Consider the following 285,708-nt stretch of genomic DNA (forward strand, 5'->3'; position numbering starts at 1 on the left):
CCAGGGTCCTGCTCGCTTGCATTTTAAGGAGGACTTTAGTTTGTTTGTACTCCAGTGATGTTGCACAGATCAGCTTGTAGTTACTGATTTATTTTCCTAGCTGAGCTAGGCAAATATTATAAAGACTTACATGGGTTACCTTTACGAGGAAAGTAAATCTTTATGAGCAAAAACACAAAGAGAAGTAGCAGCTCGGTTCTCTTGGACCCATCTGTGCACTGTGTATTTAATCCTATTTCTGTTGTTATTGGATTTACTGGATACATTTCATACCGTGCAGAAGGAGATCCACAGGGATGTGATCTACTCGGAGGATGTGTCCCAGCAGGATTTTAGTCCAATGACTGTAATAGGACCAGGATCAACCCAAGCCTGCCACGCTGTTGGCATTTACAAAAGCATTCTCTGAGATCAAGAGATAAATAGTAATCAAAATCTGGTTAAAAAGAAGTGCTATGCCATGAGAAATTTGTATCGAGTTTGGATTTAAACTGTAATTTGTAGAAGGAAAGTTATTGGGAAAACACTGTGTTTGCCCAAGCTGAATACAGACCTGGAATTATGCAGCTCCTGAAAGCCACTGGGAAATACAGATGGATCAGTTCTAGAGAAGGAGCTGACTACTGGGAATAACAGTATAGAAATCACAACACAAAACCTCCACGAAGATCACGTGCTCTATTGAAACTGCAGCAGCTTTTTGAGGAGCATTTGTTAAAAGTTCTGCACCAACTTTCACATCACTAAAACAGTTGAGACAAAAGTGGAGTCAAGGAGCAGTGGAAATAGAGCTGCCAGGGACCTGCCCCCAGTCGGATACAGGAGTGCTGGTCACTGGGTTAACAGCACACTGAAACCCTTTTGTAGTCCTGGAAAAGAAAATCCATTAGTAAAACCTACAGAGACATCTAGCTCTGTTTCCTGACATCTGCAGTTGTCTGTGTCCTGGGTTCGGCCACATAGCGGTCTGTGATGGAGATAAGTGAGCAGGATAAAACATTACAATAACCTTTAAAAATGGGAGCCTTGGAAACGCAACACTGCTCTTACGTGCAAAGTGTTTCTCATGCAAGTGTCCCTGGGAGATGTTTTATGATGAAGTCTGAATGAAATACGATAAAAATCAAATCAAAGCTCATTCACTGGACACCAAACAGAGCAGCTCTGGTTTCAGCTTTGGTTTCAAAGCCAGGAGCAGAATTTTCTTGCTGAATTTCTGCTGCTCAGAATTCCAAAAAAAAAAAAGGGAAAAAGATAATTTCTAAAAAGTTTGTAAAATGGAGAAGCTGATGGTGTCAAGTGATCAAAAGGGAAAGACTCGAAGAATTATTCAGCAAGCTGCAAATATCCACAAAATAAACAGAATTCAGTTCTATTCCGGGATCAAAAGCCTAATTTTACACGTACAGCATTTTCTTTTCGAGGATGCAAATCATAATTACTGCATGCAGAAATATTAATGTATTACATGCTTCATTTGCATGAAAAAGTTATGCCAGTGCAAGCAGAGCTCAGCCCCTGCTTTGTGTGCAGCACAGCAGCACCCATGCAGGTAGGGATGAAGAGGGCAGCTCTGGGTCAGGGTGTGCAGGAGGTTATCCAGATTCAATGCCCAAACACTGATTTGAGATGCAGAAGTCTAATGTTGTTAATGTTTTGGCTACTGCCGGAACATTCCAGCTGGGCTAAAGGGATCCAGCATCATTTAAGATTTGATGACTTGAAAACCAGACAGCCTCCTCTTACTGGTACTTTTCCATCCCCAAGTATACGTCCAATGTGGTTTTAGCATGAAGGGTATTTCTGCTAATGACTCATAAAACTCTAGATTAAGTTAATGCTCTGTGCCAAAAACTGTCTCCGAAGGTGTAAAGGCTCTCCTAGAAGGTTAATAGCAATGATTTCTAATCCTGGCCAACTTCCACATGGTGACTGTTAGGATCAAGCTGGCAGTGATTTTCATATAAATGAGTCCATTATCAGAACTCTATCTGTTCACCAGGCTGTAAGCACTTAGGGGAAACTGGCATCAATACTTCCAAGACAAGCACTTTTCTCCTTAATGTTCCAAATAGTGTTGTTTGGTTGGGGTTTTTCCTCTAAACAGTAGTTCAGGTCGATAGTTTGATGATCAAAAACCAGATTATATAAGTGAAAGCTAATTCTTAACCCCTAGAAATATGAATGTCTTTGGGTTAGTTAGCTCTGGTATAATTTTACAGAGAATCCAGTTATGTAAGTCACAGTGAAACAAGTAGGGCATGAAACCCAACCAATCTAAAACCATGTTTTTGACATTAAAAATGTGTTGAAGACTTCAAAAACCTTTTAAAAAGGCAGGAAGAGAACTTGTGGGAAGCTTTTAAATGTTAAACAGGGACTTCAACTTCATATTGGCTGTGGGCCTTTCAGTCTCTATGAAATGTTCACCCCTTGGTTCCTATTTGTAGGCTATCAGTTGAGAACCAGGAATTCTCAATCTAGGCTAGGGTTCTATGGCCAGCAGTAGCCAACACTGCATCCCTCAGGGAAGGATGTAAAACCTCTTAATTCCTCTTGCATGTATTCCAACTGCCCGTATTGCACATACTGACAGTGGCAAGGATCTGCCTGACCTTGTTCGCTGTTCTGCTTAATTTCACCATCATTTGTCACCATTTGTCCCCCTCGTGGCACGTTTTAGCAAACAGGAGGTAGCTTTATTAGAGAGCTTTATCTGAATCAATGCTGTCATTGCAAACCTACATGTCACATTTTGTTTCTGCCTGAAACACTGAGGCTTCACTTGGTGATAAGGGATGAAATGCTGGTCCTATTGAAGTTCTGTTGTTGTTCCTTGACAAGATCAGGGTTTAGCCACCGGCTCTTTGTGTTACACAAGTGCGTGGTGTATAGAAAGTCTGTCTTATCAGAGCCAGAAATCAGGATCCTGGTTATTGAGAAAGCACTGCTGTAACACTGCCAGCTAAGAGCACAGCTGATTAAACTTACACTATTTTAAAGTATTTTAGATGCCTTATTAATTATTGCCATAAATGCACAGAGAAAAGTGATGCTCTAGGAGAGCCTGGCTGAACAAATTGGAGAAATAGGGGTGTGAGTCATAACAGGAGTTCAGGATTGAAAATATTGCATGCAAAGCAGTTCAAAGATGTTCAGTTAACCTCTCATGTCCTGATAATGATGTTGGAAATTCTTTGCTGCACTGCAATATTGGACTTAGGCCTGGTGGGGAAGATGAGCTTACTCCTTTCGATATATCTGGGGCAATTCTGTTTCATCAGTGGTTTGGGTATCGAGATCTAAATTGGCAATCTTTTGCAAATAGCCACAGTTATGAAACGCCCTATGATCTTCAGGACAGGAGAAAAAATTGCACTTCTCACCCATCTGGACTACGGAGAGATGAATTTCATGCCTCTTAGAAACTGCAGGCTTCATCTCTTACAATGCACTTCTTCAACTGGAAATCAGCTCAGCTACCTAGAAAACCCTTCCAGTGATGAAACGTTCCCCCTGTCCTGCTCATTGATAAAGGTGTTAAACAGAACTGGCCCTGATACTGAGCCCTGGGGAACACCACTTGTGACTAGCACACTGCTTCAAGTCTCTTAGGCAAGCTGGGAGATCACCTTCTGAGTACTGACTACAAGGGAAACCCTAACTCTGTTGAAACCAATAGGGCTTGGCTGTTGGCCTTAAAGGAGCTGGTAGTTAAGTCCCTTTTGGGTTAGCAGCATAGTAAAGTATTTGTTATAGAAATGAGTCCACAATCACCGTTTGGACCACGAGCTTTCACTTGTAGCTTGAATTGCTTCACACAAGATGCTGCCTCTAGAGCCCATTTACCTGGGTAGATTAATCAGTGAAGACCTTTGACAAGCAGCTGTCAAACAGCCTGAGAGACAGCATGGGGGTGGCAGGCACAGGGGAGGTAATGCCATGGTTGTGGTTGCTCCTCGGTATGCTCTGTTACACTCTCTGATGGAGATGCAGCTTCTGCATCTGAGCACAACTGCATGGAGCTCCCCACACGCTGATCTCTTTGGGGAGCCTCACTGAAGGGACAGGATCTACTCACAGCACAGCTCTGCTATGCAGGGAAAGAGATGAGTGATCTCCTGAAGCACCATCTGGGGCACTGGGATTTCTCTGCAGGAAGCTCCTTGCAGGACTGTGAACTGTGTCTATATTACATTTAGCACAAGAACTCGTCCTGAATGGGACCCTTGGGCATTGATGCACTGGAACAATTAAATAATGGTAGTAATAAAACTTCCTACACACCCGTGTGCGTTTCATGCATGCTGAGATGGCATCATAAGTAAAGCAGCTCTTCCACCTTGTGGTTAGGCAGCGTTTATACACCAAAAATCACAGACTGCTCTGAATACCGCTGTTAAACAGATCCAGGACACAGAGCTATTGCTATCACAGGACCCCTCTTGCAGCCCAGTGCCACAAACATTAACTAGCCCTATTTTGTAAGATGAATGTGTACACACTTCTACATGTGTGTGCAAACTAATAGGTCTGTAATGCCCTCTAGTGATCCCAACCACGGATGCTATGAGACCTGGTATAAGAACATTTGGGGTGCTTCCTTTATTCTCCTTGGCAAAAAAAGGCCTTTATTCAATGCAACGGGCACGCTGATAGCATGTAGTGATGTGGGAACAGAGTATGAGCATGTCCCCGATGTGGAAACCATCAGAGATGGTAGCCAGTTTCTGCAAGCAATGCCACTAGAATCAAAAGGAACTACTTGATGGCAGGGAAAAATTCACCTATTCTTCCCTCCCAGTCTCTATTTCCTGTTTTTTTTTCCTCTGGCTATTGAAGCAATCATATGTTTTTTGTTGTTTGCATCAAGGCACAATTCAGCACAACTGAGTCCAGTGTCGGTAGTCAGCTGCCACAGAGTGAAGCCCGATTTCAAAGCAGTAATTAAAAGTCAACTTTGTGCTGATGCAACAGAGGTATAATGAGATACATCATTTTCCAGTGAATGCTGAAGATGTGCACTGTGTGAAACAGTGGCACACACACACTGCCTAACAAACTTCAGAGCATCAATGAATACTGATGCCTTTAATGATCCTAAATTGCACTATATCCAAAGCAGGATTAGTGTGGATATATGAGGCACTGATTTGGTGCAAAGACAAATAGCAAAACATGCAAAGAGCAAGCTGTTTATCATCTATGTCTGCTTCTCAGATGTTGCTGTTCTCTAAAGAGCAGTTTATTGATCACACGCAACCCTCCTCACCATCACCATTCCAGTTGTACCAGCTGGCATCAGTCTAATCCGAGTCCCCTCGCGGTGCTTCCTAAACACAGTGCAAAAATCATCTCTAGTGATCAAATGCCTTTTTTGTCACTCAGACAACAATTGGCTGCCAAAATGGCTCCCCAGAATAAACTGTCAAAGTCAGGGAGCCGCATCAGGACAGAAGCTGACCCAATGTTTCACACAGCTTTACTGCAATAACTCCCAATATCCGTCTTCAGTTTCTTTTGCACTGCTGTTGTGCAGCCACGGCTGATGGTACAAAGGAGTTGAATTTGGCTCCTCTCTATGTATCTTTTTACTTCAGTTGGCAAACCAGGCTTTTTTCACTGGAAGGTCCTAAGAAAGCTCGCTTTCATCAAGCGTTATTTCTACCTAGAATTGCATTCAGGTGGTAAATTTTAGCTGTAGGACTGCACCCGAGTGTGAAGTTGAGACCCTGACTGGACAAAATAGGGATGTAAGCAAAACCATGGGTTTTTAGCTTCGTGTCTAAGTAGTCAATCCTATGTAATTCAAGGTTTTCTTTTTACAGTAGGAAAACAAATTATCTTATTGTCTAAAGTTATTTTTAAAACCAGCAGGAACTCAAGCAGTGACCAGCAGGTCGAAGGAGGTGATCCTGCCCCTCTACTCTCATGAGACCTTGCTTGGAGTATTGCGTGCAGTTCTGGTGTCCTCAATGTAAAAGGGACGTGGAACTGTTGGAACAAGTCCAGAGGAGGCCACGAGGATGACCAGGGGACTGGAGCACCTCCTGTATGAAGATAGGCTGAGAAAGTTGGGGCTGTTCAGCCTGGAGAAGAGAAGGCTGCGTGGAGACCTCATAGCAGCCTTCCAGTATCTGAAGGGGGCCTATAGGGATGCTGGGGAGGGACTCATCATTAGGGACTGGAGTGATAGGACAAAGAGGTAACGGGTTAAAACTTAAACAAGGGAGGTTTAGATTGGATCTAAGGAAGAAGTTCTTTACTATAAGGGTGGTGAGGCACTGGAATGGATTGCCCAGGGAAGTTGTGAATGCTCCATCCCTGGCGGTGTTCAAGGCCAGGTTGGACAGAGCCTTGGGTGACATGGTTTAGTGTGAGGTGTCCCTGCCCATGGTAGGGGGGTGGAACTGAGTGATCTTAAGGTCCTTTCCAACCTTACCAATCCTATGATTCTAAGTGAGCCATGCAAAGAATGACAGTCCATTCAATACTTTTGCCTATTCTTATAGCACAGATAAAGGCTACTAGCACAAAACCCACCTGTGACTATCCCACAAAGCCAGTTTTTAAGGGCAGACTGATCACTGTGTAAGGGAGATAGACTGAGACCCTGGAAGACTGACATTATCTCTTTGTCAAAAGGGCAATTACAATAGGAAGAGTAGATTGACAAGCTTCCCCTCAGACTCTTTCAAAAATGCCTGAGCTTGATACAGAGATAACACCTTTGACAACTTCAGTCTTCATTCATCTCTTCTAGCATCAGATGTCTAAAATATAGTATCTAGTCTGAAGTGGTCCCCTTAGTTCCCACTATAATCGATAGAGATGGTTACCTTCAGAGGATGATTCATCTAATCTGAAATTAGATGTGTAAAATAGGTAGAGGATTTCTCCAGAGGTGTCCACTTGTATCAACACTGACCATAGAGATTGTAGACAGACACCTCACTTGCAAAGGGCTAAAAGCCCTTAGATGAGCCATTTAGATAAGGATAAAGCCATGTTACACTTTCTACCATAGCAGCGAGCAGGCAACAGTGTTGTTACCAACACCTCCCACAATAATTTACCTTATTTTAATGAATTCTGCAAATTTTGGTATTTCATTGCATGCTTCTACCACCCATTCCCTGGATCACTGCTGTTTCTTCCTTGCCCAGCCTTCCACAAAACCACTGCTTCCTTCTCCACCTTATCAGCTCTGATACACCAGGCACAGTGCCCACATTAGTAAGTCAAATCAGCTCTGCAGGACAGCATGTCAGTAGGAAAGCAGCTGCTTTCTCTCTAATGAGAAATGGGTGGGTTAGAACCAGTTTTGGTAAATCGAATGTTCTGACGTAAGCTGCTTTGGACAAGAGCTAATACATTCTCATACCCATTGGTATATGTTTTCAAGAACTTCTAGAGGAGATGGATGGTTTCAGAATGCATTCTGAAGGGGAATCAGGACTGGAATTGGGACTACCTTCCTAAGGACCAGACGATTCCTGAAGTCCCTTCCAACCTGGTATTCTACAATTCTATAATTCTAGTTGCTTGGAAAAGTAGGGATCAGATAATCAAACAAAGCATACCTAAGTCCCTGGAAAATAGCAGGGAGATTTGGGCTCTATAGATATAACGGAGCCTGTACACTGATTCTATTTGCTTTATATTAATGCTTGTCAATGTTTTTCTCTTTTCTCTAACTTCTGCTTACCTTTTATTGCAGATAAAATATATATATTTATATATATTTATACTGTACTATTATATATATTTATATATATATATATTATGTATATTTTTATATATACACACACACACAAAGGGCTGGAAAGCCCCAAGGGCATTAGTGACTCTCAGAAGGAAACCCCTTCAGCAGTGGTTCAGTGTAAGCATATCACTTGCTGGTGCTCCCAGGTGATAGAGGGATGCTCAGTGACACGCACTGCTGTACCATGACTTCTTGGCACGCAGCTCGGTGTTTCACGTTTAATGTTTCACACTCTATTAGTAGCCCAGCTTCACACTCTATTAGTAGCCCAGCTGGGCCTGGGTGCATTAAACCCCGGCTCAAGTGTGACTGTGTGGCACCCCCGGCTGCGTTCTGTGTGCACGGGGAGTTTCTTCCTGCTGAGAACAGCCCAAAACATTCCGTTATAAAAAACACAAAGGCAGAAAATCGATTTTAAAGCGTTTATTTGTAAATTTATCTACAACTCCCAGCAAGCTGCGCGCCACTGCTGTCACCTGATTGGTTGCCCTGTCCCGCGGGGAGCCAATAAGGATCAGGGGACCGCTTTGGGGGGTGTGGCTTGCTCTGGCAGCAGTGCATGATGGGAGTTGTAGGCGCTTTGCCGTCTCTGCGGCGGAGGGTGGCTGTCTCTGGGGCACAGCGCTTGCGCAGTGGCGGCGTGCGGCGGTCGCGGCGCGTGGCAGGAAGCGGAAGGGGGCGGCCGAGCCCGGTGTCTGACGTGTCCCTGTGAGGCCGCTGCCCGCGCTGCTGCTCCCGTCCGGCGGCCGCCATGGGCAGTGAGTACCGGGCTCCTCGGCCGGGGGCGGCTGCCGGGGGAAGGGAGGGGGTAGGAGGGGACTGGGGTCTCCGCGGGGCCGCGGCTCGGCCACCGGCTGCGCTTTCACAGGTACCGTGGGACGGGCCCCTCTCCCTGGGAGTCTGTTTGAGGGGCCGCCGCTCAGCGCGGAGGCCGCAGGCCCTCACTCAGGGCCCTCGGAGCTGGCCACGTTGTCGGTGCGCCCTGCGCGGGTCTCCCTTCCTCTGGGTTCGAGGCTTCCCCTGGGTTTTTAATTCATTCACTTTCATGGCAAGACCCGTTTCCTGGCTATGGCAGATCGTGCTGGGAAGGGAGCTTGCTCCCTGATGCCTGGTGACCGGCCTGCTCTGCCTGGCAGGCTCTTAGGGCCCGGCCGTCCGGGGCTCGCTGTGCTGATGCTGTACGAGGCAGGGAGAGGTGCGCTGTCCAGCTGGGGATTGGTCATAACGCGTTCAGTGGCCTTGCCAGAGCAAGCTAGGAACAGTGGGTGCAGGCTAGAGTAAGCTGAGTGAATGGAAGGCTTCAGAGGCTGCTCCTTGAGGAAGAGCTGCTTGAAAAGCATCTTAGTATAGTATTGTAGATGTAGGATTGTAGATTGTAGTTTGATTTAAATTTAAACCCACAATCCAGTGTAACTGTACAGGCCATTGATCAATTTAAATTAAGTAAATAATTTTTATGGACTGGTTTTAAAATGTTATGAAATTGCATCTGAAGCTGCTGCCGTCCATAGTGAATCCCAGACTGGTTTGTGTTGGAACCTTAAAGCTCCTCCAGCTCCAACTCCTGCCACAGGCAGGGACCCCTTCCACTAGAGCAGGGTGCTCCAAGCCCCTGTGTCCAACCTGGCCTTGAACACTGCCAGGGATGGGGCAGGCACAGCTTCTCTGGGCACCCTGTGCCAGCGCCTCAGCACCCTCACAGGGAAGAGCTTCTGCCTAAGAGCTCATCTCTGTCTCCCCTCTGGCAGCTTAAAGCCATTCCCCTTGTCCTGTCCCTACAGACCCTTGTCCAAAGCCCCTCTCCAGGTTTCCTGTAGCCCCTTTAGGCACTGGAGCTGCTCTCAGGTCTCCCCTTAAGGAGCCTTCTCTTCTCCAGCCTGACTCAGCCCAACTCTCTCAGCCTGGGTCCAGAGCAGAACTGCTCCAGCCCTCGCAGCATCTCCGTGGCCTCCTCTGGACTCGCTCCAACAGCTCCATGTCCCTCTTGTGTTGTTGCCCCAGAGATGGGTGCAGGACTGCAGGGGGGGGTGTCTCACGGCAGCAAGTAGAGGAGGGAAGTGAGAAGTCACCAGTAGTTTCTGTTCTGCATCATCATACTCTTTTAGTTCAAATGAGTCCAAAATATGTGTGCAGTCTTAGATTTACCTTGAGAAGTTTTGCATTAACTATTCAAAATCATATCTCTTGGCTCTCAGGAGAACTTGTGACTTTGCAGATGCCCTCTTCTGTCGTATGCTAATTCTAAGCTGGAGACTTCCCTGATCTGAGGGTGTGTCTTGTTCACTAGGAGATCATTGTTTGTTATATCTGTGTGTTCACTTTGTCTTTTAACTTATTTCCATACAGTCAAATTTCTTGAAGTAATCAAGCCCTTCTGTGTTATCTTGCCTGAAATCCAAAAGCCAGAACGGAAGGTAAGGGAATAAATTTTTCTTCATAGCTTTGTATTTGTACAATATAAAAGGTTTATACTTTAGTTTGTATTTGAGGGTTTTGTTTGGTTTTTTTTTCCTGGGAGAATGGCAGGTTTAGGCACAGTTGTTTTTAGTGCAGTGCTTGTCTTGTTTATCCTGTACTGGGGATATGGTTGTACAAGAGCGTATCTGCTGGTAAATGCAGTTGTGCAGGTATGGTTGTGCCTTAGCAGTGAGATGCTGAAAGCAGGGCATACTGGGGTGTAAATGAGATTAGTTTAAAATAGCATCTTGCTTCATAAGTTCTAATCTAAGATTCTGTTAGGAGAAGCTTCTCTGTATTACCTTTCTTCTCACCAGAAGCTCTTTCTTATGAAAATATAGGACTCATTTCTGTGGAAGTACCAGAATTACCTTCCATTGACATCAGCTTGTTTACCTGGATTAAAGTTTCAGGAAAGTTTTGTCATTTTCTTTGGCCTTGTATAGGAGGCCTTGGAATAAAAGGGATGAACAGTATTCATCACTTGTATAAAGGGGATGAACAGTGAGTTATTTCCTTTAGGATGTTCTGTACTTTGTCCCTTCACAAGAAAATCAAGTGTGCTTTAGCTGCAGTGAAAATTTGCCTGATTGACTAGATCTTGTTATCGTGACAGCTTTAGCATCTTTGCTTGTTGGTTTTCCCCCTTTAGATTCAGTTTAAGGAAAAGGTGCTCTGGACAGCTATCACGCTCTTCATCTTCTTAGTATGCTGCCAGGTACGTTTCTTTCTTGTGTTCTTAAGGAAGAGCTGAAATGTTTAAAGGATGTTATGAAGTCTCTAATTTAATCCTGTTTTCCTCTCTTGGTTGGAAATGCAGATTCCCTTGTTTGGTATTATGTCATCAGACTCAGCAGATCCATTCTACTGGATGAGAGTGATTTTGGCATCAAATAGAGGTATGGTCAGTCTTTCAGGTTTTTTTGTCTTTTTCAGCTTGAATCAGAACATTTCTGGACTCATTCCTATGCTGCACTTATTTTAATGAAGATAAAAACTGCAGCAGAGAGGAAAAAATCATCTATTATGTAAAATTATAAAGCAGTGTGGCATTGGGAAAGCCACAGCTTTGTGGACAGAATGATATGGTTGGCTGTGTACAGTCTGTTATATGTCCAGAAATCAAGGAGCATTTTGTAGGGAAGCGACAGTTCCTAATTACCTTGCTTTGCTGCTGTTGCAATCTTTCATATGTATTTCAAGCCTTCTGATTAGTGTTTCAAGCCATGTTATACGGGTGTTGTGGTTTTCTGGGTCACATCTTGGAGTCTATCTTGCAGAATAAAATTCATGATGGTTTGTATAAATTTCAGAGGCTTCCTAATGCAGGTGTGAGTTAAGAGTGTGACATTATTTTCTTTCCCTGTTCTTCCTGTGTCTGGCAGGTACGTTGATGGAGCTGGGCATTTCACCCATTGTCACTTCTGGGCTCATCATGCAGCTCTTGGCAGGTGCTAAGATAATTGAAGTTGGTGACACCCCAAAGGACAGAGCCCTCTTCAACGGAGCACAGAAACGTGAGTAATGGCTGATGTTAAAGGCTGATGGCTTAGAGTAACTGTGTTCATTTTATAAATGACTTCTAAAAACACTACTCACTGATCTGTTCACTGGAAAAAAGAATCATAAATTACCAAAACCATGGTGCTATTTTAACAGCTTCAGAGTTTTCTTTACCCAGAGCAATCTTTGGTAACCAAACCCACTTGCTTCTAAGTGTATTTGTTGCTGAAGTGTTTGTGTCTGTATTTTCAGTGCCAGATTTCAGACAACAAACTTAACAAGCCCTTGATTTTAAATATCCTGTGACTTCGGTATTCCTTCCCAGCTTTACTCCACAAAGAAGTGATTCATATTCTCTATAATTACCCACTGACGTAAATCTCCAGAACAAATACATACTTTCTGGTTTTTATTCTGCAGTGTTTGGAATGATCATTACCATTGGACAGTCTATTGTGTATGTAATGACTGGGATGTATGGAGACCCATCTGAGATGGGTGCTGGCATCTGCCTGCTTATCACAATTCAGGTAATTTCTAGTCCTTTCTACTTACTCTCCCTCTGAAAGGGTCAAAAATATCAGCCTTATGAGCTGTCTGTCCTGCATGCAGAGAAGAAAGATCAAAGTGTTCCCGTTTCCTCTTATATTTTAGTACAAGTTATTCTTTTAACAAAAACTAAAAAGGGATGGGACTAATGCTGTGTTTCTCTTCTTTTACTGTAGCTTTTTGTGGCTGGGTTGATAGTTCTGCTCTTGGATGAGCTCCTACAGAAAGGGTATGGTCTTGGTTCTGGCATCTCTCTCTTCATTGCTACCAATATCTGTGAGACTATAGTGTGGAAAGCCTTCAGCCCCACCACGGTGAACACAGGACGAGGTACATGGCACAGTCTGTTTTCTTTATAGAAAATCTTGTACAAAAGACAAAAGTCTTTTTTTTGGCCATGTGTAAACTTAAATGGCAAATGCTGTTACTGACAACTTTAAAAAAATCTTGGAAATAACATAGCTGCTATAAGGGATAATGGTAGTAAAAGTCTGAGAGCATACTCGAGATGCATAAGAGTTGGAGAAATCCTAACTCCGAATCCTGTAGGTCAGAAGTTTGCCTTATGGGACAAAGTGCTGACAAATGGAGATAGTCACAGCACACCTGACTTGGTTTTTCTTGTTCTTTCCAAGGCATGGAATTTGAGGGAGCAATCATTGCTCTGTTCCATCTTCTGGCTACTCGTACAGACAAAGTCAGAGCCCTTCGAGAGGCCTTTTACCGTCAGAATCTCCCCAACCTTATGAACCTGATTGCTACCATCTTCGTCTTTGCTATTGTAATTTACTTCCAGGTCAGTTGGAATAAAAAGGACTGTGAAACTCTTTGTGTGGAAGTAGAACTGCAGTCTGCTTCCTTGTACAAGAAATTATAGTTTCACTTTCTAGTGCCTTCAGAAGACTCATTTTTATACCTGCAACATGTGGATGTTCATTTAACATGGGCTTCTCTTAATGATTTCCACATTTACTATAGCCACACAAAAGACTTGAGACCTGCTGTGGTCTCTGAAAGAGAACAAACCCAAACCAACAAATAGATGAATGTACATGTAATATTGCCTAACCCAGACTTTGAGGTCTTTAAACCTGTGTGTCCCTTGCTGTTTGTTGCAGCAAGCTGCTGAAGAGCAAAGGAAGTTTTAGTGTTTCTTTTCCTGGATACTACATTCAGTCTTTGCTTCATTTATGACCTGTGGTATCGGTTCATGCCCAGACTTAACAGGAGACTTTGTTTTGAAATCTTTTCAGGGCTTCAGAGTTGATCTTCCCATCAAATCTGCTCGCTACCGTGGCCAGTACAACACCTACCCCATCAAGCTGTTCTATACTTCCAACATTCCCATTATTCTTCAGTCTGCCCTGGTGTCCAACTTGTACGTCATCTCCCAGATGCTTTCTGCTCGCTTCAGTGGCAACTTACTGGTTAGCCTGCTGGGCACTTGGTCTGTGAGTATTCCTTCTACTCTTGCATACAGCTTTATAAGAGCGCTATTAAAAGGCATGGTTAAAGATGTGGTCTCTCTCTAGATATTAAGGCACATTTCTACAGGTGATCATGTATGCTGAAACTCTGAAATCTGAGACCTGATGTGATCTGTGTAGCTGTCAGGTCTCCTTTTACCTTGGGCTGGTCTTTGCTGTCCTGGATATTTTTGCTGTTCATTGTTGTGTTCCATTTCTACTTTTTTTACTGCTTGTGACAGTAAAGTTGAATCTTTGTCTGCTGCTGTAGTAGTAATGACAGTGACATGAAGGTGATACAAACCCAGGCTTAGCTTTAAGGCTAAGAAATAGCAGGAAAGATGGTGACTGTTTGCTTCCTTCTTTTAGGACACATCATCTGGAGGTCCTGCTCGTGCTTATCCAGTTGGTGGTCTTTGTTATTACCTGTCACCTCCAGAGTCCTTTTCTTCAGTGTTAGAAGACCCTGTACACGCAGTTGTCTACATTGTATTTATGTTAGGCTCCTGTGCTTTCTTCTCCAAGACGTGGATTGAAGTCTCTGGCTCCTCTGCCAAAGATGTAAGTTTAAAATGATAAATTGTGTAAGCTTACATGATGAAAACAGGTAAAGGGGGTAGTTTTTTCCTTGTTTTCTTTACTGATTTTTCAAAATCAACAACAAAACTGAGAAGAATTGCTTTCATTGGCAGTCTTTGAACATTGCTATGTAGCATCTGCTCAGTGTGAGGACAGGCAAGGTAGCAGGAAAGGTAGAAACTCTTTCAGCATCAAATGACAGATGCACCATGTGCAAGGCAGTTACCAGTTAAGAACGTGCAGGTAAAGCTTTGAATTCCCATGCCTGGCATAGGGAGTTCTTAACTTCTTTAGGGGAAGGTTAACAAGAGACTTATTTTTAACTTGAGAGTGCTGGTAACAGGGAATCTAGTGCAGTGCACTGATGTACCTGGGCCTGGCTTCTCAAAATCCCAGTTTGCTGCACAATACTTGCTATTCAACAGCTGTATCATTCTGAAATTGGAACTGGAAACAAAGATGGAAAATAGTTGTCATCATGGTATGTTTGTATTGTGTGGTTTTGGGTAGGAAATCAAGTTTGGCAGCCATGTGGAATAGATTCATCCATTCTTTAACAAACATGTAATAGTTGCACAGTTACTCTAACAGTGTGAACACTTTTGTTTTGGACTTGAGCATAGCTGCTTGTTGTCAGGCATGCAGGAGGCACTACTCACAGCCATGTATAGCCAGATCTTCATTTCAGCATAAACCATCATGCAGCTTTTAACACTTTCATGTAATTTCCTGATACTGAGTAAAATCATTTTCACTTCATGTAAACAAGATCAAAACCAAAAATCAATAGATCATTACTTAAATGTTCACTATGTAGTGGAAAACTGGAAGCTTGATCATCTGAAAGGTGTTCTCTCAGTACAGTAGGTTCTGTGACAAGCACCTTCAGGAGTTCCCCTGCTAGAGTTTGTAACCCTCAGTTGTTAGTAAAACGTGTGCAGGGCTCTGCTGTAACCCTGTACAGCTGCAGAAATCCAATCTAAGAATGATGTTCCAAGAAAAGAGTCTTTCTAAGGCATGTAGCTTCTATTGGAAACTGAAATGGAGTGGGCACTTCATAGGATGGTTTTGCTAACATGGTAAACCCTGACCAGGAGAAGGGTAGGTGGCAAAACAGGAATTTTGGGTATATGAGAACTTACCAATTTCCAGATCTTTCTTTTCCTAACAGGACTGGATTTATCCAAAAAGCTTTGCATCATTGACAGTGTGGGAAAGTGCCTGTGACTACAAATCTGTCTGAAGTTAAAATATTGAATGTTTTAAACATAATATAAAAAAAAAAAACAAACCAAAACCCCCAAACCAAATACCAAAAATAAAAATCCCAAAGCCATCACCATTTACTGCTTCTGTTTTCCTGGAGCGCTGAATTCTGTGGTCTTGGGAAATGATGCCAAACTGACTTGCTCCATTCCTTGATTCAATACAGGTTGCCAAACAGCTGAAAGAACAGCAAATGGTAATGCGAGGCCACAGGGAAACTTCAATGGTACATGAACTAAACAGGTGAGCTATACACTTCACAGGATGCTTATGCAGAGTGTTGTTGGAGTGTACTACTTCAGGCTGATGCACAAGGATTTCCTAATCATAGAATGGCTAAGGTTGGAAAGGACCTTAAGATCATCTAGTTTGTAATTTTTAATGTGGTGGTGTCTTGAGTACTGTTTTTACACAGACTTTACCTAATATATTAGCACTGTTGTGTGATCCTTATCTTTGTTCTTGGGTAAGAGAAGGGCCACAAAGACAACCCAAGGACTGAGCAGCTGTATGAGTAAAGGCTTGAGAGCTGGGACTGTTCAGCTTGGAGAAAAGAAGACTCAGGGGAGACCTTATCACCATATTCCAGTATTTAAAGGGTGACTAAAAGGAAGATGGAGACTCCCTTTTTATAAGGAGTCACATGGAAAAGACAAGGGGCAATGGGTACAGCTTACTCCTGGGGAGATTGACTGGACACAAGGGGAAAATCTTTCATACTGAGAATGATCAGCCATTGGAATAATCTCCCCAGGGAAGTGATGGTTACCCTGACATTGGACACTCAAGATTCAGCTGGACAGGGTGCTGTCTAGGTCATGCTTTGCCTAAAGAGATGATCCTTTAGGTCCCTTGTGACCTGGGATTCTGTGATTCTATGAATTTAGATCATGGGAGAAGAGAGTGTTCTGCCACTGACTTTTCTCCACTTGTGTAGTTCTTGGGTTTTTTAATCACCTGGTTAGGTAATCTGTGTTCTTCTGTTCTCAGTGGGATTGTTTCTTAAACCCTGCCTCCGATGTAGATACTTCCTGTAGACCCCAAATACCACTAACCCTAGTATAGTTGTTAACATCCTGAGCAAATACTAATGGCACCTCTTCTGTCCCTGTTTTGTGTCTCACAGGTACATCCCTACAGCTGCTGCATTTGGTGGTCTGTGTATCGGTGCCCTGTCTGTGTTGGCAGACTTCCTGGGGGCAATTGGATCTGGAACTGGAATTCTGCTGGCTGTCACTATCATTTATCAGTACTTTGAGATCTTTGTAAAGGAACAGAGTGAAGTTGGCAGTATGGGAGCTCTGCTTTTCTAACCTCACGGACCCAGGCTCGGGGGGGAGGAACCTTCTCAAACATAGCCAGTCAGGTGAAAAGGAGTACCACAAACTTGGTAATGTCATTCTCTAGGAACATAGGTTTTAATAATGTTTCCAAAGCACATTCCCTTATGTTAAACTTTTCTAGCATCCTGTTGGCATTTTATAAATCCATGAGGAAAAAATGTGCAAAAAAAAAGAATTTTTTTAAAGAAACTTCTTTTTTAATGATATGTCAGGAGCATCAGCTGCTCAATTGGGTTTAGTTCAGTGACTCTTGGGATTTTTTGAGCCCCTTTCAGATTTAGGATACCTGAAGCCTTTCCAGGTTTTAATAATAAATGTTTGTTAAGTGGATGTTTGGAAGAAGGGATTTTGTTTCCATGTAACTTGGTTTTGCAGCTCCATTGCAGCAGTGGTGAGACAAAATCTCTCCCTCTTAACGCTCAAGTTCCTTAATTATGGTTGTAAGCACGAACAGTGTTTCAGATGTTCAGTTCTGTGTTTGCGTTGGGGTTTTATTTTCAGTATGGCAGATTTGGGAGGCAGTTGTTTCTTTTTACTAAATGATAGCTCTAACTCCTAATGTTTTGTCTTGTACTAACTATGCTAGACCCTTTCAGATGTGGGGTATTGGCTGGAGACTGTTGTCACGTGTCCTTTCCCATCACCCTCCTCTGCAAGCAGAAAACTCAGGTCAATCTAGATCCTGCCAGAGCCTGTGCCTCAGAGTTGCAGCTTTGAACCTTGCTCACGCTGGCAGCTTTGTAAAACCTTCTCATTCATTTCACTGCCATCATTGGTAGCACTCCTGTTGCCAGAAGGGGAAAGTGTGGCTGCTTAGGCACAGACCTGCTCGTGCTCTTTGCTGAAGCTGGGTTTCTCTCACTGATAATAAATCCTGGTCTTGTAGCAATCAGGATTATTACCTGACTACTCATACCTAGTGAAGTTTGAGTCTGGTTACCACAAAGGAGTGTGAAAAGGATGTATGTGTTACTTGTCTGTTTCTGTGGATATAGCTGCGAGACCCTTGTCAGGTAACTTGTAGGTCGCTTGTAGAGAAGGCTTTTCCACCCTGTAATCTCATTTAATGATGTACAGCAAATTACTTTCAGAAGGTATTGGGACTCCTTTTCTGAAGATCACACTTTTGACATTGAAGAAGTTACAGTAAAAGGCTTGCATGGACCAGAATAATACTTAATTTTCCATTTTGATTTCAATTGTCAGTACTAATCAGGTGCCTGGGACCAAATGCAAATATTGTCTATGAGTCTTGTAAGTAGTCAGTATTGGACAACATGGAAACCAGAATGAGGAGCTGTGATGCTGGAATGTTTCTCGGCGCTGCATCCTCATGCCTGCTATGCCCTTTGGCATGTGGGGCTGGCAGTATACGAGTTACCATTTGTGCTTGGAGTGATGGGACTCTGTTACGTACCCAAGGAGCAGAGACAACATCCAGAAGCCCTTGTTGATGCACTGAGCTCAAATACCAAATGCATGAGGATCACAATTGGATAGGAACAAAAGTATGGGGATACAGTAGCTGTGAAATGCTCACTACCACCCATTCATTGTTACTTCATGCTACATTCAGTAACGTTTCTGCCTTTCATTAGGTAGGAGTAACCCATAGCACAATTTTGACATGGAATAAGGATCAGTTAAAAACTGACTTTCAAAGGCACGGGCAGGAGCAAGGGGTGGGGGTTCTGCTTTTGAGCCACAGCTCTGGCTGGGCTGGAGCTGGGCTTGTGTGCTTGGTCACATCATCTGTCTGGCCCGGGTGCAGTTTAGACCATCAGCCCGTCAGGGTCTAAGCAGCACTTGTTCTATGCATCAGTGTTCCTGTCTTGTGGTGAAGTCTTTGTCTGTCCTCGAGCAGCTCTGTCCTCAAAGCAGGACCTGCTCCTCATGAAGTGGATGTTCACAGAAAGAAATGATGCCGAAACAATCTGCTTTATAATGAAATAAAGTACCTCTTTGGAGCTAACCTGTGGCTTGTGGTGCTTTCAATACCTTACACCTCGAACACTTGTACAGTAACCTTGCCCTGTGAAAGTGGTCCCTCTCAAAGCAGCGGGTCAGAGTCTCAATGTGAAATAAAGACTCCAAGGTCTCTCAGCGAGAGGTTGCCAAAGTAACAGAACCTGACCCATTCCTCTGTGCTTTCCTCTTCCATAGAGGTGCAGTTCAGAGGGCTCTGCACGAGCAAATAGAGGGAGAGTGAAGTAATGAAGGATCAGTTTAACATAAATTGTATTTCTGTATGGAATACGGTGCCAATCTTTTCGTAGCAGGATAGTAACAGGACCTTAACTGAAACAGCAAAACTCAAAGCTGATGATAATCCTAATAGTGTGTGAGCTTTTGAACTTGGAATAAGGAAAAACGTGTTCCTCCTGAATAGAAATACCGGATACAAGAAGTCCAGCCACAATTTTGGTCGTGTATGAGGTTTTAAACAACAGCTCAATTCCTTCCTTGCTTTTTTTATTCCTCCCCGAGAAGTTTAATAACTGTGATTGCTGTAGCAATATTTATGTCATCACACAAATGAGAAGCAGTTGAAGTCACTGGGGGTGGGACGAGTTACCCACAGGACAGCCAGGTGAAAACACTGCCCCGTCTGAGATCCTCCTGCTTGCGGTAGTATTTTAAGTGCGGAATTCTTTGTTACAGCCTTTTCTTCTGCACTGCAGATCCATGTGAAAGCTTCTCCCAGAGCACCGGAGTGCTGAGGCTGTGGTTTTTGTCCCTGTCGCTGTCAGGAAGCCTTAAAAAAACACAGAACCCCGAGCTGGTTTGTGTTGGACGGCACCTCGAAGCTCATCCAGTTCCCTGGCAGGGACACCTTCCACTAGACCAGGTTGCTCCAGGCCCTGTGCAACCCAGCCTGCGCTCTGAGCAGGCTGTGATTTGTGGCAGAGATTTCTCAGCCAGCTTGCGCTAAAGGAGCAGCCGAGTGGCCTCATAACTGCTTTTCCTGACTCTCTCTTGCAGCAAGGAATTACGAGCTTTAGCTGGCCTCCGAGTTTATCACAGCCTTGGGGAGCTCCGTGCAGGTGTTGGAAGCTCTTTGCTTACGGAGTTGCCGTGGCACAACTGACAGGTCCCCGCTCGGCCCTCCCTGCCCGGGAACGCTGAACCTGCTCCCCGAGGAGCGGCCGCATCCCTCGCACGGCCGCGGTGGCTGCAGGGGGTATCCCCGGTGAGGATGAGCGCCTTCACCGGGCAGGGACACGCTGCCGTTCCCGCTGCCTGCCGGGCCCCGCTCCCTGCTTTGTGACACGGAGCGCGGCCACCGCCAGCCCCCTGCCCGCGAAGGTCGCGGTTTGAAGCGCGGCCGGGAGCCCGCTCGGTGCAATGCCCGCTTGCGGAGGGGGGTCTGGGTCTGGGTCTGGAGCAGCCCCCGCGCAGGATGGGCACCGAGGGAGCCTTTGCCCGCCTGGTGGCAATGTTACGCTGCGATTCGAGGCGCAGGTCAAGGCGGTTTGGATCAGGGGCGTGCGCGTTAAATCTGTTCCAAATGTGGGCTCCCGCTTCCCCTTCGCTGCTGCGCTGGGAGGGGGGGCTTCGCACTGAGGAAAGGGTTGGGGACGTCCTAGGAGCGGGGCCAGGCTTGGGGATGGTTTAGGCGGTGGCTGCCCCATCCCTGGCACTGTTGGACGGGGCTTGGAGCAAGCTGCTTTAGTGGAAGGTGTCCCTGTTGGCGGCAGGGGGTGGAACCGGAGGAGCTTTAAGGTCCCTTCCGACCCAAACCAGCCTCCAAAATGCTGGAAATCACCTTCTCATTTCAGAGAATTTATCCTGTTTCTGTTCTCTGGTATTTTTCAGGGATGCAGGGTGCCAGGGGGCAGCTGCTGTTACAGCCGCTGAGTCTGCTGGGTACTGCTGCACAATCCAAGCCTAGGCTGAGGCACTCTATGGGATTGGAAAGAAGACACCCACAAAAAGAGGCATTTAAAATCAAAATCAATATTCTGAGCTGGGGCCCTAAGGAGTCACTGAGACTGCAGCTGCTGGTGGATCCTGGGGAGCTGCTAAAATGGAAACTGCTGCGGGCCAGGTCCTTGCAATGCTCTGGCCATTGCTGATGTGGTGCCAGCCGAGCTGGCAGCGCTAGGCAGGAAGGAAACACCCAACACTTGGCACCTCCTTTGGAGCTTGTATCCGAGGGGCCAGAGGCTGAGCTTTGTCATCCCGGAGCGCACTGTCAGGGTCAGGGATGGGATGGCTGCTCCGGGATATTTCTGGTTGGAGAACAAGGAGATTGGGCCAATTTTCCAGCCATGTGAATTCCTGAGAGCTTAAACCAGGGGGAACAAATCAAACAGCAGAACAGTTGGGATATGCGTTTTCCAAAAGCTGTTTCAGAGGGGTTTGTGTGGGGAAAATCAGGATGCACAGCACATATAAAACGCCAGATCCCCCTTATATGTTAAGGCTAAAGCAGATGGTTTCAAAATGGTGTGGGCACTGCTGGGGAATATCAGCTACCTGAAATCTGAGCTGGGTCTTACCCACTTTCATCCTCAGCGTGTCTTCAGCCATTTGATGTTCTTACAGCTCTGATGTGTCTCTTCTGTGTACCTGTGGTGTGGAGCCTTATAAAAGCAAGCAGCAGCTCCAGACACAGGAGACTGAGCTCAGCCCTTTGCAGGATTAACTTCACCATGGAGGGGTGAATTCTGTGTTTCTTTAAATAGCTTCATCTTTTGGCAGTGCAAGAACAAGGAGCTGGAACTGCTGCTGGATCCCAAGGGCTGCAGAGCTGCCCAATGCACCCAGAGCAAGGGCTTACTGTGAGCACAAATGGCATCACTTACACAATGATTGGGGATTGCAGAGCTCAGCTGCAGAGAGTGATGGATGGGAAGCTGTAAAGGGGCTGTGGGAAGCAGAAAGGTAGGAGGCAGAGCAGTTGGGTCCTTAATGGAGCCAGGCCATGGTTGTGTTCTCACTTGATGAACGCATCCACGACTGCTCTTTAGAAGACGTCCTTTAATGACTGCTGACAGCAAATGGTGAGTGCACTGTGCTGCTGGGGATGGGGGTCACAACTGCAAAGGGCAGGTGCCTGCTGGGTCCCACCAGAGAGAGAAAACCCAGCGTACCTGTGTGCTGCAGACACTGATGCCGTGTTTGACCTCGGCCCTGGCATTACCCGGTGTTCCCTTTCCACTGTCGTTCTCTTTGTGTTCTGCAGATGTGGGAGCTTGTCAGAGAGGGGACCGTGTTTGTTACGTTAATTCCTTTTCTAAGCTCTTTATCTTGGATGTTTGAGGACGGATCTTGAGCTGGTGGCCTTGAAGTTATAAGAAAAGGGTATTTTAAACCTGGTCCCTCTTGCTTTGAGTAACCCTTGAAAGGAGGAGAGGTTGGGGGGGTGTTAACTTCCTTAGGGCACTAGAAAAGAGCTGCCTTTTAACCTCAGTGCCTCCCCTTCCTTAAGCAGCAGTGGCCAGCAGAAGCAAGCCAGTGGCGGGGATAGGGTCCATCTGGTTCAATGGTGGAGCACAGTCACACAAGCCGGGGGTTCTAACACAATTCAGGTGCTCTGCTGTCATTTTTAGCTTTAAACACTTGTGTCCACCTTTCTGTAGTGGCTAAGTGGGAGTTTGCACGCTCCTTTAAGCTGGACTGGCGATGGGGGAATCTCATGTGTGAGAAAAGCTCTGGTTGAACATGGGTTTCCAGTTTATGAAGTGGCTTCTCAGCTGTGGCTTGGCTTGCAGGAGAGTGCCCGTTTTCATGGCTACGGGATGTAGTTGCAACATGAGAGAGGGGTTTGGCTCCCAAGGCCCTACAGTCTGACAGTGTGTGTCCCATCCCACCCCTGTACTGCGGGTTTCCTGTGCATCCTGTCCCACACGTGCATTGAGGAGACCCAACCAGCTCAGCCTCTCCTGTGCTAAGCACAGCCCTGAAGCATGCACAGAGGCAGAGCCTGCAGCCCAGAGCCCTGCCTTCAGGGTGCTGTGAGCCCGGAGGAGCCAAGTGCAAGCACATTAGAGGTTAAAGACCTCTCAAAGCCATCCCCTTTCCCTGCCTGCCAACCCGTGAGGCTGGACCCATGCGGGTGCTCCGAGCTGGCACTGCCCAGCCTGCATCCCTCCCGGTGGGTGCCGGTGCCACCTGGAGTGATGCTGCTTTGCTCAGCACCCAGCAGAGCTGCAGGGCAGGTTCTGACGGGACCGGCTCTGCCTTCCTCTTGTACATCCCCTGGCTGGAACCTGGTGTGGTTCTTGCCAAACACCTCTGTAAGTGGTAGGAAGACACAAAGGACTTCAGGAGCAGGATGAGTGCCGGGGGGTGGGCAGCAGTGGCCGCTCTTAGCTGTGTATCAGAGCTCTGTGCCCACACAGATGCCTGCTGGAAGGCATGAGAGGCTCCTGCCCTTGGCTCCCACATCAGATGGGGCACAGGAGATTGCCCAACGTGACCTTTAAAGGGTGTGAGATGGGCTTCATACAATGTGCTTTCAACTTACAACGGCAGCGAAAGCCTTGACTTGATGTAAAGCTGCTTTGCTTTATTTCTGCCTGAAAGGCTGAGCAATTCCATTGTAAGGGGGTAATTTTCTCCCATGTTTGTGTTCCATGGGTCTGTAATTCCCATTGGAAGACTGCTTACCCCCTGTCGCAGCGGGGTGGGATGGGGTACCCTGCTCTGGGTTCAGGTGAGGGAGGGTGGCTGCTGGTTCTGCAGGCAAGTGATGATGTGTGTGGGTACTCCCCACAAGATGCTGCCTTCTGTATTGGACAAAGCAAATTCATCCTCTGGAAAAATGTATCCAGAAGGACAGGGCCTTTTAGGAATATGGAGTTATCGGTGCCTCTGATCTTAGGTGCCTATCACCTGTATCCAAGCAGTACAATATAGATGTCCAGAGAGGTCAGAGCCATTCAATAAAGCTGCTGCTATAGTTCTTTACATTAATACTGAGCTTGAGCACATCGCTCCTGCGGTCAGTGGTCTGGAAAACCACGTGCAGCTCTCAGACCCGGAGAGCATTTGGGATAATAAGGGAAGGGAGAGGCTGAACAAGGCTTGGGGTCCTGCCCATCACCACTTGGGACCCAGAAAGACATTTCCTCTGGTGCTGGAGGATTGCCTTTGGCCCCTGTGGCAGCAGTTGCCTTGCTGGTCCCCACTATTAACCCAAATCGGTTTTGGATTGTTGCGGCTCCCATTGTTTGTGATAAAGGGTTGGACAAAAGGTCCATTGATCGGGCAGCTCTTGCCATCCATCTCTGTCTGCCTCTCAAGACAGCGGGTTTGTGGTCACAGTGAGGCTGGCACAACGGTGTTGTGCTCGCTGTAGAAGGGGGAAAGATGCTATAGCAGCAAGCACAGACTTGCAGCTCCTTTTTCCCTCCTCACTGCACGAACATGCAAATTGCTGTGTGAATACAGCACGACGTGGATGGACATCAGCCACGTTCAAAGTGGGTGCCCATGGGACATGGGCAGGGGTTGCTGGAGCTGCAGATGATGCCGAGGTAGAGCTCCCGACATGGGCATGGGGAAGAGCTGCAGCCCCAAGCTGAGACCTCCTGTGATCGCCGTGTCATTGGATGTGTCCACTCCAGCTCATCCCATCAGCTCATCCATTCAGTGTGGGAGTCACTGACTTCACCCAGATAGGAAACGTGTCCTGTGCTCCCTGAGCCTGCGATGGCTCCTCCGCAGGATGAGTGCAGGCTGTGCTGCCCTGCTGCTGCTGCTCACCACCATCTCCTCTGTCGCCTCTCGTTTGTGATCACTCACATTGCGCAGGGGCCCCGCTGTGGCTCTTGTGGGGCTCCTTCATCACTGATGTGCACATTGGGAGGATCAAGGGGAGCTGTGACAATGGGGACATTGTGCCCGGGGTTCTCCACTGTATCCCTGCTACCTGGCGGTCCGTCGGCTGAATGCCATGGGTATGATGACAAAGACATGTGGATGAGGGGTTGGAGAGAGGCTTTGGTGGGGGGGAACTGTGGCAGCTCTTGGCTCGTAAGATAATTGAGGGGAACAACGCTCTTAGAGCAAACAACGCGACAAAAGGAGGTGCAGGATTTGAGGTCCCCTGTGCACACTGACTTGGAGAGCTGAAAACATGATTTAATTCATAACTTGGAGTAAAAACCCAGCCTGGGGTTTGGTGGATTGCTCCAAATGCTCAGTGCTCTGCTTTAATTCTTTCCCTTTATTGGCACCAGCTTCCTGGGAAGAGCATTGCCACGAGCCCCCTGCATCCTCTCAGGGGTCCTTTCTTTCTTTTGCCTTCTCCACTTTGCCCTTGTAATCTTCCCCTGTCTCCTTCCCTTCTCTGCTCTCTTGTAATGCACAGCCTTCCCTCAAACAGCCTGTCTCTCCTCTGCTCCTCTTCTTGCTTTCTCTGGGATTCCATTCACTATACAGAGGGTTTGTTCCTGCTCTCTGGTTGTGATTTCTTCTGCCTTTTGTTGGCGCAGTTCCATCTTTTCTCTTCCCCAGTCTCTAAAGTTTCTCTTCTTTCTCTCTCTTCTGGAGAATTACCTGTTCTCTTCTTCCTTGTGCCTTGCTGTCGCCATCCTCCTTTGCAACGCCTGCCCCTTGCTCATCAGCCCCTTTCCTTCAGTCCCTTCTGCCGTCTCCTTATCCCCCCAGTGCTGTATCTCTGAAGGGAGATGCTCCAGCTCAGGGGACAGCAAGCTGCAGATTCGCTGTGTTGTTCCATTGTAGACCCCTTCTGCTTGGGCTCCTGCTCAGCAGCAGCAGAGAGGCAGGCTCTGCTCCATGGCTCAGCCACCTCCCTCACCATTGGAGTGTGCTGGTCCCTTCTGGAGTCCTTACCAGAGGTTGGGTGATAAAGTCTCTGCTTGCACAACCCCCAGCAGCCAGTGCAATAGTGAGGAATGGAGCTGGGACATGCTCCTTTATTGGTCTAAATAGCATCATCCTGCAGAGCTCAGCCAGCTGAGGTGGAAGATCGGGATTTGGTGGCTGTTATCCTGGGAGACTGCACTGCAGCTACAAGGCAAAGGATTCAGATGATGCTCAAACAGGTCCATGTGGGTGTTCTCTCAATAGGCAACTGAGGTTGATTGAAGTATCACGGCCAGGCCAGATGTGATGCCCACCACAGTGGGCAAATCTTGCTGAGGGTGGTCTTCATTCTTGTTGGACGTGGATGATGCTCCTGTAAGCAGTCAAGGTCTTACACCTTGGATCAGTTGGGATCCAGCATCATGGCTCCCACAGCCCCACACATCCTGGAGTCACTTGTCACAGGATTGAGCCTGATGAAACCCCATTCCTGAGAGTTCAAGCCCAGTCCCAGTGGTTCAGGAATACTCCCTACTTTCTGCGGCTGTTTTTCCAGGCTTTCCCAGTGTTACTCGGCTCCATCGGACAGTCACATCTCACCCAGAGATGGCGGCCTCTCGGACGGAGGGGCTGAATCACGCTGTGAAATGCTCTTTGTCAAAACCGAGCCTTGCAAAGGGTGCTGTGATTCTTTTGACACCGCCAACCCCCCTTTTCCCATAGGAATATTTCTGCTGTTCAGTGAGGGGCTTTTAATATCTCTCTTCCCAGATTTCCTACCCCAGCTCCGTCGCCTGCGGTCCCCATGGAGCGAGCAGAGGAGAGCTGAGTGACAGGCTAATAACCTGCTGGGGCTCTCGCTCCAGCCCAGTGGCAGGTGTCCCAGGGTCCCTATTGAATGCCACCATCCAAACCCCCCCCCCCCTTGTATTATCAACAATCTTCCTTCAACGATGATTTATTATTGCCATAATTTGCCTTGGTACAATGAGCGTAGTTCTGCACCCGCCTGACAGGTACTTGATGGCTCCAGGTTCCTGTTTTATTTAGACTGCAGCCTAATATGATTTGGTTACCCTCGCCCCCTCCTTCCCATCCCTCTCCCTCCCCACCCAACCTTTTCTCATCTGGTTTTGTCTCCTCGGAGCGTGTGTTTCACATAACCCTGGCCCGGCTGACAGCGCTTGTAAAAACCAGAAGTCGATCTCGCGGTGGCTTTTCACCATTAATCAAGCTGCCTGGAATTGGAAAGTAACACTGACAGGCTTTTATCTTGGCGAGAAGGAGGATGGCAGATGTGTTTTATGGTGGATGAGCCTTCACGGCTTCTATTAGACGGGGACTTCAGTGGTACAAGGTGGTGCTTTTCGGGGAGGGGGGGGGGAGGAAGGGGAGGAGAAGCTGAGGAGCAGCCTATAGATAAATAGATCCGTCAGTCAGGCGATGCGGAGGTCTCCGGGCGGGCAGGCACGGCGGGTGACAGGGAAGGCAATCAAAGACAAAGCAAATCAAAAGGGACATCTTATCAGCAGCAGCCCAGCCGGACCCGGGCCGCGCCGAATTAATCGTGCTGTCGAGGCCAGAGGAATTGTCGCCGTTGAAGGTCCAAGTTCAGCCGAGCGGTGGTGGCCAACGCTGCCGGAGCGAGCGCGGCCGGCACCCGGCACTGCTCCCCCCCTCCCCGCACCGCAGGCTCCTGACAAGTGCATTCATCGTGCGATGATAGCTCGGCACCTATGATTGGTACCTTTAATAATAGAGCCCTCGCTCAGCTGTCACCCTGAAAGAACAATTTTTCCTCCCCGCTTTCCCCGATGCAAAGATACATCCGTAATGAGGAGGGTGACGGGAAGTGGGAGCGCAGGGAGCCGGGGAAAGTTTGGAAGAACATTAATCAAAAAGTGAAGCTGGAGGTGATGCCGGCTCAGGAGGAGCTGGGGTTGGGATTGCAGCTCCTGGCGTGCTCCCTGGCCTGCAGGGATCCTTCGCCCACCCTGGGAAAGGAGCAGCTTTGAAAGGCATCGTCCTCCTGCACGGCGGAGCTGGTCCTGATGGGGGGGACTGAGCAGGGTCACCCCGTATGCAGGGAGTCCTCTGTGTAAACCAGCATGGCCCTGTGGTGTGCAATGGGTTTGCACTGGACAGAGATCTCCTTTAGATCCCCATAGCCTGGGGAAAGAAATAGGTGGTCACAAGTCCTGCGAGCTTCCCTGCAGCAGGGACGTACTTGTGTCCTGCTCTGGGTAACTGGGACTCCATCCAGAGAAACCAGGGATCCAGCCAGACTTGATCCTCAGCCTCATACTCAGCAATGCAGAAACTGCCCCATTGCATAGACTGAGAGAGCGGTCTGTATTGGAAGGGACCTTACAGCTCCTCCAGCTCCAACTCCTGCCGTGGGCAGGGACCCCTTCCACTAGAGCAGCTTGCTCCAAGCCCCTGTGTCCAACCTGGCCTTGAGCACTGCCAGGGATGGGGCAGCCACAGCTTCTCTGGGCACCCTGTGCCAGCGCCTCAGCACCCTCACAGGGAAGAGCTTCTGCCTAAGAGCTCATCTCAGTCTCCCCTCTGGCAGGTTAAAGCCATTCCCCTTGGCCTGTCCCTACAGGCCCTTTTCCAAAGCCCCTCTCCAGATTTCTTGTAGCTTCTTCAGGTATTGAAGACTGTTGTAAGGTCTCCCCTGACCCTTCTCAGCACTGCATCACTGAGCCCAGGGCCATGCCAGGAGGTGCCTGAGGGTTCCCCTTGCACCCATCAGCCCAAGCAGTCATGTGGGTGGGGGGTTAGATCGGAAGTTGGGGGATATATTCCACCCTTGGCAGGAAGGAGACACCGGCATGGGGGTGCTGATGGGCTGGGGAGGGTAGTGGGCACGTACCTCTGCAGGAGGCAGGGAGCGGGCTGTGTTTGTGGTGCTTCAGGAACACGTCCAGTTTAATTGAAGGGATGAGCAGCAGCATCCTCAGACATGGGTCTCTCCCGTGTGGTTTTCAGCAGCTCCCCAGCCTGCCTGGCTCTGCTCTGCGGTTCTCATTCCCTCCCTGGGATGAAGCCCTTGGGCTTGAATTTTCTGGCATTCGGGCTTGGCAGCCGGTTCTCTCATTCTGTGCTTTCGCTCTCTTGTACCTACAACTGATTTGCAAATCTGCAGCTGGTTTTGGTTTTATCCCAATAAGAGCAGGGATTATGGTCAGATCCGGATCAAGCAGGGCTGTCTGTGAGAGCTGGGGGTGCCGCTCTCTGCGGTCCATTGCCTCAAATCCCAGGGGATTGGAGGGAAAGTGGGGAGGATCAGGCAGCAGCTCCAATAGAAGCAGTTTGTTCTATGTGGTTTCCAGAACTTGAGCAGTGATTACTTTGTGCCTTCTCCATGAAAGAAGATAACTTCTGCAGGCAGCAGCTGGCAGCGGTATGAACCACATGGCTGGGATAAATGGTGGTAGTAAGAGGTGGTGAAAACAATCCTTGAGGAACGCTTCCCTCATCCATACAGAAAAGAACCCACAATGGATAAGCACCGCTCCTGCAGGGAAGTATTGCTCTGGGCTCCATGCAGGGCTCCTTAGCAAGGGGAAATGGGTCCTGGGCAGTCGGCTCAGTCTGTCCTTCCAGGAGCACTGGAGCATGCTGAAAGGATGAACTTTTCACACACCCTCTGCAAAGATGATGTTTTACTGGGGCTGTAATGAGGAAACAGTGCTTTTGCCTGGTAGTGTGTTCTATGGTCTGCAGCTGGTGTCTCCATGGCCTGGAGCTGTAAGAACAGGGACTTCTGACTGAGGTGGTTCTGAAAACTGACCAACCAAAGCCAGTCTTCGCTGGGACTTGGGCTCCTCCTGATACTGAGATGCTTTGGGAAAGCTTCATGCTTGGTTGATGTTGGGTTCATCCCAACATCCCTGGGTTTCCACTAGAGCTGTCAACCTTAGCACGAGAGCATCTGAAGCTTGGGTTTAGCAGAGGTACTGCACTAAGTCCATCCTCACTAAAGGAGTATCCCCAGTAACCTCACTGCAACGAGTGCAGGCTGGCAATGACTGTGGAGCGAGGGCTCTGTTCATAATGTAAATCCGGTGAATAACAAACCAAAGCAGGTTTCAAAGTGCTTTCTTGGCATGTAGCCGATGTCTAACTCCGAAATATTGCACCAGAGAACTAGACACTGCCTGAAGTCTAACCAGAGAGGTTGTCACCGTGGGCAAGATGCATTTAAACGTGAGATGAGGTCATGTTTGCATCCCACTTATGGTTATGGCAGAGCACAGATATGTTGCAGTGGTTTGATTGCTCTTGCAGATGGGATCAAATTGTCCCTTAACCCCATTAAAGAAATGAGGTTATGAGCTGGCTAATCAACCACTAAGATGATTAGGAACAATTTGGTCCTGTCTGCAAACACCTTAATGAAATGAGGAAGCCACTCAGTGTAGTTGAATTTGCGGTGTAGGAATGACTTGCATTCCATGATGAGTCTATGGGTTTGCACCAGAAAACCTTCACCTGCTCCTCTGGCTGTTGGAGGGGCAGTGGCAGAGCCTGGGGCTGGGAGCTCGGCATCACCAGTGACAACGGCAAGGGAGCAGCGCTCGGGCTTCTCCTCTTTGGCAATCTTCAATTGACACCCCCCAAAAACCTCACGTGGGGGTTGTTGAAAACACTGCTTGTAATAAAAATGAATTGGCTCTGAAATGTTATTGTTTAAAGGCAAAAAAAGCCTGCTCTTCCCTGGCCTGCTTGCTTTATCCAAGCCTTCCCACTGAGTAAATCTGTGCTGCGACCCTGCCCGCCCCCAGGACGGTGGTGTTGGATGTGCATGATTGCAATATGTACAGGGATGCAGAGGCTCCAAAGCTGTTCATCAGCAGAGGAAATAGAGGTGATGAGCTGAGAGTCCAAAGGTGCATTATACCCAGCACCTATGTGTCTGGTGTGCGCACAGGTGTCTGGCACAGGGGAAGGGTTTCCCAAACAATGAACAGCAAATGCAGGAAGGGGATGACAAAGTTTTTCCATTGAAGGCATCTGGAACAACTTTTAAGATGGGAAGTTTTAGGACATAGGTAGTGCTGAGTTTTCTCAGCAGCACTGGTCCCGAGCTGGGCCACTTTACCATCTATCTCCCATTTTTATCATAAAGGTTAATTGTTTTAGATACTTTTAGCCACATGAACACTAACGATGCAGCAGTTTCTAACCTCAGTATGTATAAAGGTGGGGAATCAACTTTCACACCATGGCATCCGCATAGCAGGCACGTACACTGGATTTATTGGTGTCCACTGCCTCAGAGCAGGATCTGAGCCTGGCACCGCTCCGCATCAAAAGGAAATCTCAGCTTATAATATTCAACTGGTTACCAACACCCCCCCAGCCAGCCCAGGTTTAATATTAGAACTATTTTTCACATTGAAACCGAAATAGCACAAAATATGGGCTTGCTGTAATTGTTGTTAGATTGTGTGTCACGCTGATAAGATGTAACAAATATTTTCCTACACAGGAGGGCCTGTTTCCCTGCGAGTAATGGATGGAGAAACTTCTCATAGTGGGTAGGCAATTGGTCGTAAAAACTTCCCTAGGAAGATTAATGCACAAAGTGCAACCTTTGTGGAAAACAGGCAGAAAAGAATTAAAACACTAGTTTGTTCTTTCGCATTGAATGTTAATCCTCAACCTTCTTCGGTAGGAATATTCCTTGTGGCTTCCCCCTTCAAGGGGTAGCTTTGTGTTGGGTAGTATTCCCAGCTTTTATAAAGCTCCTGCAGCAGGAGTTGGTGGATGTGGTGCAATGAGTCTTTTATCAGCAATATGAAAGACTATTTTCATGGGCAGAGCTCTGACACCCATAAGTCTGCTGGATGTCACTTAATAGCCCGGATAAACATTGGCTCGCCGTTTAGTGTGAAAGGATTTCCCTTTGTACCACAGCTTTATGTCTTCCATGGACACTTCCTGGCTGTTGGAGAGGTGGCACCCTCGGGACAGAGCTCTCCAGACTGGGTGCACGGTCACAGACGTGGCAGGGGCTTGTGTGCTGCTGTAGGAACGCTGCTGTGCAGAATGAAGTGAGGCCCCTCTCGTCGTGCTGATTTGCACTCGGTGAAGTCCTGAGTGCTGCTGCTTTTCCCCCCATGTGTATTTTGTGATCCTGTTTTCTATCTAAAGCACATTCTGTATGTGCAGTCCATTTCAGGTGATGGGAACCATCAGTCACAGAGTCACTCTGAAACCAGGGGTGGGTGGAACTGTTCACCTCTTCCCAGGTCTTTGGTGGTTGCTCAGCTTGAGTTGTGCAGAGCATCACTTGTGGTACTACTCGTGAGCACAGGTCTTTCTACCCAGGTTCACAGAGCTTGTATTATAAAGAACATTTTGCAAGCAAAGAACTGCTTGGTTTGCCAAAGGCAAAATAAATCTCTGACTTCTCCTGGCAGTGGCAGCGGGAGCAGTGGTTTCAGTATGCTGGCATTCTGGAGGCACAACCCTTCACAGCCCTGGCAGGGCTTTTGCTGCTGTGTGAAGAGCCAAATTTATCAGTAAAAAACCAAAGCCATCAAACATTGAGTGGGGCTTTGAACAGCTCTGGCCTTCAATGTTATTTAGGGCTTATTCAAACTTCTGAATTGGTATTTCAGAAAACTCAAAGAAAAATGGTACTGGAATTCTGAAATAACTACATTCATCATTGCCAAGAAGGTCATTCAAACCCCAACAGACGAAAAAAGGTTCAATTTTGACCATGCAGCAGCTCAATTCACTGGGTCTCTCCATCACGCCACAGCACTAAAACGGATCGTGCCATCCTGCCACTGTACAAACAGGTTTTAGAAGCGCTGTGAGTGAGTTTGATGGAGAATTGCTATCTTTTGCTTTTGGAGTCAATAAATCTGTGCTTTACAAAACACGGAAGCATACCGTGAGCAGGAGACTAAGGTTAAGTCACCCACACCCATGCAGAGCAGGATTCCATTAGTCTGCAAATTTTCCCTGATCCTGGGTGGTGAAGAAAGTGGGGACAGAACACAGGGAAAAAGGGAAAGCATTTCTTACTTAATCTGCTTTAAAAGCCAATGAAAAGTTAACTGAACTGGAACTTTAAAAGGTCCCATGCTTATTCCTTTTCTTGGCTGTAAATCTATTTTTGTGTGGCAGATCCATTGTATTCCTATTTAGCTCTGCTAATTCCAATGTATTTCTTGAGCAGTCAGTGCCAGGCAGACACACGCAGGCTCCCACTATTGTTGAAATCTTTTATTATAAATCACTTCAGACAAACTTTGACTCAAAAAAAAAGTTCTCATCTGCAAAAGGAAACTATTTTATAATAACATTCATAAAGAAAATAGACTGTTCTTAAGCATCAGCTTCGGTTAGAGCTCTTCTGCAATGAAATCTAAAGACAAAACCGATGGGTCCAGAGCTACTCATTTCATATATACTTGTAAAAGGGAGACTAAGGTCAGGGATCAGGGAGCATTGGATTGTTGATACTGAAATAGGAACACTCGATAGTTAGTTCTGGCCTGAGAGTCCAACACTTAAATACTTTCCAGCCCCCAAAGAAACAAACCATTAGCATTTCTTATGGGATAACCAAGCCAGCCCTGGGTAAGGGTTAAAACCACTTCAAAGCATCTAAGGGGATCAGCTCTTCATTTCATGTACTTCTCCTGTTGATCAGCCAAGATTTTTGCAGAGGATTTGGCATCATAGAACAGTTCATTAATTTCTTCAATATGCTCTTTCTCAATGCTGTCTTTCCCATTAATCTTGGCCAGCAGGTTAGCTGGGGTCAGGAGCTGCACAGCGTACCTGTGATCAGAGATGGAGGAATCGGCACAAAACAGCACTTCCCAGGGAACTGAGGGTATGTAGGGGTGGGAGATATGTCGGGAAACACACAGCTCTACCAGCAGCAAGAACAGGCTGCAAGACCCTCCAGCAGAGGAAAGAGTAGGAATACCACTCCTTTTCATGTCAGCACTGTTCTTAATACACCACATTTCTTTATCGGAGAGGTTTGTCTCCCTGCCAGGAGCGAGCTCTCCTGCAGTGTCTTTAGATCCAGCCATACTGTGCTCAACTCACCTTAAAGTTGTCTTGGTACCGATTTCCCCTAAGTGGTTGAGGGATTCTTCACTAATATTGATTCCTTCTGTCTGAGCACGAAGTTTTATGATCTATTGGGATGAAGGAGTAAGTGAGGTTAACAGTGGAAACAACCAGCATGGTAAACCACTTAGCTCAGGATCTGGAAACTCTGCTAGATTAGAGATAAGCATACCATAAATCAAGATGGTGCGGAGAGTTGTGCCAGGGTAACTTACCACTAAACTAGACTTTGTAGAATTCTAAAGCTTTGAACAGGCAAACATAATGTTGAAGCACTGACTATCACAAAAAGCAGGTGAAGTAACAGTTGTGGACTATTAACCATTCATAATCCTGCATGGATTGCAAAGTGTATTGACTAACAGGAGCAGAATATGAGAATTTACACAAGAAAGCAGAAGTGTGCAAGTGTAAGTGACAGCTTGAGTCTTATGGACACCAGCTCCTGCATTCTGCAGTGCATCACTGCTGCTGTACAGCAGAGCCCTCCAAAAGCCGTACAGAAAGCTACACCCCTTCCTTGGCAGCTCAGGACATGCTTCTTATTCAATTGACAAGAAGATACTAAAATAAATCAAAAAGTTACTTTATAAGATTCACCTATTTCTGCAAGAAGAAAAAAAAAAAAAAATCACTAAGAAGAATCTAATCTTTCCAGAACAGGCTCAGGCTTGTACCAGTTTGAAGATCTTTACAAAGTTGGAGAGCAAGATATCACCAATAAGCCCGAGCATATAAAGCTGTAACAAAAGTGGCACAAGTCTCTTGGCAGTTGGTATTACCAGCTGAGTGATAAGGGGCAGACTGGATAATGATGTTGTGTTGTAGTGCTGAGATAACTCTGGAGCTGCAAGCCTCATATAATACAGGTATTTTTCACTTTGGCAGCTTTGTAAACAAGATATCAAGAAGCTCTCGTTTAAATTAAAGCCATAAAAAGGCACTCGGGGAGTCAGGGCAGGGAACAGTGGGAAGCAGAGGAGCTTGAAATGGCAGGAAGTTGGGCTAAGATATTAATACTGAATATTGGCAATGCTGCTGCACTGTGCAATTTCAGACTGAGGGGGCTTTCTATCTTTTAGATCACCTGAACATAACCTTTCCTTCATTCAAGTACTACTTTACGTAGTATTTAGTATCTTTGCCTGTTAGAAATAAGGTATCTCAAATACCACATCTTACTCTGTCTCACATACAAGCATCAGCAGTGAAAACTTTCCTAACACGAAAGGGAAATGGGAGCAAAAATAGAGAAATAGAACTATGGATGTCTTATTTTTACACCCCTCCCAGCTGTATCTAGTTAGAAATGAATGTGAAGTGTAAGAGCTCCTCCTCTCAAGTGGAGAAATCATGCAAAGCCTTAATTTAGGGAAGATGAGATATCTGACTATGGGAACATGACTGATGGGATATAATGTCTGGACTCTTATTTTTAGCTTTAGGAAATGCTACTGGAAACAATTCCCTCACCCTGAGGAGGGTGGAAATCACGGCTCTTATGAGCTCTTCTGAAAATCCACAGTTCAGAAACTAGCTCTTTACCAGTACTCCTATCTGCATGATACTACGGCACACTAGGCAAAAAGTAACTCTGAATACATGCTCCTCCTACCCTAACTCCACAAAATGCACACCCAGACAACATCCCCACACTGAGTGAAAGTCAGGCTGTAAAATCTGTTTTGTATACAGACAAAACATGATCATATTATTAAATCCCTGGGCTGCTTCTCCTGTAATCTATACCATAATGCTTTCAAGTGGCCTTTTAGGTACAAAAAACCTCATCCTGAGAATGGCTCCTAAGAGCACTGTGTGAAAAGCTCCTCAAACCAAGTGAAATGAAGCTTTGCCTCTACATTTATGTTCGATAAATGCCTCGGCTTCACCTTGGCACTTATCCAGCAGCAGGAGACTATTATCTGGTGACAAGCTCTCCTCCATTGACGCTATCTCTTAAATAATACAAAGAATTGACATGATAAACCCTCATGTCTTCTGCATTGTGTCACTTCACAGCATTGAGACGCTAATGAGGGGGGATCTTTGACGCAATGAATCATAATGGCACTAAGCAGTAGAATCGATACACAAACACATGGGGATGGCCCCACAGGAAAAGTTTCAGTTCAGAAGCCTCTCTTCACCACTTACTGTGCTCAAGTTTCCAAACTGGACCAGGGGCATGAAAATCCTCCCAGTTTCAGGTGACAGCCCTAGTAGGTTAAAGCTACAGTGCAAGGCAATAAAGGCAGTGCAGGAAGTTGCATTCCTCAATACCTCCCATCTCTTCTATAGAATAGCCTGAGGCCTAGGACCAAAGGTCTCGAGATGTGACACTTCATCTCATGCCGACTGAAAAAGCACTACCTGCTGGAACCTGCAGACTCTACGGAAAGCACATGTGTGCAGGAGATGAGGGCAGCTAACAACCCATGCTGTTCCATGCAAGTGAGATGTCACTTTCAGCTCTAGAAAAACTCACAAGTGGGTGGAAATCAGACAGCTTACTGCAACTGGGTACTAAAGCAGCCTGCATTTAGGAAATGGTAAGCCTTTTGGCACAAACCTTGGGGAGCATGGAGAGTCAAACAACTCTAGTAATGAAAAATGCAAACCCACAGCACTCATCTCTTTAGACTAGAACGCTGGGGTCTCTTCATCAGTTCTCTTACAATGCTGTGCATACCTGCTTCATTTCTTGGGGTGTATACAGCATCGTTCGGATAATCATTACTCTGTCCAGCAGGTCCAGTGGTATTCCATGAGGAGACACTACATCCTCTGTGCCTCTAAAGGAAAAACCAAACAGAAAGAGATCAGATATTACTCTTGAGTTCAGTCCATGGATTTCACTAAAATCAGTACTAAGTGACTACATATCTACTAGCTCACAATTCTTGTGTTGTGTTCCTGCAGAGACACTCCCAGGCAGAGACAGGAAACATTCTAGTCTGAAGTTCATACCAGACAGCTTGAGGGAAACAAATACTTTTCCTAGAGCTCTTAAATGTGCCTCTCAAAAATAGTTAGAGATGGTGCTCTCCTGCATTGTATCTTACAAAAGAGTCTTATCTAATGTTCCAAGGTATCTTCCAGTCCCTCCAGTGAGTATTGCTGTGGTTTACATCCTCTGCCTGCAATCCAGCAAATGGAGGTCTGTGCAGGAAGAACAGAGGTGTACGCAGACCCCCAACCATTTTATCTGCTTGATGTACAACACCCAGTAGCAAAGGCTGCAGACACATCTAGTCTAGGTTTTCCAAGCCCACCAGGACTTGCTCTGAAGTCAAGAGTGAAAGCCAGATTTCATGAAATCTGTAGAGACTGCAGGTGAAAACAGTAAAGTGCTGGTAGAGAGCTATGTTTCAGTATTTAGGCACTGCAGCTTTGGCCACGGTCCTCCTCATGAAATGAATCAAAATGCCCTGCAACTATCTGCTGTACTCTTGAGTAGATGGCATTCTCTCTTCTGAAATGATTCCTTTCCTTTGAGGTTACAGAATCAACTATACAATTAATTTTTAACCTGATCCTTTTAAGAGCCATGAGCATCGCCAACTTCCTTTCTTATATCACTGTTTTTTTTCAGAACAAGATCTGCAGTGAATCCATACTGACAGATCTCTATTTACTCTACTTTTCCAAGACAGCCTATTTATGCTTTTGCCAAGGGAGATCTGCAATGTCCACCTTAAACATTTTTGAAGGGCTTATCACCTTCCCTTCTAAGCAATGCAAACAGAGAAAGATTAATACCAGATGAGTCACTAAGAGGGTAAGGAATAGCTGGTTACACAGCTGAATTAAATCAGTTTCAAGGGAAGCAATCATTGACAGCTTGCTTAGACATAATTATATCTAGACCACAAATTAGCAGAACTTCACAGAAGAATCTGAAAGAAGAGAGCACTTTTACTGAACATGCAAGGAATGCATTGTGTGGGTGCTAAATATTGAAGTGGAGGCACGAACTGGATTGGAGATGAAAAACAAGTTAGTTGGCAAGACCAAAGAATCACAGAAAGCCAGACCAACATAGCAGGAAAGAATGAGGAGCAGGGAGAGGCTAAACTGTGACTCACTTTAATAGTGAGAACAGGAAGCTAAGTCTGATGCGATGAGGACAGCAAACAGCAAAATAAACCAGGAGCAGCAGGAGATTATGATATTAGAGGTTTGTAGCTCTGGTGCTTTTGATGTCCCTGATGTGAAGCAACAGATGTGTTGAGGTATCCAGTGAGAAAGGTAATTGTTACAGATCACCCAGAAAGACAATTCAGAGGCTGTTAGAGAGATGTGTCAGTGGAAATAAAAGGAGGAATTCTATTCTGCTTTAACTCAGTCAGCCTGACATTAAATGCTTGTCCCATCAGGAAGCCCACAAGCAGTTCTTGAGCATTGATGCAGCTTGCAAACCATGCAGGGGATTAGCACAGGTGTCAGTGTCAAGAGATAAAAGCCTTCAAAGATTCTAACTCTATCAGTACTGGAAATTCCAGGGTTTATGGACAAATGCAAACCGGAAAATTCAAGACATCATACCTGATAACACAGTTTCCTCGATTGGAAGCAAAGATGACAATGGGGGAAATGGAAGATTCCAGTGCTCGGTGAAGGTATGTGAAACATTCAATATCCAGCATGTGCACCTCATCTACAAAGAGTACACCTGGGACTAGCTCTGCGATGCCTTGATCAATGTATTTATTTACCACCTTATTTATCTCTCCTCGAAGTTTGTCTGGAACAAAAAGAAACAGTTGTCCTGCTTGTTAACTATAGCTCTGTCAGAAAGGCTTAAAGCAAGTAAAATTCATGGTTTGGTATCTTACCACCATGGGGAAAACCTCTGTGACACTAGAATTCTGTGGCATTCAGTCCTGTTTTGGGACACAACTGTGCAACAAAATATTCCTACACTGAACTAGGGTGTTTCCCCTCACATGGCTTGTGAAAAACTACCATTTTTTGTGAGATTGGGGAGTTCAGTGGGGGGAAATCAGCCAAACCTCAGTTTAAAACATGAAACTTTTTTTTTGAAGTTTCCAAGCATGGCTGAAAAGAATGTCATTGAAAGAGTAAAATATTGCTACTGTTTAAGTTGTGTTTAACAAAAAAAGAGTGCTATATAAATGTCTGTGAGCATACAGATCTCAAACCTATGTGAGATGTTATGCTGATTAAATATGACATCAGAATAAGCAAAGTGACCTCTGGAACAGACAAAGTACTTCAAAAGATCACCGTTCATGTTTGGTACTGAAACAGACTTTGATCTAAATTTAAGACAGTCACTTAGTGAAACATCATTTCTTTCAAAGCAAGAAGGAGAATAGATCTTCCTGCTTTTCTGCAATGATCTGTAGGTAGGAAGAGCAGCAGTGCACTTAGAGCACCAAGTCACCCGACAGCTGCTTGTAGAGGTGCTCAAATCAAACCACGGCTTTAGAAGTCTTAGTCTTTACAAGCTGTTTTTCTGCTCCACAGAGTTTCAGTGTGGTGGCTTCACGTAACAACACATCCTCACGGGGTTTTTTAGGTTGTATTTGCTGTTGCTGTTTGGTTTGGTTCTTTGTCAAAAGCATAAACCTCACACTCTGGCAGGACTGTTCTGAGAAGGGGGATGGCATTGGTGTTCTGACCTCTTTCTCCCCAGGAAGCTGGGTGCATAGTACAGTCTATGGTTTATCACTGTATGTATGAACCAGTAACATGCTGGTCTGTTTCCAGCTATTGCAATTCTAGCAGCTGTAGTGCTGCTTTCAGAAACCTGAGATTTATGAATGAATATTACACAGCCATTCATTTGGAGATGCTGCATGAGTAACCCTATTCTTAATCCTTTTCTAACCAGCAAACATATGTTATGTTGGTCTAAAAATACCATGCAGGATTCATACCAGTAATTTCAGTTTTCTTAGGCTTCATCAGTTGTCCCATCATAGAAAGGATGTCTTGCCCACCCTAGGAAAAGAAAGTTACAGGTCAGCTATGAGAACACATACCTTGAGAATTTTATAATCGATTAAAGAAGTTGTTTCTTGCAGTTAACTTGATTCTTCATCTCAGCAGTGGCTGATAACCTGTCAATGGTTAGGACTCTTCACTGCAGCAGTATACTAAACATCATCATTTAGTGATCTCCCCACTCTTTCTTTAGCTCTCTTCATTTGGACAGCATAGAAAACCAAATGAGATACCCTCTTTTAAAAAGGTTTTCACAGAGAAGGTCAAAGGACTGAAATTGTCAGGCAGCAGAGACTTGGACTGCCTGCATGCACAGCTGGTGCTCAACCTGTCAACACAGGAACAATTATTCTCAGTTACAAGACTTCTGAATAGCATGACTTTAATCAGAGGATTTTTTTGTTAGAAAAAAGGATATCTACTTTGAAATTGAGTAGATTGAGGGGTTGTAGAATCATACTGTAGAGATGTCAGCCTTTAAACCTGTATTGCTAGTGGCTTTTTATGACACAGATGGAATTCCCTCACCACAGGGTGTATGTTAAGATACAGAAAGGCGTAATTCTCTTATTTCAGGTTTTTTTTTGCTGCAGTCTGTTAAATCTCCAGAGGCCTTCAAGGTGTAACACCTCCTGCTCTTCCTACAGTGGAATCTTTAAGGGTGATTTAGGACAGGTCAGCTTCCTACTCCTTGATTATTCTAGTATCTATCACAAATCTGTGTCAAGTACTTTTTCCGTGAAGACTTCATCTGTGGTGTCATACCTGAGGTCGAGCATTGGCCACATCCAAGTCATGCAGGGTGACATCCTGAATAATTTCCTTTTTCTTGTGTACGTCCCCCTTTGGCAAGGGAACATACTCTTCAGCTTCAAGGTCAAATTCCGTGGCATAGATATCACACCTGCCTTGCCTCTGAGGAAAGCAAAGAAGAGAAACGCAGGTATAGAATTAGTTCCAGTACCAAAACCTTGAGTGACACAAAATTGATAAAGGGCTTAGTTCACAATTCCAGTCCTGACCAGCTTCAGCTGGCAATTCACACATCCCACTCCCTGCTTAGCAATGGGCATACCCTATCTACTGATCAAAGCTCAAAAACTCTATTGAAAACCCCAACATTTTCAGCTGTAAGAATATTCTGCTCCTCTCTCCCCTTCTTTTAACCATATGCAATTCCTGCTAAAGGACAAATCCAGCAGATTAACTAGAGATTGGGAGAACTGTTCAAGACTCCTTTGTAGGTGGGTGATTTATTATATGATACAAAATATTACGCTCATCCATTAAACAGCAAGTATCACTGTACACTACTTTCTACATCAGATATGAAAAGAACGCTAACTAATGCAGTATTCCCTTCTACATGAATATATCTTAGGGAGAAAATACCAGAGCGATAAAAGAAAGATTAAATGCACTGCACATGTCAGCCTGAAAATAACTAAAGTTGCTTGGTTTGTCCCCCCTTCCCTTAAGGATGTCTTGATCTTACAGAAAAGAAAACTCATCCAGACAGCATCAGTGATAGCTTCCTCACCAGATGACCTTAATTGTGAACCAGATCACTGTGTTCTTTCGGCACAAAAGAGAATTCTCTCTCCAGATAAGGAAAACACCAGGCTCTTTTATAAACTTCCATGTAACCATTGCATGTCAGTTAAGGTTAATAAATTGAAGAGCCTTCTGACAAAGGCAGGGAAAGGCCTGCAAGAACATATACACCTGCATCAAAGTGCAGAACTTGTCTTTTACCTTGACAGCTCCGCTGTTTGCTTCAATATAAATAACGTCACCAGTTTCCACCCGCTCCTTCTGCAAGCTTTCAAATATGCTGGGGTCCAGCTGGAGACAGGCAAATAGCAGAGGTGGTCAGAACAGCTCCATGGTGTTACGGTAATCAAGGAAAAGAAACTGAGTCTAAACTCACTCTCACCAGACAAAACTAAACTCCCTGCGACAATCCCTCAGGATTTTATACAGCTGTAACACTTGGAGTAGTGGGAAAGAATGAATCTGAAAAAAGGTGCACGGAACCTTTCTTACCAAAGAAATCTGCTCTCTGAAGAAAATGATGGTAAGTGCCAGGAACATAATGATACCAGTTCCTGTCACAAAATGTGCCCGTGTGGTGTATATTTATCCCTAGGATGCGGCACTTCTCTTGCTTTTTAGCTAAACTTTACAAGCAAATCTGGCTATAGCACTGAATTATGCTACTTCTTTGGTCTTTATTCTCTGTAGAGCTGTGTGAGGGAGAGTGGATATGGAATACCTTAAATGCTTTTGTTTCTCTCAGTACATGTTTATTCAGTTTTGCTCTGCACTTGTTTTCAGAATGAGCAAAATGCAAGATGATACTTGACAACAAAGACACCTTTCAGCTCTCTCCTACTGTAACTGACAGGGAAATTGAACAACATTGACAGAGACTTGTACAAGAAAACAAAGGGAAAGTGGGGCTGAGCTGGCAACATACCAGCTCCGTTTCCTGTTCCATATCAAACATTCACTACAGCACATCTCCCCATGTGGAAAGAAGGAATGTGACAGAAAGACCAATTTATGCTGAAGCAGGTAAGATTTCCCAAAACCATTTTCAAAGATTCAGTTGAGAATAAGGAAAACAAAACCAGACAAGACCTTTCCTGTACATTTGCTATCATGATTTCTGAGACCCTGCCATACATACCTTCAACTGTTTGGTTCCCTTTGCAGTTTTCAGTCCTATGATTACATGGCTGATGGTTTTGCCATACCCCCCCATAGGATTTTCAGTCTCACACGGAGTCAATTCTGTGACTTCTCCTTCATAAACTTCCTTGGTCTCTTTAATCCTCAACCCTGCAAGAAGTGATTAGAATAGTTTCAGTACACAAATCAATGGCCGTACATCCTGATCTCTGAACTAAGAGAAAAGCCCTGCAAAGTATAAAGACAGGAGAAAAAAGTAACTTCATAAAAACTTTACATTTTGGCAACTGAGTTAAAAATAACAAACTGATGAACAGGTATTGTGTTAAAATCTGGTAAAATTAAGAAAAGGTTAATGCAGCATTTGAAATGTTTTTCAAGTCAAGAGCAAAAGGTGAGCTGGATTCATTTTAGCAGAAACTGCTATAATCTCAATTTGAAACTACTTTAAAATAGCTGACAATGACATCCTGTTTCAGAAAGGCAAGTAAACACCACAGTGTCTGGTATCTTCTAGTCACAACTACTGCAATTAACTAAGTTACTTTAAATTGATGAATAATATAGAACTGAGGACTTGTATATGGTTAGATTGTTCCAAAGGAAACCCACCATCATCACCACCACCACTACAATTATGCAAACATTCTAATTCCATAAAAGTTCAAAGTACCCACATCTGACGAGACTCTATAAAGCATTTTATGAGACACACGCATGCCATACCAAAAATAAACAATAGGCTGTAACAAGATACAAGGAATCCATCCTGCCCAGTCCAAGGCTACTGGGACTTGATAAAACTTCCCTTGTTCCGTAACTTTTCATTTTCCTTTGAAATAGACGAGACACTCCACCGGTCATCCTGAGCTGTTGAGAGGCGAATATAAAGAACTGAGGAACACGAGTCTGTCTCCCTCTACTGGACCCAAATTAAGGCTTGGATTTGAAATGAGATCACATGGTAATTTCTTGGTAAGAAAAGCCTGCTTTCTCTCATTTAGCACCACATACAAATTCCTCCAGAACCTTCATTTCAGTAACTTTTTAAAATGTTTTTCAGGTATGCCCAAACATCAGACAAAAAAATGAATGAACCCTTGAGTTGTAAACCTGACCCAGACCAGACTGCATCACACAGGCTGCATCTATGAGGAACATGAAGCAATTTGGGAACCTGTACAGGAGAACTGGCCATTCATGGGTTTGTTTTTCCTTTCTGTTGTGTTTGTAAACTTTCAGCACAAGCTTTATTCTGCTCTGAAAAACTGGAAGCCTATTTGTGTTTGGGCATACCTAAGCATATCTTCCAGCTTCATTTCATCTGAAAAGAATCCAATTCACACACTCACAGAGTCTGTTCCACAACACAAACCAAAGCCAAGTCAGTGAGGACAACCTAGAGACTTTCTTCCAAAGCATGCCTCTTAGCTAAACTCATGTTCTTATATAGATGTGTCTACAGAAAGTATTTACAGATGAACATGACCTGAACAAAGGTAATTGATGCTTTGAACTTGCTGCTGATTACCCTTTGTTTTCAAATGAAACTTCATGTACCGACTACAAACCTTACTCTCAAGGGAGTTCTTAAAGAGAGACATCTCCTACTTACAAATCAGACACGAGTTTTGAGAAGGCAGCTTTGGGGTATTTCATGTTTCGGTTTGATAGCACTATATGGAGTTAAATAGTGCTTGTTTGATTTACTGGCAGTTACAGTTTGGAGACACGGGGAACAGATATGCTCTTTAAGTGGCTACCCAGCAGTTATTTTTTACTGCAGATGAGCTCTAACATTAGCTACTGTCATCATCCCTGCCAGCTGCTAATAAGCTCTATACAGGATTCATCTCTCTCGCATGAAGTTTTTTAACTCATACAATTCCATTTTCTTATTTCCCGCTCCATCCTTTTACGTTTCTTATATATTATAAAATCTCTACCATAACCCCACACAGACCTTGGCCATGAGGCTACGTCAAGTCTGTTATTAAAAGACTCTTGGAAACAATGATTCTGTAAACTCAGTCACTCCTCTTTCCTTATACAATGAAAAGTCCAAACCAGTCAAACTGCTGTTTCCAAGTAAAAAATTGATGTTAACATCTGTGATAATTTTGATGAGGTGGCTAAATCCCCTGAGAGTAAAATGCACAACATGGCAACAGATTACATGTACAAAACCTGCTACAGGAATCGTACGAAACCCACCCACAAAGCCTGAAAGAATACTTTATGTACTGACTGGCATGTGAGCTGAAGCTTCTCTTGCACCCAGTCACATTGACACCACACTCTACACACAAAATCATGCTTTTACAAACACACCCTTGTATAAATTACTTATCAACCAAGCAGGGAAGCTAAAACTTAGCCGAGATTTAAACACAATTGGAAAGTGTTCCAGTACAACTACTGGTGGTTACTGGTCCTTTAAAATATTTCAGAGGAATTTCTGTTTTTACACTGATACAAATATTCAATAAAGGCTGTGTTATGAAAATGTGACATGGAATTCAACAGAAACGAATAAAAGAAGTTCCATCTTTCATTAGCACTAATATTTGTTTAGAAGCACCTCCCTACTGACATTTGGGGAATGCAGGGAACTAACAATGTAGCTGGCTGTTAAACCTCAGGGAGTTAAAATACCGCTGTCTCTAGAAATGACAACATGGATGGCATAAGTTTCATCTGCTGGATCAGGTTTCCAAATCTCTGACAGGGAACTTCATCACATCAAGGAAATTTTGCAGACTGAGTCTCTGGCTTCCCTCCCCCAGGCCCTGCCAGTTAGATGGTAACTGGAAGTACCAGACAAGACTGAGATCTGTTTTCTTATCAAAATCAACAGAATGCTTTTGTTTCATTGCAGAACTGAGAGACGTCTTCACCTTACTGCCATCAAATATTTAGGTGAAGTTCAAGGAGAAACATGGTACAGAAACCAGTTAACTTTTAATATGTTCAGTACTACAATCAGCTCAGCTATCTTTAGCCAATCCTCATATACACAAGGGCCACTTCTAACTGCATTTATCAGCTGTCAGCAGCAACCACAGAAGAGATTTTAGATACTCCTCGAGCTTGTGTTGCAAATGTAACCAATTTCCATCACGCTTGTAAAAGCACTCGAGAATTGAGGAAGACATTAAAGTATTTATTTTGTTGGCATGAAACTTTCTTTGTGCTCACTGGACACTAAGTCAGGCTAACACTGCCTTTGGGAGCCCCTGATTAAGCCTGTTTGCTTGGCAGGGTGAAATCACTAAAATAAGAAAGGAGAGAGCATTTTTCTGTCTACAAATGTTTCTGCTATTATATGAAATTAAAACCAGTTTTTCCTTCAGCTTTACTTAAGAGTCATAGGTAAAACCAGGAGATGAACCCGGAGGATGAGAGGGATAACTGGGGAGGATAAAGTAAACCATAATACAACGATTAAATAATGGTTTATAAATAGAAATTCTGACTCCACTAAATAGGGAAGAGATTCACTAAATTAAGATCAGCACTGAAAAAGAGAACACACAATAATCTGAAAATCACCGTGACCACTGAGAAGCTTTTCCCTTTTAGATGACTACAAAAACCAAGGAAGTATCATGTAAGTACTTCATTCTTCTGTTTTGCTGAAACTTACCAATGGCCCGGCGGAAGTTTTCCATCAGCACTTCTGTTTTCTTGATCTCGGTGGAATAGACCTCACTTCCAACCATAGGACAGAAGGGAACTTTGCTGCCTAGTTCCTGAGCAATAGCTAAAGCCAAAGCAGTCTTAAACCAAAAACAAACCCACAGATTAACTTTTAGGAGAATTAGCAAAGGATTCTTTCCGCACAAAGTTAACTCTCCTCAATTTACCACCTTCCATACACCAATTATCAGTTTAATATTAAGACTATTCTGCCTAACATATATTTCTCACATGTAACAATGTTCCTCCCGCCAAGTCAAGTTAGACACATAAAAAGTGATTTTTATCAATGACTTATAAAACACCTTAAGAAACAACAGTGGGCACTTGAATTTGACATCTGATACAAATGCAAAAAACTACTTAAATACCCAAACAAATGAAGAGCTATGTAGGCTTTTAATATAAAATTAACTCCTAAGACTCTTCTTCAGTGTTTGGTAACCTACAAAAGGTGGTTTGACACTACTGATGCCTGAACACACCACTGGATACTGTCACAGCTGATGATATGGCAATAAACAATATATAAAGCTGGAAACCATGTCACTGCAGTGATGAAAGAAATGCCCCCAGGTGAAAAGAGGATGCAACCGCTCCCGTGGAACAGTTTTGACAACAAATTAAAATAAAATAGGTTTAGGAATACTTCATATTAAAAAAAAACAAAAGGAAAGTAGTACCTTGCCAGTTCCAGGAGGTCCCGCCAGCAGCACGGCTCTGCCAGCCATCTTCTTGCTTTTGATTAGTTCCACTATAACCCCACAAGCCTACAAGTTCGATAAGTATTTATACTATTAACACAAGGATTGCTATAGTATCTTTCGCACCAATATTACTGAAAGTGTTTAAAAATACTTGGCTTTGTGAGCCCACTAAAGCCGATTTCAGTTCTATGCACACAAAAAGGGGAGACAAGATCAGGAAACTACTTCCTACAGTCATTTTATCTGACACGGATGCTAAACAACAATAAACCAGAGACTACAGAACTCAACCGCAGAGCACAGGCTCCCTCACCGCTCCTGGAGCTGCACCATACAGAAAGGTTTTTCGGCTCTGAAAGGCGCATGAGCTGCAGCACCGGCCCCGGGCTGGGACGGGAGCTCCGATCTCCACTCGCACCAAATCTCTTGACTTTTGGTAAGTTCAATTGCCTCCGATACCCGAATTTCTACGCCTAAAACTCGGGGGGGGGGGGGGGGGGAAGCACCCGCCCTTGCCGCCGGGTGATGCTAAGAAATAGCGGCGTAGGGACCAACCCCGATCACCCCCATCGCTCCCCACAGCACACGGAGCAGCTCAGGCGACGGCTTTCTCTCACTAACGGGACTTCTAAGCACACTCCGCACAGACCGAACCGGGCCCCCCCCCGGGGTTCCACCTCCACCCGGTGCCCCCCGCTCACCTCCCGCGCATTCTCCTGCCCCACGAGCCCGGCCCCCGCCGGCTTGGCGGTGCCGCTGTCGTCCAGCCCCAGCCCCTTGACGTGGCTGTGCGCGGCGATGCGCTGCGTCTTGGAGGTGCTCTTCACCTCCTCGATCTTCATGGCGAGTCACGCCCGTTCGCACCGACCCACGATCACCACACGCGGCCCGCGCGTTACCAAGGCTCCCGGCGCGCGGCCGCCTAAGCCCGCCCCACCGCGCTCATTGGCCCGTGCGGCGACGCTCTCGATGCTCATTGGACGCGGCTCATGCCCGTCACCCGCAGGGTGTGTATCTTAATAGAGTCCGACCACCCGTTTCCGTGTGCGGCGCTTCCCGAGGGTTCGGCTGGGCGCGGGCGCTGCTAAGGAGTCGGGCCGGGAGGAAGGAGGCGGCAAGGGCCGAGCCTGGCCGGGAGGGGGAAGAAGGACACGGACCCTCATGGAAGGGAAAAGGAGCTGGTTCTCGCTCGGCGGATTTCTTGGCCCTACAGCGACATAAACACCTTCTGCCTTCGTTGGAACTGGGTTGGTGCTCAGCCAGTGCTTCTCCTTGTGCTTCTGTCTCCGTCGGTACTCGGGCTTCCTGCAGTGGGCCAGGAACTGTGAGCAATGCTTTCTGGACTCCGCTGCTGGTTTTGGCTTACGAAAATAATTCAAGATGTTATGGATTTGTTTTTCTAAGTCTTTGTTGAAAAAAGAGTAAGGGCTGTCCTCCAGGTAACAGCAGTGTTGCTCACTGACTTACAGCTTTCAGTGCAGTGGCAAAATAATCCTATTCCACGTGCCCAAAGCCTTTATGTAAGCATCAGAGTTTGTAACATCTGCTGTACCCATGACATGTGTTCATCCTGACCTGCTGAAACTGATTGTGAGTTTTCATTGTGCTGAGACGCTGGCACAGGGTGCCCAGAGAAGCTGTGGCTGCCCCATCCCTGGCAGTGTTCAAGGCCAGGTTGGACACAGGAGCTTGGAGCAAGCTGCTCTAGTGGAAGGGGTCCCTGCCCGTGGCAGGGGCTGGAGCTGGAGGAGCTTTAAGGTCTGACCCAAACCAGTCTGTAAAATGGGCAGGAATGCTCCACCTTCTCATCATGTCGTTTCATGGCCTCACAGACCTTGCCCTGGTTTCATCAAGTCTGTGATGCTACAGCTGTAGCTGTTCTGACTCCTAATGGGGGCTGAGCTGTAATTCTGCTGCACCTTTATATAATGTTTGAATACTTGAGATGGAAATCACGCACTGTGGAATTGTAGGTGAGATCTGTGAACCTGTAGTTCCAGTGACTTCACAGTGTTTGTGGATATTGGAATCTCTCTCCCCTAAAAAGAGAAGTCCTTCTCCCCATAGATACAGTGTTTTCTGTGTTTGATTATAAAACTATGGTTGTGTCCGCACTGTTCAAGGCCAATGGATTAACATGGGGTGATGCAGGATTGCTGTCTGTGCAAAGGGATGGTGCTCTCTTGGCTTTCCCAGGCACTGCCAGCGAGATTTGCAATAGCAATCATATGAGGGTACCAGCTGGGAGAGTGGCCTTTGGGAAGGATGGGGGTTATGGTTCAAGCTGCAGAAGCCCAGTGAACACAATATTTGCTGTTTGTTCCCTTTTTGTCTAAGAGCTTGTATGAGTTTTGTTATAAATGGCATTCACAAAGACTTGGCTGTTTGCTGCTTTCTTTTTCTGTTAATTGCTCTGTCAGTTTGTATTTACATACACTCGTTTAAACTGGGACTTACACACGTGTAGTTCAACACCTTTGTAAGGGTCTGTCCTGTTATACAGCTCTTTAGCTGGAATTTCTGAAGCTAACAAATACGAGCTTTCCTTTAAATAATTAAAGAAGTATGCACACTGTTGGACTCCGTACATCCTCTCAGGGTCATATTAGTCACAGAATACAGATGCTAAATACATCCTGAGCTGCAGAGCTTTGCCTTTGTCAGAGAGCAAATATACAACTCTGATTTCTCCAGTGCATTAAACTGCCATGAGTGCTGTGGGTGAGTCTGGGCAGAGCTCAAGTTTCTGCCAGTTCTGCAAGGATAATTAGCAACTCTCCTAAGAGCTCTTAGACAGTGACGTTGTTAACAGGAGGTCCAGGCCCTCTCTTATAAGAAGGGCTAGCAATGAGTGAAATGCATGGTAACCTATTAATTTAGACTGAAATCTGTCCATATGCTCCTTGTTATCTTCTTTGATGTCACAGTTAGGCCTATCTTTGAGATTATGGTGTTTCAAAGAGTAATAATACTTGCTTATTTCTTTTTGGTGAAATTCAATATATAGGAATGCAGATGGCAGGGATAGAGAACTCCTGTTAATCCTCATTAACTCAGAGGAGAGAGACCAATATTCCATGTATGTAACAATCAGATGTGCTACATAAGGTTCTTTAACTTTTGGAAATACTAACTAAATTAGAGATTGTTTCCTGATAAAAGTGGGTAACAAACAGAAGTATTAAATGTTTGTCCAAAGCAGTATGATGTCTAAAAAATAGAATCTAAAACTTCAATTTGCTGGTGACTACTGCTATTCTGTAAATAAAATCTATGGCTGTGATGAAGCCACAATTTTAGTATTGACCTGCAGAAAATGCTTTGGAAATCATTTGGGTTTGTATTTGCAGTAGAAGAGGAGATTTCAGTATAAAAAAGAAGCAGGGAACACTTGTTTGCTCAATAGATGTGAGGCTGGCTTCTCCCTCTTAACCGCTCAAGCTAATACCGCTTAACGGGGTTTACAATCACCCGTATGCTGTGCGTGGTTTGCCATAGCTCATTGTATTGATTGTTTTACTCATTCCATATGTTCTTTGAGCACTGTACTGAAATTGCAGTTCAAGGGGGAGAAGAATACATTTGGGTGAGGGTAAATAAACAATAACCCTTTAGACCACACAGGATTAATTGCTTATTCTCCAGAAAGAGCAGAGTACAAGCAGAACTACTGGAAAGTTTAGAATAGAAATAGTTGAAAAGCTCCTTTATAATTGCTGTCTGATGTGCAATGATGCATCAGTATAAGGAAATATTAAACCTCGATTTTTAACAGGATTTTGGGGTTTAGGAATAGTTAACACATTAGAGGGAGAGGGTAAAATAACTTCATTGCAAAGCATGAGTCATCTTTCTCCTTTGTCCATGCCACCAGTGGAACATGAGTAGGTTGTTCGACCATTCTGCCCATCTCATGTTATAGGTGCTTTGAGTATAATTGAGTATTTCACTAGCCAGTTAACCAGAAAAAACAATACCTGTCACTAAGAGTCTGAGCTGTTATTCCCCAGCTTTAATCAACTCATTTTACCACCGTTTCTTTTGCCCCCCTGTTTGAGGTCTCCTATTTGGCACAGACGTCATGCGATACCCGATGTGGGAGCTGGAGACTTGAGAGCTGTTTTCCTAGACTAAATGTTTGAGGTTACAGGACGTGGCCCAGTTTCACATAAGCTTTCAAATTTCAATGGGACATGCTGAATCCTGGATCTGTCAAATAGTGTATTATTTTTGGAGTGAGAGAGAGTATGTGCGTGTAAGTGTGTGAATGACCTTTACATTTTTACCCTATCCCCAAAGTCTGACTTCCTGCCCTTTCTCCCATGAGTCCATAAACTTTAGCAATTAAAGTGAACACTCTTTAAGGAAGAAATTCAGGATAGGAGAGAACAACTGGGAAAAGGAATGGTGCATTAAGGGGAAAACGGAAAACAGCTAAATGCTGTAGACTGTTTGCTTTGTGATATAGAAAAATCGGGAGAAGCTGGAATTCTTTCATTTTGCCACATTCCCTTCTCCTCTGTAGTAGTATCAAGACTTGGGTGATATTGTGTGGTTCTGGGCTTTTTCCTGCAAAAGAAGCTGGAAGATTTTTCTCTGACTCTTCATCAAGACAATGGGAATGATGGATCTTAATGAATGCCAACTCTTCAACTTCCAAACCTGTAATTAATTCTAAAGCTTTCTAAGCTAACAGAATGGATCTCTAAACACTGCTTACATTTTGATTTCTCATTTCTCCTCCTTGACGTTGGTGGTGTAAGTGCATTCATTTCACAGGTGCCATGTGCACCCTGAGCTTGCAAAGAGCTGTGCTTCAAGTGATAGGTTGTAAAATCAGATCCATGGACTCCCAAATCCTTGAGACAGGTATGCTCCTTCCCCTCATTGCCAGCAGAGCTGTAGAACTTTGAGACCTCTTTCCTTTGTCAAAACTTGAAAATGGAGTTATTTTAGGAGTTCTGGGGGGACTTCTGGATAATGCCTCTTTTAGGGTAGGAATTAAGACCTTTTTCCACTTCCTCCTTCTGAAGTCATCTAATAATTAATGCTAAAAAAGGAATGCAATGGTAGGAAATGTGATACAGGGATACCAGTGTGGATTACAACTGCATAGGGTTGTTTCATATGGGAGCAGATGTATACTTGCCCTTTACTTTGCAAGCACTTATTGATGTAACAGATTGAGACATTCAGGACAAGGAAACATACATGAGTCCTATGATTTAACAGGAAACTATTCAAAGCCTGGGAACTTGGTCTGGAAAGTGACATTATGCTTTATTTGGCTCCTATGACAGAGTTCCCATCAAACTGAACTGTTCAGCTCAAGAAGTTGATTATAATGGGGCTAGTGCAGTGCTCCTTGTGAGTTCACGTGGCTGCTTTAGGGAGACAGTTGTCTCAAAATACCATGGAAAGCTATTTTTTCTCTTTCCTGTCACCAAGTTATTGACTCTGTCGTCTTGACTTAGGTGTGCTTGGGAAGGAGGTATGATTTGTACCCAGCTTTAAAGCTCTGCAAACTCACATTGAAAGCACTGTTACATGAAACAACTTTCTGTGAAAGAAAAACCCTGGAGTTTGGTGTCAAAGCCTAAAAAACGACATTTGTGATGTTGACAATAACCTTAAGCAAGTCGTCTTACATTTCTGGCTCATTCATTACTCAGCTATGAATGCTGAATACTATCAGCAATGTATACTACTTCCTGGGGAGAGCAAACAACACAATGGCACTGCTCCCAAAGAAAAAGATCTCTGGAATATAGTGCACGTCTGGTCTAGTGGGGCACCTGTGTCTGTAACAGTCTTGTTTTCTCGGCTTGCAAACAGCTTTTGTCATTTGAAGTGATGTTTAGGATTACTCAGTGGTCACTATTGAAAATACAGAAAACGTGTCATGTTTATTGTGGAATGCATTTGGCACTGTGTGACCTGGGTTATCAGTAAAGCCAGGTGACTTAAAGCAGTGAAACGAGCCCTGCTCTGGCCTCTCAGGTGCTCTCTGATGCTCATCTACCTGTTAGGGGTTTTTTTATTGTTGGTTTGCAGGTGAGCTCTCCATCACCACTGATAATCTTGATTATTCTTAATTCCTTCAAGGTATGACTTTTATACCGCACAAACTTCCAGGAGAATGACTTCTGCAAACCCCAAAATTGTTGATTGAGCAAACGCACAAAGTCTTAATCTGCCTTTTCATACCAATTGGCCTCGGAGACCAAACCTCAGCGCCGCACTTGCAGCGGGGCCAGGGTGGAGGTATCCCTGCAGGCAGCACGAAGTCGGATCGGGCGGAGCGGCGCAGCCCTGCAATCACTAATTAGTGTGGGCATGATGAGAGCGAAGCGCAGGTGCCGCGGGGCAGCGGCAATGACCCGTCCCGGGGTTCCCTCCTCCTGCGATGGGGCTATGAGGAGCCTCACCTGGGCAGAGGGCTCAGCTCCGGGGTGTGCGGCCATCAAGAAACCTCGTTAGAGGCCTCGCCTGGGTGAGGCCGCTTTGGACCGGGGGAGGTCTGCGAGCGGGTACCGGGGTGAGCGGAGCCGCCAGCCCGTTGCAGACCGGCGGTTCCCAGCCCTTAGCGGCCGCCGCGCAGTCCGCAGCCGTTCCGCGGCACCCGCCTGCTGCGGACGCGGCCCTTAACGCGTGTCTCAGCGCTGGGATGCCGGTGCCTGCGTTCCCCTCGCTGCAGCCGCGGCGGGGCCGGGCTCGGCTTTCCCGCTGCCCGGGGCTCATACGGAGGCCGCGGAACGACGGCGGCGGGGCCCGCGTTGCCGCAGGGGCGCTGTTGGGACGGACCGGTCGGGTGCAGCGCAGCCATGGCCGCCGGGCCCCGTGTGCTCAACGTGAACGTGGGGGTCCTGGGCCACATCGACAGCGGGAAGACGGCGCTGGCGCGGGCGCTGAGCACCACCAGCTCCACCGCCGCCTTCGACCGGGCGCCGCAGAGCCGGGCGCGGGGCATCACGCTGGACCTGGGCTTCTCCTGCCTGCGCACCGCTCTGCCGCCGCAGCTGGGCCCGGGCCCCGGCGAGCTGCAGTTCACGCTGGTCGATTGTCCCGGGCACGCCTCCCTCATCCGCACCATCATCGGCGGTAAGGGGGGAGCTCGGGCCGGGCCCCGGGGGCTCGGGTGCCGGGGGAGGGCTGGGGCGGAGGTCGGGTTCCCACGGGTCTGCTGCCTTTGCCGCACTTTGTGATTCCCCAAGTAAAAGAGCGATTCCCGTGCAAAAGCGGTTGGTAAATGTGAGCGTTTTGGGGTTTCTTATGCTTACTCGGGGAAAAAAAGTTCAATGTATACAGAGACCTCGTTTGTGCCATTAAGGGCAATGCGAATGTCTGGTTTCTCACTTGTTTAAAGCTGTCACGCTTTGATACTCCCCGTGGTTGAGCGCTGTGGTGCGCTCTCTGAGCGCGCTTGTGCTGCAGCTCTGCAGAGCTTGGGCAGCTCTAGCACGATGACCTTCTGTTTGGAAGGAATGTTGTGGCTTTTAGTGACTTTCCCGTCCAGTCTTCGTAGGTGATGTCAGAAGGTTAACGTGGTTTGCATTAGAGCTCATTTACAGTGAGCTCACCTCGTTCTATGCGATATAACACCTCCCCCTTCCACCTCTAAAAGGAATGGAGAGGGGGTTGGTGCTTGGCTGAAGGTGTAAGAGTGGCACTTTGCAGGCTGCTTTTAGCTCTCTCGGGTGGATAAACCGCAGGTACAGGCACCCTGGTAGTGCCTGTGCTGCAGTGCGTGTGGCTTCTCAGATGCAGTGAGGTGCAGGCCACGTTGCTGCTCGCGAATGAGCCCCCTTTGGGGTTATTTGTTAGTAGTCGATGTGGTGTTTGTGTTCCTTTTGCACAGGATAACAACCATTTACTTATCGTTTTCACCAGCAGCGAAGCGCCCGGTGCCGCCCGTCGGCGCGTACCCACAGGGAAGGGGAGGCGAGGCGAGGCTGGGTGCTCCCTTCCCCGAGCCCGGGGTCTTTAAGGTGCTTTTGTTCTTTAGCATCGGCGCTCAATCTGCAGTGGCCGAGCACTTGATTAGCCTCTAAAGAACAGAGTTTACTTTGGCAAAGGTTTCTTGGATGTGCTGACCTACTTGCAGTTAGACATTCCTTTCTGCCAGCAACAGCTCATGTGAGCGGGGTGAACTTCCTCATGAAGAGGACATGAGAAAACTTTGAAAACCAGCTCCTTTTTTATTTATCACTTTAACGCTTATCTGGGGTGATTGGTTAATATAAAGGCTTCGTGTTGTTTCCCATAGTTTTTGTGAAGGACTTCAAAGCGTTTAGTCCCAGATGGCCTCATTGGTTGAATCAGTTATTCAGATTTCCTTATTGATAGGCTGTGCTGGGAGCAGAAAAGATGTGGCCAGTGGACCAGACTTAGATGAGTTTCCTTCCCAGCAAAAGTGATTTTTTTACAGGTGGCAATTCGGACACATAAGCATGTTAAATTCACTTAGTTCCAGCTCTATCAGATTATGTATCTTGGTGGAAACATTTGATTAGCATGGTATACTGCAAGTCTATGTATTGAGTGGTAGAGAAATACTAGAGTTAGAAATTCCAGTTTTCTGCTTGATAGCAAATGTGTATCTTGATAGTGGATTCCTTTTTGGTTTTACTACCAGATTTAAAAGGGGAAACCTTGATGATAAAACCTCATCTATGCCTGTGGGACTCTAGATGCTTACACTTTTAGTGTGGTTTGGTGAAACTTGAACTGAAGTAAAGCATATCTTGTGTAGCGGGATACATCCTTTGGTAGGCAGGTGTCAGGATTTCCGTATTGCCAGCTTTTCCAGCTCTTCAGAAATGGAAAGCTGGGCCTCCCAGGTAATGAACTTGGAAAAACTCGATTGTTTTCACCTGCTTCCTGATCACGAGCATTCAGGGTTCACCATTCCAAGCATTTTCTTTGCAATCAGATTTGCTGCTACTTTTTTCTTTTCGATGGAATCTGTGATCTCTGTGTTACTGCAGATTTTCTCTATATAAGGCTTTTAAGTTTTAAGTGCAAAGTGCTTTATTCGCCTATATTTATTCTGCATCTCCGATCTCTCGCACCTCTCTAAAACGCTGCTTTTCTGACATCAAGTCCTGCAGTGGCTCCTCTGTTGTCTTTTCTGTGCTCCCACAGTGCTCTAAGGGTTAACTCCTTTGCTGTACAAAGCTGATAAATCTGCTTATGGATTAAATAGTATTATTTACCATTCTTTAACATATTTCTGTAGCTAATTCTTGACGTGGTTTTTTTTCACTGCTGCCTCTAGTATTACATTTTTGTCATGCTATGCCAGGTAGCACTTGACCTTGCAAATACTTCTGACAGTCACTCACAAGATGCTTATTTCGTGTCAGTACGTTAGGATAGAATGAATGCAGAATATTTGAGCAGTAACCAAATGGAATGGAAAATGGAAGTCGTATTTCATCCTGTGTGGCAACATTTTTCTTGCAAAGCTTGTCCTTGAAAACAAACCGTATCAAATGTACAATCACAAGATGGTTGTTTTTTGCTTTACCTGCATGCAGGGAATTGGAAATGCTGCACGGTTCCCCCCAGATGCTTTTCCAAAGTTTTAGCTGGAAGGTGACAGTCAAGGTTGGAAGGGAATAAATGACTTGCTCTGTCATGACTTTAAACCATGCTGGTTTATTCTTCAGCAGCAGTTGTCTATGTGTCTGCTGTGGCAGGAAGGTATTAAGTCATTGTGGATAGCTGTATGGCTTGGGCTGTGTCATGTATTTCTTTTTGCCTTATGCTTTTGAACATCAAGAGCAAAACTATTTCTCGGTAACTTCAAGCCTTTACCCATCTTCTAGCAGGGTCTTGTCTATCATGTACCAAACAGCACAGTAAATACTGTATTTATAGCTGTTCATAGATGACTTGGTAAGCAGAGAAAACAAACCTGAATAACTGAATTTTCCGAGTCAATGCTTTAGCTTGGCACAAGCCCTAAGAAATGCCCACAGTAGCTTTATGCTTGCCTTCTGTACTGAAGGAATGACCACAAAATTCAGTGCTGTTATTTTTATAGAGTGGTATTTTGTTAATGTTTCACACCAGGATGGGGTAGTTTCTGACACGGTTTTACAGGGTTTTATAAGCTCCTGTCTGTTACATTTCAGCATGCTTATCTACCACAAAGCTCATGTTAACGTCACTCACTGAAGTAAGACAAGAGTTGCTTTTACACTTGCTTTCTGCAGACCTGTGCCTGCGGTGGGGTCTGGAGCGGTTTCTCAAACCAGTCCAGCAGCAAGGGGTGCCCGCAGAGAGGTTCTGTGAGTTCATCTGGCAGGAGAAATTCAATCCCCAGATTTCATTTTCAGACTGCTTTGTGGAGCAAAGTAGTTTAAGCAGCAGAAGATTTTTTCTGTGCTGGTGGCTCATGTCATGCCCGAGGAAGGGTCAGCACCCAAACCCAGCAGAACTCGGTTACCCCCTCCCAACTTCCCCACGCAGCCAGGGGTGCTGCAGTGTTTGATTTAGGTGAGTTGTTGTCAGCTGCCCTTCATCTCTTTGATTTTGAGATGGGTCCTCAAAAGAACTTCTAGAACTTCTAGAAAAACTTCTTCCCCCCCCCCCCACCCCGTGAAGTTCAAAGGAGCGAGTAGCCTCATAGGGTTTTATTTGGAAAGCTACTGCTTGACCCTGGTTGTCTAAACTGGGAAGGGGGTGGAATTCTGCCCAAGTTGTAGTTTTGTAATCCTTCTGCCTGTCTGAACCTTCGACCTCTTCGCTCTATAACTGGAGCTTCATTGTCACCATTTGTCCCTGCAGGTCCTTCAAAGCAAGCTGCCTTGCAAGTGTCTGTTTCCACTTTGCTGCCGTGTTCTCCTAAGGAAGGGTATTAATTCATACCTGATACATCGCAGGGGCCGAGACTTTTGAACTCGCACGAGAGCTTGGGGAGGGGGAAATGAGCGTAGCGAAAGCAGGTCTTGCTGATGCAAATGAGTACAATGAAAACAGTCTTGGGAGATCAAGGGGGCTGTGGTCTCGCTACCAGTGTTCAGACTCGGTCAGATGCAGGTTATTTGTAAGATTAATAAAGCACAACCCTCTCCTCCCTAGTTTCTATCACAGATGAGTTGCTTTGCTGAGTTTGTTGTAAGCTTTTAAGGGGGTTTGTGAGCTTGGGGTTACCTTTGCGTTACTGTCGTGAGAATACACTTCTATTGGTGTGAACTTCTACTTCTTGATACCTTTGTGAGTCATAGAATCAGATGCGTTGGAAAAGAGCCTTAAGATCATGAATTCCAGTTGTTCTCCCCAGCACTGCCAAGGCCATCACTAACCCATGTCACTGAGGGCCTTGTCAATGCTGTGAACGCTTCCAAGGATGGTGATTCTACCACTGCCCTGCACAGTGTGTTCCAATGTGTGACTGCCATTTCAGTGAGGAAACGTGTCCTCATCTCGAATCTAAGCCTCCTCTCACTCAGCTTGAGGCTGTTTCCTCTTGTCCTGTTGCTTTTTACTTGGCAGAAGAGACCAGCTATGTCCTGGCTTCATCCTCCTGTCAGGTAGGTATAAGCAGGTAGAAGATAGGATTGTTCTTCTTGTTTCCATTCCAGGTGAGTGAACAGGTAGTTTCATAGTTTTAGGGTGTGTATATGGGTGACTTACATTTATGTGGAGGCCTCTTGCTGTTGAGTGGATGCGTGGAAGGAAAACCTGTGCTTCCCTGGAGGAAAGGGTGCATTGGGTGGTTCGGTGGATGCTGTTCTGGTCAGAGAGACGTGATGGAGAGTCTTGAGGACTTTGGCTGCCAGTTTGAAGTGAGAATAACATAATAATGAACCTTTTCTGGTGGGGAAAAAATGCTTACATACAACTCTCATGTAATTCCTATTCACAAGCCTCACTGTAGTGATTGGTGGTGTGGAATGAGAGTACTCATGGACTGAGAGAGTTCAACTAGCGCTGGTGGGGATGTTTTCTAAACCCTATTAAACTTGTTGGGGTTGTGGTGCTTGGAAATTGCTGACATGGCTTTGTATTAAAAATGCAAATAAAGCTGTAAATGAAAACCCTTTTCTCTTGAAATTGAAACAGTGTCATAACTCACTGTGAGCAATTGGGCTGGTGCCTGATAACTTCTCTGATGAATTGAAGGAGTATTTTTGTTGCTATTTTGAAGCAAAAGCCACGTTTTAAATTGAGCTATGCATAAAGAAAAGGCAGCTGGTACGAAAGTATTGCTGCTCGAAAATCCCCTTCCACAGCCCCCAAAGTGCAGCTCCGGCTCCTGGGCAGCGCAGTGCACAAGAGGGCAGTGTCTGCTCACGCTGTGGATGCTGGTGGTTAAGTCCTCAGGATAGCAGGTCAGCCTGGGTGAGTGACCTTCCTTTGAATCCAAACGGGATTAAGTAGAGGATTTGGAACACAACTGCGGCTTAATTTTCCCGTTCCTAAAGCAATATCCTCTGTGTTTTAAGGAAGGTTAGTCCTGTTTCATCTGCAGCGCGGATAGTGCCTTTTAGACCTTAAGCAATAACAACAACGTATGGTGTGTTGTTACACATTACATGAGATCAAGTACCACAGGTGAGATGAAACAGCTGGTTTTCAACCATATAGAAATGGCTGGGTTTTAATTTTATATCTATGGAAAGTTATCTATATATTAAATAAATATATATATTTAACTTGTAAAGCAGTCAGCAATGTGAGAACTGTGGAATTTGGTGTACGCGTTATTTCTTAACCCAACTCCCCTTACAGTTTAATAACTGAGCAAAAGCATGGTAGTTGTCCTCTATCTGTTTTGAAGCACTTCTGTGCTATATGGAGTTTGTTGTGTGAGATTGAGTAGAATGAAGCTTGGGTTTGTGTGTGTACCAGGGTGCTTTAAAATTGTAGTCCTCACGTGGAATTTGTATCGTAACCTTAATGGTTCTAACTTTCTATTTACTTATGCTTCTGATTTCTGTGTGTATTAATGCTTTTTTGAGTGATATGCTCCAAGATTCCTCTACTTGGCTATTACAGTTTCTATTCTATGCTCTTGTCTGCCTTTTTGACTTGAAGCTTATCTCCCCACTGATGTTCTACGGGTCCAAACCCCTCCCGAATGATACATCAAACTCTGAAGTAATAACAGCATAGTGGAAGAGTCTTTCTTTTCTGGCTTGAAAAGAAGGAAAAGAGCCATTATCTTCTGATTTCAGAAGTTATAATGAATAATCTTACTCCCTTCTTGTTAAAATCCTTCAGAAATGCTGTTTCCTGTGGTCAGTTAAAAAACAAACCCCTTTAATTGTGCGTATTTTGTTGTGGAGATGTGATTTATGGTTGAATTCTCAATCATAAACGTAGGTTGCAAACAGGAGTGGCTGAATGGAGCAGTGTTTGAATGTGAAATTGTCTCCTACTAATACAGGAGCATCTTTCTCCGCAGCTTTGGAGCGGTTGTGTGCATACTTGTATACAACAAAATTGTGCTAATTCACAGTTGTTATTTGACACAAACTTGACAGCTTCTCAGGAAAACAGAATAACCAAGCCCTGTAATGGTGCTGACTGAGCCTGTTTTGATCATTCTTTCTATTGATTTAAAAACAGGATTTCTTTGTTCCATCATACTGTGTGCAAGCATTCATCAAATAACCACATGCCCTTTCATTTCATTTTTGCTTCATATTTCTCCTTGCTTGAAATTATCTTGTAAGCTGTCTGGGAGAGTGGTCAAGCTTTATTAATCCATTTTTAGATGCTTTTAAATACTGGCTAATGCAATGAAGCCTTATAAATGCCTTCATAAAATGTAGAACAACTTGCTGTAAATGCGAAGCGCGTTTATAGTTAAAATTACCCTCGTCAAAATGAATTTAAAGGACGTTTTTCAAAGCAGCATTTTTCCTGATGATGGGTATGTTTGCTTGCTAAGTAGTCCAGTTTAGCAATCCAGTGGTCTGCTAATCACCAAACCGGCTTCTGAAGGTTCGACTGTATTTGTTCTACAGCTCTGCTTAGGAGTTGCCTTCAATTAGTAGGTGCTAGATATAAATTGAATGGTATGTTGCTTATGTCTAGAACCCACTTTTGACAGCTGGCTTGGCATGATGGAGCCATGGACTTGGCTTCCTTAATTTTTCCTCTGTTTTTATGGTGTTTGCACTAGAAGTAATAATGTGTTCTCTGGTGACTGTTGTGAGGTGCTGTTTATCACCCCCTCCACCCCGAGAAGCAAAATGCAGATGGAAATATCTGGGATGTAATTGGAAAGCAGATACGGGACAGGTCCTCTGGCAAAGCCAACAAACCAACCCCAGCACTGGTCGTGGTAAAGCCCATTCAGTGAAATAAGAAGTCGTTTCTCTGCTTGGCAGCTTGTTTTCTGTCTGGGCACCCTGGAGTTGGCCTGGCAAGCTGGAAAGCAGGGATGCATGTTCTGTGGTGGTAATTTCCAGCTGGATTCTTGAGCGTGTTGTGTTCTGTGGGACACAGCTCATAACAGAGCAAACTGAGTGAGAGCTCCAGCAAGGACAGGCTGGAGCAGCTCATGTGATAGCTGTGATTGCAAAGATACTGTGCGTTCTGCCAGAGAATATTCTGTGCTAGCTGTAAAATCCAGATGAAATAGCCATTCAGAAGTGCTTCCTTTAAACTGTTAGCTTCCAAAAAGAGTTGCAGGCTAAATAAATATCAATAACTCATATTTCCCATCTCCTTATTGGTTATTCTACTAAAATGTTCTTGCGCAGCCTATCTAATCTGTTCAAGTGAACATGAAATGGTTAGTGTTGGCTTCCAGTTTGAATTATGATCTCTGTTTCACACTTAAGCTGATTAATACTGCATTAGATTGTAATTATCAGCATTACCAGCACTACAAGTGGTGGTGACCAGACAAACAAATGTATATATGGATGGTGAATGTAACAGCAGAATGAGTTTGTGAATAGTGGAAGGAAAGGAAATGGAATAGAGAGGATAGCTTAAACAGAAATGAATTGTGTTCAGGAGCATTATGGGGGTAAAGGATGATGAGCAGGAGTAAGAAATCCAGATTTGAGGCCAGGCTAAGAATTCAAATCCTTCACCTCTGGTTCCAGAGAAGAGAGGATTCATTTGGGCTTATGATTTTGTTTAAAAACATCTGATTTTACTTCATGCCATCGAAGGACCCTGAAGGTTTTGTCCACTGCAGATCAGCTTTTTCTGCAGCCCCAGCAAAGTTCTTGCCATCTGTGCCAAAGTTTTCCTTTGTTTTGGGTCTTACATGCCAACTGTACACTGCATCTAAATAAGAATAGCTCCTACATGCACATCTCTTTAATGATGGATTAGTTCAGCAAAGTTTCACCTGCTTTTTCTTTCCGTCAGATGTGTTGTAGAGCAGGTGAGCATATTTTACAAACGATTCCTGTGTATATGTAAAACTTGAAATGGTTTTTGAGAAGCTGTTGGGTTAAGGAGAAGCTACGGAAGTGTCTGAAAATCGATAGAACTATCCAATTACATTAACCAGAATAGGCAAGGGGGAAGTGTCTTCTGTCATAGATGTTTATTCATGCTTAAATCTACTTTTCTGAAAGACTTCCCTTCCCACAGCGCTACTTTGGAGGGGAACGTTTCCAAAGCATGCAAAAACTGCAGTTCAGAGAAAGAAACAAAATTGTTGTAGTTTTTTAGGCTCAAGAAGAGGGGGAGGGAAAATGGTTTCCTTGTATTTGCCCGTGCTGTTGGATGGAAGACAAAGCTTGGTCTCTCTTGCTGACTAATGTCATCATCGAGGCATTTTTTTCTCCCACAGAGCAATTTTGTCTCCATTGAGACCCCCACAGCCATTGGCAAGACCATGGCCTGAGATTAAATCTCATGCTTGGGTGAAATTCTAATGACTGTAATTGTTTCCTCTTTTTAAGTCTGTGGTCCCCTCATCAAAGGGTGATGCGGAAATTATGCATTTATGTTGTAAAAAGGGAGGTCATGATTACCTGAACCTGTGGTTGACTTGGGGGGATTCTGTGTCGTGTTCTGGCAGTGGTTATCCATGCTGACATTCTAGGATGTGAAATGATTTAAAGTGTGGCTGAGATGATGCATGTAAGGGAATAGAGCATGTTAGTCCTGCCTGGGGTGCATGCTGCTTGCTCGGCTGTCACCCGCTCTTGGATGATCCCCATCCCTCAGGGAGCCGCAGCCACTCTTGTGTTTCCAGCATCTGTTGGAATAGGAGAGAAGGAAAAGTAAATGTGGGTCGAGGTAGGTTTCTGTGAATGATCTGTTCCGAGGGTAAGGTCCTAACCTGGTGCAGCCAAAAAGCAGTGCTGGACTCATCTCTCTCCCAAGCTGTAAAGGGCTTCTTTCACCAAGTGTTGTGTTCACCTTCCCGTTGCAGTGTTTGCTAAAGGTGATCAGTATCTTAGGGATTGCACCAGTGTGGTAGTGTTGGCTGTGGAGGAGCCGAATGCAAGTGTGAAATGTAGAATCCCAGACTGGTTTGGGTTGAAGGGACCTTAAAGCTCATCCAGTGCCACCCCCCTGCCATGGGCAGGGACACCTTCTACTGGACCAGGTTGCTCTGAGTCCCATCCAGCCTGGCCTTGAACACTGCCAGGGATGGGGCAGCCATGGTGTCTTTGGGATATGAAAAAGAATTGCACACAGTTTTATAGAGGTACTTGCCTGATCCTGCAAAATTGGGCTATACATGGTGTTGCTGATGGATGGAAAAAAAAATCACAAACATTTTGTGTTGTTTGACTTTACTGTGCTTTTCGATATGTATGCAACTGTAGAACCATATTCTCCTCTAAGATCTTTGAGCAATTACAACAAAATCACTTGCTGTGCATTAAGTACAAGCTTTTTTGAGTTTGTACCCTAACTTATTAGGTATCCTTGAAAGACATCCAGAAGAACTGACTAGGGAGCTTTTCATCAGAGAGTAAGCAGGATGGTTCAAAGAGTACTTAAAATTGAGCATCCAGGCCGCATTTAAAGACTAAAGAAACAACAAAACATTGTCATTCTTAGAAGCACTCTGCATCAGAATCTTCCCTCTGATCTCGGCACGATGATGAATGTTCAGTTTAGAGTACTACAAAGTACAACAGCAAATAACCCCTGGGTGTCAGCAGTGCTGTTCACCGAAGGGAAAAGCCTTGGGTGTGAAGCACTGAAACTTCAGCTGCTGTCTGGCAATATTAAAACTTGAAATAGTGTGATAATATACCTCATTTGAAAAACTCCTTAAAGCCAGAAAGACAGGTTTTTACACTGAAATTATATATATATAAAAAACTATATATATTATATGTATTATATTATTATATATATGCATGTGTCTATATGGGTATAAATAAAATTCTTACTGAAAGAAACTTGAAATAGTTGTTGATAATATTTACCCTTATGTATGGATGTTTCCCTGTCACTGAGCTCTGCCTCTGCTCTCTGGTGTGCATTATGGTACCCAGTAATGTGCTCGGTTTTCTGTCCAGTATGGCCATTGAACTGGAATCCCTTTTGGGATGAGATTTGCTGCTCTCTGGTGCTGTATAGTGCATCTCGGGGCAATGTAAGAGGTGCCTGGTTCTACTGACCTGACCAAGCTTTGCATGGTGAAAATAAATCCCTGTTTGGTCAAGCCATAGCTGAAAATGCAGCCTTTACAGCAAGGCCATCTCGAGATGCTAGTTCACTCCTGAGCTGGGTCCACCAACAGCTTGTGGCTGGGTGTTTTTGCATGATGTGTCCCTAAATGTGTTTCTCTGCTTGGAAGCTTTATTTACTGTAGGAGACAGTTGTTTGTTCTGGTAATAGCCAGTGCTGCATTCGTGGTGTTTGGTGTTTTCTTTGTTGGAACTAAAAGGCAAACAAATCAACTGTGGAAATAAATGTAACTTTTGGTTATTAAACACGAGCCCCGCTGGCCTTTCCCTCGCTGACCCTGCACGGAGAAACCAGCCAGTCCTGGACTGGCCTCAAAGAGCAGTTTGGAAACGTGGCCAGATTGATGCAGTCCTCACAAGTTATTTTGGTTGCTGTTCTTATTTCTCTGCCTTTTGAATTTTAAAGTTCTTTATTTTTGTCTCAGTAAGACAATGGTAAATCAGAGCTGGGAAAACTGTAGGTCTCATAAGGTGATACCAGATTTGTGGACTTTTTTCGTGTTCTCATGTATAATTGAGTCAATCCCAGGTAAAACCTGAATTAACCCATGTGATGTGTAAATCAGTTGACGCTTTCAGAGCTGATGCATACTGTTTCAAACTGTTCTTTCATGAGCAAACAGGTTTAAACAGAAGAGTTAAAGGAAATTCTGAGCTTAAGCTGCCTGCTATTTATTTTAGCAGCATGGGATATTTCAGCAGCATTCTCACTTTGTATTGGAGAGCCAACAACTTCATAGCATCTCCAGTGCAACTGTAGTTACTGTTTTTATTGGACGCTGAAAAACATCAGGATATGTTTTGGGCCTGTTGTTGTTCTGTTTGGAAGCTGTTCTACTTTCTGTGAAAGATGGGTACTTTTGGTCCAAGTTCCCTTTTACACAGTGTTTGTTCAGAAGTGGAATAAATGAGTTCTATGCATGAGGACTGTATTTCTGCAGACAGAGAGGATGCTACAGTGGGGGCTGCTGTTGCCTAACAAACTAAATCATTTAGGGGTCAGAAGCACGGTGCAGCGTAGATGTAGTAAAAGCAGCCAAGAGCAGCTCAGCTGAACAATACATTTACCATAACCAGAGGGTTGTGTGCTGGACGGTCATGATTCACATACAGGATGCTGGGGCACTCAGAGTTGGCTAATGTAACTTTGTAGTGGATCAGCAAAATAGCCCATCAAGGCAGTTTTCCCAAGTTAAATATATGTGGAAAATACCGTTTGCTGCTAAGTGGTACTGATTGCTGCGGAGTATGAAATGCACCACTTGTAATCTCTCTTCCTACTTTTTTTAGCTCTGAGTAACCAAAAAAAAATGGTGCTTTAATCACCACGGCTGTATTCTTTCTTGGTGATTTCAGCATTTCATTAAGCAGTGATTACTACTCTCCAATTATGCATTCATTTATCTTAGCGGTGCTTTTACAGTCAGAGATAGTGTTGGTTTATTGGATTTGGCTGATGCCTAGCAGTTTCAGCAGATGGTTTTTTCTTGGCATGTAACAACATGCAAGAAAGCGGCAGAGAGGGTTTGAGAGCCTTGGCATTGCTTGTGATGATAATCTTACCTGATCTTTCTTGAAGAAAAGGGGAAAACGCAAGGGGTTTCGTGCCTTGGGACCTCTAGAACTTCTGTTCCGAGGTCCATCTCCAGGCTTTGTGTTGTCTGGAATTTAGGGGCTCATGGTTCCCCTCTTCCAGGTGCAGGAGAATAAGCAGTGTCAGGGGCTGAGCTGGAATCTTGTAGTTAGAATGGGGTTTTCCCTGTCTTCATAAGCTGCAGTTTCACAAATGAATTAAAAGATCATTTTTCCTTAAGGGAAGTGGGGGAGAAGGAAAAGAGGAGGGATGGTGCCGGGGGAAATGGGGTTGAAGGGTGATTTCTTGGTACTTCTATGTTGCTCTTTCCTGTATGAGTAAGAGGGAGGTGAAAAGGATCTCAACACTGTTAAAAGCTGCCCTTGTTAGATAGAAAACATTCTATCCTGATGCCTATCCCAGCTTTAAATCTGGGTAGGCACTGGTGGCCTGGAGAGGTGGAGTGGTTTGTGGCAGGGGTGTAGGGTTATTGATAACCCACCTTTGCTTTGCTTCTGTTTGTTTCATGGGTTTTGTTTGTAGGTTTTAAGATGATGCATGGGGTTTGTTTCCATCCTGAACAGCATGCAAATGGAGTTTCCAGTTCCTTATAGGACTGAAATGAAACAGGCTGCTTTGCCCAGTGCTGCTGCAGAGGGGGCTGAGTGTTGCTGCTGTCTCTTAGTACTGCAGATGTCAAAGCTTTCATCTTGCTGGTAAAGCCCTGCATAAACTTGTGTACTCTGAGATGCTGCGATTTAATTTTCCTTGAACCAACAGCATCAGCTCTGTGAGAAACAAATCTCATTGTACTCTTGAGTCTTGTTTTTCTGAGCGTTGGAGAAAGCTGTGTATGTTTAAAACATGGGGACTACCCCCATCCCTTGTGTGTACTTTGCTTAAGAGGACTCAAGGCAAAAGGCATATAAATGCATGCTGTTATTACTTTATTAAGGGAGGAAAAAATACCCATTTATGTGATTTGCATCTGTTTTTTTTACTTCCATGTAGACCAATCTTTAAAGACTATTCTGTTCTCTGTACCTACATCACTTACTTTTTTTCTCTTCATACACTTTATAGTCTATTTTTACGAAATAGCAAGATAATTGTTATCCTCAAAAGCAAATTAACTGTGACATTTTAAACATAATTAATAAGATAATTTATTGGAAGTTATATAAGATAATCTTTCAACAATATTTAATGTATAGTAAATTGTCAGTAAGAATATACTTGAAGTTCCTTTGTGTTTCTCTTTATTATTATATGGTTCTTCAACAGCAGTCTTCTCCATCATTTGATGTGAAGACTGAAGTGGCTAGATAACATGTGGAGCATATTTATTTAAGTTCATTTGAAATGAAAGTCTCATTCTATGTTTTCCATCCCCTGTTCTGTCCAGTGGACTGCAATTCAAGTTCTCACTGTCGGAATGTTTAATTTCTAATCTATTGTTCTCTCTGAGCCTGGGAGATACAAAGGGAAGCAAGACCTAAAGAATGTGAGAAGGAATAGTTAAGAATATAAAAACCCCCTTACACAAGACAAAGGCATTGGTGAATGGGTTTTTGAAGAGAAAAGTGTTTAATCAGTCGATATCTTTGATATACGTTTGATACCGTTTGGTATTCTTGCTTAGGAATTTCTTCTCTTGGTCACCTGAGGAATTGTGTTGTGGAGGTTGGATTAGGAAATGCCGATGATTTTGCTGGGCTCATGGGTGATTTATTTCTAGAGCCCATCCTAATGAGGCAGTGAGATGGGAGCCGAGGCAGTGAGATGGGGAGCCTGCTGCTCTTTGAATGTGTGTTGTGACTGGAGGTGCTGGTTACATGGTTCACTTTTAAGCAGTGAAATGCAGGTTTATGGTACAACATGCTTTGGAGTAGAAGCATTACAGCCTTGCACTCCATATTACGTTCTTGTTTATGCAGCAGGGTTCTTGGGCTGTTTGTTGTGTATTTCCATTGAATAACTCGAGCAGTGCCAGCATTCCTAAGAGCTGGTCACAGGAGCTTGGCAGAGTGGTGTGTATTCTGAGCAGACTTTGTTTGCTGTCGGCTTTCTTCCCACTTCCCTGGGGATGCTGTCAGCCTCTGTTTTAGCTTGAACATCTAGATTTGGGAGAGAAGTGGCTCTTGATTATCAAATGAAACACAGGAGGGTGAATATGGGATGCAGAGCTGGGATGCACTGGTCGCTCCTGTTACGCTTTGTCTTCTGGAGACTGTCTTGATCACAGAAGCACAGCTCTGGCCTTAATGAAGGTGTAGATCTTCAGTGATGTTTCTCTTAACCAAGAGATGCTACTGCTCCCAAACTTACTTAGCACAAACTACCCCTACTACTTGTGAAATGCTAGTACCCTTGAGTCAACACTTAATTTATTCAGTTGCTCATTCATCCTAATGAAAATGCTGGAGGACTTGCTCTGAATTATTCTGAACTGTGATACTTTAAGCAAGTTCTCATGCTTATATCATGTTTGAGCTGTACCATGGAACTACTGTGCAGGGTTGTGCTGAGCAAATTTGCCTTCTGAGTTTCTTCAAAATACCTAATAGGCTTCTCTCTTTAATTGTGAGGGGGTTAGAGATAACAGGATGGGGTTTGTATGTTGGTGGTTTCTATGTGTTCTCTTTGCCAGATCTACGCTCTAAGTATAAAACTTGAAGCAGTAAAATAACCTGGCTCTATCCAAAGTGAAAATGTTTGCATTATGCTGGGGAGCAACTAAATGTAGCCTGTGAGCTTTCTGGAGCCAGGGCCCTTGCTCTGTGTTCATCTGAAGTGCTGTGCACACCTGTGGCTTCGTAGCAGTGACAACTCGGAGCCTGCTTGGGTGAGCTGTGTCTGTTTGGCCTTGTGGGAATGAGCTCGAAGGGAGCTTGTGGAGTGAAGGTCCAAGCCAGGGCAAGCTTGCACCACATCTGTGTGTGCTCCTTAGTTGGTTGCAAACTTAATTCATACAAGTATCTTTTTAAATAGTAAAGTAAATAATTCAAAGCATTTGAAATTTTTTTAAGCTAATATTCTGCCAGTGAAATGTGGAATATCTGTGTACAGCACTTACTCTGCTGCCAAACGTTGTTGTAAGATCATCTGTTTATAAATGATGATGCCTTCACTTTTTACCTTCTCGCCTATTGGTACCTTTGAAAACATTTACTCAAGCATTGCTACTGCCACTTCTCTCTGTGTGGTTATAGATCATTAAATCCCAGCCCCTCTTAATGCAGTATAAACTCTAATCTTGACAAGTATTGTGTCTAGTTTTATTTAGTAATTGAACTCTGCACTGCTTTCCTCCTTTAGAGTGCGCATCACCTTTTATAGTGGAGTTTTATTAGTTCTATGGAGAGTGTATTAATGTGAAACACAAATACCATACGACCTGTAGTATCTGGAGTGCTTTGTCATGACAGTGGATCCATCCTGGTACAGTCTGTTTTGTTCTGAAGTACTGGGATGTGGGATTTACATGACTGTTACCCCTTGGGGCTGCTCTGCAGTGAGGTGTGGATGTGGTGCAATCCCCGTCAGCAGAAAAGCAAATTAAAGGAAATACATTGTCAAAAGCCTGTCTGTTGGCCTGGCAGAAAGCATGAAATGGGACCGTACGCTCCGTAGTGGCTTCCTGGGAGAGGATTCTCTGACACAATGTTGATGTGATTCAGCGGAGCCACCACCTCTGCAGGATGCCGCTTGTTGTCATGGTGTGATACTCAATGGTTAGACAGGGCCTGATGTCTGCTGTGGACTGAAGGCGAGAGAACTGACTGCAAAATTACTCTCTATCAGAATTTGAGTGGTGACTCTGAAAGAGAAGTTACAGCCTTTGTGAATGCTGAAAACTCCCTTGAAGTGAACTGAGAACCAACTAATAGATCACTGCTTTCGTTATGGCTTCAAGTGGTAAGTTTGCAGTGGTTGTGCATGTTAAGAAGTTTCCTTGGTAGTGCACTGTTAACTCTTAAAACCTCAGCAAGAACGATTTAGCGGCAGCGTTATCTCTTCAGCTACTCTTCACCTGAAACGCATAGGTTAACAAGGCACCCAGTGCTCGGCACTGCAGCAGGGCAGGTTAACTGACTGCTGCCTACACCGTGTCCAGAAAAACTTGTTTTCCAAAATATTCCTGCTTATTTTGGCTCTGATTATTTGGGCACAGTGCAGGGAGTGAAAGTATCCCATTTCCCAGAGCCGGCATCCTTCGTTTAATTGCTTGGCATTGATTTGTTGTAGAGATTTCTTTCTTTCCATGTGCTGTACTGCTATTGCTGTGTGGTGATGCAGGTGCTTGAAAGAAAACTGGGCATGGAAACTGAGATAGTTTGCAGGGTGTCAGCAGAAATAATAGCGCATCAGTTTCCTGTGGTTCTGTTACAGAAATCAAGAGTCTTGCATCAAAACCAGGGCTCCCCATGCACCAAAGTACAGAAGGTTCTTAAACTAAGTGACCTGAGGCAGTCCGTCATTTTTAGCTTCCCACTAGATATTGGTAGCTCTTAATCATTCTAGATGGGTCTGCTTGACAGAGAAGTAGAGCTCTAGTTGAAAGTGTGAGATGTGTAGGGCTTTGAGCTGAAAGAGGCATGTTTGTCACTGTTGTAGTGGTTTCTTTCTTTGTTCCTTATTCTTCCTCCTCTGTTTGATTGTTAATGGCAGTGAGATTTGCCCTTCCTTGACTGACACTCTCACACTCTATCCATAGCATTCTGTCAGCGCAGGTGATAACCAAGCGTTTCTGAGCTCTACAGCCTTGATGCCATTCCACGTTTCCTTCTGGGCAAGCTGTCATGGCTCCTGGTCAAAGCTGGGGTTCCCTGTGAGAACAACTCCTTGACCCTTTGTACTTTGTACAGTATCCGCCTGGCAGGCGGACTCTGGAGCCGGTGTCTGGAATGCGTGTCTAATGCCTTCCACTCGGACCTCAGTCCCATTCCATAATGTTAGCTTTAATTGGCTGCTTTTAAACTTTCATGTACAATTTGGTTGTACACAGTGAATTACCACCCTCTGCGCCTTTTCCTGAGAGCAAGAAACTAGAACCCAGACTGTGCTTTCTCTTGCTGCCTTTCACTGTTGCTCTTGAGCTCTTTTAGAGACAGCACTGGTCCTACCAGTGTGCTTCTGTCAGAGGATAGAAACTAGCGTGTTTTTCTCCTGTGATGTCCCAGAGATGTACCTTTAAACATTGCTTTGTATTTTTGGGCTGACTTCTGCATTGGAAAGATTAACAAGAATTAGTATTTCTTGTCCAGTTTAGTAACTGTCACCTAACTCTGAGCGTGGCTTGATATATCCAGCGGGTCCTCCAAGAGCGTTTTGGGTTTTTCATGTATTTTAATTTACTTGTTTGTGCATATGAGACCGTCTGGACAGAAGCAGTTGTATAATGAGGTTTGTCTTTGCGATGTAAGAATGCCTTTGTTGGAGCTTCTGAATTGTCAGAAGGTATGGTACGGGCAGAATGATGGTCTCTGGTGTTCACAGGTTTCATCTAGGCTTGACTATTTAATCAGAGCATCGGCAGAAGCTGTTTTTGAGGAAGGGTTAGTTTAGTTCCATGAGGAAAAGTAAGTTGGCTGTGCCGTGTACAAAACAAATGGTGCAGCTCAGGCCAGTGATGAGTCTCTGTTCGTACTTGGTATGAGACAGTAAAACAAAGCCTGCCTTTATCCTCCGCACCGCTGCTCAGCTCATGTTTCGGCTTTTCCTTTCCCCTCCCTCTCTGACATGAGCTCTGTCTGTCTTTCCTTTGCTAAGCAGACAGCAGCTCTCCACACTAGTTTTAATCTCCACAAGGTGCCCGGTGGCTGATGATGCAAACGTGTTGCATCCACAAAGAGGGCTGCTGGCTGAGCATTCCAAGTGGGATGGTTTTGGTCCAGGAGCAGTGCGTTGTGGCCACTGGTGCCTTGCTCCGCAGTGGGGCTGCTTTGGGCTGGAGGCTGCATTTCACTGCCTCCTGTTCTGTGCCTCCCTCTTCCCCAAGATGTTGTGGCTGGGAGCCTCATGGCTTGAGATGAAAGAGCCTGTTGTCTTGTTGAATTATCTCCTCCCTGTCTATGGTTAAAGCAAAGCTGGCAGGTAAAAAAGCTACAGTAAAACAAAAGCTCCGTTATAGTAATGTCTTAGGCTAGATTAGAGTGAAACTGAAAGCACGAGCTAATGTTGTTTTACGTTTTTAGATTGCTTGTTTACCTGTTTACATTGGCGCTTGGCAATGGAACTGGACTCGTGTTCAACTTCAGATGGGTTCGTGGGCACCCACAGAAATCTGTTCACTGAACTAAATCATGATAAGTATTTCCCCTTTTAAGAAATGCTTAGGATTTATCCCCCCACCCTTTTAGATTAAAAATTGTGAATTAAAAATATGAAATCTTAAAATAATACCCATTTTAATCATGGATATTGAGTTGCCAGAAGCATCTGCTACTCTTAGGCTTTTTTGGGAGAGAAACTGTTTTGAAAACTAAACCCAACCATTTTCAGTCTTTCAGTACTCTAGTATTAAAGCTAATGACTTCAGTGACTGAAGTGCACGGAACTCGTCACCCTTTCGGTTTGCTGAAAGTATAGCTGATGCTTTTTAAAACGGATTTAAGAACTTCCTCATGGCAGCTAAACTTCTTGAATCCCCATAAAAATCTGTTTAGCTCCCATAGTTTAGCCTTGCAGCACTGGTTTTATTGTCCAAAAAAGCCCTAGCAGAAATTGATTTATAAGCAAGCTGTTCCATAGCTGTGCCTGTGGGTTGGGTCGGATGTTCCTGTTGTAGCCTGTCTTCCTTCACAGCATAAAGCTTTCGGGCATCTCCTTCATCGTGTCCATTAGGGTCTTACAATCGGGTACTTCTAGTCCCTGACTCTTCCCGAGTTTAATAACATAAAGGCAAGGTGGGGTCATTTGTTGATCTCTACCTGAATGCACCATTAACCATTACAAGAGGGGAAATTAGGGCTTGGGTTTGGTGTCCTTTTTTTTCCCTCCCCTCTTTCCTTTTTATCCATCTTATTTCTGATGCAAAGGCAGTTCTGTCGCCAGCCAGTCCCGCGTGCGGAGCCGCTCCCCCCCACCACAAAACAATGAGCACATTCAGGCACAACTCGTGTTTTCAGTTATTAAAAAACGGAGCCGTCTGTCTCTGCCTGTGACTTTAATCTTTAAGCCTTTATTCCCTGTACCCCCACCCCCTCTTTCTTTCCCCAACCTTTTGTTTGTGAAGTGCAGAGCTACAGGATATGTGGGCCTGGAGTTTCTGAGTGTATTGTACATTCCCCTGGCAATTACAGATGTTTATAACCCTGACTGATGTTATTTCAGTATTGTGGAGGGTGAAGAGAAAACTGAAGAATGCTTTTTTTCTTTGCCCCTAGCAGTCTAGTTTTTCTTTCTTTGCGGGGGGGACCCAAGAAAATAACCCCAACCCCCAAAACCTCTCAATTTTTTTTCCTTTAAAAAGCATCTTTTCAGCATCCTCCGATAGAACAAATCTGAGATCCGGGCACGAATCTTCCTATAGCCTACCATAACTCTTCTGTTGCATGTAAAAAATGTCATAGTACTGGATTTTAGTACAAGCCAGGCTCCTTGGTGTGGGATCTGTGACCTTTGGATGCTTTATTTCAAAGCCAGAGGCAAGGTAGCTCAAGGCTTGACATGCTTAAAGGGTAGAATCAGGTGAATCTATTTCCAGCTTTGAGTGGAAACAGGGTTTTCTTTATTGTAGGATGATTTAGAATCTGGTGGATTGGAGATTTACTTTTGGACTGGTGATGTGCAGAATTGCTCAAGAAATATTTTCTTCCTTAGGCTCATAGAAATATGCTCTTGATTTGTGCCGAGTTTAAAGTTAGATTCTTGATGGTGTTTCTTGAGCCATCTAAAGCTGCAGGTGCACTAGAGAATGGACGTCCTTGAACTGGCAGAGGTGGAGAGAAGAGAATCTAGGAGCGAATCTTCGATTGAGGTGTTAGTTGGTGTGGGTTTGGGGATCCCTGTGTGTTTTGTGATGTTCAGGGTAGTTGAATTTAGGTAGCGGAAAGCTTAACGGAGTTGCAGATTTCAAGGTAGCTTGGCACTACTCTAAGGTACAGCTTCCATAGCTACTCTTGTTCTCTGACTGCATGCAGACTGCTGTTTAGAGGTGGTGTGCATTTGGAGTTGTGTGTCTAAATGCATGTTCAGGTCTGGCTGTGGCTGGTGTGATGGTGGTTGTTATGACTGCTGCATGAACCTTTTTGTTAGATTGATCAGTCAAAGATATGGCAGAAGAATGAAGAAGAATTTACAGTAAGATACCTTTGGCCAGGCAGGACTTTAAGAAGCTAACACAAAAAATAGCAATAAAAAAAGAGGTCTTGCTGTCATCTAATGTTAAACTGATCAAATATTCTTAAATTCTAACATGTTCCAAGATGTTCATAATTGAGTAATTCTCCTGAGCATGCAGAAGGAGGCAGTAGATGCTCTGTAGTAACAATTCTTCTGCCTTTTGGGAGGGGGAAGATACCCAACTAGTTGGTCATTCAGCACAGCATGGTTTTTATGTCCTGAGCCAATCAAGTGCTCCAGTTGTGTGTTGCTTGCGTCAGGGTTTCCGAGATGTGCCGTTTCTCTCTGCATTAGAACATGGGCAGGGATGTGATCAGACCTTGGATGTGCGTATGTAACAATATCATCTTGGAAGAATTTCAGCAGAACTTGAAACGTTGATGAGCCGTGTGTGAAGCAGCACTGAAAGAGAACAGGATTTAAAGGAGCTTTGTAGTTCTTGTTTGGTGTCTTTCCTCCCTGCTGCTCCTTGGAGTCTAGTACTTGATGTTAATAGTGTCTTCACATGCATGCAGAAGTAGGAACACGTCCATTAGGAAACATTTTAGTTGTGCTGTTCCTGGAAAGCAGCCTGTGGAGTTGTCTGGAAAGCTAACACAGAAGCTGGTTTGAAGGAGAAGGGGTGTGTGTAGATGCTGTTTGCCTGTTTAGGTACTGCTCTCCCTGAAACAACCTTGGAGACTATCAAGTTATTCCAGTCATCTTTAATGCACTGCTTTTGTCTCTCTGGTACAGACCTGGCTTTGTAGGACTGTAAATATGTTTATAGGACTTTGTAGGGCTCGCTTTTTCATAGTGATAAGCCTTTAAATGTATAGCCTACTGTAGGCTGAAGCTTTGTGTTCCTGCTTCCTGTAAGGAAGTAACAGGAATTTCCATGCCTGTTAGTACCACAGAGGCTCTCGCTCACTATTTATGTCAGCACTCGGGTGCAACATTCCTGAGGCTGGGAATAGTGTCTCTCTGCCTGATGTGAAGTGCGGCTTCAGAGGTGGAGCAGAAGACTCCAGGTGTGTGGCAGAACTGGGGATGGGCTCATGTCCTCATTCATGCAGGTTCAGTGCTGCTTTAGTTCTTTGGATGCTTGACTCGTTTTGTGCTGCTTTAGCCACCGTTTGCTCTTTCTGGTCTTGGAAATGGCTTCAAAGATAATGTCTGTCTGCACTCTGAGGTGGAGAGGGAGGGTGGTCATAGTTTTTGTAACATAATTAGCATTATCACATGTAAATAGTGTTTTGTCTTTGAAACTTGGTGGCAGGCATTGTAGAGAGCTGATACGAGCCAAGACTATAAAAAGGTTTGTGCTGGGGTTTATCGTGTTTCTCCTGACCTGTTTGCTTTTCGGTGTTTGTTCTAAAGACTTTATGGACCTTCAGGGACCATTTATGGTCACTGTGTAAGGCCCAAGAGTAACGTTATGTTTAATACTTCAGAGCAGTGCAAAACCACACGTGACCTTGATACAAAAGCAAAACAGCTCTGAGAAGCCTGGCGCTTGAATTAGTCGCTCATTGGGCCATAGGAGAGCTTACTGGGACCTTGAGCACACGCTATCAGCTGAAGAGGTCAAAGCGGGGTATCCATCTTTTGTTTAGCACCTTTCTTTTCCCTGAAGCACAAACACAGAGTGTTGATTTACTGTACAGCTCACTGCCACGCCGTTGCAGAAACCTTGTTTTATGGACTCCACTCTCTACAGAAGGAACAGGGCACTTTATTGTGAACCTCTAAGTCTGGGTCTGATAGGAATCAGTAGAGTTACAGGTGCTATTTCCCCGTGTCATTTGTGACCCTAGAAACCTGACGTGGCTTTTTCCTGTTGGTGTTTTATAGCCTGGGTGCCAAATTATGGAACGGAACCTTTTCATGCGAGGTGCAGGACAGGCATATAGTACAAAAATAAGAAGGTTACAACCCAAACAGGATCAGCCCCGTGGGTTTCTTCTTTGCTTTTTGCTTTCATGTGTATGAAATAACCATTTTTTTCTTGCTATATGCCATTGTCCTCCAGAGATGATGAGCAGCGTAATGATGTTCAGTCTAAAACACTGGGTAACTTTTAGGCTAGTTTTGTACAGTATGCTCAGTATTTAACGTTCCAGCTTTACTGGTGTCTGCATTTGCATACAGCTATGTGTGAATGACACTTTAAAAAGTTAATGTTTGCTAACTAATGCACAATTTATGCACTTTGGACTTGAAGCCAAGGCAGAAATCAATGCAGCTGAAATACCATGGCGCTGTGCAGTTCAGCAAATGCGGACTTTTTTTGTAGCAGTCATCTGTGTCTACTCAAAGTGACGGTTGCTTTTCAAGATAGGTAGGCTTTTTAAACCCTACCACAGTCAGTGTTTCCATCCTTAAAATAAGTAGAGGTCTCTTTTGGACTCTGTCCAGTTCGTGCCTTGTCAGTGTGCAAATACAGATCAGGTAATAGGTAGTATTACAGGAAAGGGCTTGGATGCATGTGACAGAAGGATGTCTTCTCTCATGTGATGCTTTACCTCCTTTTTTCACCTGTGCTGTGTATTACAAGGCAGGGTTTTTTACCCTGTGCCTCCCTGTCTGCAGGAAAATATTATTTATGGTGGTTTTCTGCTTTTCTTCAGGAATATTTTGAGGAAGAGGAATTGAAATGCCAGACCCTAGTAGTTACTCATCTCATTTGTTATGTCATCTTTAAAAGCAGTCAATGTGAACATTTCAGAGGCTCAAAGCAAGAATGAAGTGTCTCTTGGTTTAAGTTTCATCCCGATGCCTCTTACACAGGATAGACCCAGAAATGTATTACAAAGGATAAAACTTCATCCAGTTGGTTGTAGCTTTGAAAATCTTAATTGTGGCAATGTCAAATCTGTGTTTTCGTTTGCCTGGAGCCAGATGGTGTCAGCAGCGCTGAGTTTGGGGTTGCTGTGTGATTTACAGTTTCATAATTGATTGTGCTCTTAGATGTTTTATTTCCCTTCTCGCTCAGCTTCGTGTGTGCTTGTCATTGCATGCTGATAACATGGATTTTTCTTTGTAAATGAAGTTGTATGTGAAGAATGCAGCTGCATTTGTCTTGTTTCCTGGTTTTGAGGCTGCTTTACCTTCCAGGTTCCTTTTTCAGAAAGTGATTAGATCTGAATGCAGGATTTCATTTCAGTATTGCATCACATACACAGTGTAATACTTTACCTGTTCGGACTGCTTCTAAACATAAACCAGCTTTGCACTGAACACCATATAATGACTATGTCTTTTCATAACTTTCTAAAGTAATAGTACTAGTATTTGTATAAATGCATTTGTACTTACTGAGTGTCTTCCAACACTTCCTGACAGTACGTGGACTGTTTATTCAGCTTTGAGTGAAGACTGAGGCAGTGTTTCTCACTTCATGCTTCTGGTTCTAGTCTCTGAAAAAGTATTGTTTAATTTGTAGCAAGAATAAAACACTTGGAGAGGGGGGCATAACGGACTTTACAGTAACTGGCCTACATGCAGAGTTGTCCTACCCAAAGCTTGCCTACCCATAATAATGGATTACTTAAGCCTAAGATCACCAGGTGTCCTGGAAAATGCACATGGGCAGGTCTTGTTCTATGATCTTGTGGGTTTTAAGTGTTTTCCCTCTTATAGCACTATCTCCTCATAAAATAGGTTAGGTTGGAAGCAACCTCTGGTTTTACCCTATGAAGGGTCATCTCTTCTTTCCTCAGTAAGCTGTCCATTGAATGTAAGATTGTTCCTGTGTGCAATATCACGATGCATCAGCATATAGTAATAAACTTGTGAAAGATATGCCTTAGTCTGTCTTAGTGTGACCTTCATGGAGGCTTTATAAGCTCTGTTCATGCTACTTCAGCATGGCCAATTGAGGTTATTGACATACTCTGATCATTATTGGCATTTCCTCTCTTCAAAGAGCGCAGACTTGTTTCTGACATGTAGTTAGAACATATTCCAAGTTCCTTGGAGGGCTTGTCAAAGGAGAGGATAGAAGCTTTCATTGCCTGTAGCCTCTTCAGGATGATACTGCACAGTGTTCCGTCTGGGTATAAAGTACTCCAGTTGGATTCTTGCATGAAGTCTTTTGCAAAAGAACTCTCTTATTCCTTATTAGCAATTATCTCTTTCTATCATTTAGAGTTTGTAGTTGAATACACGTAACTGTAAGGACGGGTTATTTCACATACAAGAAATGGACTCCTCTGAATTGCGTCCTTATGGTCATCCTGCTTTCTCTTTGTAGCAGTCAGTTTAGGAAAGACCTTAGTAGCTGGTTTTGATTTGAAGGGAATTTGTGCAACCAGCGGTTTCTTTATAGTTCCAACATCAAATGTAATATGGATAATTCTAAGCTTTACTGTGCATTCAGAAAGAAGTGTGTGGCCAGTCTGGCTCTTGCTATCAGAGGTGTTCCCAACTATCCAGAGCCTGAAGCTGCTCGGCTCCCTATGTGCTTACAGCCACTGCAGTCTTCAGGAGTGGTGCCTGGGAATGGTGGTGGGATGCTTGAAGTCTGCGAGTTCCTGTTCTTTTCAAAGTGTTTCCTAATGAAAGTTGTGGTATCAGTTTTGATCCCTGATTTGCATTGCTCTGTAAAGGGCTTCTTCATGTGTAATTCATGCGCTCCAGTTGAGCGCACGGCTCTTTCCCCTCACAGCTCTTATTTCTGCTTCAATTCGGGGGAATTTCCTATCCCATAAAACATCTTCCTTATTCATCACAATGCCTCCCCTAAGGTGCCTAGCAAAATCCTGCGTGCCTTGTAGCATCTCCCACAGTGTTACTGTGTATGAAAGCGGAGAATAATGTAGTTGTTACTGAATAAAGATCCTTAACAAAAAGGGGGTGTGTGGAAAGGGGAAGTTTCATACTCACGGCATGATATAGACAATATTTCCTGAGACAGGAGATAGAAACCTCAAAGAATTTGGGATAAAACATTGATTTTATTATTTTTGTGGAAGGGGGATCGGGGAGGCCGAAGTGCTGGAATAGTCAGGCTTTTTATGCTGCCTGCAGATGAAATTGATTAAACCCTAAAAACTCGCCTCAGTCCACCCGGTTTATTAATTGAAGAATTTCCTCTTCCCCAGAATGGGAAGTGCACATTAAAACCGAGCTTTGCCCCTGAGTAGCAATGATACTTGAGAACGGTGCATTTTCTACAATCCTATTTTCTCTTCTGCACTGGAGGAAATCCTAACATGGTAAAAAGCACATTGAAGAAAAAAGGCAAGGTATGTTTAAGGAAGTCCTCTTTCATTTCCTTGTAAAGCGTGAAATCAAATTATAGCCCATGGCCCACAATTACTTTATTTTTACATTTCAAATTCCATTTTCTGTTTCCTTTTGGTGCCTGTGAACAGGAATTGCACTGTTTGTGCAAAGTCAGCTGAAAAGATTACCTGAAGCAGGACAGGGCACAGTAGCTTAAAGAAGCCATGAGTCAAATCTGTGCCTGAGGTGGCACAAACCTCCCCTTGCCCACCCAGGGATGTGACCCGCACCTCTGTTCTTTCTTTCACTAGCCCAGTTTTACTGTTTGGAAGCCGGTTGGCTTTTTGTTGATGGATTCTGGTTACTCTAATACCCAGCTAAAATTGTGCTTGCCAAAATAGTAGTACTTGTAAACGCTGTAATGTCCTTGACCTACATTTACGTAGCAGCATGTTGGAGTAGATGATCTCCAAAGGTCCCTTCCAGCCCTAATGGTTCTGTGATTCTTTGACAAGAAGCCCGGAGAGGGGCTTTGGACAAGGACCTGTATGAACAGGGCAAGGGGAATGGCTTTACCCTGCCAGAGGGGAGATTGAGATGAGCTCTAGTGGAAGGTACCCCTGCCCTTGGCAGGGGTTGGAACTGAATGAGCTTTAAGGGCCTTTCCAACACAAACCAGTCTGATTCTATACATTTCTTGAAGAGAAGACAGTTGAGATGTTGTCTGTTCATTGCAAAGGCGTTGTGGTTCTCCTTTTCAGTAAGGGCGAGATTGTTAGTGCATGGACTTCATAACTGAATGGCTCTGCAGGTGGGTACAGTGCACATAAAACAGTAGTAATCTTTTAGAACTGTTGAAGTAATATGAGAGGCTGAAATGTTTTGGTTTTCTAGACCTAATAATACCCTCTTTAACTCGGTGTAAATGTTGGCTTTGCTGTGCAGCTCTAGCTGCACACAGCTCAGCCTGGGAGCTTGGGGGTGCGTATAGATGTGTAACTTACAAGCATGCAACAGGTTGCACAAACAGGAGGTGTTTTAAGCTCACGTACATATAGAACTGCAATGACTTCTGTGATGGAGGTGGGAGGAGAGTTCTTATTTAAGACCTAACATTCGGTTACACAATAAACATGGCAATTACGGTGCTTTACAGTTCTTAAACGTGCAGTCCACGGGTTGGTTTCTCACCTGGTGGTACCCTGTGAACGCTGGTGTAACAGATGGGTTTTATTAATTGTGTGCCTGTGTGTAAGGATGTGATGCAGTAGCACATAAACATTGCAAAGTTTGTCTACTTAAGCTTCATTGGGCAAAATCCAGTGTGCTTTGCTTGTATGAGCTGTGTGGAAATCAAAGCTGTGTGATGCTATGCAGCATGTTTCCAGGGAGTGAATCTGATGCAGGGGCTGAAGGTCTGCAGCCTTGGTGCCAGAAACTCTGGTTTGACTAAAGGTTTGAAGCTCTAATATGCTAAATAACACAAATGCAGAGCATGCAGTGAATTTCTCCTAAAGACCAAAAGTTCATCAAGGCCCACCTTTTCCAATGCATACTGTTCTTCTGTGTCATCTGTGGTTTCCAGTGTTTGGAGAGGAGCCGAGACGCTCCATCAGGAACACGAGAGCTGTGGATGATGTGGTCTATGTGGTATTGTTTTGCTCTTCTCTTTGAGAGATGGAGCTGATGGCCAGTTTAGGGAAACAGAGGTGTTGCCTTCTGTGCTTTTAGGACTTGTTGTAATCAAGGATGTCTCTGCTTCAACTGGTCCTATGGGAAAAGAGCAATCAATTACTTCCCTAAAGGCTGTTCGTAATCAGGTACTCCCCAAAATCCAGACCCAAGAGTGGGTTGGATGTGACTGTTCAAAGAGGGACTCGACTTTGTTTTTTCTCTTCCATGTGAGGGTACTTTTGTGCTGCTGCCCCACGTTTAGCTGGTGCTTCTTGCAGTCTCTTCTTTGCGCTGCTGTTGTGGACCTGGCTGGTATCCACATACTCTCTGCTCATGTGTTATCTGTCTGTTTGTTTTTCTTCACCAGGCTATCTACTTTACTTTGTGTTTTCACTGTGGTTTAGCTGCTTATCTTGCAATAGAATTCCCATCTTTCCCCACCCCTTTCTATTTTCTGATGACAACTGGTTTATTTAATTTGCCTTGGACAGGGCTGTATCTGAGCTGCGTGTCGTCACATGAAGGCTATTCTGATAGTTGATCTTTTCACTATTTTTTTCCAAGTGAAGTGAGAAATCACAGTTCAGGAGCATTTTTTATCTTTCTGAATGAATTTGAACATCTCTTTTGTAGATAAAACAGCAAGGAGAAGGTGACACCCATGTGTTTTTCTGTAGGTATTCAAATAATGTCCCCATAATTAAACTTTATCATTGGTTCTCGATGCCCTGCTTCAATGCAGGTAACATGGTTTTGATTGCTGTGCTTCTTTATGTGCAGACCTGTCCTTTGCATGTGTCTGCTTCATTCAGAGCTATTTCAAGTCATTTGCCTGCTTTTAGGGCTTGTGGAACACTCATCCCTTCCATATCATTCTTCTTAACTGTGCAGGCCCATATCCTGTCTCCTGTTTTATCATGGAATCCCAGACTGAGTTGGAAGGGACCTTAAAGCTCACCCAGCTCCAACCAACCCCTGCCATGGGCAGGGACCCCTTCCACTAGAGCAGCTTGCTCCAAGCCCCTGTGTCCAACCTGCCCTTGAACACTGCCAGGGATGGGGCAGCCACAGCTTCTCTGGGCACCCTGTGCCAGCGCCTCAGCACCCTCACAGGGAAGAGCTTCTGCCTAAGAGCTCATCTCAGTCTCCTCTCTGTTATCTAGGTGCATATTTTACAGATGTGTTTATTAATAATCAATTTGTCGTGATGGTTTGGTTTTAATTCTTCCCATTCATTTTAAGGGTGTCGCCTATGTAGCGAGAATTACTGTCTGGTGGATTTTAATGCAGGTTGTATGTGTTTAAAAACCCCACCTTTACGTAGTCACAGAAGTGTGTGCATCTGATGAAGTGTCCCACTTGAGTTGTTTTCATGCTGTTCCTTCCTCTTGCTTCCTGGCCTTCAGGTCTGTAGCATGTCTAAATCCTATAGGATCGTAGACTTTTGTAAGAGGAGCTTGAAGGTCCCTTCCAACCCGAACTATTCTATGACTCTGTAATCCCGATCCTTTTGTACAGCCCTGCTGGTGCTTGTGGTGCAACTTAAGCAAGCTGTAAATGAGCAAAATTCTTGAAACAATAAAAATTGGAATGTCTTTTAAAGATGTGAAGTTTATCTTGGAGAGAGATTTGCAATGATTGGTGAAAATCCTGAAAGAGCTTTGGAGATGTGATTATCCCACTAGTGCTCCAAAGGGTTTAACGTTCATTGTTGCAAGATGAAAGCTTTGGTAGGCTGAAAACAGTCATTTGTGGTCATAAATTCATAGTAGCTCCCACCCACTCTCCCAGCCGTGCACTCCAACCTCCGAACCGTTTCCTGTCTGGAGTTCATGGGAATTGCGAACAAGGGTAGCTGGTGTCGGAGCAATGGGGAAGGCTTAAACAAAAAGCAGGGGGAAGGTTGGAGAGGTCGGAGGAACAAGGAGCAGTTGTATTGATTTCTTGTTCTTCCGATCAAAAGCTGAAGGCAGATATTAAAAGTCCTTGAATTCAGAACGAGGCGTGATTTCTGGCTTCTGTATTCTTTCCAAATGTAGGTTTTGACGTGGGATTTCCTGGTAGTTCGGCTTAAACTTTGTTTTAGTCTGTTTAAGGTTTCTCAATGTTGAAATCTGTGCTGTACTTCCTGTACTCAGAGAATCCCAGTTACCTGGAGTGAGACAGGGAAATTCTGAATGTGTGGAAGGCCTGATGTTCATTAAAATCCATTGAAAGCTTCCTTGAAAACTAAGGTAAATCCATGAAACTCAGGTTGCTCCAGTCACAGGGTTAAGGGATTGTGACAACAGTGGTTTGAAAAACAAAATACGAATAATCCATGAGCTTGATGGGTTATTTCAGCCTGAAATTGTAGCGACTTGATCTTGAAGAGATTGAAGAATTGGATGTGTATGTGCCTATGTATGAGGTTATTTATTATGTAGTTATGTAGAGCTGACCTGGGAGTGAATGACAGTACAGTTGTTATAGTATAAATAGCAGGGTTTAAATTGTTTCTTCATCACAATTTATTTAGATGAACCTGCAGCTGGGGTTGGTCATCTTGTCTTCCCTTCCATCAAATCTTGGGCTCTGAAAGAAGCAAGGGTGTCATTGAGGATTGGATGTGATGTGCCATGTCCTTGGCTCTTACTGGGATTGCTTCAAGCATCCAGTTGTCTGCAGTGTTCTGTATGTTCCTTGGCTCTACCATATTGCTTAGCTTCTTAAATCATCTTCTTTGAAGCAAATGCTATGTGTGTGGTACTTTTTTTGCTTATTTTTTAGTTTTAAACACGGTGGTAACAACCTTAAAGTGTTGATATGGAGGAATAGGTAAACTCTCATATGCTTCCATATTTTTTTATGATCTGATAGTAACAGCTTAAGTTCCCAAGGTCTTATTTACAGATGCTCATACTTAGTCCAACTTGTATTTATATTGCTGGGTATTTCTTCACATCCTGACAGCTCTTATGGAAACTGTTTGAGAAAATGATCCTTAACCTTTTGATGCTGCCGCAATAGTGACTGTGACTTCTCTTCCAGGTGCGCAGATTATTGATCTGATGATGCTGGTGATCGATGTGACAAAAGGGATGCAGACGCAGTCAGCAGAGTGCTTGGTCATTGGGCAGATTGCGTGCCAGAAGATGGTGGTAGTTCTGAACAAAATAGATCTCCTTCCAGAGGGGAAGAGACAAAGTGCCATTGAGAAGATGACAAAGAAAATGCAGAAGACCTTGGAAAATACCAAGTAAGTTGCTGGTAATGTTAACAGTGAACTTGTGTATCAGGTATTTTTGTTATACATTCTGTTACATTTCCCTTCCAATGTGCTTCTAAACATGATTATCCAGCAAAGGTGATGAGTGGGAAGATTACCAGAAACTCGAATGCAGCCCTAGATTTGCATCCACAAATAACATTTAAAGAGAAGTAGTTTCCTGTAACAAAGCTCTTCAGTTTAAAGGGTTGTTTGGAGTTCAGATTGGCTAAAACGGGTGTAGAACATCCAGTTCTGGTTTGATTTTGGTTTGGTTTTGTTGGGTTTTAGTTTATGGGCTTGCAGCTTTGTTGTGAATTGCAAGTTGCTTTCTCTCCAGAGATAAGGAAGTGGTAGAGCTCTGCCTTAACTAGGGGTGAGAAATGCGATTGCCCCAAGTAGGGAGAGCAGAATGCTGGAAGGTTATAGCCTATAACATGGCTCTGGCTGGGATGGTGTTTGTCATTTCTGTTCAGGTAAGTTAATTGAAGTACATAATGAATGAAGGGCAGGGAGATTCGCAAGTGGAAGTGTTAGTGTTATGCAGTGAGAAGGTACAACATAGACATGGTATTTATTTGGTGGTTACACAAACTGGATCGCAGCTGCTGAGGTGTAGAAGCTGTTAGGTCATGTTTTGATTGAAGAATCAAAGGAATAGGTTTTGGTGTACAGAAAAAGAGTTTCAGTAGGACAAGAAAGCGAAGCTTAGTTGGATATGGCAGTTCCTGCTTTTTTATGATGGCATATTAAGGACTTGAGTAAAATTCATTGTAAGAGAAAAGCTAAACTGAGGCTTACTGAAGTACTGCTCTTCTCGGCACCTTTGAGACTTGTGTGTTTTGAGAACGTTGATTGCAGCAGTTTCTGACCTTTCTGCTGTCCTTGCAGTCTGCCTACAGCCTCAGGTACTCATCATGTGCTGCCTTGCATTTGGCTCCTGTTGTGAAGGCTATGACTCCAGCTCAGCTTACGATTGTTTTAATGACAGTTGAAAACAGCACTTGTCTTTCTCTCTTTCAGGTTCTGCGGATGCCCTATTGTTGCTGTTGCAGCAAAGCCCGGTGGACCAGAAGCTCCAGAGTCTGAGAATCCTCTAGGTGTTTCTGAATTAATCGAGGTACCTGCTCGAGAGCATCATAATAACACAAAATAGGCTTGAACTTTGCTTTCAGTCTTTTGAAGTGCACTGTATTAGTATGTAGAGCTGAGAAACTCATGCAGTAATGTCAGTTTTAAGGAACCTGATACTTTTAAGGAGTCGTTCCAGTGAATGGAGAGCCATAGAATAGTTTGGGTTGGGAGGCGCCTGCGAAACTCATCTAGTCCAAACCGCATGCAGTGAGCAGGGACATTTTCAACTAAATCCAGTTGAGAAGTTGAGGTTGATGCTCCAAAAGGCTTCAGTGCTTTTGAAGAGCTGTTTCTTAAGACATGGCTATTACACGTGTGGTGAAATTGGTTTTAAAGTTGTAAAGGATTGCAAAGCCTAATGAATAGAAAATAGCTTTAAAATTCTGCTAAATCCTTGGGAGGTGATTTATAATTGTACCACAGTTAAGAGAACAGTAAAGCTGTGAAGCTGGGAGTGAAAAAGTTACACATTGGGAACTGTCTCCTTCCTTTGGTGTGTATTATGACCCAGTGCTTAAGTGCATGGTGCTTTATCCCAAACAACCCTTACCTCATTCATTGCACAGGATGGCCAGAGCTCAGCTAGTGAGCAGGTAGCCCGTAGCTGGTTTGAATGCTCATTATTCTGTGTGGCCTCCTGTTTTCATTCAAATACTGCTCTGCATTCAAGAATGATTGATTTCCTCCTGGACTTTTCTTTGGCACACATCACTGTGGTCTTGAGCATTTGGCAAACAGTTGATTTACTTCCAAAAGACCTATAGGAAGTGTAGAGGTGACTTTAAGCCCTATTTAGATTGGGAAGCTGAGGCACGAAGGAGTTAATCCACTGAGTTTACTCATTTGATTTGTTAAATTTAAGGAAAGTAGGAACCCTTTTGGGACATGTTTGTGCCCAGATCATAGCACCTGCCAATTTTGATTGCAGTTGTGAGGGCCTGGCACTTCTCTTAAGCTTTAGGGTTTCTGTTTGGGCAGTCAGTATTACCTGTGGAAAGCTTAATTGTTTAAAGAATGCCAACATGTGGGAGTTCTGGCAGAAGCAGGTGTAGCTCCATCTTCCTGCCTTCATGCTGAAACTGTCTTTCTCTGTGATACTTTGCCTTGCTCACTGCATGCCTTGCACATCTGCAAAAGATGGAAAGCAAGACTAGAACTGGCAAGAACCAGGCTGCCCACGGCATAGAGAGGTGGAGATAGGGCAGGTCCTCAGTTCTGCCTTCATCTGATTCTGGGTACGTTTACAGGGATGTTAAAACCTTTGAAGGAAATGTCCATACTGCAGCTGTTTGTCAACTGAGACCTAGTATTAGAAGACCTGGCAAATGTGGTGTGAGCCATGGCATTGAGCTTCAAGCTGTCCTTTCTGTCCTTGATAAGAGACTCTCCATTGTTCTGCCATTACAAGCTGGGTTTAACCAGCAGTTTCTGACTTTAAAAGCAGACATTTCAAGGCAGTGCCAAGTTTATATGCTGATGTTAGAGCAGAGATCAAAAGCGATTTGAGATGGGGGTGAACCAGTTCCTCTGAAGCACTGCTGGGTACATGACTGTTTTCATAATTCAGCTCTGCTGTCTATGATGACAGGTTTTAAGAAACAGCATTTGTCAGCAAAGCAGAAATCCTAAACTTGGAGAATGTCTCTAGAAAATGGTGTGGCTGTGTTTCAGTGGTTTGGTCCTCCAAGAAGTGTTAACAGAAACTTGAAGGGGAAGCGGACTTTGAAAACTGAACCCAGTGTAATAGTTTGGCTGGGAGGGAGGCAGGGATGGGCTTTATGGAGCACTGATATCTGTACGCAAGTTAATTTTCACAAGAAGCTGAAGTAGCAAAAGGCACTGTAAAATTGTACTTTTGAGAGAGGAAAGAAAAGGGGGGGGCACACGATGCACTGGATATTTTCTTTTTGCTTTGCTGCAGTGTTTGTATTGAGTTTGGCAGTAACTTTATTGCCGCTGCAGTTTTGCTAACGAAGCGAAATGTGCAGCACCAAATCTTTGTAAGGCAGAAAATCGAAGTGTTCCTGCTGCTAAGTGTGAGTCTCCTCTGTGGCACACACTTAATTTGACATTGGTGCGTTCTAAGCTCATTGGGAGATGCCTGAAGTCAGTAAAACTGCAAGCTTGCTCCATCAATCATCCGCTTGCCTGCCTCTTGCTCCGTGGCTGTCATGGCTTTTCACCCAGGCATGGTGCTGCTTTTATCTGCTTTTTTTCAGGTCCTGAAGTCTCAGGCTTACCTGCCATCACGAGACCCCTCGGGACACTTCCTTATGGCAGTTGACCACTGCTTCTCTATCAAGGGTCAAGGCACAGTGATGACAGGGACTATTCTTTCTGGCTCTGTTAGCCTTGGTGACAATGTGGAGATTCCTGCCCTGAAGGTGAGTCTCTCATTTTCACTCCCCCCAGTTTTCTCGATAGAAAGAGACACTCAACAAAGAAGAGAGTGTTCTCTTCCAGTCTGAAATTGTTCAATCATTTAAAATTTCTTTGTACTCTCCTATAAGCTAGTTTATAATGGAAGAGACACAGAGATTCTTAAAGAAGGCAGCCAGGAAAGTTAGCTGCTCAGTTTTAGTTGAATGAATGCTGACCTAGATTAGCATGTTAGACTTTCAAATGCAAAAAGCAAGGTGGGCATGTTTCCAAGCTAGGTTGTGCCCCAGGACTGAACAAGGTTTGACTGAGGTTGCTTTCATTTGAGCCATGCTGCAGTGGGAAGGCTTACAGAAGGATCGGGGTAGGCTGCACACATCCTGGGATATGTGGAAGCGAAGGGAATGACACGAGGGCACAGAAATGCTTGATGCACATTCTCTTTGTTTGGGGCTTTAGTTGGTGTCAGCATGTTCTGCTGGGCTGCAGCAGCGATTTGCTGCCATTGGGCTTTGTGGAGAGCCTGTTGATGGCCTTTGGACTGCTTAACTGTTGTTACTGTTTTATTTCCTTAAAAATCTATCCATTCTTTAAAGGCAAACAAGGTGAATTTATGCTTGGAACAGCTGAGGCCTGTTTCACAGGTGCTGATTTGAGTTGCTCTGACTTTCCCCCCTTATTAATTGCCCCAAATGGGTCAAGAGCTGTAGAGCATTTTGCAGCTGCACTTCCAGGGGACACAGCCATTCTGAGAGGAGGCAGCTTTTTGGCTGACCAAGGCTGGATGGGACCCTTCTGGGGACTGTCAGAGTTGCCTTCAAGTCATGTTATCTAAGGAGCGTGTTCTTTCATTGGGTGAATGTGCTGCTTAGTGTGCAAACGAAGGACTTGGTGAGGCATTTTTATTCCACCTGAACTGTTTTGCTGATAACTGATTTTTTTGTCATCCTCTCCTGTGAGAGCTGTGGCCATCTAGTTTATATCATATTGTCCTTTGTGTGAAAGTGATTTGAGTGATGTGTATCCCATGTCTGCTTTCCCAGGGGAGTTCCTCACTGCCCATGCTCTCATTTGCATCCTGCAGCCCATTCTGGGAGCCATGCTTCTAATTCCTGCAGGGAAAATGCTTTGCTGGGACTGTAGCTCTGGTTTCAACCTCTCAAGCTTTGCCTTTGCCAGCATTCCTTCTCTTTTCTGTTGTGACCTGCTTGCTGCCCTGGGCCTGCCTGCGCAATGGGCTCAAGGAGGGAGGAGTAGGTAGGAGGACAAGGCTGGTGAGAGCTGGGTGATGATGGCTCCTGCCCAATGGGGCCTTGTGTGGCTCATTAACTGCTTGCCTTTTAGCGTAGCATTGGCCAGAGTTCTGTGGATTTGCCCTCTGGAGGAGGGGGTGGGACAGAGCAGAGTCATTATTGCTTGCTTAAAGAATGCGTAACTAGATGGTATCTGGAAAAGGCTGTTCAGCTCTTCATGTGTAGTCCAAGAATGTTTTGGAGAAATGTGTTTAGGAATTAGTCTGCTTCTTGAGAATGTGTGTGAAGGGGAAAATGACAAATGTGCAGTTAATAACTTGCATGTTTAGAAGGATGGTAGGGAAGATTTGAAGTGGGGCTTTAAAAGATGCTTCTTCCCAAGCGACGGGGGAACAGTGAAGTAAAAGGCAGGTTAGCAGGCACATGGGTCATTGACAACGAGAAGCCACTTGGCTTTTATGGCGTTAACAACTTCCCTCAAAGTTGTAGTTATTTCCAGTTGCTGTCAATGAATTCATCCTTGCACTGCCTTGTGTGAAACAGAAGATGTGCTTGGACCTCTGAGTGGTGATAGAGGCAGGCAGAGTTCTGCATTGTGCATTTTGCCATTAGCAGCTCGTGAATGTCCATGTCCATGGAAACCCAGGCACAGGGAAGGGAAGCAGCTTTTGGAAGTGTGTGTGTGTTGTACTTAGCCCCACTAGCATTGTTTGGAGCTGGGTTAGGATACCTATAAGAGGTCAAACCTTTCTCAGGCCTACAAGGTAACAGAGGAAGCACATTTCACAACACGTTGTGGTTTATGACTCTCTCTGACCTTCTTTTGCCCTGACCCTATGGTAACTGAGATTGACAGCTGGTGCCCACTGGGCATTTAGGGACATTACAAACCAGCTGCTTTTTTCATTTGAAGAACCCTCTCCCCAAATGAAGTGGCATCACCTCCCAGTTCTCCTAATGGACTTCGACATCTTTGACCGCTTGAACCTGCACAAAGGAGGGACACAGCAATTAAAAATAAACAGTGACATTCTCAAACGCCCGAGCTTGCTCTGATTGAGGCTGAGAGCACCAGCAGTGCACGGATTCCTTTATGCTCTTGCCTATGTAAATTGCCATCTGGGGTTGATTATCCATATAGCAAAAAGAAAAATTATATATATGTGTTTGGCAAAAAGCTTTGACAGAGCAAACAGTTCGCTATCCAATTGAGTTAGTGCTATTTGCTCCCTGGCACTTGAAATCCACCTTGAAGAGCATGAACCCAGGATTTCTGCAGCAAAAATGTCGTGTTGGCAGAATTCTGAATGTCCTTTAAGATTATTGCAGGGGTCTTTCAATCTCTACAGTCTTGCAGTTTATAAACTGTAACAACTCCTGACATTTCTGGTTTTGCTTTATAGAAGTTCCTGGAGTTTGAATAATCGATAGTTTTTTCAATATAGATCTGTTTTATTTTATGGATAGGTTTGGGGTAATCACTTCAAGATATTTAAATATATTTTGTTTAGGGAATTTAATGTATGTTTGTCCAATTCTAGTGCTGCTTTGTCTTTTTACGGCATACTTTAACTGAGACAGGAAAGTGTTGTTTTCAGTGGGGAAGAAGTGCCTTTCCTCTATCCAGGTGAAAAAGAAATTACAGCTTAAGAACATCAGCTACTTAAAAGGCAAAAAACCAGGCAAGAACCAGGAGTTTAGTTCTGAACACTGACTGTCTCAATCCTTGTGTGATGAATAGTGCAAAATGTTGTGTGGTCTATGGTCTCCCTTCTGCCCACTGTTAGTGATTCCAGTGTTGGATTGCAATTCGCAAGCACACTAGAACTGCTAGAGGATTGGGTAAACCAGGTAATATGTTAATATTCCTTTAGAGATGTTTTAGGGCACAGAAAATGTGCCAGGTTGGTTAATAGGAATCTTTCTCTGTCTAAAGAGTTGTGAAAGGTTGTAGAAGAGGTCAAGTCTGAATGGAATGAGGAGGCAGAGACAGATGTACACAGTAGTGGATATAAATCTGGTCACCCAGAAAGTGTTGACTCAGCATTGCCTTACCTGTGATCGAATGCTGTAGGTACGTGGCAGCCAAGTGCCCCGATCATTATTGGTTCTTCCTGGGCTTGTAAGAAGTAGAAACTTTCTTCTTGCTTTATATCCAAGCTCCTATCTATTCAACCCAAAGGAGGAGATGAGTATTTGTATTCTGTCCAAACTTCTGCATCCCTGAGGTTTGCAGTAGGCAACTGCCATCATTATTAACGTGGAATGTTTAAATCTCAGAAGTTGCAAGCGTGGTTAAGAAACGCTGCTCTTGTGCTTGGAGAGCAGTTATCCAGATATCCAGTAGCTGATATGCTTTCAAGAGGTCATCTGAGACATCAAATATGGAAAACGAGGGATACCTGCCCCTGTTTATCTAGTCAAGTCTCCTAGTAAATGAGTGTCAGTTTAAGCCAGTAGTGAATTCTGTCTTGGCAAGGGCCTATTTGCTGTCAGATTCTGTTGACTTTATGAACTTTTATAGAAGCCTCGTTTTGTAAGTGTGGTACTGAGAAAGCTTCCTGGCTTCATACACTTCCATGATATGAGAAGAGATTTCTGTTTTTAAAGCTTCTTTGTTGGCTAGGTAACCTCAGTCTGTTTTTTGGCAAGCATTCTGTACTTTTTATGGCTCATCCAACAAAAAGATCCTCTGGTGTCTGATAAATAACCTAAACAGTATTTACAAGACTATTTCCTTAAACCACCACAGCTATTAAAGTTGTAACAGAGAGATCATCTTTTGCCCATGTGAGTCCTTCAGCCTATCCCAAGACCCTTGATGAATGAGCTTTAGTATATATACATGTAGTAAGAACTAATGTCAGCATATTTAAGGACTCAGCAATCAGTTGCATGGTTAAGTCTTGTCAGAGAACATTTAAATCTCAGAAAACAAAATTGGTGAAATCTTAAATCAGTCCTTACCACTATGATTTGGAGTTCTTTGGCTCTCGTAGTACACCCCTTCCAAATGGCAGGGTATCTTGACTGGGTTTTGCACTTTTCTTTTTGGAAAAATAACATCTTAATAAGCCAATGCTGCTTGGATTTTTCTTGCCCAGTGCTGATAATAAAAGGTTTTCCAAATGCTGGGGCTCATCTGCTGCCTCACAATGTGTGAGAATTTTCTGTTCATTGAAATGAGGTGAAAAAGGGCACTTCAGGAAATCAGGTTGAAGGGAGAATCAATGAGATGTAACTGATAAAACCGTGAAAAGGCATTTTGTAATATGTGTTAAAATGTGATAACATACAAGAATCTTAGATCCTGAATCAGTAAATGAAGCATATACACATCATGTTGTATATGCAGTTTAATTCCGTGCAAGTATTAAACTGTTTCTTTAACTCTTTGCCACTTCTTAAGCAGGGCTTGTGTGTGTTGGAGATTTTCTCCTTTCCTAGAAAACATCAGTGAGAATCCTACGAGTTTTGCATCTGCTGTGGCACTTAAAAGCAGAACACGCAGGATTTGGCTGACACAGGCAAGTACTCTGCTTCCAACATCCAGGATGTTATCAGTTGTTTTGGAAGAACTAAACTCCTCAGCACAGTTCTTTGTGGTTAAGTAAAGGATTAAAGACCTGATCCAGTGCCCTTGGAATGAAATTTAGATCTGGCAGTAAGAACAGCTCAAATCTTTTTTGGCTTTGGTCTCTTGAGGGAATAAGAGCAGCAGATGCTGAGCTCTTTCTAAAGATCAGTTCCCTCATTTTCAGTGTATGGGGTTGTAGCTTTTTACTGCGTGGGCTGGGGTTTGTTTTGGTTTGTTTCTTTATTCCTGTTTTAGTTCACATCTTATAAAAAAAACCCAAACAAGCCAACACTGTGCCCTCTGAAATAAAACCCCAAAGAACAGGATCCAGTTTAATTTTGTTTTAAAAAGAAGAAAAATCCTGTTAACTTTAAAAAGGCTCCAGGAATAAAAACTCTCAGGAAGAGATTAGTATGCTGCTGTTCTTTCACTCCCTGTTACTGAAGTACAGTGGTTTAGGTCATATCACTTGCTATTTTTTTGTTAAGGATCATGTAAAAGGAGGGAGCAAGATAAAGGACTTGGTATGTTAAGGTTTGTTTTATTCAGGACCAGGGATAATACATACTAGAAAGGGAGCCGGAGATACATTATGGGGGTTTTAAATGTTTTCTGCTTGGTCAGAGCAGGAGGGAGGGAGGCCAGGGGAGCGCAGCCAACCTGAGCAGTGCTAATCCAAACCATACACTGTATTTTTGGAGCTTGTGTGTCTAATGTGATCTCTGTAGGCAGAAAAGTGGCCTAGGCAGTACTGGCCGCTTAACTCTTCAAATACTAAAATGCATCTACAGCTCTAGATGTACCCTCTGCTCCCTATGGGCTAGAGGCATTGGGGTGCAGGTTACCTTCTAATGGATGAGAGGTATTACTCAAAGTGTACTAGTTTCTTGATATAGTGGATCTGAAAAGGAGCAGAATTGTATGTAATTTCTGCATTGCTTCTGTGCACTTAACCCATCTTTACACGACTGTTTGGGACCCAGGCTCTGCATGGAAGTGCAGTGTTGTTGGATGTGCAGTGTTGCTAATGGCACGCTCTAGGTTCTGTGCAATGCTGCCTGGCCATGGTTGATGCACGAGGTATCATGTGTGCATCAGTGTGCATGTTATGCTATGGCCGTGCAGATGATTTTGTCTTCAATATTAGGGAGTGCAGAGATACCTTGGGATGGAATTTTTGACCTTGTTTGTATAGGCTGAAGCTGAAGCGGGTCTGATGAGGCAAAGGACAAGACCTGATTAAGCCGTTCTGTGATTCTTGAGTTTGTATATGCTGGGGTCCAAGGTTAGTTTGAAATGAAGTTAATGGATATTGCTGTAACCATCACAAACTTTCATCTAAATGTCTTTTTGGTTAATCTTTATGATAACTTTCCAAACCAAAGGGTGGCTGGTTTGTGTTTGCAGAACTTGTTTGCTTTAGCATCGCTGCTGCTGCCAGCTCGTTAACTTCATTTTTATTTCTTCTGATTTATCAGGTAGAATTGTTCTTAACCCAGTTCAGTTGGAACCAGCCCCGCATGCACGTACGCATACCATCTGAGCAGGAATCTTGGTGGAACGCTTGAATAGCAATGGGAAAGGTAGCCTCCTGGATGGTAAACACAGCTTTGACACTGCATTCCTGCTCTGAATGTAACTTTAGTATGAGCAGGCTGAGCTGGGGCAGTGAGTAACTACCACGTTTTAAATATTGACGTTCAAGTGCTGGAGGCTTTGGCAAAATGTCAGTAACCAGAACGAAGGAAGGGAATGTCACTTTTTAGTCTTCCTTGGTCATCCGTAGACAGTACAATTCCTCACTTGATCAGGCTTCTAAGCAGCAGAGCAATTCAAGGGCTGCATTAACACGGCTATGGTCCGTGTATGATAATGCTCTGCTCAGATCAGGGCACTGGCAAAAAAAGGATGTGAATATGGACAATATTATTTAACCAAGGCTGTTGAAACTTCTAAAATTGACCAAAAGACAGGTGAAAATGGATTAGTGCAGAAGCGCCTGGGAATCCAGAGTTGGTCTATATTAGAAAAGAAATATATAATAAGATTATTATATACTCTATCACCTGACTGTGTTGTCCCACGCCTGTGACAATCGCCTATTGTGGAGGCTAAACGTAAGCTACATCTCCTCATGAGAGGATTCCCATGACTTTGTATTGTAATAGCTGGTGTGGTTTGAAATGAAAGAGTAAGTAATACTACAGAGAACCAATATTTACAGGATCAGCTGGAATAATACCATTATGTGAGCAGCCCAGATAGTGATGTGATGAACACGATATAAATGCCGAGATACAGATTTTCATTCACAACTGTCTGAAGTGAAAACTACGAACTCCCAGGCTCTTCATGCTTGTAAAGATGAGCTTGAAAGCGTGTACCATAAAATGCAGTTGGCTCCTCTTTTTCCTCTAATGAATAAATAATCAAGAATAAACGTTTCACACTTTAGAAATCAGAAGGAAAGGTCAAATAGCCTTTTTAGAGGGCTCCTGTAGCGGATACATCTTTAAATGCTTAAATAGTAGACTTAAAATCTATCAGGCGTTTGTGGAAATTAATTTAGTAATTGAGCTGTCTTTGATCTAGACAACCTGCTTTTAAGTTCTATTCTGTAGAGAAAGTGCATAATAGATTAGCAAAAGAAGGGCAGAGATGCATTGCTCCTTGTTTGATCCAGGTGGCAGAAATCAGCCATGAGAGCAGTTGAATCCATTGGAAGCAATGATGTGGTCATACATAGGCATCATTTTATTTCTTCAGCAGAAGAGATGGAGGTGCTGAAAATGGTTCTGAAGTTTGTCACTTAAGTTTTGTGTGAGGTTTTGGAACCTCTTAAAGTATTTCTGCTCTTTCTTAGTATTCATCTAACCGCTTTTCCTTTGTTTCAGATATGTTGTAGTTGCTTTATCTTAATATAATATTTATATAATGAATTTTATACTAACCATCCCTGGAAGAGGATGTCTCACCTGCAGCACCTAGTACGTAGGACTGCAACAAGTTCAATGGTGGTTTAGAAAAGGAATTGCTATTCTAAATCAGTTCAGTTTGAATGATGGGTGTTACTGATGTGGTATTTTCTTGGCCTCACTGAAGACATTGATCCTGCTTGTGGAGATTAGTTGGCAATGATTTGAAGTGTTCAGGGAGTGAGGAATATGCAGGTATACCACAAACACTGGAAAAGCCAAAACCACAGAACAGGGGGGTTGTAAGGGGAAACCTGAAAATGCGTATTTTTAGTAAAGGATTGAAATAAATGCTCAGTAAGACCAAGAGAAGTGCCCAGTTTGGCTTTGGGTCAACACAAAACACCAGTTTATTCTAAATGCAAAGAAGTATTCAAATCGTTGTGAAAGTAAAACCCCAAATCCACTCCGGGCTATTTCATATCAACTTTTAGAGGAGAATTGGAGTCAGGTGGTGATTGGAAAAGAACGATTTTTCTATGACATGTTTCTATTTGTAGTGTTTCTTTCCTGTTGTTGCTATTGCTCAGGCATGCGGTTCCCTAAATAGTGGGAAAATGGTGGAAACCTCTGAGTTGGTAGAAATCCTGATGGCTCTGCTTTTCCTGCTTGCAGCGAGTGCTGATGGGGTTGTCAGAAGTCCCAAGGCACATTTGTAGTCAGTTTCTGTAGTGTGCAAAGTTCAGGGGTTTTAAGTCTTTCCTTGTGTCTTTGCTTTGGTTTCATCTTCCCTTTCACTGCCCACCCACTGCCCATCCTATCAGTTCAGGCTGTTGAACTGCCTTTTCTAAATCCCCTTCACTGGGGTGTGATGTGCGCATGTTGGTGATTGCCTGTTCTGTGATCACAGGCTTGATGCCTGCTTCTGGAGAGGCTGCTCTAAAAATCTATGGGGGAGAGTGTGGAAAAGTGTTTGCAGAGTTCAGGTTTACTGTGGAGATGAGGTATAGGGGAAATCAGAGGAACAAGAACATGCTGTGAGGTAATACGGTTGTGGCTTCAGTAGGTTCTGTCCCTTTACAGCAGTTCTATGCTGAACTGATTTGGTGGATTTCCAGAAACACTGAGATTATTTTCTTTGTTCTTTTTCTTTTTTTTTAAGGGATTTTTGGGCAGGAAGCTAAACATGTTTTAAAAATGATGCTAATTTTCTATTAAAAATAGCAATGACAATGTGAAGGTGAGGGTTCTATCACTTTTCTGTTTAATTTGGGAGCTTTGAGGATCTCTTTTACCCAAGCTTCCTGTTTTCATTTTTATTAGAAAAACAAAAGTGTGATAAATTTAGGTCTGGTTCTTCTGTTGGTTGGGTTGTTTGGGGTTTTTTTTCCTCCCAAATAAGGGTGATTCTAATTGTTGTCTATGGGGGTTGCACGGAGTTAATACTAACAAGATGTTTTGAGTATTCATATATGGGGAGAGATGGGCAAAGAAGCTTTCACATCAGACTTGCCTGGGGTGGGGGAGAAAGAGCAGCTAACGTTTAGGCATAGCTTTGTGGTTATGGTGTGAGTCACAAAGACTTAGGCCATCTGACATGTACATTACAAACAGTTGTAAAAACATACCGTCGGATAGCCACAATGTGTAGTGGGCTGAGTTAATGTTATTTTGAATCCCTAATGTTGAGGCTTTTTGGCACAGTGAGTGTAACACATGGGATGCTGTATCACTGCTCTGTTTCGTGTGACGCTGTTGTCCCAGGTGGACAAAGGTCTCTTCTGACCAGCCCGGGAGTGAAGTTTTAATCCTGCCTTTCATTTGTTCAGTGTTATCTACCTGCCCTGACACCAACCAGGGCTTTCTACGGAGTCGGGATTTAAATAGACTTTGACAGAATACATTGATGTGATTAAAGTTGTTGTAATTATGCACAGTGCTTTATAATACACATGCTGGGGGTTTGCAATAGCCAGTATATAGAACATGAAGTTTGCAGCAGGTTAGACTTAGGTTTAAATATGTTTGTGTCTTCAGGTTTTCCTTAATGTCTCTATTTAAATCTCTAATTGCGTGGGTTAAATTTTCCCCAGTGTGAACCGTTCATGAAGTTAGTTTTGAATCTGTGGGATCTGTACCTTTATCTGAGCATGACCATGTAGAAATGAGTCTTTTATCTTCCTGATGTTTCAGGTGCTGTTAAAAGTTCTTGGGAAGCTTGTTCAGAACTTGAATTCCTGTGTTTTATTTTCAGTCTTTGAAAGTAACGGCTTTTGTAGTGGATGCTTTAGCTTCAGTCTCAGCTCTGAAGGAGACATTACAAACATTTAATGACTTTTTGGAGTCTGTATATTGAAGAGGGGTTTTTGTGTTTTCATTTCAGAGGGGTTTTTGGTGGTTTGGTGTTTTTTGTGGTGGTGGTGGTCTACAAAGCCACAAAGATGAGCTTTTTTTCCCCCACCTCTGTAATAAATGGTGAGCTTTAGAGTCTGGTTCAGATTCTGTTTAATCTTAGCTTTTACATAGTTAAGATTTCTGTGTTTAAATTATCTTGCAAAAATAATATATTCCATCCATTGCTTTTTACCTGTTTGTAAGTCCAGTATTAAGACTCTTGGGGCAGTTGGTGAACAAGCTATGAATGGCATGTTAAAATAATGCTCTTCCCCATACATAGCTCTTGTAACCAGTGGGATTTGGTTTGAGAGGCTGTGTCTGCTGCACTGAACATAAGAGGAAAGTACTTTTCAGAGTGTGCAGAGAATGGCACAGGAAAGCTGAATGTGCTGGGGTTTTGGGGGGGGGGGGGGAATTGTTAGGGTTTCTTCGAATGCAGGTACTGAAAGTCACAAAGAAAACCAGATTGTCACATGTCTTGATTATCCCAGTTACCACTCAAATGATTTGCAGCCACAAGAGCTCAGTATTCATTGATGCTTTTATTTAATGATGGATTTAGTTGTTCAGTCCTTCACTGGCCATTTTATAACTTTTGGGGTTGAAGACTTACCCTGCTATATTTAAAGATCCTGTTAGCTGTGTTTCTCATGTGCAATTTTTTGTGTGGAAATTCCATCCAGTTTGTAGTGCTCTGATAATGATCAGAATTCTGCAATAATGAGAAACAAATCAGGGCTGGAACAGGCAAATATTTGGGCTTTTGAGCCCCCAGAGTAATATTCTTAATCATGCTTTTGTTCATAAATGCAATGAGCTTTAGAATGGGAGAAGCTGAAACCAGCCCAGGCAGGTGTTAAGCGCAGCTCTCACAAGGTTGGGTTATAGATCTTCAATTCTTTGTGTTGGTCTGCTCAGAATCTCTCTTCTCAGATTTGGGCTTTAATGGGTGGGTGATTCCACAACTCAGACATCCAGATGTAACCTGTTGCTTAAATCTGATTCTGGTAGGCCCCAGCAGTACTCTTTTTTTACCCCTTATGCATCCCAGGCTTGCTCACTTCTCCTTGAAGTTGGTGTGTTTGGTGCTTCAAGATAACTGACAAAATCACTGTACCACAAACTTGGGGTGTTTGGTTATACCTTTGGAATGAAGCCTGCAGAAATGTAGAGCACTTCAGTGGTCCAAAAGCAGGAACATTTTCAGCCTCATCAATTATTTTTAATATTAAAAGTCAGCAGATGGAGCCAAAGGCTTGTAGAAAAATGACTTGTGCTGAATGTATACGAAACCACAAAGCCCACTAAGTTTAACTAATAATGGTTCTTCTGAAATTTGACAGCAAAGCTATTTACTTGCATCCCTTATTTATTCCTGGTCTCTGTAGAGCAAGAGCTCACCCTTTCCTGTGCTGGGGAGCCTCACAAGGCAAAAAGAGTGAAGTTTGAGTGGGAACCTGATTTTCTCTGCAGACTTCCATCCGTGGCCGGTTTCCTGCAGCGTTGTTCAGCACTTTTATCAGAAGAAATGGTGTTATGTTTTGTCAATGTTTTCACTTCTCCCATGAGCGCAGTAATTGGAATCCACTGGTGAGGGTTAGGTTGGAATTCGTTACAACCTCCTCTTCGTTACTGTGGTGCTGGTGAGGCACTGGGGTTTCATGTTTTCCTTCTGCAGCAATGAAATAAGCCTTCGCCTTAAATAACATGTCTGACTCGATATTCTTATAGGCTAACCCTCTGCTTTTGTTAAGTATTAACGTGCTTTTGGGCTTTTAAATAATATCTTCAGAAAAGCCAAGGGGTGGGATGTTTTCCAAGCCGTGGGCAATTTATCCCACTTTAATAAAATAAAAAACCCCATGGGCAATAAGTGGTACCTTCCTTTTGCAGGAAAAGGGATAATAAAGTGTCATAGTTACAAAACACTGTATCCAAAGGGGATGCGAGACTTGGTGATGCTATCTGCATGGAGAATATTCAGTGGTGCAGTGTTGCCTTTTAGTAAAGACACAAAAGTGTCCATGTTAAGTGGCTAACTTAATTTTAAAAACTTTATCCTCTACATGTAATCTTCTGAAGGATCATTAAACATAAATATGGAGTGAGTGGTGGATAAATGTACGCTGAAGTACCGTATGTATTCATTTCCCCCCCCATTTTTGAGGTACTAATTCTTGAAGCCATGTCTCTCAGGTTCAGAACAAGCATCTCCTTACAGTGACTTTGGAAACTTGGCTTACTGGCCAAGTTAAAAGCTTTCCTTATTTTTCTGTTTATCTTCAGCCTTAGCTGTGTTTAAGTTATCTTTCCTCCACTCCTCCTATTGAAAGACAATAATAAAACTAAAGCCAGTTGTACCAGCTTGCTGCCTTGATTTCCTCTGATGGCCATTGGTGGTAGCAGCAAGAGTTGCCAATGTTCCAACATTGGCATTTTTCTTCTGAATGATCTGATCAGCTCTTTACTAATTCAGTACCTTCATTGTAAATAAAGGTAACCAGGCACTTCCAATAAACATAGGTTTAGTTTTTGAGCCATTTAACTGTGCCAAAACCCTCCTGAAAAACAGGGCTGGAGAGAGCATCCCCAATTCCATCTTGGGCCAGTCTCCTAAAACTGCAGATAACACGTAACAGTGAGACTGCAAGGTTTGGTTATCTTCTATATTTACTATTTACTGGACATTTCTGAATCACTTTAAATCGAGACAGTGCATGCAACATCTCTAATATATCAAGAGAGAAAGTCATGATGCCGCTCTGTGCTGTTGAGGAAGTACAGAGTCCCTCAGTATCTATGGGGAATGGGAGCGCTGAGAGTGAGTGGCTACAGTGAAAATCTGCAGATGAGACCTGGTCACTAAGAAATCCCTATAAAAACTGATGGAACTTTTAAAGCTGCATTGGTTAAAAAAGAAAAATCCTAAATAATATGGTGAATAAGGAAAACTGTTTGCATGCTGGATATGTTAGAGGAGCTTCTTTGGGCTGGATCCAGTCATCTCAAAGAACCTGTGGCCTGCACATTTTAGATGACAACTTGAATATAGAAAAAAAAGGTCCTAGCTTTTAAGACAGTGAGGAAGTGATAGTTGCTGTGTCCCAGCCCTGACTGCAGACAGAGGAGACACGTGGAATCTTCAGTCTTGGAATGTTAATTTTAAAGCCCGAATGTGGTGCTTTGAAATGTTATTGGCCGTCTCAGCAGATGTGACTGAGCACACAGCAGCGGTGAGACCTGAAGGGTAGGAAGGGGAAGAGTCTGCAAGGAAAGAAGTCATAGAATCCCAGACTGGTTGGGGTTGAAGGGACCTTAAAGTTCCTCCAGCTCCAACCCCTGCCATGGGCAGGGACCCCTTCCACTAGAGCAGCTTGCTCCAAGCCCCTGTGTCCAACTTGGCCTTGAACATTGCCAGGGATGGGGCAGCCACAGCTTCTCTGGGCACCCTGTGCCAGGGTCTCAAAAGAAGAGATCATAGATACACATAAATAGAAGAGAAAAAACCCTGAAACTAAAGGGAGGAAAGTCTGGTTTTGGATTGTTGCAGTAGTGTATAAAGCGTTTAAAGGTTGGTCTTTGCTATGTGAAATACTTTTATGTGACAGCATTAATGACCCACTCTTCTCCTATAAGCTGCAGATTCTTCACTTTGACCAAGTGTCCATCATTGGTGATCTGCTGTCAGGTATACCTGGCTCCTCTGTTACCTGTGCACGTTGCAGGCTGAGTGAGCCTGTTTTCAAGGTCCCTCCATGGACCACATTTAGCTTCCTTTTAAAAGACCCATAATGGATTAAAATGATTTCTAAATTGACAGCCGGTTTCCATCTTTCCCTCCTGACTGATGACTGTTTCCTTATCGCTGATACATAAACTCCCAGAGCTGATCTGCCTCAGTTTTCTTTTTAAAGGTATTCTGACAGAGTGAATCCTGAACCAAATCAATAAATAAAAGCGCCAGCAAAAGGGAAATAACGGTTTGTTCATAGTTTATTCTGATTATTTTGGTAACTATCCCATTAACCAGCAGAATCCTATTGAGCAGTCGCTGTGCTTCGGTGAGACTTGCACCATCTGCGTGATGGGCTTGTTGCCTCCTGGGATCCAGGCGGTTTTCCGTGTTTCTGTTACAGGTGTCTGTGGTATTTGATACTGAAAATTAAGCAGTGTCTTTTAAATAAGAAATGAATTTGCACAGGTACTCGATACTGAAATACGTTGGTGATAGCTGTAATTTGTTTGGATCTTGATAAAGGTTTAGAAAATCATGTCAGAACTGTCACCAAAGTGCGTGTGTGTGTGTATAAAAGGAAGAATTATTTATTCACCTGATGACAGCTGAGAGGTTTAGGCAAATAGAAAGTGTGTTTAGAAGATAATAGTATGGAGTTCTGTCATTTCAATACAGCTCCTGGCTGTCAATGTCAGAATACACTAGGTGTGCTTGCAGCATGTACCAGGAATTCTTTCTTTTAGAACCAAGCCAAGGTTGTGTTCGAATTGAACAGCTCTTCCACTGCTGGTTAACTAATCCTTGGGAGGCAGAGAAGTCACAACTCTACATCTATTGCAAGTGCTGGTTGTACCAGAGGTGAGGGACCCTTTTCAGGACTTAATCAAAAAGACCTATGCAAACATGGGAGCGGTCAGTCACTACAGAGCCTGACATTGTTGGGGGATCCGTCGGGATCTCGCTGCTATCGCGGGCTCTTGTGCGCTGGAGCCCTTTTAATCCAGACGTGGGGCACGGGGTACACAAATTCATAGCAGCTGTCACAGCTGGGCTCTGCTCAGGTTTGGTCAAGACCCTTTGAACTTTTTATTTCCCACTAATCCCATTTAGTATGATCAATATAGGGACCTCCAGCTCCCAGGCCTGTTAATTAGGTGTCAAGTGTTGGGTTGGCCGGTGTCAGGCTGTAAAACACAAACACAGAAGAGACTATCAGTAGGGAAGAGAAGTGTTTATCGTCTGAATATGTAAGAGCCAGGGGTTCAGAAGAGTTGAGTCTGATATGTCCTTAGGGATCTTGAGAGTCTTTTGTTTCTCTCAGTAAGGTAAACGTATAGTTAAATAAGCATTTAACCATTGGTGCCGTTGAGGGCTGCAGAATAACCTAAAAGATCCAATTCCACTAATAATTTGATGTTGGAAAAGTACTTTTCTTACACCCCACCATCCCCTTTTTCCCCCCGATAATAAAAAATGCCTTAATAATGGCTGTGGTAACTATTTGCATTGGGTTGTTTAAGATGGGAGTCCTGTCTTGTGTGTGCACATCTAAAGTGAAGCTTCTCCTAAGGCCTGACAAATGTTTATTTTCACTTGTGCTATGTGGCATTCAGGGAATAGGCAGGATAACTTAGATCTTCATTTCCCCATCTCAAAGAACCTCGGGAGTATTTTGAACTCCCCCATCTTTTGTTCTCTATCATTCAGGGAAGGGTAAATATGTAGAATGATATTTCAGCTTTCATACATTTTTTGGGTTCCTTTATTTCAGTCTTCCAGTGACAGAAAGGACTGGGGAGTTGAGTAGTTTGTTTCATCTCCTTTGAAGAAAACCTGAAATTTATAATCCTGGATCAGACCTTTCCTATAACTCACACAACTCATCCTGTTAACTGGTCTAATATATGGCACCGCTATTTCATTAAACAACATCCAGGAATAATTAGTTCAGCAACGATGCCTTGGAACAAAAGCCCTTGACTTCGTTTAACTTTATAAGTTGGTCTCTTTTGATCTGCAAGAACACATCTGGGGCCTTTAAGAAAGCAGAAAGAAAAATATTAGATGCTCAGTAAGGCCCTTGGTGAAGGGTTCAGAGCGCAGTAACCCTTTGGTACCAGGATGGAGCTCAGAGGCAAAAAAGTGTGAATGTCTTCCTTCACAAGGTATCACACGGCATCTCAATATGGTGAATGGTTTTGCTGGCTACTGGACACTGCACTTTTTGGCTTTATTTCCAGTTTTAGGAGTCTCTTCAGTCATTCCCCAGTTTTTCCCCTCTGTTTCTCTGCTCTTCCTCCCCCCAGCTGCCTATGAATGGATTAATTAGAATCATTATTGCAAACTGGATTTTTGTTTTACATCATGTATCTGTGCAGTAGAATTTGGGTTTGCTATATCAAACTTTGCACCCTGCTGCTCTGTTCCTTTAATAGCTCGGTATCGTTTGACAAGGTGATAGGGATAAATCCATTTTTTTTTTACTCTGGACATAACTGCTTAGATTTTGAAAACAACATACAATGCAGAGGATATAAATTTACTCATCTAATGACTTGGTTTAGGAATTGCTCCAGTTAAACTCTTTATTTGCCATGGAAAAAAAACCCTACCTCAAGGAAAAGCTGCAAAGGTTTTATACCCCAATTGTTTCTCATTTCATAAGCTAAAAAGTTGGCTGATAGTAACGAACTCTTTTTCTCTCCTCTCAGCAGAGGTAGCCTTTGTTTTGGTTGTAGTTAGTACGAGGAATTCACTAGGAGTGGTACCGTGTCATTTGATTTGTACTGGTGGGTGTACTCGCGTGTGCTGCCTTGCACTGGTGCTGCTGTATTTATATTCCAGGTATTTCCTAGAAAATGTACAAATCATCAGGGTGAACGTTAACGTTTGCCACTGCAAATGAAGCCTCCCAGATCTCGCGGTACTTAGTCACCACCTTTATTTCATTTTGTATAAATCATGGTTTCTGTTAATGAGCTTATTTTCGAGAGGGGACAGGAGAATTCTCTCCATGAGAAAGAAGAACTTTGTTCCTGTTTTTCCTCTTGACCTGTCAAAATAGAAGTGAAAAGAGCTGGAAAAATTATTTTTTCATTACAGGTTTTATTTTTAAATGCAGTTTTATGTTCACTTTCTGTTTGTTTTCCTTAGCGAGCCTTTAACTCCAAGGTTGTGACCCAGTAATGACCTCCTCTTTCCACTCTCGATTGCTTTTGACCTACTGCATTAAGTCAAAAGAAATAACCTAACAGAAGGGTAACCAGATCACTGCTGCCACACCAAGGAAGCAGGCAGGCTTTGGGATGCTCTTCTTTAATCTCTCTATCCGCAGAGCCTTCATTTTAATTTGCAAAATTGAACCCAGATCGAGAGCAGTAAAGCCTGAATACGGTAAATATTCATGCCTCAGTGATCTAGAGTGGCTCCATTACATTTCAGAGATTGGGAGAATTACCTTTTGGATTATGTATATTCATGGGCTGATTTTTATTTGAGATATACTGTTACTCGCAGTGGGCTACATGTCGCACATTCTACCCAAACCAGCCTTCTCACAAAGCTCCAAATGTTCCTTACATGTGAAAGTTTTACTTCCTTGCCCTATAGTTTCCTCCCTTTCATGCTTTTCAAAGGCTGGTGGTAAACAAATTTCTCTTAAAGAAGAAGGAAAAAAAAAAAAAACAGTAGAAGTTCTTCTATAAAACCTTCAACCCTGTGTTTACTGTGATACATTCTTCTGTATGTGACTTTGAAGTCTTCAGATAAAAGTATTATTATTGTTCTAAACCTAAATCTATTTGGGGGGAAAAAAAAGAATTCAGTTCTTTTGGAAGCAGAAAATTCCAGACAGCCTTTCTGTAACCTATCATCTGCCTTGGCTTTGACTTCTTTTGGGCTTTTTTTTTTATTTCCTTTGAAAAATGGTTTATTGAAACAGTTTTTGATAAGTTGCAGAAATTTTAATTGGAATGTAAATGTTAAGCTTGTTCTGTGTCATAGTTTTATTACGGGTCTGACATTCGCTGCCTAGATACTTGGTGGCTAAACTCACTGGCATTACATTCTGCTTTTAAAAGGTGTGCTTTTGTCACCTGTAGTGATAGGTGGCACAAGCAGCACTACTCAGTTTAAGGGTATTGTGTCTTAAGATTCCCTTTTTTTTTCTTATTACAAAAACCCCAGAGAGATTCTAGTCATTTGGAGATGGAAGGATGTGTAGTAGGTTTCTGGCTTCTACTTCCTTCCACACATCCTTGGAGTGTGGGGGTCTCTTCCTTACCTACCTCAGGCTCTTTTGGCCAGAGGACTAAAAGAGGATGTGGTCTTCCCTTATGTGAATAGTCACCCAAATGTGGAAGAGGCAATGCAGAGAGAAGACAAATGCACAGTGGGGCTTGGTGCCCTTGGTGTTCCCCTTGTGAGTCCCAGGTAGAGGAGGAGATGTAAGGAGTGGAGGCCAAAGAGGGTCTTAAGACCATGCAATACTGCAAGGGCAAGTCATGCGTGACCATCCCAATGGCCTTCTGTGTCAGAAAGTTTGGGTAGCATCTCACACAGCTTTCTCATGTGGAAACGGTGAGGTGCAGGGTTGGATTTGGAGGGTCTGATGTGAGTTAAAAGCAAAGAATTTGGCATTCTTCGTGATTAGAAGTGAATTTCTGGACAGATGCGCTTATGTGATCTGAATTGGAGCTTTGCTTGTTTCAGTGAGTGTGCTTAGGCAGGGGTTGGGTGAAGACTAAAAATTGTGGTACCTGTCAGACAAGTGGGCAGTGTTTTTTTGGCAGTGTAGCTTGGTATCCTCTGACCACCAAGAGGTGATACTGGAAGCAGGAAGATGAGATGCCTCATTCTTGATTTGGGTCTTTAGAAGAGCAATTGGGAGGAAGGGAGTCCGTGCAAAAGCAGTGGATATGGGATGTACTCTGTGCAGTTGAGCATTTGCTCTTCCTCTTCAGCTGTAAGGAGGCACTTCTGCTGGGGTAAATAAGGTGGGGTTTCTTGTATTTGGCACTTCGCTTCCTTGTATGGTCAGTTTATGCCTATCAAGGCTGTGTTTCAGGCTTTTTTTAGTTACTTTTAATTCCTGTTTGTGTGCTGGTTGAGGCAGGCTTGCTCTTGGTGTGTTTCTAAACCTCGGGGCTGAAATGATGCTTTCTTCATTCATCCGTTCCTCATCCTTCCTGGATGTAAGTTTAAAGGTGCTGCTCTCAGCATCTGGGCTCTGAGATATGATCGTGGTTTTAAACTGGTTGTAGTCCTCTCCATTTGCATTGGAGTCTCTTTTTGTAATAGATAAGTAATACTCCTTTGACAAATGCTGCCTTTATAATCAGTATTTTCTCTAATAGATTATTGATTATAGATTATTGAGACTAATTATTTTAACTTTGAGTTCCTTGTCAGTGGTACAGGGAAAAGTAGGGCTGATGCATCTTTCCTATCAGAAAGATGCACTCGCAGCATTGGGAGCCAGCAGGATGACTAGGTTCTTATCTAAAGAAGCTTTGAGCAATGGCATATGGTTGATAACTTAATGGAAGTTGGATAAATAAAGGAAAAGAAGCTCTGACATATCAGGGGAAAAAGTCATTAGTGGAGTTTTTCTGTATCCTGTTTTCTGTTAGTCCATGCTTAACTGCTTTGAAAATCTTAGTGGGCTTGTCCTTTGGTCTTCAGAAACCAGGTTCTTGCCTTATATTGAACACACTTGTTTATCTCAAGGGCTGAACTGGTTGGGTGCTTTTGATTTCTGGTTTGCATTTTTTTAATCGGCATTTGAAAAACATGAACTTCTTCTTTCTCACCCTTTTGAAAGACCTTTACCTAATGCTTGAGGAACATTAATGTGATTATACAAATAAAATTTAAACAGGGAAGCAAATCCCTCTGCAAGTGATGTAAGATTTCAACACATGGCTCTTGACTGATATGATCAGATATCATCAATTCCCTTGTGCTGTTTTGAGGAGACAAAACGTGAATGAATTTTAGTGAAGTTTGTAACGAGTTTTATACTGGTTTTCTGTGTTTACCTCCATTGTTTGCACGCAATAAAGTCTCTTATTAAAGTTACACTCAATATTGTTCACTCTTTTTAAGTGCATAATTCCCCCAAAGAAAAGTAAAACGTCTGTTGAATTGCCAAAATAGGCCTTGCACTGTTTTCATGGACAAGATGAGATGGAAGTTGTTTTGTAGAGTGGACTTTGAGGACAAGAATTGAGTGCTCGGGATAAATGCACAGATGTTGAAGATGTTGCTCCTAGCTGTTCTCAGTTATGAACTCCTATTGCTTAGGGCAGTGTGCTCCAAAGTGAGTAAGGTCATTCTGTTGGTAGTTCGGTGGACTCGGTGATGCAGCCCAAATTCCCTACTGGAAATTTGTATTGCTGTGAAGATAAAGAAAATACGTGGAAGTTTAGAGCTGTGGTGTAACTTGTGGGGACGCATGGGGAAAACGAGGTATGCAGAGGAGAAACAAATCTAAAGCTGAGGGCCAGTTGTACCTCAGTGCTTCCAGGTTTGTATTTGAAAGGCCAGACAAAACAAAGATGAATTTTGAGTCTCTTGAAGAAAACTCTACGTTTGGAGTATTTGAACCATGGACAAATGTCTCTGTCAGCTGGGGTCAGAATGAGAGTGAAATACTGTACTGGTGTTCATGGGCTGCTCAGCAAACAGGAAGCTCATGATTTAAAGCTACTCTGGATCTTGTTACTTGATCCAGTGGGTACAGATCAGCTCACTGATTCACTTCTCTGCTGGTTCCATGTCTGACCTTTTGAAGGAGATGCAATTCCAGTTTGGTTCTTGCGTGATCTAATCCACATCCCCTCCTCTTGCCCTCCCCATTCTGTACCCTATACTGCTTTTACAAATGATTCTGGTACTGAGAACGTGTAGGAAAAAGAAGAAACAGGCTTGAATGTGATGTTCTCATTTCCTCCTTCTCTCCTCTACTCTGTCTGTGGGAACTTCAGAAGAATAAATACCATGAATATAAGGGGAAGAACTGTTTGCATTTAGGATAAATATAGATGGGCTGATTAAATTGTCTGCAAGGTACTGGACAGGTATGAAGGGCTGATCCTTAGTAGGTTGAGTAAGGCAGTATCCTTCCCTTCATAATAATCCAAAGAGGTGGAACCCCATGTTAGTGACAGTGATGTTAGCCCTGAATTTATGAAAATTCAAGTCTTTACAAGAAAGCTTTGAGCTGTTGATCTTTAAATATATGGGAGGTCATAGACTGAGATGGTGATTAATGGCTTCTCTTTCTTGCTCTCTCAACAGGTGACAAAGAAAGTCAAGTCCATGCAGATGTTCCATACTCCTGTGACTTACGCCATGCAGGGTGACAGAGTGGGCATCTGCGTAACCCAGTTTGATCCCAGGCTGCTAGAACGAGGCTTGATCTGCACCCCAGAGTCACTTCACACCATCCACGCTGCAATCATTTCCCTGAAGAAAATCCAGTATTTTCGAGGCGCTCTGCAGACCAAGGCCAAGTTCCATATCACAGTTGGCCATGAAACCGTTATGGGACGAGTGATGTTTTTCAGTCCAGCCCCTGCTGACTTCAATAAAGAAGTTCAAGAAGATGCTTTTGATTTTGAAAAAGATTATCTTTATCAAGAGGTGTATTTGTCCAAGGACTCAAATTCTTCTGAGAACAAAGAGAATGACCAGGCAGGAGAAGTCCAGCTCCCAAGACAACAGTGGGCTTTGCTAGAGTTTGAAAAACCAGTCACTTGTCCTAAACTGTGCCTTGTGATCGGCTCCAAGCTGGATACAGATATCCATGCAAATACCTGCAGGCTGGCTTTCCATGGGGTCCTGCTCCAAGGCATGGAAGACAAGAACTATACGGAGACTTTCCTGCCAAAGCTGAAAGTGTACAAGCTGAAGCACAAAGAAGGACAAGTGGAAAGGGTAAGCTGCCTTTTCAGTGCTATACATGGGGAGGGGGAATTTTTGTTCTATGTAAATGCATATATTGGTGGACATTGAAATGTGAAGACTGCAAAAGGGGCCCTACAAGGATGCTGGGGAAGGACTTTTCGGCAGGGACTGTGGTGATAGCATAAGGGGAATGTGTTAAACAGGAGACTCAGATTAAATATAAGGATAAATTCTTTACAGTGAGGGTGCTGAGGCACTGGCACAGGCTGCCCAAGGAAGTTGTGAATGTTCCATCCCAGGCAGTATTCAAGGCCAGGTTGGACACGGGGGCTTGGAGCGCCTTGCTCTAGCAGGAGGTCTATTTTCTGGACTCACTCCAGCAGCTTCATGTCCCTCTTGTGTTGGAGGCCCTAGAGCTGGACCCACTGTTTGTATGCATAGAAATTGGCCTCGTGAATGACCAGTTGCCATCGACCAGGCTGTCTGCAGGTCAGGCTTGTTCTCGGGTTCTGCCTCCCGTGGCACTGCAGATACTCAGAGTTGGTGTTTTCCTTGATGCACGATGGTGGAGCAAGTGTCCTAAGAAACCCTCATGGTGTGAAGTCACAGGGGCACACAGGGACTTGGAATAGCTGGTGGGAAGAGGGCTGTGCCAGCTGGGGAAGTGCTTCCAGTCGGGAGCTGCTATTGAGCCTGTGCTCTTGCAGAGCAGCGAGCAGCAGGAACAGTTGGGTGGTACAGTGCCTTATTTTAGTACACAAAGTCATTGGCTCATAGAAAGTCTGAATCAGCTGGTCCCACCCTGTTGCTGATGGCTGGAGATTAGGATCACTCAATTTAGGGTGTCTGTTCTTGGCACTGCTGCAGGAAAGTTTCTTTTTCTGTTGAGCAAGGAAGCTACCCCCCCCGAGGGAGGCATAAAAATCATCATAATAATTAAAAAATTCAGGTTACCTCCATGAGAAGTGAACTTTTCCTCCAGAGAACGCTGCTGGGGAAAATGAGCCCCAGAGCATCCCGAAAGGGAGGCAGGGGCTGTACCAGCTGCATTCCTGGGCTTAGTACCATCTGGGAACACGCATCCAGGATCGGGGTGCAGCAGGGTTTAGGAGCGCCCCGTTGTAAAACACTGCTGCTGATGTGATGGGGGCTCTCCCCCTGCCTGCTGCTGGAATTAGAATCAGTTCCCTGTGGTTTAACTACCCGTTTACCCAGGAGAAATCAGGCATTTATGGTTTGGCTTTTTGTTCGCGCTCTGATTAATGTCAGAGCCCTGATGGAATAGTAAGAACTGTAAATTCATTAAGTTTCAGCACCACAGGGCTTTTCTTTTGGGCCCCTTGGGCACAGCACCCTCTTGGATTTTAAATTGGTGGGGTTTTTAAGGGTTTTGGGTGGGCTTTTTTTGGTGTTTGGGGTTTTTTAAATGAAAAACATTTATTCTCAAAGATTTGCTGGCTCTCGAAGAGCAAGTGTGATGGCTTTGCTGTTTCACACAGAAATCAGATCCATCAAGTGGGTAAACAGCATCTTTTATAAATCACATTTAAACTCGCAAACTGTGTTGAATTAGTGGATTTTAGTGAAAATTCACACTTCAGCTTCCAGCGTTTTCTCCTCTGCTCCAGTAATGATGAATGTCCTACAGAAATTCAGATACCCTTGTGCTCACCGTTTCCTTTTGGTACCCTGACTCTTTAATGTGGAGTGGAGCACTAGGAGGGAAAGAATCAAAGCCTGACTGTTGCTGTTCACCAGAGACTTTGAATTTACCTTGAGCCTCTTTTCACATCCTTGCTTATTTATCTGCTGATCTCTTCTTTAGGGATGTGTTCTTGTAGTACCTGAGAAATTTGGCTCTAAATTCTGTATCACTGCTTTTTGGGTGAAGCCGGTGTTGTCTGAGGTGCTGCATAGTGCAGGAAACCTGCTTCTTGCCATGCTGGGGTTGCAGCTTGGCTCTGGAAAAGCTGCATGATTCAAAGTGCAGTTACGATTTTTCTCTTGTTGGTTTGAACCGTTGTGTGTGACTGCTCCTGGTTTACTGCAGACCAGATTTGCTTTGTGGTTAGAATAAGTCTTTTAGGGGTTAGTTGTAAGGAAAATCAAAATCTGCCGTTCCCTCCGAGCTCGGAGGCGGAGGTTTGTGATTGCTTGACTTGATGGTTTTAAAATGATATGAAATAAGAGTCCAGCTTTCCCCTGCAGAGAGGGAGGGGAGAAGTTCAGTGGAAGGAAGTTTCTGTCGAGCATCTTTCTGGCGTGGTTACAGGGAGGCAGAGACTGTCGCCCTCTGGACACTTTATTTATGCAGAGCCTTGGCTACCTGACAAATGCGCTTTCGATAGGAAAAAGAACCAGGCTGGCAACAAGTGGCTTGTGCTGATAACAGGGTAAAGGCAAGGCTGAGAGTGCTATTGTGAGCACCAGTGTCGCTTCAAGGAGTGCGATGTGGGAGTCCCTGTGAAAAAAGGGGCAAATGACATGCTGTGAAGAAGGTTTGTCCCTGTGAAGTGGCAGAGAGCAGTGGGGGTGAATGTGGGCTTGTTAAACTAGAGCAGGTCAGCAGCCCCTGGACCTGGATACTGAGGATAAACAGCAACTGCTGTCCTTGGTCTTCTCCTTCTGGAGAGCCCCAGCTCACCAGTCAGCTCTTGGTGGTTCTGTGGGCAGAGAGACCTGTATTAATCCCCAAACTGCTTTTGAAATACCTTCCTCTCAGTTCTACCTCTGCACAGCATTGAAGGTTGATGCCAGCCTGACTCGTGAAGCAGTTACTCAGTTCCTGGGATAAATCCCTTCTATTTATCACGTTATTTGCTCTTCGGCTTCCATGGCCACACGGGTTGAGAGCGGAGAGTTTCAACTGCAAGGTGAACCATAGAAGTGCATCATGCTTTCCTGCGTGACTCAGATATTCTGCCTGTTTTGCAAGTGTTTGCACCAGCAGGGTTTATCTTAGGATGGTTGCCACTGGGTCCTATTGTTGAGGATGCTCGTAAATCAGTAGCTTTGTCAGAAACAAAAGGAGAAGGAAAACCCTCTGCCTTGCTTACGTAGCACAGGCTGCACCTTCTGCACTTACAAGTTTGTGTGGTGAAAAACATACGCAAGTCTCAGCTGTGATTGTTTCCCATTTTAAGCATAGCAGAATGTTTCCGAAGAGAATGGGTTTGTCCTTCCTAAAGATGCTTTCTGTGTGTTCCTCTGACATTAAGAACTCATTTTCTCTGTGTGCTTTAAAGTTTTTAATGTATTTTTCTCATTATTTGCCTTGTTCTTAGGCTTTATCACACTGCACTTCTTTCTCCAGCAGTTTCCTTCCATGTCTCACAGCCATGGGATGTCCTGGTGTTACTCACAGGCACTCTGTTCCCAAGTTTTGTGGGTTGGTGGATAAAGAGTTTTCTTAGTGCACTCGTTCCTGTGGGGACTGAGGCCATTGTATTCCTTTCATGCTTATGTTTGGGAGGATGGAAGTGTCAGTTAGTGCTTAGTAACAACGTGTGACTGGTTATTTGAATATTGGTACTGTGTAAGGGTCCCCAAAGGGAAAAGTATTGTCGCAGGAGCAAGATGGGAAAGCAGGGTAAGTTACCAAGGTTTTAATCAGTGCATCTCTTCTGAAGCCTGAATGGAAAAGCAAAAGCAAGTGCACACTGTCAGGTTATGGGGAGCTCCTCATCATCCAAAACCCCCAAGTCCTGCTCCTCAGGGCTGCTGATTCTTCCATCCGACTTATTTCTGGATAAAGGATGTTTCATTGCCTTTCTGGGGCTGCTGCTGTTCTTACAGTGGCACTGCAGTACCAGCAGGATAGCAGGTAAAACACAAAGCCAGGCAGTGATGCTTTCTGGGTGACTGGACAAACCTGGGCGCAACGTAAGAGGGCCAAGCTGCCCAGTGAAAACTGGGTGCTGTCTGCGGGAGCAACGGGGACCACACCAGGGCCGTGGTGGATGTCGCTCCATCCACTGTAAACATGCAGACGCCACAATTAATATTTTGCCTGCTTTGAAGTCTGCACATGAGTTTGTTTGGTTCTGCCTGGCTGCTGATGGTATGCTAAATACAGTCATAATACAGGGATGAAGGCACTCAGGTGAATAAAAGTGCACAGCACATTCACCAGTTAAAATGCACTGTAAAGCAGGAATATAAAAGATGCATTTATTTATTGGCTCTTGTTTAGGTTTTGAGTAAAAGGGTTTGAGAAGCTTAGCGGGGGAAAGAGGAAGGAGAAGGGAGGGCTGTGTGCTTATTAAACAAATACCAGTGCTGAGAAAGGAAGGGGTGATGTTTGCTGTCTGACACAGCATATGGATTAACACAGTAGAATATATGTGTCATAAAAGCATACTGGCCGAGCATAGAATCTGCTGCTCGCTCGTATGAGAAGATGGGTGTCTTGTTCACTCCCAGCAAAAGAAAGGCTCTCTGCATGCGACTGGCCAGTAGAATTCTGCAAGGTTTGAGTAACACCTATGGTTGTTACTTATATGATGACATTCAAAATGCAGACATGCTTTTTGGGCCTTGCAAGTGTATGGACAGCTGGTCTTGATTTTTCTGAGGTTGCGCAAGAGTCACCTGTGGGGGAATCGGTTTGTCAGCAAGGCAACCAGTGCTCCATTTTATTTATTGGAGCCAAAAATATATTAAGAATGTTACTTAGGTTGCAAAAATCAAGCACTTGGAAGTTCGGAAATGCCAGATTTACAGTTGCCTATGCAACATTAATTCTGTTCCCCTGTGCACTTAATAAGGCAGGGTTCCTGTGAAATTGTTTTGGATGTGGTCATGTAAAGGCTGTATCATGGGGCATATCAAAGAGGGGTAGGAGTAAGGTTCTGTGGACATCTGGCATTTCTTAACTTCTTAAGTGCCCAATTCTGCAACTTAAATAACTGAGCTTTTATATAAATGTAATTTCCTCGGCGTTTTGAAAGTAAAAAGGTGAAGGGAAACTAAACGTACGTAATACTGAACTGTGGCCATCCCTCTCCTGCGCACCTTCACTCGGATTTGAGTTGTGCAGCAGTGTGGCGCAGGCAAGCGTTGCTTGGTATTAACAGACGTTGTTGACCAAACAGCAGGAGTCTGTAACCCAAGGGAGATGATGGACAGTTGGCCTTAGGCAGAGGGATCCCCAAACTGGAGCTGGAGGTGACATGGGAACGGGACAGCCTTAGGATGTTTGCGCATCCTTGTGGTGCCTTCAGCGTGGGATGCGAGTTTGTTCCAAGAGACATCTTTGTCCTCTTCTGCTGCAGCTCTCTGCAAGCCTGTCCTTGTCTCCTGCTTGAGTTCCAGTGAGGCTTTCGTTAAGCCCCTGTTCTTTGTCCCTCTCTGTTCTTTTCTCCCTCACGTTTTTGCATCCTCACATCCCATCGCTTTCCCAGTGTGTAAAGCTGTGTTTTTAAAAAGGAGCAAGAATTTGCAGCCTCCGGAATATTCCCATTTCTGACACATGGAAAGTGCTCGGGACTGTTCTTTAGAAATAAATGAGCTGTTCAGGGATCATGATGAAGATGTCTCAAGTGTACTTGTCCTAAAGTACAAAAATGCAATAAAAATTCTTTGTGTTCTCAGTGTTAGTCAGAGGTTCTTTTTGTTCTCTTTTTCCCCTCCTGTTGTTTTCGGCTTTGACTTCATTTATCAGTTTGAGAATAATCCTCAGACGCGTTTTTATCCTTTTTAAAGGGGGGCTTTATTTCTATTTAAACCCATAAAATTGTAGATTAAATCAGAAAAGGTTTTTCTTTGTCTCTCTGTGCGTCTTTCTAGTATTTAATATTCAGTGCTTTTGCTTTCTCTGTCTCAAACCGTTCCTTATTTCCCTTCTCATTCTGGCACCACTTTGGTTCTTCTGTGTTTCTGATCTGATACCCACCCCCCCCCCACCCCCCATTTTGTTTTTTTTCCTACAGATATGTTAGGACACAGAGTTATTTGCTCTCAAGATGTGTGTGATGGGTTGTTGAGGGGTGTTCAGCTGATGGTAGTTTCCGAGTTATCTTATCAACTGGGGTGGTTTAACAGGCTGGGCAGTACAGCTTGTGGCCCTGCTCAAAGGGAAATCACAGTTATTTTCCTTGGAATTATACTATGGTTTGCACTGAGTTGTAATGTTAACTGTGGTTTTACAAACAATATGTGGTGGTGTAAGTGCTGCTTAGACGGGGTGTGTGAAGTGGTTAATGTTCCCTGTGAACTTGTTGGTATTAGCAGAGGTGGCGTAGGGTTGCTCGTGCTATGGTTAGAAAGGGCTGTTTACTTTTTCCCTGCAAGCACAAAAGCCGAGTGGGAAGGGATATTTCATAAACTCAGTGCTATTGTGTCCTCTGGTCTAAGCCATAAAACAAGAGTAACAGAGACGTTCCCTTTGAACTCGAAATCCCTTTCTAAGCTGCTGATCTAACCTAAGGGAGAGGGGGAGGTTGTACCAGCACTATTTTTCTCTTCTGGGTATTTCTCCCTCCCCACCCCTTTTCTTCTTCTTTTTTTCAAGTCCTTAAGTGAGTTTGATGCAGCACCTCTGCCCATAAATTTAAGAAAATATTATGGTAATGTAGGTCAGTGAACTGAACCGCCACTGTACACCGCAGGGATTAGAGCAGGGAGGCAGCGCTCTCCCAGCCCGCCTGCTCCTCCGACAGTATAAACAAGAAACGCAAGGAGCCTTCAGCTTTTGCTTGCCCTAATCCTTTGTTTATGCAGCACTTAAACTGACTTTTGGGGTCGTCTCTGTCTGGCATTAAAGCCCTAAAGCTTTTTGAAGTTTCCCTGAAGTTAATAAAATTAGTCTGCCCTGGTCGCTGGGCCCCTTGCTGCCGCTGCGGCGCGGGCTGCGGATCCTTTCCTGCCGCTGCAGCGCTCGGCTTCTTAAGTTAATAATAGTTTATAACAAAAAAGAGGGAGAGGAAAGCAGAAATCTCCCAAAAGGCTGTTCAGCTAATAGGCAAAGTGATTGCCATTGTAGATGCTCAGAGAACTCAAAGGGGATTAACTTAAACCCCAGCGATTGGAGGTAAATTGCTGGTAAAGTAATTGGAAGTGTTGAGTTTCAGTTGGAGAGCACAACACGCGCTTCTGTGCCCGCTTACAAAGCAGGACTAAAACAAAAAAACTTGGATTTTTCTTTTAGTTTTCCCACATAAAGTTGAGAAAATGAGGTTTCCTTTGTAGCGGTTATCTCCCCTTCACCCATTCCTTTTATTGCAGAGATGGATCAGTTCTTGGTACAGCAGGCATCCTCTTATTTAGTCTTCGGGAGTGATCTGGTAATAGGCTGGCTGGGGGGACAGGCACAGGATGGGATACGTAGTATGTAGTGTATGATGTGTAGTATTTAGTGTACAAGACTAGGACTTTGGGTCATAAAGGTTTTATTCTGAAGGCACATGATGCACGTAACGCTTGTTCACAGAACTCGTCCCAAGTTCTTGCCGGGGAGGGCTCTGAACTGACCCATCGAGGCTGGTATGAGTGCTCACCCTGTAATTCCCTTTTAATTAAATTAAAGATACTTTGAAGTGCTCTTGGAAAAATAAAAGCTGTTTGTCTCAAAATCTGGCTTCCTGTGCCATTTTGGGGGGATAACTACAAAAAGTACATGAAAGATCCTCATTGGAGGGTAGGAGACAGACTGTGCCTCAACCACAGGGGTGAGGAGCACGGAGCGAGGAGGCAAATGGTCGGTTTTGACATTCTTGTCTTAGGAATAAGATTTGTCAGAAGAAGCAATGGTTTCATTTCAGCAGCTACTGCAACTGGAAAAATAAAGGTTTTAAAGGATGCAAGTGCTTCTGCAGGTTGGAATTAACAGCTGCTTTTGCCACTAGTCTTCTATTTCAGACCAAAGAAAGGCACGCGTGCCTGGGAGCTTATCGTCCCCCTCTACCACCACCCGTTATCAGTGACTCTAGTAAAAGACATTATTCAGTTTTAAATACAAGCTAGAGGTTGCTGAGCAGTGATGCTTCCTTTACTGGTTCACAAGGTGTTTTGAAGCAGTGCTTGTTGAGTGGGGAGAGAGAGCAGATGCACCAAAACCCAGAAATATGAGGTTTTGGGAACAGACGAGTGGATGATTCAGCAGCGAATGTTGTTGGGATGTTGGAAAGCTGCTGCCTGCAGCCTGGACTCAGCACCCGGTGGGAGCATAGCTGCCTGGGCTCTGGTCATCTCCCCATGGGAGGAGGAAGAGGGGCTGTAGCTGTTCCTCGTCCTGCCTGGGGTCTGGGACAGGGTGAGGGTCCTGCCAGTGCTTCCCGATACTGCACAGACCTTTCCAGGGCAAGTAAAGCCCATTTAGAATTAAACAAAAGTGGATTTTCTGATGTTAGATTTACTGCCATACTGAGGTTGGCATTAAGAGGCACACGTAACAACATCATAAACGGTGTCAGGGATTTGAGTCTGTGTGTGCGCTGCTGGCTATGGAGGAGGCTTCAGTGAAGGAGAGTGGCTTAATAAACCAGGAATACTTTGACTAAAGGGGAGTGTTCAGAATTGATTATAATTCTTGACTTATCTAAGTCACTTTGGCCTTTGAAACCCTTAGGTTTACCTAAAATTTGCTCTGAAGATGTGAAGAACAACTGGAACACACACAAAATCATCTTGAGAATATTTGAGTAACATCCCCTTATTTCTTCTGATAAATAAATGTTCTGGCCACAACTGTGAGAGTAAGGCCAGGCGTGAGGTAGGTGATATTCATACCTACAGGATTAGGCTCACTTGAGTGCACCTTACCCTTCGCAGTGCCTGAGGGAGGTTTGGTTATCTCTCTTCACCCCCCAGCCTTGCTGCCGCTTGTTCCTGATAGCTTAATTAACAATTGGACTCAGAATGGCTCTTCCCACTGGGTTACAAACCTTGAAATTAAAATTGGATGCAATGGTCATAGGGCCTTTAGTTTCACAAATCCATGTGTAAAGGTGAATATTTAAAAGGCTTTATTTAGAAACTCAGTAATTCTGGCACTTTTTCAGAGGTGTTGCTGTTGGAGGGCAGGTCTGCAGCTAAGAGGCGGCACATTTGCATGGCTGATAACATACTTGGCTGTGGGAAAGGAGTGGAGTAAACTTTTTGTGGGCACAGGTACTTCAGTGACTTCCGTGGAAAGGTTTCAAAGCAGAAGAGACATTTTAATTAACTGATCTTTACAGCATGTTCTGATGCAGGGTTTTGTCCTTCCTAGATTGTAAGAAAGGAGGTGAAAGCACAAATATTTTAACTCATGAAATCTTCTGTGGTTTTAGACACAAATGTTCTTAAACTCAACATTTCTGATGACTCTTCCAGAATTCTGTTCGTTTGGAGGTAAATGGTTTTCCAAGGGCAGGATGCTGGAAGTCACTGAGCTGCGTGTACCTCAGAGGTGTAGCTCTTCTTGTCACTTTGCTCATGGAAGCCCTGTTTCTCTTGCAGGTGATGGATGATTACAGTGTGATTGGCCGCTCCTTGTTTAAAAAGGAAACAAACATCCAGATTTTCGTGGGTCTGAAAGTGAAGCTGTCCACTGGAGAGGATGGGATAATAGACGGTGGCTTTGGACAAAGCGGCAAGTTTAAGATCCGAATCCCAGGTAGGTGCTTGTCAGCTGGCAAATACTGATGGGTATCTAGTGCAGAGGATCTTCTCATGTCACAAGTCTGAGTGTTACCAGTAGCCTCCTGAGGTTTTGGAGTGAGCTCAAACCCAGTTGGACCATTGATTCGGTGGATTGTACCTCTTCTAATTGAGTGATGGTGGCTGTGAGACTGGGTGGCTTGAAGCCACATCTTCTGTGTTAACAAATACGGGTCTCCAAATGACTTCTTAAGTGTCAGTACCATGGAAATGGTTTGTGGAAATCTCTGCTCTCTTAATATCAGTATGATTTGCCCCATAGCCCTTCTGAACAAAGAAAGGAAAACCAACCTGCAGTCGCTGTAGCTACTTATTAAATACAGCATAGTGGATGCAAGTGCCTTAAATTGGCTCTGTTCTGCATGTTATTGTCTAACTTGCCTTCAAGCAAAAACTGCTTGATAAATGAGTCTTTGGAAATCTTGAGAGGGTTTTTTATTGCTCATGTCTCCTGGTTTTATGATATTATGTAGTACTGTATTTTTCATCCTTGTTGAATTACAGCAGGGATTTATGCCTCTTTGGGTTAGAGCATGGGGAGCGATGGGTGCTGGAGTTTAAAAGCATCACTACTGTGGTTGATTTTCTCCTTCTTGTAAGGTAGGAAAGTTCTGAGCCTTTTCAAAAGGTGCTTTTGAATAGGTGCTGTGTTTAACTCAAGATCGTGGGATAAGATTTTAAGGATACTTAAGAGTACTTTTGTGCTCCTGTAGTGTCTCCAGCCCACTTGTCACTAGTTAATCCTTCACCCTCTTTAGAGAGATTTATTTCTGTAGTACAAGTAAAGGAAAGAAATAGTGATGTTCTGTGACAGCAAGCAGTCACATAGTGACTGGTCTGTAGAGAAGCCTGAGGTTTCCTGGTTTCTTGCTGAAGATGGGCTGTTTTCCATTTAATTTAAGGCTTGATGCAACAGCACTAATTTTGACCCTCAGCAATTTCTTTCTTCCTATAGCAAGATAAGAATTTTGGACTGAACAAAACCCCTCCTGTGTTCTATCTTAGCTGTAATTCCAGTTCTGCTAGGCTTTGCAAATGGGTCTGGGAGCCTACTTAGCAAGCATAGTGCATGTGGAAAGCAAGAGGTTTCACCAGATACACGTATGTTTTGCATTTTCTAGCCCAGAAAAGCTTTTAAGCATTCACTGAGAATAGGCTGCATTTGGTGGGCGGTGAAATGATGTGTAGTGACCTTACAGCTGAAAAGGGTTCAAGCTGAAAGTCAAGATGCTATCTTGCTTAAAAATGTGGTATTCTTAGTAGCTTTTCTCTCCTGGAGGTAAAAATATGATGAAAGAGAAGGACAACGGGAGAGGTGGCATTTACTTTGCCATTTTGACGTTGGGAATGGAGGAAATGGTTCTTCATGGGATGGGGAGAAGCCTCCTAAGGAGACTGTGTCACCTGTAAGCAGGAGCTGTAATTGCAAACCAGCAGACACATTAACAAAATCATACACTGACTTAGAAATAGCTTCTTGCTTTGGATATTAAGTTAGTGGGAAGAAACGATACCTTTCACCGAGGTGTTTGTTATCTAATCTTGGTTATACTCTCCTGATGTTTAACAGCAGACCATGAGACAGAGGAGCCTTTCTAGTTTGTTCTTTCAATGAGAAGAATATGTAGCAGGAATGGTAGAATTTAATACCTCTCGAAGGCTGGCAGAATAATACAGTTAGTTTGCTTTGGAGTCTGGGTCAGACTTGGGCACCCTTGTTGTCTGGAAAGAAAAAGCAATAAGCTAAATCAGCTCAAGCTAAGAGCGTCAGCCAGCATGTGGCTAGCAGGGGAAAGAACCACAGACTTCGGAAGGGGCTAAACGCTGTGTCTTTAAGAGATGCAGAGATTTGTGTGGAGGGGGAGGGCTATTGCTGTGATGCTGTTTAAGTCAACTGTAGTTCACATTCCTTTGTTAGATCAGTGTTGCTTTTTTAATGTGTCTACATCCTGTTTGTGGGGTTTGGGGGGTTTTTTGTTTGTTTTCTTTAACTGATCAGCCTCTTCTCTCCCTTCGCCCCATTCTCAGCCTCCCCTCGCCCAGGGTTTTATGGAATTCTTTTGTGAAGAGTTCTCTTTAATTTTTCTGAAGTTATTTCCCCATGATTCCTTCACGAATGTGTCAGGGAAGGAACTGTGGGAGTTAAACTGCCTCAGCCTGGCAGGCGTCAGTCCTCTCATATTTAAACCCAGTCTTAACCTCTGGAATGAAATAAGTTGTTCAGGTAGTTAACCTGAGGATAAGTTGGTCTGATTCAGCCTGGAGAAGAGAAGGCCCCTTAAGGGGAGACCTTAGAGCATCTCCAGTGCCTAAAAGGGGCTCCAGGAAAGCTGGAGAGGGGCTTTGGACAAGAGTCTGTAGGGACAGGACAAGGGGAATGGCTTTAACCTGCCAGAGGGGAGACTGAGATGAGCTCTTAGGCAGAAGCTCTTCCCTGCGAGGGTGCTGAGGCGCTGGCACAGGGTGCCCAGAGAAGCTGTGGCTGCCCCATCCCTGGCAGGGTTCAAGGGCAGGTTGGACACAGGGGCTTGGAGCAAGCTGCTCTAGTGGAAGGGGTCCCTGCCCGTGGCAGGGGTTGGAGCTGGATGAGCTTTAAGGTCCCTTCAACCCAAACCAGTCTGGGATTCTCTGATAAATGAGGGCTGGTTTTAGGAACAAACCTCTAAATAGCAATAAAAATGAGGTAGATATGGCAGAGGCTTGTGTCCTGACTACTTAAGGTCATAGCAGACCATGGTGCATTTGTAGGGTGGTTTTGGTCCCACTGGCGCCAGCAGCCTCCAGCACTTTGTACGCTCACTGGGCAACTGTTGGGCTCCCCAAGTGTTGTTCTGTAGTCACGTGGAAATGGCTTGTGTTTCTCCGTGGATCACAGCCTGGGAACGTTGTCTCACATCGTCTGGGGGCTGAAAGTTGGCAGAGCACAACTGGGAATGGCAGAACATGGATCTGTTTCTTATTCTGGCACTGTTCGTGTGCAGCAATAAGTCAGATACTTCGCTCTGCTCTTCTGCTTGTGAAATAGGGATAATTACTATCCATTCTGGAGGGGGGAAGAAATAATCTCTGATTTAGATTTATTCCAGGCTTGGAGCATTAATATTTCTTGAAAAGACTTAATTATCTTTCTTTAGAGTACAAAAACACATCTCGAGTGCAGAATGCAATTGGAAGTTCCTCAGTCGCTGAAAGATGGTGGTAGTTTGGAAGAAATTCAGGGAAGAGCAGCAAGAATGCTGGAGAGGCTGAAGGAATTGATTTATGAGAGAAAGAAGATGAAAAGAAACGCATGAAACTTGGCTAAATGATGTCTAAGTGGGAGATATGATTATCTGCAAGCATTTGAAGAACATAATGCAGAAGGATCCCTGAGGGTGGTCCAAGGAGGTAGAAGTTAATAACATGAAATAAAGCAAAGTGTAACTTGGCTATTGAGAGATGCTGTTTAGCAGAGATTTCTTGCGCTGCCAGGTTATCTTTGCAGAGGAAAATGATGTAGATCCACTTTGAGAATACTCATGTAGCCTGCCTGGATGTTTCCTAGTGCCTGTGTCAGGGTGAAGTGGGGAGGGCAGGGTGGTGGGGAGGAGGAGGACAGTGTGTTTTTCATCTTGTTTTTGTGTTCAGGCCTGCTTTTATTGCTTGAATGACAAGGTATAACGTACTTTCTAGACCGTTTGCAGCAGCATCTAGTTTAAAGTAAATAAAAAGTATTTTCTGGCAGAGCTGCCCTTCTGCAGGCCTGGCTTGTGGAGCTCTTTGGGTTTTAACTGAGGACCAAGCTTTAAGATGTGTTAATCGGTAGGATGCTGCTTATGTTCCAGAGGGATTGTATGACCAAATGTATAAAAAGTGGGGACATAATCTCTAAACTCACAAGAGTTTTGCTTGGTTGAATAAGCTGCTTCAAAACCAGGCAGGGTTTGAACAGCAGTTTAAACTACACTGCACTGTGAGTTGTGCATGTGTGTAAGGGACGGATGAGGTTGGGTTGGAGTTGTAACTGGGAGCTCTGCATTGTACAGGTAAATGAGTGGAAAGAGCTGTTCACCTTTGAGTCAAGAACCGGTTTGGGAAAGCAGGAGCTGTATGTTGAAGTGTCGTAGTCTAAAGAAGACAAAAGCTAACAATGGCAGCCTTTGGAAGACGCTTATTTCAACACCAGGTGCACCTAGGAATGTCATGCCAGGTGATAAGAAATTCAGGGGGAAGTTCAGCGAATGGTTGGAATAACTTAGTGCTAATGGTGGATTTTGTTTAACTGTCTCTCAAACAAGAACTGACCCCGTAAAACTCTGCTCAGTTTGCTGAATCCCAACAGAGACTGGGTCTGGGTGCGCCCCTTTCATTGGTCTTGGTATGTTGCACTTGTGTTTGATGGCTGTGAAATGTAGTGACTTTTAACTCTAATTGGAGCATATGTGGTGCCTCAGGCGTAGTTCTCTTTCCTTTCTGTCCTTGCTTGTCTAGCTGCTGCTGAAGTGCTCATCCCGTCTGAGGCACCGCAGCGTGTTTGACTGTGATTCTCCTCTTTCTGACTCAATACAGTGAAAACTGCTCTGTGTGAGATGAGTTGGAAGCTGCCCTGTTTCTTAATGCGAATGAAGCGTATCTGACGCTCCCGACAGTTGAACAGGCTTCTGAAGTGAGCAAATCTAAATGTAATAAAAGGCACCCGTTTCACAAGAAGGGACATAAATGAGAGCATTAGAATATAAGGTGGGGGTTTTTTCTTTGCTGTTCTTTCCACCTGTGCAGGATAACAGGAGTTTTGAGGCTCTTACAAGAGGTGAATTCAATCTGTGTTTGTGACTTCTTGCCTTGCATTTATAATGCTCACTGTGTATAAGAGAGCAGGTCTGTCTTCACTGTTCCCACTGCTTGTTGTGGTAGAGGGGTTAAAAACACCATAAGGTCTGTTCTGAAATGATCCCAGGGATGTGCTCCCTAGATTGGGGAATGCGACGTGTCTCAGATCCTACAGTTTTGATATGAGATGACATGAAGTGGTAAGAATTAACCAGTGTGCTTTATTCTTGAGAATCCCTTGTATCCTTATATGTGAAATTAAGGGTAGAAGTGCTAAATGTGTTTTTCCCCCATAATCTACTATGGAGATGGTGTGTCTGTGGTGGTTTTATGTTGTCATGTACTTTTTGCATTGGCTGGGATCCCGCAAAGTGCTTCATGACATGGTGGGACTGCTTTAATGTAAGAGATGCACATGAGCGGCACTGCTCTGCATCGTTGCAATTCCAGTTAAAAATCAGGGGCTTAAAAATGAGATTTTAGCATTTAAGGAAGTCAGAGGTTAAACAGTATGAGGGAAATTACAGCTGTGCAAAGATGCAAAACTGCAGCAAAAAAATGAGTATCACATAGTTTTCTGAAACTTCCACCTTCAAAATACCTTAATTGTGTTATTGATATAAATTTTTTGGTGTTATTATTCAAGGGGTATATGTCTGTAGGCTCTCAACACAATGTAGCTGGCATTTATGGAATATTAGTTAGGTGGCTTTTCTTAAACGACCGTAGGAGGCAAGCTTTAAATAGCTGACAGCAGATAAATGTCCTATTCCCAACTCTGGAACTCGGAGGGCAAGTCCTTCCTGACATCAGCAGGAATGGGACAGTCTAAACCTTTTCATTGCACTCAGAACAATTAAACACCCTGTCACTGAGCAGCATACTTTTTTTGTGGGCGATCTTGACACTTGGAATTCTTTGCTTGTGTTGCATTAAAATAGGATAATCTTCTTCTCTTCAGCCAAATGGAATTCAGGCACATCTAATGTCCATGTTTGCCCAGCCTGGCTCCTCTGTTAATAAAAGAAATACAGAGTGGTTGGCTGCAGAACCTGGTGGGTTGCCATCCTGTCGGATCAGGTGAGGCTGAGCAGGCTTTCAGTCAAGAGGAAAAACAAAAGCCCAAGGGCAGTGGAATCCATGTAGCTGTGTTTTGTTTAAAAGCTGGAGATTAGCTCTGCATGTTCTTTCACAGCCTCTCTTCCCCTACCCTCTAAACCAAACAAAACCTAAAATCCTTAAGGGGTACTTGAAACATAAATCTCCTGCTCTCCTTTTTGTGAGCGTTGGCTGGTGTTGTACGGACAGAGGCTGGAGAGGACCGTTGCCAGGGAAGCAATGCTCCCTGGTATGATCCCCTCTCGAGCAGATTAAGCTGCAGTGATGTGAACATCCCAGTTACCACGCAGGAACCAGGAGTCCGTACTGCACTTAGAAAGGTTGGCCTGAAAGAATCCAGCCTCCCTCTTGCGTGGCGACATCCTGTAAGCCTGTATTGACCTTTGGAGCTGGATGCCCAGATTTATTGACCTTAGAGAGTTCTTTCTCTAGAATTGAAGTCAAAATTTGTGCACATTGCTTCTGAATGAAAACAGAAGTCAAGGAAGTGTTAACTTATTACCTGGCTGGCTGCCTTGTTCATGTTATCAGCAGATCCTGGTCTTGAGTGTAGTGAAAGAACTGTAGGACTAAGTCTAAACTTAGAGCTGTGAAGGGTGATGTGTTGATTGTAGGGTTGTTTTCAGAAGCAGCCGGTGGTTGCACAGGGGTAGATGCTGTACCCATAGGAGGTTCAGACTCTTGTTTGGATTTCAAGTTGCTGTTGGAGTGTTCTGTTCAACAAGCTGCTCTTCTGGGATCGAGCAGAGGTGGATTATGGAATTACCAGGTGATGTAGCAGTTTGAGTCCTTCTGTAGAAGGAGAAAGTCCAGACATGTGTTAAGATTGCAAAGTCAAGCATTTAAAACTTAGGTATGAAAAAATGGAGTATCTTGATTAGCTCTCCACTGGGAGATACGTTCTGATACCAGATCCGTTTGTGATTGCATTCCCCCACACTGACACACACAAGGAAAATGTTGCAGGTTTAGGGCGATGCTTCATAACTGACCAGTTGTCCCATACTACTTTTTCTGCTCAACGAATAATCAGTTCCTTGGTCTTTTGCACTTCACTGGGGTCCCACTGTAAATAGGAAATTAATTTTATGTGCGATTTAAGAAAAAAAAAAACAAATCCCATTAATAAAAATAATTCCAGCAGATGAGTATCTGTACTTCTACCTGTACCACTTGTGGGGGGGAACCCAAAACAAAACCTGGTGATGAAACATCCCTGCCAGCAGTCTCAGGGTGTGCAAGGTAGAGGGGATTTGTTCTGACCTGGGGATGCTCCAGTGCTGTTTCATTGTGAGCTCTTGAGAGGAGGGTAAAAGGGAGAGTCCATCCTGGCCCTGTGCACGAGGTTGTCCTCTGCAGATGGAGGTTGTTGAGAATGTAGCTGCCAAAATGGTCTTTTCCAAGTGTGTGCTAATGAACCGTTTCCTTCTCTGCCTCCAAGAACAGCAGTCGCTCCAGTAGTGTCTTAAAGTGAAGTTTCAAATCCCTTTTGTAAACTGGAAAGATGCTATAGTTGGAATTCGATTATCTTAATTTGAGGATGGAATGTGGATCTGGTCATGTGGGGAGCTCGGGAGACAACTGTGGGGTTTCACAAGTGCTTGGAAGTGGGGCGGTGGTTGTTTTGGTTGGCAGTGACGTGGGCAGTCAGCTCTCCACAGTACTCTGTGGTGAGCCCCCAAAGGAGGCTTTTCCTTTTATTTAAAATGGAAATAAAAACTTGTAAGGATTGTTTCTTTTCTTAGATAAACTCAAGTCATTCTGTATAAGATTCTCCTAAGCCACAAGAGCTGGATACATAAATTAGACTGCCACTTGCACTTGGTTGCATGTTTTTTGGATCTGGGGTTTCAGAAGTGCACTTACCTCGAGATTTGCGGTAGAGCTGGGAGCTGGTAGTGCTGCTGTGTGTTGTAACCTCCCGTCTGTGTAGGGTCTCTTGTGGCTTTAAGTCTTCCCAGTTAATCCAGGCTTTGTTATTTGGGGGTAATGCCATTACTGTGGGAAGTTGCATGGCCCTGCATCGTGAGTAGGATGCATCTGTAGCAGATGCAGCAGAGGATGCTGTGGTGTTCTGAGCTCGTCTGGACCATCACATCACCTGAGTTCACCCAGTGGCCTCTTCCAAATGATCTTTATACCTTTTGGTTCTGCAGTGCTGCTGTGAACCATCCCTGTGTGGCTGCCCTGAGCCTTGCCAATGCACGTAGGAAATCCTATGTTAAATGAGGTTCTCGTACCTGGGGGTCACCTTTTTGAAGGAAGAAGAGGGTGGGGGCAGAACCATGTTGGTGGGTGGCAAAATTAAATATTCTAAATGAGGAAATGAGCAAGTTTATTTCCTCCATAAAAGCAGCCCTACGCTGCTTTGCCTATGTGGTAATTGCACCATTCTGTGAGCGTACAACTACAGAACAGAGCTATCTTCAAGTTTTAATTTGCTGCGTTGTCATTTTGGGTGTTTTTCACTTGGAGCCCCCTTGCTCCAGGCGCCACAAACCAGCTCCCCTGCTCTGTCCAGACTAAACTCTGCATTTCATTTTGGCTTTACTGCGTTCATGCCACTGAAACTGCAAACCGTTTGGATTAGTGTCGTACACATCCCGCACCCAAGAGCGGGATGCATGTGCTGCCTTCAGGTTGGGTTTTGTTGTCCTTTTTAGGTGTTTCATTTTGCAAATTGAATACACTCTTGCTGTAATTTCAAGTGTGAAAACATTACTTCTTTTTTTCTTTAGAAAGAATAAAGCCAACAGTGGTTTTTATTATGTGTCTGTGCAGTTTGGCTGAGCAACCTTAGAGCTCCAAAACCCAATAATCCTGTAATGCCTTATATCTCCTAGAATGGGAATATCTTTTTTTCTAGTTTTATTTTCTCCTTTTTAATGTAATTCTCATCTAGCTCACCACGAGAACCCTTCCACTGGGCAGGTTTGGGGTGCTTCAGTGTGTGCCTTGCCAAAAGTACTGAAAGGACCAAGTACAGCTTCTGAGGGTAACATAATAGTGTGCCTGATGGAAGTTTATATCAGTTCCCTGCTGCTTGATTAAGCATTGTACTTCTTGCTAAGGACATGGTTGATGTCAGCCCAGCTAAATGTGAAGGACTTGGAGGATCCCTGTGGATTCAGGTACGGGACTGAGCTGGCAAAACGTAGTGCTACTTAATTGTTAAATAGAATCGTAGAATAGTTAGGGCTGGAAAGGACCTTAAGATCATCCAGTTCCAACCCCCCTGCCATGGGCAGGGACACCTCACACTAAACCATCTCACCCAAGGCCTCATCCAAACTGGCCTTGAACGCTGCCAGGGATAGAGCATTCACAACCTCCCTGGGCAACCCATTCCAGTGCCTCACCACCCTAACAGGAAAGAATTTCCTCCTTATATCCAATCTAAACTTCCCCTGTTTAAGTTTTAACCTGTTACCCCTTGTCCTGTCACTCCAGTCCCTAATGAAGAGTCCCTCCCCAGCATTCCTATAGGCCCCCTTCAGATACTGGAAGGCTGCTATGAGGTCTCCACGCAGCCTTCTCTTCTCCACGCTGAACAGCCCCAACTTCCTCAGCCTGTCTTCATACGGGAGGTGCTCCAGTCCCCTGATCATCCTTGTGGCCTCCTCTGGACTTGCTCCAACAGTTCCATGTCCTTTTTATGTTGAGGACACCAGAACTGCACACAATACTCCAGGTGAGGTCTCACAAGAGCAGAGTAAAGGGGCAGGATCACCTCCTTCGACCTGCTGGTCACGCTCCTTTTGATGCAGCCCAGGATACGGTTGGCTTTCTGGGCTGCAAGTGGACACTGAAGCTGGCTCATGTTCATTTTCTCATTGACCAGCACCCCCCAAGTCCTTCTCCGCAGGGCTGCTCTGAATCTCTTCTCTGCCCAACCTGTAGCTGAAAACGTGCTGGGGACTTGGACATTTTGTAGGTGCTTCTTTACTGTTCCAGGTGTTTAAGTGATGATTCTGTGGTGAAGGGATGCTTGTTCTGGTGGGAGATGGCAGCAGGGCTCTGTGTGCCGATGGAGCAGAGACTGTGGGATGAGGTGTTCAGGGGAACTTCCACTGACCTTCAGTGGGCAGCTTTCTCCAGGTGCCGTCTGGTTTGCCTACAGCAAGGATGTGGAAGCCACGAGCTCTGGATGGCGCTCCCAGGTCTGTGGCTGATTTATACAATGCAAAAGAAGGAATTATTTTGTAGAATCCCAGACTGGTTTGGGTTGGCAGGGACCTTCCTCTCGAGCAGGCTGCCCTGTGTCAGCCTGCCCTTGAACACTGCCAGGGATGGGGCAGCCACAGCTTCTCTGGGCACCCTGTGCCAGCGCCTCAGCACCCTCACAGGGAAGAGCTTCTGCCTAAGAGCTCAGCTCAGTCTCCCCTCTGGCAGGTTAAAGCCATTCCCCTTGGCCTGTCCTTACAGGCCCTTGTCCAAAGCCCCTCTCCAGCTTTCCTGCAGCCCCTTTAGGCACTGGAGCTGCTCTAAGGTCTCCCCTTCAGGAGCCTTCTCTTGTCCAGGCTGACCCAGCCCAGCTCTCTCAGCCTGGCTCCAGAGCAGAGCTGCTCCAGCCCTTGCAGCATCTCCATGGCCTCCTCTGGCCTTGCTCCAACAGCTTCACATCCCTCTTGTGCTGTTGCCCCAGAGCTGGATCAGGACTGCAGGGGAGGTCTCCCCAGAGCGCAACAGAGGGGGAAAGTCCCCTTCCTGAGCTCATGCTCTGGGGGTGCAGCCCATCACATGCCGCCATCTTTGGATGCTCCATCCTCACTAATGGCTTTGCACTGTCTGGGTGGAAAACACTGAAGTTCTAAGCCTTTATGTAATTTAACTTTGATCTTAATAAATATCTCCACAAGGGCAGCTCGTGCTTTCGGATTGCCCTCTTGCAATGAAATTTGTCTCTGTAAACTGTGCTTATTTACTCCATTTTGATCCTTCATCCCTTGGGCCTTTCACCTTCCCTTTCCCCCAGTGTTTGTTCTGATAGCTTTTTGAAGTCTGAGTAAAAACATGCACCATGGGGGCTTCCTGGAGGAACAGAGCTTTGTGCTTTGCAAATTGTAGGCTATTTGAAGTATGGACTCCCAACAGCGGCCGGTGCTTGGTGGATGAGAACTGTCGCGTGACAAGGACATGAACCTTGGGAGTTTGATCAGTGTTTTGAGTTTGGGGACAACAAAATAGTTGTTCTTAATGGTGTGCATTGATTTCAAGGAAGTCTGTGTGAAAAGCATCCTTTGGTTGGTGTTTTCACAAAGGGATTTCAGTGTTTAATAAAGAATAGGAAATAACTGGAGCTTCAATAGACCTGTTTTGATGGAGGGTGTCTGCTGTAACATGATTTATGTATAATATTATACATAAGCAATAAAAGCATTTCCTTCTTGTAACTACAGTACTACTGCATTAAAAAACCTGCAGAAAATACTCCAGAAGTACTTAATACCTGGCATAAAAAAGGAAAAAAAAAGTCCTCCTGCATCAAAAAGTCTTTTGTAAAGCATCTGAGGTTGTAACTTCAATCACCAGAATTCCATATTGTGTCTGGGCTGTGGGTCTTATCAGAACAGTTTTTGAAACCTTTGAGCCCTCAATTCCCCTCACCCCTTTACATTTCATCCCTCCCAACTATTCCAGATTAGGAAATGCAGACAAAGTGGTGATTCGGAGAGCCTGATGTCCCTGTAATAACTGGTGAGCCACCCTGTTCCATTCTGCTGATGTCTTACCATAATCTGTACTCTGCCATCCCTGTTCATTCCCTCTCCGTTGGTCATTTACCTCTTCTTACTCCTGCAGCTCCTTCCTCTGCCTACCCACCCCTGAGCAGCCTCAGCTGCTTTTTGGGTTTTATAGAACTCCAAACTGGTTTGGGTTGGAAGGGACCTTAAAGCCCATAGAGCTCCAACCCCTGCCATGGGCAGGGGTACCTTCCACTGGATCAGGTTGCTTCAAGCCCCGTCCAACCCGGCCTTGAGCACTGCCAGGGATGGAACATAAAATAAATACATTAAGTACAGAACCCTGAACCTGTGCCATCCCTTCGGTTTCTTGGTGGTTTCATCCTAAACTGTCCCTTTGTATCTAAATGAAGAATGCTGTTGGTGTGGTACCGCCTTTTGTTGGGCACCTGAGGATGTTTGCTGCCAGGTACCTATTTACTGCTAAATACATTTATTTCCCTTCTCAGTTTTCCATCTGTGAATGAACAACATTCCCTGTTTTTCCTTTTGGCCAGTTAGTGTATGGATGTGTGAGGAGAGGGACTGTTTGCCTGTGCGTTCTTAAAGCATCAGCTTGTCAGGATTGGCATTATGAATGCAACATGAAGAACATGGATCTGTTTTCTGGGATTGCAATGAATTGCATTTTCAAGCTAGCACAATGGTAGCACGGGCTGTGCCAGGTACTGCTGCTGGTGGGAGAGGAAGATGACGTCTTCAAGGATGAAATAAGCTAAAGAATGCATGTTCTGCTGACAGGAGCAGGCTCTAGATCGTGGACTGAGGATTTTCTTTTCATGGCTCATTGCAATTGACTGTTCTCACAAGTACCTCCTTAGGAGATGTGCAAAGATTATAGTCCGGCTGGAGTCCGTGTGGAAACTGATGCCTGTTTCCCCAATCCTAGTTTTCCTTTGCGTTTTCCTTGTTGCTTCCAGTAGCTTGAGGATATAATGCAATTTTAGTTGTGGTTTGTATTTTATTGTCTTGAAATGGTGCACATTCAGAGCAAGATTGAGCTACTCAGTAAATTGTCAGCATTGTTGTTTTTTACTTTAAGTGGAACTTAAGCTTGGCTTTAGTGACCCACGTTCTGTCTTGAGTTGCTCTTCCTTTTAAAAGTGGTTGAATATTTTAAGATCCCTTTTCCACTGACTGAACCGTTTGAAGGGTGAATAGAAACGAAGGTTTTTGGAGCAAATCCTACAATATGTACATACCTTTTAATATTTGCCAACTTATTCCAGTAAAAAACTGACTTAGTTTCTCACACCTGTGAAAACAGAGTAATGTGACTGTTTCTGTCCAGTTGATCATCATGCATTTCACTAGCGTTTACTCTTAAATCTATGACAAGGTTTCAGAGTAAATGTCTGCTGGAATGATTCTCATTTAGAATTTGCTTCTTAGGCATAGAGGGGTTTGGGTTGGAAAGGACCCTTAGGTCATCTCATTTCAACCCCTGTACCATGGGCAGGGATGCCTCGCACTAGACCATGTTGCCCAAGGCTCTGTCCAGCCTGGCCTTGAACACTGCCAGGGATGGAGATTTCTTATAAGTACAGGGGACAAAAAAAAACCCTTTTATTTGGCATTTGGAAAAAATTATAGGTAGATTAACACCACATTTTAAACATCTTTTTAACAAAGCTCAAAATCTCACAGGAGAAAATTATGGTACTCGTAAGGAGACTCGGCTGTGGAGTTTTGCAGTGAGTTTGGTTGAATGACTTAACTCTGATTTTCATAAAGGATGGATTTCTATTACACAAAGTGGTTGCTTTTAGGATGTTAAGGAGGGAGAGAAATCCTGGAAGCTTGGGGGCAGAGTCAGTGTTACTCAGAATCTGAAGTTTCCTGGTTTTGCTTGTGGATGGTTGGGAATCTCCTGTTGGAGACCTGTTGATTTGTTCTGTACTTAAAGCTTTTATTCATGTATCAAATGTGGCTTTGATTTGGGGATACGCATACATATGGATTGCACATATAATAAGTGGAAGCATATTACAGATTCTCTGCTGCTCTCAGTGAACCAGGTAGCTGGAATTGGTTTGGGATGGAAAAGAAGGAAAAGACGAGCTGCAAGCAAATTGATGGAGGGTATTTCAGTCCACCCGATTATTTCTAATTGAAGCTGTCTGAGCCCGTCTTAATACAATTTAGTTATCGCCAGGCAGAAGGATTTTATTTATGGAATGGGGCCTGTTGGAACTTCCTCCGACCCCGAAGAAGCTGTGAACAGGAGGGAGCTGATCAAGCAGGCATGCCTGGCCCTGCATACGCATTTCTTTAATAAGGCAGGGATTGATGTCTTCTGCAGTTCAGGGGTTAGGTAAACAGCAGTCCCTCGGTTCAAGGCTTTCCATGTTCGGCTGTTTGTTTATACGGATCTCAGAAGGTTAGGTTAGCCTTCCTGCCATCCCAGGGGAGCTTCCCTGACCACGGTATAACCTCCTCTGCTCCAGCGTTGCTCAGGAGGTGTCGCATCCCCTTTGGGAAAGGTATGGGTGAGAGGAGTGTCAGCAGCTCGTACCCAGGGAAGCTGGATGTCACCAGAGTGGTTGAGACTCTCTTCGCGTTTGGTGTACGTAACCATTGTGCTCCTGTTCTCAGACTGGGTGTTTGCACACACCGATGACTTGAACGGACAACCTGGGCTCTTGCTGAAGTGGGGGTTTGGCAAATCATGACTTAATGCACCAGAGCTTTGAGGCTACCAGTTTGTGCTTCTGTGACTTGGCAGTGATGGTCCCTTAAATTGAATAGGATAAACCCTGAACAAATAAGTAGCCACATTAATGACTTTTATTTTACAACAGTGATAGTTAGGTGTTAGACATCGTGCTGAGCTCATTTTCATGGCTATCAGATCAGAGTCCGCCTCCTCCAGAGAGGCTGGTGATGGGAAGCAAGAAGGGAATGGTGCAAATTCATCTGTCTTGCTGCAGTGTAGCTCCGATGAGTGGAGCTGTTCTGGAATTGGAGGATGACTTTGTCCAGGGTTAGAAGTGCTTTATCACGTGTGTGACATGGTATGAAGTTGGCTTAAATCCCAGAATTTGTTGAATTACTTTTTGCTGATTTGATGGCTGGTGATTTGTACTACATTTTTCTGCAGCACCTCAAGTCTGTAGCCATGCAGACCCACACAGACATTAATAGACTAGCCACCCAGCCGCATCACAGATATCCTTACAGGTGGGGAAACTGAGGCACAAATGTGAGCTGTGAATTGCCGATGGACGTTTCTTGAGGGAGCCAAGGTCTCATTGACCTTTGTGTCTTGTAACCCCCAGCATCGTGCTGCTCGGCCTGCAGGGTCGTGGTTTTCTTGGGATAGGTTTGTACCAGTCCTAGAGCTGCTCCGGAAACCTGAACTTTACGGGGTGGTCCCGACTAGGACGGTGCTATTGAAATATCCTGTCTTGTAAAAATCCATATGGGTGGCAGCCAGCTGAAAGGTGAGGTGTGGGGGGGAGGCCACTTCCCCGCCGGCTGAGGTTTCAAGAGTGCCAAAATATGAACATCTTGTCGCTTTTAAATAATGTGTGGGGTCTGACTTAAATGTTGGGTTTCGTATTTAATCAGTATTAATATGATAACAGGAATGTGACAACTGAAGCGAACACAAAGAGATTATCTTCTTAGCCAAATGCATCCATTAGCCAGGAAATATAGGTTTCTATTAAATGAAGCAGACAGATGGGCTATTGGAGGTGACTGAGAACAGGAGGGGGAGGGAGCCAAGAGGTGAAAGTTGAGGTTTAGACAATCTCTATAAAAATAAAAACAAACCATCCATCTCGATGGCTGGCGGTTTACCCTCCCGTTGCACTTTAGGGATGCTGCTCCGATTCCTATCGAGAGCATTATGCTGAAACTTAATCTAACAGAGCACTTACTCCTGCCAAGCTCTGGCTCAGCATCTGCAGCACTCCCCCAGAAAGAAGTGTCCAACACGGCTTCAAATACAGGACAGGGTTGTGCCATCTCGGGGAGAAGTGCTGCTTTGAGATCCTGGGAAAGGCGGGTTGGATCCTGTCCTTCCAAGTCTTTATTTTCCTTCTGGGTTTCCTTTTGTTTTGGGGAAACAAAATCACGTCACAGTATTTCAGAGCAGTTGTAAAGTAAATTATTCATCTATGTGTGTGTATGTATACGAATCCCTCTTTAATAACTGTTGTAACAATGTTTATAGCCGGCGTTTGAAACTGAGATTATAATAGTCTAAATAATTGTAGATAATGCAGATAACAAGAAAATGCATAATTAAAAGAATTTTACAAGATGGACAATTCGTGGGGATAGATGGAGTAACACAATACACTAAAAGAGAATCTGTAGCAGTGCAAACATACGACACTTGTGACAGGAAACATCTGCTTGACCAGCCACCCCTGGATCGGCCACGGCTTTCTGCTGCCAGCCTCTGTGTGTGCTCCTTTGCATCAGCACGTGTCAGACCCTCGTCCTTCAAAGTGGTGGCTCTGTCACAAGGTTAGGGCATTTTTGTTTCATGGAATCGCATGGTGGTTTGGGTTCGAAGGGGACTTAAAGCTCATCCAGTTCCAATCCCCTGGTGTGAGAGTCTGGTTGGCTGGAGGCAATTCTTTGTTGGTCACTGGCTCTTATCTTCCATCCCATTTTAATTCTGCTGCCTATGGTTATTTCTCCCTCCTGGATTTTAAGGAAGGTGCCAAGCTTTGTGTGGAGTTTTAGATTGTGTGATGGAAGAGAGATAGGGAAAAAATGTGCGGCAGGAGGGAGAAGCAGCATCCCTCTTCTGTCTGACGTCTTCAGGCTTCAGGGTTTCATAAATTACTTTTATGTCCTTTCACTTAAATTCACTGTCTTTGCATTACTTCGGCTTGATTTTCCTCTTGAGCTTTATGTATTCATAAAAGTGGGATGCACAGAAGTCTGCTTTGGTCTTTTCTTATCCCTTTATGCTTGGCCTGCTGTCCAGTTCTGTAAGCCAGTGTCAAACTAAGAGTGACTGGCTCACTTGAGGAGCATGAACCATACGTTTTTACAACCTCTGGATCTAAGATGCTTTTAGAAATAGAACTTTAAAACCAGATTGGGTTTGTATTTCCCTATGGTGCCCCTTATTTATATATACTGGCTTGTATTCCCCTTCCCCAGCAGGTGATAGCTAACAGGGAGGGGATAAGATCTTGAAGAAGATGGGTAGAGGCAGGTGATGGCTCAGCCATGCCCTGGCCCCAGTGGCGATGGGACAGACCAGGATGTGTGCTTAGGGGGATGCAGGAGGAATGGAGCCGTTTGTCAGGCTGCTTGGGAACCTGACCCACAGCCCTGCTTCCCTGCCTGTGTTGTTCTTCAGGAGGTTGGGAGGTGACTGAGCGGCTGGCCCCTTGACGGGGCACTTTTAAAACATTCATAAAACTTTTATGGGGCTGCCACCCTTGCAGAGAAGTATTTTCTGAGTTTATGGGCTTATTTTAAGGATTGAAGCTTAAAGCAGCTTTTGTAGCCCTGGCTGTCCCCAGAAGAGCCCTTTGGCAAACCTCTGGGGGCTGCCATGCTTTTCTACGTCTTTGGAGTTGTTTCATTGCTAAATTATTACCCTTTTGCCTCCTCCTGGCTTTGTATGACTGAATGGGACTGAGCGTTAAATGAAGCTTTACTTTTCCCCCAGCCTTGCTGAGGGCTAAGAGCTGATCTAGTGCATGTATTTGGTCATCCTGAAAGGACAAAGCTTGCAGCAGTTATAAACTTATTTCCTTTATCAAACTGGGGCTTAGGCCTGGTTTTTATTTGTGTCTTAATTGTTGGATTTAAAGGTTCTCGTGAAGGACTTAAACAGTAGAAATGACAAAGTAGGAGCTTCGGGATGACGGAAGAGACCAGAATAAACTCTGACTCCCTGTACAGGGTCACTTGGTCCTGGATTTAAAAACAACCACCTTACTTGCTTTATTTTGGGTGAGGTTGTTAAATCTTCCATAGTTGAGGAACTCCCTTTTCCAGACCAGGCACAGTTCAATGCATTTGCTGGTTTGGTTGGATTTTTTTTCCCTCCTAAAAATAGAGCTGTCTATTTGGGTACAAAACAGTACTTTGACTTTTGTTTCTCTACTTCCGTGACTTCTGTGTCAGCACACCTTGGGACTTGTCCTAAAAATGGAGCTGATGTAACAATCGTGGCTTTCTGGACATCCAGATCTTCACTGGTCATAACCATCTAGTTTATTGCTTTGAAGTGGAAACTGCTTCTGCAGGTCTGTTCTTCTGCAAATGCTACACTGATAATTAAAGAGAAAAACATAGGAATGACAGTATGTTCAATGTCAGTGGGTTCAAACACCTCAGATGTTAAATAACACCACAGCCTTCCTGTCTCAGTACAAGGCAGAGGTGAGGGCATGGTGTTGTGCAGGCATCTGTTGGCAATGTACACATCAAGAGTTAATGCTGCTTAAGGATGTCATTTGCCTTCAGCTTGAGTCTTCTTGCTGGTATATGGGTGGACAAGCACTGTGGTTCTGCTGGGAAAATAGGAGCTGCAGACAATGAATTCATGCTCCGGGAGCAGAAACAGTGACACAAGGAACAAATACAGCTTTAGGGGGAAAAAATACTCTTCAGTTTTGTTGTAAAATAATTAGCCTTCTGTGGGAGGCGCGGGGAGCATAGGAAAAGCCCAGGAGCTGCTCCATTGCCTGTGATTTGACTTGAAGTTTATGACCCTGAGTAATGTGCCTGCTCAGCCGCACTCAACAAAAGCCTATTTGATGAAATGTTAAAGCCATGAATTACATCCCTGCAAAAAGCCTGGTTTAAAATTTGTAAAATCAGAAATAAATCAAGATCTTCAGAGCTCGGTGGAGCTGTTTAAACATGAAATTAAGAGGAAGAGGCGGCTTCAGCAGCAAGGACACTCTGTAAACTTAAATACTACAGAGCTTTGCTTCAGATTAAGAAAGGGCTGTGTTATTTCAAGGTATTGTGGAAAGAACTGTAGCATTACAACATGAGGTTAGTGAGTGGGGAAGCTGAGACAGAGCTGAAATAATGTTGTGATCTGATGGAAGTCAATCAAAACTAGGCTGGGTTTGTTAACTTCCATCTCACGTGCTTATTCATTAGGGCTATAGGAACTCGAGAGCAAGTTGTACCACAGCTTTAGGGCTTCTGTAAGGCAGTTGTTCTTCCTCTGTTATCACTGGTGTATGAGCAAGAGGTATTGGTTCAATTGTTCTCACTTAAACCACTGAATCTCTTGAGTTATTCCCAATTTATACTTACAGACCAGGTAGGATCCAGTTTACGTATGACGGAGTAAGTGTGCTGGTATCCCTTGAGTAGAGCTGTCAGCCCAGGGCTTGCGTGGCCCTGGAGAGCCCGTTCTGTCTGTGATTGCTTGGTGAGTTCCTTTTTACTTGTCTGCTCTAGCAATACATGGGAATTATTATTTACTATTGTTTGCTCTTTTTTGAGTAGTTGGGTACTGCTGTGTTGAAACAGAAATGGGAAGTGTTCCCTTTGTTACCATTACTGCAGAGCAATGAAAGTACACTTTTTGTTTTCTTGGAGGGCTTTTACCCTTATTTCCCACCTTTTAGGGGATCAGACCTGATGCTTTAGCAATGTCTGAAACATTTCCATTGAATCCTGGGGGTTTCCCTGGAAAGCTGGATGGGTTTTCAGGTCCCAGGGAAGTCTGAAGTGCACAGTGCCTCTGAAGGTTAACTTTTCCCTTTGTCCCTGGAACTTTTGGAGAGAGACTTGTGGGTTTTGGCCTTGGTTAAGTGGAATGGTCTCCACAGCCTCACTGTCTGGAGTGTCTTTGTGGTGCTTGTTCCCCTCGGGCACCATCTCGTGTTGTAATTCTCAGTTTCAGTTGCTGATGTATGGGCTCCTCTGTTAAAGAACTTTCATTTTCTCAGCCGTTAGGACTATGTGCTTCACTTGATTTGTGTTGCATGCAAAGTGTTTGCCCCCCGTTGTGTTTGGAACTGGTTTGTAATGGCGTTACTGTTGTGTAATTCTGACTGAACGCTGCAACTTCAGCAACCTCCAAGTGCTTGGTCTGTTTGAAAAGTTGGGTTCTCCACTGCCCACAAACTGTTTATCCTCTGCATGATGGGTCTTACCGTTTAAATAAAACAAGGCCTATTTATACATGAAGAGCACTTAGTGCTGTGAACACAAGTTGAAGAGCTTCTGTAAACAGTTGATTCAAGATTTCAAAATAGCTCCAGTGCTGAGGACACTATTGCACTCGCCTCTACCATTGCGTTTCCCTGGATTAATTAGTTGCTCTTTCTTATCTCATGATAGTAACTGTCTGAGTGCTCAAATCCCATCACAAACGTGCTATAAATTCACAACCTTAGATCTCTCTTGAAATCCCAGTGAAGATGTTCTGCCGTGCATCCAATGTGCCAAGGAGCAGATCTGCAGTGAGCAAAGCTCAGCTAATAGGCACAGACTCCCTGTGTCTGAGCTGCACGATGAGAAATGGTTGAAAACTACATCCTTTGTGTCAGGAACAGGGATTTCTGCCTGCAGTTGTGGAGCATTTCAAGCAAATAAGCACATGTCAAGTGGAGAATACTTTAATTCATCTGAGCTGTGACTGTCCATCAGTCTGTGACTATGCTTTTGCATTGATGCTCATAAACTTACTGTGTTCTAGTCTTCCTGCTTCCCTTACTCAGCCCCTGCTTTAATTACATCTTCAACTTGCTGCATCTGTGATGGAAAGTGCTATACATGTGAAGAGAATTCTGTGGCTGCTGAACCTATTACTCAGGTTTACCTGTGATAGGCATGCACTAATCTGCTCAAGCTTGCAGATTTGGTGGTTGTACTTTCTAGGATGTGTGTTGAATCTATTCTATCTAAATAGGTACTACTGCAATTAAATTCTTTTGTTAATCTGCCCTTTTGTGAAATTATACCCCCAAATTCCAGACCCTGACAACTGTATTTTGCGATGCGGGCTGGCCAAGATGGATTGGGAAGGCTGACCCCTCGTGCGCGCCACTCCAGTGTGTACTGGGTAATGCTTTGGCGTTTAAAATACGCAGGATGCTCTTGGGTGCAAAGCCTTAGATGTCCCCTGGGTGCTCTGTGGCTGCACATCCCTGCGTGTGTGCTGGGATGCGCGCTCTCCTATGCGCACCCGCACGCTGAACCTCGGCAGGTCAAACGGGGAGGATAAACTTTTGAACCCAGCTGCTTCCAAATTAAGGACATGTGCAGGGACCACCAAAGCTGGGGTTACCGTGTGCCACCCCCATGCTGTGCTGCAGCAGGCTCCTTGTTCCTCCCTTGGAGCCTGGAGGAGGATGCCCTGAAGCCACACTGTTCTCCGTGCCCTTTCCTTGTCACCAGGAAGGACAGGCAGCCGTCTGGTGACTTCTCCCTTCGTTATGGAAATGGGACTGATACAGTAATCAGGATGCTACATATGGAGCTTTTTAAATTACTGCTCTTCAGTCTTTTGTTAGCCTTCATTATTCCCAGAGATTTTTTTTTTCCAAGTCATAAAAATGACATTTTTAATATGCAGAATTAAAAAAAGGCAATATGAAGAATACGTTTTTGTCAATAAGCTTTTACCTTTTAAACCAGTTATCTTAGTTTCTGCTCTAGGTATTTTAATTGAAGATTAACTGCTGTTAAAGAGTATACAAATTTAGGTAGTGTCTATTTGGAGTAGTAAAATAGGACTGAATAAAAGGTGGGAGCAGAGTGGCCTGTCCATTATAATTTTAGATTGCAGAGCACAAACTACCCTTCATTAGGAGCCAGCACAGCAACCGAGGCTCTTCTAATGTTAGTGCTATTTTTATACTACTTTATTTCCCCAGTGAAGTTCACTACAAGTATCTCAAGTTTCATGTGGAGCAGGTCTCATCCCAGTGTTTGCCTTATTTCTGCTGTCTTTTTTACATAGAAAGTTGCTCAATCAAAGCTGATGCATGTAAATAGGAAATGAAATCCGAACGTTAAGTGCTATGTGCTTATTGCTTCTGACTTACTGCAGAACTGATCTGGGTGACCTCTTTGCTTGCTATCTCTTAGCCCAGTACAGGAAAGAAGATGGGTTTGTTTCTGCCTGCACACTGATAGTTTTTCTTGCACCTAGAGCCAGACTTGGGCACCACACAGGTTATCTGAAGGATGTGCATTTAAGACACGGAGGCTGATCTTGTTTGAGAGGGAAGTTTAAGATGCTGCCTCATCCTGACCACCCCCATGTCCCTTGGGCAAACTCCCTGATTTCTTTCTGAAGAGTTAGGCTCTTGTCTTCCCAGGGTATCCCGTATTTCTTTCAGAGGATAAGAGGACAGCTTTCCTGAGGAAAACCTTGTTAAGACTTACTGTTTAAACTTAGGTGGAAGGGCAGGTTTTGTTAAGACTTGGGTTTGTCTTTCTCCTTGGAATTGTTACTAGAGCTTGAGTTTTAGCAGCATAAATACTAATATAAACCTGCTGTAGGTCCATCACCTCATGAACTGTGTGTGAAACATGGCTTTTGTGACTTCCCTCATCAGCATTCAGGATGAGGGAATGCTGCTGCTGCTTCCAATTGGATCTGTGAGGGCTGGAGTAGCTGACAAGGCGAGGGGTGGCATGTTAACCTGCGTGGGGATGTGCTTCCTCACTAGACAGCTTCCTTGTGTGTTACCCACAATAGCTGCAGGCTGCAGGGCTCCTAGGTCTTTAAGAGGAGAATATGACTTAATACTTTGTTGTGCTGCAGAATTCCCCCTTATCCAGTGTCTGCTGGTAAGGAAGGAACCTGGATAAGATAGGACTTCAGTCTTGGCTTGATGTGGTGTGATAGTCTCTATGTTACTAGCTTTCTGCTTGCAAAATGGTTATGGGCTAGGGCTGTGTTCTTCATCTGTGGTACTTTCCCACTCCTTGCTTTTCCTTGGGTTTGGGGTTTTTTTTTTTGTTTGTTCATGTATTTTCTGTCCTCCTCATAGGAGGGAGGGTTTGAACCACAGATTTGCCATGATTCTGCTGCAAAATGAGGAACAGCTGCTGGAATTGTAAATGCCTTCTTGGTTCCCATCACAGAACCTGCAGTTGATCAGCTCTGCCCTGAGCAATAACTGCAGACATCAAGACCACTGAGGCTAAGTCGGGAGTAAGGGTGGAGGGAATTAAAACCCTGAGGCAGGGGTCTAAATAGAGAACACAGGCGCAGATGGGTGTTGGAGGGGATGCTCTGTTTCCTTTTATTGGATGTCTTTTAGATGCTGTGGAGAGTTGACTGGAGCAGGGTCATAATGGGAGCTGAGAGGAAGATGGAGAAGAGGTTTTGGAGAAAAAGCAATCTGAATGTGAATTTGTCTTGTCTTTGTTTTCCCCCACCTTCAAAAATACAGTGCTGTTGCAAAACTCAGTGGGCAAAAGATAATCCAGGCTTTGGTAGGGTCACTCACAAGTCATTTATGTTGTTGATAGGCTAAACTATGTTCCTGTGTTGTCTTTGAGTAAGGATATCCTAAACATTGATGTGTTAGTACAAGGCAAATGTTTAACAGCTATTTGTCAAGAAAAATAAATGTTGAGCTGTGAGAACTCCTGCTCCTGCAGTGGACTGTACTAGAACCCAAACCTAATGAAATCAGCAGTCATCACACAAGATGCTGCCTTTGTGGTTTCGGTAATGGGGTTCATTTATTGTGGACTTGTTTGTGTGTTTTGGCTGGTCGTATTCCATCTGCTCTAATCTAATTTTCCTCTCCTTCAGTGCTGCCTTGTACTGTGCTCTCTAGAAACACCAAATTCAGTGGTGCGGGTTAGGTTTTGTGCAGCACAAGTCCAAGTGAGTTGGTGTGTTGGGAATGCGCAGTGGCTCTTCAGTGCAGGTCACCAGTGCTTGGAGCTGCATTGGGTGTTGTAACCCCCTGAAATACCAGTTGGGAATCTTTTCCCTCTCACTGCTGGGTTTGGACCCGGACACTCGAACAGGTTGACATTGGCAGTGGGAATGTGGGGAGGTTGCTGTAATCTGTTCTTTTCCAGCTGGCATCAGGATGCTTGTTGTTAATTTCTGCATCTCAGGTCTGTGACCTGCCTGCATCCTGTTCCTGAACAGTATCAGCACAGGATGAAGAGAATCTCTTGAGGATGGCTTGGGAAAGCTGATCTCCTTCAGCCCTCAAAGTGATCTGCTCGCTGTGGCAGGACAGAGGCTGTACTTGCCTTCTCTGCTATTTGACTTGCCCAGGCTTTAGAACAGCCTGTGCCCCAGGAAGAGTGGGATGAGGAAGGAAACCCAGCCCTTGGGTGCTTGCCTAGAAAAATGGAAGTATCACTGGGGCCTGGAGAGAGGTATTAGTTGTTAGAGTCTGCTGGGTCTGTGTTGCTGTATCTCTGCTCCTTGTCCTGTCTCATTTAAAGTCTGATTTAGCATACCTGCCTCTTTACAACCACATCACTGCTTCACTGGGATTGTTCTTGCTGTTGTGGTGGTGCATTTGGAGCCCAAGCACTATAAAGTAATTATTAGAAAACATTAACTTTGGATTCCAAGGTTTATTTCTGGTCTTGGTGATTACTGAGAAAAAGCATGAAAAGATTGAACTGAAAGTCTTGATATTGAGAAAGGGGAATATAACCAAGTTATGCCTTTAACAATAACGCTGACATTGATTTAAAGTGTTTTTATTTGGAGGGTGGGCTGATGACTTTGCATTTTCAAAATGAATGATCCTGAAGGAGCTTTACAGGAAGAGGCCTATTCTGCAAATCTATCCCAGTGTCCAAAATCACTGCCTAGTTTGTGAGGACATTTTAAAATAGTAATAGTTCAATAATACAATGGGAATCAGTTACGGCTCCACAGTGTTCAAGCAGCATGTGCTGAATGGGGAGAGCAGAGTGTCTTAATTAAAAGAAATGCAGGAAACATCGTTATTGGAAAGTATTTTTTACTGCTGGAGGATTTGTGGGTGACTAAGACATGTATAGGCTGGAGGTTTTTATTTTATAAATACAAACCAGATAGATGGCCTCATCCTTTGGCTTCTTGACTCCATTTCCTTGGATGGAATTTTTCAACATTTTAAACAAATTAAAATTCATGCATCATTTCTGCTTAAAGGCACGAGCTTTTACAGATACCGCAGTTAAGTCTTGTAACTGGTTGCATGCAACAGGACTGATGTGGATATGTAGGTTTTGTATTTGCTCCCATAAAGAAAGCTGATGAAAGTTTTAACAGGTGGGATAGAATGGGGGTTACCTGTAGTAAGATGATTGTTGTGCTTGGACGAGCTTCCAGGTTAGCATTGCTTTGTCTTTTTGTGCTGCAAGAACAGGGTTGGTTTGTAGGACACAAGCAAAGAAAATGTGATGCTGTGGCAGAGGGGAGGCTGAGATGAGCTCTTAGGCAGAAGCTCTTCCCTGTGAGGGTGCTGAGGCGCTGGCACAGGGTGCCCAGAGAAGCTGTGGCTGCCCCATCCCTGGCAGTGTTCAAGGCCAGGTTGGACACAGGGGCTTGGAGCAAGCGGCTCTAGTGGAAGGTGTCCCTGCCCATGGCAGGGGTTGGAGCTGGAGGAGCTTTAAGGTCTCTTCCAACTTAAACCAGTCTGGGATTCACTGAAATCCACTGTGGAACCATGAAGCTGGAGATCTGTTTTAGGGAACAAGTATATGTATAATGAGGGAGAATGAACTGGCAAGCGTTTGCATTTGTCTTGGTAAAACAAAATCATACAAATTCCCGGCATCCTTATTTTTTTGTAGAAAGCCATAGAGAAGGAGTTTATAGGTTGCTAAAAGACTGAAAACTTCTTAGTAACCCAGCGTTCTTGCACTGTTTATTCTCCTCCACCTCCCACAACATTTTATTTCCCTTGTAATAATTAGTTTGAACTTTCATCTGTTTCTGTGGATCAAGTAATTTTCATACAACTTCAGGATTTTTTTATATGCTTTAAATCTTTCTTCCAAATAATGTTGGAGGGGTTTTTTCATAACAAAAAAAAAAGCCATGAATACATTATAATTTCAATTTTCATGGTGTGTGAAAGATTTCTGCACTAGGTCTTTATTGTTTTTGAAGAATTCATCACCCTAGTTAAGAAGCTTAATATAAATTAAAGAAGGTATTAAGGAACATTAAGACATCAAAATGTGGAGCGTTCTTTTTCCTTTCGATTGCTCCAAATGCAAACAAGTTGAATAAAATGCAATCAAAGGGCCTGTTTGGAGAACATTGAGTGGCTTTACAGCTGTGCTGGAGAGAACCTCTGGTAAGAGCATAATTCAAATAAAAAGGCCTTTCTTTCCTCCTCCTAATTCTCTTTGTTGTGGTGACAACAGAGTACAAGCCCGATAAAAATTTAATCACCTTATCTTTTTAAAGCAAATTGCATATTTGTTTACACACAATATACATAACATAAAAAAGCAAAAGCTGCTCCCCAACCCCCTCCCCTCCTAATCGCATTAAAGAAGTTTAGGAAGAAAAATGGAAATGTTTTATACTTGATGCTGAAGTCCCATTGTTCGGGATTGCTTTATAAAGGCAGCCCAAGGGGAAGATGAATGTCGCCAAACTTCAGCTCTGGCCCAGCAGATGCCTGGGATACGGCAGTGGAGTTGGTCCAGCTTAACCGGCTGCTGCAGTGCCCGCTCTGTGTCAGGAGAGGCTGGGAGATGGGGAATTACAGACCAGCCCGTGGATCTAGTGCTTTGATTGGAGGCTGCTTTGTAATGAACTGCCTGTGATTTGGTGTCACATCCCCTCAACGGACCTTTCCCACACTGTGTGTTTCTGAAAGGCTGCGTGTCAGGGCTGGTTTGTTATTCATAGAATCATAGAATAGAATCATAGAACAGTTAGGGTTGGAGAGGACCTTAAGATCATCCAGTTCCAACCCCCCTGCCCTGGGCAGGGACACCTCACACTAAATCATGCCACCCAAGGCTCTGTCCAACCTGGCCTTTCAGGGATGGAGCATTCACAACTTCCCTGGGCAACCCATTCCAGTACCTCACCACCCTAACAGGAAAGAATTTCCTCCTTATATCTAATCTAAACTTCCCCTGTTTAACTTTTAACCCGTTACCCCTTGTCCTGTCACTACAGTCCCTAATGAAGAGTCCCTCCTCAGCATCCCTATAGGCCTCCTTCAGATCCTGGAAGGCTGCTATGAGGTCTCCACACAGTCTTCTTCACAAGGCTGATGGAGTTCTAGCCCCTTATGCTGCACTCAAAATGTTTTCAATTGTTTCTCCTGCACCTCAGTGCACAGAGCAGGGGTGGTGTTGGTTTATTTACCATTTATTTACCTGGGGTGCTGACAGAAATGGTTGAAAGTATCTTCTGGTCCAGCTGCTGAGCGGCTCTGGGCTGAGAACTTCCTTACTGGGTATGAATTTAGTCCCAACAAGATACTCTGTGGCTTTAAAATGATTAAAGCTCCTGTGCTTAGTGGTTCCTTGATCTATTTGCACACCCATACCTTGACTCTTGTGACATCTGTAGGATTTTGTTCCACTTGAGTTGAGGATTTAGCCAGCAAGGAGTTACCTCACCAGTAACGCTTGTGAAGATCTGTCTTGTGGGACAGTTGTCATAGGCTCTCCCAGGTTTTACTCATTGTGTTTATGTCTGCATGTTTCTGTCCTTCTCTCCCTTCTCGGGAGAGTACTTCTGAGAGGTCCAGTGACAACAGCTGTGATTTTGAGACACCGTTCTTTGTTTTGAATGGTCTTGGTTCACAATGACCTGCTTGTAGTTTTTCTATTGTTGAACTGTAACAAAAGCCTGTCTGCATTCCCAGGCCTCCAACTACTTTGCGTTTATATTTGTATTAGTAATTTGATGTCCTTATTAGTCCATTATCTTTCACAGTTGCCCCTGTTGTGCATTGGGCATGTTCCTTGCACTCAGTTTTTGCTTCAGGGAGTTTGAGGAACGCCCAGACTTAGAAGGGCAGCATCAGGACTCCTCTCCCTGGAGTGTGAGTGTAGAGCTTGGACATGATGTTAAGGACTGCATGAACTTCTGAGTGGCCATCAAGTGAAAACAGAGTTTCTGAATAGTCGCAGTGTGATATATCAGCATAGTTGCAACCTTGTTAATGCACTGGAAGCACGTATATAGCCTGTGCTGGAAATAAATGGAAAATCCTGTAGGCTAATGGGACAGTGTTGTATTTGAGGCCAAAAGGATTTCCTTGGTGGTTGTTTTGCCCCTCCTCAAGTTGATCCATTTATTGTCTGTACTCTTGGTTTGTGTAGCCTAGAGCTAGTAATCATGATGCACTAGAGTGTCTCATGTAACCGGTATTGGAGCCGGTCTCTGGCATATAGAAACAAAACATAGTGTAGAGCATTTGAGTCCTAGTTATGTTATGGGAATGCAAAGCATGAAGTGAGATGCCCTGGGAGGGATTAGCCAGCAAATGGTTGTGGCACACAACATAACAGCCACTGGAGTGTGTTGGCCTATAAGGCAGGGTCAGGTTTGGTGCTCTCAACCTCTTCCTGCTGAAGTGTGGCCAGCTAGCCAAGAAATTAAGGTCTTGAGTATGTCACTCTGCTTTAGAGCTGTTTGGGGCCTTACTTAGGGCTAAGGGGATGTTGGACTAAGGTGTGTTTTGGAAAACCCACTGTGGGAACTGCAGATACCAGTTTGAAATGTGCATGGGCTTGTGTAGACTCAACGTGTGGACTTCAGTAGTGAGATGGTTGGAGAGCAGTGGTGTGATTTGTCAAGTGCAGAGATTATCCCGCTGCATGGCTTCGGATAACCGGTTCAGTTGCATCTGGTGTTTGATTATTACACTTTAATTTTGCCCACAAAAAGTAAACATGTGGTTATGTAAATCTGGGAAATTGGATTATATATCCTGATCGTGTGCTGGAAACTGAGAAGTGTAAAACTGAATGAATGGCACACTTTCAGTACAGTGTGGTTTGCTGGGTGTCCTTGGTGTTAGGTGACAAGTTCAGGACTAAGAGAGGAGAGGGAAGGGGCAGGCAGGGCACATACAGGGAAGTACAGCATCAGTAACTGGTAGACATGGGGTGGTACTGCAATCTGTGCTCCATTTAGCAATATGAACAATATCAGACTGAAAATCAAGACGCTGACTTCATGCAGAGGGTATGGCAGACTAATTAAAGAAAAAAATGTGTACCAGTTGAGCCTATAAAACTCTTCCTGACCTTGAGAAAACTCCCAGAGAGCTGTGGGAAACTCCGCTCTGTCCCCTCTGAACCTTTTTGTGTTGTTATTTAAATATAGTAACTGGTTTTTTAATTAAAAAGAAAAATTAGATGGCATTTCAAATTGTGTCCATGGTGCCTTGGGGACCTATTACAGTACAAATTACCCCACACTATTTAGTGAGGGCTTGTTTACTATTGTGTGAGGCGAGGGTTTCCAATGTAAGGATGCAGGACAAGAAGGGCCCTTCTTTGAAAGTCTGGCTCTGCACATGAAAGTGACGCCAGCAATTGGAAGCAATTTGTGGAATTGTTTGATTATATTAATTATGGCACCAGCAAACAGTGCTTGGGAAACAGTTTTGTTTTCTTGCATTCTTTCTTGATTGCTTGCAGCAAAAGCCAAGATACAAAATGTGCCTTTAAGGCCTGCCGGAGAGCGCAGTCAAGCCATTGTGTGGAATTGGCACTGAGCTCCAAAGGGTCGTGTCCGGCTCGACGTGAGAGTTTTCCAAATACAGCTTTGGCCTGAACTTCACCTAGGTCAGCCTCTTGAATTAAAACAGCTTCTGTCTTCCTCATCAAGGAAGATTAGCTCTTTCCCTGCTAAGCAGGAGCCCATAATGAAATCCATGTTATTTCCCGTAGTACCACCTCTTAAAATAACGTCTCTCAGTCCAAAAGCCTGTATAAACTTAACAAATTGATATACAAGACGCAGTTCAGTTCACCACTAAACTGCAGCCTTCTCTGATGTGGTACAGGGCAGCTGTTCCCCAGTTTATGGGAAGATGTTTCAGTAGTTAAGGATATCTAAACAGTCTACCAAGCTGAGATTGCGGGAGTAGCTGTACTATGCAGGCTGGCTGTCACAGCGGTGTTCGGTCAGGACATGGGGCAGTGTGCTTCTGCTCACATGGGCTGCAGGATGGGGTTTTTCTTGTCTTTGTCATCAAACAGTTAATTATGGACGCTTTGCCCAGGTCCCAGGTACCATTCTGAGGCTTTAGTGTGAATGTCATTTGGAAGGAAGGAATCTGCTTTCTGGTCTCCTTGGTTGCTTGCCCTTGGCCCGCTTCCTGCTGTGGTCCTATTGATAGTCACGAGTCGAGCAAGGTGCTAACTGCAGATCTTGTACAGCCAGAAGAGAAAAATGAATCCACTCTGGAGTTTGAGACTAGCAAGAATATTTGCGAGAGATGTGGGGAAAGGTGTGAATCCAAAATAGAATTACTGCAGAATTGTGAAGGGATTTGCATAAGTAAAACTCATTGCCTGATCTGTGGAAGTAATTGAAGCTCAAATGCTGAGCTTCTGAGGGTGACAAGGGAAGGAGCATCCCTTGTTTCTTGAGTGACTTTCTGGCCAACTGCTACATTGAAATTGTCTAGGTAATCATATTATGCTTGTTACCACAGTGGTGAACACGAAGAAGCAGAGTGGATTGGCTCCTGCAGGAGCACTGCACTTAAATCTATTGGCTGGAAAGGTTCATGGGTGTTGGCATACTGACCCTGATATTAGGTGAAGAATTCCTGCCTGATCCTGGGCAGTAGTTAGCTCAGGATGCAGTTTTCATCCCTGCTCATTCTGAAGCATCATGTATTAATGACAGGTAGATGGGATACCAAGTTACATAGGACATGCAGGCTCTAGATGACTGGTCATCCAGTCTGTTAGCTGTGGTATGGCATAGCTGATGCTCCTATTACAATGTTTATGGGCAGAGTAACACAGCTCATATGTTTTTGGGAGGCTTCCAAAGGTGTCATTCTTCTCATTAGCTCAGGAGGGGTTTTGCTGGAATATTGAAGGGTAAAAATGCCTGCCTTGAATAAAATCTGAAGGTAGGATTTTGGATATCTATAGCAGAGGAGAAGAGAAACAGTCTCTGCCTAATAACTGAATGTAAAGAGTTCAAGGATGTTCTGTTTCCTATTCCTCTTGTCCTTTCTGTGTGGCTGTAGAGAACTGTAGCAGGAGGGCTGGGAAAACTGATCCTCTGATTTTTGGGATGCTTCTGCTTTTCGTTTGCATCAAAACCCCAGAGCATTATTTGAGGGATAATAGCATGAGCTTTTCATGGCTTTAGAGCACAGATTAATGACAACTTTATTGTAGAACTCCTGACACATGTTTTGGGAGTGAGTGGAGAAACAAGTGTGTGCCTGCTGGTGTACTGGGGGATCACTGGTGTTGATCTTCATCCTGCTGGAAACTAATGGCACTGACTTTTGTGCTCTCTGTTAGCAGGAGAATCAATGCAGCCTGTGCTCCTTAAATGTGTAATTGGGGTTCAGCCTCTGAGGGTTCAGTTTAAGGAAATCCTGAAATTGTGAAAAGCAGCTGTTAGGAATGATCCGTTGTGAGCGAGGATTATCCCAACCCTTTGCCTCTTTCAAGTTTTGCTTGCTCTTTTATTTGCTTCTCTCAGGAAGAAAGAACATGTTTGTCTATGGTATTAGAAGGTTACATTTCCCTTGGATAAAAATGATTTCCAACATCAAATGTGCGACATTAACTTGTTCTCTGATGTTCAATTTTTAACATTTGAATGTTGACAGGAGGCAAGATTGCAGGTAGGTGAGTGTTCTATCTGCACTGTTCAAAGGAAGTAGAGATTGAGATGAGCTCTTAGGCAGAAGCTCTTCCCTGTGAGGGTGCTGAGGCGCTGGCACAGGGTGCCCAGAGAAGCTGTGGCTGCTCCATCCCTGGCAGTGTTCAAGGTCAGGTTGGACACAGGGGCTTGGAGCAAGCTGCTGCAGTGGAAGGTGTCCCTGCCCATGGCAGGGGTTGGAGCTGGATGAGCTTTAAGGTCCCTTCCACCCAAACCTGAATCAAAACATGAATCAAGTCTCCTCAGTCCAGAGGCCTGACATCTTTTAACATGACTTTTTTTGTTCTCATTAACAATTATTGCTGTAAGAAATCTGTGCAATCATCCATGCCGATGCCTTCCTCCTCCTCGGTGCTGGCTGGGGTGGGTAGTGGTAGGGTTTCTTTACAAGTGTCCATAGGAAAAGGGAGTTGTTGTTCAGCAGAATGCATTACTCTCGGTGGCTGTGCTGGAGAGCCTGCCCTGCATCTCTGTTATTCCACCTGCTTTTAATGACGTGTTTATCGCTTGCTCAGAAATTACTCCTTTCTCTGGCTGGGCCGTGAGGGGATACTGGGTTATCTTCCTTCACATTTACATGTGCCTGCCTTGAAAATCTTCTGTGCAAACACAGCGTTTCATTAGCTTTGAAGGAGACAGAAATATTCCTGTCTATTCCCATATAAATATTGAAGAGATCTGTGGAAATAGGAAATAGAAATATGGAGATGGGAAGTCTCAAAAATGAAGTTGAAAAGGAGAGAGGGAAAGAAAATTCCTGAAAGGCAGGGTATCGAGTGGAATTGGGAGTTAGGGAAGAAGGAGCTGGCTTGTAGGAGAGAAAGACTGTAGGAGAGGCCAGCTTGTATTTATACACAGGGAGGGGTCCAGGATTCTACATTGTGATGTTTCCATAGGAAGTTATTGAAATCTGTGCTTTTCTATGCAGATTTCTTGCATGTAAAACTCAAGGCTGCAATGCATTGAGCCATTCAAGATAGTGCACATCCCCAAGAAGCTAGTTTCTTTTTGTGAATATGGTGTAAAAAATGACTGCTTTTGTCCTTTATTTTGTGTGTGTGAAACTGTTCCTGGACTTGGGAATTCTTTTTCCTGCTGAGGAATTTGAATTCATTTGAATTTGAAAATTCACTTTTTTTTTTTGCATTTATAAATGGTTCCGTTTGGACAAAATCCTTGAGGCCACGCTGAGACAAAGGATATTCTGTTAAGAGCCTGTATTCTTATTTGCTAATTATTAACAGTAGTTGAACAGAATGGATTAAGCTATTTTACAACTAGGTTTTCACATCTAGCGTGGGTTAGTTGATGCTACAAGTACGTTGGCATAAGTCTGGCTGGGCAACACTTGTTACAGACATGGGTGGGAATGAATTTGTTAAGCTTTGAGATATCTTATGCGCCTCTGAGGACTGCCCATTAATAATATTAACGTATAGGTATTTTCCACTGCTGTATGCAAGGCGTATCTTGGAACTTTGAAGCTGAAGTCTTTTTTTAACACACAGACCTTTTCAATTTAATCCATTAGCAACTTGGCAAAATAAAGTAATTGTCCAACAGAGGAAGAAGAAAAAAATTCTATTAACATTTGCTACAAATCCAAGTAGTACAGGCAGCACTTAATTAATGGAACAGATTTCTCACTATGTGTTCAAGCTAACACAGCCATTGTTCAGGAGAGATTAGACCCTTAATGTAAGTTAAACTAGACCTCCATCTAAAAATATCTGTCATTTCAGCTATTAAGGGTCTGATGTCTTCTTTGGTGACAGATCTGTTTCCCTTCGTTTCCTTGGGTTTGTACAATGTGAAGCCCGCGTTGTGTGTAACGCGAGACACCAATGGAGGGATGAAACCCGCGGGTCCCTGGTCCCTCTGCTGCTCCCGGTCACGGAGACTCTGCAGCCCTCAGACCGCCCGGCACCGGGGCTGGGAACAGAAAACACTGTTTGGTGGGGACGGTGCCAGTGCTGAATCTGTTTGCAGAATGAGGGCAGCAGATCTGATGCAGTAATTCCACTGGAGCAGCTTGCTCCAAGCCCCTGTGTCCAACCTGCCCTTGAACACTGCCAGGGATGGGGCAGCCACAGCTTCTCTGGGCACCCTGTGCCAGCGCCTCAGCACCCTCACAGGGAAGAGCTTCTGCCTAAGAGCTCATCTCAGTCTCCCCTCTGGCAGGTTAAAGCCGTTCCCCTTGGCCTGTCCCTGCAGGCCCTTGTCCAAAGCCCCTCTCCAGGTTTCCTGGAGCCCCTTTAGGCACTGGAGCTGCTCTAAGGTCTCCCCTTCAGGAGCCTTCTCTTGTCCAGGCTGAACCAGCCCAGCTCTCTCAGCCTGTCAGATCTTGCAGAACACTACAATACAAAGTTGGTTGTGCTTGATGCTGGATTTCTGCAGCATTACATAGACTGTGATTTATTTAGTTGTATACAAAAGCTTTTGCTTTTCTCCTCTCGTGCTCTTTATTTTCCACAAATCAAGACCCTGGGATCTCTCCACACCTCCTGTGGCTGCTCTGCAGCGTTAGGGCTGGTTTAAAACCTCTGGTTATGAAACAGCAAATCGGCATTTCCTGGGATTGCTTCAGCACTTCCCTGTTTCCTCCCTCCCCTCCACAGTGAGCATTGCCTGGAAGGATTTGCTGCCTGATGCAGGGGGATGGAAATCTGGGCTCTGGGGCTGTGGCTCCGAGATCACCTGCAGGTGCCCCTGGATGGGGCTGGGCTGGAGCGAAGTCCCTGTGCCTGCAGACCTCCTGTCTCCAGCAAATCATAAGCATCTCAATCTTTTTGTCAGGCTGTGATACGAGAATCCACGGCTGCATTTCAGTATGAGGGGAGAGAAGCTGATGAAGTGTTTGAGATAAGGTTATGTGACACCACAGGTTAGAAATACCTGAACTGAATTTGGCCAAATGCCTGAGAACCACCTCGTGGTGTGTTCCCGTGGTGCTGGATGAGCTTCCAAGGAGTTGCCTAACTTCTGCTTTGAGAAAACAGTTCCTCAGGAGTGGTCTTTCAGGAGCTACAGCTCTCCTGGTTTACAGCGTTTGTTTGGGCTTTCCTATCTTGCATTTCACAGCCCGAATGCCCCCAGTGTGTTGAGTTACAAGACATTATCGAAGTGTAAGAAACGCTGGTATTTGGGAAGGGAAGCCCAAGTATTCTTGATTGGCACTGATGTTTGGAGAAACACTTAAGTCAGATCCCTGGAATCTTACACAGGTTGATTCTGGTTTCCCTAAGCAGTGACAGGGAAACTTTTAACAGCAAATAGTGTATTTTAGAGAACAAAAAAACCCCCAAGCACACACAAATCTCTGTAATGTGTTAAAACCGACACAGTGGGCTTCTGATGGGGAATAGACTATGAAAATTCAAGAACCTTCTGACTCCTGGGACTCTATAATTTTAGTATTTGACCACTTGGTTTCATTCCTGACTTGTATTTTTATGAATATTCTTAGTGATGAGAAGGAACTTTTGAGAGATGCGTGTAAATAATAGGAAGGGTTTACTAGTAAAAGGGTTAGACCAGGCAAGTTGCTCTGGCTTGTTTAAATTTGGCCTGTATTTAACACTTTAAAAGCTGTAGAAGGATACAGCCAGGATACTGCTCTGGATTTGGGGCATCCCTTTTGTGAACTATAGTGGAATGGTTCAGGTACCTTATAGCTCCTCCAGCTCCAACCCCTGCCCCAGGCAGGGACACCTTCCACTGCAGCAGCTTGCTCCAAGCCCCTGTGTCCAACCTGGCCTTGAACACTGCCAGGGATGGGGCAGCCACAGCTTCTCTGGGCACCCTGTGCCAGCGCCTCAGCACCCTCACAGGGAAGAGCTTCTGCCTAAGAGCTCATCTCAATTTACCTAATAACTATGTTTGAAGGCTTCTGATTTTTCATGCGAGTTCCCATATTCCACAAGCGTGGTGCAGAAATGTGACTTTCCTGATGCACACTCAAGTTCTTGTTTCTCGTGTTTGACTTCAGAAGCCAACTTGCCTGTTCATTTTTCCAGTTACACTGAAATGTGACGTTGAGTGAGTTTGTCATGTGTGTCCTTGTGTTTTACAGATGGGCTGAAGCCAGAAACCAAGGCTCTTCTTACCACTGCCTCCAAGAAGAAATCTAAGGCAGGGAAGGGGGATGCAACCAAAGAGGACGAAAGCAGCAAGAATGACTCGGTCCAGCCCATTACCATCTCTCTTCTGTTTAAAAGATACGTCTTTGACACGCAGAAGAAGATGATTCAGTCCTGAGAACGTAAGAGCAGCCTCTGATCACATGTGAAAGATCAGACTCTGTAAGGAATCTCAAGTGGAATGGTTGTCTTGTTGCTTCTTCGCAGGCAGATCTGACTGTGTGCCCCCTCCGAAACCCCTGCGGTCTGCTTCTGTTCTGTTAGAACCTGCTCGTTCTGTCACTTCTGCCATGTGGATCTGTAACAGGCTTTCGGAGCGCTCCCTGCCAGCCGAGCTCATCCAGGGCTCTGTTCCGATAGCGGTGTTTGTCTGGAGAACTGATTGGAAGCTTCTCTTGATTTAAAAGGTTGCCACCGATATTAATCTAAACCTACTGGAGATGTGAATTTCATGGGACCTGCAAAGCAAAGCAGATGGTTTAGCTTTCCTTCCCCGAGCAAAGCGGGACACAGAAAGCACACGATAGAGTAGGTGAAATGCAAAGTGGATGTTTCACGTTCCTTCAGCTGCAGCTGTGTAAGATGCTATCTGAGAGATGGTATGGATGTGTTTAATAAATGATTTATATCTCAATGTTTTCCATATTAAACAACACGATGTATGTAACTGAGAGTCTTAATTGTTCTCGTTGCTGTTCCAAAGGTTGAGAACTGATCTCCGGTGACATTTTCTGTAGCTTTTCTGAATTTCTTGCCTGTTCTGCAGTGAATGCTATTCCAGAATTGCTTTCTTTTTTTTTTTTGGTATTTTTGTAACCAAAATCTTTTATGTGTGAAAGAAAAAGTTGCCTCTGGAAACAGTCAAGGGCTTTATTTCATTAAAATAATGATAGAAGATTGCAGCATAAGCCTTGTAAAATGAGTATCTCCTTTAGAAACTATTAGTTGTTTAATAGAGATTTCATGGATGCTTTAGTTCTTCCTCTCGATTTTGTGTCCTGGGCTCATAAAAAGGAGAGCACTGGTAATGTCCCTTTTTTGTTACTTACAAAGCATGGGACACCTTAACGTGAAAACCAACAATAATTCTACAGGTATGAAAGCTGCAGTCTGGAACAGAACTTGGGCTCGTCTCGGTGCGTGGGAGATGTTATTTCCTGCCCCTTGAACACAGTACTTCTGCTTGGTGCTGTTAAATAGCAGCCAGTGACCCATTTGCTGAGATCAGCCATGGGAGGAGGAGGACCCCACGTATAATGTAAGCATGCTAGTTGCACATGGAAGTAAGTAACTGTAATAGATTGCTACACTCATGAATCATACTATTACACTATTAGTAATACTCGGTGTTACCGTATATCTGTTGATGGGCCTAAGTCCATCATGTTATCATGGTTTTTTTAGTCTTTCTTCTCCTTTTAATTTCCAGGTAACCCAAGTGGATACAAATGGCAAAAATACCAGCTACTGAGAGGGTATTTGCAGCTGGATGACTGTGAGGCAGTGTAGGTCTGATATCTAAACTAGTTTGATGGTGCCCCTTTAAATCAGAACAGAATTAGTGCTTTGTGGAATAATCCCAAACAGTTTCTGCTGAGTGAGTCCCAGCAAAGCTTTAGCACATCCCTTAAGATTATGGGGTATGCTTTCCATGTGATCCCAGAGGAATTAGGCAGGCAACTTCAGTTATGGCTTAACGTGACTTGTGCTGCCAGCTTTGCTGGAAAATGCATCCTTCTGTAATGACAAAAAGCATCTTGCCCCCCCACCACCTCTCCTTCCCCATTTCTCTCCTCTCCCCAGAGACCCCCATAGGCAGTCTTTGTAAAGGATATTTATTATGTTATCTGTCTTCTACATCTATATCAAGTCCTGTGCCCTATACTGTTACCTCTGCTCAAGATGCTGCAGTGATGGAAGCTAGAGAAGCAGGTGACATAGGAGGAATGCTGTTATTGCCATCCCAGGTTAGTCTAAGAATTAATGGTGTAAAGAGACTTCTCATTGAAGGAAAGAAAAACCTCAAAAGCGAATAATTAAGGAATTTACATTTTTATCTGTGTAATTCTAATGTCCCATTTTAATGGGTCACTACGTTCTGCCCCCTCTGGTTGGAGTTCTGGAAAGGAAGGGGCAGTCGTCGGAAGAGGTGTCCTGGTGTCAGATAGGGCTGGCTTTGGAGTTGCTGGCTTTGCGTTTACAGGTTTTTGTCTTTCTTATTTCTAAGGCATTTTTGCCCAGTTGTGGAGAGGAGGCTGTCAGCATAACTGCTGGCATGTGTATTTACAAAGCACTGTCTGGTTTCTCCCCTCTACTCTCTGCATTGCCCATAGCAGGTTCAGTTCTGGAGCTTGATCTGTTTGAAGACTCATCAGTTCTGAAAACTTAGTTTCGCAGCCCTTGCTTGGCTTAAGGCTCTTGTAGAACTGAGGGTGCCAGGGTGGGTTTGTTTGCTTGGGGTAACTCAAGGGAGGGAGCCTCATGCGAGTCCCCTCACTGCTGCCATGCCCTGTCCTTGTGCGTTGTCATCCTCCACGTAGAGCCCCATCCTTTCATTTTGTTCCCCGTCAGAGGTTTGTGTAGGTCAGGCAGCTGCAGAAGTAGCTGTTGAAGACTGGGGTTTGGTTTTGTATTTTCCCCCATTTTTAATTCCAAAAGGAGAACTTAAACATGCCCAGGAACTTTGATTATAATGTGCTATTCCTGCAGATCTCTGGCTGCTGTCCTGAGGCTGTTGGATACACATTTGAAAAAGGGTGAAATGGTGGAACAAAATGATTATGGGAAAATCAAAGCTTTTAAAGACATTTGTAGGATGAACAGATGTTCAGACATTCTTTTAGTTGGTTTCCAGACAGACGTGGAGACTTTTCCTTTCATCCTCGTAATCAGTGCATTATGCTGTAATTTGTAAAAATGGCATTAAAAAAATATTAACAGGGTCATATTGTGATCTACTGACTCTGTGTCATTAAGCTAGGAGTTAGGAACAGCAACTGGGAACAGGGGTTAAGCGCTGCAGAATGCACTGTGCTAGTGTATATTGTCAGGCTGTGCTATAATGAATCCAGAATGGAATAAAGATGTAAAGAGGCTTTTTAATACTAAGGTTGTCAGCATTGCAAAGCTAGGAATAATTGTGGCTGTGCAGATGTTTGGTGAATAACACATCTTCGGGTTGTGGGGAGGGCTCGAGCGAGGAAAGCTTTGTTTTTACAAGCCTGTTTTCTGCTTCTCCTTGGAATTTATTTGGGGGCTGCGGGCGGGCTTGTGCTCCTGCCTGGGGGCTGGAGCAATGAGGATGGAAGCGTGCGGTGCCGTAGCAGGGTTCAGTAGGTGGCATCCTTCACTTGGAATCAAACCCGACATCTCCCTGCCTGAATCCCAGCTCTGCTCTGGCATCCTGAAGGAAGAGCTTACGTCCAGCCTGCAGCCCTTCTCTCAAAGGTTGTTTCTGTTAAACACTTTAAATGTATTTAATGGCCTCGGCAGCGCAGTTAACTCCGACTTGTTGACCAGACCCTGAAGTACCTGTGTTCTTTCTTGGTGTGTCTCAGTTGAAAACCGCTCTTGTCCTTAAATCCTACCAATTGTGTTAACTGGTTGCAAGTACCTGACTCTGGGAAAACGATCCATCCACGCTGGAGAGTTCTTGGTGTGTACAGGAAACCTCTTTCTGGGCAGGAGGCACTTCTGCTCGCTGGAGCTCTGCAGCTGAACAGCCACGGGGTGGCAGAGCAGAGGTGAGAGCCCAGCAGGATGAAGAGCTGGAGGGATGCGCTGTGTCCTGAGCGGCCACGTTCCACCCCAGGACTGGGAGAGCAGCTCTGTGTTTGCATCTGCAGGGTGCTCTGGGATCTTGTGAAATGCAGGATGAAAGGCAGCAGAGAGATGCTGCCTTATTAGAAGGTTTCAAAAGCTCTTTGTGTGTTTTCCTTTTAGCTTAACATCCACAGTGACCTGGAAAGCTCTTTATTTACAAACACACGAGTTCCAAACAAACTTACTGAGGATATAAATAGTCATTTTAAGGTAGAGACTAGCACAGGGAGCTAACCTGCCAGGCCTGGGAGGAGGGGAAGAACAGGATGATTGCAGTCTTGCTGGATGATTGGCATCCAGAAGGAATTCAAGGATTTGGGGAGGTTGTGTTTAAGGAAGATTGGAGGAAGGGAGTAGTCTTTGGGTTCCCCACAAATTCCCCTGCTGTTCTGTACAAAAACTAAGTTTAAAAAGTTATCTGATGCAGCTGTAGCTCCACTGTAGACAATTTATAACAGGAGAAGGGATAGCATCTGCTTATTTCCTGTTGCCCATACCAGAAGATGGAGACTTGTCCCGCTTTTGCTGGTGAGCGTGCAGCACTGGGTTTAGTTCCAGTCGTTCCTGGACTTACAATTTGGGATAGAATGGGGTTTCCATTCCTCAGGAAGTATTGCACTTCTTTATATGTGTGTCTGACAGGAGTGCTTTTCAGAGATGATACAACCAGTCTGTAAGGCTCCTGCCGTGTTCCCCCCTCCTCCAATGCCACTGTTCCTTGTCAAAGGTGAATGCTTCAAGGGACCTCTTTGTCTCAAAGCCTCTGGTGTGCATTTGTATGCTTTTCCTAACAAACAACAGGAGAGGGTAATCCCACCTAACTCTTTTCTTTTTGGATCAGCTGTGGAAGGAACTCATCAGACAGAATCAGAAGAACCCTGCAATATCCTTGGTAAATCTCAGCCCTACAAGGCTCATTCTTAAGCATCCAGCTGTCTCTCTGTTGAATCCTTGCCATTCATGCCTGCTGTAGTTCATGCTTCTTAACCAAACAGCAATATGAGGTATGGATCAAGGGCTGCTAAGCTAACAACCTGGCAGTGACCGAGGTGCTTGCTTAGTGTCATTGTGTTGGCATTTTGGTTAAACCGATTGCTTCTGATTCTTTAAGAAGTCTAGGCTGTTCATTAGCTCTAGAAGGCTCTGTTTAGATCAGTTTCTTCTCCTTTGATTGGAAGCCATGCAGCCTTTTTGTGTTTTGGTTGATCATTCTTAGATTTCTCAAGGGCCCCATTCATGTCAATCAGAGAGACTCCATCCTTCTTGGACTGCAGAATTGCATTTATTAGGCTGTATGTGGCTCTCATTCAGACGTGTAGGAACCATGTCTTTTATACTATTCTCTATGAAAACTGATAGTTTAGGGCCTGTAACGTCAGTCTGACAGGAGTAATCTGTGCCCTCATGGTGAATTCATTCCCAAAACAGCATTCCATAAGGACAAGCTGAAACTTGGACCCCACACAGTGGTTTTGCCTAAACTTCTTTTTTGCTAACGTAAGCAATCTACCATCTAGTTTTGCTTCTTAAGCTTTACTTCAACCAAAGCTGATTGGAGCTCTGTACCCTCTGTGAGAATATTCCTTTAATACTTGGAAAGATTGAGGTCGTTCAGAAGCTTTTCTAGACACTGTCAAGTTGCTGAAACACTTACCTGCATTGGTGCCCCCCTCCGTTAATGTATATGTGATTGCAACAGAATTTGGATCATACTGTCTATGGAGGCCATTAGAAATGGAAGTGGGGTATATAGAGATACTTATTGGAAGAAAGAAAAGTTGCTTGCTTACTCTCCAGGACTTGGAGATAACCAAAATTACTCCATCCCAAAAATTAGGCATCTGAGATGTTTTTGTTGCTTCTATGTATACTGTAACTTCCCATCCTTTCTTGTTACTGCAGAACATCTGAAGTACCCATTTTTATATTGTAAAAAGGAATGTTCTGCCTTGCCAACAATATCCTTTCCGGTGATTGATATCTTGGTTGTCACCACACACAGAGCCAAGGATTGTAGAGAATCAAGAGACTCTTCCAAATTCTCTTTCCTGAGTTGTAACTGCCAATTCTAAGAGATGGATTTAGGCTGAAATGTGTTTGTAGAGGCCCAGAAGTGCTGTAACAGTAGTGTCCGAGTCCACATTTATTTAGCAATTTAAATCTGATGTTATAACAGGTACACGAATGATTGAAGCATCACAGGTTTTTTAATACAACAGTTTCTTTTAAAGTTGAGTTGTGGCAGGTTGAGCATTGAGAAAAGCTCTCTGCAAAGCATCTTGATGGATCAGCTCCAAGTTCTGAAAGTAGTTGGCAATCTTTGCCCTTGCTGTATGTTGTCTTTCAGAAACATTATGTGTAATTCCCTCTGACCGGTATGTTTGCTGCAGTAAATCCATGGCCATTTGATGGGCATAGACCTGAAAAGAGGAGTTCAGTGAGCTGTCTGCTGTCACAGGTGGGATCTTGCAGGTGTAGAGCTGAGTCTTCAGATGTGGGATGCTGAACAGCAGGAGGTACCATCTCATCTGCCCACCATGTGAAGGCCACTTCTGGGTCTAGGCTGGAGGGCAGTTAGTCCAGACTCCTCAGAGCTCTTCCTTTCTTTCCTGGGGCAGAACTAAAGATGAAGCTATCTCAGACTTCTTCTTCACTGAGGCAATGCAGACAGACTTTGTCTATTTGTTCCTTAGTCCTTTCTGATTTGCACTCTCTTCCGAAGGTGGATGAGAAGATGGATTGTCTGTTGTGTGCCATGCACCCTAACAAAGGAGGCTCATCTGGGACATGTTATTTGTCTCCCACTACTAAAATAGGCACACGTGGACCCCTGGTAACTTTGTCCAGAATTATTTCCTTAAAAAACCCATTAATATGATCTAGGAAGGAGCAACAAAACCCACCTTCGGTTCGTACGTAAGATTTGCTAATTTTTCAGAGCCATTTTTGCTGGTTATTGTGGGGTTCTTTTCCCCCCTTAATTAGAAATTTTAATTAGAGCATGCTGTGTATTAAGATGCTAAAGCTTTGAGTGGCAGTTCGGAATTGCAGAAGGATCAGCTGTCTGTAGGGCTGTAGCACAGCAGGGATTAGCTCACACCCCTCTGCCTGCAGGTGCATACGGCTGCTCGAGTCGGATCATCACAAAATGTTGGAGGTAGCCTTCATCTTCCTGATCAGACCTTGTCTGTTCCTGTTCCAAGGGGCCTGAGTTCAGGTGAGATCTGCAAATGCACTCATCATGCATAAGGTGAAAAGTCTCGAACCTGAATGGCAGAGAGGTGAATTGTTAGACTATTTCACTGCGGGGTGGATCAGCAGTGCCCCTTCACCTGCTCACCCCAGTTGTGATGCTGCCAGTGCAGGGAGCATTCCCTGTCTTTGCAGATCAGTGACTATGCTGGCACTTGTGCAGCTCCAGGTTTCAGTCCTGCCTGTGGAAGTGGCCTGCCTGAAGAGTTTTCTCCACCTCTGGTCTGGTGCTGTTGGTTGACTGTAGCACAGCATGCGTAGCACGTCGCTGGGTGTGAGGGAGCCTTGCGGGCTGATGTGTTTTGAGTTCCTCAAGTTCCCTTACCTCATTTTTCTTCTCTCCTGCTTTAAAGCAGATTCGTGGGAAGATAGGGATGGATTCTAAAACACGAACGTTTAACGTTTCCAGCATCACGCTCTTGGAAAGTACAAAACCTTTTTCCATGGATAATTATGGAATAACCTACTTGTAAGGGAACTGTTTCCCTAGAGTCTTCACACTTGGTGGGTATCTTGTGTCCTTTGAGCCTGAAGATTTGTGTTTTTGTTCCGCCTCGTGTCAGTGTGGGTTTTTCTGTTATCCACATGAATACCCAATCACTTCAGAAACTGCTGAAATGCATTTTCCAGCCTATCCTGTGGCACTCTAACCCACAAGCTAATTATGAGACTGCAGTTTTAATTTGCTCTCTCCAGTTGATGTCATGTTCTGTTGGAACAGAAGTCATGATTTCCCTTCTTCTTGCTGTTAGTTTGTTTACCTTTATCAATGTCATCTGTCTTGGGAATTGCAAATCTTTGCAACCCCTGTTAGATAGAAAACTATCCGCGCTTCTGACGGGTTTATTGAATCAATGTGCTCTCCAAAATGCAGATTGATCAGTAGCAGTTTAATAATTTCAGTCATATATCTCTCTTCTTGGGCATCTATTCCCAGAGTCCTGCTGTGCAGGGTCCCTGTTCTATGGAGCTGTTCACAGCGATGCCCTCATCTTTTATCTTGGAAGCTCCTGTCGATGTATCAGTGTAGTTCAATGTGTCTGTTCTTTGTGGTTACCTTTCAGTTGTCAATACTCAATCCCAACTTTGGTGGTACTGAAGTTCCTCCTCATCTTCCTTCCAGCTAAATTTGGGCTGCTTGCAAATCTCTCCCAGTTACAGCTCTTCCCTTTCTGGGAGGTCATTTAAGTTAAGCAAAACTGAGGCTAGCATGGAGGTTTCTGGCATTCTTTCAGTCTTCCATTCAGGTAAGTCCAGACCCTTATTTTGCTTCTGTCCTTTCTTTTCTTTGCCTTTTTTCTTGCAGAAGACCTTTGGTAAGCTGATGCTTTATGAATGTTTGTTCTTTCCAGTGTCCAGCTAACTGGGTTTGAGGGATTTTGTCAGTAGCTGTCACAGAACTTCACTATCATTAGGGTTGTTTGCGAGGGAGAGGGAAGAGGTTTGTTCTTCCCACTATCTGGAATCTCTCATGTTGCAGTATAAGCCTATTGTATTTGTTATCCCTGTCCACTGTGGTGCAGAGAGCAGACTATTCCTTTTCTCCTTGCAGCACTCTTATGTGCTTGCAGACTGATCACAGCCACGCTGTCTTCTTTCCTCTGGACTAAGTGTCCTTGGTTTGTACTGTCTGTTCTCCTGAGGCTGTGTTTCTGGACCTGGAGTTGTTTCTGTCTTCCTGAGCTTCTCTAAATGGTCCATGTCTTTCCTTAAGCATGTTTCTCTCAACTAGGCCATTGTCCAGCCAAGGCCTCACAAGTACTGACTGAACAAAGCAGGATGTTAGCTCGGGGGGGGTGTCTCAGCCCATCCTGTTCATGCTTCCCCATCAGCAGGTTTTGCAGAATCAAGAGTTTATTGCCTCAAGTTTAATGTGTGAGCTCAGTATCACAGTGCCCCTCTCTAGGTCTGTTATGGGCTCTCATTTTCTATTCTATACTTACACAGTTCCACATCCCCTCTTAAACAGCTCCCTGTTTTTTCAGACTACTTCCCTGCTTGGCCAGGATCACTTAAATTCCAGTCCTTTCCCCCAGCCTTCCTCATCCCCACCACATCTCCCCACTCCTCCAGATCATTAATGAAAACATTGACTAGAATGAGCTCAAGGACAGCTCTGTGAGCCGTGTTTAATGCTCACCATTGATCACTGTTCTCGGAATGCTTTCCCAACAGTGCCAGGCACAGCCTATGATAGGTTTCTGGAGATGATTTTTCCCTAGCTTTTCATGTGAATGTCCTGTGGAAAACTTGAGGACTGTTTGTCTAAATCAAGCCATTTACATGTATATTTTGGGTGAATTTTCAGATGGTTTGGCTGTGCTTTCATTTGGGTTCAGCTGCAGAACTGGGCTGTGTGGAGCCCATTGTCCACAGAGCGTGTTTGTTCCTGGTTTTTACTAGAATCCTTTTCTCAAAGAGAAGTCAGATTATTTCAGCGTGTGAGAAGATGCTGGCATTGTGGGCTGCTCCGAGTTAAATGTGCTGCAGGCAGGTGACATGCAAGTTTCCTGGTTCTGTAGGTGCATCTTCATCTTGACCTGCAAGACTGTCTTCACAGCCTTGGCTTTCTCATTCAGGTGTGCTGCGGTCACAGCCCTGAATCAGAGCTGTGGTCAAACATGCAGTACCACACATCCGAACCCAGGCTGGGTCCAGTTTGAGTGCTGCCGCTTGTCTCTCTCATGGCTCATGTCTAAATCACAGTGTTGAACAACAGTTTGGAGACAAGAATGAGCAGATGTCCAGGCTCATTTTCACATCTGAAGTAAGCGAGGGTTTGCATTGCAGGTGCGTATTCTGGTCCGTTTCAGTAACACAATGCTCTCGGTTGTGATTAACATGTTTTTGTTAATATTTAAAAATCAGATAAGACATTTGCTAATAATTCATTCTCCTTTCTTGGCCTTGCAGTAAGCCTGTAATAAATTCAAGAGCTGATGTCGTGAGGAGCTCTTGGTTTTAAGCCCACCTGAACATGCAGATGTTAGGACGCCTTCTGCACCTTTGTGTGTAACGAATGGGTCTTAGTTATTATAAAACACTGCTCAGCTTCACCTCTGTGCAGGGTGTTAGGGGAGCAATCCTCAGCAGAAAGCGTTCACTCTTGCCTGAGCCATGGGAAATGCTCTCTTCCTCCTCTAGCCTTGCTGCACTTGTCATTTTCCCCCTGCCTACTAACTCGGGAGCGGGGGGAATCCTACCTTTGCAACCACGCAAGTGGGAATTAGCCCCACTGTGTATTTTACAGGTAAACTAACAAATAAGAGGAGAATCTGAGCGGCCCCTGGGGACCTGCAGTTGTTTGCTGCTGGGCCGCTCTATCTGCGCCTGGCATCGGCGGAAACCTGAGTGCTCCATTGGAAGTGGCCAACCTCTGTTTGCTGGGGCATGGGGCAAACAGAGCCAGCCTGTTCTGCAGACAGACAGACAGACTGACGGGCTGGAGCTGCCCCCACTCAGTTCACCAGGGGAAATGAGGAGGCTCTGAAACAAAAAGTAGGGCTCGGTGCTCATCCCCTGCAGCTGTTATAGCATGGAGGAGTAGGGGATGCAGGGTTGCCTTTCAAGGGCCATGTGGGAAATATGCTGAGTGTCACACATTGAGTGTTGGGGCTCATCTGGGGGTGCTGCTAGGAATTTGGAGTAATATGTGGTGCTGGTGTAGGCCCCAGATAGAGACTGAGGTGTGAGCATCTGAAAGTCTGCATTCCAAAGCCTGGGGGGCTGCATGGGTAAGTTACCACTGTGGAAGATGATGGGGACACAATAACCTATTATAGTGCTCCCCCTTTCAGCGATGCCCATCGATTAATGCCATAAAATACCCTCTGACACACCCCAAGGAGGCTCAAACCTCTGCAGTCACCTAGCAGTGGACGCTCAAAGGATGCTGTGATGCTCTGGCTGCTCACAGAGCAGGGCTATGTGTGCCTTGGTCCCCACGGTGCAGCAGTTTTACATTGCACCTCAAACATGGGTCATGTGAAAATACATAAATTGGATGGTTTTGTCTTTTTAAAACAGACAGTGCTTCAGCCAAGGGGCAGTGTGTCACAGTGTGCTGGGCTTTGATGATATCATAGTCTGAATTCATGATCCCACTCCGAAGGCAAACAAAGTGGCCTTTCCACTCTGAGTTTGCAGGTATTTGAATGGTAAGTTCATCAGTTCTTCTATCCAGAACAGACCTGTATCCCATCCTTGCTGCTCCTCCATCCCTGTGTTCTCATCAGCAGAGCCCTCTGGTACAACCACTAAGTCATACCAAAGTACGGATGTTTCTCATAGGCTGTTTTGTTACTAAATGCTGCTGGTTTGTTACTTGCCGTTTTCTTTTGGAGTCTGTGTGTGTGTGAGCTACTTGATACCAACACTGGAGCTGGGGGGGTGATGATGGGGGCGGTTGTGCATAATCCTGCTATCCTTTTACTTGTTATTGCAATCAGTGTTACCAAGTGTGTAAAAGGAGAGTCCCTTGAACCAGCTGCCTTTTGTTCGTTAATCTCTAGTCAGTGTGAGTGGCATTTTGGTATCAATCGAGATAGTTTGTGCTCTAAAAGCTTCAATGTAGAAATGAACACTGCAAATATCGTTTTGCTCTTAGCTTTCCACCCTGTGTTGGGTACACAGGTTGAACCATTGTTCTAATCACCTTTTGAAGGTAAAGGTGGCATTCAATGAGTGGGATGTAATAGCCTTAAACCTAACTCTTAGAGCTGCCAAAGTGAGTTTTAAGGCGAATTTGAGTGTGATGGTGTCCTGGGTTCAGCAGTAGCAGTCATGTTTCTCCTTCGTGGTAGCTGGTGCCCCCAGCTGAGGGCCCAATCCAGGTCACTATGCAGTGTGGCTGCATGAGGGACCTTTGTGATTGCCAGCAGAATTAGAGCATTTTCCCCTAAAATACAGAGATTTAACCTCTTATTTGTAGGACATACTCTGATGCCTATACAGTAGTCTCTAAACCTCTCCTCACATACACAGTAAGCTCTGGCATCCCTGAGGAGGAGGAAGGGAAAACATCTGGGGAAGACAGCACATGAGCATGGAGCACTGAATGCATTTGGCTGTTGGCTTTTGGTTGTAACGGTGTGTGACACCTCAGGAAAACCTACTGCCAAAACAGGGCAAGGATGGCTCTGCTTTTGGCTTAGAGCTTGTGCCCGTGTTTTATGTCAGTTTGACCGTGGTGTTGGGCTGTAGCAAAGAATAATCTGAGCAGTTGCCTGTTCCCTGAAGCAGTAAAAGATCTTGCTAAAGGCAACTGTGAATGTGCTTTACTGGTGTCTGTCCCTTGATGCAGAAGTCTTGCAGATGGCAGACCCCCCCCCCCCGGGCTATAGCTGGCCTGAGGTAGCAGTGGATGCTTAAGTTCTTCTTGCAGGTGGTTCTTGAATTGCTCTGAAGGTTTGTGGTGATAAGGGTGGTAGGAACGGGGACAGCAAAACTACACAGGAACTTTTGGTTAAATTATGATTAGCTTTTTAAGCCCTTCTCCATGCACCGCGTGTAGGTCCAAGGTTACTGCTTGGCTTTGTGGCTTCTGAGATGTTGGAGTGAGGAAAGCAGCCCAGTGATCTGGACACCAGCAAGGATTTGGCAGTGTTGCAGTCCCCTGTGCATGAGCAGTGTTTTCTGCCAGGTAAGTGGATCATGTGTCTTTTTGGTCTTCATTTTGGCTACCTCATGTCTGTCATCTTCAGACTTGAGAGGAATTGCCTTGGGTGTCTGACGGTCTCCGGAGCGCCCATCTCTAACACTAGTAAATGCCTTTAGTTTGCGCTGTTCTCTGCTCTCCATTTGTGACTGATTCTTTTTCCCCTCTTCCCTTGTTTTTTCTGACATTCTTCTGGTCAGGAGGTTTTGTTTCTTACAGCACCAAGAGCAGAGTTGGAGGCGGAAGCAGTGCAAAACTCTGATACGTCCCCATCTCTCCTCCATCTGTTTATCTTCCTCTGAGGCCTGATAGTGAATGACATTCATATAAACAGTGGGTAAAGGGCCTGATGTGCAAAGCTCAAACATCCTGTCATGATCTGGGCACATGGACTTGATTGAAAAATATACACCTAACAGGCATAAACATGTGATTTGTTTTGCTGGGTGAAATGTTGTGTCCCCGTGCTGGAGCCTTTTAGGACCCACGGTTCATTGTTGTGTTTTCCCACCATCCAGAAGATATAATGTGGTTTCAGTTCTGCTTCCCACTGCTGGCTGTGACTTGATTCCTGCTGTAGACAGGTTTACTTGCATGCAGGTTTATGTGATGTAACAAACAGTACTTCAGGGATATTACTTAAAGGCTTTTTTCTTTCCAGCAGTGACCCATTAAATGATTAAACACGGTTTAATTTAACCTGGTCTCTCCCCCTCAATACACTTGAGGGAAAGCACAGCTTCTCGGTCTAGAAGGCTGGGTAGGTAGGGCCAGGCTGTGATGTGAAATGCTGGAGTCTCTGTTCTTGCAAATATTTCAAGGCCCAACCGAATGAAAGCCTGAACAACCTGCTCTGCCTGCTCGATTGTCTCCCACCATCTCCAGTCTGAGTGATTCCAGGAATCCATGCCAGATTGTGCAGCCATATCTTAGTAGAGGGATGTGATAGAGCATCCCACAGCTGTGTTTCCAGAAGAGGACTCCATTTGACAAGAGGGTATGTGCTCTCCCATATTGCTCAAGAGATGGAACTTGTGGCAAAGGCCTTTGAGGTCCATGCTTTCTCCTACATAGAATCCCGGAATCCCAGATTGGTTTGGGTTGAAGGGACCTTAAAGCTCCTCCAGCTCCAACCCCTGCCACGGGCAGGGACACCTTCCACTAGAGCAGCTTGCTCCAAGCCCCTGTGTCCAACCTGCCCTTGAACACTGCCAGGGATGGGGCAGCCACAGCTTCTCTGGGCACCCTGTGCCAGCGCCTCAGCACCCTCACAGGGAAGAGCTTCTGCCTAAGAGCTCATCTCTGTCTCCCCTCTGGCAGGTTAAAGCCATTCCCCTTGGCCTGTCCCTACAGGCCCTTGTCCAAAGCCCCTCTCCAGGTTTCCTGGAGCCCCTTTAGGCACTGGAGCTGCTCTAAGGTCTCCCCTTCAGGAGCCTTCTCTTGTCCAGGCTGACCCAGCCCAGCTCTTTCAGCCTGGCTCCAGAGCAGAGGCTGCTCCAGCCCTCAGAAGCAAGAACCATTTTCACGTGGCAAAAGGCTCGATGAGATCTCTGCTGAAGAAGTACACGTGCAGTTGACTGTTTTGTCTGTTAGCAGAGGTTTGTTTTTCCTAGGAGCTGTATCGTGCATGCTGTTCATCCCTAGCTGTCTCTTTGCCCTCCTGCTCTCCTCAGCTCTTTTCAAAAACCTTAGATTTATCACTCTTGGATAGTCTGTCTTGTTCTGGCGTTTAAAAATAAAGCTTTCCAGAGGGCCTTTGGAAGGAGCTGTGTTATTGTTGGCTCAGGCTTTTAGTGACACTCATTGCAGAATTAAAACTTCTAATTAGAAAGCAAAAGAAAATGCTTTTAAACAAAAAAGAGAAGGCAAACACATTGCTGTAAGATTAAGGTGGATATTCTGATTGCCCCAGAGGCGTGGAGTTCAGGTCTCTCATGGAGTTTGTTCTGTCCCAGGAGGTGGCTGTAGAAAATAATCACCATTTTCCATGAGTAATCTAGAACATTTTCAAGCCTTATCGCAGCATCTCTGCTGCAGCCGATGCAACTGTCCCGGTAAGAACCATTCAAAAAGTACACACAAGAGCACAGGAGATGATTGACAGCAGCCCTTTACATTTCTGTTGTTAATGCACCAGTTATAAGATAAGCTTTATCTTTAAATGTTCATGGAATAGAGACTTTGATGGAAATAGGCTTTCGGGTTAATATATTTTTGATAGATAAAGCAGAATGAAATGGGAAGAGCAAGGGAACATGCAGTATATGAAGACAGACATACTTTTCCTTTAAATCTCTCTCCTCACCCCTGTGTGCAGGTGTTGGACATGCAGATATAAACAGTGTGTGTTTGGAAACACACACTCAGTGCCTGGGTTTGGGCAGGATTTGGGCACCCGGAGGAGCATTCCTTGTGTAAGAGGCAGTTGAGCGAGATGGAATCCGGTGCTGCCTGGCAGCAGAGATGACAAATCTCACCTTCTCTCCCTCTGCTTCTGCTCAAGTCCAGCTATTGTCCCGAGGGGAAAATTAGTAGAGAAGAGGTGATGTAGCACAGTGTTTGCCTGCCCCTCCCCTGTCATATCAAAAAGGGGTTGTGTGCCTCCCTTGGAGGAGTTTGGGCAGCAAAGTTGTGTTGACTGAGCTGAATAGGGGGAGTTTGGGATGTTGTAGGCACTGATGCATTTCAGCTCAAGCCTGCTGGATGAGGTGGTTTGTGTATGTGCACATTTAGATAGAACCATAGAACCATAGAATAGTTAGGGTTGGAAAAGACCTTAAGATCATCCAGTTCTGAGCCCCCTGCCATGGGCAGGGACACCTCACACTAAACCATCTCACCCAAGGCTCTGTCCAACCTGGCCTTGAACACCGCCAGGGATGGAGCATTCACAACCTCCCTGGGCAACCCATTCCAGTGCCTCACCACCCTAACAGGAAAGAATTTCCTCCTTATATCCAATCTAAACTTCCCCTGTTTAAGTTTGAACCCGTTACCCCTTGTCCTGTCACTCCAGTCCCTAATGAAGAGTCCCTCCCCAGCATCCCTATAGGCCCCCTTCAGATACTGGAAGGCTGCTATGAGGTCTCCACGCAGCCTTCTCTTCTCCAGGGTGAACAGCCCCAACTTTCTCAGCCTGTCTTCATACAGGAGGTGCTCCAGTCCCCTGATCATCCTTGTGGCCTCCTCTGGACTTGTTCCAACAGTTCCATGTCCTTTTTATGTTGAGGACACCAGAACTGCACACAATACTCCAGGTGAGGTCTCACGAGAGCAGAGCAGAGGGACAGGATCACCTCCTTCGCCCTGCTGGTCACGCTCCTTTTGATGCAGCCCAGGATATGGTTGGCTTTCTGGGCTGCAAGCGCACACTGAAGCCGGCTCATGTTCATTTTCTCATCGACCAACACCCCCAAGTCCTTCTCCACAGGGCTGCTCTGAATCTCTTCTCTGCCCAACCTGTAGCTGTGCCTGGGATTGCTCTGACCCAGGTGTAGGACCTTGCGCTTGTCATGGTTAAACTTCATGAGGTTGGCATCAGCCCACCTCACAAGCGTGTCAAGGTCCCTCTGGATGGCATTCCTTCCCTCCAGTGTATCAACCGAACCACACAGCTTGGTGTCATCGGCAAACTTGCTGAGGGCAAGTTTGCCGATGAGTTTGCTCAATCCCACTGTCCATGTCAACGACAAAGATGTTAAACAAGACCGGTCCCAACACCGATTCCTGAGGGACACCACTCGTTACTGGTCTCCAGCCGGACACTGAGCCACTGACCACAACTCTATGTATTTGTGTATCTATATACACAAGTCTATGGGGCCGGATGGTTTTACACCCAAGACTGCAAAAAGGAGCTACAGAGGGGCTTGTTAAGCCACTTTCCATCATCTGTCAGCAGTCCTGGTCTAGTGGGCAGGTCCCAGGGATTGGAGGTTGGCCAATGTGATGCTTCTACAGAAAGGGCAGGAAGGAGCATAGCAGCCTTCCAGTATCTGAAGGGGGGCTATAGGGATGCTGGGGAGGGACTCTTCACTCGGGACTGTAGTGACAGGACAGGGGGTAACGGGTTAAAACTTAAACAGGGGAAGTTTAGATTGGATATAAGGAGGAAATTCTTTACTGTAAGGGTGGTGAGGTACTGGAATGGGTTGCCCAGGGAGGTTGTGAATGCTCCATCCCTGGTGGTGTTCAAGGCCAGGTTGGACAGAGCCTTGGGTGAGATGGTTTAGTGTGAGGTGTCCCTGCCCATGGCAGGGGGTTGGAACTGGATGATCTTAAGGTCCTTTCCAACCCTATCTATTCTATAATTCTATGATTCTATAAGGAAGACCCCAGAAACTCCAGGCTTGTAAGCCCGAGCTCAGTGCTGGGTAAAGTCATAGAGCAGATCATCCTTAGTAAGATTGTAAAGCACATGCGGGAAGACAGAGGTGGCTGGAGATGTGCAACCAGCATTGCTTGCTGCTTTTGACAGGCCTGCCCTGCTCATTGTGAATTAAATGACAGGGAAGTTGAACACCAACATTCGCAGACAGAAGCTCTTGGATTTGCCAGCAGAGAGCTGTTTCCTATAGCCTGGCACAAACAGGAACCGTTCATGCAGCTGTTGGTATGTAACGAGGCAGAATCATGGCTTATGAGAGGAGTAGTTCAGAGTTTGAAAGGATGGATGTGTTTAAAAGGTGTCTTGCAGGAGCTTTCAGTCTGTCTGTCAAGGGCTGCTCTTCATTTTGGTTTTTAGCCAGTAGGTCATGAAGGAAGGTTGGAGAGCAGCAAGGATGCTGGGGGTTTCTACATGGAGAGAAGGCTGGTAGGATTCCATGGAACGATTTCATCCATTCTTTTATTTTCTCTTGTGCTTTCCTTATTTATAAGCCTGAGGTTTGGATTGCTTTTCTACCAGCAAAGCTGGCAGGGAGGGAGAAAAAAAAGAGTGAGCAACTGTGGCAGAAAAGTGATTAAAAAGAATAATTAGCATTTGCCCCTGATAAATGAGCAAAGCCATTAATTAGGCTGATTTACTCCTGGGTTTTTTTTCCCTTCTCCCTTTCCTCTCTTCCCCCCCTCCCCTTTATCAAATGACAGCACCGTGACTGCCCCTTTGGTACGTTTTCATCAGCTTTTCACCAGTTGTCAGAGCTAACACCCTCCTTTCCTGGGGCCCAAGCAGCCTCTTGTAGCTAATGGATATGGAATGCAGCCAGAGCTGATAGCTGCTAGATCTCCACTGGCTTACAGGTGTTTCCATCATTACTGGCATATTATCTGCCACTGGGTCCCCTTCCTCCTCCTCCTCTTTTCTCTCTGTTTTCCCCCTTCTTTGCAGTGTTCTAGAAATAATTACAGTTCAGAAAAAAAGAAAACTGCTGGCAGATTTTTAAGGATTTTATTTAATGCAACACGATGTCCCGGTGATCAAATCAATTTCTGGTTCTGGCACGCTGACAAACAGCGATGCTGCCGCTGTCTCCTGTTTGAATGTAATTACCAGGATGAAAGGGAGAATTTTAATTAAGACAATTTCCCCCACACACACACCTTCTTCCCTCCCCTTTATTCAAATCATGTGCTGGGGGCTGGGGGGTTTTTAGTGGGTTTTATATATGCTTTTTTTAGTAAGAAATATTAGTAATCATCAGGCTATTGCATACGGTAACATGGGTATGTCCTCCCACTGCTCCCCCCCCGGGAGCTGGCTGGAGGCACGGGAAGATGATACGTGCGTGGTCTCCAATGGGGGCTTGGCACTTTAAGAGCAAATGCGAGCATAAAAGTCCTTGTTTCAAACCTAAATGGTGCAAAAGCAATCACTGGCGTATATATATGGTGCTTTTGGAGCCTTTTGTGATTAATTATGATACGCATTCCTGTAATGCCCAGAGGCCAAATTCTTCATGCAATTTAGGGCATTGGAAGCAAAGACGGGCCCAAATGACTGCCTAGGAGCCAACCACCACAGAAATGTTGCAAAATCTGATTTAACCTTCGTTCTTCAGATCCATTGCTTATTTAAGGAAGCATTTTAGTTGTGTGCTGGGAAAGGGGTAGGAGAAGGTGCTTCTGAGGTGGTAGGAGCAAGAAAGTTGCTGGCGAAGGGGAAATGTGAAGTGAAATGGGAGAAGAACATGCTGGGGTTTGTTGGAAGGAGCTGGTGGGAACTGAGAAGATGTAAATGGCAGCTAATGCCATGAAGCTTGGGAAATAAGGGAATGAGGCTTCAGCTGGAACAAGCTTTACTTTTCAGGTTAAAGCAAATAGAAATGGATATTTCTTCTGAAGCTCTGGCCTGGGAGGTGCATTAGCAGTGGGTTTTGAAAGTAAAGACCATGAATTAGAGTTAGGGGTTTGTGGGGAATTGTTCTCGTTCTTTGTAGGGAGGGCAGGGGGCACCTTCCCATAGAATAGAATCACAGAGAGGTTTGTGTTGGAAGGGACCTTAAAGCTCCTCCAGCTCCAACCCCTGCCACGGGCAGGGACCCCTTCCACTGGAGCAGCTTGCTCCAAGCCCCTGTGTCCAACCTGGCCTTGAACACTGCCAGGGATGGGGCAGCCACAGCTTCTCTGGGCACCCTGTGCCAGCGCCTCAGCACCCTCACAGGGAAGAGCTTCTGCCTGATGTCTGATCTGAATCTTCCTGTCCTGCTGAGCCCGGCAGGATTTCTGTTTGTCCCTATCTGGTTTCACCCTGTACTTCCCATCACAAACCCCCTGTTAACAATCCAGTGTCTGGTGCAGGGTAATTCAAACTGCCTCTTCCCTGCGGGCAGGCAGCACACTGCCTCTGAAGTGCACTTTTTAACCTGCAGTCTTGGGACCAGGGCAGAGCCGTTACTCGGGACTGAAATCAAGTCTTCAAAGGGCTGGTGTTAGATGGGGCTACAGAAGAGGAAATTCATTTTCCAGCTGTGTTTTTGAAGCATGTCTCATATCAGCAGAAGGTTTAGACCAAATCTGGGTGCTTGATTTCCCAGCACTCCCAAGTTAATGCACAAGTGTCTTAGCTATGGAGCCTGTGGCAGGTTTCCAAACAGGACAGGTCCCCAGGCTCCCTGCACTGCACCCGGCCTTCCTGGGCATCACTTCAGGCATGACGTGAAGATTGCTGGACAAATAGGAAGACCTGCAGAGCAGGGTAGGTGCCTGCCAAAAACTGAAGGAAGCCAGCTCTGTTTGAGTCCCTTCACGTGTTCACTCTGTGCCTTTCACATAGAGCAGCGGAGCTCAGGCATTTGGGCAGAGCTGTTTGGAACAGCTCAAACAAGGGAATTGGTAGAACCATAGAGTAGTTAGGGTTGGAAAGGACCTTAAGATCATCCAGTTCCAACCCCCCTGCCATGGGCAGGGACACCTCACACTAAATCACATCACCCGAGGCTCTGTCCAACCTGGCCTTGAACACCACCAGGGATGGAGCATTCACAACCTCCCTGGGCAACCCATTCCAGTGCCTCACCACCCTGACAGTAAAGAACTTCCTCCTTATATCCAATCGAAACTTCCCTTGTTTAAGTTTGAACCCGTTACCCCTTGTCCTGTCACTACAGTCCTTAGTGAAGAGTCCATCCCCAGCATCCTTATAGGCCCCCTTCACTTGAACCATGTCCTCCACAATGTGCTTACACCTGTGCTTTCCAGAGAGGAGGGGTTTATATCCTTGTGCTTTCGAAGGTCTTGGGCTCTGCTGGATCTGTCCAAAACATGACAGAACCCTTCACGGGCTGGCGTCGACCACCACAATGACTGGTTGTGTTGGAAGAGGTGGTTTGTCATGGAGGCCAGCCCTGGAGTGTTTGGCAGTGCTGGGATGCGCCGGGTTAATGAGCAAGGATTAGTATGCAAGCCCCAACCACACACAGATAGATGCGGTAATGTAAATTATTTGTGTGCAACCCAGGTCCCTGCCTTGCTCAATCCCAGAATGAAATTACGCCCGAGGTTAATGCACTGCAAGGAATGTACTGGGAAATGTTTCCCATTTCAAACAAATAAAAATCAGTGCGTATTTTTTTAACGCTTGCTGACCAGCTCTTCACATCCTGTTAAGCTAAATATTTGCATGGGAGTAGTGCAAAGCTGAGCAAGGAGCCCTGGGCTTCGTTTGGGTGGCTGTATATTGCCATCAGCTGCTCTTTCCTCTTCTGTCTGTTTTTCTTAGCAGGGTCAGGAGGAGTTTCACAGTCCGAATGGTTCACTGCAATTCTCTACAGGATATCCTCATTTTACTTTAATGGGGAGGAAATTAATGAAACATACAGGCCCTGGGGCTTTAAATACTATACATTAATATTATCCCAACGTATTGTGGTATGTGCGCTCTCTCAGACTAAACTTTACATTGGACAGAGGAAGTTGTGATCAGATTCAGGTGCCTGTGAAATTTAAGTGGTCGGCAGGAGAGGGGGGAAAAAAAAATAAAGGAAAAGAGAAGCTTGAAGCAGTTTCCTTCCGTTTCAGCCCCTGCTCACTGTGAGAACAGGGATGTTCAAATGGGATCAGGTCAGTACAAACCAAACAAACTATCCCAGCTCTTAGGACGGGACTCTTTAGCTGTATTTGGGAGGTTCATTCTTTGGGTTTGTTAGTTACCCTCTTTGGAGAGTGAATTCTTCCCACTGGGGAGTAAACCAGTAGTGACCGAAGATGGTGGTGGTCTTTGCAGAAGATGGGCTGCAAAAGGATTTCACGTCTTCTCGGCTCCCTTTGCTCCAAAATGAAAACCACCACAAGTGCTTTCCAATGCCTGCAAGCAGACAAATGGGAGAATGTCAAAGCCATGAAAGAAAATGAAACTCTGTTTTCGTTTGATTGTGATAGGTAACAATGCGAAGAGAGACCTGAGCATGCAGCCGTTACCCCTTGTGCAAACCGCCTTACAGGGCAATGATGTTCATGCAGCATCGTGTGCTTCACAAAACCCAGGGCTGAAGGTGCCTTGCCCTGACAGAGGACCTGTAGGCTGTAAAGCCTCTCAGGGAGACCAAAAAATCTTTGACCATGTATTGAGAACTGCCTAGACCCAGGGCGGGCAGCTGCCATCCCCATGTTACGTTCAGCTGCTTAAACACAGCCGCTCTCATGGTAGCTGTTCTTGTGGTGGGAAGGGGTCATTCCATGGGGCTGCACCAGGCCTACTCCTCAGGAAGCTGCTGACAGTGAATTCTGCTTTTCCTTCTGGGATTTTTGTTTTGTTTTCTTTCCCCTTGCAGTGCAATTTCCTCATGTTACAGCAACTGGCACGGCCTTTGCATCAAAAGGAGCGGAGTCCTTCACAGTTCTGGTGGAAGAATGTGGAGGAGGGAACCTTGTTTGGAGGAATTGGCTGTATCAAGGAAAAATAAGACGTGAACAGGTCATCATGGCTGTGGGTCCCAGGGGATAAAAAAAGCTTTTTTTTCCTCTTAGAAATGAGCTAAAATACAGGAATTTTCTCTGGGCTGAAGAAGGAAGCAGCCCCCTCCCATTCCCAACTCCCCATCCCCAGCTCTGTCCATTTGATTTTAAATGTTGCTGAACCGCCTGCCTGGTGGAGAAAACCACAACTTGAATATTACCACATTTTGCAAACTGAAGGCTCTGCCTTGGGATACGGGGACAATTTATTAGTGGAAATATCTTTAATTAATTTGTGCACAAGTTCGTGTTTTCCTTTAATTCTTCTCCCCAGGCACTTGACCCGTAGTAATGAAATTCGAGAGCCCTTTTCAGAAAATGACTTTCTCAGCATTTTTGTTCCTTTTAAAGTTAAGTGTATCGCATAATGACCATGAAATGTTATCCTCTATTAGGAACACACTTTTCACTGAGAGTCTCCAAATAGACTTTATTACCAAGAACTCTGTGGTAAGCTGCCATCCGCTGCCTTGCAGTCAGACAGGCCTGGCTTTGAACTCCGCACGCAAGCATCTTTGAGGACAAGTGCTCTGCCCTGGCAGCTCCCTGGGAATATGCTCTCTGGAAGGAGGTGGGTCCTAGGTTTGGTTCCAGCCCCAAAGGGCAAGCTCAGGAGAAAACATGGCTTTGACTATGAGTGGCCAGAAGCCGGTTGATGGGCGCCTGTGACCAGCCATGCATGAGACTCCAGAAGGGACACCATGAACTGAGACTGTTTGGTGTTTGGGATCCTCCAGAAGGGACACCATGAACTGTGAGACTGTTTGGTGTTTGGGATCCTCATATGTGGCCCAATCCCTGAGCAGATCCAGGTGCCTCCAGATGCTGCAGTTGGAAACCTTTCTGCTGAGTCTGAGTGGGGATTATGGCCAGGATAGCTTCTGCTGGTCCAGTGTCATATTATGGTGGCAGTGTCTCAAAGGTTTCTTCTGTTCCAGGCTGCCCTTAGGGAAGGTTTTCAAGCTTAGAAAACCAGGCTGTGCCTCTAGAGTTGCTTTGGTACCTTAGATACACTTTGCCTCTTACTGCAAACAGTCCTGAAGGATGGAACGGTTTCCTTTTACACAAAGATGGATCAACAGTCCCCTGTGGTTTGGCATGTGGGAACTTCAGCACTGACACAACAGACACACTGGTGATTGAGGGCTTGTTTGGCGGTGGTGCTGCCAAAGAAGAGGTGGGCTGTTCAGGGTTTTTGCAATGGCGAAAGAAGCGGGGGGTGATGACTGTGCTTAGCAACAGGCGATGAATGGTTCAGATTTATAGCCCGTCTGAACTATGTTATCTCCCCACCTCACCTCCTGCCCCTTAACTGCCACTATCAAAGCCTGGCACCTTCTGATGCAACGTTTAGGGTGCTGACTCAGAATGGGCTCAGAGGAGGTGGTGTTGCTGTGGACGAGCTCATCCCGATGATTCTTAGAAAACCTCATCCAAGTCCTAATTGGGCTTTTACCCCCACCCTGAACAAATGCCAGGGAATTCACCATGCTGTACCATTACCCCATTGTCCTTGAATGGTCAGCCTTGGCTAGAGCTAGAGACCCCTGTACCCCTCCAACTCCAGGTCTGAATCCTTTTTTCAGGGCAGTAACACAGGGCACTCATCATTCCCTTCTGTCTCTGATGCTCAGCCCAAGCAGATTCAAACCCCAGGGCTCAGGGTCGGCTCCCTGGATCCAATTCACATCATGTCAAAGTGCTTTGTCTTATCGTAATGATATTATTAGTGTTCAGACCCCCCCAGCAGCAGCAGAAAGGGCTGTTTCACAAAGGGCCTGTCCCTATTGTTCTGAGGTCATCCATCTCCCTGTCCCGGTCCTGTTGTCACTCTAATTTGTTTAGACCGCACGATGGGCGCGTGAACAACTCGTTTTTGTTGTTGTTTTTGACGGGCAACCGCAGGAACGTTGGCTGCATGTGCTTTTTGTGTGGTTGCACTTTAACAGCTGTTCCCTTTGAAATAACCCCATTTCTGCTGCCGGCTTTGTTTCTTGCTTGCTCTTACCCAACTTTTCTGACCAGTAAAGCTTCTCCCTCCTCCCCACCCACCTGGCCCCATTCCCTGCCCTCTCCACCACCACCCTCGGAACCCTTTTGGTTATTTCAACCTCCCTGATTAAACTGGCCCCCAATTGTTATCAAGAAGATTCAGGAAGGAGGATGAAAAAAGGAAACATAATCTTATCTGAGAATAGAAAATATGATAAGGGCCCCCTATCTGGAGGCTGCAGTGTCCCTCGTGGTGGGGCTGCAGCAGTTCCTTTGAAAATAATCACCGACACCATCTCTGCTAAATCACCTTTCACACAGCTCAGGCCTTTGATACAAAGGCCCCTGGCAAAATTAGAGCAGGATTGTGGAGACCCTGGAGCAAACGCATTAAATGCTCAAGAGATCAGAATTAGGGGGCACCCAGCTATAATTGCATAGGAGGAACTTCTGCAGGGGGTGATGATGTGCCTCTGCGGATGTATGTGTGTGTGTGCATCTGTGTCTCTGGTTGCTACCAGAGGATGACTAAAAGTTATAAAGCGAGGCATGAGGTGCTAATTAAACAGCCTTTGTACCCTTTAATCATCTGCATAGGAGAGGAATTGGTGCTGGACGAAAGGCACTGTATGATGATTCTGAATGCTCAGCTCTTTCAGAAGGTCTTGGGTAAAGCATGAGCAGAGCAGTCCTCTGCTGAACGGATAAACAGCAAGAGCAAGCCAGGGTTTATTGCTTTTAGGTGTGGGGTTTGGTTAGTGGTGGTGGTTGTGTTTTTACTTGGCTGGTTGGTTTTTTTTTCCCCTGCCCGCTTTGCTGTGAGAAGCCTCAGGGTTAAACTTCTCTTGTTTTATTCCAGCTGAAGTGAATTTCACAGTCGTGTACACCAATAGACCCTATTTGGCACACTGCAAAGCCCCTCAGTGTGTTGCTCCCAGGAATTTGGCAGGCTTCTGCCTGAATAGACCTGACCTGATGCAGTGCTAGTCCAGCAAGGGGAGGCTGCTGGGGCTGGGAAAGTGAAATATCCCACAGAGACAGAAAGGAGGTGCATTGGGTGAATGCGTAGGATCACAGGAAAAGCAAATACATGGGCCATAAGTACTGTTATTTCCAAAGGCACACAAAAATCTCCCCTGTATTCATTCTGACACAAGGATTTTGGGTGCTCAGTCTCTGGGCCATCAGCACAGGATGTGTTTCAGAGGGTGGTATAAAATAGCCCTTCTTAAGCAGCAAGGTTATTTTGAAGTAACTTAAAAATGGACATTCGCTGAATCCCAGCTCTCTTCTGCCAATCAGGCATTCCTAATTGGCTCCATACACTTGTGATGACCGTGGCTTCTGTCTTTTAGGAACTGATTCAGACAAAACCTCCAGCAGCCAAGCGAAGTCCACTTGTTTGTGAATATCAGGTGAGGAGGTTTTGCTCAGGGCGTAGGAAGTGCTGAAATTGTCACATCTTGCAAAATAGTTCACCTAAAGAATCCAAAATGTGGCAAAGCTCAAACTGTAACATGGTTCCTTTGCAACAGAATCATCTGGAATTAAATGCCTGTTTCTCCTAGAGGAGAAATTAGGTTTTTCTCCTATCTTTGCAGTGGGACACTGCAGCCCAAGGGAAGGTATCTCAAGGCATGATGTCGACTCCAGCACTGCATGACTATGCGAAGGTAAAAAGTTAATAACCAGATTTGAAGTGTTGGCCTGGAAGCAAATTGCAGTGGTGGGAAATTGGCATGGGAAGTGATAGGTAAGCTTAGAAATCCTTGTCTTTCTGCTGATTTAGCTTTTAGAGGCTGGCATTTGTGAATGCAGCCCATTGAATAGGAGCACTGTAGTGTATTGGTCTGTAACAGAGATGTGGGATCAAGTTGTGGATGACTGGCAGAACCTTCTGTCCGATTTTTCCCAGATACACAAAATATGCCCTTTAGGTCTCCTCCTATTCTTCCCCCTTGACAGCGAGAATTATGGATGAAGTTGCCAGCCCCAGCTTTAAATGTCCTGTTGCATGTTGTTTTGTAGGATATTCGTGCAAATGGAAAACGCTTTGGTTTGTGAAGTATTCAGGAGGCTAAGCAATGAATTTGAACATAAATCCATTTTACCTTTCATAGGTGGGCAGAATCCTTTCAGTCACTTCTAAAGCTGGCAGTCAGAAGGGAGTCCCCAAAGCTGGTATTGCTACTGAATTTGTAAGGTCAAACTGCAACCCCAGGGGAGGAGGAGAGAACCATTTAAAACCGAGGCCCTCAGTGCCATGGGTTAGTGGTGGCCTTGGCAGTGCTGCGGAGCGGTTGGACTGGATGAGCTTAAAGGTCTCTTTTCCAACCTGGTTGATTCTGTGATTTGTGTGGAAGGTTTAACGAAAAGAGAAAAACCCCCTAGGGAGAGCTGCTTTGCTGGGGATAGTAGTTTAAAAACCAACCAAACAACCTCCAAGACCCCAAACTAAGCCCTTTTTGCAAGAAACAGCTTGGGAGCAGTGCTCTCTTCTCCCTGACCCCACAATGGAAAAGGGGCTGGTTCAATGCAGAAGGGAGAGAGGGGAAAGAAAACGACCAACATCAACACGTGCACAGTCAGTGGGGTTTAAAATCCTCCTTCATTGTGGTTTCAGCAGCAGAGGAGACATTGGTGACCATGGAGGGAGGAGAGCTTTCCCACAGTCCCTGACCCGGCATCCCTCCCGCGTGGGATCCATCCTGCTCCCCTTCACAGGCCCTTTGACAATTGCACCTTTCCACGAGGGGTTTCCAGGCGTTGCTCAGTCCGTAACCTTTGTGTGCTTCCTGCAGAACAAGCTCTTAAATTGTACTTTATCAAAAAGGCCCAGAAATTTGATAGGGGAGATGAGAAGATGGGCACGATCAGGGAGGATAATACTGAGGAACTGTCACTTCGCTGGCTCTAGCTTTGTTGGCCCTCCTGCTTTCTGAGATAAAGACACAGCAGCTGGCCTGATGCTGTATCAAAAGGCTGATTTGATTGCTTGATTATATATGAAATATAGATTTAAAGCTTAACTTATGTTCCCAAAAGCGAATCAGTCACAGGGGAAAACCTGACACATTTGTTATGATCTCTAAAGAGCTTTGCTGGGCTTGTTGATGCTCATAGTGGCTGGAGGGGCTTTAAAAAGCTGTTTGGATCCAGTTCACTGAAATCTTACCTGGTCAGAGTTTATTTATAAATTTATTAATAACAAGATAGGGTGGGAATAGTTTTCTCTCTGCTCTCCTTCTACCCCTGAGCTTCAGGAGCTGCCTCTAAGGGAGTCAAATCTTCTTTGATCTGTCAGAAAGGGAAAGAGGCAGAAAAAGTCCCAGAGGTCCCATCTGGAAAGGCTCTGATTTAGCCAAGTGCTTCAATTTGTCTGAAGACAACCTTCTTCAGCTCCTTGGGTAAATGTTTTGCTGGATCTGCTGCTTTAGGCTTTGTTCCTGGCAATCAGAGTATGTGAGACCTAAAGTAAAGCTGCTCTAATGTGACTGAATGTTATTGGTACCCACACGAGCTCTTGGAGAACAACTTGAGGCATCACTGTGGGTACTGTAGGAAGAGAAGCTGTGGCTGCCCCATCCCTGGCAGTGTTCAAGGCCAGGTTGGATGGGGCTTGGAGCAAGCTGCTCTAGTGGAAGGTGTCCCTGCCTGTGGCAGGGGTTGGAGCTGGAGGAGCTTTAAGGTCTCTTCCAACCCAAACCTGTCTGTGATGAAAGCACAGTTCAGGGGCTGCGGACCTTTGTCATATCCACTGCCCCTCACTGTGTGTTTGCCAGGCTCGCACCATCCTGCCTCTGGGGCTTGTCTTGTCACGGATGACACACACATGCTCACACAAAGAAAACCCTGGCAATCTCTTTCTGCAAAAGCCTCGCTGCTTCCAGGGGGAAGGAGTGCAAAGTAATTTGATGCCTTCATTATCTTCATAACATGAACCAATTTGTCAGCAAACTACTGTGCGGCTTGATTCCCGATTGCGGAGAAAACCAGGCTGGGAGAGAGGACGATTATTTGCACCTAGTTTGAGCATTGTTCTTTTTCAGAGGGGTATAAATACACTGTGTAGAGCTGGCTCATTAGAAACTTATCCGTTTGTATTTATGGTTTAATTAAATAACTGCAGGGGAAGACTTGGGTTTCTAATCACAAGAACAATAACGGGTTTGCCCTCCTTACGGCGGCTTGTCTGAGGAAGGCTTTGTAGGCACCAGTGCATTTAACCTGTCAGCTCCCAGCCCTTGATGGGGAGAAGAAAATAAAACCTTTAGGCTGCATTGTACAGATGGGGGGACCTGGTTACCGGTTATCCTGGTTACTGACTTCTTGTGAGAACACTTGGTTTTCTGCCTGAGAAGCAGGGCTGGGAGGGTGGTGTGAGTCATGGCAGCTCTTTGCCTCTAAAGAGAGAATCCCCTACAGAGCCTCGTAAGAGCCACTTTCACCTCCCTTCTTGGTTTATTACAAATTCCAGGCTTAGACCAGCTTTGCAGTTACCATGAGTCTTGTTTTGGGTTATATTTTTGTAGATATGGGAGAGGTTTGCTTGTCATGGCTTTGATTTTAACCTAGAGGGGAAGGATGCAATGGACTGGGTATGATTCCTCTGGATGAGCCCCTGCACAGTGTCCTGGGGGTGACCTTCTATGGGGCAGGGGCTGCCTGCTGTGCTAGGTGTAGGGCAGATGAGAGGTGGGTTGCAACCCACCAGCAAAGCTGCAGCCAAGGTGGCTAACCCTCTGCCCGTCTCTGAAGATGATCCCTAGTCTGGTGTTAATGTTCTGTTCTAGTGTTGTCTTCAGACATAGCAAACCCTGTAGGATTCTTACCACCCCATGTTTCCCATTATAACAATTCCACAAAAGGTTTGCTTTGAGTTTTTGATGGGGGAGAGTCTATGTCATGGCTCTGAGTGGAGGTGAGCATAAAGGTAGGCTTTCTGTGTCTGCCCACTCCTTCACCTCTTGCATTATCTCACCTCTGTGATCTTGAGCTGGACAGAGCACAGAAGGGTGGGTGAGATCTTCAGACATCCATCGCTAGGCAGTGCTTTCCCTTTAAGGCTGAATTTTCCCTCTAAAAAGTTGGGGGAAACCTAAAGAAGCTGCCTGTTGCTTGGAGAATAGAGAGGAGGAGCTCTTTGACATGGTATTTTGTTATTTCTAATTCCTATGGTAGCTGCTGTTTTTATTTCTTACTCTCTTCCATGTTTAATGTGGTCCCTTAAATTGTCTAAGCTCCTTTTTCTTCAACTCGGTTAAATCAGATTCCCCGTACCCTGAAATATAAAATACATGGAGGTTTTCTCTAAAGCATCGTTTATGCATATAATTCCCTCTCTGCATTCCTGTGCTGGAGTCAAGCGCTGCATATCTGATTGGGCTCTTAATGACTTTTGGGAATCATTTAAATATCTAGCTGACTAGCCCAGTTAATAATCAAAGCCGCAGCTCCTTGAAGCAGGAATGACTCATGGAGGAAGAAGAAAGCTTCTGGTGATTTTGCAGCCTCCTCCTGCCCATCACCGCAGTGCAGCTCCGAAGGGCACGGCGCTATCAGATGTTCCCAGGCAAGGTGCACCCGTTCTCTGCTGCTCTCCGCACACGTGCAGGTGGTGCAGGCTGCCAGCTCGGCTCCCGAACATCTGCTGCCTGCGCATCCCGCTGCCGGGAGCTCGCTGGAGCTTGGAGGCGAAGCGGATCAGGGGCAAATTTGGTGTTTGAATTGCAGATGTTTCAGGGGGGTGATGGGGTGGGGGGGTGACATAACCCTCACGTTTTGCACTGGGGATAGGACCGGTGCTGGTGGCGCTATCTGTGAATGGATCGGGAAACAGTGAACACTGGGATTTGCCTCTGGGATTGCTGATCTAATTCACTGTGTCCTTCCCCAAATGACTGCTACTCTACCTGTTGGAGCCAGTCCAGAGGAGGCTACAAACATGCTCCAAGGGCTGAAGCAGCTCTGCTCTGGAGCCAGGCTGAGAGAGCTGGGCTGGGTCAGGCTGGAGAAGGGAAGGCTCCTGAAGGGGAGACCTTAGAGCAGCTCCAGTGCCTAAAGGGGCTGCAGGAAACCTGGAGAGGGGCTTTGGACAAGGGCCTGTAGGGACAGGCCAAGGGGAATGGCTTTAACCTGCCAGAGGGGAGACTGAGATGAGCTCTTAGGCAGAAGCTCTTCCCTGTGAGGGTGCTGAGGCGCTGGCACAGGGTGCCCAGAGAAGCTGTGGCTGCCCCATCCCTGGGTTACTCTCACACGCTGCTCCTGCTGGCTGTACTGGAGGCAGACAAATCCCTTCTTTAGTGATGGGAAAACAGTAATTAGTATATGTTTCCTCTTCTCTTGCACCCCAGGGTCACTCTGCTGAGCACTAGCACAATGTTAGGACTACCTTTGGCATCTCTGTGTTCTCTTCTGTGTCCTGAACAGCTGTATTCACTGACACATGCTGCTTCTCTGATTTATGAATCAAGATATATTTCACCAGAGAGAATGAGTGCCCGGGGGAGGAGAGTAGGGCTTTGATCTGACTGTGCTTTTGAAATGTGACTGGAAAATCAGAATTAGATGGTAATCTCTTTGGGGCAGGGACATCTTTGTTTGCCCTGTACAGTGCCTACCGTGCTTTGGGTGCCATGTTATCGACAGCAGAGGTTGAGTAATGAGTGATGCTCCCAAACTATCTGTTGACCCAGCCATTGAGCAGCTGTTCTCATCCTATAATTAATAGCGTGCTTTGATTTCTTTTCCCTGCTTCTCATCTCTGTAGTAACTGGACTTTGCTGGGCTCTTGGATCATAGGTGGGATGGATCTGCTGCCCAGCCTTTGACTGGGGTTTTATGCTGTGGCCAGCTCTGCATGTGCTTTGTGAGCTCATCCATCCTGGTGGGACACTGGCACAGGCTGCCCAGAGAAGCTTGGTTGTTAATTCCCTGCCCTGTGTGGGGGTTTTCAGTGGGGACAGCGCAGCAGGTGATGCCCTGTCTGCATCCCTCCATAACTGCTCTTTCCTCAGCTCCCAAAGCAGCACTGTGCATAATGGTTTCACCAAGCCTTTGTTGTCACTGGTACTAAAAAATCCTGGTTTAATTTATAACCATTGCATTTGAGGGGGAAACTTGCCTTGTCATTACAGAGAAAGAGGAAGGAAAGGATGCTCGAGGTGTGATTGTTGTGATTCCTCAATAAGTAATGGGGTTTGATGTTAAGGGCTTCTATTTCCTATACTGTGTATGTGGCTTTTCTTTGTAAGGTGAAGATGTGCTTTCTGTGTTCTGTACCTGGTGGCTCAGACTTGAGACAGTGACTTCCATAGTCTCAACAGTTGCGTTGTATGGCTTTGGGATCCAGGGCTGCCCCTCTCCAGGACACCCTGTTGCAGCGGAGAGGCTCTTCACCTTGAAGAGAGAGAAGAGGATGGGCTTTCAGATTGTTTGAACTGAACTGGCTGTGAAATGCAGTCCTTGTGGAAACTCCTTAAAGAGGTTTGTTTCCCCATCTGTCGTGGTGAGATGCAGGAGCACTTTTGAGCAATTCTGCTTTCCTAAGAGTAAATTGGGGTTGAGAGAGAGGCAGAAAAGATACCTTTTTTGAGACCCATCAAGCTACGAGTTAAAGCTGAGGTACACTTGGGTGATGTCTCCAGTTCAGTTGCCTCTAGGTGCTTTGCTCTGAAATAGGACATGATGTGTCTCATTTCAGGTGGGCTACTGAGCTGCGTCCTGCAATACTCCCCTAATTGTCTTGATTCTCCAGCTGCAAAGATCCATTAGCACAGACAGAAGTTTCTTGCTTTCCCAGCCAGGGAGAAAAAGGCAAAGGAGGTATGGAAGGGAGGGGGGAGAGCTCAGAAGGAGACTTTGCTGGCAGATGACTGCAGTGAATCTCACAGCCCCATTTAGCACATCCATCTTTCCAGAGTAGCTGATGGCACATGTGAAATGCAGCAAGTCCTGGGGCTATTGTGTAACTTGGGGGATGCCTGCAGCCGCTGCTCATAATTAATCATTTAAGCACCAGTAAAATCAAGTGACTTTCCTGACGGTACCCAAACTGCTGACCTCAATGCATTTCAAAAGTTCGCTGGATGCTGAACCTCGGATGACCCATGGATGGATCTGGAATAATAATTTTCATAATCCTCAAGTCATTATCTTAAGAGGGAATGTATTGTTCTCCTAATTAAGTCCATCCACACACTGTGCAGCTTCCCATGCAAATGCACTGTGCATAAACTAATTAAAAGAAATATACAGCCACAAGGACTTAAACTGCCTTTCATGCAATGTCTTTAAATTAGAAGGAGTCTCCCTCCTCCCCCCCTCGCACACACACTCTAACAAGGGATTCGGCACCATATTCAGCAGGGAAAACCACCGAGCATTTTGGATCAGAATCTGGAATTCCCCAAAATTTATTAGAAAGCTTTTGTTTTATGACATTTTTGCGAGGGCCCTGGATGTGTAGAAGACCCAAATTAAGTGAGAGTTATGATCATTTAATAGGAGACAGTCCCTGCCCTAAAGAGCTCACAGCCTAAACAGACAAGACAGCCAAGAGCTGGAAGAGCCTTTTTAGCAGTTAAACAGCTCAGGCATTGAGGAGTTGAATGACTTTTTCAAGGTCATGCATACAGAGCTGGGAACTGGAGGCAGACCTGGACCAGCAGTGGATGTACCCGAGTCTCCTGCCTTTAGCAATACACCTAAAAGATGTGATCTGTAGAAACTTCTTTAATGCAACAACACTGAAGGGCAATTTCCCAGTGGAACTGAAGGGTGTTTGGTTAACTGGGGGCTGGCTGTTGGACTGCTTGGCTGTATTCAGTAGTTATTTCCTGTTCTCAGTGTGGTGGAGGCTGTGCCACTGGAAAGCAATGGGCTGGAAGCCTCTATTTGTGTTTGGTTGTGGCAAGGATGTGAATGAAGCAAGTTGAAGCTTCATTCATTTATTGTCAGGGTCAGCCTTCCTGCTGTAATTTCCCTCGAGAATACTGCTGACATTGCCTTGGGCTTCTGCTTTGCAGAAGAGGAGTGGAATGTGTCCTGGATGTGTCCTTCTTGCTGGTTTCACTCCTCATGTAGGATGACTGGTGTCTGCAGGTATGCCAGAGCACTGTGGTGTTACTGCTTGTTCTCCTCCTGTAGGAAATCAACAGCAACTTCAGTATTGTGTCTAAATATAGATAATATATGTTCAAACATATCACCCTAGTCTCCACGATGATAGCAGGGATAGGTGTCGGTACATCTTAATGTGCTAGATTGGGGGTAGCCTAAACCAGTGGGTGTGCCAGCAAAAGGTAACTTGGGTTTTTGCCTTGCTCAGACTTTCTCCCACAAATACCTTGCTTGGCTGCTGCGGTTATGAGATACTCCAGACAAAGCCCGGCGCGTGTGAGATGGGGCAACAACCTTGTAAACTGAATCTGAGTTTAATGATGGAGCATCTCGGTGTTTTCACCAGTCTGAGTGGTCTTCAGAACGTTGGTGGTACAGAGATTGGCATTTGCAAATCTCGCATGATGGTGAACCTGCTGTGCACAAAGACCATGAATGACAGGCCACAGGTCACAGGTCACATAGCAAAGGAGCAGTTTGTGAGCAGTCTGATCTGAGCAAAGTACCCACACAAAGAAGATGGTATTTCGCCGAGGTGAACTGAGTCAATGCAGCCATGCCCACCGACAAGGGAGGACACGGCAGCAACCATGCAGCTTTGATCCACAGGTTGGAATAGTGTCAGCTAGATGCTAGATGAAGATGGGCTGTGTAGCTCACAGCCCTGCAGAAGCCTTTAAGTTCTGCCAAACAGACAGTAGTTGGTGCCTGCATTGTCTGAAAGAGTGACATCTGCAATTATTGAGGCAATAGAGGAGCAAGTTGCAGAAACAGCACATTAGTGTGTGAATGCCATCCACAGGGGGACTAGTCCAGGGAGAAGTGGCAACCAAGCCATCAACAGCCTGGCCATGGCTGGATAGGAATTTGCACACGAGTTTTGGGAAAACAGGATTTCCTCGCTGTTGTTTGTAGTGGGTGTTGATAGGTGCAAAGTGGAAGAGGAAATTTCCTCAGCCTGGTCTTGATTACTGTCTCATTTTGCATGTGGCAGGTTTCCTGGCAGCATCCCTACCAATGCAGCAGTCATTGGAAAAGGAGGGTGGCAAAGAGCTGGGATCCACCCGGAGGCCCCTGCAGCATGGGTTCAGAACCGGAGCAAACAGGCAGTTCTCTTATCTGATGTAGCCTGGAGAGCAGACAGATAGGACTGCAGCAATCAGTATGATGGGAATGTGGTGGGTGGACTCTACCAAGAGAAAAGAAACCCTCCCCTCTATGGATGAGCCTTCATCTCTGTTTCCCCTCTCCAGTCCTCATTCCGGTAAGAGGGAGGATCTTTTCCCCATCTAGCAATGAGATGAAAGAGTGCCCCCCATTTGACACTTCATGAGTTGGCTGAACCTACAAAATGATCTTCATAAAATCCTGATTCCAAAGCATCAAAGCCTTTTCCTGACTGGTAAAAACCCTAAAAATTCCTGGAAGAACTGCCAAAGGGCAATGGGGCTGATTCTGTCAACTGCCTTTGGTTAGAGCTGGGTTTGGTTATTTATGGGGGCTGGGGGAGGCAAGAACTTTCCAGATGGGCGGCTGAACCAAATATAACAATGATAAAAATCAATGCAGTTATGTGAAGGGAAAAGAATGCCTGTGCTGAAGGGCTGCTTGAGGCACACGCTTCTCTGTGTGAGACATCCCTCAGCACCGTGCTACTTGTGGCATCCCACCCTGTGCTGCTCCATCCCTGTGTGCTGCACAGGCACCTCCTCCGTGCCTGCTGAAAGGCAGCCTTTGCTGGGAGGATGCTGGCTGGATTTAGTGGTGCAAAATCATCTGGGTTCTCAAGTCATCCTGAAGTATTAATTCTGATTGCTGAGAGCCCTGTTGGTGTGTGTGGCATTGCACAGAGCGAAAACTCTGTCCCTTCTCCAAAGGCATCGCAGTCTAGGCATACATGGCAGGAGAAAGCATAAGAAAGGCAAAGCATATGGGATTGGGACTGATTGTTAGACCTTTGTATGCATCCAAGAATAGAGGAGGATTCAGTAATTCCTTCAAGAAGGAAGCTTGCTTGCCATCTACTTAGTGAAGAAGCATGCTGAGTGGTGCAAGTGGGAAGATGGCTGGGAGTCAGGACTGTGTGGGAGACATGAAATATCTGCTGAGAAAGGAAATCTGCTGGAGAGGGTTGGAGTTGGTGACTGCAAACTGCCTTTTGGCTGAGAGTGCCATTGGGTTTCCTATGTTAGTGAAGTTTGGGATGCCTGCATGGGCTGTTAATTATCCAGTCCATTATCAGCACTTTCTTTGTGTGATCTTTGTTTTTGGAGGTGTCCCCTGGTGGAAACCCCTCAGTACTGTCATGGAAAGGATATGTAAGAAATTGTCCCTTGGGCAATGCTTTCTTTCTACTGGGTCCTTTTCTACTTCTTTCACTCCGGTATTTGTACTCTCAGCCTCACCTGCTGACCAATACGCATTTATACTGTTGAAAGGGTGGTGAGGCTTAGCCTGCTGAGGTTGCTGTCCATCACTGCAGTGAATTCCAGCTCTCTAGGTAAGTCTAATGAAATTGGGGGAATTAGTCTGTCTTATCCAACCAGCAGAGCCCTATTCAGTTGGGTTTCTTTGTTTAGGTGGTGTTCTGCATCAGTCTGTGGTCCCATCAGTTGCCCTTCACCAGCCGGCTGTCTTGTGGGAGCCCAGCCCTGGCCACAGCCATCAGTCAAGGAAGGTGCTGGCTCCTCTCCCTGCTCCTCAACCAGGGTTGGACCCTCCCTGCAGCAAGAGATGGCTGGGATGAGGTGAGTGGTTTGTTTGCTCATGAGATGGCAGGACCCTTGTTCCTTGTTAAAGGCACCTGAGATAAGAGATGTCATTGATGTTTCAAGGTGTTCTTATCACAGGCTTTAGTCTGAAATGACACCGTTCATCCACGCTTTCTCTCCAGCTTATTGATGAAGAGAATTTTTTCCTGTTGTCTCCAGCCTCTGGAAAGCCCTTAGACAAAAGAATTTTTCAGACACATCATTTCCTTCTGTGAATCAAACTCTACCCCCTTAATGTTCAGCAAATAATTTGTTCCAAAGGGACCACGTTGTAGGTGATCGTAATTACATTTGGTTTTTAATAATCATAAACACTCCTGTTTTCTGAGGACCAGCAAAACTGATTTCCAAATCATTTAGTTTGAATGGCATGTTTTGTGTTTGTGTCGCATCTTCTCCCCCGTCCGCACTTCTAAAGGAAAACAAACAATGTATTAAAAAAGAAAAGAAAAGCAAGTGTGGGGAGGAAAAAAAACCTTGGAGAACTTTAAAAGACTCTGAACCTGAAAAGGGAGGGTGGGATCAGCTAATTTGTCCCTCTTTTGTATGGTTTATTAAGCCTTTTGTTCTGGAACGCATGGGTTCAGTGGGAAAGCGGTTTTTGATATATAATGTATTTACTTTTGCTAATTAATTAAAGCAGTATTCATATGAAAATGCCGACTGATAATGGCTTTCACAGCAACAACTGTGTTTTTTAAAGTAGCAACTTTTAATTACAAATTGACTGGCAGAAATATATAAACCCAAATATTGTTCCACTGATTTCCTTTTAACTGTGTTACTCTTGCTTGATTTATCGGATTAGGGCTTTTCACACATAGTGCGTACAAGATATTGTTTTTAATGAGAAATTAAAAGATTACCAACAATACCCATAAACCATTAAAAACACGAACTCCAGATGAATGGTAATTAGACAGAATGATTTGAGGCTGATAAATTGAAAGCAATTAATGTGTTTGTTTGGGATTCTGAAGATAGCTCTGAGTGTTCCAGCAGGCACTGAAGGGTTCAGATTTGGTGCTGAAATGCATGTGGAGATACTTGCACTGCTTCAAATGTCCAGGGCACCAGTGGAGAAGATGCTGGCAGGGTTCCGCTGGGCTTTGGGAAGGGGGAGAGGTGAGGAGTGATGTGAAGGGGTTTTATGGGGAGGGCTAAAGGGGTACATCAGACCAGGCTTCCTTGGGTCAAATCTTTCCTATGTTTCACTGCTACCTGTGACATAACGTAAGGGAAGACTTGAGGAGGTAAGAGGGGAGAAAGTGCTGAGGAGAAGTAATGGTTTCTCATCTGTAGTTTATCAGGTTTGTATCTTCTGCTCAGTTTGAGCAGCACCGCGTCAGTGAGCCTGTGTGGGATGTTCTTTTCTGGGAGACGAGGAGGTTGCATTTGTTAGTGGTGCCCTGTAAGCCCATCAAGAGCGTCCTGTTTCTGTTCTTTCTCTTATCCTTGGCAAAGCGAATGTTTTGGGATTATATTTCAGCAAAAGGAAGTATTCTCGGGTGGTGATGCCTTTTGATATTGTTCCTTGTGCTTGGGTCTAGAACAGAGCTCGCCATGATTTCCTATCTCAGGAGAGTTTCCTAGGACAAGGAAAATAGCCAAAATCAAGTAATTCCCTAACTAAGGATAGTGATGTCTCGTCTGAAAAATCCTAAACCAAATTGCCCTCCCCACCCCAAACCCTAAAGCCTCAGGTGACTTGTGATGGAACAACTGAAACATCCCATTTCAATTGTTACTGGTTTTAATTTCAACTCCTGTCCAAGTATAAATTAAACAAAATATGGCAATGAGGAGTCGTGACAAAGGAAAACCTGAAACCTTTTCCCCGTTTCCCCCCACGTCAGGAATATCCATCAGAATCAGCCCTTTCTCACCCAGTTTTTCTTGTGATAATTTGGCATTTCTGATGGGGGGGGTTGGGGTATTTTTAATGAAGAAAAAAATCTTGACATGGAATTCTGCACGTGGAGCTCCCTTCTCCTCCATTGGTTTCTCTCTCTATTCCAATCCCTCCTTTAGATGTGTTCCTTCCATGAGTCTTTTCAATCCTTATCCACTGTAGAAAGAAATGCATTATTTAACAAGGCAAGAGAACAGTGTGTGCCCTTCACGTTTAACCATCAGCTGCTGGCATCTTTGAGGAACCAGGTTTTCAAAGGAGCTCAAGTTCTTAAAAGCACTTAACAGAGTGGATGCTGGTGGTGCCCAGTTCTACTGAAACCCTGGTCCTCATGGTCCTAGTAGGAACAGTTGGACTGAACCAGATATTTTTTTCAGGCTTTCCCTTGAAAACTGATGTTCTCTATGGAAACTCTGTGGCTTGTCAGACTTGGGTCCCAATTCTTTCACTCGACTGTCTTTCAAGCATGCTTATCTTGTCCTGTGGGTGCTCTGAAGCTTACATTTACAGGAGCCCTGTTTTCTGTCCCTGTGGCTCCATCCCTGCACAGCACACTGTGACCCTCACGGGGTGATCTGTTAGAGCTCTCCCTCATCCTACTCCTCCAGCCATGGTTGGTTGCAGGGAAAGTCTGTGTTAGCAAAGTGTATCTTGCTTCTAGAGATGACCTGGACAAGGTGCCACTTCACCAAGGGGAACACCTGCTGATTGTTGCCCCCACTGTGAAGTAACAACTTGGGCATCTCATAAAGTGTTTTTCACTCCTTGTGCACCCGTTCAGCCATCACATTAACAAAAAAAAGGTTCTTGGAGGAGCCACCAGGGACCTATTGCAAAAGTTGGATGCCAGTAAAATCCAGTTGGGTGTAGAAAAGGGAAAAGCCCAATAAGGAAACAGTAATAGAAGAGCTCTATTAAAAAGGCATATGGGTACAATGCTGCTGGCCCAGTTAATGAACCTGTTCTATTCAGTAGTGCAATAAAATCCAAAGTAATTGCAAATGAAACTTAATGCCTTGTAAAGAGTTCAGCTCCATCCTTCCATAGCCACAGGTCCTGGCAACAGAGGCTGGTCCAGCAGGAGGGGGGGTGCTGAGGAACCTCTCATTGATTCTGCTCAGTGGTTTAAGGCTGTTGGAAATGTCCTGGCCCCTTTAGCGAGCCCAGCCTCTTGCAGGAGGATGTGGACCAGGGCAGCACATGGGGAATTAGACCTCGACCCTGTGCCTGTGGGATCCTGCACATTCTGGTCTTCCCTGAAGGAGTTGCTTCAGACTGATCAGACCTGGAAGCTGATGAGGTGATGGTTGCTCTTTTCCTGTGTTCTCAAATCCCTGTGTTTCACCATCATTCTGACTAGTGGTGGGCTCAAAAACCCTGCAAGAGCAAGGCAGAGGAGTCCTCCTAACCTTGCTTGTGTGTGTATTCCTGCTGGGCTTTGGTCCTGACTTTTTACAGTATGTGATTCCTGCCTGCTCCAAGCAACCTCCATTTGTCTGGGGAAAATAGGCTGATGATTTTGCTCCCTATTGCAGATTTTGGATAACAGTTTCCTCAAGTCGCAGGGCTCTCTCTGATTGTCTTTACTCAGCTCTCAAGTCAAACATCCTTTATGCGAATAAGAAGTATGTAGGAGGGAGGATTTGCAGCACCAGCATTTTCGGGTGAGGATAGTGATATTTTTTGGTTGTTTAGTGCCAGTCTTTGGGAATGAAATAGCTGCTGAAGAATCTGAGCTTCATTTCAAAGGCATGTTTCTAGTCTTCATGTCTGTGTGGACTCCACCCCCCGTGTAATTTGAAAGTGTGACTTGGTTATGCCTGAAAGGCTCCGGATCCAGAAGGCAGAGGAAAAATAACCCAAAGCTGATTGTTATTAAAAACAAAGAGCACCACCCCCTCCCAAGCTGCTGGTATTTGAATTCCTGGGTTTGCATTGCTGGTTTAGGGCCAAGGGAACAGGAGGCAGGTAGGAGCCTGACTCACATTGAGTCGGAAGCAAGAACCTGGCAGTTTGCTTGCAAATGGCCCGAGCCTGGTGATCCTGGTGAACAAGCACCCACAAAAAAGGGGTGAGCAAGGACAGGGTGAGTGCCAGGGAAGGGAATGCCTGCCCATAGAGAGAGTCCTTCCTGCTACCACCCACCCACCAACCTCATTTTTCAGGAGGTAAGTATCAGTCCTGCAAAGGGTGATATCCCCTCATGCTCCTCCTTTACTAATCAGGTTTTCAGATAATTTGCAATGCTTCGTTTCCCCATGTGAATTGACTATAGGTGGTAGATAAAGCTGCAAATGGCCCTTTTTAAGTTCAAATAATGGTTCAAGCCGTACATTCCTCAGTTAAAAATGTGCAGCGTCCTCCTTTCCTGGCATGTGCTGGCAGAAGTCATGGGGTGTACTCTGAGAAATAGCCCCCGCTTGCTTTATTGTTGTTCTTTCCTTCCTCTGATGGCATGAGTCAGGGGCACTGTCAGCCTTTGAGCTCACAGCATCTCCCTTTCGGCAGCCAGCCTGCCTGCCCGGGACATTGTTTGAGCTGTGCCATGCTGTAGGGTTCATCTTGATGCTCTGAGGTGGACAATAAAGGGGCAAATTTCTGAAATCCTAGTGGGATTTCTAGGGGAACTTCCTTCCCCCTTTCTCCCCTCGAGAGGAAGCAGCCTCCTGCACACTCACCAGCCCACTGCTCTTCTGACAGGGTTAGGGCTGGCGCCCTTTATGAGCTTCCTGCATATCCATAGGTTGGACTTGGCTTCTCTCAAGGTTCTTGTTGAAATTGGTCCAACGCTTTATCCTCGCATCCGCTGCGCACATGAATTCCTTAGTGTCATAAGTTGGTTAAGATCCATGCGAGCCGTGGCACCTCTCTGTCTTTGCCCCTTTCCCCACCCCTGTGAAAAATGTGTGGTGGTGTAAATAGAGGCAAAGGCAAATATATACAAGGTGGGGAGCCTTAGTGATGTGGAACTGAGAGATGAGGGCAGCAGAAACATAGCCTGTGGAAGCCTAGTATGGTTTTTGATACTGAAATGCAAGACTGGCCCTTAAAGCTGGATGTGAAGTCTGCTGAAGTCAATGGAGAGATCTGTCTTCGTTTCAGTGAACTCTGGATCAGTCCCATGAAAAGCAGCAAGGAATATGGTCCTAATAGAAGGTTTTGGCAAAGGGATAGGGTTTAGCTTGGTTGTGGCCACCCCATCCCTGGCAGTGTTCAAGGCCAGCTTGGATGGGGCTTGGAGCAAGCTGCTCTGGTGGAAGGTGTCCCTGCCTGTGGCAGGGGTTGGAACTGGATGAGCTTTAAGGTCTCTTCCAACCCAAACCATTCTAAGATCTATGCAGGAGCCTGAGTAAGACCACAGGTCAGCACCTGGAAGTGCTCATTAGGAAAGGGACAGATCCTGTACTCGGGGGCTATTACACCAGAGGCCAGTGGATGCTGTGTGCTTTGGATACTGGGTTAAATGTCAGCACCATCTATTTTCAAATCGGGTTCCGGCTGTAGGTGTTGCATGCTGGAAAGTCTGTTTCTGAGCAGAGTTTCAAAGGCTGCTTCCACTTCTTTTTCCAAACTGTATTTTGTGTGGTGTTGCGTTCCTCCAGCTGTCAGGGCTGCAGGCACACATAGGCGAGGACCTTGGGAGGACCACTGCTGGGAGATTTAAGAAAGAAGAAAAGATCTGGCTCTTTAGATCAGGGCTATGAGCATTTGAGATCATTCTCGAAAGGGCAAGGCCAGCCATTTCCCAGCTAGGTCTTGATTTGAACTCTGGAAGCCCAGAAAAGCTGGGGGATGTGATCCCACGACTGGGGTTGTCTAAACATGGAAATCACTTGGAGCTCAAGTCAGCAAAAATGTCTGTAAAGGCAGTGAATAAATGCAGTGGTCACGGGGAGTTAATCTTCCCACCCAGGAGCTCTGGTGTTCTCAGCGCACAACCATTATCATCCACAATACTACCTGTCCCATTGCAGCCTGGATTTGGTCTCCTTGCCTGTGGATTAGACATAAGGAATATAAACCAAAATACAGACAAAAAACCCTTGTGTTTCCTTTGCAAAAGCAGGCTGTGCACATAGCTAATTCTTTTCATGTTAATCTACACTTACAACCCGATAACAAGCTAGAGCTTTCTTCTAACCAGGCTTGATTAAATTTGGAAGATTTCTTCCCAACAGGAGAACCCTTTCCGCTTTCACGCAGTAAACATGATTTTGTGCTTTCTCTTTTTCCCTTTTTTATTTTTATTCCAGGAATTTTTTATTTTTTTTTCCTTCCCCTTATTATTATTATTATGAATAAACTAGTTTTAAATCAATTTCAACAGCTGGAATTAATTTTCCTGTTACTGACTCTTCACTTGGGCCTGTCACAGAGCGGGAGGCTTTCTATTAGCATAAACATAACTGAAAGCTCTGGAATTTGCATTAATGTACTTTTAACAAGTTGACAGTCTTTTGGCACAAGCTCCTGAGATCTGAGAAGCGGGGGGGGAAAGCCTGCATTATACCTTACCCTGGCCGGATTGTAAGAAGCTGTCAGGTAAAACCTCAGGTTTCTTTTCCTACTAGAAAAATATGGGACAAAATATCCACTCCTAAGCAGGTGCATGGATCCGACAACTTGCCACGGTCCTTACTGCTGGCCTCTGAGTGAAAGAGCGTGCTCATGAGAAAGCAAGCTGTTTAATTGTTATTTAGTGATGTGGGAGGTGCTGAGGTGCAAAATCCTTCACAAAGTTGTTTAAGGGTCTTCAGGAAATGTGTATTTCAGTGTCGGGGCCATGGTCCCCTTGAAAAGTGATCCAAACTCACCTAAACAGGTCAGGGGTTGTGTCGAATAAAGAGCTGGTCCTGCGAGCTCCTTACCACAAGGTAGGAATTCCAGAGGGCTTAGCATGGCAGTTTTGCCAGCAGATGATAAAATCATGAGGGAAGAGCCAAAGACTCAGACGTTGGTTTTGTTACATCTCCAAATAACTAAAGTGAGGGGTTTTCCATCTGCTTCCAGCTCCTGTGTGGCTAGTGAATCGTGATGGAACCTGGCCTTCGTTAGCCACAGGACCAGAACCCTGTTTGTGGATAAATGGAAGCTGATGTTCCCACCAGATGACATGGCTGTAGCAGAGGGGCCTTAAAGGAGGATGGTTATTAGGAAAGCTGTGCCAGTGGTATTTGGCTGGATTCTGTTGGCTTTGCAGTCAGTGTAGAGGCAACAGGCTGCCACTGGGTCAGTGTGGGCAACCAGTGGGCTGGTCTATGTGCCACTGTCCATGGGCAGTGAATGGGCTCTCCCAAGCTTAAAAGCAAACAGTTCCCTTCCAAGGAAGGGAATCCACACAGCAGGCATGGCTGTATGGATAGCAAGCCTTGGGTAGCTCAGGATCCCTCTGCTATGTAGATGCTGTGTCTGTGTATCGGTGGGGTTGGTGTGTGTGTGTTTAACGAACGCAATGTGTTTCCACTAATTACTTGGGATAAAGGTGTTCCAGCTTTTGCAGAAAATGTGCAAGCCAACATCAGATCCGTGTATTTGTGTCTGTGTTTCCAGTTACACTGGAAAAGTCAGCAGGAGAAAATACTTGGGCTGCAGATCAGACTCGTATCAGTTGCCATGGGAATAAAAGGAATACTGAGAATTGAGGGAATCCTTTTAAACGACAGGATTTTTTAAATTGAGTTCTTATTTGACTGTTTATTTAGGCCCTACATTAAGACAAAAATGTGTGTTTAGCCAGCTCCTCCTGCTGGATCCAGAGCAACTGTTAAAGCTTATTTCCACAGAGATATTGCTGATCCTGGCTCCAGAACAGAGAAGAAAGAGGCCTGGGAGAGCCGCTGTGCTCAGTGGCACTCAGCTCGCACGGCCCCTCGCAGCTTGGCAAATAGAGCCTGGCTTTGTGCTGAGTGGTAAAGCTGCTGCCAGTGGTCTGGCAAGGCTGTGGTATTCCTCTGCTCCAGGCTTTGTTCCTGGGTTCCCCTCTTGAGTTTGGAGAGACCAAAATGGTACTCCTTTGCTCTGGAAACTATGACTCGAGCTGGCCGGCATGGGAGTGATGTGACGCTGCTTACAGTCAGTCTAATGGGAATAGTCTCACTGCTGGGAAGAGTCACTGGAAGATCTGCTGGGTAATTAGTGGGGGGACTGTAAATAGCTAAAACCTGACTGAATTCCTCTGTCAGCTCAGGATGGGATCCTCCTGCCACTCCTCTTCCTGCCTCTTCCCTCTTTGACCACAGTCGGTTATTCTGGAGATAATTTTTCCTGTTGCTACTGTGAAACTCACTGTGGCTGTTATTCATTGCCTATAAGAAAATGAGCCACACGTTGCTCTGGAAGAGCAGTATCCCCCATCCCTTCACGTCCCCAGTAGTTTTTCCCTTTCCCAGGGATGCTGGCTGAAAGCAGAGGCAGCTTGTCCAGTGCCACTTGGCTCAGATGCTGCTGCCTCCTCTTGTTGCAACCAGTGGAAGGCACTTGAAGTACATCTGCCTGCTGTGATTGATTCACATAACTTCTCCTGAGCTAACTGCTGTGTCTTCCTTTGACAAAAAGGAGATGTTTCTCCTCTTTCACAAAAAGTTCTTTTTCCCTACCTGCCAACCCAATCCCTTCCAATTGCATGAGCCCAGAAATTGTCCCAAATGCAGGAGTGGTGAAAGGATAACAGTAATTGAAGGAAGGGTCAACAGCTGTGCTTGTGGTGAGGGAATCTATCCGAAGCTGAGGGCCTGGTGCCTACACCAGTGTTGACTTCGTAAACATCCATGGAGGTGATGCGTGAGCCAACATTGATGGCATCAGGCCCTTGGTCAGGGTTCGTGTGTGCAAGCTCAGTGGTGGGAGCGCTTTGCAGTGATGGGAAGAAGAGTGTGGGAGGGGAAAGGGAAGAGTACTTTGGTTTAGAGATACCGGCTGCAGCGCTGATTCACTGGGCTAATCGGATCTTGGTCATGTTTTTGCTCTGGTATCTGCTCTGGGCGTCTGTCACTGTTTTTGAGAATTTATCTTTCTTATCAGAACTTGGGGGTTTTGTTGGGTTATTTTTCCTCTCTTCATTCAACGCCTGTAAGAGGAAAACGTGCGAAGACTGAATGTCCCTTTCCTCAGAGCTCTGTTTGGTAGACGTGAGCTGTGATGAAGGTTCTTCTCATGTTGACTTCCAAGGAACGTGGGTGCCGCATGGGCAGTGGCCAGCCAGGGCTACCTACAGCCTCTGCTAAATTGTCTCATTTCTGTAGGAGACCTCAGTTATTCCCAGTCTCAAAACAGTACTTGAGGGCTGTGCAACAAAGGCTGCTGTACTTTTAGTTGAAGGATGTCCTATTGCATTGATCCTGTGGGTGAGGGTAAGTCACCCTGATTTGGGCAAACATGAGAAATGGCAGACTGAGATTTAAACCAGCAGCCCTAATGGGCAAAAATGGACAGGAGCACTGTGGGCCCTTGTCCATATCCTCTGACAGGAAAAGCCAAATGAAGGATAGTTGAGAAGCTTTCATTATAGCTCAGGTTCCGGAGCTATTACTGGAGGGGTCTGGAAGCTCCGAGTTGTTCTGTGCAATCTGGCCTGCACAGATTGAGGTGAAGCCATGAGCATTAAGTGGAGCCCATGATGACCAGTGTGCCAAACCTCCAAACTCCGCAGCAAGTATTAGTTATTATCTGACAGCTGAAACCTGCCCTCCAGCCCCTGTTGTACCTGTTAAGCTGAGCACACGGTGAGGGGGGGGGCTCTTTGGGGAACGTCTGATAAAAGAACTTTGTCTGTGCAGAGCTCCATTGGTGGCACTTCTCCGTAAACATCATCTGTTGTTAATTCAGCCTTGCATGCTTACAGACAGAACTTTGTGTTGATTATGTGTGTTTTCTGGAGGAGAGGTTCTTAAATATGGAAATGAATGGAGATATCTGCACAACCAGTTAGCATCATTTCATATCAGTATTGAATATACATATTAGGGAAGTGCTTAGAGACCTTAGATTACAGCAGGGCTTCACTGAGCAAAGTACAGAATGTGCCTAGGGGAGATACCATTTACTACAAACAGCTTGAGACAGTCCCTGCCAGAGCAGGGACTGGGCAGAGGGAGGGCAAACAAGGGGTAAGGTGACCTGCTCAGGGCTCTGTGCAGGAACGCAGGAGCAAAGCTGGGCCAGGCTGCAGATCTGCTGGCTTTGCCCAGTCCTTAAACACTGCTGTCCCCCCAAGCTTATGGGGGCAAAGAACAAATAGAGATAGCCAGGCACAAAGTGATTCTGTTTCTGTGACTCTGTGGTCCTTTTACCATCATTCTCATGATACATCTGGCATTAGACCCTGAGCGTTTGAGAGGAGGGCTGCTGGTGTCCTTGAGAATAAAGTGTGATGTAATATTACACTTTTTATGCATTCAGAGTGCCAGAGACAAGAAAAAAGTTCTTGTTGTTTATGTGATATCAGAATTCAAAGAGTGATCTCAAAAGCATGTGTATTATTTTATAGATCCGTATAAATCAGTGTATTTGCTTGTCTAAATTCTAGAACTTGGGGTGAGGCAATAAAAGGAGATCAAATACAATTTATAAGTGCAGATACAGGCCAGTCTGATCTGTTCTGGGATTCTTTGATCGTGGATTTGGGTGTAAGTGAGAATTAGAATCCTCCTTTACTGGAGCTGATGTTTTGTGCAGTTGAGTCTCTACCATCTTGAACATGGAGAATCTCAGGAGATGAGCTGAAGGTTATAACCATCATAAGTGCATCCCAAAGGGGGCTGGTGTGAGACCAACCCCAACCTGTTTCTTGCAGACAGGTTCCAACCTAGAAGTTGTCATTTCCAGACACCGAAACTGTGGACATGCCAGCTGACAGCTGTGTCCCACTGTCATGGAGTAATGCTTGTGAATCCTCTGTTCTTGATGAGTAACATGATGACCCGAAAGGCTCATACTGGTTTCCAGAGGCTGTTCTTGGAGTACAGTGTCATGTGCTTTGCATGCCTTGTCCTGTCTAAGCTATTGCTCTCATCTTTCATACTGGTGCCTTTGGTCTGATCTCTTGTGTCCTAGAATCATATATCTCTCTGTTTATTCTCTTTGTCTTTCAGTGAAGGATTTTCAACAGCATTCAGGATTGGACAAACTCTGCTCCTGTTGAAACCAAAATGTGCTTTGCCACTGACTTCACTGGGAGCTGTTAGGACAGGGACTGGGTACCATTGGAATCCCATGTCTTGAAGCTGCACCAGCCATGCAAGGACTGGAACAATCAGTGTGAAGAGCAGGACATGTACCAGTCCTGTATGTTCTGGAATTAGTAGCTGGCCACCACCAAAAGCCCTCTTCCCTTCCCATTGACACAGCTGCACATGGGCAGCAGGACCCTAGCTTGAGCTTTGAGTGCATGGGAGGCTGCACACAGGGACCCCTGGTTAACATGGCTTCAAGGTAGTCTGCCCTCAGCCTCTGCTCCACTGTCGTCCCCCAAACCTTCAGAACCTTGCTGTGATACCAGGTTGGCCGTTTGTTACGATTATCTCAACGGTAGAAATTGTCATGGGTAAAAACATCCCATTGTCCAGAAATACAAGACAACAGCATCAGCAAAGAGGGCCCATCCTCCACACCCCCTTCTCCTGTGACTCCTCCACCCTCAGGAAGTGGCAAGGCTGTTCTGTGTGGCCAAAACCAAGGCAGAAAACCTCTGGTGAAAAAGGGAGGTCAAGCTGATTGGTAAGCCAGGCATGGGCACTGAACATCTCTTGAGAGATAAGTCTCTGACGCGTGATTCTTTTCAGTCCTTTTGGAGGCCGTGATAAGGAGGCGGCAGTTGCTTTGTCAGGGTTGCTCACTCTCGTTGTGCAGCATGTTCAGCCACTGAACTTGCTCAGATAAGACAAACATCTAAACTCCATTTCCGGAGACACACACCAATCTTTGCACTCAGGCAATGGTTGCACCAAGGGTGGGCTACTAGAGACAGGTCTGATGTTGAATGCCTGTGAGAAGGATGCTCATTGGAGCTGGTGGTTCCATGTCTCCTTTACTTCACCAGAGCTCCAAAACTGGAGACCAGACTTCCCAAGTGGTACAAAGATCCGAGGTATTTGGCAAAGGTGTTTGTCACCACCATGTCCCCAGGGGGATGTTCCTCCTTGTGACCCTGCACAGTGCTTGGCCTGACCTCATGGTAGTAGCAGTAGTTGCATCACTTTGGCATCTAATCCCATTTATAACCTGAGGTACCAGTTATAAGATGCCAATAAATTTTTAAACCCCTGCAATGGGGAGGCTGATTATTAGGCCATCTCAGATGCATATCTGTCAGTGCAGGGTTATTCCATTAACTGGGATCCAAATCATTAATAAGGTAGAGACTTTTTGGTTAATTGCTACTACCAGAGCAATTATTTAAAGCATTTCTGAATTACAGAGACATTTCTGTTCACTGCCAGTTGCCTAGGGTCAAATACTGGGTCTAAGGCATGTGATGTGAACAGCTACAGCCAATCCTGTCTGGATGCCCTTCCTGGGAGGGATGGATGCACACAGACCTCTCCTTCCTTGTGCTGTGTTGGGTTCTCTTTTACAGGTCACTCAGAAATGCTGTGTGGGTTTCCCAGCTTTTCCCAGGTACAGGCTCCAGGGGCTGTGAGCAGTTTTGGCAGGCAGCAGTCTACTCATGGTGCCAGGGACCAAGTGAATTCATGCCTTTGTGCTTCACAGCTTTTTCCCTGTATCCTGCTGATGAGCTGTGAAAACTGGAATAGCACGTTCTGTCTGTGAACAAAGCCACCGACTGTCCTATGGCAGCGTCTCCTGGATGGAAATGCTTCTCCTGCTTTGTCTGAATATACTCATCCGTGTCCAAGTGGGATGTACCTGCTGTGCATCTATTCCCAACCCATCCTGGTGCCCTCTGCCCCAGCCCCCAGGCTTTCATTTCATTTCATTTCATTCTCACTCTTCCCATCCCCAGACCTCTCGGGAAGTCTGCCTGTGCCCTTCCTGTGGAAGGCTGCTGCCTGCATGAGGGAGCTCCAGGAGCTGCCCATGTCCTGAGCAGTGAAACTCTGTTGTTTCAAAGTCACATTGACCCAGGTGCTGCAGCAAACGTGTGTCGTAGAAGCTGCTGCTGTTTCGCATGAGGGAGCTGCAGTCAAATATTAAAAAGGCAGCAAGAGCATTAAATTATTTGCCAATGGAACATTGTCATTCCTCCATAAAACTATTTTGACCTGCAGTTTTCTATGGAGTCTATTGCTCTTAAATGTGCAGTGAGAAAGGAAATTAAAAATTAATCTTTATTTCCATCTCAGAAGAAAACCTTAATTCTCTGCATTGAAATTATACTCGTAATCCAGGGTAATAAATTATAGTTTTTAATTGCAGCTAGTCACAGCCAGTCAAACGGGAACGTCTCGTTCTCTCGCTTGCTTTAACTTTGCTGTACAGGGGAACTCATGGAGTGCTGGAAAAAAATCACGTACATTGACCCAGGCTCTTAATATTGTGTAGAATGAGCCCAGGGTGTGATACAACAGCCAGGCTCTGCTCTTGTCTGGTACCCTTGAGCCAGTGACCTCAACGTACCTTATGGGCACAAATTGGAACAAGTCCAGAGAAGGGCCACGAGGATGATCAGGGGACTGGAGCACCTCCTGTATGCAGACAGGCTGAGAAAGTTGGGGCTGTTCAGCGTGGAGAAGAGAAGGCTGTGTGGAGACCTCATAGCAGCCTTCCAGTATCTGAAGGGGGCCTATGGGGATGCTGGGGAGGGACTCTTTTCATTAGGGACTGTAGTGACGGGACAAGGGGTAACGGGTTAAAACTTAAACAGGGAAAGTTTAGATTGGATATAAGGAGGAAGTTCTTTCCTGTTAAGGTGGTGAGGCACTGGAATGGGTTGCCCAGGGAGGTTGTGAATGCTCCATCCCTGGCAATGTTCAAGATCAGGTTGGACGAGGCCTTGGGTGATGTGATTTAGTGTGAGGTGTCTCTGCCCATGGCAGGGGGTTGGAACTGGATGATCTTAAGGTCCTTTCCAACCCTAACTAATCTATGACTCTATGAGATTGTGCCATACACACAAGGACAGGGAAATGGGTGAATTCTACTGTTGCCACGTGCATAAGGTGTTGATGTAGCATCCTGTTCAAGGTTATGCAGTGAGTCAGTGTAGAACAAGGAACAAACTCTTGATCCTCGTTCACCTGCTTGTGGATATCACACAATACCCTTGAGAGCTGGGAACAGGAGCCAGAATGCCCTGCTCTGGCCCACTGACCAACTTGGCTGACCTTCAAGTGCCTGAGCTCTGACGCTGTACCTCTTCTGACAAAAAGGTTGGCTGCTTAAAGCAGATCTGTGTTTATGCTCGGTGGCTGGTGCAAGTAACCTCTGCGTTCTTTCACATTACGGTATGCGCAGATGAAGGGAATGTTTCTTGGGTTTGACCATTGCTCTATTGCAAAAAGACACCTTGGTAAATGGGCTTCCTAAGGTATGGCATGCTTTAGCAGAGCCAAGGAGGTGGCTCTGTTCGCAAAAAAGTGATGCTCTGCATGTGCCAGCTCTTTGCATTGCTGTCCCACAGTGTTTATCTGAACACCTGCATGCTCATCATGCTGCTGGATCATCCTGGCTGCTGTCATCTCACCACTTGCACAGTGTCCCTGAGAGCAGCCCATAAGGTGTTTGAATACCTGCACAGTGCAGGTACCTGAAATGTTGATATAGCACTATCCTACAAGTAACCCAGCCTTGGAAGTTGTTTTTTACCCCACCAGATCTCAGGCAATGTGATAGGTCTGTGCTAACAAGGAGGATTTTTGAAGGTGTCTTAGGACTTCCAAGCTCAGCTAGGAAAATGGAGAGCCAGCAGGAATGCAATCCTTAGTTGAACGGAGACAGAGTGGTGGTTAGAGTCTGCAGCTCTGATAATAGCTCCTAGCTTTGTTCCTTTTTCCTGAATTATACTGGTGTGTGGAAGAGTGGACAGAAAAGGATGGAGAAGTGGTGAAAACATCAGGCCCAGCTGTGGAAATGGAGTTAAATCTACCTGGCATAAAAAGCCTTAAGGGGTTATTATCACTATAACCACAGTGAAGGTGTTTGTTATTAATCAGGATTAACCTGGCATGTCTGTAGTTGCTGGTTTGGAAAAGACTGTAACATCTCTGCAGCCAGGACCTTCAGTCTGTGACCATTCCTCCTCCTGAGCTCAGTACTGTTAACTGCCATGAGAGGAATGTGGTGAAATCCTTACTCCAGGATGCACTTTTTGATGAGTAGTGCCTAGATTCCAGACAGGAGGTTTATGGGGTCTTCATAGAATCTTGGAATGGTTTGGGATGGAAGGGACCTTAAAGCTCACCCGGTTCTAACCCCCTGCCACAGTTTCTTGTGGCTCATGAAAGTGATGCTTAAATTTTGAGTGAGAGAACTTTGAGATGCAGGAAGCAGAGACTGCCAGATACAGGCACAAAAGCTCTGCTTCCCAACAGGTAGCCACCAGGGAGAGCAGGAGAACACCCAGCAGACTCTAGCTTGTGTGTGTCATACAGACAAGGCTCCTTCTGGAAATTAAATGGTTTATCTGAAGTTAATCAGGCTGCTGACTGCTCTTTAAAAGAGGTACTTCAGGGCAGGGGCAGTAACTGTGGTTCTGTTTGTTAAATCTAAAGGAGGAATAATCCTAGAATTTATTACCCTGTATGTGTAATTCTTGTATTTAGCAAAATATTGGAATGAGAGTTTATGAACTAAACAAACACGCTTCCAGAGGACAATGGCAGCAGTACTGTCTGTAGCAGTAGTGGCAGCAGTACTGCCTTCAGCTCTAGCGGCAGCCTGGTGGATATGTCACAGCAGAAAGTCTTTTATAGGACAATAAAATTAGTGAATGGGAGCAGAAGAGAAGTGTCTAATGGATCTGGATTTAAACAAGCATCTATGAATCCATATCTCATGAGATCCTGCCTGAAAAAAAACTTAATTGTATCTGGCTGAGCAAGGAATGCAGAGAATAAGGGGAAGGAAATAGGAGGGGTGATCTTGTGACCATGGCTGGAGATTTGACTAAGGGGTGGCCTGGTTTTCAAGGCCTCAGCCAGTGGGTTTAATTCCATGCTCTGCCAAGGACTCCACAAGGACACATCTCTTCTGCGGATCTTAGTTTGCCATCACTAAATGAAGAACAGTGCCATTGCCCTTCTTGCTTGTGAGAACGATGGCATTTCAAACTGGGAGTTTTCACGAACCGTGGGAGTGGAGCCCATGCAACAACGTTGGATTTTTCCACCCTGCCATATGAGCAATTATAAGGAATTACCCATTTCTCATCATTTCATGCTTCACGCACAAGGGGGGCAGCCTCTGGTTCCTATTAGAGTAGCAGCATTTCATACACATTCTCCATCGGTGCAGTTATTGACGCAAGCTGCAGAAACAAGAAGACAAGGCAAAAGGGCTTTGTGCCTATGGGATAACCCCCCTTTCCCATGAGTAACTGCTACACATCTGTTACAGCATCTGATTTACTTTTTTCCTTGGGTTTGACTCGTATTCTGTGGGAAGAGGACAAAGATTTATCTGGTGGTTGGAGATTTCATGTTAGGTGAGAAAAAGGGTCTTTGGTTTTCCTCCATCCTGGAAATACTTATGATGAGATGTTCAGTGGGGCTACGCAGTGAGTGTTCAGGCTCATGGCCATGTCATTTAGTGTTTGCTTGGCTTCCAGTGACTGGGAATGAAGGGGACTGTCTCCTCCATCCTCCTGCAGCCTGGGGACTCCACTGTTCTGGGCCCAGGAGCATTTGCTTTTGTCCACTCCCTCAGACACAAGTGCTAGCCAGAGAGATTGTCTCCAATGTAGTCTGAGCAGCTCTTCCTCTCACGCTCTTCTGTATCAAACACTTCCCACCTTGAAAGCTTCCTTGGTTAACTGCTCATTTCAGAATCATTATTAATGTATTTGCACAGGGATTTTGGAATTTAATTAGCCTCTTTTGAACTGCTCTTAGTGTGTTTGTCTAGAGAAACAGAAAATCCCTCCATGACTTGTTTGCTTTCTTCATTCGTTGGTTTTCACTGGAAGGGGAAGATATGGATGGGCGTTGCAGGGTTGCATCCTACTGGTGCTGCATCTGAGGATAAGCCGTGGGGCTCTGCAAGGGAAGGGGCTGATGCTGCATCCAGGCCTCTCCTGTCCGTGGAGGGAGTGTGAGCATGGCACAGGCTGAGCTGCAGAGTGTGCAGTAGGACTCAGTCAGCTGCTGATAAGGATCTGTGATGTCCAAGCACACAGCTCCTGACCCAGATATGTTTGCACCATGGCAGCTGTGCTGGCTGAACTGGGCTCCTGTTACTCTCTGCAGTAGTTTCCCTTGGGAAATTCACATCCCTGACTGTGATTTGAATGAATTCTGCTTCCAGTGGACAGAGGCCAAATGGCTCGATGTTATTTTCATCCCACTTCTCGGAAGCACGTGCTCAGGGCAGCAGTTCTGTGTGTTGCAGGCTGTGTATGTACCTCCATGCAGCTCTGTGGGCACTCAGTTTCCATTGGTTTAAGTTGGTTTTATCGCCTTTTGCCTACTCCAGGCTGGACAGAGCAGCTCCGGGTTCCCTGGGTTCCCTCCACCATGGGAGCGCTCACGTGCGCTCTCTTTCACAAACCACCGTGGTTATGGCCACTGCCTCTGGTCCTGTTGTATCGGTCCCAAATGGAGGAAGGATGACTAACTTCATCACTTGATAGTTTTGGTTTCTAAAATTAAACAGCCTGCCACATGTGCAGCACTGTTACTGTATTTACGCCAGCAGTTAGACAGCACTGGCCGAGCTGGAGGGGCTTTGCAGCTCTGCGGCTTGCGCTGCTGTTGTGTGGACACAGATGTTCCTTTGCCCTTTTCTTACATTTCCCTTGTAAAAACAAAAGCTCTTGTGCTCATAGAGCTTTCTGGACAAACTCCCAGGCATCGCTTTGTAAACGTGTCCTGATGCTCCTTGGTGTGTGGCTCCAAAGGATGGGTGGAAGGGTTGAGGGACTGGATCAAAACCAGGAGACAGTGCAGCAACCAGAGCTGGAAGCTCCAGTCCCAGTGCTACAGCAGCTGCTCTCTGAAGGATCGGGGCAGTGAAGGAGGTGCAGAATGGGGCTTCCCTGTGTAAACAGTGGGTGTTCTCTCTATGGAGTCACCTCGGGAGCCATGTATAGCTCTGCAGGGCATTTGGTGACACATAGTGGCACACTGCACAGGCTGCTAAGTGAAGAAGGGATGCTTTGTAGGAGCTCCCTTAGCACCACTCAGATTTATTTGGATCCTAGGAGATTAGAAATCAGAGGAATAAGCAGTGGATAAAAGCCAAGGTGAAGTGTACAGAGGTGGAAGGAGCAGAGCCTCATTCTTTGGAGGAGGACAGGCTGAGAGATGAGATGTTCCTTATTAGTTTGGTTCAGGGAGCGTTACTCTGTGGTCTTAGCTGTGTTGCTTTGTTTTCTAGCAGGAAATCTGGCTTCCCTGACAGAAGGATTAAGAGGTGGGATGAATATTTAGCACTAACTATTTAAGAGTGTTTGGGTGAAACAGAAATATTTTGACATATTAAGTCTGATTTTTACCAACTGACTTGGTGACTGAGTCATGCTGTTGTTTGGGGTTGAGCAAGTGTTGCTGCAAAGCATTAGCAGGCCTGTGCTTTGGTAGGGTTGCATGTGCTTGTTGAGTAGGTGGCAGGAGAGGGTTTGGTTTTCATTCAATTTTGGCTTTTTATTGAAAACAATTTCAATTATTATTGGAAAGAATCCTTGGGGATTTCTTTCTCGTGGAATAGAGCTATATGGATCTGGAAGCTATATGTAATGGAAGCAGTGTCACTGTCCTGTTGGACAGTGTCCAACTGAGAAACCCAAATCAATTAGATCAGAAAAAAAAACAGATTCTAGACGAGGTTTGTGCCTGCTGCATCCTCTGAGGATGCATGGATGATCCTGGGGTACAGGGACACCTCAGACCACTTCATAACCCTGTGCGCTAACCTGTTCCTTGTCCCTGCAGCTTTTGGAGATCATGTTCCATACCTGAACATCGTTCCAGTGTCTATAAACTATTGCTAGTTTGTTTTACTCTTCTTAAAGCTGCGTGAGACTTGTGTCCCTGGACCAGTTTTTGTTCTGGAATTTCCTCACAACATGCAGATTCTTTCAGATTTTAGTTCAGAATCTTCCCTCTGGTGTTTTCGGGGCTGGTGGGCAATGGCTTTCTCAATCCCCTTCCTTCTGCTCCTTTATTGGGAGCCAAGGAGGAGGCCTGTTGGCTGTTGTTTATTAAGCTTGCTTCCTGCAGGAGATTTTCAAGCTCACTGCGGCCAAGGCAGGGATATGCCTTCCTATGTTCCACCTCTGCTCAGAAGGCAGGAGGCTGGCATACAAAAGCAAACAAGTAAACCCTGGCAATAATCCTCTTCTTAGAGAGACAGAGCAGGCTCACAGCATTTGAAGTTTCCTTCCTAAACCAGGGATCAGCATTTCCATGGATTCACAGAACTGCTTTTGTGTCTTTTGCAGGCAAAAGGAGCCTTTATGGTTACAGTTTTGCCTGTGGATAGGTCTGGGTAAATCACTTAAAATTCCCAGGTTTCAGGATAGGATGGAGCACTGGGAAAGGCAGAGGGGTGCTTCTGTGCCAAAGGCAGCAGGGGCAGCAGGAAGGGGAGCCTGGGTCCTCTCAGCTTGGGTAGCTCAGCTTCCCTGCTCAGTGTCTGCATCCAAACAGCACTGGGTACCAGTATTATTAGTTGTGATACATGATGCATTTTTAACACTTGGAAAGGCTTGAATTTATTTGCAGAGAGCTGCTCTGGGGATTCAAGGGTGGCATCATTCAGTTAACTAACTTTGAGTCCATATTGGACATTTGAAATGGTAAATCTGCAGTGTCAGGGGCCTTGCTTTTAATACCAACAGGGCATTTGCCCCTCTCCTCTTTGCTGTGCTCTCTCTGCTTCCCATCTGAGAGATGATGTGGGATTTATTGATCCCAGCTTTAGGGACTTGTTGTATTTATGAACCCAGACTGCAGTATAAAGGTACAAATGCCATTTGAAAGGGGAAGATCTATATTGGAATGACAAAGAGAATAGATTAAAACAGCCTCCCCTCTCTAATGGTCTGTGGGGCTGATGTTACCAAAGGGAATGCCCTGGTGCTGTCTACCTGAACCATGCTTGAAAGTCTCCAGCTTCAGGGGATTTTTCTTGAGCACTGTATTGATTTTTGTTACTACATTAAGCTTTTAGCTTTGCAAATGGTTTTCTTTGAAATGATTAATACTGCAATGCGCAGCTCGAGGGGTGAAATAGCTCTGCTGCTGTTGTGTAGGTAACAACTGCAGTCGCTTCCATCTCCCCTTCCTCTGCTGAAGCCCCTCAGCTAATGCGCCTGGAGGAGGGTGAGGAGAAGAGGAAGTAACGTGGGGAGCCAGGGTGGCCTCCGAGCTGGGTGAGGAATAACAAGCCTTTGATAAATGGAAGGCAATGGTTTAAGCTTTCTTGGTGGTTGTGAGTCTGGACTGGGGTGGGGGAGCTGGAGCCGGGGTCCTCGGGTGGGTCTGTGGTTGTGCTGAATGGATGTGGGGAGGCTGTGGCAGCTCATTAGGGGCTGAGAGCTGTCATCAGTGTGTTTCTTCCTGCTTGAACAAGGAATCTGAGATAAACTCTGTTATCAGGTAAACTCAGACGTTCTCACCTCGAGACTGAAGACAGTTAAGAGTAAGTGGTGACAGGGCCCGACTGGAGGGTTGCTGCTAGCGTTGGACCGAGGTTTAAACAAGGTCTCAGGTTTTTCTGCTGTTGGAGAGATTAGCACAGCTGAGTCAGTAAATCCAGATGGTTATGGTTGTTTCACATCTCTCCAGCTCCCTGTCTGATGGGAGCTGCTTGCAGTCAGGAGCATGTTACTGCAAATGCAGCTGTGCTGCTTGTAGCAGCTTATCCATCCATCCATCCCCTGTCTCCTCCCTCTGTCACTCTGTCTTCTCTATGCCTGGCTTCCTGCTTCCAGGGCTGTCCCTCACCCCAGGGATATGGGGGAGATACTGCAACATAGGTGGATGCTGCAAAACTGTCATCCTGTACCAAAGATTGCAGAGACACGCACAGGGATGCCCAGGCAGGGTGGGGATTATCCGCAGTGGGAATGGTCTCCTCTTGCACTTGTGAGGAGAGGAGGTTAGTGCCAGCCCTTTTGCTCTAGAGGGGGTGACTTGTCTCTTGGCTGTTTCTATTTGCTGTTGACTGTTTCTCAACCCCTTTAAGGGGGTCCCTCCCAACCCAAATCACAGTCTGTGATTTAGTTGTTAGTATTTATATCCCTATCAAATCTCCATGCAGACAGCTCGGTCAAGAGGCAATTGGTCTCGTCACTAGGAGGTTCCTGAGGTTTGCTGACATGTGCTTGAGGATGTGACAAGCCTCCTACCTCAGCAAGTAGCAGGGAAAAAAGTGTGTCCCCCCCCCGTCCACTGGTGTGTCAAAACCTCCAGTTCTGTGTAAAGTTGTTAAATAAGCTTCCAGGCAAAATAAAAGATCAAAAGGGGTCTAATTAGCTGCAGTCTGCTCAGGAATTGTGGATGTTCACCTAGTTTTATAAATTGACACTTTTAACATTAGAACTCAAAGCAAAAAACGATGTAATTATTCCCTTTTTTGAAGCTTAGGTTTAATGTCTTTATTGAAAATTGGGTACTTCTATGGCATCTCAAGATGCTTTATTCTATCAAATCTGGAGCAAGTCATTTTTCATTTTGGATTGTAATGCGGTATAAATGATAAGGGCCTGATTCAGAAAGCTCCCCCCCCCCCTCCACAGGCAGCCTGACGAGAAAGCTTCATAGTCACATCTTAATAACCCTGAAGATAATCTATGGTTTGAGTCTTTGTGAAGCTGCTCGCTTTAATACAAGGGAAGGAGTGAGATTTTTTGAGCTCTTAGTTAGGGTGCCCGAACCTGCCTTGTCATCACAGGATTTCTACTTCCTTTTATATCTTTTACCAGACACAGGATGCTAAAAGTGTATTTCTCCTACAGCCTTTCTGGGCTGTGATCATGTCTCTGGGAGTGCTTCAGGTCTAATTTGAATCTTGGAGAAGGTAGCAGGTAGTGGAATGGAGAACATCTGGTGGTTAAAGCAAAGGAGGACCGAGAGATAGATGAGTTTTGTTATAAATTCTTCAGTTTTGTTCTGGAATGACCTGATCACATGTCTTCTTTCCCAGTGTCTGATCATTTGGATGTACCATGTATGATTCACATGTTAAACCTCACTGCGGTGACCTCTGTAACCTAGAGCAGCCCAGATAGATGGAGAGGTCATCACGAAGTAGTGTGTTAGAGCTGGACTGGTTCTGAAGTTTTTGTGCTGTGGCAGGACACACAGGCTCCATTTAGAACCAGGGGCTGATGGTGCTGGCATTTCCCTAATGCACAGGAAGTCCTGGTGCCTGTCCTTAAAGACCTTACCACCCATAAAGACAAATGGCAAGTACAGGATTTGTGTGAGGGTGGCTGCAGGAAGGGGTCAGTCCCTTAGTGAACTGTAGTCTTTTGGGGGATGTTTATCTGAAAGTTGATGCAAACGGAGGTGGGTTTCTTTGATCTGAGATTCTCAGGAAAACTCTCTTCTGTCATTTCAACTGCTCCCTGGCTTGTGTCAAACGTACCATGAGTGGGGTGTCCCCAGGGACTAGGCATTGCCCAGGTTGTAGCTGGGCTGGAGGGGAAGTGGGGCAGGGTTTGTGCATCAGAAGAGGGCTTGCAGTAAAGACATTTGTATTGGCATCTTTTATATTGTTCCAATTAGAAAGTTTCAGTTCCTGATGATCCTGCTGGGCATAGGTTCAAAGTTTCATTTGCACTTGGCTCGGCTCAGATGCTGGAGGAAACTTCCATGATGGGAGACAGATCCTTTTCCTTCAAAACCATAATGTCTCAATAGACATTAGGATTGGATTAGAGCTTCCTTTAAGGATCCAGTAGGGATTTGCTTGTGTTTTTCCAATTCTGCTTCTGTGATGTGGTGTGGTGATTAGAAGAGAGATTTTGAGGCATCCCTCAGGTTCTGAGAGTGGTCTGGCTACTTGCTTTTGTGGGTTCTGCAGTAATCAGAGCTCACTGAATGAGAAGCTTGGTACGTACATGTATTACTGAATCATAAAGGTTTTCCTGAGAGAACAGCGTTCATTCTTCATACTCCTAAATTATTTTATTGTCTAACTAGTAAATAGATGTTGCTTTCTAGCCCTGAGACAACTGCTCTCTGGAAAAGGTTCAGTTATTGTTTCTTTGTGCATACTCTATATGGACTTTGCTGCCGTGCAGCGTATGTATGGTCCAAGGCCTTTCTCATTTGCTACTTAGCAAGATGCTCAGAGGCTTTGGTGGAAAGAGATAGAGCCCAAAAGCAGCTCTGAGAGCTACTGCAGTTTGATGCAAGGAGCGGGTGATGCAATTTGGTGGCTGGTGTAACATAAAGCTGCTTTTGTTAAGGAGTTAATGAAAGGGGAGTTTTAGTCTCTGTCCCACCCCGAGCAAGAGTAGGTGGGTGTTCTCTCTGGCTGTACGTTGGGTCGAGATCTCGACCTCCAGTGAACAGACTAATGTTGTGGAGCTGCTCCACAGCAGCTCTGTGCTGTGGGCTCGTTGCTGGAAGGGTTTATGTAAAGCAGAGCATCACTCCTGGGAAGCGGAGCTTGGACAGCACAAGCAGCTTGCATCTGGCTCTCATACTGCCAGGATGATCATTAAATAACACTTCAGTGTTGTAGAGCTCAGTGGTTTTGTTTTAAGTATTAAATAAAGATTTTCATTTAAGGGAATTTAGCTTAAGCATCTGGTTGCATGGCTGATGTAAGAGTACTGGAAGGCTGTAGAATTCCCAAAATGCATCAGGGAATGAAAGTCCTTACTATTTCATAAACTATACAAGATAAAAGTAGCTGGACTAATAGGTTTGTAATCTGTAACTGTGGGACAGAAATGTGTGCATATGTTAGAGGTGGGAACCCAGCACTTCCAGCAGAATACACAGCTGCTGTCTGAGGTGACAAAGTGATACGCTCTTGGCTTTTGCCTTGTATTTCCTGGGTTGGTTATACCAGTGTGCCTACTCTAGGTGTCTCCTTTAGAAGTATATGATTTTCCCCCTTTATCACTCCTCAGGAACATGCAGGGCTTGTAAATTCCAGGTGGTATTTAACCCCTTCTAAAGTCACCTACGTTGTCTGACACGCTGTACAGCTGCCTCTCAAATCCACTATATTGCCTCTAGATAATGCCTGATGCCTCGGTGCCAATCCAGAAATTCCCAGAGTATACATCACCAGTCAGGTTATAAAGAGAGAAATTCTCATCTCAACAGGGGGTGATAACTGCACGTTAAAGAGTTGGATTAGACGGGTTATTATATGTGTTATTACTAGGTTTTGATGACCTACAAACTAGGGCATTAACCATATAATTATGTAACTTATGATTACCTATAAGTGCTCCCTCTTCAAATGGCCGTTGCAAATTCGATCTTTCCTCTGCTGAAGTGACCTGTCAGCTGCTCCTTGTGATTCATTAAATATGTTGCAACTGAGCTATAATCATCACTAGTTTTACAGAGTGCATCCAAACCAAGGATAACCGCTTTTGCTTTCACTGAAGCAAGCAGTCCTGGGTGTTGGTGTCTGTCTTCCTCACCCAGAGAAGTCTTCATCCCAAGGCTCACTTACAGTGTTTTTGGTTCTTGGGAGTTCCCTTGGAGCTTTCCAGAATCAGAAAGCCTCATGAGCGACAGATTAGCATGCAGAAACCAGAAATGGGTAAAACAATATTAACTTCTATAATTTCTCTTTTATAAACTCAATTTCAGATTACTTTCCCATGACCATTTTCTTTTCAGAAGCATTCATCAGAGCTCTAGGGTTTCGTTTCCTTTAAACTGACAACTTTTGGAATCAGACAAGATGCGTCTCTGCTGCTTGACAAGGTTCATATGTAAAGATAATGTTTCCTCTTAGACAAACTAGTATGGCTGGAGAGCTTAGGCAAAATTTGAGGCTGATGGGCCCTTCAAGTCTGAAGCAGAAGCTTTCAGTGCTAAGTACGTGCTGAATAAGCAGCTGCTTGGGGTGTAGTTAGATACACATCAGTTAGACCATCTCGGCGGCAGAGGGAAGATACTGAGTACAGTTTTGGCTAGGTCATAGCACTGACTACAAAATATTGCTAGATTATTTGTAAGCATCATCTGGGACACAGATGAAAGGTGGCAGAAGTTTATGAGGAAGAGTCATTCTGTGTCTTAGGTGTGGGAGAGATGTATTTCTCCGGAATGATCTGCTAGCAACATATGAACATGAAGGTTCCTATTTCATGCTTAGGAGTGTGTGTCCTCCAGAAATGACTTCAATGTGCTTCACGTTTTCTTCCCTTTTAATCTCTGCAGGCTTTTGCAGGAAGCTCAGAAAATGGCTTTTACATTCACAGCTTTTTCTGCTCTAACGCAGGCAGAATAATCTTCAACGTGGAAGCTGAAACCCTGTCCTGGGGTAGCACGTCCACGGAGAAGGTCACATACAACTGACAATGCTGAGCTAGTGAGATCTGCTGTTCTGGTTTTGTCAATGATTACCAGGGCCTGACAAAGGTTCTACCATGAGCATTGTGGTAACTTCTTAAAGTTGATTGGGAGCTATTAAAGAGTGATAAAAATCAGATATTTCTGACCATGGTGATCAAAGGAGGAATTCAGTGGTACTACAATAGGTGCTTGGAGTTCTCCGGGCATTGCCATCGGTATTGTTTAATGACCCAAGTGCTATGGCTACGTTGGGTAAATAGCAGCTTTAGCAGGCATAGAGAAAAGAAGTTCTTTGGAGACAGGGGCTTCAGAGGGACAACATAACTCACTTGCAAGCTGTCCTTGAACACTGGTGGTTGTCACATTGTGACTGTCAGCCAGGAGGTTGATTCCACTTCCAGAATCCTGATTTATTCAGAATCCTGCATATTTCCTCTCTGGGGTTTCACACACGTTGGTTGGGGTCATCATGACGAGGGTCATTTAATGCTTCTGCCCTACCTATAGGAATATGATGGTTTGGGAGCACAAATCCTCCACTCTGCCACGCTGAAAGGCAGGACAGTCAGTGCTAGTCAGCTGGGAGGCTCAGCGCATGGCAAGCATTAAGCCAAGAGCTCAGAAAGGGGAGCACCAAGTCCCTGGCAGCACAGAACAGGTTTTCTTGTCCCATCTTGTCCTGCACCCAAAACTTGCGGCCATCCTCACACTGCTTGGTGTGTGTGGAGCAGTGCTGGGGGGACATTGCCTTGCTGCACCTTAGCCTGAAACCCCCAAACTGCCTCAACCCAACACACATTGGAGCTGCATGAATCTCCTTCTTGTTCCCATTGCCCAGCCACCAGCAATTTCCCAAGCATTGAGTACATGTGTATGTAGTATTGAGTCATTTCTTTGGGGCTATTGTTTAAGTCTTCAAACCATGGAAGGAAACCGGGAGCCTGTTTAGATGTCACTAAAGGTCACTGGCTATTTTTACAGATTGTGTTAAAGAAAACCCAATCTGCACAAAAAGAATATTCAGATTGTGCAGTCAGGACTTTGAAAAGTAATTTTGCTGCCAAACTATCACAGATCTCTATGGACCAGGTGCACACTGAGTTTGCAGGGGCTCGTGGCTTGGCCAAAGGTGTGTTACTCTCCCTTTAAAGGATTCTTCCCTGGTACCACTGTGACTTTCCTGCCACATTCGAAAGCAGTGCTCTGAGCTATAGCACTGTGCTCTGTCCAACACTTGCAAGAGGTATCGGTTGTTGGGGTTTCTTAACTTGAGTAAAAGGTTTTCCTGTAGTGAATGAACTGCATTAGATGAAATTTTCACCCTAGTTCCAGCCAGGGCAGCATGGAAAGCTTTAATTTGAAAGATTAAAGTCAGGCAAGTCTAAGCAACCAGAGTCTTATAATAGTGAGTTTTGTCCTATGAGGTCGGGTTATCGAAGGGAAGTGGTTTTTTCTGTCTGTTTTGGTTTTGATGTCATTCCATCAAACATTTAATTGGGAGACACAGCATTAGCTTCAAACCCATTTTGAAGCAATGAGCATTAGTCAGACATAAACAAATGACTGGGGGCAACTGCATGAGTGCCAAGTGGTGGGAGAGATGTTAACAAGGGGCTTTGCAAGCTGCTTCCTTGAATGAATGAAGTAGCTGCAGAGCAGAAAGCAGAGCTGGCTCAGCCAGGGCTCTGGTGAGGGGAGCAGGGCTCCTATAGCATGCGGAAGGCACCTACATCTCCCAGTCTCAAGCAAGGTATGCGAATGCTCAGGGAAAGCAGGTTGGGGATGCTTTTGGTGTGCGCTGGAGTGATCCAGGCAGGGACATGGTGGACTTTGACCATGTGGTGCAGCTGAGCAGTGGCTGGATCCAAAACCTGTCAGCCTGCTCTCCTGGGGGCAGCAGGGGGGACATTGTGGTGCTCCAGAGGCAACTTAGGATGTTAAACTGGAGCTTATGAGGTTAAATTGGCTGTGAGGGACTTACTCAAGGTCTTAAGTCAGAGCAGAGCTGGAGGTTCATTCCCACGTCCGTGGTCCCACCACTGGAACATGCTGCCCAGAATTGCTTGGGAATAGGTTTGGTTTTAATCTTTGTGCTGTTCTCCTTGCTGAGGTGCCTGGAATTTATCTCCAAAATATTCTGGAGGGGAAATGTGATCATAAAGCGAGAGCTCTGGGCTATGCGGGCTGCTTTTCAGGCTCCTAATGCCTTTGAAAGGGGGAAGTGTTACAAACCTGCCTCCTTTGGTTTCTGACAGGGAGAGTGATATAAAAAAAGGCAACAAAACCCAACAAACCATTTTAATCCTTTCCACTGAGTTCGTGTCAGCTTCAGCCTAACTCAGCCCACATTGCAGGAGCTTCGGGAGGCGTTTTATGTCTGTTAAAATGGATTTGGGTCTTTATTGCTTTCATGACTGTATCGCTAACTGGGGCCAGAGCCTTGCCCTGACTGACACGTGCAGTGGGTAGGCAATTCCTGCCCTCGGTGGCATAACAGAGACAGCTGCTGGGCCCTGGGTGAGGTTTGCTGAGCAAACCATGTGCCCAGCCTTGTGCAGCAGGGCTGAGCCTTCAGTTCCTCTCCAGCTCCTTACGCAAAACCCCGCGCTTCCTCTCGTGTATCTCTGGGGCCTCGTAAGACCCTTCCTCTTCCCAGCATTTCACATTGCAGCTGCCTGGCAGGGAATTGCCAGTCCTGAGCCTGCCCTTGTTGTTTTCCCAAGCAGAAGGAGAAAGCTTGAAGTTCCCTGACCCAGGGAGCTCATATCTGCCCTGTTGAGAGACATCCTCGGCAGGGGAGGGCATGGGTGCAGGCGAGGAGCGCCCGTGTCGGGCAGGCATCGTGCCTGCCTTCACCAGGCTGATGGGAACAGACAGGGACAAAGGTAAAGCTTGTGGCATGAAAAGGCTGCTTGTTGCAGTGTTTCATGGCCAGTGAGCGTGACCAGCCTTCAGGGCTAATTACCAAAGGAGAGAGAGGTATGTTCTTGTCAGCAGACCTACAGGGTTACTATTTAATGAAGCAGATATGCAGGTAGCTTGTTCAGTGGCATGAGCAAGTGACTGACTTGTGTCCACAAGGATGTAGGTGTGCGTGGCGGGGTGCTTCAGGTGGCTTTCAACCCCTGGTCTTCCCTCTAATTGTACTTGGGCAAAACTCTCTAGTTTTTCCTCTCTGCATTCTCAGCTCTCCTTTTCCCTTTTCCTACCCCAGCACATCTCATTTAATCCATCCCATCCTTTCATAGCTTTCCACCTTACTATTACTCCCCTTTTTTTCAGTCCCCGATGCTAATTGGCATTGAACAGCGGTGTCATCACTATTTCATCAGGCCAGCCCCAGCTCCCTGCTCATGGTTTGTGGAGCATGTGTGAGCTGGGAGCAGCCAGCATCCTCGTGCGCTTGCATCAGGGTCCCCCGTGGATCGCAGTTGCTCAGCACATCTGACAAGTGTTACTTGTCCTTTTCGTGGGACTGCCCGTGGAGGTGTGCAGGGGGTGCTGAGCTCAGCCAAGCCCTGGTGCTGTGCTGGCGGGGTTACAGCCAGCATAAGGATGCCTCCATGCTGCAGGAATCCCTTTGTATCACTGTGTCATCGTATGCCCAGGAATCAGTTGCGTGTTAAGCCAGTGCCTGCTCTGGGCTCTGTGGGAGACATGAGACAAAACATGGCAATTAATCAAGTGATGGGTTTTTTTTGCCCAAACTATTAGGTTTGGGCAGACTCAATGGCTCTTTCTGACTCTTAAACTTGCACTCATACTCCTAAGCTGAGTTAATACAATTTACTCCATCCAGTATCACCTCTCAGACTTATCCTGACTTTGAGACTGGCCTGCTATAGGGGATGTCCCTTGGGGTCTTTTTGTAGGAGGTTGGCCAGGGTAGGACAGCTTGAAAAAACATGTTTGACTTGTATGTTCCCTGGAATTTGTGCAGTTTTCTCTGCACAGACCACGTTCAATTTTTTTCCTGGGATATTAAGAAAACATATCTTTGGAAAGAGCCAACCTTCTTTTTGTTATCCTCTTTGTCTCTGAATGCTGCACAAACCACCTGATATGAGGCACTGAAGATGTTTTGGTGGCCAGTCATGTGCTTGGTCTCAGTTCAGTCTGTCACCCACAGGAGGACATGGGGCTGGGATGCTAGAGGCAAAGCTGTGCTACCACATGGGTGCTCTGGGTCCCAGCCCTGTACTCTGTGTCTCTACAGAAGCGACATACTGTGGAAAGCAGCCCTTGCTGGCTCCAGGTTTGTGTCACCAGTCCACTTGTAGTGATGCCGGGAATGCACTTGTGCTGCTTCACACTCTCCATTTTTACCAACAGGATCCAGGCCAGCGCTCTGACTCCACTGGTGACCTTGCGGGGGACATGGAACCACTGGCTGTCACAGCACCAGAGGGAGCAGAGGATGCAACAGCATCGTCAGTCAAGGTGGAAGGAGGGGACAAAGCAGCGGCAAGAGGGGAGGTGGAAAGCCCAAAGGGAGCAGGTCCAGGTGGAACAGGTCCTCAAGGAGCAGCGGCAATTGTGGCAGAAACATGGGAATACCCAGAGGCAGAAGTTGCTGCAGCATGTGCCCGGGCAGCAGAAAGGATTGCAGTGTCACAAGCAGCCAAGGTGTTGCAATCAGCAATAGCTGAGGTAGACACCCCACAGCCCCAGTTTCCCCCAGGTGCATCCTTCCCTTATCGAGGCTCGCATATACCCAATCACCTGGGAGGCTGCAGCTCCAGCACCTTCAGCCTATGGGGAGAGATCTTCAGTGTGGAAATATTGAAAGCAATAAAAAAAAAAAAAAAAAAAAAAACCATCCCTGAAATTCCTGCTGAGAGTTTGTGCTCTTTTCCCATCTGGTTTCCCTCTGTCTTTCAGATGAGCTCTTTTTCATGGTAGCGGGCACTTTATCACGCCTGGTGTAGTTAAGGTTACAAAGCACTCTCCATTACAGCCCGCTGGCCACATGCTCATCCTGCTCCAAAGCATTCATATTTGGGGATCAAAAAAGGTCCACGCGTGGTGTTTACTCAGCAGAGAGTTTTTATTTGACATTTGAGCAATTATGTCTTGTGCGGTTCGTGCGCTCGCCGAGGTGATAAACGCGCCTTTCCCATTTGGAAAACCTGTCTGTTAACATTGACGACGTGGTGATGGATTTTCAGCAGGGCTGGGATTCGGGTTGGCCAGGGCTCGGTGCCCACTCCGAGCACCACATTGTCAGATGTGTTTGGCACCCAGCAGCTCCCCATTGGGTGTGAGACCCTTGGCCACGTTTGTTCCCATGTGTGGAGCTCTTTTGAAGAGCTGCCTGCCTGCAGCACCACTGAGCATCCACCTTCTGCTCGCAGGGAAATCTGGATCTCATCTCCCCAGGCTCCGGTTTCATTTTGGTTTGCAGGGTCAGCTTGTTGCTAGCACTGTTTCCTGGGCCCCAGAGCTGTCCTGAGTGCATGGTGTTGCTGGAGGATAATCTTTTAGCTTACCCCCCCAGTTTCGGGGCAGGAAAGGCTCTTCAGTGTGTGTTTGAGTTCCGGTGTGGTTTTACGTCTTGTGGAGGTTGGCTGGATTTAGGCACACAATTTAGGCAAACAATTCTCTAAAGCAGCCTGTGAATAGGAACCTTTATTTTTATATATCATCAGCTTACTTTCTAGTGACCCTCCAGCACTCATGTATTTATTCTCTTGACTTTTCAGCTCAAAGAGAAGAGGAGCAGCACGTGGCTAAAGCCAAAGAACACCACTCAGCAGCAGGAGGAGGACTGGGTGGAAGAGGGAAAGGTGAAATGAAATGAAGGAGAGCTGGTGTTCTGGACCATACCTGATGGGGAGCAGGTACCCTGGCACCATGACAGCTCCTCAAGTGCAATAGGGCTGCTGGTTACATCTCTTTTGTGACTGCCCATGCTATTAAAAATAAAGATATGCCATATTCCACACCCAGTTCAAGGTCTTTCTAAGGCCCTTGTCTCCTGGTTTTATGAAATGGCAGCTCTGCACCTCTTCCCCAAAGATAACCTAGAGTAAAGTGTGCTGTTCATGCTGGAAAACAAGCTCTTGGCATGAAACGATAGAAAAAAGATGCTGTAAATGTGGGGTCAGGTTTGTGTGCCTGTAGGCCAAGAGATGGTTGTGGGAGCACAGCTAATGTCAATTGGTTTCGCATCCCAGTAGGGCAGGTGCAGGCTCCAGTCTGCTTGCTCCAGCTCTGATGGGTGTTTCTTGCCTACGTGGGAATGGTAGGTTATCATCTCTTTTTTTCTTATTTGTTTTCTAATTCTGCTTATTCATCTGGAGCAGGGAATGGGGAAGGTCGCTCCATCCACACTGATAATGGTAAAGTCATGCAGAAGAAAATAAGGAAATGGAAAACAGCATCTCCAGAACACAGCGGTGGACTTGCCAGCATGAATGGCATTCCCCAGGCAGTGCAGGATGATCTGTGAAAGATACCCCTGTTTTTTGAGAGGAAAACCATTATTTGTTGTTTTTTTCAGCCTCTGAGGTGTAGGTAAGTCTGTGTTGTAGTAAGAGGTGGTGATGGGCACCCAGAAGTGGTGGCATGTTGGTGGCAGTTGTGGCATCGTATGGAGCCATTCTGTGTGTGAAATGTGGGAACAGACCCCTGATATAACGGGAGGGGAGGGTGTTGGGGATCTACTGCCTGGTGATGAAGGTCTCCCTCCATCTCCCCCTCGGGAACCGTGTCCTTGTGTCACAGCAAAGTCGAGGGGTTCGGTGCCAGGCCCGGGTCCTGCAGCACCCCCACATCCAGTGCACCTCTGCTGGCTTCTTCCTGTGTCTAGTGACAGGCTGGGGAGGAGAGAACAGCAGCATCTGATTAAACCTCAGCCCCCCTGGCCCTAGATCTGAGGAGGCAGAGCCCGCCCTCCCTTCCCGTACCATAATTTCATTTTATTACAAAAAGAGCCCGTATTAAAAAAGCTCATGATTATGTTTTCTGTTCACCAAGACTTTTCCTGTATTCGACCTTTGGATAACCTCCAAGGCTTGCAAACATTTGAAAGGAGTAAAGGAGCTCGTTTTATTGCAGGGCCTCAGCATACATTCTTTCCAGCCTATCTTTAACATCAGTTGACAAGAATTATATAATTGCAGTCTGTGATCCCTTTAAGGCTAAAATGTATTCGTTTTCCCTCAAAGAACACTTCAGGTTTCAGAGTTAAATGTAGACTCCCCCCCCCCCCATCTGGGTTATTCTGTAAAAAGCTGTTTTCTCTTAAACTGGCAAATCTCATTCCACCAAGTTGCATGGATTTATTTTTTACTGTGGTTTTAAGCTCACATGTTAACAAGTAGAAGAAATAGCCTCCAAATCCCAACCTGTGTTTGCCATTCCATTGGAAAATTAGTGGGTTACAGAGAACACGCAGGGGGAATTATACTCCTTAGGTGGAATCAAGTAAAATTTCAACATACTGGTTTAATCAAATTAGTGCCTAATGCTAATTGATAGGCAGTCTGGAGATGGACAGGTAGCTGGATTGGATTTGATCTTGCATTTCAGGGGCATGACATAATCTGGGTCAGGAAGGAATTTCTGGTTTCCTATCGGAATGGCATCTGCCACCATGTTATAGGAAGCCATTGACATAGGATACTTGAAGAGGAGTCAGGGAATGATGCCAAGAAAGAAGTCTGAAGATAATACCTGGAATTTAAGAAATGACTTGGCTGTTCCCACAGTGACATTCCATTTGCATTCGTTCCTCACCGTGCAGGGTCTCGCTCGTGCTTGTGCTCCTGGAGAGTAAAATAAGCTCATAAAGGTGGGAGTATTCCTGGAAGCTTTCCATGGTGGTTGTGTCTGTGTGTTGGGGCCGGTGGTGCTCAGATGCTCTGCTCAGGTCCTCCACAGTGATGCCACCATGGTGCTCTGAGCATATCCATGGTGCTCCTCGAGAGTGAGTGTGAAGTTCAAAGAAGCTGCAGTAACCCCTCACCCCTCCAGTGCTTCTGGACAGTGGGAGATGAAGGGAGCAGCAGCCTGGTCATGGGTGTTCACATGCAGGAAGGGAAGTTAAATTCATCTGGTAAATTGGCTATTAGGGGTGATTTAGCTGGTTGAAGCTGGAGGGGAGACTGGACTCAATGGGCCGATTGTCTGCCCTGGTACAGCAAAGGAGCTGGGTGGAGTTGAGACCAAGAGGTTTTGAGGGGTTTTGGGGTTGTCCTTAGTCTTGCCATGGACTCACCCCAGACCTGGGATTCCTTACTGGAAAGGAGGACAGCGGCAGCCAGCGTGCTGCCTCCGTGCTCCTTCATCTAAGCACTTGAGGAAGTGCAAACTTTTATTCCAAATAACGTTTGCCAGTAAAAATGGGTCCCTTCTTCAAATATTTGGTTAATCTAACACTGATTGCCCCCATTCCCTAAGGGGAGGAGGCGGCAGGGGCAGCATTCCTGGTTTTATAGAGGGGCAGGTTTGAAAGGGCTGTAAATGCATGTGGTGGGGGTTGGATACAATAACCTCAGAGAGAGGAGCCAGGAACAGAATCCTTTTAATGAACTACAAGCCCACAGTTTATAAACTTGGACACAGATTACGCTCCTGCCTGGTGTATAAAAATAACCGCGTTTGGGTGCCTTTGTGGCCAAGGGATCTTATAACCTGTTAAGTTTTCGCTGCCTGTTTTTTCTAGCAGAGGCAGGACCTGTGTAATACCCTGCGTTGCACTGAAAGGAAAAATCTCCGGCCTGTTAAGCTGTTCCCTGCCTTTGGTAGCCTCTCTGTATCAGGATTCACATTCTTGTTTCCGTTTCAAACGGGAGACTAGTTTACAAGGCAAGTTCCTCCTTGGAGATCACAAGAGGCTTTCTTTCCCCTTTCTTTTTCTGAGAGGAAGGATTAGGTCACCAGTAATACCGTTTGCTTTTTATTTTTTTCTCCTTTGGCTAATCTGCTCTCCAAGATGTCCATGTTACAAGAGAAATAAAAGGCTTAAGTGAGCGCGGGATTTCTTCCCCTCACCTGAGCACTCCAGCCAAGAAGGGTGATTTGCAGAAATCGCTGCATGGAAAAGCCCTAAACCCAAACTTCAGATGCTTATAAGACAAAGCTGAAAGATAGCAGAGCAGCAGGTGCCATCTCCTTACATTGCAGGGCATGTTCTACCTGCTCTTAAAGAGGTTGGTGGATGGTGATTATGGATACGGCTGCAGTGCATCCGGGTGTATTGTACCTGCACGCACAGCTTTGTGCAGTCCCTCACCTGCAATCAGGAGGCTTATCATCATTCAAAGACCCTTATTTTCTATTATCTTCATGTATTGTGTGTAGTGCAAGCATTCATTTGAAGATGTGCTGTTTGAACCTGGCACCCTTCCTGATCACTGTGCGCTGTACGGTGCTTGGCTTCACCCGAGGGGAGGATTCGTACAGACGCCGGCTCCTCTATGCAGAAAGTTTTGGGACTTTAAACAAAATTACTTTGGTCAGAGCACAGTGAGCCTGAACAGATTATTGTTTTAGTGAAATCCGTATTGTTACTGTTCAAATACCAAGTACTGGTACCTGGTTTTGGTAAGGCACAAGGATTTTGCAGCAGTAAGTATGAATCTGCGTCGGGGAGTTTGTACCTAGCACAGGAACAGCTTGTTCATGCTGGTCACATTACATTTGGCAACCGATATTTAAAGAGCCAGGTCTGTCTGGATTTAAATCAGCCCAGCTCTGCTGAACTCTGCGCCAGGCTTTGCCAACCAAGGTTCTGCCACTCAGATGTTTTCAGCTACTTTTTTCAGTCCTTTCTTCCCCAAGAGTTTAAAAAATGCAATTAAATGGACAGTAATACCCAGCAGCTAGGCATAAAAAGCTATTTATCAAAGGATATCAAAGTACTTGACAAAGGTGGGTAATTCTCACAGTGCCCTTTTTCTGCAGGGTGGGATGCTGGCACGTAGAGACAGCGAGCAGTTTATCTGAGGAGCAGAGTCGGTAGCAGAGGTAGTAATTAAAACTTGGGTCTCATGACACCCAACTCTGTACTGTAACCACCAGACAAACTGCCTCCCCGAACCGTATCTCATCTCTATCTCCCTACATATGCACAATAAAGCCTTTGTAGTATATGCTGTACACTTGCTATTGATAGTTGTATCAGCTGAAAGATAATGCTTGCTCTCCTCACCGGCTGCGAGTGTGCTCCGTGCAACCTCAATTATCTGAACAGAATGGGGGAGAGGGGGAGAATTTGGGATAATTGAGGTTTCAAATAATTGAAAAGAGCTTTTGGTGTCATTAACAGGCGCAGTTGGGACACAGCGTGTTTTGGAGAGCAGGTTTGGATAACTGATGTCGAACTGTGCCATCGGTTAATAACCACCATGCTATGGTTTTGGTTTTCTTTTATACTGCAAGGAGGGGTGTCTCTTCCTTGCTTTGTTTTGGAGGTAAAAAAGGATAAATGTGTTTCAGATGTGTGTTGCTGGTGTCCCTTTAAGGTTGGTGGAGACCAACAGCCATCCTGCTGTTAATGGAAAGGCACTTACAGACATGGGGAGGTTAAAACCACCCCTCAACAGGCATTGCGAAGCCCAGACGGTGACGGGGGGTGGGCTCTGTGGGTGGCTCAATGTCCACAGAGAGGCAGGACCAGAGAGCATCTGAAATATAATTTCCCCTGCATATGCTGTAAACTGTGGGATTTCAGCTGTTAACGTGCTCCATGCAGACAAACAAATGCACGGTTACTGCAGAGACACATTCGTTTATGAAGATAAAGCATGACCCACAGGACCTGCTTGCAGCGTCTTTACAGTGAGAGCTGACCTCCCTGTGATGGAAACCTTTACTAGAGCAACTGTGCTAACTTTCACTGTGCCACCCATCCCTGCCTGCCTTCTATGCAGGCTCCTTTGTTCCTAAACAACAAACGACAGCATAAAAAGATGGGATGAAGTCTGCAAAGTGCAGCACGGAGCATCCCTGACCCTGTCCAGCTTCTGCTGTGCCGCACGCTCCCACCACAGCTTGTGTTTTCAAAGCAGGTCTGTCCTCTGCCTCCCACCAGATGCAGAAATTAAGAGCAGCCTCTGCTCTTGAAGCTGCAATGAGCTGACAGATGGGTGCAGGTAAGGCTGGCAGACCTTCAGGAAGGGATTAGCTTGGTTTGGTTTTAATGAAGTGCAGTATTAGGTAAAGGATGGCTCTTCACACCAGCCTCATGGTTCATCCTGAAGCATTAATCTACTCTGAGATTACCGAGGCAGTTACTTGCCCCCACCAGAGAACCCCACACATGTGTTCAGATTAGCACCAAAACCACAGTCTGGTTTGTATCTCTCAGCTATTACCTGTGAGACAGGATATGTTGGTACCTGGGAGCTGATGTCTGACTTCTGAATAGTCCAGTCCAATCTTATTTGCTTTAAATCATGATCTTAACTTTTCCCCTGCAAGTCCCCAGTGCCTGGGCTCATCAGCTACTTTAAAAGCCTGAAGAAAAATCTCTCTTTTCTTGTGTGTTTCAGTGCTTAGCCCAATATGCCTGTTTGTGCAGAAAATGTGCGTGTTTAGTATCTTCAATGCAGCCTGGATGTACACACATAATTCTCTTTAGGCACCGCTCTGGATATGTGTATTTATGAGGGCTTCAGTGGAAACAGGACTGACCCCAGCATTTTATGCATTATTAGGAGGAGCAACAGTTCACCCTTTAAAATGACTATATTTGGAAATCTGAGTCCAAACTCGCCCTGGTTTAACTTAATTTGGTGGCTTTTCTCCAGATTTTCATAACCAGTGGAAGTGAGGGCAGGAGTGAGGGGGACGTTTGTGCTCCTTCAAGGTGAACGCTTGTGCAGACACTGCGCTGCACAGGACCGGGGCCGACTGCACCAACACACAGGGCTCTCACAGTCCCAGTTTTGTGCCTCTCCTCTTGCTAAACCCTTTTTTCCCCACCACTTTGGTCATCACAGGTCCCATCTGTTATCTTCTTTAAGCATCTGATCAGCTGCTTTTGTGGTAATCCTGTGCTCCCTCTTCCCTCATTGCCTCTGTCCCGTTCTGAGATCATTTTGTAGCATGTAAAGTAGTAAGGAAAAGCACCAAGGGCCCATGATGATGCTGGGATGTTTGTTCAGCAGTTCCATAGCAAGTTTCCAAGGGCTGTAGGGGGAAGTGATGCTGGGAACAAGAGCTGTTCTTGCCGTTACCACATTATTTGGAGCGGTAGGCTGTGGCATCAGCAGTTTAAGTTGGTTTAACAGCTTCACTGAGTGGTATGGTTGTGATGCGCTTTGGGTCGTGTGCCTGGTGGGGCTGCAAGGGACCAAAGAAGAAAATGAGGGGGAGGAAAAAGAGAAAGAGGAAGAAGAGGAGGAGGAAGGGGGGAGAAGAAGAAGAGGAAGAAGAAAAGGAAGAATAAGAGGAAAAAGTATCGGCGGGTCCCTGGGGATGCGACAGTCCGAGAACTCGGTCGTTCCCAGATAGTAAATGTGCCTTAAGAGCGGATTTGGCTTCCCCGAGCAGGCAGCAGCTGCCGGGGCGCTGGGGCCGATAGAGGGCAGCAGCCTCCTGCCGCTGGCGCTGCCTGCGCGGGCAGGACGGGCAGCGGCGCCGCGGACCCGCTCCCGGGTGTCACCGCTCAGCCCCTTTCCCCCGCACAGGGAACCGCAGCCCCGCTCCTGTGTGCTCCTGATGGCAGCAGCCATGAGGAGGGGTTTGGTTTGGGGTTTGTGTGTACAACTACAGGTGTGTAGTGGGGGGGCTTTTGGCGCGGTTCACTTAAGATAACTCTCCCCGTAATGTACAAAAAATCCCCAAACCCATCACCACAACCTTGTGATGTGCAAAAATACCCCCTGAAGAGCAGCCGAGTAAATGCGACCATAGAATGTGTAAGTTCCCATAAAGGTAGCTTTTTATTTGCGTGTGGGTACGTGTGAAACCCAAGATGATATATCGTGTTATGCTTAGATCTTTGATTCAAGATATAGCTATGGTTAAATTACACAATGGATTGTCTTTTAGTTGTTATTTCAGTACTTTGTACTCTCCTACTTTCAGTATGCATTCAGTATTTAAGCCCATGATTATTACTTTTTCCAACTCTCTCTTTGCCTGCTAACAAAATCCTTTCAAAACCAAAGCAAACCCAATATAAACCTTTCGGACCCCATGTGGATTTGTTACTCCACAGCCGGTAACACCGGTGCCCAGCTCTGAACTTTACAGGCAAGTGCAAGGGCAAGCTGCTTGCCCTGGCGGGTCTGCAGCCAAACACACACAGAGCAACGGTTCCCTATGGGTGCTGCTCCTCGGAGCCACAATTTCTGTTCATCTTAAACACGCTTTATTACACCTTCACTGCAGTTTGTTCTGAGGACAGCAGACAGAATCCTCACCCACCCCTGAGGAATCCCTCTCCTGGCTCCCAGTGTGAAGCCACGGCTGCCGTTCTGCTGCTCTGATTTGTTGACTTCGATAGTTTTTAATTATTATTCCCCATTAGCTCTTGCTCGAGTTGCAGGAGCAGCTTCCCCCCACCCAGCAGCCGTTGTTATAGCCCACCTTTGGCGGTTTCCATCGCTGTTCTCAGGGTCTGTGATTGCAGCAGGGTGAATACATGGCTCGTCATTCGGTGGGGCTCCCGACAGACGTGAATTCAGCGTGAAGGAGCCAAGAGAGAGGCTGGGGTGTTAGATACGGGCAGATTCTTTAATGCACTGAAAACATTCTTGTGGGTAGCTGGTGCTCTGGGAGCTTCTTGTGCTGCTTTTTGATGACGGTTTAAACTATTCCCGAAACTGAAAGTAGTTGCTTTTCCTATATTTTGACAGCAGCCTCTAGTAAATGGAAGCTCTTCCCGGGGTTTAGAAAATCACTGTATTGGATGCACACTGAGCAACAAGCACGATTCTTGTTGAGGTTGTTGTGTATTGTGAAGTTTCAGTGTTTTATAGGTTATAAAAGGACGTGCAAGTCCTTGACTATTGCGTTTGCTTTAAACAATGAAGTCTTTCCTGGGGACCTGTGTTTGTTAGAGAGTAAGTGCAGCACCGATCAATAAATGAAGTCTGCTTGTGGCAGGGCTGACGAAGCCATTGTGTAAAAGGGAACTCTGTGCAAGTATCTGATTTTTCTGGGCTTTTTATTTGCTTGGTTTGAGGCAAAAGAGTGCCACTCAGAGCAAGTAATGTGTTTTCTTTCTTTTTCCTAAAGAAATAATAATAATCTAACTGCATAAGCGACACTGAAAACTTAGCACTGAACCTTAATCTTGCAGGATTAGTTGCCATCTACTTTACTGACTCCAGTCACCAGGAGTAAAGGCCACAGCAGAAATCTCACACAGGAAAACATATTGTTTGCCCTGGAATCTTCGTTATCTTACGTGATCCAGGTATAAAGAGTTGGTTCATTCCTGATGCACAAGTTCCTGCCTCTCTTACTCTGGCAGGGTTTTGCCAGGGCAAATGTACTCTGGCTTACACCGTCTGTAACCTCAGTTGGAGCAAATTTCAGCCCTTCAGCTCTGATGGGAGCCTGTTTGATCTAGTCCTTTATTGCCAAGTGGTATCAGGCAGGGAGCTGAGCACAGAAACGTGACCACCACTGCACTGCTATTTGCTGCATTAGCTGTAGTACCCTCCTTATTCCAGAAACTTTTCCCGCCTGGAACATTTTGCTGCAGCAAATGAAGAAGAGAAGGGAAAAAAAGAATTGAAGAGACCTTCATTTGGTGGCATAGAGAATTTGCATAAAATATCGCTCTAAGCATTGAAGGATCTTATTACATAGGGTTTTGATGATAATCTTTGTTGAAATAATATTTAACACATGCTGCACTTTTAATTAAGTATCTGAATAATCTCAAATTAATACCAGAGGTTTAAAAATAAGTTTTCATTTTAGTGAACTGTAACATAATAGCAAGCTGCACGGCAGCCCCTTCCTTTACCCTTTGATTTAATTAAATGCCCTTCTGTGTGCTTCTTCTCACTTCAGAAATGCACATAAAGAAATCAGAGCCAGACGTTTTATTTAGGATTTTGCCACTTTCCTTTTCCCTGCGTTTTGACTTATTTATTTGCCTTGCTTCCTATGGGGCTTTGATGAAGGTGTTTCTTTGGGGATCGGCTTGTCTGGGGCTTCACAAACCGGCCTGTGTGTTGGAAAGGGGGAAATTACATCCCGTCATCACGTTAGGGCTGGTGTTTCAGTGCTGTTTGGTGTCGTGGTCGCTGTTTGGAGGCAGCAGGCTGTGGCAGGGAGCGTTGTTTCGTGCACGGTGTGTGCATGTGTGTGTGCACGGTGAGGAGGATGCAGCCTGTTAAATCCCGTGGCGACACGCCGGAGAGTGTTCTGCTCCTGGAGTTTGATTATAAGGTAAAAAGGGGCTTAGCAGTGTAATGGTTTCAGAGAGCAATCAAAGCATTGCAAATAAATTCACGTTTATTCTATTTATTTTTTCAAGTTAAAAAGGCCTGATCCAGCCAATTTGTTTGCCTTCCAGTTCGGCGTGTTTGACAACCGCCGCTTCATTATTCCATCTTAAGGAATTCTGCTCACCAAGGGAGAGGGGGGAAATAAAAGCCCTCGCTCAGAGCCACGTCGGGAAAGCGGCTTTGCCAAAGGCACCGCGCTCGGCCAGCGGGTGCGGGCTGGGGGAGGCTGCTCACTGCCTCGATGGAAGCACATTCCCAGTTTGGATGTGAGGCAGGCTGGCTTTGAAGGCTTTCTGTTAGATTTCCCCCTTTATCCCTTGCCATCTATCATTGTAAAGGAGACATATATAACCGCTGCACTTTGTATATTAAGGGGAGCTGCCTGCTTTTTCCCTTTGCTGAGATAATGACGCTGAGGGTTGTTGACTGCTGTTATCGCTGATGACAGCCTTATCTGCATGGCTCTGATTCCCTCTCCCCGAGTTGGATATATCTAGTTCTTCGGAAAGTGACCACTGCTCCCATTATGGCTGGGCAGGCTGGAAAGCAAATAGTCAGGCACAGTCGAGTTCTTAATCAGTTGTGCTGTTTGCTGTGTTCCCCCCTGCCAAAATACAAAGTATTGAAGGGAGGTGAGGAGAAATGAGAGCCTTAAAATAAGGTTGGATAAAAGGCAAATGCCTCCAGCTTCCCCCAAACAGCCTCTGGTAGGGACAAAAACCCCTGATAACCAATTGTTGAATGGCATTGGTGTGTGTCTCAGCTTTTCCCCACCATAGGGACCCCTCGCTAATGGAGCTGGGAATGATATTTACACAGTGGAGGGGCTGTTACACCCTCCTGGCTGCACCAGGTCAGAATCCTGGAGTTTAATCCCCCTAAACACAATAACCTGCAGTTACCAGGCTAGCGCTTGCCGCACTCCAAGGTGCGCTGCCTTGGCACGCTGTGTGCCCATCCCACAGAGATCTCAGAGCAAATTTCACATGTTTATGGATTTAGCTCCTTAACACTCTTAAGAAACAACCTTGTTGAACTGTGACAGAAAGGGGGATGAAGAGATCCTGTGTGCATTGACTGGCATCCAGCAAGCTGAGCTGGGAGTGTGGCCAGCTGTGATGTCCAGGTCTCTGAACCCCTGCCCATCAATCCCATCCCGTCACCTGGGTTTCACCATAACAACCCTTAAAAACAGACAACCCAACCCGTTTTCCACCACGTGGGTGTCTGCAAACCCCGCTGTATTCAAAGCACCTCTCGGTGGAAAAACTCCTGCGTGATTCCACCTTAAAACAGTGCTGAGCTGGTGGAGCGAACTGCGGGAGAGCCACGGAGCTCCATGCTCTGCCTCATCTTCCCTGCGGGATAGTCTGCCCTTTCTCAAATACACAGGGGGCTATGAGGAGCTTTTTCCTCACTGCCATAATTTGTAATATAGGTTTCAATCTAAACATTTGGACCAGTCTTACTGATGCACGATCCAGCCTGTCTTGACGGGGTTGCACCACTTCTGCCAGTTCCCTGCAAGCCGGGCTTGCCTAAGCTGCACCTAGAGCCTACCAAGGTGAGCTCCAAAGCCAGCATTACTGGGAAGATGCAGCACTGAACTATGCTGATGCTTCTTTTTGCTCCCTATTTTAAAACATGTTGTACTGGGAACTGCAGCGGGGGAGGAGAGGGAAGATACTGGGTTTGCCCTAAAAGTTTAAAGGGATGTTTATTTTTCCAATGCTTCAGAAGGCAAAGCCAGACATTTTTTAGTACTGAAGAACAGTTATTGATTAAAAAAACACCACATTGGTACTGAAAAATTGCTCTAAATTCTATTTTTTGGGGGTTGAGGATGCAGTGATGTAGAACTGAAAATCTTCTGTTTGAAAAACATTTTTATTTGACAAACCATCTTTGTCATGTAACAAGTTTGTTGGTTGTTCTCTCTGCACTCCCAGTAGGGTTTTGTGCAGTGCAATGTGGGACCACCAAGGGCTCCTTCTGTGCTTTTCTTGTGGCTAATGCACAGACCGAGACATAAACCATACTGATCTGTGAATGTTCAGTTTAGGTTGTAGGAAATCTCTTTAAGATATCATTAAATCAGCAGAAAATTCAGTCGCAGACCACAGTGTGGAATATTCTTACACACACTGTCTGAAGAGGAGTTTGGGTATTAATAATGTGTCTGGTTTTTCCCCTCTAGTGCTTCCAGCTGGTCTAATAAAAGGGAATACCTCACTCTGTGGATCTTGCCTTGCTGTTGTACGTGAGGATGGAATAGGTCAGATGCATAACTCTTATTTTCCAAAGTTATGAAGGACCGAAAGGGGTGAGGATGGGATCTCACTGTGGCAAGATCGGGATCACAGACTTGGATATAACATTTCCTTTTACCTGGGTCTGTCTAGGGCTGCAGCTTGAACCCACTCGCTTGGAGGCTTCAGAGGCTGACCCCAGGAGGGGCCGTGGACACCCACATTCTGGCTCCATGCTCAGTCACCAAAACTCCATCCTTCCCCATTGGAGTCTCATGGGATGTGCTGGTATCATGGAGAGCAGCACGGCGATGCCTGCCTGCGCTGAGCAGCCCTGTAAGTAGCAGAACCCCCTGTGCTCAAACTGGCCACCATCTCTGCTGGGATTTTAACCCAAGCTTGCAGACAGAACAGCAGTCTGATCATTTGAGCACACCATTACGCAGCCCTGGGTTGATAAGGGTGGTTCAGTTCCAGCATCTGCAGCATGGAAACTTCCTTCCCCCCAGTTTCTCTGTTGCGATTCCCTCACCCAGCACATCCTTGAGCTCGAACAAGGTCATTTCTCTGTACCACTTCCAGCCAGGCAGCACAGCACCACTGCAGGTCCTTCCCCACACCACAGCCCCATGGTGGGAGGACGTTTCCCACATGTTCAGGGTGACAGTGGGAGGAGGTTTTGTGCATTGGCAAGAGTTATCTGCGGCTGTGGGACCATGTTCTGCCAGGAGCCCACGTCTCCTGAGCAGTGATTGCACAGCCCTTTGAGGTCCTCTGTTCCCAGCTGCAAGATGGAGATACCCTTCTTAACCCACACCATCACTTTGGTTCACTGCAGCTTGCGAAGTGCTTCTGGATCCACAGATGGGAGGCACCAAAGAAGTGACAAAGATGATTAATAGCAAGGTTATTAACCAACGTCATGGGTCAAACCTGCGTCGGTTCCCAAGTTTGTGCTTGATACAGAGGTCAGTGTCATGGGTGACTCCCCGTGGGGCTGGGAGCTGGACTTGACACTTGGCTGTAGGGCCAGGATAGGCAAAAATCAGGTTAAGCAGATTTGGCCTGCACCTGATAAGAATGTTTCTGAGGGAATAAGGTGTTTCCCGTGACGTTGCTGGAGTATGAGCCCCTCTCCCAGGTGAGCTGTCAGTGGTCCCACACTGGTGCAGTTGCTTTGCAAGCCGCTTGGTTGAAACTTCTGTGATTTGAAGGGCTGTGGACGCACTTAAGAGATCTCTGGTCTTGGGCAGGCAGCAAAGTGTGCACTTGCGTGGGGGAAAGTGCTGCTCTGCTGAAGCATGGTTTCCATTTAAGCACTCGGAGGGCTCCTAGCCCTGGCCTGCTTGTGTTTATCTGTGCCAAGTGTGAATGGGAATTGGAAAACGGGGAGGAGAGAATGGCTGCTTTTTAAAAAGCTAATTTAAAAGCAGGCGCAGCCTTCTGTAAAGATGATTCTGATTGTCCAGAGCTCTTTTAAAGGGACAAGGTTAAATGCGTTTGTATTGAGAATGTGGGATTAGACACGCGCCCAAAATGAACAACAGCATCTTTATTTATTTCATACTTAAATGGCCAGGAGTGTAAGTCAGTTGGTTCCTGATGATCCAGGAATGCAAGGGGATTTTCTGTATTGTTTTTTTTTATTTCATAAAGCTCTTTATCTCTGGCTTTGTACCTCAGCTATTCCTACATGCCACCAACCTTCTTCTGACCACTATCCTTGCGTAACCAGAGAGGAAAATATGCATTGACTGAAATGGTACCATCAGTTGGAAGCTACAGGTAAAATACTTGTGAGCTTATTCCCATTGTGCCCTGCTTTAACAGCATAAACTGCTTCACATGGGAAAGGCTGACATTGACACCGCTATTCCATACAAGATCTGAAATGACTGAGGGTTTAGAACAACCCTGTGAAGCAGGGAATTGCTGTATTATTTACCAAGTGCTGATGCTTTGATAAAACATATGAACACCCCCAGTTCAGGCTGATTGCAGTCTATGAGCAGAGCGGTGTCTGGAGCAGGTCTGCCTTTTCCTGTATATTTTTACTGTGTGATTTTAATCTTGGCTGTGTCTGCTCACTGCTGTTGTAAAAGGAAGAAATCACCGTCATTTGAAGAAAAAAAACTGGGAGATTATTTTTTATCAGCTTTCTAAGGGGAAACTGAGGCACGGGCAGGTTCTGGGGGTTTGTGAGTGAAGGAAAGTGGTAAAACAGTGGAGGAGCTAGGGAGAGAGCCTGGGGCTCTCATGCCATGGCAGGAGATGTTCCTGGTGCACAGGAGACCAGCCCAAAGGATCCTCACTTGATGGAGCTTGCTCACGCACATCAGCAGCACTTTGCACCCTTGGCCCAGGAAGCTGAGGGCTGGAAGAAGCCTGAGCCTCTTGAGTTGGGATTTGGTCGCTTGGGCTCTGTTTGTTTCCCAGAAAACAAAAAAATGGCTGGAAGCAACTCAACTTAAAATTCCCTTTGGATGAGCACAGCCCAAACTTCAAGGGCTTTCCATGGGGGTTCTGCAAAAGGAGACTCAGATCTTCAACACTTAAACTGGTGTCCAGAAAGATACTTCCCATCAGTGGAGTCTCTTCCTTTAAATACACACATATATATATTAATTCCAGAAAAAAATATATATTTATAGTAATTCCAGCTTGTCACAGGCTGCCTGCCTTGTCTCAGCTCTCTGGCTTTCCTCTCCCACCCTCATTTTGGTAGTGTCATCTCCAGATCCTGTCTTACCCTTCTGGAGCAAACACAGTCTCCTGCTTATGCAGCTGTGGCCAGGCCCTCGCTGGAGCCAAGCAGTGTGTCACTGTGTGAGCTGGCCTGAGCTGTGTTGAGTCACGCAGCCGAGCATCCTGCTGCTGGATTTATTGCTGGGAGAAGAGCAAAAGTGAATACCCAGCGCAAGGGAGGTTCTGCCTTATGTGCCCCATAGGCTTAATTAGCAGGCAGACTTTTGTTCACTGCTCTTCCTTAAAACCAAAACCACTAACAAGCAAATGATGTAAAGAAGGGCAGAAACGCTGTGTTCATGGTTTATTACTGTTTATATAGCACAAAAGTTGGGTAAGGTACTCCAAATGTATTTAACGGGCGTGATGGCACAAAATACTGAACCTAATTAGTTTAGATGGAGTTTTAGTGTTGATTTTAGTACAGTCAGGATTGCCTTTTCCCAAGGTGTTCCTGGCTTAAGGATAATTCTTGCCTTGAATACAGAGTCAACAGGCAATGGGATGGGTTTGGATCTGCAGGGCAAGGTCTTGGCCTGGAGGAGCCCCATAAAGTGAGAATGAGCCCTAAACCCTGCAGAGCTCGTCTACCTGGGTTGCCCCTCTCTAGTGAGGGCAAGCCCCACTGGACCAGACTGGTTAGTGCTGGTTAAACACTTGTAATTCATACTGTGGGAAACATCTTCCTACAACCTGGACTTCAATTTTCTCTTCATTCCTACATCTTTCTTTGTACCAGGTTCAATCTTGGCAGTGAATATTCCAGGATTCCAGCTCAGAAGAGACTGGAATGACTACGCTTTCCGCAAATCCTCAGGTTGAGTCACTAAAAATGTGTTATTTCCTTGCTGCGGTGGTGTCCAGGATTGAGAGGTTGTAATCCAACACATCAGCCAAAACGATGACCTTGGCTGGCAAGCAAAAAAGGTTTTGAAAGGCTGATTGAATTGTTGGAGGGTTTTTCCTGCTTTTTGTGTTTGAAACCATAAGGGCACTCAAAAACTGCATTTCCAGCTATGAAGGCTGGATATTCTTTCTTCCAGCTGAGGAATGTGAAGTTATTTGTGCTGCTCACCTTAAAACACCTGTCTCAAGTACTTGAGTGGTGAAGCTCCTCTTCCGAACTCGTCTGTGCTCCTCTGGAGGGAGCACCTAGAGACCAACCTGCCAACATTAGGCACTCGGGTCACAGTTTGTGCTGGAACCTCTCAGTTTCATCTCATTGGTTGCCCCTGCGAGCTAAAACTGAAGCTGCAGGGAAAACCTTGTTTATTATAAGCTTCATGTTGACAACACGAGAGCTGGCAGGGCTGTGGGCTTGTGCTCTCAAGCCAGCTATGGAAGCCCAGGTGTGGGAAAGGGGGCCCAGCAGAGCTGTTTCCTGGAACAGGGGAAATACTGCAGCAACTGTTCTAGGACTGGAAATGTGATTTTTACACCAGTCCCTTTGGCTTCATTCTTGCCCTTGTCTGGCTGCTGTGTCTGTGCCAACACATTTCACTGGCATTTACTGTTGATTTGACATGGGTGAGCATTGACCCCTTCCCCAGAACTGAGAGGGAGCTCTGTTTATCCAGCTAGGATCCATCTCATGTGCCCATGTGGCCCCTGATCACAGCTGAGCAGTACAGCGACAGCCTCAGTACAGGTGAGAATAGGAAATAGCCTTGAATAAATGTGAAGGAACCGCAGCTCCCCCATAGATGCTCTATAGCCATAAAAGATGGTGAGAGTTGTTGCACCAATTACTCCTCCCAAGCTGTTCGATCTGTTCTTCTATTTCATTACTACTGTGAACATACCCACTCGTTCCTGATCTGTTACTGCAGGCTGCTGCCTTCTGTGCTCATGTGGCTGAGTGCTACAGATGGAACTGACTCTTGAAGTGGGATCTGGATCCAAATCCAGAGGGGCCCTAGGACACCAGAGCACAATAACAGCATTGCCAAAAGGCATGGTGGCTTGGCAGAGGGATTTCCCTCTTTGCAAAGCTGGTTTTCTAAAGGCTCTGGTTCATAGGAAAGAAGGCTGCAGTGAGGTGGAGGTCAGTCTCTTCTCCCTAGTAACAAGTGATCAGAGGAAACAGCCTCGAGCTGCGCCAGGGGAGGTTTAGAGTGGATACTAGAAACAATTTCTTCACTGAAAGGGTTATCAAGCACTGGAACAAGCTGCCCAGGGCAGTGGTGGAGTCCCCATCCCTGGAGGTGGTTTAAAAGACATGTAGATGTGGCACTTAAGGGCCCTGTTTAGTGGTGAACTCTGATGCTCGGTTAACAGCTGAGCTCCATGATCTTTAAGGTCTTTTCCAAACTAAATGGTTCCATGATTCTATACCTCTCACTTTGCTCAAGCTGTTCTCTTGTATCTACAGGTTTCCCTGCTAGAATCCATCTTAAGCTCAGCAAGAGCTGTTGACTGGGAATGGAAAGGACTTAACAGCCAAGTCTTACAGTGCTCAAATCTCTCCTTCATTGTTTTGACATTTCTCTCTGCTTTTCCCTTCCAAAATTGAATGGCTGCTCATGGAGCACAGTGACCTGCTCTGGAGGGCTCTCCCGGGCCTGTGGTTTCATGCTCTGCAACCTCATCCAAGACAACAGCCTTTGGGGTTTCCCTTCCAGCCTGTCTGCCACAGAGTGCTTTGGAGCAGGTGCATTTCTATAGTGCAGGACTGAGCATGGGGAGCTGAGCAGAGCATGTGATGGAGGGTGTCCTGTGCAGAGGCTGTCCCTACGCACTGCTCCCCAGCCCCACGCCAGCACTTAATGGTGTGTTGCATTTGCATAATGTACATAAATTGGTATAGATCTTGAGCAATTACATTGGCATCAGCATGTCTTTTTCCCTTGCCAAGCAGCAAAGGCACCATGTCTCCTGTTGTGGAGCATGCCAACACCTTAACTATGCTCCTGCCAACATCCGACATAAATCATCCCTTATCCAGCCCTCCCCTGTCCTTCTGAAGGTTGCAGTCCTGGAATCCCATCCCATTCTTTGGTTATCCAGGGAGGTATTTACTCGCTCTCGGGTACAGTTGACATAGTAAGATGGGATGTGTTTCAGAGCCTTTCTGTTCTGGGACTCCTCCTGCTTCATTGCAAGTGATACACGGTTGGTCTCTGCTTCCTTAGAGCATCACATAGCAGATAGAGCAATGCATTTGATCTCTCTGTGTAGTTTTATGGTAAGCCACTACCTGAGCTTGTAGGATCTGCTCTCCTTTCCACTGTGAGCATTCCTGAGCATGTGCTGTGATGAGATCCCCCTCCACAACTTTAGGACCAGGCTGCCCAGGTCAGCACACGGCGTTTGGGAAGTGACAGTCCAACTTGCTAAACACCACCGAACATTTTAGACCATTGATCATTTGGGCTTGAAGAACAGATGTTCCTTCAAGGAACAGCCAAGTTGGGAGCTAAAGCTGCAAGGCGGCTGGGGCTTTGGTGAACCTCTTGTCTGGCTCCAGCACTTTAGTGAGAGAATTTAACTAAATCTCCCTGCTTTTTTAGGCAAGAGGGTTTGCACTTACCCAACCAAGTTGAGGATGTTCCATGCACCATCCAACCCTTGCTTCTTCTGGTTTTCTTGAATCAGCCATAAAGGAGGGGGAAACATGAGTTTGAAGTGTGTGCATGAGGCTTAGAACATATTTTGGAAGCAACCCTCTGAAATACTGGAACAGTTCTGACAGAATGTGAACCTTAGGAAAAGCATCAGGGAATTGTTTGGGTGTGAGATGCAGCTGGGATTTGTCGCTCTTTAAAGGAGCGGACAGCAGTGCCGTGGTTTGGTGGCACTGCCTTGGTTTGCTGGTACTGCTGTGGTTTGCTGGTGCAGGTCAGGGCTCCCATCCCAGCTGTTCCAAGCCAAGCAGACCAGGCAAGTACTCATCAGGGAAAAGAGAGCTTTGAGCCTGTGTGCAAGGGCACGCAGCCAGCCCTTGCCAAGGGGTTCAGGGCTGGGGCTCTGCTCCTGCTGCTGTCCTTGAGGCATGGGCATGTCCCTGCTGGCTCCTGCAGCAAAGGGGTTTGGCATCGGAGTGAATCACAGCCTGCGGAAAAGCTTGTGACTTGTGCTTGGTGGCTTTAGGACTGACTGGAGGGCTCTGGGAGAAGGCTTTTTCCCTCTCCATGGGCTTTCACTTCCCAGCAGGGAGAGAAGAGAGCAGCAGGGCATGAACTGAGGGGGGTTAGAGGATTGGGAAGGACCTGAAAGGGGAGGATTCGGTGACAGTTTCTCTGGGCGAGGAGCATGGCGTTCAGTGCTCCCATGCTTCCCATTGTACCAGGAGGATAAAGCAGGGTGGTCGGAGGGACCTGGGGCTGGGGGTCTGCTCAGCTCCAGCACAGAGGGAGCTCAGCCCCAGCGGGAGCCCCAGCAGCAGCCCCCACCTCCCTGCACCCTTTGAAGCCCCCAGTGCTGCAAGAGGGGTGCACTTGGCTCTTGTGCGCTGGTGATCCCTAAATGAAGAAATGCAAATCTATTCAGGGCAGATTCTTTTTCCAAAGGCAACTTGCCTCAGTTGCTAATTCCCTGCATGGTTTCTATACAGACCCCGCACCAACACCTGCAGCTTAATGGTTTTTTCCTTCTCTCCCCTTTTTCCCTGGATGGGGGGGGGGGAGTGATGGGGAGTTGATTGAAAATCTTTGTTTTCTCTGGTGCGATGAAACTTGCTTTGCTCTTTTGCCTCCTTTTCTTTCCCCTTTTCACAGAATAAATACAGCTGATCCATCCCCAGCCCCTCTGCACGTGCCACAAGAATGAGCCGTCCGCCTCGCCCCCAGCCCCTTGCTTTCATTCTTTTCCCCTGCTGCTGTGTTTGCTTATTCTCGCTGCAGCTGTAGCGCCGGTCGCAAGCGTGAGTTGACCCATTGCTGGTTTGCTTGGCACTGGCTCTGCAGAGCTCCCCCCCCCCCCAGAAAAAGACTTTGAAATCAACTGTTAGAGCCCTCATTCTGCTTCTCTTTTTTTTTTGCTCTTCTTATTATCCCAGCGCTTGCCTTTTGTTGCCAGCGCAAACACCAGCCCGCACACACGCGGCCGTGCGGAGGGGAGCGCAGCCCCCGAAATATTGCACTGTCCAAAGTCCACGGGTTAAAACAAACATCAACACCGCGTCAAACAGTTTGCCCGTAAGAGTCTTTTGTTATGAAGATAAGCTTGTTATCTCTTTCATTCAGATTTTAATCTGACAGGTCATTTGCATACTGCCAGCCGACTTCAGGGTGTGCATTAGATCCACTTTGCATTTAAATCCTCTGTCACTCAGGCAAATAAAAACGGGGGGGGGGGGAAGGTGGGGGTGCAGCTAAGAACCTCTTTCAGATCCTCCCGGTTCTTGCTGTCACTTTCTGTGCCGACTGTTGGTGCAGAGAAGTTGTCCTGGCTCATGGGGCTCTGCTTGTTCCGGGGCAGCCAGGGTGCTGCCAGACCGTGAGCTGCATGGCCAAGGGCTTGCCAAAGATCCCACTGGGATGCCTGGGCCCCTTCCTTACCCAAATCCCTCTCCTAGACGCTGCTTTGCTGGCTAAAACCTGCTCAGCGGTTGGTCTTGCCCTCTGTTAGGTTAAGCCTGTCCTGGGTTTGCATGAGAATCGAGCCCTTGGTAATAACAGGACAAGAAACAATGAGTGTCCTGGCCACCATGCAGCTAACAAGTCACCTATTTAGCAACTTCCATGTAAACATGCCTCTTCCCTTAGTTATTCTGCTTGTCTTATGTGTGTATATATATATTTTGTTCTTCTCCATCCAAAGCCTGATCCTGCACCCTTACTTCTTGGGCTTCATCATGTGTGCTGAAGGGATCCCAGGGGCAAGGCTGCTCATACAGGTGATGGAGATAGGTTGGGTGACCATGAAGGGCAGGAGCTGTGGGACACAAGTCACCTCTGATGCAAATGCACATTGATGGGGCTGTGTTGTGCTTTGGGCACAGGGAGCTACAGCAGTTTCTGGTGTCTGTGAGGCACTGTAGGGACAGAAACCAACCCACTTGGTGAAGGTGTTATCAAAACATGGGGCTACTGTGGATCTGTGGTTCTTGTCCCCACCCTGCAGCTTCGTGCCTGCCCTTTCCAACCCTGTTATAGGACAGAAGAAGGAGAGGGCTTGGCTGTTCTGGGGTCCTAGTTCACTGCAGGGACATTGCATTTGTCTGCGAAGGCACAAAATTGGGAAATTCAACTTCCTGATGTGATTTCTCCCATGTTTTCTATGTTTGGACGTTTTGCCTGTGATCACTTTTCTCTTCCTGAACCAGCACAAGCAGCATCAAGACGCTCGTGTTCCTCAGCATGCGGATCCCCGGCTCCAGCCTGCCCTGGCTTTGGGAGGGCTGATCCCTGGCTGTGCCCGCTGGGTCCTGCCTGCTGCTGCCAGCACCTCCCTCCACTCGCCGTGTTTCCTGCACCTCCTCTGAGATGCTGGAACAATGAACTGGGGACAAGATTAAACCTGGTGCAATTCTTCTGTGCACAGAGGTGTAACCATGGCTCCACCGAAGACCACAGGAATTACCCAGGGGTAAGGGAAGGGTGAAACTTGGAGTCTCCTTCCTGAAATACAATGGAGAGCCCATGAGATAAGGCCATGGTCCCCCTACAGAGAGAGGGATGGTGTCCCTCCCTGGGGATTGTGTCCCAAGCCACAGCAAGCAGAGCCATGGGAGAGCATTTCCTTTAGTCCCAATGGGGTTAAAGATTGGATCTGGTGCAATTAATGTATCCAAAAACAGGGCAGTGAATAGTCACAGGGCATTTATTCAGCTCTAATGTGACAAGTTCAATTCTTCTGTTCAGAGCCAGTAATTTTCTTACATATATTAATTATTTGAAATAATTCTCTGAATAACATCTAGGAATAATTCAGGCAATATATCTTGATAATGAACCTGTTGCTACTGAATGGCTGAAATCTCAGCTGTGCTGGTGACTTTGGCTTGGGTGAATGTTCACACGGCATTGTTTCTTCCCTTAAATACTAGTACGTGACTTTCAGAACCAGATTCTGGTCTGAATTGCTGTGTTTATGAGGTCTCTATTATTTGCCATTTTCGTAAATGTTCCTGACAGTAAATGCCTTTGTTAGAATATTATTGGTAAAGCCAGGCATAAAAGCGTGTGAATGAAGGCAGGCCAAATCTGAGCCATATATTGGAACCGATACTTGCAGGGGGGGAAGCTTCTGAGAGATGGAGCCAGCTCCAAGCCTTAAATGAAGCTGATGGGCAGAGGGTCTCTCTTCCCAGCTGACATCGGGTTCACTCTTCCAATTTCTTGTCAGAATTTCTCAGGGCATTAGGAAATAAAAGGTTTGTTTGGGGATTTTTTTTCCTTGCAACCCACAGGAGTGAACCCACCAAGCACAATCCCATGGGATGCCCCAGTGCTGTGGAAACAACAGTGCTCCTGGTCCCCTCGTGCGGTGCTGGCGGCAAGGTTCTGAGCAGGGTGCGTGCTGCAGGCAGGAGAGGGGTGAGCTCCTCTGCTGGAGCTGTCATCTCTGGAGATGGCTGGGACAAGGTGATGGAGATGTCCAGTCTGGTCTGGGGCTCTCACACCAGTGAGCTGTGATCTCGGTTATCCAACAGCAGTCTGAGAGGAAGGTGGCACAGAGCAGTGTCCAGCACTGTCTGCAGCAGTGAAAGCTGGCCGGGTGCTGCAGGAATGACCGTGCTCCATCTGGCCCTGTGTGCCCACAAGCGTGGTGGGAGCATTGGAGTTTTGGAGCGATTTCCTGCCCCAAATCCAGACTGTTTGGCCAAGGAATGGAGTGGAAGGGAAAGGCAGAGATGCCTATGTGCAAATAGGGAAAAGCTCCTCTTGAAATCTGGTTTCTCACTCATGCACTAAAACTGACAACACCTAAGACCCTTGGACTAAGAGCCAAGCCTGGACAGTGTCCCCTTGCCTGCCTCCCTTTCCGAAGATGTTGGATCAGCAATGAGAGCTCTGTATTTTATGGGCATTGTTGCATCCTGTGTGCTGATGGGCACTGTGGACTCTTGGGGGACCATGGGGACAATTCAGTAAATGGACACAGTGCCTGCATAGGAATTTTTTCCACACAGACACACAGACTTCGTCCCCAGACAATGCAGAGATGCTGCAGAGCGAGGCAAAGCTGCTGCCTCCTGAGCATTGCCCTTTTCTCTGCTCTCCCATCTGGTGTATGTCTCCAGATTTGCCTCCAGTCTTTAAGGGAGCCCAGGTTCCTCTGGCTGTGAGCCTCCCACCCTGGCCACCAAAGGGCTTCCTCTGCCCTGAGAACAAGTCCCTTTTAAAAGCAGCCTGACATCTTTCCTTTGTTCCTGGCTTTCCACTAGGATTTTCCATGATGCAATCCCGTATGGGGTTACTGGCAAAGAGCTGTTAAAAGTCAGTAGCTGTGCCTGGAGCAAACCCATTGTTCTGCCAGCACAGAGCCCTTCAATGCTGCTGACTCCTGCGTGGCCTTGCTCCTGCTCCCCTGCACCACCGGGACCTCCTCATCCACAGGGATGCTGAGGGACCTCTTCATCCACACAGAGGGACACGGGCATCAACACAAGGCACATAGAGAGCAAAGCATGATTAGGCAGACACAGCCCCTGGACCGGGCTGCAACTCACCAGATGCATCTCGCTTTTCCTGGGGAAGTTCACAGGCTGCTGCTCCAGCCAAGAAGGGTTATTTTGGAGTGGAAAGCGAGGAGCTGTAGCTTTTATCCTTTTGGAGGAGCAATTTGCAAGGAAAACAATGCAGGATTCTCTGGAATAAGGAGTATTGGCTGCATCATCTTTTAAAAATAATTTAGACAAGTGAACGTTGGCCGGGGATTAGCACCCTTACAGGCACTTGGGCTGCAGCGAGGGGCTGTTTGCACAGATTTACTGATGCTGGGGATTTTTACAAGTGCATAGGTGACGTCTCAAGCCAAAGCAGCTCTCTGGCTCGCTAATGAGATAAGTCAAAGGCTCTGCTAAGTTTTCAGCAGCGCCACAGCCATTAACCCCGAGATTACAATATCCTTTGTGTTTTTCCAGCGTGTCCTGCCAAGATTTCGCCTTAAGCAGAGGGAAGATGAAAACTTCAGGGCCAAGGAGCCTCTTACAGCTGAAAACCACTGTCTGCTCTGCTGTTGCCTGGGACAGAGAAAAGAGCCTGTGTGTGAGCAGCACTGAACAGGGACTGTCCAGCACAGTCATTTGCTTCCATGTTGGGCAAGTGAAAAAAGGGGGAAAAAATCAGAGGCTGGGGAGATGCAGATTTGTGTTCCCCACCTTCCTGTGCTGCTGGTGCTTCAGAAGGACTGTCCTGGTACTTACATGGGATATTTCTATTTCATCCAACACAGGTATTTTTATGGGGATTAGTTTTTGTGGTAGCAATGAGGTTTTCATCTCTACTCTTAACTAAATGGAGCAGGCTGCAGGTGAGTTCCAGCAGTAACTGCCCAGGATTGGCAACTGCAAAACACCCTCAGCCAAAATACTGCTGACTTCATCTTGACCTGCCTGAGCTATTGCATTGGAAGGACCTCAACTTACGTTCTCCCAGAAAGCACAAACCATTTTTCTCTAGGATTTTCCTTCAGTTTTATTGAAATCATTAAAAAAAGTAACCAACACTTCCCTCAAAAATAGTCCTGAGTTACACAAATCCCTTTTTTCTTTATTTTCTCCAAATTTTTGAAAAACTACATCAAAATGCAAACCAACACATTTGGGATGTTTGCAGCAAAAATCCCTGTTTCCTTTTATTCTCTGTAGCTCCTCAGTGAAGAATTCTTCCCATCTGGGACACCTAGACCATGATTTGCAGATTCAACCCCGGGTTATAGATGTTTCAGTATTGGGGAAGGTGCTGTGGGACTGCTCTCTGTGGGACTTCATCTGGAGAATTGGAAGAACCAATGCATTAACTCAAGCATGAGCTAAGGAATTACTTCCAACCTTCAAGGAACAAAACCAAATAGCTGTGATAGCCAGATAACATCCACTCTGTTATTGCTAGTAGCATATTTCAATCTCATCTATATGCTGAGTAAACAGCTTTGGCCTCCTTGCAGTGACACAAATATTTTGGATCACCCATTCTCCCTTCAGAAACAGACTCTCCTGAAGTTTTCACTCGGGGAGGTGATTCCAGTGTGGATCTCAGCACTGTCTCAGACAGGTGACGGCTGAGTCCCCTGCAAGAGCCATTCTTCGCATCCTTTCTTTAGTGTCCAAGACAGGAGCAGCTCACCTGCCCTTCCAGCCCTCTGGTAGAGGCAAAGCCCTCAGCAAGACCATGATTGTCTCCCTGCTCCCCATGTTGTGCCACTTCAGATGGCAGCCAGCTATGCTCGTGCCCAGTGCCAGCTTTGGGTTTTACAGGATCACTGTTCCCAAAATACACATGGCCAAGGATGAGTCAAAGGGATGCTGTTAGTAGCGCGCTGGGTGGTACGAGTTAGTCCTTGTTCGTGGGAGCCCTTGAGCAATTAAAGGAAGTAAATTGTAATTAATGCCAATCTGCATGAGTTCATGGAAAATAGGCTGTGATGTCTCTCTTTAGCGTGTTGATAAAAGTGATGGTGGTGTACAAGACTTCTGCACAACGTTTGAGTGGGTACCCCATGACACTTTGATTAAGGATCTAGAGCAATATAAAATCAAGAGGGTGTGCATTAAATAGATTAAAACCTGGCTCCCTGACAGGTCTCCAAATGCAACTGTAAATCATCTGCCAGCTGTGCTTGTAACAAAGTCCCTCCAGTAGTCTTGCGTTTAATATCTTTATCAGTGACATGGAAGAAGATGTAAAATCGCCACTGATGTGGTCTGCTGATGGTGTGAGGAGCCAGAAAGTGGTAAATAATGAAGAGGAGAGGTCACTGCTAGGGCGGAATACAGAGCGCTTGGGGAGCCAGGCTCAAGTAAAGCACAAATATGGTGATGCAGGTGAGTGCAAGAACAAAGAATAAAAGCTTGCTTACAGGACAGTGGAGTCCAGGAAGCAGGATGCTGAAGAAGCTTTTGGGAAAGCTGTTCCCAAGCCAGCTGAGTGGATGTCCCAGTGCTGGGCTGTAACTGAGCGGGAGGACACTTGGAGGTAGGAAGAGAAAGGGGTCTCCAGTGCATTTTCTCCTGAGGGCAGTGCTGCTGTGGTGAGTAAAACATCAGTATGTTGGAAAGGGCTCAGGGAAGAGCCAGGGGAGTTTTGGAAGGGTGGCAAAGCTCTCAGGGACCCCGTGTGTTGAGCTGCCAGAGCAAAGTTTGAGGATAGAGTTGGTCCCAGTTTGTGGGACTGGGGAGTGAAGTAAATTCTAGGGTGTTTTCTTGTCCAGCAGATCACTGTGCGGCAACTGGAAGCTGAGTGTGGTGGCATTCAGATGGAGGGAAAGGCTTCTCTTTGGGCTTCAAGGAGTCTGCTTCATCAGTCATGTGCTCTGTTAGTTTCAGCCAGGCTCAGTAACTGAGGGCTCACAGAGTGTCAGTGTCTCAGCAGGATTAAACCAGCATTGCTACAGTGGCATGGCCGGATCGGTGACTGACATCTGCATGTAAGTACAAGCTGAAATCCTGCTCATGTTGAAGTCAGTATCAAAAGTGACAATGGTTTAGGGGAGATAGAACTACCCCTAGAATTTTGAGACACTTCTTATCCTGATCTATATTAGACACAAAGGTAGAAAAAAGCAAGTGTTTTTTAAACCAAAGTAATACAGCTTCCTGGCTGAACATCTCAACATGAATTTAAAACTGTTGTAGGTGGTGGTTGTTACAATTCCAAGGCTTTAGATAAATGCTCACTGTGCAAGCAGTGTGCTAGCTGAGAAGTTATCTTACCCATAGCCTTCCTGGCCAAGTGGCTCTTGTCCAGTTCAGCTTAAAAAGACTATATCCCTCAGTGGGTTGTGGGGTGGCAGCATCTCCAGGGAGGTAGCAATGAGCATCTTGCTGTGCTGGCTGACAGTATGACCACAAGACCTGGAGGATGTGGATGTCATCCACCATAACCTGTATTCACAGCATAAATCAGTGTTTAGGACTGATCTAAATGTGATTTCACTGATGTTCCTATGCATTTAAGCTGTTTGTTAAACAAGATCTAACTGAAAGAGTTCAAGTTTTGTTGAGAAGAACAGGGTATTGCCAGGGATGGCTTTTCGCCAGCTCGAGGGTAGCTTAGGCTAATGTGTTTTATTTTGCAGGATCAGACTAGGAGAATGCACTGACAAGTGGCAGATCAGTCACTGCCAACGGTTTGTATCTTGTGAGTAGAGGAACACCGCAGGCAGATTCATTTGGATATTTTTATGCCAATGCAATGAGGTCCAAGGGAGTCTACAACTGACATAATTTACACACCATAGAGTCAGTCAGAACATTGAACTCTCTATCCAAGAGGGACCTATTTTAACTTGGATTTGCTTACAAGGCTTTTGGGAACAAATTCATGGTTTGGCTGATCCATCTGACTGGGTATTGCATCCAAAAGAGGCAGCATTGCTCTTCCCCTTCCCAGCCCATCTTGTCTCTCATGTTAGATGCAGTGACCATGAAGCCAGCTGAGGACCTGGCTTTCCTTGGCACTTGGCCAGACTCTGCTTTGGTGAGCTGGTTTCTGCTTGTGTATATGCAGGTAACTTTCAGAGTGGCTGCCCAGTAACTACAGTCCAAGAGGGTGGGCAGGATTTTCACAGCAGCCATCAGGTTAGAAGAACCGGAGGCTTTCACAACATTGGGCTCTCAGTTGCTTTGCTTACTTTGACTCTTTGAGATGGAAACTGCATTATCTTAAATCCCTTTACATATCTGCAAAGCAAGGTAGTATCGTGTTCTAACTGAGCTGAACTACGCAAGAAAGCAGTATGCAAGCATGATGGCCAGGTTACATAGGAGCAGGTTCAGCCGAGAAGGGAAGTCTAAGTTGACATAATATGCAGTGCTGTGCCAGGCAGAAAGTCAGTGTAAGAGGTGACAATTCACTGTGTGGTCTGTGGTGACACTGGAAGTGTCATCATCTGCCCCTTCCGTAACCTGCCACCCACCACTGCTACCTGGAGCATGGCAAGTTTAATTTCCTGTGAATCATGGTGTCGTTTGAGAAGTTTAATCCTACTTTTTCTGAGCCTCTATTGACAGAATAGCCAAATAAGCTCATCACGGTACTCCTGCCTGCTTAGCTGTTGTTAGAAGTTGTCCTCTGCCCGGTGTTATCTCCATCAGCTTCAGAGTCACCTGCGGGCTGGGCTGCTGTGGCATCCCAGGTTGTTGGGTTGGAGATGCTGGTGGAAGAATTGCTTGAGTTAAAGATGAGCATCTGATGTCAGGGGACTCCTGCCAGTCATTGTTCTGCTGGCTGTGTGGAAACAGGCTGAACTCTGCGGTTTTGCTATGTAACATTCTTATGTAGCTGCCCCAGTCGCCAACATGATAAATGCAATTATTTTTTCCAATTGTTATTTTTGCCCAGAGCATGCAATTGACACTGAAGTCTGCTGGGCAGAACGGGAATGTCGCGGCTGCTCACATCCCAGCAGTGGCACAGTGATGAGGGGGCATGGATTGCCTCCATCAGTCCCACCCTCGGGTGGCAGTGGTCAGGGTAACCTGTTTTCTTGGTGTCATCGAAGAGGGGATGACGGAGGTTTCTAAGGCATGGTTTTCCCTGGGAAGGCAGGAGGGAGCCGGGTTTGGTTGTGCAATGGAGTCAAGGGAGCTGTATTGCACCGCCTGGAAGGGGAGCAGTGGCGCCGGAGCTGCATCCCTCTTCCCTATACCCAGGGGCCAGCAGCAACCAACAGGAGCATCACAAAGAGGAAGAAAGGGCTTGGGGCTCTTCTTGAGACAAGGCTTAACTGGATCCTGAGCTTTGGAGGGAGGCACAGCTCTCCTGTAACAATGGGGATGAGGTTGCTTTCATGGATGGGGGGACGATGTGTTGAGCTAATGTGGGACATCTGCACCCAATGGCAAATGGGTGCTGGGGGGTGCCGAGTGCCATGGGCTCCCTGTGCCGTGACTTGTTCAGCCAAGCAAAGGCCGGGCCGGCTGCGCTCCCACCACAGTGGTTAAAGTTTGCTTTAGCCACCTTATCTAATCTCAGCCCTAACTTTTGCTGGGGGAAAGCGTTTATTGCTTATATCGTGTTACTCCATGAGCACTTGCTGGCTGTGGCTGTTTGCGTGTGTATATGTAGATGTGAAGCCAGATAACTCCGGGCCTTGCAGTTTTATGGGTCAGTCAATCCAAACTGCTTCCACTGGCAGATGTGGGGATGTGCCGCGTTCGTTACCTGTGGGCCATGTGCTATCAGGGTGTAAATCAGCAAAACAGGGCTCTGTTTATACACATAAATTGCCCCAATCTGACAGCTTAATACCCTTTTGACTTTTTACCCTCTGCAGGGGAGAGCCTCATATGCCTCGCGGTGCTGCTCGCCCCGGGGATGACGGCAGCACAGGGGAACCAGCCCCGCTATAAAAGCAGGAGCACGCTGTGCTCCTGCGCCTCTTCAGGCTTGGCTGCGTAGCCACCGGCTCCCCGTAGGGGAAAGACCCTTCCAACAGACCAGTCCAACAGGAAATTATCTGCTCACCCTTTGCTAAATTACCAGCCGGACAGCCAGTCACAGGTCCCAGAAATGCCAGCTCCATCTGTTCCCCTACAGACACGATTCCCAGGCACGCAAGATCCCGGCTTGGTCACCGGGAGGGCAAACTCCCTGCTCCGTCCATCCCTCCCCTGCAGCGCCTTGCGCAACTCTCCCCATTTCATCTCTTCCGTGGAACACGGAGGTCGCATGGGTGAGGTTTCCCTGAGCAATCACAGTGAAACCTGCCAGGCTTCCTTTAGCTCCGGCTCCAGCGCTTTGTGGCTCTGGGAGAGGCTCCGTTTTTTTCAGCAGATGAGAGGGTGTTTCCAATGGGATAGCAGGGGGTTGATGAAAGGGAAGGGGAAGCACCAGGGCATCACAGTGAAATGGTTGTTGTGCTGTTTTGAGGAGTTTCCTAAACTTAAATGATGTGGCAGCAAAGGTAATGAGATACCCCCATTTGAAATGTCCTTTTTTTCTTTCCTCTCTGCTGCCTCCTTCACCAGCTTGGAGAACAAGAGCCTGTGGCTGCATCCAAACCTCTGGTAGCTCCCCTGGCTTTTTTCCTAACTTAGTGCATCCTACATCTGGCCGCACAAAACTAAACCCAACCTGGAGAGACTCTGAATCAGAACATTTGCTTGTGCTGGCACTGAGCAGCCCTGGTGAGGCTGCTAATCCACCCTGTGGTGCTTTCCAAGCCCCACTCATCACCAGCACCTGAGCTATGTATGAGCTCAGCAACTCCATGTTCCCACCCCAAACAGGAGCATCCACATGCCCCTGCATGAGAAAGAGGCATCTGCACCAGGCCTTTCCCAACTTGCTTTTAAAGTGCAAGTCAAGGGTGAAAACCGATGCTGTAGGAGACTGACCTTGCGGGAGCGTCCTTCCCTCCGGCTGATCCCGACTCAAACGCTCTCAGTTTACAAGTCACCAGCTCCCACGGTAGCCGGGCTGCTCCTGCTCCTCCTGCACGGAATGCCCCTGCAGCTGGGGTGTTGCACAGAGCAGAAGTTGACCCCATCCCTGCTCCTGGCCTTGCATCCCCTTAGTGCCCAAGAGGTGGCTTAGGTGCAGGGAGGGATGAGGAGCAGCTTGGGTGGTTGGAGAGCCGGTGCCGGGGCTACCCTGTGACTGCAGACACCTCGTTTTACCTGGCTTGACTCTGATGGCATTCCCAGAAAGAGGGGCTGCCAGGCACCAGGACTGCAGCTTCCCATCGCAGAGCAGCTCGGCGCTGCTGTTTCCACAGTGCACTCAGGGTGATCCAGTGAAGTGTGGTTTCCCATGGAGAGACATTTGAGGCAGCTCAAGGTTGGATGCTCTGGTGTTTAGCATCAAGTGGATGCACACTGCAGTGTTTCTCTCAGCATGGGCTCAGCTTTCTCTTGTCTACCCAGCCCCAGGAAGACTTGTAAGCCATTCATTTCTTTGAGGACTTTGCCCTTCTGGCAAACTGGGTTGAAATTGGGCAGTCAGTTCAGAAGTTTTATTGGGGAGAGAGACAGGCACACCCACAGCAGGACCACAAAGGAGCTGTTTCTCTAGGAAACTAGGCTGGAAAAAAAAGGATGGTTAAGTAAGCAAATACATTTCTTGGAGAAACTAGAGCAAGGGAGGTTGTAGGGGAAATGTGTGTTTATGTAGCCGCTGACCCAACCTCCTCTTATGCATCAGTTTCTTGCTTTAAATCTCTCTATTCCTGTTTATGCCTGTTATTTTTATCATGTTGCAACTACTTATAGAATCATAGAATAGTTTGGGTTGGAAAGGACTTTAAGATCTTTCAGTTCCAACCCCCTGCCATGGGCAGGGACACCTCACACTAAACCATGTCACCCAAGGCTCTGTCCAACCTGGCCTTGAACACTGCCAGGGATGGAGCATTCACAACCTCCCTGGGCAACCCATTCCAGTGCCTCACCACCCTTACAGTAAAGAACTTCCTCCTTATACCCAATCTAAACTTCCCCTGTTTAAGTTTTATTATTTCTAATGACTTGGTCTGCCCTGTGCTGCCACCTCCATCCCAGCAACCTCCTGTTTTGCTGCAGATGCCGCTTTGCCAGGGCCAGCCCATCCAAATAACTTTATAGGTGTAAACAGTGACCCCAGTGAGGGAGAGGGGCTGGCCGGGCCCTGGGAGAGCAAGGCATGGGTGTGAGCAAAACTAATCGGTGGCTCAAGCTCTCCTGCCCAGCTCCCATTTCAGGGTTTGCAAACTGGCTTCCTCTGTTGGCTCCAAAGAACCGGAGCTGCTGATCCCAGGGCAGTAAAAGCCCTTTTGGTGGGAGCTGTCAGCCAAACATTCGAGTGCCTGCGAGTTGTTGTAGCCTTGCTGAAAACCGGTGCAGCAGTCAGGGGTCCTTTGATGCGCTCCTGTTTATTTACAGAGCCTGAAAGGTCCTGTGTCCCCCAAAGGTGGCAGGAAACAGGGACAGAATCTGGTACCTTGTTCTTCCTGTTAGGGCTCATCTCACGTGTGAATGAGCAGCGGGTGCGTGGGGAGCTGCACCGAAGGCTTTGCTGCCTCAATAGCCACCAGTCCTGTTTTCCACCTAGGATGCCTGCGCAGGTCTCCCTTTCGCTTCCCTCCCGGCTGGCTCAGTGCAGGAAATCAGGCTGATTAACAACTAAAAGGGAAAAAAAAAAATCACAAAATATGAAAAATGTGTTTCTGTAAAAGCAGAAGGGGGGAAAAAAAAAGGAGAATTAAGGATCATTTTAATTAGGTTTGAAAAACCTGCAGCGCAGCTGACAGGCGGGCTGACAGGGCTCCCTTTCACCAGCCCAGCGCTTTCCATCCTGCATGCTGTATATTTTGACATTCCTGCTTTCTTGGCTCCGTCTGCAGAGCCCAGTGGAACCTGCAGCCTAATTAAAAGTAACAATTCCTGAAAATGAGGGTTGTTATTTTTTGTCCAAAGGATAATAATAGGGGTTTTATTTTAAAAAAGAGCTAATCTATTTACTCTAGGCTGCCTGCTTCCTGACCCGGCCTCAGCACCTGAGGGGACAGGAACAGAATGAATTAGACAGGGGCTTAGTCACTGGAAAAGATGAGGGTGTTAATGTGTATGTGCGTGTACATGTGTCCCGTGTGCTCCACTTGAAGAGGTGAGAGGCAGAGGTTAGGAGACTCGGGTTTTCCCTGACACATGACTTTTTTCCCTTACAGCTGTGGTTCAGCACTGGTTTTTAGCCAGCATCAGACCCAGCGGGCTCTAAAGGGGCTGAAGGCAGTGCTGTGGGGCTGCACTGTCCCTCCTTGGACTCCTTCATTCTCAGTGGACAGACTGGAGTCAAGCGACCCCAGGGCCTTTGCAAGCTGGTGGTTAATGACAGAGCCTTTGTACTGAGCACTGCAAAGAGGCAATGGAAAAGAAAAGTGTGAGCCAGTGTCGTGGAGGACTGGATGTGCCCAACTGTTCACAGGCGACCTGGTGCTCAGAGCTTTTACCTGCACTGTTTCATTCTGACCATGCTGTAGCTCCTGCTCCCTCGAGCACATCCCTACATCCTCATGACTGCATTCATCCAAGCAAGGCCAGCTCCAGGACAAAGTCATGTTGGAGTCATCTGCTTGTGCTTTTCGCTGTCAGTTCCCGGTGCTGTCGTGCTGGGGGTCTGGCGGCTGCCATTGCTGTACAGTTAGGGTGTCGTTGCTCTTGGCTTAGTTGATTGGCACTGAGGATGGCTCCAGTGCAAGGGCACCGAGTTCCTGTTTCATCTCAGGGTGCGATGTGGTCTCCCAGGCTGATGCAGAGGTGATGGTGTTAGAGGCCGAGGAACACTTCCCACCATCCCATGCACGGTGGGTGACTTCCCTGTGCCATGCGGTTTAGCATCACTCATCAAGTCACCCCAAAACTTCCCATCAGCTGATGTGCCTGTTATTCATCCAAAAGCAGCATGGTAGGACATGAGTGATGCAAACCACTCTCGCACTTCCCCTCTGCTCGTTTCCTCCTGCAGCTCCAGGGAGGGCCCCTCCAGCACCAGCAACCAAAGCTCAAGGTCCACTTGCCCCACTGGCAGTGGCAGGACCGGCTGATGGTGCCCGGTGACTTTCCCAGCCGGCAGCCTGATGGCAGCAATGAATCAGCAGGCGGTGGACTTGTCAAAGGCATTCCTCCACTTTAATCCTATTGACAGGGACTACTGCCTGGAACAGGAACTGCGGGGTGAGCCATGTCAACAGCAGATTCTTATTACAGATAATATTGATGGGGCCTTTACTTGAATAATGAAGGGAAGAGCCCTCTGCTTTGACGTTTGTCTCCAAAACCTAGAATTACTAAGAGTTTAACCATCGGAGGGGAGCTTAAGATAGTTGCATCTTAAAGGATCTGCTTTCTTGTCGCATTCAAGGCTGGGAAAGGAGTTTAGCCCGTACGCTGGTAGCTCTGTGCTGACCTTTTCACTGCTCTTAATAAATGTTACAGTTAAATAAAGTTGGATGGATTTTTCTATCTACTGTAGTGTGTTATCCACTTGCTGGGGGAAAAAAACGGTAAGAAACCCTCAAATCCCTGTTTAATATCACTGTTACTCATTATCTTTGCTAGCTGCAGGGCAAAAGGCAAGGAGGAAGGGCAGGGGGAGGACAATTCAGCCACATAATCATGTGCAATGGTAGGAATTACCTTGATAATGTGTGTCTCTGTATATGGGTGAATCGGGGCTGTTTAAATTGCTTGGGATCTTATGGCCAAAGCTCAAACCAGAATCAAGCAGCTCTAGAAATGTTTGGGCGAAGTTTTGCTTGCTTGTTTTTAATTTACTCTCTCATTTTCTGTGCTTTAAAATGAGAGGAGAAAAATTCCTTTGTCAGGTCTTGGTTCCCTATAGGAGTTGGAGACACTGGGGCACAGAGGAGAGGCTCCCTGGGAAGTCAAAAAGGGCAGAAAGCATCAGCCATTCCAGGAAATAACCTGTCCTTGCACATTTCCTCATGTTTTGGCTTCTATAGTGTGATTGCAGGCACTGTGATGAGTGAGAGAAGGTAAGGAAGGAAGATGGGGCTAAATGGTGGCATCCCAGTTCTTGGATTTTCAAAGTAACCAGGAGCTCAGAGGTGTCCCTCTGAAGCCTTATCTAGAGACATCTCTAACTAGGGTTTGAACCTCCAGCTCCTACTGGGACAGATGAGGAAGAGAGCAGCAAAGATGGCCTTTGGCCACATTTATACCTCCCAGATCCTCGCGCTGGCCCAGGACTGAACCAGCAGGTGGTTTAGGTTAGAACAGCCCCTTGGCTGCTCTAACTTAATCCAGCTGGAATCTCTCGTGGGGCTGGTTCTACCAGCCAAGGTTTGCTGGATTACAGAGGGCCCTGAAAGCCACCAGCCCACCCCTGACTGGCCTACACCAGAGGACCAAGGAGCAGATGACATGGAAGTGTCAGGGCAGGTCCTGGCCGGTGCTTTAGGATGGCTTTGATTCCTTCACACTGCTGCAGAATATCAGTGTCTGGTCCAAGGGAGCCTGTTCTCATGGTGGTTTTAGCCTGATTTTGAAGACCCTGGAGGTTCTGGATTGCCCGTGAGTCCCTGAATTCTGGGCGTTCTGACTTGACCTGCTGAACGTCTTCCATACATCAACAGCAGCTGCAGACTTTCAGGTTGGATGAGTCAGGTTCTAGATTTAAAATAAGAAAGTCAAGGGCTCCAGAATCAGTGGGGTCCTTCAGGTAATGAGAGGCTTTTTAATTGTCTCCTTCAAGAAAAACTACTGATAAATCTTGACTCCCCCATGCTTCCTTGTTTGGTTTGGAGGGCGCTTTAGGGTACATGGGGCTTGTGTCTCTCAGCTTTTGTCTACAACCTGGAGGCCTATGAACAGCTGGCTCCTTTTTCTTCTCTTTTTAAAAGGAAATCTGAGATTTTTGCATAATACATTGGAGCAAGAAACTGGGGAGGGGGTGAAGAAAATCATCAGATACTGTGGGACTAAAACTGCAAGAGTTGGCAACACTGATTTCTTTTTTTCCTTGTTTTGCTTTGTTTTCCAGAGAAAAAGCAAACACCCCCCATTTTGCTGAGCCCCAGCAGGGTGAGCAGAGGGAAAAGGTGCTTCAGGGCAGGAAGAAACTATGAAGAAATAGGTTTGCAAACTCCATTTATATTGGATTGTTTGGAACTTGTCCTGAGAGCTGCCTTCTGGGGACAGCTGTCCTGCTCTGAAGAGATGAGTGTGGGGAGAAACTGTGTGGGGCACTCAGGCTGGGAGAGCATTCAGGTTGCCATTGCCTCTGGTTGTGCTCAGGCCTCAGCTGTGTCAGCTCCTCAAGGAGGGCAAGGAGAGGCTGGGTGTGAAGAGGAAAGGCTGCACGAAACCTATTTATTTCCATAGGACCAACATCTTCTGCAACAGAAGTCGTGGTCGGCCAGAATCAGCCCTGGCAAGAGGAAAGGTGGAAAAGGACTGGCAATCAGTGCCATTAGAGCCAGGCTCCCTCCGTGCTGGTCATCTGGATGTGATGGCAGTGCTGCAATGCCCCCATGCTCAAGGAAGACAGGCAGAAGAGCCTGAGTCTGTGCTGGAGATGTGCATGGGATGATGCTCCATCCCTGGCAGTGTTCAAGGCCAGATTGGTTGGGACTTGGAGCAACCTGCTTTAGTGGAAGGTGTCCCTGCCCATGACAGGGGGTTGGAACTGGATGAGCTTTAAGGTCACTTCCAACACAAACCAGTCCATGATTCTATGGTTGTATCTGACACCAGCTCTGATGCTTGCTAGACTCCCAAGCCTAACCTGCAGTAATCGGTAAATGGAGGCTCAGCAGAGTAGGACATTGCCCTTAATGTATTGCATCCCAACGGATGTTGCCACTAACGCAATCACAGCCAGTATCTACTCTGGGCTGTTTAACAGCAGAAATTAATGTCTATCTCGCCTTGGCTTCACGTGGCATGCACAGGGGGACTGTTCCTTATTAGCACTTGCAGTCATTGGCAAGAGCTGCTGGAACAGAGGTTGAGCTCCAACTGCTATTCCTGCCTGTCCTCCTCCACTTGTGCTTGTATCTTTCTCAAGCTCATTTCTGTTGGGCTGAAATTTTCCATGCTTCATCTTAGCCCAGTGACACGTTTTTGCTGAAGGTATTGGCCATGCTGGTTGGAGTCCTCTTTGTGGAGCTCCTTGCTAATCTCTGCCCCACAGTGAACATCCATCTTTCATGTCTGAGGAGGTGTCAGGCTGCAGAAAATCTTTAGAGGATGGATTCTGATTTATTTACTTGTTTATTTATTTGGAAAAGTGACTTAAAAGTTTACATTTCAGTCAACTGGAACTTAAAAGGAAATCTTTTATTTAGCTCTCTCCCAGTGGAAAACTGGGCAGCTCTGGCAAAATTCAAGTTTTTCCATGGAACATTCAGATTTTGTGAAAACTACATTTTCTACTGAAATAAAAAAGAAAAAATTATTTTGATCAGAAGTTTTTGATCTGCTCTGCTTTTGAAGGATGATTCAAAAACATAAAGGCAAAAATCTCCCCTTCCAATGTCTAATATAGCAACTATTTTTTTTCAGCATTACTTCAATTCCATCTCCTTAGCAAGGAGGATAGAAAAATTATTCAGCTTAAGGAAAAGCATTTTATCAGTTAGAAAGTTGTGGAAATTTAAAACGGGTATCTTAGTGCAGTGTTGGATTTGCCGCTTGCCTTTCTTCCTATCTGGGTCGAGGATGCCAGGCTTTAAAACCCAGTGTTAACTCAGTTAAAGGTATCTCTGGTCAGATGTTTTTGGTTGTTGGTGTTGGATCCTTTTTTAAGAACAGCTGGAATACAGAAAGATCTGTTTAGGTCTGAGGGACTAAAACTTACTTCTGGGAACTGGGCAACTTCATTCAAGGTGATTCTGTAACAGCAGTTCCAGGGCTGGATTTGTTATTTGTGGGAGTCTTGTGTTTTAATACGTGTTTTTCCCCTGTATTTTCAAACTTAAAGATTGTTTTCCTTAGACAGCCACCTTTTCCTTAGAAAATAGGATAACTAAATACTAAGCTTAACTAATTACATCTTCAAAAGTTAGCAAGCTCCAGTTCAAGAGTTAATGGCATCACAAAGTTAATACATGGTCACCACAAGCAGGTATCAATCTGGTATTTTCAGGCCAGCACATACATGTACAGAACTGGGGAGGTCTCTGCAGTGAACATGAAATAGTTCCCTGAAAGCACAATGCATTCAATGTGGCTGATTTGCCAAGTGCCCAGAATACATCACAGTGGATGACTTGATTTGAAACATTAGAATAGGTGATAAGAAAGTCATGCTATAGAATCTTTTATATATGTTTCAAACAACTCCTACTTAAAGGAGGGGGGGGAATCTTTATAATTAACATGACAGATAAGAGCAACAGTGGCACTTTAAATAAATGCAGTGTATTTGATTTTTGAAGTAGAGTTTAAGATTCTGGGGATGTGTTCAAGAGAGGAAAAACTATGTGCTCAGTATTGAAAATGAAGAGATGCTATAGATCACCTTTCAAACTGAGCTCCCTCACAGAACTTCTCTGTTCTCAACCTTCAGCAGAGGGCCTCCTAGGAAACAAGTGGGGCTAATTAAAAGAGAGCTGACAAAAGGGGGGCCCTACAAGGGAAGGTTTAACGGAGGCTTCTTTTCCATGCCATTGCCATGCAAGGAGAAGGCATCCAAGATCCAGCTATGGTGGAAGTGACTCTTGAGGAATGCCACGTCCTTGCAGATTTTAAAATGAAATGCAGGGCTGATGATGGCTTAGGTGTTAGTCGTAATGGACGTTATGTTAGTCATTGGATGGAGACTTAATAGCCAGTTCAGTGAAGAGTTTCACTTAGTTTTTGGATGGGTGGTCCTAGGTCCCATGCTGAGCTAAATTCTATGGCTCCTCTAAAGGTATGTAGGCTAGAGGTGGATGGCTGTACAGCAGAAAGGGTGAATGAGTATTTGCAACCTGCTCTAGTGGAATGTGTCCCTGCCCATTTGGAACTGGATGAGCTTTAAGGTCCCTTCCAACCCAAACCAGTCTGGGATTCTCCAATTTCCCACCAGCACTTTTCCCTGCAGAGCCCATCACCAGGGTGAATTAAAAATTCCAGATTTCTGGAGCGCACTCTTGTCATTTCATAGCTGCTGCTCAGGCAAAGCTGGTATTAATTCAGGAAGAGTCTCCCCGAGCAAGAACTCTCCAGAGTCCAAAATATTTTGCAGACAGTAAATACAGGAATTATTCACCTACCACAGAACAGCATCAGCCTCTGGGTGGAATGCAGGAGCTGGTTAACAGTGCGCAGAAACACTTCCCCCCAGGTTTGGACAGGAGTTGGAGGTTTGTGTGTGCCCAATTGAAACTGCAACTGAAAGCAATGGGTCCCTCCCTTGGTCCTGGAGGGGTGAGCACCAGCTACCTGGGTACCTCACCACTTCCTCTGGGATGCCAGGAGGCTTTTCTGGAGCTCGTCCATCTGACCCAGTCCTCCACATGAGATCTGGCAAGATAATCGCTCCAAGTGTCTGGGTAAGTACTGTAAAATGCTTCAAATAAGTGAATAGAAATCATCTGCTTCATAAATGCCAAGGGCTTTCAACATGTCGTTTCTTGGTAAACAAAGAATTTCAGCACGACAATATCTTAGTATGTTATTGGCCATATTTGTTCCCTCGTGTGTACTGAAGAGAGTGTGAGCAGAGCTGCTCAGCTATTCCCTACGCTGAGCTTCAGTTGGGAGCTTTGCTCCCTGCTGCAATGGAGATGAGGGGGCTGACCTGGGACAGACTGCTCTGCCCCAGTGCCCTAACCTCCTGTTTCTTTGGTGGTGAAGGGCAGGTGGGAGTTCTGCTCGTGCTCGGTTTTGCACAGAATGCTGTGATTAGGGAACAAAAACCCAAACAAAACACGTACTCCTTTTTGCGGACATCAGAATGCAATGAAAATGTGTGTGCTCGCCCCCCAGCTAAATTGATTACATCTGGTGGCATGAAAAAAAATAGCCAAAATGTCAGACTGAGTCACACAGCCCCCTTGGGTGGTTATATTTATTTCAGGGTTGGAGCACTCATCAAAACAATTTATCCTTGGCTCTCCCTCTCAGCCTTCCCATCTCTGGGCTTACAAACTCTTCTCTCTTCCCTAACACTTGTAGTTAGCCCCAAGCCTCCTCTTTCCCCCAGTCCTTCCTTTTTCTTGTTTCCTATCTCCGTGTCCTATGGCCTGGCTCCATCCCCTCCTTCCCCTTTGCTACATCAGCCCCAGCAAACCCTGGAGCTGCAGGTCTCCCCTGGGGATAGCATGGGAAGCTGGAGCACAGACAAGGCTTTGATGTTCTAATGCTGGATCACCTCTTGAGTGTCTTGTTTCACCTCACTTGGGGTGAAAGGAGATGGTAAATGTGTCAGTGAGCTCCCTGTGCGGTTTCCATCATTGCTGTGATGGTGGGACCCTGCCTGCTGGGGCGGCCGCAGCTCCAACTCCAGCCTCATCTGCTCATCCTTGGCTGCCCTGACCTCCTGCGGTGGTAGAGGTGGAGCTGTTGGCTCTCTTTGGGAGGGTTATTTTCTGGTCCTGTGTTTTCCCTCTGGCAGGGAGCAGCACCAGAAGCATCTGCAGGGTAAGAAGAGTGTGCTCCAAGAACATAAAACCCCCTTTCCATCTTTCTCCCGAACCTCAGCCTCATACCCAGCTCCAAGGAGAATGGCCACCTTCTGCCTGCAGCCCTGGGGACACCCTGTACACCTCAGTCTGTCAGTCCTGTTGGGATCTGCTGCCAGGTTCTGCCTGCTCTCATGTGTTACACTAACCACAGCTGCAGAAGACCAAGCACTCTGGGATCCTCATGGGTGGAAATGGCAGCAGAAATGCATTTCTCTGTTTTGTCTCTATGATGATGAAAGGTCCTGGTCTGGCAGGAGCCAGGACCAAAGCCCTTTGTTGCTCTTTCTCTGGAGCTGGAGGATTACCCTGCCCAGAAATACCCCCTTGCATTCTTCACTCTTGTGCAGGGATCAATGGCAGATGAGGAAGACACGTTTACCCTCCACTGTCTTGGCTGGGAGAGGACATGAGAAGCTCGTGGCACCACTGCCTCTGAGCTTGATGTGCTCTGTCCCATCCGTGGTGCCTCCTGCTCCCAGCCTGGGCAGCAGGCTCCTGTTGCACCGCACGCCACACTTGTCTCCTGTGGTAAATTGAGAGCCCCAGGGGATCTGGTATTGTGCTTTTATTTTTCCCCAGGTATTTTTGTCTATGAACCACAGAAAACTGAATAGCAGGAAATGAAGTGCAGATTGGGAACATGGTTGAGTACACTTTCTAAAATAAAACATTGGGGGGAGGGAGAGATTCTTTTACAACAGAAAATGAAGTGTGTTTACTCTTTATTGATGGAGTATTTAATTGTGGTGAGGCTTTGAGAGATGTTCCTGGTGGCACCTCAGGCTGTGCATTGTCTCGAAATGCCACTTGGTCTTTGGTACAAGCACCTTGCTGGGTCAAACTCACCTCTTTGTGTTGCAAGGGGATGTCAGGAATGTCTAGTGATCTCTGACATGCCGCAGTGCCAGGAGGACAAAGAACCCCACTGGTATCTTCTTAAAGTGGACTAGATACTAAAAGGACCTGAAGGTTTATGGAGTAGATGCATTTGACAGCAGAAAAGAAAGTCTCTGCCCAGTGACCCTGCCCAGTGTGCTTTGAAATTGGCTGGGCAGGCTTTACCCAAGCACTGGTTTTGGTCTCTGTGGTCTGTTCAGCCTTTAGACTCCATACAGAGCGCGCCAGCAAAGCAAGCCACACCAGAGAACATCTGCTGAGCTGGTGCAAGGTACGCACGCACCTGAGCTGGTGCTGAAGTGCCCTGCTGAGGAAGGCAGGGCAGCTCGGATGCTGTCCCCACGCTGCCGTGGCTGTGCTCTTTCTGGGCTGCTTCCTGGAGCTGACGTGCTGACCTCTGCACGGCATCACGTTGTGTCATGGAGCTGTGCCACCGAGCCTCGGAGCCTGCTCGGAGCTCTCTCTTGTGCCTCTTTCTTAAGCAGGGCAAATAGCACAAGGGAGTGCAGGGTGTGGAGATAAGGCTGTGACCTTTTAGATCATTCTGTTGCTTTACTACAAATGCTGATGGGTCCAGCCAGGCAGCTGGGTTCTTTTGTGAGATTAAATTAATCTCATTAATTCAAATGTCTAAAAGTAGCAGCCTTTAGTCAGCAGTGACCTGCACTGCTTCTTGTGCCGGGGGGTAGATCTTTAGAGTCCATCTCCCATTGCTGGAGCTGTCCTGCTGTCCCTGTGTTTCTGAATCACTGTCTGAAACATTGTGCTTTTGCGTTTGGTTTTTTGTCCAGTGAAGGATTATGAGGCTTCACAAGCAGAGAAGACCAAGATGCATGGAGTCTCCACGACAGGTCTGTGCACCTTTACATGGAGCATGGGTGCAACCAAGAGGTGTGTCCGTAATGAATTAAATGGGGCTGCGTTTGGGCATTTGTTTGGTCTCGGCTGTGTGAAGAGTCCAGAGAAGCTTTTAAGTACTTGCCAAAGTCAGTGAGAGGCAACCACCTTTCTTAAAGCTTGCTTGAATCAGATCCTAACTGTACAGAAATTGGACACAGCGGTTACTTTTTAGAGGGACTCATATTGATCATACAAATGTCTATGGAGCAAAACTGTTGTAAAGGAACACCAGGCAAGTGTCCCCATCCCAACCAGCCTTCGCCCTTTTCCAGCAGTGCCCATACAGGGAAAGCCATCATTCCCTTTAGCCATAAGAGCTGGTGATGCCGCACACCACTGTTGGAAATCATAGAATAGTTTGGGTTGGAAAGGACCTTAAGACCATGCAGTTCCAACCTCCTGCCATGAGCAGGGATGTTCAAGCCCTTCCCTCTGTCCCTAAAGCCATGGAGCATGTAGGGATGATCCAGGCCTCCTTGTCTCGTCTGTCTTACCTATCTATACCAAGACACTATTTCCAAAACTCCTGTCTTGACAATGCTTTAGCAGGGTCGAATGCCCCTTTATGCAGCCTCCAGATGGACCAGCCACCAGCCCAACAGAGGAGAGCTCATCTGCAAGGGAACTGCAAGTTCATTTGCCTTGCCTGGGGATAAAAGCCCTCTAGCAGCTTGTTGTGAGCTCCCATGAGGCAGGCCGAATCCTGCTGCATGGGAGTGGTATCCCTGTGCTGGCCAGCGCGCCAGCGGGAAGTGGAAGGGGGATTCAGACAGAGGAGAAATTCTAGAGGGGAGAATAGATGCAAGAAATTCCTAGGAATGTTACAAAAATCAACATCCCCCCCTCTGCTCCTTCCAAACCAACCCACCTAAAAAATGCCGTTTTGTGGGCTATTTTGGAAAGGAGTCCATGCCTGGGGAATTTTTGGCTGATGCTTATGGCTTTTAGAAGTTTCTGGGAGATCAGACGAATAGAAACAGGAACCAGATGGGACTTCTAGCTGCTGGAAAGAAAGGAAGAAAAAGGGGAGGAAAAAAACCCCATCCCTTGTTTAAAATGTGAAAAGCACTTGTTCACTTTTGGGGGAGTTTCCCCTTCACCCTGGATTTCTTATTTTAAAGTAATTTACCCCAGTTCCATCATATTCTCTTAGGACATTTATCTCTTTTGTTGTTGTTGCTAGGAATTCTTCTTTCTTTTGCAATAAATAACAGTTTATTCTTAGGAGAATTTAAGCCTTTGCCTTAGTAGATAAAAAGAAAGTCAGTGGTTGGTTTTGTTCTTGCAGCAGCTTCAACATCCCTTGGCCATTTTCTCTCTGTGTTTATCTCTGTGAGGCTGCAAAACATGAAAAAAGGCAGTGGTAGCCGAGAGTAGAGCTGGAGACAGCTCTGAGCTAGCAAAAGGGAGCACACACAGGTCCTGTTTAAGGTCATCAAAGGGAGAGTTGCACCATACTGGAACATACTATAGACCCAAACATGGGCCTCAGGTACATGGTGCCTGCAGTGACCCAACTTGTCAAGCATAGGGCTGTATTTGTGGTGTCTTGGCCGTTGGGTTTTGGGGTTGTGGATCCAGAAAACAGGCCTGGTCCAGACCCAGGCTCCATTTTATCAGACCTTGGCTCTGGAGCTGGTTCATCTCTGGAAAACATCCCAGAGGCTGAACAGGGCCAAGGAGCATTTTCCAGCTCCTGGGTCCAAGCTGGACTCTGTGCTGGGACTGGGCTCATTTGTGCTCCATCCTCCCAGTCAGTTCTTTCCAGGCTGGTGGGCAGCAGGGGACCGGTGCAGTGGGTACATCACACATTGCCATGCTCTGCTTGGAGAGCCATGGAATCTTATTCAATAGGTGGTAGGAAGAGGAAGCAAAGTAGATACCACCTTGTAGATAAAGATAGTAACTGGATATTACCATACTTGTAAGCTTTGCCACTAATCTTCTGTTCCAGCTTCTGCTCCTAACGAATTCTTTTAATGGTTAATTAGGGTTGTGTTGTGTTTGGTTTTAGCATCCAGTTTTCCAGTCATTTACTGCTTCCTGGTAAAAATGCACTCTTCCCGGGTTCCTATCTTGTTTTATAGCCTTCCTTTTCTTGATAATCGTTTCATATTATTTCTTGTGCCCTCTAATCTGAAGCCATTCCCAGGACAGGGTCATCAGCACAAGGCAGTGACCCTTGATAAACCTTCACCCACGGTTTGTAAGTTAGCATGAGAGGAAATCCATCCCTGGGACTTACTAAAGTATGAACTGTATTTCTAGGGAATTGATTGGAAGCTCCATGAACAGCATTAGGACTGTTCTGTGTACTATGAGGCTTATGAGTGGTGATGCAAAAAGTCAACTGCAGATATTTTAAGACACAATAGTTGGTCTTTTGTTCGCATTTTCAACTGTGTGTGTGTTTGAACACATGGCTTTGGTTCCAAGGTTTGTCACAGATGGACCTAACTAAGCCAGCTTGAGCCCTCTCCTATGGTGACCAATTGATTAGATTAGTTTAAATGAAAAAAATGCCCCAAAATGTAAGGCTTTGGGTTTGAGTGGCCAATTGGAGTTCTGACTTTTGTGGCTTGCTTTTTTCCTTTGGCTCAGGCTGGTCCGGCAGGATGTCCCGTATTAGAACAGTGCTCGGTTGTTGTTGTTCTTTGTGGTTCCAGTGAGCTGCTTTTTCAGCAATGTCTGGAAGGAAAGAGGCATAGGGGACTTGGTTCACAGCATTTGGACAAAAGCTTTTATTTTCCCTTTTTTTCCCCCCCACCCCTTCTTTTTGCTTGTCATGGATCTGATGTGCAAGCATTTGCTGGAGTGACACGCTGAGATTTCTAAAGCAAAGTGCTCGTCACATGACTCAGGTGGCTGCTGTCACAGTCAAAGCAGTATCACCCTAGGAATTTTGTTTGAACTTAGCTTCCAGCTCAAACAAAAGTCATCTGAGTAGACGAGCTTTTACTGGTTTCACTTTGGCTTCCCATGTCGGTTTAATTTGGCCCATGTTTGCTCAAAATGTCTCCAGCTGTCTAGAAACTTGTTCCTAGCTTGCTGGAACATTCACAGCCCTTTTGGCCAGTGTGACCTTAGTTAGAAAGGCTGGCTGTTGTTTACTCCAGATCATTTTTACTAGCTTAGTTATATATAAGGCAGGTCACATAATTAAAGAGACAAACGCGTTGGTTGCTGTCCTTGTGTTCCCAGGTGAGAAGTTCCTGTTGTGCACAATGCCCAGGCAGGAGATCTGCCGGAGAACACCACCTTATTTAGTTCCATGGGAGATTTTTGCTAATATTTTCTTCTGTGTTATCACTCTGTTTCTCTGTTGGAAAGCCTCCCTCTTTCACACTGAGGACCAAAATGTCAGAAGATTAAAGGACTGTATTTTCGCCCAACTATTATGAATTGGATGCTGAACTGTGTGCTGCTCAGAAGATGAAATGCCTTCTAAAGAAGTGAGTGGCTAGAAGGAGGCAGTGAAAATCCATCAGATTTGCATGACTAATTAGCTTATCCATTAGCTATTATCCTTGTGTTTACTTGTAATGAGAATCTTCAAAGATTATTCTATGTAGGATATGCAGCTGATTTTTTGCTTATAGAGATTTTTTGCTTACTGCAACGTGTGCTGTACCTTGCATCGCTCTCTCCTAGCCCAGGTGTCCATTCTCTGGAGGGAGTTGATCCTGCGTCCATTAGCAGGGGATGAACCAAGTGCTGACACAGCCCAGACTGTGCATGAGACATTTTCCCTTTCCCCTGAAACTGGGTCTGATTCTCTGAACCTCTTGGCACCCAGATCCCAGCCTTGTTTCATGAGCTGCAAGTGTTTCTGGATGTCAAGTCCTGGGGTTTTTTTGTACTTATTCAGTTATTCAGCTCCTCAGTTGTTAAACAACTGCTCCTTTTGTGAAAGGCATTCATGCTCTGTAGGGAGAAATTTTCTCTGTGTGCCTTCTCATAGTTTTCTCAGTGTATGATAGGATTTTGTAAGAGGAATGTGACTTCTGTGGTTGTTATTTTCAGGCCTTCCTTATTCATGCAGGTTGAGAGAGTCAGCAGAACTGAAAAAGAGGCTTGATGTAAGAAACCTGCCTTTTGACAGATATCTCCAAAGAGCTAGATCTGGTACAGTTCTCTTCCTGCACGACTCAACCAGGCAGGTCAGTATCATTTCCTGTTTTCTGGCAGCTTTAAGAAAACTTATATCTGAGCCTGATGTTATTGTGGAAGCAGACTTTGCCAGCTCGGTGATATTTTTCCTTTGCCAAGAACCTGCAGGGATGTGCTGGATGCCCTTTGCCTGGAATCAAAGTTCCTGATGTGTTTGGGACTTTTATCATCACCTACTTCAGACTGGATGAAAGGTGTGAACTGCTGTTCTCTCCAAGCACTTCTCCATCATTCCTGTATGTTTGCTATAGAGCTTATAGAAAATGCTATCCCCAAGTTGCCTGGACCACGTTTGGAGAGTTTGCCGCCTGGACAGTGAAATCAGTGGTATTATTTACTTTGAATCCTGTATAAATCTCTGCGGTGCTCTCTGTGCCTTGCTTCCCACAGGTTCCCTGAGCTGGAGTTTCGCAATGAGGATGTTCCTGGAGCATCTCAGGACAGCCTGCTCCAGGGGGTGCATCCCTCCAAGGGAGATGGAGAGGGAAGTGCCAAAGATGCCAACGGGTCCAGCTCTGCACCAGGAAAGCCTGAAGAGCCCCGATTCAGCCAAAGCCCAGTCATCGCTCACCTCCGAGCACCCCAACAGGCCTGGGAGGAGACGGCGCATCCCTGGAGCGAGCAGTTAAGTGCTTTGCTGAACCAGGGCCAAGGTCCAGCACGGAGCCACCCAGCTCCCGCCGGCTCCCTCGTTGGCGCCGCACCGTGGAGTCAGGCCTGGGCTCGCACTGGAGGACGTTATGAAATCCTGGCCCTGACAGAGAGCAGATGCATCATTGGGAAGCCCTCGGGTCATGAGAGGGCTAATAGTCACATTCCTGGCTGGGATGGCGAAAGATTTACGCCGGGCGCTTGCTCGCCTCGCCCTGCACCAGGCCGGCTCCCTGCTTCACCGGCCCCCTCGGCTTTAATTGTTGTGTTAATGGCCCTTTTATTTGAAGCAGATCCCCTGGCTTACAGAGGAGAATGTCATTATGTCGTATTTTAGATGTATTTACATTCTCCTTGCCACAGGGATAACGTTCTAATTATTTTCTATAGCTGACAGCACCAGTGTCTCTGGTATTAGGGACCCCTTAGACCTGATTACATGGTCTGTTTTTCTTCAAGTCACCCACAAATGACAGTGTGGAGCAGGTTTATTATCAATTGACGTACCTTTGCTTAACTCAACTCGCTCCCGAAACAAATGTCCTGGAAAGATAATGCATGTTTAGTGCATGTGTCTTCGTTTGCGTGAAGGCAGATGGGCTTAGGAGGTCAAGCCAACAGTTGACCTCTCCTGACTCCTCAGGCTTCAAATGGTGGAGAATGACAGCATGGGAAGGGGATGGAGGCTCAGGGGGAAAGGGGGGAGAAGTGGAGAATGCTAGCTTAGTTTTGCATGGAGGTGTAGAGAGGTATTGGAGTCTGGTTGAGATGGTGGGATTGTACCTGTGCCAGAAGTTGTTTTCAAGGGAGAAGAGAAGGCAGAGCTCCTCGCTGGAGATGGCTGTGCAACATGCAGTGGACTTGATGGACAGGGTGGTGAGAGGAGACGCCTGGCAGCAGGGTGTGTGGGGCTGGTGGATGGAGCTTGGGAACTGCATGGAGAAAAGAACTGCCTGAGAAGCCAAGAAAGGAGAAGCCTGACAAGCTTGACAAGAGAAGGTGGAATGGGACCCATCGCAGAGCTAGAGACAAGAGCAGAGAAGGTGGCTTTAGAGCAAGGGGTGATGCCAGGGAGGTGCGGGAGCACAACACAGAAGTTATAACAGCAAGTGAGATAAGGAGAGTGAGAGACACAATTATTAGAACAGAATGATTTGATTTATCCCAAGTCATTTATTCACCAAATTTCTCCCCTGAGATCTTCAATGGACTGAAGTGGTTTCAAATGTTGTCATTATTTAGAACAATTCAACAAAATGTTTGTTGCTTTGAAAAGCAAAAGGGAGGGGCGAGGGATGGAGAAAAGAAAGAAAGAAAGGAAAAATAAAAGCCTGGATGGTCTGGTTTGCCACATTTGAATTTTATTGCCGACTTGGAATGGGTCAAGAAAAATCACTCTTTCTGTTCTCTGAGCGGGAGTTTCACTTACAAAGCCACTTCTGATGTGAGCGCTTCCCCAAGCTCAGATCCAGGCTCCGTGTGTATTCAAACATGAAACGACAAAAAGGCAGTATTCGTGCTGGTGAAACCCTGTCGAGGAAATGTTTGTGCACCAGGACAATTTCATTACAAAACTCAGGCGCGTCTTCGTGGAGTCTCTTTGCCTGGCAGCTCTACAGATTATTTCATACTCAGCCCTGCTGGGCACCAAGGCACTTTACAAACAAATAGAAAGGCAAAGACGCTGCCCCGAGGGAGTTACATTCTAAGTCAGACCAAAGCAGAGTGAGAATGCTGGCTGCAGGGTTTACACAGCAGAAGGTGGGCACTTTTGTTTGGAAAGGCAAGGATCTCACTAAGTTTTTCTTGTGTGTGTGCGTGACTTCTGGAGCACTTTTAGCCACGGCTTAAAAGGAATAGGTCTCCACAAGGTTCAGTGAAAGGTGGCAGGAGAGTAGAGGTCTCAAAGGTACTGTATTCCTGTTTTGTTTCCTTAGAATAAAAGCTGGGTGGAGGAGAGGCAACCAAACCATTATTTCAATTGAAAGAAAAGCTCCTACGTGTTCAGAAGTAGCACTGCTGTCTTCCAAAAATCCAAGAGGAAAAGAAGGGAGAAATGTTTTCTAGCAGCCATTGTGGCTATAGCCATTGGTGAAGTTGCCATCACAGCGTGTACAGAAGAGTTGTACCTGTTAAGAGACAGGACAATTTAACCATGGGAACACAACATCCAGGAAAACAGGATCCTTATTTTCACCTCTCTTGAAGTTACCTTGTTTGTTTTTAATTTACTCATATGCATTTGGTGGGTGGCAGCTTGGGGATGCTGCTTTCAGCTCCAAGAGGCACGAATGAGCACAGCATCTCCTGCCTCTGCTGGAGAGCATTTTTGGGGTGGAGGTGCTGATGGGTCACATCCAGTTGGTCACTGTGCAAATGGAAGCTAAAGAGAGGATGAGTTACAGTTTTCTTACTGCTGTTTTTAGGTTGGACTGAATAATAGAACTGAGTATCTGCTGCCTTGTTTGGTCAATTTGTTGGCCTCAGTTCAGGATGAGGAATGACAAAATGTGGGACTGCTTCTGTACCAATGTCATTTTGTGGAGTTTCACTTGAGAATATTCAAGTATGTGTGTCCTGTGCAGATCTGCTGCCCTGTGAACGTCTGAGCTGTAATGACGTGAATGCTACTGGAAAGCAAACATTTAATTAGCTCTGCTGTTTCAATACTTTCCTAAAATGCATTCCAAATCATACACATAGTTGTGAAATCAGTCATTGATGCTGCGTTTGATGGTTCCAGCACTTGTGTGGGTTTCTTTACCTTTTTTCTGAGGAGCCCCTGATCAGATGACTTCATTTTCAGAACACAGCACAAAAGAATAAATTGCAAGTACTCTGTGAATTATTAAAGGAGAATATTATCAGTAACATAGAAGAGGAAATCTGTCTAGAATTTTGTGTCATGTTGGCTAATTGTCCAGCAGCAGAAAGGAAAAGAAAGGCTAAACCAATTAGTTCAGCTTGTTTATTGAAATCGGTTGGTTTTTTTTTCTGATACCTTTTGGGTACTTGTGCTTGGCAAAGCAAGTGGTTGTGTGGAGGAGCATAGCAGGGATTTGGGAGTTGTGTTTGTTTTCTAAACTCAAAGCGATTGGGTTGCAGCACTGATTGATAGAAAGGCCATGTAATATGCTTCTGCAAGTATGCAAAATACTTTTCTCTGAGTCCCAAATGTACCAACACAGTGCTCTTCTGAAGGTGTCAATATGCAGCACAGCAGGGAGAGAAGAGGGGCTATAGTTTTGCCAGAAGCTCTTCAATACTCTGGACGTGCACACTAAGACATGCAGGAGCAAGGCTCTAGAAAATGTTAGGGTCCATAAATCACTTCTGGTGGAGCCCAGGAGTGAGAGCACCAGCAGGAGCTGTGGTGTGGACAGACTTGGGGCACGATGCCTCCACCATATAGGGAATCCCTTTCCATGCGGTAGGCACCACCATCCTTATCTCTGCTTCAGTGGGGTCTTGGCTGGTGGAGATTCCCAAGTCACACCTCTGCACAGAGCTCACTTAATCTTCATCAGGAGGTCGAAGGCTGAGTCAGCCCTGCTGGGATTTGCACTGGTGGTTCCAGGAAGTCTGGGTATTTCAAACCTTAGGCTTAGACCTCTAATCATCCCCTTATCTCAACTGCCTAACATCTGAGTCTGCAAAATTGGGGTGGAAATCTCACACAAACATGCTTTCCCCAGCGGCATTTCTGCATTTGTTTGCCAGGGGAGCCCAGGACCAGCGAATGGCACAGAGGATTCAGCTTTGAAACCAAAGGTTTACTCTAAGTGTTGCATGGAAGGCCTGGCCCTTTCTTGATTGATGGCTTGCTTACTGTTTGCTGACAGCTGGAGACACTCACCCTTTGGGGCAGAAACCCAGAGTTAACACTCAGAGAAGCAAGTGTTGACCCTCTTGGGCCATAAGTTTAGAGGAATCCAGTTCTTATAACTTAATTTCTACATCCGCTGGGGATGAAAGGAAGGGGTTGGTGCTTTCTTGTAGCTTACAAACACTCTCATCCTAAAAGCCTTACTGCTTGGTACATGCAGAAATGGTTCAAATTATCCAAGGTGGGATTTTTACAACCCAAGAATTCAAAAACAAATGTTGTGAGGTCCTACATCAGGCCAGCATCTCTGAATCCCTCCCCAGCCTCACTTGGCCACAAAGCCTGAAAGAGCTCAGAGAGATGAAATTCTTCCAGGTTCCGTGAGAATAGTTGTTTGAATGGGAATGACAGACTAAATTGACACCCCTGTTAGGAAAAGGCTGCAATGTTAATTCATTCCTTATCATAGAGCAGAGGATCCTAAGCAGAGGATGGGTTAAGGGGAGGCAAAGGGCTTTCTGATGTCCTCCAGCCCCAGTCTAAACTCTCACTTTATCCAACAGCTCATTGTGGAGTGGCACCTCAAAAAACAAACAAACCAGCTTGCTTTGTTCCCCATCCCTCAGAGCTCTTGCTTATATGGCACTTTCATTGGTAACTTGTGTCTGTGTGGAAGCTATTCTTTATCTTTCGCTTCAGTGCTGTCACTGAAGGAAAGGAGCATCCCGTAGCCCCATGTTACATTGAACGGGGTGATACAGCAGAAAGGAAACTTTCCAGTTTTGTGCTCTAGTCAAGAAAGAGAACTGATGTAAATAATTCCTCACAAATCAGTGCTTTGGTATGTTTGGCTTCTTTCAGAGTATCTGTGAGCAGATGCATGATAAATTTCTCATTTTAACCAATGTTAGCAAATCTCTAGAGAAACTGACTGCTGTTTGCTGCCCATCTGTAGTAGTTAAGCCAGATTCCTCTGTTCTGATTTATCAGATAGGGTGACTGATGATGTTTGTAAATGTAAATTTTAAGTTTCCTCAAATTCTAGTGTGTAAAGCTTCAAAATAGTCACTTTCTATAAACATCATTGCTTGAAAAAGTCCTGCCACTTGAATATCTGGTGAAGATGAATGCACATTGCGTGTAGAGTTGGCAAGGAGGCACCCATCTATAAACATACAGTTACTATTCATAGGGATTTCTTTTATCGTCCTTCCAGTTGTACAAACACAACATCACCACCCCCCTGGCAATATTGCATTGTAAATTACCTTCCTTTTAAAAGCCCTCTCCCCTTAGTGCTTTTCATTCAGGAGCTGGGAGACAGCCCTGGGCTTGTTGTCTTCAGATCAAATACAAGCTGCAGACTCTGGGTATTCACCTGAATTATATGAACCTCTGTGCTGTAGCTATTTACTTGTGATACATTTCCTTTTCTTGATTAACTAAGCTCTGAAAAGGCACATCTGTTTCAGCATTGCCCCCTCAAGGCAGTCCATCAGCCCTCTGCTTTGTAGCATCTTTTTCTCTCACCTTTTCCTCTCCTTACCCTCTGTGGTCTGCTGTATTTTCTGTCTTGTGGTCATGATGTGTATCGGGCTCCTGCGGCAGGGATTGTGTCGTGGTGGCTGCCTGTGAAAAGCTGTCTATCGTGCCATGAATATGAGAATTATTTAGGAACATGCAAGTGCTGCAGCCCATTTTGTGCCTGAAGCCCCAAAGATCGAGCTGGTGGGTGTTTCTGATTAGTTACTCAGTGCCTATCTATAGCCTCCTACAATGCTCCAAGCTCTGGGTACCCTCAGTTTCTTATTAACTTGACTGGTGTTCAGCATCCTCAGCACCAGGCAGGTCTGGTCCCCAGTAATGTACTAATGTACCGGTACTCTTTAACATTTTAAATATATGCACTGAATGCTACTTTTAATAGACACTGAACAGGACCATGATTTGCAGTTAAAATAAACACAAGATAACTTAATAGAACACACTATTGGAGTTACAGCCTCCACAGGATATTGCTCTCTGTTACACTATCCAAGTACTGGAGGAGTTTATTGCACAGTTTACTATGTGGCATCCAAAACTCCTCTATAAATAGCTGTTGATTTGCACCTAGGAATCATTTTAGGGAGAAAGGAGGGCAGGAGCCCTAGGCTGATTCTTTGATTAAGGTGGCCCTTAGGAACATTTGTGCTCCATAGAGATGGCATCCCTGTGCCCCAGCCCTCATCACAGCCTGTGCCCTGTGGTCATCCCCACAGCAAAGAGGAGGTTCCCCCATCGGTGGTGGTGTCTGTCCCTGTATTCTGCTCTCAGGCCTCTCTTGCCCTTTGAAGATTCCCCATTGTTTGGGCTATTAACATACTTTTGGGGTGGGTGTTTATCTCTTTTTTGCAACTTTTACAGCCATGCACTGTTAAAGGAAACCCCACACAGCTCTGGGCCAGCAAGCACCACCGGAGCCCTTTGGTGAGTGCAGTGCAACTCTGGGCAGCTCTTCCCTTTATTTGATCAGCTTCTAATACCTAACAGTTCTAGGAGTAAACATTTATAGATCAAATCAAACGCTCGCAAAAGGAAGCACTCTCGATAGATTAGAAGCTAAACTGATCTAAATTAGAACAGATGCGGAGATAACCTTGCCTGGCTAAAAAGCATATACTATCGGTTGCACACAGATAATTAAATGAATGAGCCTTTTTCTATTGAACAACTGATGTGCAATTGATAAACTTAATTAATAATTAACTTTTTAATTAAATATCAATTTAAAACAAGTGTGGTAATATGCCACTCGCATTTAATTTTGCTGCCTTTCCTTCATTAAAGAACTGTCATTAGGGTTGCAGGTATCTGTTTAAGATGCCTCTGAGCATTGCACAGGGAATAAATGTGTCCGCTGGGCACTTGCCAGTGAAGAGATGGTGATAAACAGCACAGCCAGAGACAGAGTAACTTCAGAGAGTCAGAAGTAACCACAGATAAATGGTGCATCCCTGGCTGTGGCTTTCTTAGCATCAGAAGATGACCTACCTAGGCTTATGTCTTTGTTTGCTATAAAGGGGCACCAATGAGTATGGAAGAGCTCAGCCCTCTTCATAACAACTCTTCGGGAAAAGGGTCCTTCCCAGCTTTATGAGTGAAGTGGAAGCCAAGACTGAGCATCTCAACCCTGGCCTACGTTGAGAGGAGGGAGATCCATCAGTTATTGCCTTGTTTCAGCAAAGCAATCCTGAATAAGCGAGGGAAAGCTGCAATCTTTTTGCATGTGTCTTCTCACATGGTGCCTTAGTGCAATTCCTATTAGTGCTAATGGGGTAATTGGCTCCCCTCAATGTGAACTCCCTATAATGCATCTATGTAACTTGATTTGAGAGTGTAAATCCCATTAGCCTGAATGGCGATCTTTTCTAATTCACCCATTTGATCCGGGGAGCACTAACAGCCGATCTCGTCTCCCTTTGAAAGCAATAAAGAGGCATCTGACTTCCATTAAATGGGGTTTGCAAACATGCAGGAGGGTCTCACACCTCTGGGTTAGTGCCCCCCACCATGAGTCTGCCCTTGCAGACATGTGGGCAAAAGGGATATTGCTGCAGGGCCACCAATAGGTGCTTTTCACTGGGCTCCCCATGCCTCATCCCAACTGTGCTCCTTTATGTATAAAAAGTAGATAACAGTCCCTCTGTATAAAAACTTGTCTAGAGAGCTCAGCTGGCATTTATGTACCCAAATACAATGCAAGAGACTTGAAGCAAGCAGCTCCTATGCAGCCTTGGCATCCCAGTTTGGGATGGTTCCTTCTGCATGCTTAGTAAGCACTTACAAGGGGCAATGAAATATGCTGGAAACTGGGGGGAAAAAAGGTGAAAGGCTGCAAGAATCATTTCCACCACCCCTGTGTCTGCCAGCAACAAGGAAGAATATTTGAGCACCTCACTGAGGATGTAAGAAAATCTTTCCGCTGTGGTAGAGGATCTGAGTGAAGATTAAGGGTTGCTTTTATTTGTTGTTAATGTCTTGATTTGTTTCCAACTGCAATAAGTAGGGTAGAGAATAAGCCAATGGGCTCTTGAGCATCTTTCTGCAATGTGGGGCTTGAAGCCAATTGGAAATGACTCCTCAGAAGGCACCATCATGGACACAGCACCAGACACCTATCCGGTCGGAATACACTGCCGATGAAAGGATGATTTCTTTTCCTGCTCTCCTCATAAGAGGATATTCTCCCTTCTCCACATGTGAAGGGAAGATGGGTCCCTCCCATGGGGAATGTTACTGCTGGCCACCACTTCCTTTCTGAAAGCCCCATTTGAAAAGGAGGAAATAGTTGGTGGAGGAAGTTCCTGAAAAGGAGTCTTTCAAATCCTTATTTTCATCAGGTTTTTTTTTTCCAGGGGACACCCAATATGATAGAAATAATTGGTGTGGCTGCCTCAAGTGATGGAAAAACTGCAGAAAACAGCAAAGAGTGTGACAGCAAGAAAACAGGCTTATTCTCCATTTATTGTACAATATTTATCATCAACCCGTTTTGTATATTTTGCTTTCTTTTGTGTAATCTTATCATCACTGGGGCTGAAAACGATGTAATTTTTGCTCCTTTGAGTAGTTGCCAAAAAAGCACTTACGTCCGAGTATTAGTGTATCATTTGGCTAGCACATCACATAATGGTTTTTTTACAGCAAGTATTTAACCGTGTTTTCATCCTGTGGGAAAGAATGATGGGTCTGTTTTGTAAAAATAAGACCTTGTGGCAATGTGGACATGCAAGAGATAGAAACATAATGCAACAAATTAGTTTCAACACACAGAAATGAAGTAGTCCAGGCTCCATATACATTGAGCAGTGCTGGTTCCTCTCTCTTTTGTCTCTCCTTTTTTTCTCTTATTCTGAACCATATTGTTGGATTTTATGGGAAAACTGTGCAAGCAGAAGCTATTAGAATTCAATGAGCCACATACTTGGTTTGGGAGCACAAGATGTTACACTTGTATTACATACATACATGTTTGTGTGTATGTATGCATGCATATAGGTAAAAACAGCATTTGTGAATGCATGTGAGAGAGAGAAGCGTACTTGTGGGTACCAAGAAGATACGATCAAATTCATCCATTTGTGTGACTCGATGTAAGTTCATGGTGTCACAGCAAGAACCAAATTAGTTTTATTATAGGCTGGCAAGATGCTTTGGGCTTTAGCAGCAGAAGCAGTATTGTGAAGCAGCAGAAATCTGATCATTCTAATTTCCCTGCAGAAAATCAAGACCCGGAGCAAAACATCATTTGTCTTTCGGCGCTTCAGAAAGAATCAAGCAGGTAATGGTTACGATTTGAGGTGATCCTATCAAATCCCCCCCAAAGAGTGGTTAAGTGAATCTCTAGTATTAAAACCCACCGTTAACTTGAAAGCCATTCATACTGCAACCCACACCTTTCCCTCCTACGTGTTTCACAACCCCCAGTAACGATCCCTCTCACCTCTGCCAGCACTAAAATCAGAGTCACAGTTTTAAAGTTCTCCCATTTCTAAACTTTATTATTTTAGTAAAATCCCCAGTGAGTTGTGACCAGGATTTATTTTTCTTTGTACATAAAAATTCACCAGGATACTCCCAGCCTTCGCCAAGGAACCGTATGATCCGTTTGATGTCCACCTTCCTCCTTCCCAGCAGCTGCTCGCCCGTTTGTGCCATTACGTGCACATTAGTGTTTTGTCATGTCTGAATTCAGACCCACAGTCTGGAGATGCCAAGTACGTGCCTGACTTTCCTTCTGTGAGAAGGAGTGGAGTGGAGCATATGGCTGCATGGTTCCTACATACAGTAAAAAATGCCATTCAGCAAATTTATTGGGGCTTTATAGTGAGTTATCATCAGGAGTTGCACTAAAATGCAGCTGAGAAAAAAAAAGGGCTCCATAGCAGAGACTCCATGATGGAGCAGGCTTTTTGTGTGTCTTGTCTTTGCTAATTTACAGCATTCCATAACTTCCAAAAACATCAGTGAATTGTTTTCTGAAAGCCTTTCCTCCCGAAAGGAACTGAGAAATCACTGCTGCCGGTGTGGGCTGAGTCAGGGTGCTCCCAAACTGCCCTTTGGGTGCCCAGGGTTCCTTTGAATGAAGGGGGTTTATCATAACAAAAACATGCTCAGGGAGGGTTTCTCCAGACTTCGGAACTATTCTGCTTTGAAAAACCTGGAAAGCCCCTGTTGCACCACCACAAAGGAGCCATTAAAAAGATGAGATGGGAGAGGGGGGGATGAGGACCATCCCAGTGTCTGCAGTCCCACAGAGGAGGATGCCTGCAGGAGGATGATGTGCCCATTGTTTTCCTAACCAGTGTGCTTTCCCAACCAGTCTTGCTTTAGGTGTGAGGGGAGCTTCACCTTTCCTGTGCTGTGAGAAGAGTGATTAAAAGCAAAGGAGAGAAGGTGAGTCAACAGTGACTACGGGCCATGCATAAATTCCTAACAAATGGCTGGCAGGGGAGATAAATAGCAGAAACCTGAAGCAGCCTGATTTTACTTTGAGCAATGCTTTATCTCCACGGAGACGTCACCACTGTGTTATATCATTTCCTCTCCAGATATGGCCATGCAAGAGCAAGGCCTTCCCCTGATGTGACAGCACAAGCAGTTGGGTGTTCATGGCTGCTTTGGGAGTGCCATCAGCCATAACAGAGCAAAGACTCAAGTCAGGAGGTGTAACGCAGAGAAGAGCTAATAAGTGACCTTTGCAGTAGTGTGATCAAGTCAAGCCCACCAGAAAATGATAGGTGAGGTAAGAGTTTGCTCAGGAGCAGTGTCCTGCCCGAAGGGTATAACCAAGGCAGGCAGGGAGATAGGAGCAAACTTGCAACACTGGATTTTTTTGGAGGGCTTGTGTTATCCTTGATCAAAATCTTGTTGGTATTTGGGGCAGAATGGCTGTGCTGGACACTCTGCCTGCCTCTTCCATGCTCCTCCATGACTGCTCTGCCAAAACCCCAGCATTCAGTTATTCTTGCTCCAAATAAAATGCTTTATCCTGGATACATTTTCTAATGTTGTTGCAGTGCCTATTGCAAAGTGACTCTGCTCCTAGCAGGACTGAGCTCCTTCAGGGTCCCCATCCTGTGCTGTGCCAGCCCTGGGTACACTGCTCCTAAGCCCTGTTGCCTGCCAAGCCCTTCTCTGCTGCCCTGAGCGTGTGCAGCCCAAAAGCAGCAGTGATGGTCACCACCGGGCTGTGCATCTCCAGCCTCCCTTGTGAGTGTCTCTGCAATAGATGTCTTGTGCAGAAAGAGGATTAAACGCAATTCAAGCTTCTAGAAGAAGCCCTGTTTATGTGGGGGTTTTGTTGGAGAAACAGCCCTTTCCCCAGTGAATTCATAGGGTTTTTTTAGGGAACAGGCTCTTTTTTCAGGATCTTGTAAGCTGGCAGGAGCCAAAGGACTGTGCGGAGCCTTGTGTTGCCATCAGGGTTCAACAAGGTGAGCTCCCCCGAGAGGCAAGATTGGTTTTCTTGTTTAATGCCTCCTCTTGTTTAAACTTGAGGATTTCAATGGCCCATTTCTCTCTTCTTTCCTTTTCTTTTTTCCCCCGAATGTTTATCTTCACGTCTGAAATAGTTGTGAACTTTGCTTTTCTATCCCTGTAAAAGGGTATCTTTTAGATAAGTTCTTGTTTCTTTCATTTTCCATCTGTAATTGCAGGGACATAAGAGAAAAAACATGCATCAAGCAGTCATCTGACATGAAGTTATGGTGAATGTATTTGCTCAGCCTGTTCCCTCTTTACATTGACTTTCCATTTTAATATCCTGGCGTACACGTACCTATATATGTATATGAATATGACTGGCAACAGATAATATAGGCTAATGGTAGAGAATGTTGAGGGGTGGGAGCCAGTTTTAAACTGTATTTAATGGGGTTTTCTAAGCATTTTGACCCCCGAAGTGGGTATAACCAAGCATGTGACAGGTACATTCACTGAGAGCCAGATGAATTTAGACGTCAGTTTTGAGATGACAAATGCTGCAATGAGTGATGCAAGTGACAAAAAATGAGTTGCAGAAAATTGATGTCTCCAGACCATTGCAGCCTCTTTACTTGCTGCAAGTAAGGGAGAAAGCAGGATTCATTTAATAAGTAATTCAAGCCAAATGATTTGCCTAGTTGCTGAAGGAGCTAACAGGGTGTCTGGATTTGTGTGCTGGTTTGGTTATAGATAATAGTGCCAAGGAGCACATTGCAGAAAAGCTGGGGGTTTTGGAAGGAAGCACAAGCAATTCTCAGGGTGATGTATTCTGGGATTGGAACTGGATGAGCTTTAAGGTCCTTTCCAACCCAAACTCAGCCTGGGATTCTATGAGATTTCTGTACCAGCGTTGCTGAACATCAGAGCTGGTGCATTCAGGGAGCAGACAAGGATGGTCAGTACATTGTGTGCAGCATGGCATGTGAACGCATCAGGAGAGCTTCTCGTGGTCCCCTGTGCTGCAATAAGCAAACTGCTCTGGTCCTTTTCCACCCTCAGAGGGGAAAGGGATGCAGAGCGTGCTTAGAGGGCTGCTGGTGCTGCCCCTGTGGGGATGGCCATGGGGCTGCTGGTGTTCGGCGTGCTCCAGCCTCGCCACCTGCGCCGGTCGGGAAAGGCTTTCCTGGTCTAAGACCCAGCAGCTGGTGTCTGGAGGCTGCCGGGGAACGAGTGTCTGATGTGTAATTTGAACTTGATTGCGAGGGCCTCCTAACCCCGCTGGAGCCGCTGCTGCCGCCCTGGAGCCAGCACCCTCACCCCTAGGTGACTGGGGTGCTTGTACAGCTCCAGCCTGGTCCAGGCACTCTCCAGCCTCGCACCCGCAGGAGCTGTGGGGCAGAGCTCACTCTTGGCACATTACCCTGATTTAACTCCTCTCCCAGTGCTTTGCATCAAGCTACTGAAACCCATTTTTTCGGCAGCCGCAGAAACTTGACACTGATGAGGATGAGCAAGGGAAGGGAGAGACCTGTTGTTTCCAAGGGTGAAACTTGACAGCAAAAGCCTGATGTCTGATGCAGAGCCCTTTGGGAAAGCTGCTGGTATCTTGGGATGCTGCTATTATGAATGCAACCAACACGGGAATTCATTTCTGGATCTTCTCCTCCTTGCTTGGAAACATTTGGATCTGCGGTGGTTGACCAGAAAATCACAAGGAGAAACTTCCTTGCGTACTGCTCATGGGCTGGATGGGACCCTTCTTGGTCCAGGCATTCAACACAGTCATTTAGTTAGAATAAAAGTGGTGCTAATAGGGAAGACAGGCCAATGAGTTTTGGTGTTGATCCCAGCACCAAAATGCTGATGCACAAGCCAGACTCTAACCCCACTCGGTTTCCATGGAGCTTGGATAAACCGTGTCCATCTTGGTCCCATTTTATAGCATGGAAATCGGAGCGGTTTTGGAATATGTAGTTGGAAAACCAGGTGCAGCATTGATCCAAGTTCCACTTTATTCAAACGACCAGATCTTAGAGAGTGGGGGTCTATGGAAACGGGTTTGGCAGCAACAAGAAGAGGCCCAGTCAAACTTCCCCAGTACCAGCAAACTCCCCCAGCCTTCCATACAGTTCAGAACCATCTCTCCAGCCCAGGGACCCCCTTGGCTATGGGGTTTCTGTGTCACAAAGGCTGGCTCTGACAAACATTTTTAGAATCACCATCTGTCAGCTTTTCCTTCAGGGATCCCCATTTACAATAGCTTGTATCCCGGCCATGTGCAAATCCCACTGGGCTGAAACTTGGCCCTGCGCAAGGTTGGCCTGGATGCAATTAACAAACGCAAAATTTATTCAATTTAGTTTGGCCAAAAATACAAGATTCTTTTGTTTGCAGATGCTGAAGCGGAGCTGCCTTTCCAAACTTATCAAGGACAAGGGAACCACTGCAGAGAAAATAACAGCCAACCCCAAAGTCATCCTAGAATTCAAATCGAGCTGGAAACTTACGCACCACGTAGTTTGTGAAGCTTAGAAATGGAGTCCGTTCCTCCCGATTGCTTTTCATTTTTGCTGCTGGGCTCGAGAGAGAAACACTGAAACATCAGAAGAGGAAAACCAGCAGTTGTGGCATCTTGGGGGGCCCAGCAGAAAGTACTGGAAATCTCATGGGAATTCTTCAGTTGGAAAAATGACCCAAATCCCAGAGATGGAGGTTAGGACTGTTGTGGCAGCATGGCTGAGTTGCTTTGGTCTGGAGATCTGCCTGGAAACCTTGTAAGATGGGGATGTCTCTTGATTGTCCATCCGGGCTCACCAATTTTTAGGTGTTACCTGCCAGACTCAAGCATGATAAACCTCATGGTGCCTGATTTCTCTGCCTCAGAAAGCTGAAGGGCCGAGTCAGTCCTGCATCCACATCTTTGTTCCCCAGTTCCCACAGAAGCACCAGACCACATAACTTATTCCCATTCTCCCTGCAGGTACCCTGTGATTGTGAAACAGAATTCATATCTTCAAGCACTTTGTACCCCTCTCTACTCCACTGACCCCTGGTCCAAGGAGGTTGCAATACTTCTGCCTGAGCTGTGGGATGAGGAGCTGAAGGAGAGGTCCTCTGCACATACACAGGAGCAAGCAGACCTGGGACCAGCAGCTAATGCAGCACAAGAGGATCAGCGTGGCATTAAGTACTTGTATGTAAGTATCTCCAACCAGAGGTCATGCTGCAGCATTTCATAAAGATATCTTTTATTAGTTAAAGGGAAGCTGCCCCGGCCACCTCCAATGAAGCAAACACCCAGGGGTGCTGGGGATGTTTGGGTGACCAGCCCTTCTCCATACCTCCCAAACCTCCCTGCTGCTGGGAGGAGATCAGGTGGGATAAACCCATTGGTACCCTTGGCAGCAGCGGGGCCATTGCTGTTGCAGTAGTTAGTATGCTAGGGCTGTGCAGCTCCTCTGCCATCTTCATTCACCTTAGAAATGTGGGGTTTGAATGGTTTATCTCTATTAATCACCAGCTCAAAAAGCTTTGTGCACCAAGGGCCGCAGATAATTAACTTCACTATACTGCTTGTCTTATCAGTATCAACCTCTTGTCCTCCTGTGAAATAGTTAAAACCATCAGCCCCTTTTTACTTTTCCATTTAACTCTAATGCTTTAACACTGATGTTCTAAATGGCCCTGCGATTCAGACTTATTAGACAAACCTTTCTTTCTGCATCTCTTATATTTTTTGATAATTGGCCATGTATGTTTCTAAGGGGCTCAACAGCTTTTCATGCCACTATACTAATAATTAAAGGTTTCTCAGAGCCTTTCAGATTTCTCTTTACCTTCTTTTCTTTGATAAGTATAATTTGCTCTTTAATTGGGGTGGGGAAAGAAGTATGGTAATAGCAATAAGCTGACTGCACAGGAAAAGGTTTTGTTTAACAAAATTCTCTAGTTTTAAACAAATCTTCACTGTTTCCCTATTTATGCCCTTTCTGCTGGAGCTCCCCTCCTTCCCACTGTGTAAAATGCTGTAACAGTCCAGTGAGAGGACGGGGGAGGCAGGAGCGGGAAGTGAGAGGTGATACAGGCAGGGTGGTGATGGAGGCTTTGTTTTTCATGATGCTGCTTGGTTTAGCTCTTTGCTTTGCTAATGTCCCCATCCTCTTGGCTCTCCCAGTGGGTGCTGTGGCCGTTGCCGCATGGTGCTGCCAATGGGGCATCCCTCACTTGGTGCTGCTGCAGTTTCAACCTTTCACATACATGTGCCAGGTTGTTTTTCAAGGTTCTTTTCCTCTGGAGGCTTTCTTAGTCCCATCCTTCTGCCATCTAACCCCATGTCCTACGTTCTATGCTAGCAGGATGTGAATGTGGGTCTTCATGCATCTCGTGCTTACACTATCCAGAAGCATTTCTCCAGTCTGTGTGGTTTCATCCTCTGCCTCTTTCACAAGCCCTCACTGCCCATTCCAGAGAGCTTTCCCTCCATCTCATGCTTTCATTACTTGATTTTCCCCCTTTTTCTTCTGCCCTCAGGTTCTCCAGTTCCCACATCAATGCTGTCTCTCCCATCTGTAGGTCAGTTCACTCTCAGCTCATTTCTTCCATCTTCTCTTACAGGGACCCTGTTGTGGGGGTGACACAGCTGGGGCCTGTCTTTAGCCTGAAAGCTATCCCACATGGAGAGCAGCCCCAGTAGCTCCCTGCAGGCACCATCCTGCATCTGCAGAGGATAATGAGGCTTTTGGACAACTTGCTGGACTTTCCCTCAGCTCCGGCCATGGGTGAGTTCCACTGTGCCACCAGAGGAAAGATGCTGGGAGTGGAAGAGCCCCGTTACTGCTATGGCCATGTCTGCTTCCCTGGATGCTGCCTGCCTCAGGTAAGGTGTTTTGGGGGTCCTGGAGGTGGTGGGGGGAGGATGGGCTCTGGAGTACAGGAACTCTGGTGCTGTGACAGCCTGTCTGTCCCCATTCACACCGGTGAGGCTGTTTGAGCTCAGAGGACCCAATACCTCTGGTCTTCACCAAAGCTGCTCTGACAAATGTTACTCAGTAACTCCCATACTCATTTTTAAATTAATTAACTCCAACTGCCCATCTCTTTCCATGTTTATACGTTCAACTGGTATTAACGCTCTTGTAGGACATACACTAGTGTACATTGCTAAATCCCAACTCCTGGAGCCATTGATGGGAGGGTCTTAGCTTTCTTTCAACACAAAACACTTCTGCAGCTGAGCAGAGAAGGATGGAAGTGTGACCCCAGTACTCTGAAAGGATTGTACAGAGAAGAATATCCAACACTGTTCTAAGGCCTGTGATTTTTACAGCATCTCTTGACGTGGGGAGGAAGTGGGAGCAAAGGGAAGAGCTTCTACAGAGTTTTTGACTGTTGGATATGGGCAACATGGAGTTGTGCTCCTCTGGTCAGTTTGCAGCAACTCTTATCAGTGCTAGTATTGAGCTCCTAACAGCAGGTTTTGGTAGAGGCAGCTGCCACAGCTGCCCCAGGAGCTCACTGCTGCCGCACACAGCAATGGGA

The 285,708-nt window shown here is 45.6% G+C and overlaps 3 protein-coding genes and 3 long non-coding RNA genes across 7 annotated transcripts; 5 read left to right on the forward strand and 1 right to left on the reverse strand.

Moving 5' to 3' along the window:
- The first annotated feature begins 8,425 nt into the window (after positions 1-8,425).
- On the forward strand, positions 8,426-17,487 carry SEC61A1 (SEC61 translocon subunit alpha 1). Its single transcript, XM_057417703.1, has 12 exons — positions 8,426-8,523; positions 10,112-10,179; positions 10,875-10,940; positions 11,043-11,121; positions 11,608-11,739; positions 12,146-12,255; positions 12,451-12,604; positions 12,910-13,070; positions 13,528-13,725; positions 14,110-14,301; positions 15,752-15,828; positions 16,712-17,487. The coding sequence occupies exons 1-12, from the start codon at positions 8,517-8,519 to the stop codon at positions 16,896-16,898; spliced, it is 1,431 nt and encodes a 476-aa protein (XP_057273686.1). The 5' UTR covers positions 8,426-8,516; the 3' UTR covers positions 16,899-17,487.
- A 15,455-nt stretch (positions 17,488-32,942) lies between these two features.
- On the reverse strand, positions 32,943-47,759 carry RUVBL1 (RuvB like AAA ATPase 1). The gene is made up of 11 exons (XM_057417699.1): positions 47,593-47,759; positions 46,868-46,954; positions 46,132-46,264; positions 42,484-42,635; positions 41,547-41,636; positions 40,557-40,706; positions 39,725-39,788; positions 38,367-38,565; positions 36,511-36,613; positions 33,795-33,886; positions 32,943-33,518 (listed from the first exon to the last, which is right to left on the reverse strand). Exons 1-11 carry the CDS (start codon positions 47,731-47,733, stop codon positions 33,359-33,361), a joined length of 1,371 nt encoding a protein of 456 aa, XP_057273682.1. The 5' UTR covers positions 47,734-47,759; the 3' UTR covers positions 32,943-33,358.
- On the forward strand, positions 42,276-43,632 carry LOC130603719 (uncharacterized). The gene is made up of 3 exons (XR_008973253.1): positions 42,276-42,368; positions 43,329-43,460; positions 43,549-43,632. It is a non-coding gene; the product is annotated as an uncharacterized LOC130603719 (long non-coding RNA).
- Positions 47,760-53,639: 5,880 nt separating the features above from the next.
- EEFSEC (eukaryotic elongation factor, selenocysteine-tRNA specific) lies at positions 53,640-155,314 on the forward strand. The gene is made up of 7 exons (XM_057417555.1): positions 53,640-53,992; positions 84,362-84,569; positions 85,602-85,698; positions 87,932-88,096; positions 109,269-109,907; positions 119,316-119,472; positions 155,038-155,314. The coding sequence occupies exons 1-7, from the start codon at positions 53,716-53,718 to the stop codon at positions 155,220-155,222; spliced, it is 1,728 nt and encodes a 575-aa protein (XP_057273538.1). The 5' UTR covers positions 53,640-53,715; the 3' UTR covers positions 155,223-155,314.
- Positions 155,315-189,375: 34,061 nt separating this feature from the next.
- On the forward strand, positions 189,376-222,573 carry LOC130603735 (uncharacterized). Of its 2 annotated transcripts, none has more exons than XR_008973262.1 (5): positions 189,376-191,086; positions 215,951-216,045; positions 216,497-216,647; positions 220,964-221,281; positions 222,334-222,573. It is a non-coding gene; the product is annotated as an uncharacterized LOC130603735 (long non-coding RNA). The 2 variants fall into 2 exon arrangements; XR_008973263.1 differs by having other exon boundaries at positions 216,558-216,647.
- Positions 222,574-260,613: 38,040 nt separating this feature from the next.
- On the forward strand, positions 260,614-264,405 carry LOC130603734 (uncharacterized). Its single transcript, XR_008973260.1, has 3 exons — positions 260,614-261,125; positions 262,190-262,348; positions 263,357-264,405. It is a non-coding gene; the product is annotated as an uncharacterized LOC130603734 (long non-coding RNA).
- The last annotated feature ends 21,303 nt before the right edge of the window (positions 264,406-285,708 follow it).

The sequence above is a fragment of the Pezoporus wallicus genome, unplaced genomic scaffold, assembly GCF_028554395.1.
Source record: "Pezoporus wallicus isolate ANWC-B61680 ecotype Strahan unplaced genomic scaffold, APGP_CSIRO_Pwel_v1 contig_8542, whole genome shotgun sequence".
In the NCBI taxonomy this organism is placed as follows: domain Eukaryota; kingdom Metazoa; phylum Chordata; class Aves; order Psittaciformes; family Psittacidae; genus Pezoporus; species Pezoporus wallicus.

Bases quoted from the DNA above. Each gene is read 5' to 3' on its own strand.
- EEFSEC (XM_057417555.1), top strand. From the start codon at position 53,716: ATGGCCGCCGGGCCCCGTGTGCTCAACGTGAACGTGGGGGTCCTGGGC. The intron at 109,908-119,315 runs GTAAGCTGCCTT...TTTCTCTTGCAG, and splicing joins AAGAAGGACAAGTGGAAAGG to GTGATGGATGATTACAGTGT. The intron at 119,473-155,037 runs GTAGGTGCTTGT...TGTGTTTTACAG, and splicing joins GTTTAAGATCCGAATCCCAG to ATGGGCTGAAGCCAGAAACC.
- SEC61A1 (XM_057417703.1), top strand. The intron at 10,180-10,874 runs GTAAGGGAATAA...TTCCCCCTTTAG, and splicing joins TCCAAAAGCCAGAACGGAAG to ATTCAGTTTAAGGAAAAGGT. The intron at 10,941-11,042 runs GTACGTTTCTTT...TTGGAAATGCAG, and splicing joins TCTTCTTAGTATGCTGCCAG to ATTCCCTTGTTTGGTATTAT.
- RUVBL1 (XM_057417699.1), bottom strand. From the start codon at position 47,733: ATGAAGATCGAGGAGGTGAAGAGCACCTCCAAGACGCAGCGCATCGCC. The intron at 42,636-46,131 runs GTAAGTTTCAGC...CACTTCTTGCAG, and splicing joins AAACTTCCGCCGGGCCATTG to GGTTGAGGATTAAAGAGACC. The intron at 36,614-38,366 runs GTATGATGTCTT...TTTTTCCTTTAG, and splicing joins CGAGGAAACTGTGTTATCAG to AGGCACAGAGGATGTAGTGT.